Below are 243280 nucleotides of genomic sequence, written 5' to 3' on the forward strand. Positions count from 1 at the left end.
TTTTTATATAATAATGTAATTTTTTAAAGTTTTTAAACAATAAATTAGCTAATTTTCAATTCGTAGAGACGTCATTTTACGCATAGTACTACGATACAATGGCTCACAACTTCTTTTGTTTTCTCTAGTAGACGTATGATATTTTTTTAACATACGACCATTAATAACTGAATAAAAGATTTTATTCTTACAAGAATGTTAACGTTTGCATGTACTACGAACATCTTATTTCTTTTTATTTGTCCATTTAGTAGGTATTTGACTAATGCTATAATGTTTTATCTAAAAAATTGATTAAATTAACGAATTAAACTAAATATTGTTATTTTTTTAATGTAAAGCATTTAAGCGTACCAATGAGTTAATTTTCATGTACAGTGAAAACACTTTTTGCCTCTGCCTATCTATCGATAACAGGTCTGTTTCCTACGGAACTTTAACACACGCCTAGTGTAAATTCAGCTAATAACAAAACTATTTTCGTCAGCTAAAATGTCAACCGCCATCGCACTAGCGAATATGAACATATTTACTTTTAATATTTTCTTCGCGCTCTGATTAAGTTCATTAATTTTCAGATTAATTTTTAAGAAACGCCGGTGATTGAATAACCTCTTTTCTTAATATAAATAACTAAAAAAAAAGATTCGATCATTTATCGATCAGAATGAATTTCTCATCAGGCTCTAGGTTGTAGGCACCCTTTATAAATGTTTTGTATCTCGTTACCGATCTTCGTGGCGACAGAAATAAAGAAACGAAATTAACATTTGCTATAAAAAAAACACAAAATAAAATTTTTAACAAAAATTAAATAAAAGCCCTACCAAAGTTTAAACATCTCATTCGGAGTACACTAGTCGAGAGTTTATTACTTAATAACACTTAAAATCTATACACTTTAAATGATAACTACATATGCGTGTAAACTAGGATACAAGATGCAAGACGCGGCCGACCGCAACCGAACAAAACCGTAGCACGCAACCTATTGAATGTACTCGAATCGGAACGAGCAATACTCGTCTACAAACAGTACTTAACGGAACAACGCAAGTCCGAATTTAAACGACAAGTTACGACACCCACAAGTTTTCCAATAATTGCAAGAAAACTGAAAATGAAAGGTATATTTATTTAGTACATCACCAATTTTTTCCTTCATACACCGATTAAATTATTAGTACAATAGGATAGTCCAGAATGTAATAATTTATTGATAAAATTGTATTCATAAATTTAAAAAAATATATATAACCATAAAAATACAGGCACGCTCTTCTAATTAAAGAAAAAATTTCAACCGAGATCAAAATGATAAAAGATTTATAATATACATACAACAAGAAAGTGGCAGTTGACAAGTAATTTTGTACTGTAACATTATTTCCTAACTAAAGTTTTATTTTAATATAGTTCATTTCATAATAAATTAAACTGTAATATTTTGTTTGCATTACTTATTATTACATTATAATGTAATAACACAATACTAAATTATTCCAGAGGTGCGATGCATTCACTAGTCCAATTTGTCTTACAAACCTTTTCACAAGTTTGCATAATCTGAAGCTAGTACATAAATTATAATTTACTATTTTACGAGAAAATAAATTTACATCATCCAATTGAATGGAATTAAAATGTCACACCACTTACTATATTAAATCAATGCTATGACTTAAAAAATAATAATAATATTGGGTTATTATTATTATTAGATAATCATTCACAAAATTAATGGTTATGAGTGATTTGATATAAGACATGAGTGTCTTTTGAATCAGGTGAATTAAGTGATTTTCTGCCACATTCTTTACTGAGCTCAACCTGACTGTACATATGCATGCCAAACCCATCAAAATGGACATGAATTCAGTACTATAAGTAATGGGCTCTACAACAGAGACTAGCTGTGTAATGAACATTATTAAACGTAGAGAAAGCATTAATCAGACAGTGCCTCATATATGGCAGAAGCTTTACATGCATCACTGCCATCAGCAAGATGTGGATAATGTAAAGCTACAAATCAACAAATCCTTTCTGTTACAAAACAGTGCCTGTAATCAGTAAAGGAAAACTTCAACTTAAGAAAACGTTAATAATATACAATTTTTTTACAGTATCGCTATCAAAAATCACTCTCATTCGATTTTTGATAGCTTTTAATAAATCAACCATTTTTGTAATGAGTTAATTTATTTTTACACAATATCATTATAAATGTTTTTTTTTTAATATTTACAATTCTGTTTTTTTGCTAGCAAAAACCCTTGTTCTTAATTAAAAATTAACAGTAAAAAACTTAGTTCAAAGTTAATTTTTTTTAATTCCTGTAATTCCTTCACAGGTTCATGTTAGATCCTTCAGTATTCAGCGCAGTATTTAATATGATCTCAGTTTCCATATTGTGGTCATGATTTCCTTTTTTTTTATGAAGTGCCGGGTACAAAGTTTTAAATATCTCCAATATGTCTTACACAGTTTTGTCAATGTCAACAAATATTTCTGCTTATTCATTACAACACAGATTAATGTACAACACTATTCATAAAAGTCAATATCATTTTATCAGCAATTGTATTACCTATAAGAAACCCTGCTTCATTAAACCAACCGACTAAGTTTTTGTAAAACTATAAGAATGGTAAATTTATTAAAGGTCAACCATTACAGAATAGGCTGTTTGCTAAACTACATGATGAAATTGGCAAAAAGAAAAAATTTCTTCTTTTCCATACAGAAGTCAGAGAGTTATCGCAGAGGACAATGTTAACCCAATTATTGGAATTACAAGATGAATTAATAGTATTTTTCCAAGATAAAAAAACACCATTCTCTATGTTTTTACAGAATAATGAGTATATGCTCTTGCTTACTTAGCCGACATATTTTCACATTTAAATGACTTCAATGTAAATTTACAAGGATGTAATAAAAACATTTTATTAAAGACAGACAAATTCATGCTTTCATTAAGAAGCTTCTTATCTGTATTATTCAAAGCAAAAATTTTTATACATTTCCACTAACTTCCAATCATATTGAGAAAAATGTGGGTACAAAAGACTCATATTATTCATCACAGTTTGGATAACAAGAAGATGCATTTGTGCGAGATAAAAATTCAGTTGGCGAAGTATTTCCCAGAAGATATTCCCAAAGAGATGGATACTGAATCCATTTAGTGAAAACATTGTTGCAACTGCTAAGTTACCAGTTGAGACTCACGACCAGCTCATCGAAATATCTGGAGAAAATACATTACAACTACAATTCAAATCTGAAGATATGTTTTAGCTTGCTCGTCGAAGTGATTGTGAAAATTACAAGAGGTTATCTCTAAAGTAAGGACCATTTCATTGTAAAATAATTTATTCTGAAAACTTTATAAATATTTCTTATACCTACTAAACTACTTACCTTATACTACTTCTCTATATAATCGCCACATCTACTAAGACATTTATCATAGCGATACACACCAGCTTCACTATACCCTTGTTGTATTCTTCTGCTGATACTCCATTTAGCCACTGATTAACAGCATTTTTAATTTCATCGTTACCTGTGAATTGCTTACCACTCAAAAATTCTTTCAATTTCCCAAACAAATGGTAATCAGAAGGAGCTAAGTCCAGACTATATGGTGGGTGATCGTAAATTTCCCACCCAAATGTTCTCAGTAAATCACGTGTCAGACTCGCAACATGTGGACATGCATTATTGTGCAGCAGAACGATGCTGTTGATCAGCTGCCCACATTGTCAATTTTGAATGGTATGTTATAACTTACGTAGAGTTTCGCAGTAGGCTTCTGTATTTATAGTCGTTCCACATGGCATGAAATCAATCAGCAGTATGCCAAACTGATCCCAAAAAACCATGGCCATCAGTTTGCGTCCAAATGGCAATGGCTTGATCTTTGTCGATCTGGTTGGTGACTGATGATGATGATGCCATTTACTTGACTGCTGTTTTCTCTCTAGCATGTAATATGAAATCCATGTTCCATTGCCGGTAACAATTGAATTAAGGAACTCATCACCTTTTTCTGCGTAGCACATCAAAAATCAAAAAGCAAATCCCTTTGGATTTTTTGTGACCTGCAATTCTGTTATTTCTAAACCTTTCCCACTATTTTCGGACATTTCTTTCATTCATTATGGTATCACCGTACACAGCAACCAAATGCTTATGAATTTCAGCAGGCTTAATGTTTTGATTGTTTAAAAAACATATAACTCCACATATTTCAGAGTTGGCAGCAACATCAATTTTCCTATTCATTTTATAACGTCATAATTCACACATAATCAAAGATACTACAACATCACAACTTACAGACAACAATGCAGTATGTACATTACTACTGTGGCCAAGAGCGACACAGGTTTGTCATCTTAACCTTCGACACAGACTGCTGAGAAATTTCCCAGCGGTGTTTACTTTAGAGATATCCTGTAATTTAGTCACAAAAGATTGAAAATATTAATCCCTTTCACTACATCTTACCTCTGTGAAAAGGATTTTTCATCTATGGTCGCACTAAAAACTAAATACATGAATTGTTTTTTATCACTTGAAAACAATTTGCATTTGAGTTTTAACATATATCCACGTATGGAGAAACTTTTAAATGAGAAAGAAACACAACCTTCTCATTAATTTATTTTCTTTACAAGTTAACTTATAAATGTAAGTAAAATGTTTATAATAAATAACCTTTTTTCTCATAAAAGATGTCATTATTGTTTACATGTAAAGTTGTAGGCTAATTTCACAACCCCCAGTTTGAGAAATGCTGGTCCAACTACTATAATGGGATTATTTTCACAATGCACTTTTTGTTATTCTTTTAGTACAAGGATTTTGTTTTTCTAATCAGTATGTATAGATTGTAATAGTTCTGAAATAAACCTAATAAGTTGGAGTATTCAAATTCATTAATATTTTGTTGGAATAAGCATTAGTTACGGTATTAAGTGCTTATAGTAAAACTGGAAATCAATCAATGATTTCATGATTCTGTTACTTGTAAAAAATCTGGTACTATATATTGTAACAAGTCTGGTATAGCGGACCTGAGTAACGGATTCCTACCAATTAAGAAGAAAGTAGTAAAAAATATAATAATGGTAGAATCCAGAAAGAAGCTAAAATAAATCCTTTTAGTAAAGATAACAGGTCCATTTAACAATCGTCTTTTGTAATACTGCCGACTGACACACCTAAAAAAATGTTTTGTGTGAAAAGAGTAACCGGACCAGGGTAGAAATGCATGGGAAAGAAAGGGCTCGGTCAATTTTTCTCACGCTTACTGGGATCTGGTTCTGCAAATAAAGAAGATACTCGGAGAAGATCTATAAATACTCTGGAGAAGATCAGCGAGATCAGTTCTGCGAATCAGTCTAAGTAAGATGTTATGATGTCACTCTGCAAGATGTGCACAGTCTAACAAAGAAGTTATGATGCGAATCTGCGAGACATCAGTCAGCAAGAGTATTCTGCGAGGAAGTCATCAAAGGGGGATTTCTAGTGTGAATTAAATTTGACACGATTAAGGTGACATCACAAGTAATTCCAGTATGGACAGTGCATGAAAACAAGAAATGGTTTAGTGAGTTACTGTAAGACTACAAGCAAAAGAGATAATGTACTAATAAATTTCATTCATAAATTGCTATGAATTTTTACTTGCGAACAGCAAAGGTATTTGCAGTGAAATAACTTTATACTTGTCTTATCTCTTGTTCTATTGTTGTTAATACAAGACTAGTGGTCATGCTACTGTCTTTTGTCAACGGGACTGAATTCTGATTTTCACTATTTATCTACCTGTGAATGAATCCTGAATATTACTTAAAATTCTGTTTTTTATGTAATCACTGTTTATTATTATTATTGTTATTGTTGTTTCCTATTGTCATCGGTATTATTCAGATTACACTGATAAACAATTTTTGTTTCCTATCATGCGATACATGATTTTAATCTGTTTTGTGATCCTGAAAACGAATATGCTCTCAGAATCTTTCTATCACGCACCATTTTTGAAAAATTTTTAAATTTTAACTAAAGGATTTTTTTTCATTTTTCAATGTATAGTAAGCATTTTAAGCTCCTATATTGTATTTTGTTAGCTCATTTTTTATTGTTTAATTTTTTAACATAATTTGTAAGATATAAATAAACAATAATAGATGATTAAATCATATCATAGTCACATATAATGACATCACATCTAACATTGAAGAGTGTGCGCCTTCATGGACAAGATTAATCACGTCAGTGCAGGTCAAAACATTTAGCTGAAAACACAGCTGTGTTGTTTGTATTAAGTATTGGATTTAGGAATGAATTAATTTTGTTCAGTGTTATTGCTGTCTTAAGTTAGTTAACAGTGCAGTATCGTAATACCTCAAAATTGTGTAAATGATGTGGATGAGTTATGCTATGTATGTGATGAGTTTACAGTAAAATCAAATAGAAAAAACATTACACCTTTAATTTAAAAAGTATATAATCTGTACTTTCAGTGTAAAATTGGTGATCAGGATAAGATGTGGGCTCCTCATGTAATATGCACTAATTGTTCTGTATATTTAAGAGGATGGCTGAAAGGTACATGGAAGACTTTACCATTTGGTGTACCTAAGGTTTGGCGTGAACCACAGGATCATGTAACTGATTGTTACTTTTGTTTAACAAGTGTGTCAGGAATTTCTAAAAAATCTTACATACAGTAAAATATCCTTCATTACAATCCGCAATCAGGTCTGTACCTCACAGTGAAATTATTACAGTTCCTGAGCCACCTGTGAATGTATGTTTCGAAAGCAGCAATGAAGAATTAGACAATACTGAAGAAGACAATGATTTTGATTTTGAATTATCTTCCAATAGGCCACAACATATATCACAAGGTGAATTAAATGACTTGGTTAGGGATTTACATTTATCAAAAAAATCAAGCTTAACTGTTAGGATCAAGATGGCAAGGTTGGAATTTACTTCAAAAAATATAAAAATTTCAGGCTTTTATTGATGAAAATAATTTAGTTTATTGCAAAAATATTGATAATCTTATGTTGTACTTAGAACAAGTTCATAAACTTTAGGACGACGCCTTTTCATAGATTTGTCCAAGTATAGTGGTTCTACTATACAACAGTAAAAAATATCCTTTCAAACAAATTGCTTATGGTATTAATTTGAAAGAGACATACGATGTGATGAAAGATGCTCTTGAAAAAATAAATTATAAAAAACATAGCTGGAACCTATGTGGTGATTTGAAAGTTATAGCTATTTTGTTAGTCATGCAGTTAGGCTATACTAAGTACATGTGTTTGCTTTGCGAATGGGACAGGCGAGCTAGGGATAAACATTACGTTACCAAAGAGTGGAAGAATCAAGACAACGTAACTGCAAATAGAAAAATGTTATTCATGAGGCCTTAGTTATACCCAAAAAAATTTTTACTTTTCTTCGTATCAAGTTAGGACTAATAAAAAATTTTGTAAAGGCAATGAAGAAGGATAGTGCCAGATTTTTGTACATCAGACAGAAATTTCCAAATGTAAATGAAGGAAAAATTAAAGAAGGATTATTTGTTGGTCCTCAAATAAGAGAGTTAGTCAGAGATGATGTATTTAACTCAATGTTAAATATGTAGAAAGTGCAGCTTAGGCCTCATTTAAAGGTGTTTGCAAAACCTTTCTCGGCAAACAAAAGTCCGACAATTACCACGATATTGTTAATCAACTTCTTACTTCATACACAGCTATGGGATATGTCTTTTAAAATACATTTCCTCCACTCACATCTGGTTTTCTCCCAGATAACCTCAGGGATGTAAGTGATGAACACAGTGAACGTTTCAACCAAGACATTTCAGTGATGGAAGGCCACTATAAAGGGAAATGGAAAACTAATATGCTAGCCCATTACTGTTGGACATTATTCAGGATGTTCCTGAGGCTATTTATAAAAGAAAAGCATCAGCGAAATCATTCTAACACAGGTATGGCCATACCTTCAATTTTTTTTGAAGCGTAATTTATTTAAAACTAAGGGCGATAGAAAAATTTATATACAGATCTGTAATGTACGCAAAAAAGCAATTCAATAAATGGTATCATACTTAGAGAAACATTAAAAAAATTTTCTTTTGTCTATCAGTGTTATTGTGGTTGTGATTACTATTTTTATTATTGGTATTATTATTGCCATTTACTATTATCATTATTACTGTTATTACTATTAATTTGTCTTGTTTTACTTATATTCTTTAATTAATAAATTGGAATTACATAAACATCTTCAACTGTCACTCTCTCAATATTCTGATCGAGCAATATCTGATGAGTTTGTAAATCTATACAACAAACAATTCTATTCTTACTTGTTGGCATTCAAGCAAGTTATTGTAGTGGGTGAATGAACTAATTAGAAAGATCAGCAACATTTTTACTGTGCATGTAGGGGGCAAAATAAGTTAAAATAAATATCAAACTGAAGAAACTATATTAAATATTTATAGAATTACATAGTGGTTTCCTTCATACCACGTGACCTAAAATTAACTGAATTTCTCAGCTGACGCAAAAGAAATAATATGAATAAATTTTTTCCATACGTTAGAAGAGAAGTTTATGAGAAAGTTAACTGGTAGAAGGATAGGTTTCATTTAAGTATTATTTTAAATATAAATTCTCACAGCAATTACATTTCATATTATAACACACTAGCTTAAATTTTCGGTGAATTGCATCAAGCAAAAAAATTACAGATTATGTTCAGGCTAGAAACAAAAGGTAAGATGAATTTACAATAGATGAAGTATTTTAAACAGTAAGTTTAAAATAACAATCAATAATTAATAATAAGTACTTCAAGTATGAAAATTTAATATTTGTTAGTATTAATTTACAAGATATGTAACTATTAAGAGAATTAAAGGCAATGAAACCAATTTGTATGAAGAATCTTATGGTAGAATAATTTAATAGCAGCTTTAGAGAGTAAAAGGTAAGTATAAAAAGAATCTTTACAATCTTTTTTCAAGAGAAAATAAGCTGTAACACTTTGCAATGTTCAAAATTAAAAGTTTTTAAGTCTATAGTTATTGAATAGCATACTTTATAACTTCTGAAAATCTAATGGTAAATTAAATATTAGTTGTAAAAGATAAATTCATTTCTACCAAGTAATTATCTGTGTAGAGCCTACACTGTGGCAAAATAAAACAAGACAATGTTTTATGTTAAAAACCATGTTTTATTTGCAGTACTGGCTTATTATCAGAATTATATAATACAGACTTGAGACAGTAAAATTAATCATTTAACTGTTAAGTATTATGCTATATTACATAGATATTAATAAAATATAACATTAAAAAATTTAAGGAATAAAATATACAAAGGTTTACTCACTTATACATTTAAAATATAGCAATATTAAACAAAATAACTAATTTTTTTTTTTACAATAAAATTAGAACAAATTAATCGTTTTTGGATGAGCAGTTTCAAAAACTGCAAAATATATCATTTCTAAAATACAACTTAAGTTCTAAGTTAATGCAAGTAAAAAATTAAATAATGCTTAAGGAAATAATGCTATATGTTAGCAAATAAGTTACAGAATAAATAAATATAATGTAAATAAATAGCTCTGTAACTACACAGAATAACAATAAAAAAATAATAAAAGGATTTTGATTTCATCAATATTCAATCTAAATATTTAATAAATAATTTCAAATATTTACAATACATTTTTTTACTTGTAAAATAACTTAAAAATGTATGTTTAATACACTGGTCCAAAATCACAATATGTTTAATGCTCTCTTGATTTCTTAAAATATATTAACCTACATAAAAGAACTTGTTAACAAAAATATTAAGTTTTTTTTTAGTCTTAATAATATTTACAAACAATTTTCTTTTAAACCATCTTACATGACAGAGCATATCCAACTATACTCTAACATTATTCTAAAAATTCAAATAATCAAACTAAATGATGGAAAAACAATAATTTTGATCCAAATAATAATTCATGGTTATCACGTGGGAGTAAATCAAATTAATTTCTTTCAGTTTTTAAAGGAAACCGTACAATTAAATAAAATAATCAGTTCTCCACTTATAAACTGACATACAAATAAGGTGCTATTTAAAGGTTCCTAAAACTTTATTGAAGAAGGAGAAATGGTAGAAATAGCAGCAGAGAACAACAAATGCTACTACTGAAAATATTCTTTAGCTAGTCCATGAAGTCTCCCACAGGCTTGGTGATATATTTTTAACTAACAAGTGTTTTTGAGAAACATGTTTACACCTTCCTGCAATTATTTACATCTGGAAAATAACAAATATACAAATTCACAAAATGTTAAAGTTTTCCTTTGAGTGTTAACATATAATCCTAATTAATACAAACTGCCTAAAAGGGGGTAACAACTCAGTAAAATGTATACAACTACTCAAAAGACAAAGGAGGAAATTCTTGAGGAAAGCAAATCCATGACAGTTTTTATGTAGTGAGATTATCCTACAGCTTTGTCAGTATAAGTTGTATTGGATCAATCCAATACGTGATCACCATCAAATTTATACTCGAGCACCTCTGTTATAATTAAGTTAAGACTCAATTGAAAGAAATAGCACAAAAATGTCCTGAACATCCTTCCAACCGTTTAGATTGGCATTAAAGATTGGGTTCATAGTTATCTCTAAAAATCAGTAATCTTCCAAATGAAATACTCTATTTAAATGTTTCCTATGGAAAGTCAATGCTTGTCACACTTCTTGGTACTAATAGTCGATTGAAAACAGTTCATTTTTCAGGGATTGATAATGTAAACTCCTACATTAAATTTCTAAAACAGCCACAGGAAAACAGGAGGCAGAAATGGTTGGATAAGCATCACATCTAAATGTAAGGTTTATCCAAAGACAAGCAGATTAATAACATTTCCTTTGTTGAGCTGCAGTTTTCAGCCTCCAAAAAAAAAAGTGGTTGTTCCTCATAATTATTTACCAGTTTGACCCTGTAACTTCTTTAAGTTCCTGAAATGAAAAATAAAGCTTAAGGGACAAATATTTCATTACTGTGGATCACAAAGGAGATCTGGCAAGAATCAGAGAAGGCACATGATAAAACAATTTCAGGACATTTAGAAATGGGAAAGGCACTGGTATTAGTGTTTAGAAAAAAAAAGTAATGGTAATAAGATTAATTTGAAATAAATCCAATTTTTTTTTTATAGATAATTTCAGGAACTTCACAACAGAATCTAGAACTTTCATAAAAATAAATGGGATCTACATAAGAAAAAGACTAATGAGTAGGAATGTGATATTTATTGAACTATAAATTTAAATGGATATTTTTTTAAAAATGTATCAATATATACATTGAGATAAAGATTTTGAGTAAGCTGTTTAATTAATGCCATGGGATATTATATTAAATCATGGAAGCTTAAAGAATTAGTAAACTGATGCAACAGAAACAAGTAATTCCTTTTCTTTCAAGGCCAGAGTGATCAAAGTATTTTTTCCTCTGTGATTAAATTAAAACACAATGTCAATATATAACACATACAAATTGTATAATAAAGTAATTTCTTAAATGTTAAATTTTTATTTTGAAATTATGAAGCAATAGTTCATGAACACCTTTTAATTATTTTACTATTCATTAAACATTTACTGCAGTAAAACAAATCAACATATTATAAAAAAATTCTGAAAACAATCATCACTATCACTAGTTATTACACAAAATCAACAAAGAATTAGTAACATTGTAGTTTATAATCCAATTCTGGGACACTCTATAACATATTAATCCTATTTTTATTGGAAAGCAGGCCACATATGGTAGTCTTAAAAATAGCTGCGTTCATGGAAAACCAAAGTACCATATGGTTTTGTATATGTGTCAGTTTATAAAAACAAAAAAATTCCTATTATCTACTGTTAAATATGTACAATAAATAATTTTGTTCTAAAAAATGTATAAATAATTATCACTTATTGAAAGAATTATTTGCTCAGATAAACCTAAATCCAATACTTCATGATTTAATGTGGTTTGACTGATTAACATTTCTTCTTAAAAAGAAATTGTATGTTATAATAAAATCCTGAATTTGAATTTACCTTGATAATAAACATGATAAATTAATTCTCTATCACTCCTAAAAAATGTTATTATAACTTTCTGTGATATGGCTAGCCTTATAAGGCTTTTAATAATTGTTTACAGATATAATTAATATTTACTTAAACATAGAAACGTATTTACTTAAACTGTAGAATACAATTTTGTATTCTATAAAAAAATAATTTGCATAATTTGCATTTTTAATTTGTAATGAATTCTAAATAATATGACCAGATTCCACTCATGGTAGTTGAGCTAACATGTCCTTATTACTCTACCATATAAAAGTGAACAAAAACATTCAGATGAAGCTGAAAGTAACAAACATAATATCAGTTTGATATTTTTTATTCAATATCACAAAATCTTTAAAAAATATTATTTTTTGTTTAATTTTTCTAACAGATAATTATTGGAGGAAAATGGAGGAAACTTTGATACAATATCAATTTTTATATGGCTGTAATGCTTTTCCATTAAAAAATTTTCTAACAACAAAAAGACTTGTAAACACAGATATCAATTTGTTAAAAAAAATTCAATCAATTCAGTACAGTTTAAACAATAAACCAAAACTTTATTAATAAATAGCATTTCAAAAAATACTTTAATGAAAAAAAAATTCAATATCAGTTATTAGCATATAATCAAAACAACTATGCAAAGAGAAAATCAGTAAAACAGTCACAAAAGGTTATACCTGCACTAGTTCTCAAATTTTTTCTTATATATACTTAAAACATAAAATTAACAAAAGAATCCTTCGGGAAAGCCATAACTGGAATATAAAAACACATCATTATAAAAACATGCCGATGACACCAGAACTCGCTGTGTAAAAATGGACACTTTTACAGTCATGCATTTCACGTCTTCTGAATTAAAAAATATTATTTTGAGACAGTCACAAAATAATTCAAGAATGGAAAGCAAAAAAATAGGACCAGATGAACAAGAAAGAATGTTATATTTTGAACAAACCACAGGAATAGGCGTAGAAATTACTAAAAAATACCAGATATTAGCAGAAAATGAGGGGATAATAAGAAAAATAATTAAATAATTTTAAAGGAAAGCCTCAAGATGGCATACCACAGCTTAATATTTTAGTACTCACTAATAATGCCAGAAATTTATGAAGAAATTAGCACTTGGAAAGATATAGTTAGCAGAGGAGACAGACTTACAGACCAATTAAGGCCATTAAGGCCACTTACAGGCCATTAAGGCATCCTGGAATATTCACTTTGATACTGGAAAGGCAGGTAGATAGGAAATATTATGCAAGCAGGCAGCATTTGGAATGTGTAAAACAAATTGTTATGAATATAGGATGTATTTTGAAATGAAATGACTGGCACTAGATAGGGAATCTTGGAGAGCTGATCAAACCAGTCAAATGACTGAAGACAAAAAAAATAATACCAGAGCTGTCAAAGGCCAAAAAAGGCCACTAACAGACATACAGAATAGCGAAGAAGATGGGCTGAAAGTGACATGAACGATGAGAAGAAAAAATCATTATAAGTTTATAAGTAAATAATTTCTCTATGCAGTACATACATTATATAAAGAAATACCAGAATTTTGGACCCAACTTCTCTCAGGTGAATGTCATACTGCTTACAAGATCTACTGTAGTTGCATTTTGTATATGACTAAAAATGACATTTTCTGCAATTAATTCGATCTGCAAGTCTAAAGAAATACGTTAATAAATAGTGGACAATAACAATACCACTAAATACCATGACAGGGTAACAACTGTAAAATCCATATAGAAATAAAGTGAACTAACTACATTTTCTTAAGAACATTCTTCAATTTTTCATCTACAAACTTTTCACAGGTGTAATGCCAACTTAACTTGTATATGAAGGATGATTATGAAATAATACCAGATCAAACAATTTATCAAAATGTATTTTAATACAAAATATAAATAAAGACGTAAAAGAATCCATTTAAATGAAAAGCATATAAAACAGTTAAAAAATGAACAAATGTAATGTTTAATTGAAATCAATCCTTAAATGATATAAAGTTTAAGTGCTTTACCAATCACCTAACCTTATAAGCTTTAATTTGTAACATGCTTTAATTTAAACAGTGCCTGTATGTAAAATTTACCTTTTTAAAGTTTAGATATAATTATATAAGCAACTTAATACATTACTGGAAAACATTTATCAAAATTTAACACCATACTAAAATATAATATTTATTAACAAATTAAACTTTGATATACTATTCACAATTATCATAACCCTGTTTTAGTTCCCATGTGGCACCACTACCACTTATATGTTAAAAGAAATAAAGATAACATATCATTTTCTTTATGCAGATCCTATAAAACCTATGTAAGTGATACCATAACCTATTCACTTTTTTATAATATAATCAAACTTGTAGCAACACACTTTATACAAACAGAATAGTATGGCCAAGGGTAAAGAAACATAGTCCTAATTTCTATATGTTTAACCCTTAGTGATTATTTGGCACACTCATGACTTATTTTCTCCTCCACTATAATATCTGGGGTCACCTGCCACCATGCTGATAGTTCTATAAATTAATTGTAGTAAGAGCCTTGATGTTTATCTGAGTTTTGATGTAATTTATTAGTAATGGTTAGAACTATGACCTTTTGAATCTCAATAATTTGTAAAAGTATAATACCAAGAATGTGTGTATTTTTTAGATTAAGTTAGGGTAGTGACTCTCACTTTTAAATAGCCACGGCTTCTACTGTGATAAATTAATTAGTAAAATATCCAATACTGTAAAATACTGGCGCCTGTAATCCAGATTTTCATCCAAGAGCACTAAAAAAAAATGTAAACAAAATATTATAAATAAGATAACTAGCTACAAACTGTTCCATATGATAACATTACACTGGAATTTAAATGTAAAATTACATATATAAGAATATTAGTTTTAATATTAATGTTAAAAGATTAGTATATGAGTATGAAATAGAGGACAATGAAAAATGTTTAGTGCTAAAGGTTAAAATCAAAGTGGACAGTCACTCAATCAGGCAAGAACACCTTGATATGGCTAGTTTGGTTTAGTAACCTACAGTGTGTTGTGCTGTTCAAAATCTACACATATTAATGTCATTACTATATTTAACTTGTGTTGGTTGTTTTCCTTACTGAACAACAATACATATTACTTCCCTAATTTATTCATCATTCTTGTTGGTTCAATTCTAAAAGTACTGTAAAACATAATACACAAGACACATTATGAATATATAAATGTATAATAATCAATGGAGCTACTTTCTTTCAGTTGATTCATGGAATAATTGTACAGTAACATATGTACGATATTTTATGAAGCATATCAAATCAGGAAAATGATGATGGCATAAAGCTTGAAAACATCCCTTACTTATATCGATTATGTGTATGTGTGTATATACATATATAAAACATTAAATGAAATTTAAACCACCAAAACACAGTAAATTGATATGTTACTAAGAAGGTTTTTAAAACATTTCTAAAAACCTTCAAAAGTTTCTAAAGATTAAATTATTCCAGTACTGGACAGAAAAATTACATGTATACTTATAATATCATTAAAAATTTCACAATAGAAAACATTATAATTAAAGAAAAAATGACAAAAAATTAAAGAATGTTTTAATGTACTAAATATAAAAAAGAAGAGTTGGAATAACCTGCATCAACAAAAAGTACCAGAAAGACAGGCAGTGGTGGATCATACCTAAAAAAAATTATATATAAAGAGTTACAACTCATTACTGATATACCAAACTAGGACCTCTTTGGACACATCATGAGAATTTAAAACCCGTAACTTCTGAAACAGCTGGTACATTGCAATCTCGACTCAAAAATCATCAAGACTGGATCAGAGAAATACGAAAGCATCTGAAGGTAATTGGCCTTCACCAGAAAACACCACAGAGAAAATTAACATGTTCACACGACAACCAATAAATCTATTGGTTCACTCTAAAGGACGCACAATTTATTTTTTAATATATTGCTTCTTTGCGTTCGTTTTATAACAAAGGGCTTTGCTTTCATCTTATTCAATGAATTTTTAGCTTACAGATTTCTGAATGTGCACAACCAATGGGTCATGATGGCCTGGAGAGAATTTCCCCCTTTAGCTGGGTGACCCACTGGTTGGCACGTGAATAAAATATGTTTCTTTTGCAATAACAGCGTACAGTTACATTTCTTACAGGTAACTGTACTGTAAACTCAGAAACACAACAAATTGGGTTAAGGAAATCAGAAGTGATCTGGTGGAAATAGGCATCCTAGATTAGATTTTCCTGTCAGAGATATGTTTTCAAGAAAAAGACAATTGAAAGAAATTTAAACAAAATAGGTATGCAGGATGGGTTTAAAGTGGACTGACTAACAGAAGAAGGCTAGTAGTGAGTGAATGAAGAAATCTGGGAAGCAAGAAAGATGAAACACATCAAGCCAAGGTTCATTGTGGTCCAAAGAAGACCTTATACTTCAAAAAAAATATACAGAATTTAATACCAACTGAAGATGCGGGATACTACAAAAACCAGTTAATGTAAATTAATATAATTTACATTAATGTAAATGAAGTTTAACTAATCTAATTACTGTGTTTTGAAGGTTTATATTTCATATAATATTAAATTTGATTATTAGTGATCAAAGCGTTAATGCACTATTTTTGAATTTTCAACAAAAAAAATTTATATATTATATTTGTGTTTTTTCTATCTAAAATTCCTGTCTAAAAGCTAAGCTGATGACATTGTTTCTTATTCTTGAGGAAATCAGATAAAGTTAAAATCTTTCAATAGACTTTGGTGTTTGTGAATATTAAAAATTATTCAAAATGCTGCTTACAAAAGACATTGATTTGAATCTATTAAATGATTTCATAAGAACAGAAATCTGAACTTTTAAAGAAAATTTGTTGGACAGTTCATGAATAACAAAGAAAAAATGGGTGGAAAAATGCAATTATTTCAAGAAATGAGAGCTCTGGAATGTAATTTTTCTAAAGTCAGTGATTGACACTAAATATTAGAAGGTGTAAAGGGAAGATGACAAATAGAAAATAAACTTTCTACTATTAATAAAATTCTTTCTACTAACATTAATAATAGAAAAAAATTAATTGTTTAATGATTGAAACGTGTAGCAGTAAGTTTTCCAGAAAGCAACCACACTGTCTTGTACCAATATGGCTGGAAAAAATAACCTTTAGACAAATTACCACAAACCTTTCAGTACTCAGTTTAAATAATATTGCTACACAGAAAGAGTTAAGAAAGAAACTGTAATTCATATCAATAAATTTTGAATAGAAACAATGAAATAACGTTTTAAATGAACTAAAGCAAATCAACTTTAAACAAAATTTGGAATGAAAAAATCCTAGTAGCAGTGTTAAGAAAAATAAGAAGTTAACAAGAGGATAGAATAAATACAAAAATATAGTAATACTGGCTAAAACCTTATAAAAACAGTGCAATGAAAAAATTGTTAAGTACATAAAATTTTGAAATGTCTCATTGCACCTTTTTTATGAAGGTTTTAGCCAGTATAACTATATTTTTGTTTTGATTCTATACATAATGCTAACATATCATGGTTAAAACTGTAAACTTTTCTGTACATTGTAATAGCTTACTGTTGATCAACTTTAAATCCAAAAAAAAAATGCATTAAAGCCAAACAAGATGAATCAACTATCATGATCATAAATATTTTATAAAAATGAAGCACACAATTTAAAAAACTTTTAAATACAAAAGATGTTTACTGATATTAGTAGATATTAATATTTTAATAATTTATTTCTATTTATTTAAAGTTGTTTATTAGTTTAAAAAAAAATTTGAAAAATTAACTATTTTTTTTTTTTTTTTAAATAAGCATTTGTTAATAAAAACAATTCCTAGCTCCCTTACTATCTTAATGATGTAATAATTCATCAATTAACTTATAAATACATATTTAGTTTTAATTTTACTTAAGAGATAACCAAACAATATAAAACAGAAATTTTGCAGACATTCTGTAAATATCATCCTTTGTTAGTCACCTGCTTTATAAACACCAAAGCATACCTTTTTAATCTGTATACCTATAGGGACAAAAAGAAACAAGCGTCCAGGAAAACGTTTAACAATATGAAAGTGTGTATTTATTGTTAATTTCATATATTTAATTGACAATTACAGTTATAATAAGGTTATTAATAAACACCTTTAACAAAAAATAATGCAGCAACATCTTAATAACATGATAACTCATGCAGAGAAGCTGTCTTTTTCCCCACAATAAAAATGAATTTTATAAAATTTTCATGGATTTAAAATGTAAATTAAATAATATTTTAATGTAACAATCTCTTGTTAATTAACAGCAAATTTAATAAACATGAATATTAATAATAATTTATAATGCATAAAACAATAAGAATCTAATCAACAAATATTTTGATAAACCAAAAAGAGTGAAACTAATAATATATGGAGTTCACTACTGTTATTATGATAGGCTTAAAATATCTGCCAAGAGTATAAATAAATTAAAGCTAACAGCACATTACTTAGAGAAAAAAATAATGCATGCCTATATTACTACAAAGCTAAATAAATATCATTACAGACCTACGTGAACACTTATTATGTTAAAGTAAACCATTTAAAGCACTGCAATAGTTAACAAAAATTACTTACTGAAAAATTTAGATATATTTTGCACCATTGTAGTAAAACATTACCAGCAACAAAGTAGAAACATAAAAACAATACTACTGAGTGTAATTAAAATTCCTAAAATGTAAACTAAAATGATTTATTAAACTGGCAGAACATGCTTATAATGTATTACAAACAAATAAAACAGCAACAAAATAATATACTAGTAAATATGAATGTATTTTAACTATGAAGGACTACTCTCTAAGTGGCGGTTTGTTTTTATATAATATTATTGATAAGGTTAAACCTTCATTACGAACCTTTATTAAGATTACAATATAATAAATAATAATATAGGCAATTTGACTAGTGATGTAATTAAATTCTTAAGCTTAAATAAATACATTAACTCTTTTTTTTTTTTTTTTTTTTTTACAAAACAGAACTGATAAATTTCACTCATAATATATCTTAAATTTTGTTCAACACAAAGAATCAAAACATATAGCACATTAAAAATAAATAAAAAATAATATCCCAAGCTATCCTCTAATGACAAAGTAAAATTATTCTCAATCAAATAAGGTTGTTAAACAGATAAATATACATATACACACAAGGTACAAAAGAATCAAATATTTCAAAATTAATCCTGCTCATCCTGTAATAAAAACTATATATATATAAAATACGTGCATTTTTTATGATTGGAGCTCTGATAGCAGCAGTATTTTTTTTTGTAATATTCTTTTTATAAAAAGAGTAAAAGTAATATTCTTTTTATATCTTTTTTTTTGTAAAATTGCTTTTCTATAAAAAAAATATCTATATATACAACACATATAAAAAATGGTATTAGAATAAGGAAGCAAGACAACCTAATATTTTGTCTCCATTAAAGATACAGGTAATTGCAGAGAGGTTTGTGCAATGGCTCACAGCAAACTTAGCGGTGAAACTGTTCACACTAAAATGTAAAAAAGATAAATTATCCGACTGTGGAAAAAAACACTTTGATGAAGCATTAACCAATTTAAAACATTTTAAAACATTTTAAAATGGAAGAAAAAGCAGAATACAACACCTATACAGATGTCAGCAAAGAAAAATATGTGTAATTTAACTCAAAAATGAATTACAATAGCTTAACAAACTATTGATTACTTCAAGTTCTAATTAATTAACAAGCAATATCAATAATTCTAAATATTTTATCAAAATTCATCCTAGCAGCAGAATAAGTAAATAAATGTTTAAATAATTTTTTTTCTGGTTTTATTTCTACCACTAATTTTTGCAATTATCAGGGGTTAGGCAGAAAGCAGCCATCTCAATTTGTTTCCTTCTTTAACTTGTGACAGCATCAGTATAAAAAACATGCATTTAAAGCTAGATAATACAATGCAGTTGTAGTCTTATATTATTCCATAAGATATGTAAATGTGTGTGTGTGTGTTGCAGTGCATGCACACACATACACACACACACAGTTTTTATTTTTTTATTTTCTAAAATATCATATTCTATACTCTGCAAAATTGCTATAGTTAAGGGTTTACATGTATTTAAGAAACAAGAAAAAATAGACAAATGTTTAATTAAAAACGATCCCTAATGCTACTCTCTTGAAGAAAAAAATGTTTATAACTAAATAGTATAAAGTAAAATATGATAAATTCTTAAAAGGATCATCCAGCCAACAATAAAGATACCAGTTGTTACAGACAGACACTCGATGTCAAATAACTACAGGTCCTAATTGTAGAATATGATGACAACAGAGCAATTCCAAATACTTATGCTTACAATTTAGTCCTTTTAAAGTCAGCACATTTAACATATAATTGAATTGAAGGTGCCAGACACCGTTAGATGTGTGAATTAATGTCACAGGCTTTTAAATAAATTACTAATGCTGAAACAGATCTAAACCAGTATTAATTTAAGTGAAGAAGCAAGATTTCATCAATGGTCTCAGTCACATATTGGAACATAGAAAACATCCATGAGTAAGTTGAGACTGTTATCTAATAAAAATATTAAGATATTGAGCCTGTTCATGGAAACTGTTACTATAATCAGTATATTTTTCTATGGACAGTAAATAGTTTCATATAAATTAAAACATTTTTAAACTTAATACATAGTTGACTAATAATGGCAAATACTATTGGTGTAAATAGCAATATGCAAGAATGTATTACATGTCATAAGTCATTGGCCTTTTATAAAAAACAAACTTAAGGATTTATAATCACCCCACACATTCAATTTGTCTAAGTATCATTATTTCTGGGAGTACCGTATTGGCCCGAATATAAGAATATATTTTTTTCTGTAAAACATACCTATAAAAACTGTATTCGTCTTATATGTGCAGCCTATAAGGATATATAAGTATATATAAGTAACAGGGCTTTATACCGTTTTTGCATTTATGAGACTTTCTTTTTCCTGTTTAGCCTCCGGTAACTACCTTTTAGATAATACTTCAGAGGATGAATGAGGATGATATGTACGAGTGTAAATAAAGTGTAGTCTTGTACATTCTCAGTTCGACCATTCCTGAGATGTGTGGTTAATTGAAACCCAACCACCAAAGAACACCGGTATCCACGATCTAGTATTCAAATCCGTATAAAAATAACTGACTTTACTAGGACTTGAACGCTGGAACTCTCGACTTCCAAATCAGCTGATTTGAGAAGACACGTTCACCACTAGACCAACCCGGTGGGTTTGCATTTATGAGACTGGCTTGTTGAAAGAAATGTGTGCCTGTCGCAGCAGAGCCCAATGTCAAAACTGAACCAACATTTTTCTAACTTTGTCATTGTTAGGTTCATTCAGACAAGCATGAATTAATCCCATGCATTATTTCTTCTTTTTTTAATGCACATATCAGAGTATGTGAATTCTGCAACAGTAGATTTATCAGATTTGTGACTATTTAATTTATTATAATGTCGTAGTCACGTAATGTACACAATACATTCATAACTTGGAGCGCATGTGCACTCATACTCTGTTCATTATTGTACTGGTAGAGGCAGTAGTTTAAGGTTACCTATCATGGTGAAAAGTGTTGAAAGGAGAGCATCTTCGCTATTGCAGATAAATAAATGAGAGAGGAGAAGTTATGATGCGAACTTCAAATTGTGTGTTTTATGTGAGGCAAAATGTGCAAGCTTCAAAAACATTTGGTGTTTCTGAATGCAATATTCAACATTAGCAAAAAGAAGAAGAAGAAGAAGAAGAAGAAGAAAAAGAAACGCTTCAAAATGCCAGTGCAACATGAAAAGCATTTCACGAAAAGTAGTGAAGATGATCTGGTAGAGGAGGAGGAGGAGGAAGTTGATGACTGGGAATGATACCTAATTACATTCTATGTTAAAATAGAAGTGTTGATTCTTAATTTTACTTTAAGGTATGTTTATTATTCATTTATAGATGAAATTTCAATGTGTTTTGATTAAATATATGTGTTAAATGTGACCGTTTTACCTTTTCTAGTAAACATTCCTCAAAAACTCAGAGTTGTCTTATATGCGAGGCTTTCTTATATTCAAGCCTATACAGTATATAAAAAGAATAGTTTACGACAAAACCCACCAAGAATTTTTGGACTGAGTGAAAGATATCACAACACCTACTCTGAGATTAGAACGCTGCAAACTGCATCATATGTATCTTAATTTGATCGAGTTGAAAGACAAAGAAATGATCAAAAAGCCATTTCAATACCTTTTTTAAAACTAAATATGTTAACTTCTATTTACATTTCTGAAAAGTATATATATTAAGAATAAAAATATTAAAGATTTTAAAATGCTGCATTTCTTGTTCTTTCTTTTATATGAAAGGTTATAAAATTAATTAGAGATTGGCCACTTTTAACATGAACCGCAATGCGTTTCATCAGACAAATGAGTTCAAAACATGAACTCTACACAAAAAATTTAACAAAATTTAAAAATAATTTAAACAATAATCAGGTTAGCTTATTAATAAAATACATTAGGTGCAATTTTCTGAGAAATTACTACTTAAGTAAACAGTAATCTTGATGAACTGAACTGCAAAAAAAAAATCAGGTTCAGACAGGTTTTAACAAATTAAAATTTATTACCTTATTATTAAAAGTAATGGAAATCAACTAAATGTGGTGTGAAGTCTAGATTTATGAGTTAATAAATAAACCAAATATACAAATGAGATGAATTTTAAAAGGAATAATTTAGTCCCAAGTTCAAACGTAAAAAAAAGCCGAAATCTATCAAATTATTTAATTATAACCTTTTCAAACTGTATGCCAAACAAGTGCATCACCCTACTTACTGGTTGTACTCAAACATACGAATGGTGTCTATGTGTTGCCTTTAAATTACTGTTGTCTGTGATTTTGGTGATTGTTTTGACAGACAAGTTCACAATTTTTTTTTTAACAATGATAATAAAATGCTTACAACTTTTTTTATTTCATGTAGCACTGTGTCAAAATTAGAGACAGAGCAGTACATGTGCCCATGTTTGTAATGCTAACACTAAGTATACATGTAATCACTGAATTACTGCCCCAACAGTAATGTACCATTTTGTGAAGCACCATGCTGTAAATAATTTTTATTAATCAATAAAAAGAAATTGTACCACTATAGCTTTAATAAAAAAAATAAAAAATTATACATATATTATAAGTTCATACTTCTCACATCAAATTTTATAACTTTGGACCACAGTCGATTCCTATATTCAACTAGATAGGGTTCAGAAAAAAATTAAACAAAATATCAATGCAATAACTAAAATAATGATTAATTTTTGTTTTATTAATGAAATTATTTTATGATTTAAACTACAAGCTGACATCATAATAAATAAAGCAAGCGGCATTGCATCTGAAGTTGTACCCTAATTACATTTCTGTAGAGAAAAGCATCCCAGTGAAACTGATAAAAACTGATAAAAACAAAATCCATCCGAATAAATGGCTGATATGAAACTCCTAAGATAGAATCAAAGATTACGTAGTGATAATTATTAAACTGACCAAGGTGTAGTATCAGATTCTTTGGAATCAAAAGACTTAAGTAGAAAACAACTTTTCATTACATCAGTTTATTTTTAATGAACTAAATCATAAAAATTTTAACACAGCTGTTAGCTCTGAAAAATAATAAAAGTTAAATAAATTATTAATATTTACGATATACATTGCTTAAGTAATCTTTTGATAATTGATTTAATTTAAATACATTTTGTACAATTCAATTATAAAATTTCACCAATTTACCTTCTCAAACTAAACAAAAATGCAGTTTCTTTATTTCAAGGACTAAAAAAAAAATGAGTGTACATTATATATTTACTGGCAAACTATTCCCAAGTAAACATAGTACAACTTAGATAGAAAAATTGTAATGAAAGTTAATAAAGACATCAACATTAACATCGTAATGAAATTTTATAATACATATTTTTCAACTTGCACAACATAGAAAGAACTCTTCAACGGCTACTCATTGACTTAAAACACCCAATATTTTAGTCAACATGCAGAGATATAGTCAACATAACTTTTTCTTTATCATGGAAAAAAAGAGATAAAATTTACAGTTTTTTATAAGAAAAAAACATTTAATATTTAACTATTCTCAATAAAATAACTGTCTTACTTCCTCTTTAAAAAATAATATTTTTAAGAAAAAATATACATATTGGCACATATTCTTAAGATATACAAGACCGCAATGAAACATTCTTTTATAAATAATCACTTACAAGAAATATTTTTTATAGCAATTAATGGAAACACCATTGAAGGTAGTAAGTATCAACTACTCAATTAGGGCACTTAAGTTAATGAAAGATGAATTTTTGCCTTTTGAAGCAACTGTGATCTTATGATAGTCTAACAAAAAATCCATTATTTCTAATACCACCACAACAAAACTACTACTCCTACAGCAGTGACAAGTTAAATGATATGCATCATTTTATAGCTGCTACCCAAAACTTAAAAAAAAAACTGTCTTACTAAAAACTATCATAAAATTTATGACAGCATTGCAGCCTGGGCAATTACTGTACTCCACGCATTCTGAAGTTGTATATTTTTAGATAAATTAATAATGATGAAAAATGATATTTACATGGTGAAGTGAAACTTAAAACCTAATTATAAAGTCTAAAAAATAGTAGTAGCAGCATTAGTAGTAGTAGTTGTAGTAGTAGTAGTAGTAGTAGTAGTAGTAGTAGTAGTAGTAGTAAAAATAATATATTTAATAACTGAACAAAGACAATTCTTGTCATAACTAAAAAGTTTATAGAAACATCATTTCAAATCTAAGAAATAAATTCAATAAAATTATGAGAACATATAAATATATATTCAGGCACAACCATTCTCATGATCCACTGAAATAAACACGTTAAAATAAAATTAAAAAATATGTTTGGTACCACATTTATATTAAAAAAATTTAATATAATAAATAACCTGCATTCTCATAAATCATTCATAAATATAATCACACTTTTCTTTTTCAAGACTATATCTAAAAATATCAATCAATCTTTCTTATTTCATTAAAATAGTTAAGAAAATACTATTTACAAATACTATATTTTAACATCTAACAATATCCTCTTAACACTAACAAATAGATGTACGTTAAAAAACATTCACGGTAATAACTTACTGATGTATATTTTTTTCATTTATGCAACAATAAACAAATAAATCCATAAAAGAGAATTATAAGACTAATAAAGATAACAATTTTTTTTAATCATTTAATACAATAATAATAATAATAATAATAATAATAATATTTACAACTTTTTTTGACATCACATATGTTGTTTATACATTCAATAAACCTATACAAATTAAATATCTAAAATTCTTAAAAGTTAAAGTATAATAGATAACATCTAAGCTCATTGTAATTTTTAATGCAGATTACGTTAATTAACTCTACTTACAGAAAGATAAGTATATTTACATGCATCAGATCAGTAATGTATTAAGTAAGAAATTAAACAGAAATTTCAAAATAACATGTATCCCAGCCGATTTGATCTGAAGTAATAAGTTTTGCATAAAAAAAGTACTGCAATTAATCTAAATTAATATTTTTTTTAACATAAATTTTAACTATATCTGAAACAAGTACTGTTTCATGACATAACTGCACTATATCATAACTTTATTATGTACAGCTAAGTATTAAAAAAAAATGTTTAAGATAATTTTTAAGCCAATATTCAAAATCAGTCCACTTGAAAACAATGAGTTTGAATCAGTATGAAAAATAAAAAGGAAGCAGTGTTAGCATCCAATACAGGTTACAGCTTATCAACATGTAAATTAGTTTTAAATTATGAAAAAACATGAACACGCACCTACTTCAGGCTTATACAACTCAAACAATGAAGTCTGTATACAATATTTCACCATCTCACAGAAGAATTGTAAATATGAGTAAAGTGAACAACTTAAATACATATTTCATCTCGGTTAAGTTTTTGAAGTTTTAAATGTGCTTCTTAAAGCAAATATGACTTCATAAAAAAGATATGTCGGATGGGATTCATAAAGGAAAATCTCAGTTAACAATGAAATTTCTTTTTACTTTTTCACTAGCATACAAGGTCATTTTAAAGAATCACTTACAACAACTGATAATGTTTAAAAACTTTAATATGTATATTACAACTTATTTATTCTTTATACATTTTTTCTACTGCATGGCTGGACTGAATGGAACAAAAATCAATCTTTTATTTCAATCAATGTCAACAGTTAATTATTTACCAAAATTCACCCGAAACCAGAAAAATGTATCAATCCTATATAATCAAATTTAATTATTCATTGGTTCACTACTTTTAATAAAAATTTAAAAAATATTTGTTAAAAGTTTTTTTTTTAATATTAACTTGTTTATTATTACAAAAAATATTACAAATCATTTTTTATCCATGCTTTTATCATCATAAAATCATTAAATTTTATCATCATATAGTATTATAAGTTGAAATAAAACTATATCACTGTATGACTACAATAATATACATTATGTTTAGACTAGTTAAAATTTACAGAAGCACAATAATAATTTTAACAATATTATCTTAAAACTAACATAAATATTGATGACATTAATACGCTCATTTATATTAAATATTTTTACAGCCCGTCATCCCATCAAGCTTTTCAGCTACTTCTTGAGAAGTATAAATATTAACTTAAAAAAAAGAAAAAAATTATTACAGTGAAATACAGTGTACTGGAAAACACTAAAGATATAAGTTATCACTCAAGGTCTTCTGGGTTGGATCATAATTTACTAAATTTATTCATTTGATAAGTATTCTTTTGGCGATGAAATAAATTGCTGAAAAACCACTTTAACAGAATCATAAATTATTATGGCTATTTGAATCAAATAAAATATGCAGTAAATCAAAACATACTCCATTAAGGAAAAACCCTTCAAATAATCAGATCTCAAATAAGCGCAAGGTTACACAAATGTTTATGACAAACCCATATTACTTCATAAGTATAAAGGAAATCCTATCACAATAGTACGAAAAACTGTATATATAATGAGTATTAATAAAAAATGTTCGCTTCAAAAAATTAAAATGGAAAAATATCTTTTAATTGCCAAAATGCAGTCTTTAAGTACAAATGCAACTAAAAAATCAATCAATTCTACAGCTACATTTAAATGAATAATCCTATACAGCATTAAAAAAAAACACATAACCTAATACAGATAAATTACTTAAAGTAAACTCTTATAAGATATTAAAATACGAAATAATTAATGTTATCATACACATTTTGCTTGTTAAATATTAACAATATTTATTTATGATATAGGATCCTTAAAATGAGAAAATTTAGAAATGTTTTTAGCCAATTATAAGAATAGTCCAAAACATAACTGTTATAAAGGAGAGAGGGCAGAAGTTAGAGCACACTGTGAATGAAACAAAAGCAATTAACAAGAAAATAATCATAACAATTACGTATAACTGATTTAGTAATTGCTCTTGTGCAATAATTTTTCTACTATAAAATTTAATTAAGAAATTCACAGTCCTTAATAATTTTTCGAATTAAAATACATAAAATTATTATGTATCAGGGTCATTACTCCCAATGACGATTTTTTCCCACTACAAATGCAATAACTAATCTAACACAAGCTAACCAAACTAACAAATTTTATAAATCTATTAACAAAAAGGTAATGGAAGAGATAATTTAAGGTTTTCATCTTTCACAATATTTTCAAATTCAAAATCTATCATATAAAAGCTCCAAAAACATTATCCGCCACACCATTACAAAAAGGTCTAAGAATAATTATAAATAAGGAAAATTTTATTCAGTATTTGTACAAATAAAATAATTTGCAAAAATAAAATGACAACCACATTAAACTGCAGAAATCAAAGCCAGCCAAACAGAAGTCACACACCACCAGAGAATTGTACTAAATATTACAATCCTGACTTAGAGAAATTTATCATAAAACCTTTTATAATTTTCATAGTTTTAAGGATCCAGGATCAGAATATATTACCTAACTCAAAAATAAATAGAATAGCTGTCTTTTTGTAGTTGAAAGGAAAAATTTGTTTAATTTAATTTAACAAATTTAATCTATTTAGAATTGGTTATAATAAATTCTTTCATTACCTCATCCTTACTGATTACTGATTATTTGACATTATTATTATTATTGGGCAAACGACAGTATCTACCTTAGTAAGCAAAGAACTTTTTTTTTATTTTTTTTTTTTTATGAAACTGATTCTTATTGTAAGCTACTACTAGAAAAGATGTATGAAAAAAATTCCATCATTTAAATTTTTTTATGATCAATATACAGAGGAACACAGTTTTACACATCAACAAAGAACAATTTCAAAATTTATATTTTTATAAAATTTTACCATAATATAAACTCTTCTAGTAGTTAATTTCCACCTCTAAAAAGACCAACAAAATAAAATACCATCGGAACAAACAAATATCAAAAAAAAAGTTCTGGTAGTTTACAGTGATAAAAATGATCATTCAAATCTTAATCCTTCCTCATGATACTATGCAAGCAAATTAGCAGATAAGCACGGATAAAGAATTCATTTTAAGTTAAAATCATAGCATCAGATAGTATTAAGAAGCCTTTAACTTGATGGGCAGTCCTCAAATTACTTCGGCAAGTCTATAATGTGTTTAGTTCATGAAAAAGGTACATACACAAATAATACTCTCATATATACATATCTTAACTTCAATTTTAGGTTAGAAGATTAACAACAAGTAATGTGCATAAAACTGAAATTAACACATGACGTTCAAAAGCAAGGATAAAATTTTGTTTAAACATTTTTTTAATCAACTTATTTGGACACTAGAAGTGCTGTCTACATAATAAAAAAATTAAAAAAATATACACACAACTTAAAAATTTCAGAAAATTTTGAGTTTAAAATTTTTTTATCAACAAGTGCTGATAAATATTCTACTGCATTCACAGAAGCTAAAATCCATTAATACAAAATAAAACAAAAGAAATGACAATCGTAAAAAATAAATAAATAAATAGATGGATAGAACAGCATTATTAAAAAAAAAACTTACTAATATAGAATTTTTTTCTGAATAGATCTATTTTATAGATTTAATAGAATAAATAATTAAATATTATATTAATTATAACACAATACATTACACAACCACCAACTCTTTACCAACAAGCTCTGTATCTGTCACATAAAATTTTTTTTAAGATTAAAATAAATAAATTTAACATTGACTAAAATAACATCTTTTCATTACAATTATTTTCATCATGATCATCAATTTTACCATATATAATACATTACTTTAATTACAAAAACAATTTAACAATTAACAACTTCATATTAGTAAACATTCTTATCTGATGACAATGAAAGGCACATGTATATTGATTATGAAATCATACAAATGAGGAAAAAATAATAAATTCTGAACTTTATTACACATCTGTATTATTTACATACATAATAATAAATTATTAATATATACATATGTATATAATTTTACATCTTAGTAATGATACATGTGCCTTCTTGAAAAAAAAACTGTCTTTCTTATATTACAAAACATAACACAAATAAATAATAATACATTATCTATATAACTCATCAACGATTTAAAAAAAAAATATATATATATATTTTTTAATATTTAAAGATAAACCCATTTTTTATCTTTGCCATTTTTATTTGTATACAATTAAACAAATATTTTCATATTTTTACTACTCTATAGGTTTACCTGTAAACCAACTGTAAATCTATGTATTCAGTAACTCACCAGCAGATACCAAAATCACAAAATAAAGTAATTTTTAAAATCTCGTACTGAAATTAAAAAAAGAACCCATTAATCAATATAACAGAAAGGAGATTAAGGATATATAAGTGCAAAGTGAAATTATGTAATTATGTTAAAAGAGCATAACTACACAATTAAGAGTACATTAGGTAAAAACTGATTATAAATTATGTATCCATGTACGTAAAAAATAAAACAAACAAGATCGTTAAAAATTATTGAAAAATATTTACACAAAAATAGCAAAATTTTTTTAAAGTAATAAAGAATAAAAATTAAATTATGGAATCCTGAAATGAATTAAATTCATTATTGAAAATATAAACATCCAAATTTTTTTCTCTTTTTAATGAATAAAAATTTTTAATATTCTAGAACACATTTATATAAAATATTGTCCTTTTTTTTAAAGAAAATAAAAGTAATTAATCTACCCCAATATCACAATGTAAAAAGATAAAAAGACACTAAAACATGGGTGAAATGAATCATCATAAAACAACATTCTACAATGAAAAAAAAGAAAGAATTTCTGTTTTCTGTTGTGAATATTATACTCTTATCTGTGTCGATGTCTTGTTTTATTGCTTACCAGACATTTTCTATCACTTCAGTCAATACTGGACAATGATAAAACTCTTTACCAGAAGAATCTTCTAACATTGTCTAAATATTTAGTTCCATTCAGCTCAGCGCAGTAGCCATTCTCATGGGCTGAGCAATGCAGGACGTTTACGATGTCTACGTCCAGGTTCAAGCAGATATGATAAGTCTAGAGGTTGTTTTGTAGGTAAACGTGCTAATAATCGCAACAATATACCATTTAATCTCTGCTTCTGCTGCGATCTCTGTAACATGAGGAAACATAAACATCAATATGTAAAAACTTTTACCACTAAAAATAACTAGTATTGTTAAAGCAATTTGGCTAACAAGAATTTTAACCTCTATGCAGAACTAAAAAAGTTACTTTTAATGTCTGAGATTATTTTCAAGACAAAACATGCAAATGATACACTAGTGAATACTAAGGTTAGTGGAAGTTAGTACAAAAATCAAAGTGGAATACAACATTTAACACAGAGCCTACAGAGATATTAATAATAACTAACTTGGTGATTATATATATAATTATGCATCTAATTAAACTGAAACTTTAGTATTTAGGAAACGTACTGGACAAATAATGCTGGAGACCATTTTACACAAATTCTAAATTACATCAGAGATAGGGAATAAATTATTTTACAGTAGCAAACTATAAAATTATTTTTTTTTTAAAACTTCTATAATCTAACTCAGACAAACACAAAATATTCATTTTACCAATTAATTCAAAACAATTTAATACCTTAACTTTATGAAAACAGTATTATATAATGGAACAATTCCTAATATTCAATATTCAAAACTGTTTGGGATCATCATTTTCATAAAGCTGTTATAGCAAACAGAAGAAAGTTATTAATTTTACATTATGAACAAAAAAAGTAAACTTTAAAATCCATAGCTAATCTTTAAAAAAACTCTAATTAATGATGATTTCTTCATTAAATATTTATGAAACAATAATTCACTGTAGAAAGAAAAATTTTAAAACTGATTACACATTTATAATCTTAAAAAAACAAAAATAAAAACACTCTTAACATATCACAAAAGCAATTAAATAACTTTAGCACTCTAGTCTGTTACATTTTAGTCTGTGATCATCAGAATTTAGTGTAGATTCCATTAAAATATAAAGAGAAATAAATTTAAAAAAAACTAGATACAATATAAAATAGTATTACAAGATATATACCCTAAGCAGATATTTCCCGTTGAGTTAATGTATAAGAATTACAATTTGTTTTGAAATTTAAGGCAAGCAAGAAAAAATCGTATAACATCATTTGAGTTAACATACATAAATACTACTGCATAATAAACAAACCTTTAACACTATATGAGTGAAAAAGTAATTAATTCATACAAAACAAGATTTCTTTTTTGAAATTCTACTTTAAAGTTAAAAAAAATTAAAAAGTTTGAGTTTTATTTAGTGAACTAAATTCAAATGAATGTTGAGAAAAAATAAAAAATTGTGCAGTAGTAAATATAAAATTGTGATTGGATTGCCTGTAATCTGAAAATACCTTGTTTTATGTTGAAGAAAATTTTACATAAGGTTTAACATTAAATTATTAATAAATTACTAAATCATCAACAATTAACTGTAATTACATGCGATTTAATTAAAATTCAGTTCCACAACAATTAAAATCTGGAAATAATTACTGATTTAACTTTACTTTATTAAGTTATTGCAAGCATTGAAATTTAAAAACCAAAAGCATTATATAGCTTTTACTGTAAGACATATCCATAAGCTTTGTTTATAATAACATTCTTCCTTTATTATATTTTAAAATTAGAATAGATTCATTCATCTGCTCAAATCATTACATAGTATTCAAAGATATTTAAATTCAAAAACTAATGTACTCGTTTAAGAATGGCAAACTGGGAACATGATATCATAATAAGTTAATTAATTCTAAAGTCAAAAAAGAAATCTTCATAACTGTTGGTTGTATAGAGTAAAAGTTTTGTTTATTAAATGAATCAAATTCATTAAAAATGTTGTCAAAAATTAATAAGGAAATGTAATGTGTATTTCTTCAAAGATGAAGATGCGAAACCAGAAAAATTAAAATAACAGATAAAGCAACCTTTAAATAAATATCCCAAATCCATAATGTTAAGTTTAATAATCTCATCTTTTCTAATGACTAGATATTATTCCAGAAGGTAAAAAAATTAATTAAGACTGACTTGGTTATGTTAAATGAAGATCATAAAAAAAACCTTTTCACACACTAACTTACTATCACCTTTCTTTCTTTCTTTCACCTGTTTAGCCTACGGAATTACCATTCACGTATTACTTGAGGATGAATGAGGATGACATGCATGAGTGTAAATGAAGTGTAGTCTAGTACAGTTCAGGTCAACCATTCGAGATTTGTGGTTAAGTGAAACCCAACCACCAAAGAACAACAGTATCCGCAATCTAATATTCAAATCTGTATAAAAGTAACTGCCTTTATTAGGATTTGAACCTTAGAATGCTCGACTTCAAAATCAGCTGATTTGCAATGACAAGTTCACCACTAGACCAACCCGGTGGGTACTAGATTACACATCTGGACCACAACTTGCGACTTCCAACATCTTGCATAATTTACTCTTAAGTATTTTTGTTATATTTAAAATTTTTTAGACTAGTAATAACCAATCACTAGTAATAAATCATTTTTTAGACTAAGTAATAAACAAAAAGTAATTGAGTAGACTACAAAAAAAAACATGATTATAATGCTACTGCAAATCACACAATATAAAAGATAAACATAATAAAATATCATCACCAAACCAAGCAAATGATGAAAGCATTGAGACATACTAACATAAATTATAGGCCACAGAATTTAATGATACCATACAAGAAACATGAAAATGAATAACTGAAATGAATTACTAAGATGGATTGTGAGAAACTACAAAGAACGTGCAATACATGAGGCAACAATCTTTGCTGTTCACAGTGTTACTAATTTCTCCAGTACAGAGGAGAGCGCTCCAAAGAAAGAAATGTGTAAACTAATAGTTGGATGAAGTAGTTCAATAAAAAGCCTATGATGTGAAACTACAAATGAGATGCTCAGTTACTGATTAAGTGGGGAAATTTGACTATCTTAATTGTTAAGTAAAAATTATCTTCTGCAGTCTTGAAAATCATTTTGAATTTCATAAACTAATTTCCATATAAAATGTATCTAACTGTGGCTATTCATTACTAGCATATACCAGGTGATCATTTAAAATGTTACCACATTTATTATTCAACAGCTATCAGCCCCGTCGTATTTCTGTTTGCAGGCATGTATACCATTTTTGGGAGAAACATTTTAATATTATTTTCAAAGGGGTGGAACCCACCCTCTTTGCTACTCCTACCCCAACTCAAACATCTTAAATGGCAATGATAATATATAATTACATTAATTGAAAATCCGAAAAAAATAATGAATATTTGGTGAAAATAAAATTGAAATCCCACCCACCCCTTTGCTCAGTAGGTGTGAAAAACCATTTTGGGTAGTACTTTTTAAATTTGTCCAACAAAAATAATTATAAAACTACGTGATATTCCTCCTTAAACCATTTGAAATAATCATAATCTATGCATTAAAACTGAAAATTATTTTTTATTTTACCAACACAAAATTTCATCCTTAAATGTTTTTTATAAATTTTCAAGGGTTGAAAACACTTTTTGTTAAATGAGACGATGCAGCTTGTGACACCTCATTGAGGGGGCCTTTGAATGACAAGTAATTTGGTACTAATAAAATAAAAATTGGTTCACTGGTATTGAAATTATGATGTATTTTTTTAGATTATGTTGGGATGCAGTGTTACTAATCCAAAGCATTAGGTCTAAAACTGTCCATTCTTCTTAGAAATATGGGTTTTAGACTTTTCCAGCATTGAAAAAACATACCAGTAAACATAGCATTATAATATCAGTTAAAACATATGAAAAACCAATAAGGAGCCTACTTCTTTGCTGGTAAAATGTTGAAAAATTTATTACCAGAACTTAATGATTAAATAAAAACTAATTCATAAATGAATAATTGTTAAGCAAAAAATAAAGCTTAAATTATTCATTAGTTAATTTTGTTATGAAGGTTTTTAACAATATGAGTCCTTAAGAAATAATAAATGAAACACTTTTACGCTTTTCTCTATCTCAATAAAATAAAAGTATCAATTTTTAAATCATTTGTTCAAAATGATTCCCATTTTCCTGTAAACAATAATAAAATCTTTGTTGAAATTCATACACATCTTACTTTTATTACAGTTTCCTTGGTTACATCCTTACTTGCTCTTACAACTTTATTTTTCAACTCTTGTTAGTACAAATTTTTTATTGATTTTAAATGACCGCACAAAAAATACATCCAGTGGTGTAAAATCAGCAGATCTTGTCTGTCACTCAACTGTTCCTCTTTTACCTATCCAATGCCCAAGTTTTTCAATGTAAGAGTGTGAAACATTTTTATTTAGATGCCGTTTATTAAACACTTGGGAAGTTCTTCAAACACATTTACTTTATTCTCCATATGTAAAAATTTGTTCAATCCTTTCTTTCAGATTGTAAGTCATTTTAGCGAGACAAATGTACTAATGACAAAAAATGAAAGGCAAAAATTTACCATAGAAACTAAGATCTCAATAATCGGTAGAAAATTATAACCTGTTATAACAAGATAATCAATCTTTCTACGTGTTGCCAGCAAAGAACCTTATTATTGGTTTTTTGTATGTATAACTTAAGTTATGTATGTATGTATGTATGTATGTATAAGTTAAAAAGTTGTGTTTACTGGTACATTTTTTCAATTCTGGAGAAACGTAAAACCCATCTTTTTAAGAACAGACGATTTCAGGCCTAATGCTTTGGGTCAGCAACACTGTATCCCAACAAACCTAAAAAAATATATTTTTAATCATAACTTCACTACTGGTGAACCAATTTTTATTTTATTTGCACCAAATTACTTGTCATTCAAAGGGCCTCCCAGTGAGGCATCACAAGCTACATCATTTCATTTTAAAAAAATAAGTTTTCAACCCTTGAAAATTTAGAAAAACATTTAAGGACAAAATTTTGTTGGTAATTTAAAAAATAATTTTCATAGTTTCAATACACAGATGATTATTTCATATGGTTTAAGAAGTAATATCATGTAGTTTTATAATTATTTTTGTTGGACAAATTTAAAAAAAGTACTACCCAAATGGTTTTTCGCACCTACCGAGCAAAGAGGTAGGTGGAATTTCAATTCTCTTTTCACCAAAATTCATTAATTTTTTTTTGGGTTGTCAATTAATGTAATTAAATATTAACATTGCCAATTAAGATGTTTGAGTTGGGGTAGGAGTAGCGGAGAGGATAGGTTCCACCCCTTTGAAAATAATTTTGTAAAAGTTCCCCAAGAAAGGTATACAAGCCTGCAAACAGAAATACAATGGGACTGATAGCTGTTGAATAATAAATGTGGTAACTTTTCAAATGATCACCCGGTAATATGTGTACATATTATCATAAATCTTATATTGCCTTTATGAAGCACAAAAAATAAATATTAAATTACTATTATGTGCTACTGAAATAATTATGTAGTATGCTTAATGTAAGAAGCATGTGTCCTTTTGTAGAACAAAAACAATTAATGATCATACTCACACTGATGGAAAGGAGAATAAACAGTAAATGAGACACAACTTTCTTTTTCAATAAACTCTCAGGTTTGAAGACTGTGATGAGAAAGATGTAAAAGAATAGTAAAGAACGGTCACTTACATGGTTAGAGATCTCCCATTTATAAAATACAAAAAGAGAATTTTTTTAATTCAAATAACTCTGACAAAAGATAATGAGTCAAAATAACATTAATACTGCGCCTACTAATGTTGAACCACTCAATGCACTGCAGACTCTGCTAGCTTGATACAATCAATTTACTGACCCATCTAATAAAAGAAATCAATTTTAATAAAAGAAAGTCATCTTGCAACAGCAAAATGTTGTTAAAAAAACCACTAGCTATTATTTCAAATAATTTTTGATTTCTCAAAAAAAGAATTATTTTTCTGGAGTCTACTGACTGTCTTTTTTAAAACATTCTTCACAGCCAGTAAAATATTTCTGAACTTTTTTTTATAAATTATTATTTGTACACATTTCAAGTTATAAAGCATGTTTGTAACTGTGTTCTACTTATAAAAAAATGGATAAGACCATTATTTATTGATACAATAATTAGTTATAATGTTCTATTATTCTTATTTTAACCTACTATGTTTAAAAATGTGCAGTCAAACAAATTAAAAATTCAACTGACTTAGATCCCAATTAATTCAAACTACTGATATTTTGCTGTAACTTTAAAAACAATAACAATAAACTGATCATAGAAAATCCTACTTACCAACTGAAATTAAACAAAAAAAAAATACAAATATCAAAAGTACTAATAATAAATTCTAGGTAAGACAATAAACTGCACTGCTAGAAACAGAAGAATTCTCTACTTCTGAAATCTCAGAAAATAGTAAAACCTGAAAATTTAGCGATATGAAATAAGGGTAGAATGCCACAACTGAAGCTACATTTAATAATCCAGTTCCTAAAATTAAACACTATATGTAATTTAAATTTATTCCAGGTTTGTCAATGCCAGTTAGAAGTGATAAAAAAATTTCCTGTTATCAAACACTTTTTTTTTCACAATTGGTATCAATTTCTTAACTAATTTCAATTTTAAAACTTGTTCATCTTCTGTTCTTTCTCTTTTTTAAGGGTTTTAAGTTTTTGTCTCCTCATTTTCAACTCTCCTTTAGTCAAAATCAAAATTTATTGTATCATTACATATATTCAAAACAAATTATGTTTTAACTCACAAAAGATTGAGTTAAAAGTGTACTATTCAAAAAATATTTTTCATATTCTGATTGAATATCACTAATATTCAACTTTGTAATTGTTTCATAATATTCATACAATTACTATACATCATTATAGTACTGCTATTAGTTAACTTGAATTTTTCAACAATAAATTATTATGAAAACAAGTAATAGAAAGAGAGGATTTAGGTTTTTTTTTTTTTTGTCTTCAGTCATTTGACTGGTTTGATGCAGCTCTCCAAGATTACCTATCTAGTGCTAGTCGTTTCATTTCAGTACACCCTCTACATCCTACATCCCTAACAATTTGTTTTACATATTCCAAATGTGGCCTGCCTACACAATTTTTTCCTTCTACCTGTCCTTCCAATATTAAATCGACTATTCCAGTATGCCTTAGTATGTGGCCTATAAGTCTGTCTCTTCTTTTAACTATATTTTTCCAAATGCTTCTATCTTCATCTATTTGCCGCAATACCTCTTCATTTGTCACTTTATCCACCCATCTGATTTTTAATATTCTCCTATAGCACCACATTTCAAAAGCTTCTAATCTTTTCTTCTCAGATACTCCGATTGTCCAAGTTTCACTTCTATATAAAGCGACACTCCAAACATATACTTTCAAAAATCTTTTCCTGACATCTAAATTAATTTTTGATGTAAACAAATTATATTTCTTACTGAAGGCTCGTTTCGCTTGTGCTATTCGGCATTTTATATCGCTCCTGCTTCATCCATCTTTAGTAATTCTACTTCCCAAATAACAAAATTCTTCTACCTCCATAATCTTTTCTCCTCCTATTTTCACATTCAGTGGTCCATCTTTGTTATTTCTACTACATTTCATTGCTTTTGTTTTGTTCTTGTTTATTTTCATGCGATAGTTCTTACGTAGGACTTCATCTGTGCAGTTCATTGTTTATTATTCTAAATCCTTTTTACTCTCGGCTAGAATTACTATATCATCAGCAAATCGTAGCATCTTTATCTTTTCACCTTGTACTGTTACTCCGAATCTAAATTGTTCTTTAACATCATTAACTGCTAGTTCCATATAAAGACTAAAAAGTAACGGAGATAGGGAACATCCTTGTCGGACTCCCTTTCTTATTACGGCTTCTTTCTTATGTTCTTCAATTATTACTGTTGCTGTTTGGTTCCTGTACATGTTAGCAATTGTTCTTCTATCTCTGTATTTGAACCCTAATTTTTTTTAAATGCTGAACATTTTATTCCAGTCTACGTTATCGAATGCCTTTTCTAGGTCTATAAACGCCAAGTATGTTGGTTTGTTTTTCTTTAATCTTCCTTCTACTATTAATCTCAGGCCTAAAATTGCTTCTCTTGTCCCTATACTTTTCCTGAAACCAAATTGGTCTTCTCCTAACACTTCTTCCACTCTCCTCTCAATTCTTCTTTATAGAATTCTAGTTAAGATTTTTGATGTTTTTTTTTTAACAGATAAAATCATAATTTCCCGTAGTCTGGAAAATGGATAAGTGACTAAATGTCACTATAAAATTTTCCTATAAATAAATAATGTAAATAATTATGTACTCCCAACAAAATAATCAATTAATGAGCTACTAAATGTAAGCACAATGCACTAACAAAAGAATTAAGTTTGCACTTCGTAACAGATATGTCCTGTATTCAGAATGTAGGAAAATAACCTTGTTATTTTTTAACTGTAAATCCAATTCCTCAGATACTGCTAAAATTCTACATCCAATATGTTTTAACCTTATTAAAACAAAGGCAAAAAAATATAGAAAGAGAGAATGTTTCCCTATTTTATCATTTAAAAAGTAAATATAAAAACGTTCTTTTAAATAAGTAAAATACAAAAAATGTAGGAAAAATAGGTATGTATAACCCCATGTTCAGAGATTATTAAGCAAGACTTATTTAAAACTAGCAGACCTGGCAATGCTTCACATAGCTAGATTTGTAGATATATTATTATCTGTAGATATATTAAATGAAATTGAAAGTTTGATAGAACATTAACAAAATGAATATTATGGAACTTCACGAAATTTAACCTTTCCATTTTCCCATATTCTTTTTCTTCACTCCCCCTTTCCCTATTTCCCCTCTTTTCCTCCTCTATTTTTGTTTCCCATATTTCTCTTTCCCCATTTCTTTTTTCTCCTTTCCATATCTTTTTCCTGTTTTCCCCCTTTTTTCTTTTTTCCATTTTCCCCGTCTTCCCTTTCATCTTTTTTAATTTTTACCTTTTCCCTTTCTGATTTTTCCCTTTCTCCCTCTTTCCCTGCACACAAATCGATCCAGTAGTTTTTTTAGTCTATAGCGGACACACATGATCAGAAACACTGAAATGGAATCATAAAAAATTGAGTACAGTGTGTGTTGTTTTTATGTCAAACAGATAGTGTTGTTTTTCAAAAAAGCATGTTTTTACCTGTCACAGGTGTGACATCTTAGGTATATAAATAGTAACCCACCGGGTTGGTCTAGTGGTGAACGCTTCTTCCCAAATCAGCTGATTTGGAAGCCGAGAGTTCCAGCGTTCAAGTCCTTGTAAAGCCAGTTGTTTTTACACGGATTTGAATACTAGATCATGGATACCGGTTTTCTTTGGTGGTTGGGTTTCAATTAACCACACATCTCAAGAATGGTCAAACTGAGAATGTACAAGACTACACTTCATTTACACTCATACATATCATCCTCATTCATCCTCTGAAGTATTATCTAAACGGTAGTTACCGGAGGCTAAACAGAAAAAAGTGAGGTATATAAATAGTAAGTATATAAAAATACGCGCATATTCAAATGCAACGTTGTGTCAAAATTTCAAAGCAATCGGTAAATAACTTTCGGAGATTTAAGATTTTGAACAAACGCTTTTATATAGATTTTTATTTATATAGATAATTGAAAAATAAAACTATTTTTTTCCTTACTTTCCTCTTTATTACATAATTTCTTTCACTTTTTTAAATTAAAATAAAAAATAATTTAATGTTGTTTATATCTTAAGAAAAAGTAAATTATAGACTAAAATAACTATAAAAATGCATTTTGAAAGACAAAATAATTCAATGAAGTTCACTGTTTCTAACATTGGCAAAATTTCCATATTAATGGCTGATAAGTCTCGTTTAACTATTATTTTATATATATGAACTTTAGAACTTTACAATGAAAATTTATTAATAAACAAATGTTAACCTTCAAAGTTGTAAGGTAACTATTAAAATGAATTTAAAAATAATAATGAATAAATTTAATTTTCTTCACAAATAATCTAAACACAATCTTAAATCGTAAATTCACTTGTTTAGTTTGTTAACTCGGTTAGCCACTATGAAACAATTGCCTATAATGTTATGATAATATTTGTCAATTAAAAGATACTGCAGATAAAATTATGAATTATTAGAAAATGCCACAGCATGAATGAAATCATTGATTAAGAGAAGTTGTAATATTAATTCTCCCATCAAATTTTAGGAAGTCACTCAAAAAAGCCACAAAAAACAATGCAAAAAAGAAAAAAACACTAATTACACAACCAAAAATCAATTGCAATGATCTATTAATGCAAACATCCTATCAATATGTGACTGAAGATTAACTTATTATTTTTATGGCTTTCATGCTAATCAACTATTATTTAAATAGCACAAGTGTGTACCATTTAATGTAATCCAACTCTATACACCATTCTTTTAAGTAAGAAAGACAAATGGCTAGGTGGGTCGAAACATTAGCACTACTGATAAAAAACATTGTTGGAATGTTCCAGCACAATTCCAACAATGCTTTAACTGAAGCATGATAAAAGTCAAATAATTCACATAAAATAAACTAATCAGAAGACAGGTAGAATGTAAAAAATAGTTAGTAATCACAAATAATTACCAATATTGTTTTATGCCTGCAAACATCATGATTCTTTAACAAGGTTAATACAGATGGACAAAAATATTTTACTGCATTATAACACATAGTTCTCTAAACAGCATTAGAATTGTGTTGTGCATTCCAACTGAAGTTCTGTACATTGTAAAGATACAAAATCATTACAATTTTATTCCTGCAGTCATATTTATTTATAATCAATTAGATGGGCGAGTGGATTATACAAAAATGGAACGAACTTTGATTAAACTTAATCAGTATCCACAAATAGTTGCACTCCATTTCATTAAAAGTGACAAAACACAATAAAATAGTGTTATATCCTACGTTCAGCAAGAACAAAACATGATGTTAATTAGTACCAGGTAACAAATGGTGGCCAGGAGACAGTAATGAAGAACCATACTTAACATTTACTTTGTGTGGTTAGATAAGAATCTGCTGACCATCCAAACAAAATGTTTAAACTCTATCCATCCCAACACATAGTAAAATTACTATTAAAAATATTCAAATTATCCCAAAAAATTCCTACCCTTAAATTTTTTCTTATTTTTTTTTTGACCCTTTGGCTCTCACATTTATACACCATAGAAAAACCTTCAAACACCCAAGCTTATTTTTACACTTAAAAAGGTAAAATTTACAATCAGAATGACAAAGTAACTTTTATACTTTAAAAAAGTAATAAAAATAACAGCTCGCTTTTTAAATATCACAAAATATGATTCCATTACATTTTTTACTATAATGTAGTCTCATCTCTAATTAACTTAATTGCAGATGGTTCTGCTGATAGTGATAGACATCTTAAAGTTGTTAATAAACATGTTTATTATATTAATATATTTAATGTTTTGTTTTTGTCAGTTAATATTTTGTATTTTGTCAAATAATGTTTTTACATATTCTAAATGTCACATTTATGACAACTTCATTTTATAACAACTTTTATGAAACTCCTGATTCTGTGAAATGATTTGCAAAGGATAATTGATAAGTAGTGTGCTTGCATGTTTTCACCATACCTATGGGTAAAAGTAAATCCAGTAAACCAATGCAGTATTTACTAGTCAGTGAAATTTATTTTGTATACTAAAAATTATAATTACCAGACCATCAAGGTTGAAGTGTTTGTTAGCATGTCTGTCTTTATTATTGCACTGTGATATCTTGTATAATTTTTGTGCTTCTGAAAACAACACTTTTTATTTTTTTTAAACTGACAACTTTATATGAATTTTTAATGATGTTATTGTTGCACTATGTATATTTGTCACTGGGAGCACTTTTAATTTTTTTGTTCTGTATTTTATGTAACATGTTGCCTGTTAGTGAGGGTCCAATAGTACCCATATGTCCAACAGTATGTGGTACAATAAAGTGTAATAGGCAATGTAGAATGTAAACTTTTGAAAAAGTTAATGTAAAAAGATGAAAAGTGTTGTAATAAATATGTCACTTGTTTTCTATGTATATATACATCTTCAAGGTCTGTTTACGTGGGTTTGATGAGATCAAAAAATTAAGTGTTAGTTACATTTAAATTTTGCCTTGAAATGTAAGCTGGGGCACAATTTGGTTGAAATATAAATAAAGCAGTAAAGAACTGATGACATATAATCTGAATTACTACACTGTCTAGGAGAAATAGGACTGAATAAGTTTTATTCATCTATAAAATATTTACGAAACTAGAAAAGTGCTGAGAGATCATTTTAATGGCTCTTGCATCATAAATACTCATTAAGATAGACAAATAGAAAATGAAAGAGTACTGTGTTAAATTATGATTTCAGAGAGAGAAACATCAGCAAGAGAAGTTGTTCTGATCCTCATACTATTTTCAGGGAAGTCAAGCTTGAGAAGAATAATGCCTCCCCCAATGAAATTTGCAGATTTGGAGAAACCATTGGACTAAGTAAAATGAAACAAAATGTTAAAACACAAAATACTTGTTAAAAACTTGATTGACACTTGTATGTAGAATTAGCAAAATATGAATATATAAAAAGTTAACACAGAACAGAAAGGTATAGAGAATAATAGTCAACCATAATAATAACCAGTCAACTGACTGATGCCTTAGAAAAAGATTCTCTTTTAAATGACTGAAATATGAAACAAAAAAGCAAATCACTGCATTTGACACAGGTGTTAACACATACATTCATTAAGCCTAGCAGGACTCCTGCTACCAAATGCCTAATAATATAAGTCACATATATCACAGAAGTATAATTTACTTCTGTGGAAAAAAATCACAGACTTTGGGCAAAATATACAAAAAAATGTCGTTAAAAAATGTTACAAAAAAAGCAGGAAATTGTTAAAATTGGTATGCTAAAAATGAATTTTAATGTACTCATTGTGAGTATAATTTTTTTTAATGAATTAATAAGGCTGAGTAAACTGTTGATAAAAAATTTTTTTGTTATTAGATTTAACGTAACTTTAATTATATACTTTTCATTATATTACACATAAAATTAAATATGTCTTACTACATATCTGGATCATGACTCAAAAAATAAATGAATAAAAGAAAATCAAAATGTTAAAAATTTTAATATTGTTTGGTCAAAATTTAGCAACTAAGTTTTAGAAGATGAGAAGAGGAAGAATAATTTGATTTATGGATGATAAAAAAAAAAAATAATATGGAATTCAATAAAAATCAATTTCTTTAAAAAATTTAATTACAGTTGAAATGGCACAGTTTATAGTTAATAAAGTTAAAATTTAACACACTGAAAACAATGACCGCAAGATGAGACTAGTTTACAGGCAGAAAGTGATAAAATTAATAAAAATTTAGCCATGATAGTGTTTATTCAATCTTTATAATTTTAAAATTATGATAATTTATAATTTACTTTACTTTACTTTATAATTTTAATTTTTCTGATGAGCCTCAGCCAGTTATAAAGATGAGAAGCTTATCAAGTACTTTGGCAGATGAGTTAGTTTTTTAAATCATGCGCTTGATAACAGAATGACTAAAAAATATAATGAAGTTGTAAAAAGTGTAGTATCAATAAATTTTTTAACCCATCACAAAAATATGCATTACAAACCAATTATAAAACAATTATTAGAACATCCTGCAATATATTACATACAATTACCAATTCATATTAACAAAACATAACAGATATTTTACATATCATATTAAGTAGAAAGCATATTTTTACAGCTTGTGATAAAAGACGTTGTTAAAATATGAAACATTAAAAAAACCAGCACAGCTGAGAAGTGAGAAAAGCAAAGTGTGAGACACATGCCTTTAAAGCAATCGCAGTATCTCTTACTCTCGCTAGAGGCATTTCATCATCTTCAGGTGAAGATGGGAAAGGATGAGTAGGTGCCACTCCACCATTAGCAGCACTAATAGCCGATGTAGACACAGGTTCATCATTATCATGAGCAGTTGAAGTTCTCCCCCCTCTTCCTCTGGAAACAGCACTGCTTGTTGGTTTTGTATTTGCTGGGCCATGTGGCTAAAAAAGAAAGTAATAAAATTATACCTTATTTTATTTAAAATTGTGAGATTATAAATCAAATACAAGTTGTAAATAACTTTACAGAAATTACCAAAGATACTATACTCTTCAACAAAAATAAAATAATGCATTTCAAATCATCATGACTTTCACATAACAATCAGGCAAAACTATGAAGTTATACAAATACAAAAAAAATTATTATTTTTAATAAAATTTATGACTGCAAACAGCATCCAAAAGAAAAATAACCAAACACCTACAAAACATACACATTATAAAAAAATCATCGTAACTGATCAAATCGAAATCTTACACATTAATTAATTTATTAATGTCACATACAAGATTAAAAAACAGTTGAACAGCTAAAGGGTGTTAACTTAAAAGAGGCCCCATCAGTTAGTTTAGTCTATATTATTTTATTAGCAAACAAATAATAATTTACAGAAGATATTGAAAATGACGTACACCCACTTCTAGGCACTTAACAACATATTTGATCATGTTCCTGGTACTCTTGTTAGCTGTACCCTGTCTATTTCCTAGAGGGCATTTCATCTTTTGGATGAAGTTTGTCTTCAATTCCTGCAGGGTGTGTGGACTGCTCCTATAAACAATTTCTTTTAAGTAACTTCACAGAAAGAAGTCTAGACTAATCAGATCAAGGGATCTTGGTGACCACAAACCTTTAGAAATATTTCTTCCACCAAAAAGATCTTGTAGTATATCCATAGTAAAGCAAACTGTATGATGGCGAGAGGTGCTGTCCTGTTGCAACCAGTAGTCATGCTCATCCTCTTGCAGTAAGGCCATCAAATGTTGGATAATTTCTTGACAGACGGCAAACTCTACAGTTTTTTCAAAAAAAACAACAGTCCCATTATTTATCACCTTGAAAACCCACATCATAAGCCTATTTTTTGTGGATATAGGGGAGATTCAAAGAAAAAGAAAATGCGTGGTTTTTCAGTATCCCAGGCACAGGAGTTGTGACTATTAGACATACCAAGATGAAACCATGCAACTATGAAAAACACTTGATCAGAATGCAAATGTTGCCTCTAATAAAGTTCTTGAACCATCGACAGCAGTGAACCCTTTTATCATAATCAGCATTAGTTACCTCATGGAAGAAAACCTGCATTTGAAATGGATAACATTTCAGCATTCTCCTCACTGTAGCTTCCATTTCAAATTTTTTCCAGACTTTCACCATCACACAACACGAAATCTTGTCTCTAAATAAATTTCCATCACACATACACATTCTCCAACAATTAACCACATAACAAACAACACATGATTATAAAACCTTGTTCAAAAGCCAATCCTTAACACAGACTGGCAATAGTCAAATCTGCAGACAATAAACAGTCCTCCGCAATCCAGCTCCAGTCGTACCACATTTTCATTATTTTAACCAACTCACACCAATATATGCATTTATTACTACTGAGCGATGGGGCCTCTTTTAAGTTGAAAACTTACATGTTTTTATGTATCCCATAGGCCCTTTTTTATTTCAGAAGAAAAAGTGAGCTACTATTCTAAAACAAAATAAAACTGGCTGAATAAAAAATTACTAAATATTATCACAGTGGTATATTACTTTGAAAATAATATAGCAAAATTCTTACAATTTAACACTAACTCCCAACTAATAGGTTAAATTAAATGTTGTAATAATTTCAGACACTGGGATACTCATTTCGGTGTTTTCAATCTTTGAAAAAAAATTACAAAAGCTTGAATTTGTTAGTCTAAAAAGTAAGATATTATATTTTGTCCGCAAGTTTATGGCCTACTAGCTGTAGAGACAAATGAGAAAGTTGTTGTTATAAATTTACAAACTTAAGGCACTATATTAAGGATATCTCATGAATAAATTGGAAGTATTTCAAGATAAATTTTACAAGAAAAAAAAATTCATATAAATGTGGGTGTGGTTCAGAAAACATTTTAATTTTGAGTTATAGCTGATGAAAATTTTCTGCTCAAAGGATAAAATAGTCATAAGGAAATTCTTGAAACTTAAATTAGGGGGAAATTTTATGATTTCATAAAATTTTAGAGTGGAAAAATTGAACAAAACAGATCCCTAAAATGTATTTCTAGTAATGTTTTAGAAAATTATAGTAAAGCATAAAAAATTGGGGACATAAGATAACTTCATTAAACTGTCAGGGAATTTTGAGAAAATTTACATAAAGTCTACTGAACTTTAACAATTTAAGAAATTGGTTTTTTATTAAAAAAGCCAATATGGTATAAAAACCACATAAATATGGTAGAAAAATACTTATAATTTTAAACCAAAACAAAAATAATTTCACTACTGGAAAATGTCTAGAAATAAAATCATTTATCAAAAATAAATAAAAAGAAAAATTAAATAAGATGATAGTTTATTATCATAGTATAAATTAAATTATATTAAAGATATTAGGAAATAAAAATTCATTAATTAGAAATAGTTTTGGAAAAAATAACTTAGAAATTTTTTAAGTTGCCAGTTTAAGTCAACAACAATTGAAATTCATGTATTGCATTAAATAGTTTTGTATGCTTTCAGAATTAAAGAATATCATAGTGCATGAGTATCAGTTTCTAAAAATGTTTTTTTTATTTCATGAAGAATATGCAGATATAATTTTTTTTATAGGTATTGTCATGGAAATACACAAGGTGCACTTTATAAATTTCAAGAAAGATTGGAAAATTTAGAAACAATTTTTTGTTTCACAATAATTTTCTAAAAATAATTACTAGCTCTGGAACTTGTTTTATTCAATAAGTCAGGTTAAAAATTGTATTAATGAAGCCATTAAACTTACACCTAAGTTTCAGTAATTTAAATATGGCTTTCATTTTCCCTTTAAGCAGAGAATCAGTGTGAAATTTTTACAAGTTATAATTCTGGAATCACAAAGTGCTTCTATAACCAAATTCAACAACATGAAGTTTCCAGAGTCATACTTATAAGAATTATAAATATGGTTTATAATTTTTTTATTTTTTATTTACTTTCAAATGCTGGAATCCTTTTTTCATGATTGAATATCTTATAAAATAAAAAAAAAGAGACAATATCTGTATTACATTAAATTTTTATTAGCATTGATGACATTTTTTCTATTTACTTGCAATCATGCCCAGATTTATTTCTTATAACAGGGTTTTTTACACTGTTATTTTTTGTTCAAACAGCTATCACTTTTTGTTTTATGATGAGCCTGAACAAACAGCAGCATTAATTGTTTGAGAGGAACCAGAATTTTATTTAAATAACCTGATACAAGCCAAAATTGCTAAAATTTGATTATAATTCCTTTTTTTTAATGTACAACCAAGATAATAATGCCTGAGCCAATAGAAATAAAACTTCAGAATTTCAAAATATCTAGATTCAAAATAACTAATTTTGCCATGTCATAAGTTACTTATCCCATGAATCTTACTTTCACACCATTATCTTTTTACTTTCTCAGTATACGGACTATGATAAAGGATGCATACAAAAACAAATTCTAAAAAAAAAAAATAATGATTTTTAATAAACATTCCTAAACTTAAAAATCATTTAATAAATTGAATAACAAAAGTATCAAATTATTATGGAAAAGTGATACAGATGCATTTTGTTAATAATTAACAAATATCTTGAAACACACTTATCAAATTACAAAACTTACTTGTAATTATAAAAACACTTCTTTAGATCTACAAATTTAATCTGATTTAATTTAATTAAGGCAAACAGTAAGAGTTCAGATAAATCACTGAAACATTATACATAGAATGTGCCCCAAATATTACATACTTACAGTATATGTACGAGATATTTTCAGTCTGGTATCAAATTTCTCAAAGGCGTAGCTCTTAACACAAACAGGAGGTACTTTAGGTCGTGCTAGTCTAGCAAACAGACGCGCACATTTATCAACACGATATTCACAGATGTATATATGCTGTGGATCAGCTCCAACAGGCCGACCTTTGCAGAAAGTATTTAAGTCAAGTACATAACAGTGGCCCATAATCAGTTCTATCGGAACAACTTCATAAAGTGGTACTCGCATTACTTCATTATGAAAGAATTTACGTGTAGGTTCATGGTATGTCTCATGCGGTCGTAAATAATGATGGCCAAATGCAAATCGCTCACCCCTTGAGTAAAAAAAAAAAAAAATTATATAGGAACACCTAATTCAAAAATTTTTGTAACTAGATAATAAATCTGCTAATAATAATAAATAACTATTACACTAAACCAAGTAGTAAATATATATTAAATTATAAATAAAACATGCATCCATTATTATTCCAGTTAATGCTTGGTTTGGGTATTCACAAAGACAACGCTACTGCATTCTCTTCAACTTTGGATGTATCTTCTAATAATGCTTCCTATCATGCAGCCAGTAATTATAAATTTTCTATACAATTTCAACATTTTCCTTTCAATTTAGTCTTATTCATGATATAGGGTACTCAATATCCACTCTTTATTCAAATGATCCAATAATTCAAAGAATCCAACAGCACATCTTCATTTTTCAGATTATCTTCTCAAAATTGTGGGTTTTTTCATTTTATCTCGGTTCAAAATTTCATTTTTTATTTTTCTGTAAATTCTTAAATCTTCTTATATTATTTAATCTTTACATAATCTTCTTAGGTGAACATCTACATTAATTTCCGATAAGTGTATTCAGAGATTTAGTACACATGAGAAAATTAGTGTAATCTTTCATGTACTCCCTTCCAGTTTCAAAAAAGGATTACCAACCTTTTAGGTCAACAACTGTATAAAAAAAAATTAATAAAGCACTCTTTCAATCTAAAGAATTGTATACTATTAGAATTTATCTCTACTGTAACACAAAACAAATTTCAGTAAACCTAAACTGCAAACGTAATTGAAAAACAAATCTAAAAGATTAGTCTAATAAAAAAGCAATATTACAAAAGATACCATTAACTAAAAATCAATATTGTCTTTTAATAAAAGTAAAATTATTCTTCTATTAATGGATTAAATTAAAATAACAAAAATCTGTAAGATGTTATTTACAGATAAATGACATCTACAATTAACTTTCATACTAAGCCCTCTACAGCTTAACACATAACTTCAAAGATGTTGATTGTTTGTGATTCCTGTGAAAAGTCTGAAAGGTTGTTGTTACTTAGCTGCTTTATCATTACTGAACTGAAGCTACCCACTGCAGGGTTAAAATTTAAATTCTATTAAATAAACCATCTAGTACAGAATACTGAGATAAGACTTATCTTACCTTAATTTTTCATGAAAATACTTTTGTGGGATCCACATCCTCATGATGGAATGTATATATGCTGAAATGTATATATGGATATTCCATGATGGATATTCTGTTATTGCATAATAAGAATACAAAAAAAAACTAAAATAGTGAAAATTGCTTATTAATTTTAACATCTGTTGCAGTTTTTATAAGACCATCTCACTCAAAAATTGTCTGATGGTTTATCAAACTAAAATTTTGTTTATATTTATACATGTAATTTTTGTTAATATATTTAATTTTATATCATGTTTATTAATTTCTAATATTTCTAAATTTGTGTTCATATCAGAAATATAATATTTCTGATAATATTATAAAGCTCTGCTACATTAGATAAACCTAATTTTTCTTATTTTTGTAATTTCTATACATTCAAGAAATCTAGTTTTAAAAGTCTATTTGGTTTTTCTATATAAATACCATCACAATCATTACATTTAATTTCAAAAATTCCACCCAGTTTATTTTATTATTATTACTTTTGTTTTTTAAATGTTTTATTATGCGTTTATTAAATTTGTACACTGGTTTAAATATTTCTTTAATGTAAATTTTAGTAATGTTTCAATGATACTATTAATAATATAAATACTTTATGTAAATTTTTTCACTCTTTTGTGTGTTATTATGAATTGTTTGTAACTACTTAGTTCGTTATTGTGTTTTAATAGTAGTTATTTATAAATATTAATTAAAAGTAATACCATATCCATTTTCAACCACTATTATGTTTTATGGTGTTTATTTCATTATTTAACTTTTCTTTTTTATTATGTGAGTTTGATTGCTCTAATAATCATATTTGTATAAGTTATTTTTATAATCATATATTTTATAAATTTCTATATAATTAGATGTAGGTTTTCTATAAACTGATGTTTCAATTTGACATAACACACATTAAGGATTACTAAACATTACAGGATTTACAATTCTTGAACATTTATAGAAATTACAAAAATAATATATTAGGTTTATGTAATATGACAAACCATCTAAGAAACAGTATACATTCTATTTCTGATATTAATACACATTTAGAAATATTAGAAATAAACAAAGATGAGATAAAATTAAAAATATTAAATATATAAATTAAAACAAAATATCAATTTGATAAATCATCAGACAGTATTTGAGGAAGGCTGTCTTATAAAAACTGCAACAGACAGCAGCACTCATGTAATTTAATATGCAATTCTTGTAACTTCATTATTTTAGTATTTTTATTTTTAAATTTTTACTATGCAATAAAGGAATTATTTCAATCATAAAAGCTGCAGTAGATGGCAGCACTTTTTCAAATAATGTTAATGAATAATTCAATCTAATTTAATTCAAATTCACAGAGTTCTGTAACATTGTCTGGTCAAGTTACATGGTGCATTTCATCCTAGTTACTTATTTACTTCAATTTTTACCAAATTTGATGTTATATTTTGTTTACGCCATTGCATAAAGTTGCGTTTATTCCAATGAATTCAAGGTTATGGTTGAGTCTTGCAATTATTACAGACTTGGTAAATTTATTTTGCATTTTTTGTAAGGCTTATCATAAGTGTATTTTTAAAATAGGTTGTTTGGGTTTGTTTTCGATATCAATTCCTCTCGGCGCCAACTTGACTGACTGTTACGTCATCTTTAATAGTGTCAGCGTGTTCATATCTCGCATTATTTATTGTTGTTTTAGTCATAATATCTATTAGTCTTAAGTGTTTTTTTTATTCTCACCAATTTAAATATTGTCATAGTTCCTAGAAGTCTATTTCTCTTTGTCTGCCCTGATGTCATTTTTTCAACTTGTGCGTATTCAGAAATTATTTTATCAGTCTTACGTAATCCTTTAATGGCCTGCTTGCTTGTAGATTATTTTTGTTTTGTCTTCATTCCCGAATTCCACACGTTTTCTCTAATCGTTCTCATACTAACACTTAAACACTATCTCTTGTTGCCAACACACACTCTCTTAGGTCTATTGCCTTAGTTTGTTTCCCCCTCTTCTCATCACGCCACTATTTCTTCAGTCCAGAAAAGTTTTTCATTGTGTGTGGACCTGGGACTCGGTCACTTCTCTCTCTCTCGTACAGTCTTCAGTTCAGATCCGACTTTCACTATGTGTGGATCGTTCTCTTCTCTTCTCTCTCTCTCTTGTATAGCTTGGCTATTCTCGTCACCATTCGTTGCACTCTTAACTGTGGCAATACCCCGTCTCCATATCGTCTTGTACTCTGTTGAAAGTGGTTCTGTTACTACAAACCAGCCAAGTTTATCGATGCAGTATTCTCTCCAAACTCATTACTACAAATCTGAGACGCCATGTCTTGTTCAACTTCTAAACAACGTTTCACCTCTGTATTCTTGATATGCCATTGTAGACAACGCCAAACATAAACTGTATGTATTTATGTGTACTTCATTTTCATGAGTTTATTTTTTACAAATATTCATGTGTGATTAAGGCAAGTTCAAATTATTCATTATTTATTATATTAAACAGTTACGTTATTAGTAAAATTAGTGAAATACACTACTAATTGTACTTTATGTATTTGAAATTCAAGATTGACTTATACAACCATTGCTTCATTCAAGTATAGTCATGCAAGGTGGCTTACATAAAGGTTATGTCATTATTTTTCATGTGTAACATATTCTATGTGCTATCAATGCCAACTATCGTTATTATCAAATCTACTTGTAATTAAATACTACTTCAGAATTATAAAAATATGTATATTACAAACATTAATGTGTTGGTTAATAACATTTTATATACATTTTAGCAACTTTCAAGAATGTTTTTTTACTGTATTCCATTGACCCTTGTAACTGCACAAACTTCTGATTTCATTTGGAAAATAACAATTTTACAAAGACAGTTTATTTATATTTTATGTTACATCATTTTTCATGCGTTAAGATTATTGCTGTTGTTAATAATTTTAATCAATTTTAAATATTGTTTTGCTCAATCAAGTATTGTTATTTTTCACAAATTAGAAAAAGGAAGTCGTTAACATGAGAATGGCTAAGAAACTTATGTATTTTCAAGAAAGCTCACTTACTAAATAAACTCTATTTATATATTACTTATTACAATTTGCTTATATTATAATTAACTCTTTCATTTAATTTAATGTAATTTGTTAATCGCAGATATTAATTCTTATTTATTCATGAACTGAATTCATATTACTCCTTCTAAATTAATCAAAAGAAAATAACTCCTGATGTGAAGTTATGATTTTGGACTTCTTTGTAATTTCATATTTTCAAGAAAACTTACTTACTAAAATGAACCTCTATTTATATGATTACTCATTTCAATTTGATTATATTGTAATTAACTCTTTTTGTACTGGAATATTATCATGGCCTTTTTTTCTACAATAAACTAGAATTACATGTTTTAATTATTTAATGCTAAGTATGATGATGTTCATAATTCAGAAAAGGCCAGTGCCAATGATAAAAATTACTGTAATTTATTTTTCTAAGTTCATCACATTTGTTCATTGCTAATTTTCATTGTTACAGAATATGTCAATCCATATAGTGTCCATAACTGGAAAACTGTTGTAATACAACAGTTTTCCAGTTACACTATGTTCTTTGATGTTATGTTTATAAGTATATAATTGTAAAAGAAGGTGTTTAAGTTCCTTTGTTTTCAGGTTTTGTTCAATTGTAGATTTTCAAAATAATTATTTGAAAAATGTATATTTATGTATTTGTCATGTATTATTATTACTGATATGCTGATTCAGCTGATTTTCCTTGTATAAATTCTGTATAGAATTAAGTTATGTTTATTTCGTAATTTCATTTAATTTTTTTTAAGGTTATGATTTTATAGAAAAGATTAAGTTGTTTTTTTCTAATTAAAGTCCAATTTCTTTTGGCAAATACGAGCTGTGTGTCCTTCTATTTTTGTTAATTTTACCCAACATATTTTATATATGTAGTTTTTAATCTTTTAATTTCTATAATTTATATTTTAAAATTTAATTTATTTTTAATCTTTAAAATAAAATATTTTTATATTTACCTTGATAAATTTGAATGTATCTGGGTGTAGTACGTAATTTGATATAAACATTTAAAATAAATTACAACTGAAGATGTGGGTTTCCACAAAAAAGATAAAGATTTAAGATTTTTTTTAAAGATATGAAAAATTAAAGTAAGTGTCATCTTATTTGATGTATATTTCTGTATTTGGGGGGATCAATTTGGTTTATATTTGTATATTAGTACAGAGGATTATGGCCTTAAAAAGATTGACTTTTCAAGGTATTATATTATATTATATAAAGTATTATTATTATTCTTTTTTTTTCTATATATGCGAGTAAATATGATAATAGAGCAATCAAATATACACATAATAACAAAGAAAAGTTAAGTAATGAAATAAACATGTTAAAACATGTAACAACTGAAAATTAATATACAACTTTAATCAATAATATTTATAAAAAACAACCATCAAAACACAATAAAATAACTACCTTACAAGTAATACCTAATAAGACACAAAATAGTGAAAAAATCTATAAAATATTTATGCATTAATAATATTATTGAAAACATTACTAAAATTACAATACAGAAATATTTAAACCAGCTTACAAACCTAATAACCACAGCTGCCACATATATGCCTAATTTAATATCGGCGGACAAACACGGTAGGAACTCCGATGTGAGCTGAAGCACAGTATATGTATGTGCTGCTACAAGCATCACTACCACCACTCTCAGGCGCCAATAAAAGAGCATGTATGAGAGTGAATATTCAATTCATCATTGACCACCACCTGCAGAAGATGAAGAAGACAGAAGTTCCCTGGCCGTCTCAACATGGGATCTCCCAGCGGATGCCAACATCCCGCCGAAGCAGCAGGCCTGGCCAGCCCACCAAGGGAGCTGCTGGACACAGACGCTACCTTCCTGCTCCAGCATGCCAGGCTTCAATCACTCCGGCCGGTAGACGCAGCAGCAAGAGCCAGCCACAACCCAGCGTGGGATCGCTTGGGGAGAATCACTTCGACCATGCAGCGAAGGGCAACTGACATCAACCAGACACTGCAGATTCTGGAGGCACCACTGCCATGCTGTAGTGGGGATCCAAATGCCGCTGAGGGGAAACCCAGTCTGACTTCAATGGACAAGCAGCAACTCCCCAACTTTGCGGAGACGAGCTTCTGGACCCAACAGCTCTTCTCAGAGCTAACACAAAAAACGGCCCTCTTCAGGGCCACCACAAGGTTATGAGTTACAAGCCATCGAAACCATTTGATGACAATAGCCCTTCTCAGGGCTATCATAAGGTTATTAATTACAACAAGCTGTCGAAGCCAATCGATGACAAAAACATTCCTTTTCAGGGCTACTAGTTATTAAGTACCACGTGCTGCCAAAGCCATTCGGCGACAAGTGGTGCCCAACGTGAGGCCAAGATCGTCTGGACAAGAAGACTGGACATAACCACACCGATGCCGATGACATGTTAGCTGACATACCAACATACAAGGCATGTAACAACATTGATTGCCTGGTTGCGGGCATCTGTGCAGCATTTCCGCTGGTGATAACGGCAACCTTCAGTGGTCTACCACACGAGGACCCAGAACTGTTCCTCTCTCATCTACAAGAATAGAGTGCCTGTTGCACAACAGGCCGAGTACGCCGAAGGGCAGCTGAAAGGAGTCTCTGTCCTGGGCCAGGCAATACAAAGACCTACAACTCGATCAGTTCGAGTTAATCAACTGATTTTGACATCAATATAACTGCTCAGACTACTACCAAGCTCTGGTCTCAACTTTACAAACACAAGAAGGTAATGAATCGGCGGAACTTTTCCTGTTGCAGAAGAGAAATCTCATTCCCTGACTAGTTCCCGATAGTGAAGTTGCCTTCCTACCAATATTGCTGGAGCATCTCATTCCCCCCCTCAGGGGAGAAGATCCCGCCTCATAGCGTGTCTGGTCGCTACACCACCCCCTCCCGTTCCTAGCCAGTAGTGGCTTTAACAGAGGACATCTTCTCGCCCTCAAACTGCACATACCACAGCGTTCAGTTCAGGCCCTGCTGAGATGCCACCGATGCAGATCCCCCAAGGGACATCTGCATCAGTAAATTCACCCTGAGATAGTTTTAGATTTATGCCTTCAGAAGAAGACAACGGACATCTGCAGCTACCATGTCGCCCTCAGAAACTAAGCTAGAAACCTAACCACGGATTGAAGACCCCGCGCCTAGTTCTAACCATTGAATGAGCCAATTTCATTGAATGTCTCAGATTCGAGGCAATAACTAACCACAACAACAACTTTCCCACAGAAAGTGTTAATCGCAATGAAATTTAGACCTAGTTCCCTTAAAGAACCCTGCTAACATTAAACTGATCATGAGTGCAATGTTTAACGGACTCCGGTTCGGTCTACCGGGGAGAGGAGTATAAACACCTACTCCCATCCAGCTCCATCGTGGAGTCCCGCGTGACATTCACCTTCTTCCATTAACCGCCGTCGAAATGCACGCCACCTAAGTGGCACGCAGCTACGCTCCGCCGACACTGTCGTATGCTCATACAAACGCTCCTGTCGAAGCGCATCTCACGCATACGCCCTGATCTAAGAAGGCCTCCCCCTTCTTTGCAACATACTGCTGGCTACGTTCCGTAGCCGAAATATCCAGGGGTTTGATGCCTGCGATCACAGTTACTGCCTCTCGCGAGACAGTCCTGTAACCACCGACAACCACTAACAAAAGAAGATGCTGGGCTCATAATAGAATGTCCCTATAACCTTGGTACCGCATACGATGAGCCCAGACGGGCGCAGTGTACAACATAATGGCCTCACAGACTCCTTTGTAAAGAATACGTATGGTATGGAAATTCAACCCTCAATCGGGATGGACAACCCTACGGACACCGAAGAAAGTATCAATAGCCCTCTTCGCCATATATTGCAAGTGCTCCTTGAAGCCTCTCATCAAGGATAACACCCAGATACTTCTGAAGAGTGACATACCTAATTGGAAAGCTGTCAATCACAACTCGTGGGTGGCGAGTTGCGGCTAGCCGGCCCTTCAAAAACATCATAGTGGTTTTCTTCACGCTGAAAACCATCTTATGCTGAAAACTCCACATCCCGAGAATCTTATTGCCTGTGCCGGTATGCACTCGATCTGAGCACGCGAACCGGCCTCGACCAACAGCAGCCCATCATCGGCATAAGCGATGACGCGACAACCGCCAGGCAAACGCAGCCGCATGAGAGACTCAAACTCGAAGATCCAGACGAGAGGACCTAGAACACTGGCCTGTGGACATCCTTTAGACAGGGTCTTTCCTATTTGTGAACTGCCGTCGCAAAGGACGACAGTTCTGTTGCTGAAGTAGCTCTCGAGAGATCGCATAAAGTAATATGTATATAGTATTTTACCAAATCAACATAATTTGTAATCATTATGTTATGATAAGTAGGTTCATAAAATGTAACGTTCTACAATATAATACTTATGGCATTTTTAATACTTTTTCTCATCCAATTTACTTAGGCATTACTTATTTTAGATGATTAAATTTCTATGAAACTTAAAAAAATTACTAAAAATAAAAGAGAATAAAATTTCTAGTACATTAACAATCTGAAATAATAAAGTTTGCCAAAAATTTTAAGCATAAAAAACTGCAGCACAAAATAAATAATCATAACTACTTATTACTTATATTAAAATAAATAAAAAACTAACAATGTACAAGCAACTAATAAAACTATTAATCTAAAATGTTTAGAATCAATAAAATATCCAAGATCTTCTTTTTAATAATTTATTTTTTTTAAGCTACATGACAACATGCAATGAAACATTTAAAATTAACAATTCACTTTTAAGTTATGGGAATTGTTCTTCCAGAGGAGCTTTTTTATGTAATTTAAAAGCAAGTCATTTGTATAGTGATTTTTAATCATTTTAAAATTTCTTCACTTCAGGTAAACAAAGTAATTTTCAGAAACATAGTTTTCAATCTTTTAGAAAAAAGAAGTTTCTATATTAAGGGAATTTCTATTAGTTATACAAAAGTAACCTTTAATAATGAAAAAAGTAAATAACTTACAGAAATTTTTGATATTTACAACACTGAATATAGTATATCTTAAAGTTTCACGCACATAAGTTCAATATGACTCTTTTGCAACATTGCAGATGTCCCATCTGTAATCAATTTCCTGTCAAATCCTACAAAGCATGTCTTTATCTTGATGGTAACTGTTTGAGTTAACCGGTGTTGCAGCTTGTCAACATTTCCTGGAAGCGGAGGAACAAACACTCTACCTTTAATATAATTCCATAGAGAGAAGTTAAATGGGATTAAGTTAACCCCATGGAAAACATATACTCATAGAGTTAAATCAAGCGATTGATGGCCAGGAAATTTTTCCATTATATCCAATCCAAGTTTGCACTTTGCTACTTAGATACATAACAACTGCACGATGATAATATGGTGGCGTGCCATCTTGCTGGAAAATGAATTCTGTGCCCATATCCTGATGTAATTGTGGCATTAGGCAATTTCAAGGATGTCCAGGTATGATATGCCAGTTACAGTTGACTTGAAAAAAAAGAAAGGACCATAAATTTTATGACAACGTACAAAGAAAACAATTAACCTTAGGTGAGTCCCACACATGTTCAATTAGGTGACGTGGAATCCACTCACCTCAAAACTGAAAATTATGTCGATTCACTTTACCACTGATATGGAAGGTTGCTTTGTCACTGAACTCAATTTTATTAAGATAATTTATCTTCAGTTTCAATTCTGTTTAACATATTTACACAAACTCAGTTCGTTTTTCTTCACTCAAAGCTTGTATTAGTAGGAATTTGTAGGCTTTAAATGAAAGTCGATTCGGCAATAGCTTAATACTGTAACTCTAGGAATATTCAATTCTAAGCTAGTGCGTCCCATTGATTTACCTGGACTGCAAATGAATGTCTGCCTCACTTGTTTGATTGCAATTTCAGAAACTGAAGGTCTCTAGCTTGACCTGATAACCTATGATATAAAAACTGTTTCAATGCAACGATTGTACCAAGCAATAACAGAGTGTCTTTGAGGTGGTTACTTGCAATATTTAGTCATGACTTGTCTCCAAACAGTAGTAACCGATTTGGATTCATGAAACCATAAACAACACTGAGCACGATCTGCACCTATATGATTCCATGATAACTGATGGAATTATTCATTTGAGCGGGTCACCTAGTGAGAATGTCAGGAACTAACAGTGTTAGGTGGGAATGAAACTTGAAAATATACTGTTCAGTTATGTATCAAACAATACTATATATTTTATTTACTTTTTTTATTATAAAAGGTTACTTTTGTATAACTAATTTAGAAATATCCTGTATTATAACATAACTAGAAAATAATTTAATATTACATTTAGGTATTTAATATTTTAATACTAAATTAATTTTTGAATTATATTTTAATATTAATATTTTATTATAACAAATAATATTATATTTTAAAATAAATTGATCTAAGATTATATTTTTATTTTTATTAAATTTAATAAGTTTTAGGTAAATACTGATCTCGTACATTAAATTTATGAAGGCTTTTCAGAAACTGAATTTCTCCCAAGGCAGTAATTTCTAATAATTCAATATTATTATTTATATTCTAATATCCCAGAAAATCATTGGAACTCCTTTAATTTCATCAATGAACCAATAAGATTTTGATGTTCTAAATGTAGCTAGTGTAAAATTTAAAATACTCACTTTTCATCCTTCCACAATCTTTCAATTTTGAAAATATCACAGTCATTATAATTTATAACCTTTATAGTTTTATAATTGTGTTTTGATGGAGGAGTTGTGTCTGTTCCACTCTCTTCATTTGGAATATCACGCAATACATACACTGTATCTCCTGCAAACAAATAGTAGTTAAAATGACTCAATCATAAACCCACATAAATATATTGTAATTCATGGTACATACAATTAAAGGAGAGTATGATTAATGCCCATATCCACATATATGCACAAGTATGTAAGTGCACGTACAGACAGACACACATACACGCAGAGGAGGCATATACACAGATTTAAATAAACTAATGGCCAGCTTAAAAAACAAAAAATTTTAAGACTCAGGTACATAACCGTTCATGAAAATCTTAGATACAAAACAAAATTGTACTAGTTAGGAATATAAGACTATTATCTATAGAATGTAAGAAAAAACTGAGGGACAATGACCTTGACATAATATAAATAGAAAAATTATAAAAGCAAGAAGACAATTTCTCGTAATGTGAGATGAATTCTTCTTGTCATAAAACTACTGAAAGTTAATTCCAATCGATAACATGGCATCAGTCAGGAACTCTTTCAAAACAGATGTAACGAGCACAAGGAAAATGTTTCAATGGGGATTTTCCAAAAGTATCTAATTAAAAAATCTTCAAAAATTTGGCTGGAAAGTATTTTAGCACAGACCACCAACCCAGTACTTTCATTTGTTTCATAACCAAATAATCTTTAAGCAGCAATCATTTTGGAAGTGATAATATTAAGTCAAAAAAAGCAGTCGCCAAAGACTGACACAAAAACTACCAACATATTTACTACATTAAAAAAAGTTTTTGTTTCTGCATATTTTCATAGCCCCCAGTTTGAAACTGAAAATAAACAAAATTCCTATTTTCTGTAATGGGGTTTATTACAAAAATGGTACTCAGCCTATGATTGTGTAAGCTACTCTTCGTTTTTAATTTGAAAACCATTCATACTCAATGAGAAAATATTTTTAGAATACTAAATCAATGAATACATAAAACATTTGGTATAAGATATAGGAAAAAATTTAAGTATCAGTGTAAGGCTTTTTTTTATGAAATTATTGTTTCATATTACTATTCACACACAAACTATAAACAAATAAAACTGATTTTACAACTTTCATAAAGAAAATTAACTTTTTCTTCCATTTTGATAAAATGAGATCTTAAAAACTTATACTACATAAACACAACTATAGCCAATGAAAAGGTCTCTGATGAATAGTTAAACCAATTTTCAAAATAGAGAAAAATTTTAAAAAAAATTAGAGAATAAACTAGTAAATTTAAAATAAAATTTATCATTTAATGCAAATCATGATAACATTTTATTACAGCTTTGCAATTCTGAACAACAATAAAAATCTAATAAAACTCACTGGCTAATAATTTAATGATAAAAGTATACAAAGTAAAAACACAGAAAATACAGTTTAGAAGCAGAGAAGGCAAAAAATAAATGATACTCTCTGTAACAAAAAGAAAAAATAGAGAGAGCACATAAACCATTTTCAAAATTTGATTTTGGAATTCTAATATGCATAACTAACCTACAAATCAGAAAAAAAATATGCAACGTTTCAGTATTTAAGCCTTACAGAGGATGACAGTTTTAAAAATAAAAATCTTTCAAGATAAACTTTCAATAACTGTTCCATTTATGGAAGAATTGAGATACAGAATGTCCAATCCCAAAATCCTCTACCTATGCATCATCACTTACCTTAAATGTCATTTACGGTAACGCTTTAGATATTATAGTATTACCTAAAATACATTAACATGAATATTATTTAGGGGTTTTTTAATAACAAATCTGAAAGATAAAACTGAATAAAAACTGCATTTCATTAACCTAACTCAGTATTTTTAAATTATCAAACAATAACATAGAAGAGAAATTAATATTACAAGTTACTAAGCTAAAACATGTGTTGTAAAAAACTAACAAATATTCTAACAGTATAATGATAATTAAATAAAAAGAAGTAAATTATCATGCTATATAATTTTATTAAAAAAAGGAAATATCTTGACTGTATCAATAATTATATTAATTTATATTGTATAATTTTCCACTATGTTTTTTATTACACACAAACACACACACACACACTTTTCACAAGCTACACATGAAATTTTTTCCCATATACCTTGTCGCAATTGAAGATCCCCTCTCAATAAAGTCATATAGTGTGTCTGACCTTCAGTAGCATACTCAGGATTTGACTCAAGAGGGATTTCAAGATCAACAGGGCGAGGATTACAACGTTCACATAAGTAATGCTCAGCATTTGTATCAGCTTTAACACAATCACAATGCTGCCACACCAAGCAACGTTCACATTGTATCATTAAACCCTCATCTTTATACAGTCCACAAACACATCGAATAACATCTTCCTCTTCCCCTCCTATAAACAAAGATTTAAGATGAACATGTAATCAAGGGTAGAATATAAAAAAAAAGAAAAGTTACAAAAAAAACTGTCTTAAAAGGTATGAGAGACATAGGTCTGATTGATAAATTTTAATTTGATATGAATAGTATGAAATTTGCAAATTTTTTCTCAACAATAAAGATTATAATAAAGTGTTTCCAAATTCAGAAATGTATAAGTAAATGTTCATACAAAAAAGGAAAAAATTCTTAATCCTTTAATAATAGAATTCAATTTTTTTTAACTCTATTAATAAAAACCATCTAGTACAGAGTATTGAGATAAGACATATCTTACCTCAATCTTATCGTGAAAATAATTTCACAGGATCTCACAACGTCATTTGGAATGGCAGTACTCTGCTGTTCAAAATGACAGTATATTACTGTTGATGTGCTCTGGCCAGTTTGTAAAGTGCAAAATTCCTTAACAAAGTTGCTCACATGAATGATTATCATAATTTAAATTTTAGAAATACATTTTTTGAGTTTCTAGATGAATAATTTTTTTATCTTATAAATGACAGTTATTTTCTTCTATTTTATATTTTTGTAATAAAACTGTTACTAGTGCCAAAATTTTATTTTAATATGATTATCAGACAATTATTCAATATGTTTAATTCAAATTTTATTGGAAAATTTAACTAATTAAAAACATGGCTTTTATGCAAGCCATGTTCATGTTCATGCTTCATCAGCATGAAGGATGAACTGAAATTCACACATCCTATCATCTGCTGTTACAACAGTCAAGACAATACTGACAAGTGGCCTAAGCCAGTATTTAAGAGTACAAATTCAGTTACAATCCTTTTCAGAAGCATCCATTTTCATGAGTCAGTGAAAAATATGCCAGGCAAAAATAAGATCATGACAAACTAAACCTCTACTGTACAAGATTAGCCAGTGGCATAAGCTGAGAAAAAAGATACCTTTGAAATTCAAACAAAAAATCAAATTTTGAATTAAAAAATTAACATTAAAATAAATAAACATTTTTGAAAAACACATTAGTAAAGATACACAGTCGGCCCCAATCATAGTGCAGTTTTAAATTATTGCAACCTTGAGATGAAAAATGTTTAATGTATAAAAAACTGTCAAATTAAAGGAAATGTATTAAGGTATTAACTTTTAGTCGACAATGTGAAATGTGTGAGCTCCATGTATTTCTACACATATTAATGTGACAATCTAATTTCTTGTTTATCTACAAAGAATGTTTGACAACACTAATTACCTTCATGATTCCCCATTATAAATGGTAAATATAATTAATGGGAACGGTACACACACTCACTTTGCTTAACAAAATGCTAGATGTTTAAATGAAAAGATCAGGAGTTTGTGAAGGCCATTGTTCCACTCACTTTAAGTGATTATTTGGGCATAACAATTGCAATAAAAAAAGTATATAGTATAACCCATTAGATGAAGGCACTTTAATAACACCTTGTCAGCAAATTTATAAGTATAATCATGAAAAGACTGACTTTCTCAAATTTAACAATTTCATCACTGAAAGGTGATGACACTTCCATCAATGAAAGACGGCCAAACTGAATGGTTCTTACCCAGCAGACTTCCTGTCATCTTTCAACTGCAAGTCCCAACCGCAGTGTTTTGATGTAATGGGTCTTTGGTGAAAACAAAATGATCTTCGCTTTGCATCTGAATTACAAATTCAAATCTTGCTAAATCACTCTCTCAGTTCATTGCTCCAGTTCTGGAAGTTGAAATGGCTATGTTACATGTGCAGTTTTCCCTATGTGAATATGCTCTGTTCTGAACCTTCATCAGGTAATATAAATCATAAAATGCTTTTTTTCCATTTACTTGTAATAAATAGCTAGAAATTTAAAATAAACTCTTTCCCGTAACAAAATACCTGTACAGTAGAAAGACAACAGGCATATTATGTTGTAAAACACATAATTTTAAACTTTGATGAAAGAAACTGGTAATGTTATAATTTTAAATAGTTAACATTTTCAAAACTGAAGCTTTACAAAACACATAAAAGAAAGATAATCTCTGCTGAGTGCTAAACATTTCTACCTCCATTCCAGAATTTAAAAAAATATATGATCAATAATTTAAGTGGTTCCTGATGTATCATTTAATTAAAAATAACCAAACCAGCCATGAGTTAGTAATTAAATATTCAACAGTGAGTTCCACCAACTGTTTTTATAATGCAGCAGGAGTGAAGTTCAAATCCAGGTACACCTACTTTTATTTATATTTGAGACCTGTTAATGAATTCAGTATTAACAGTTTTGGGTTCTTTAGTCATGTGACTGGTTGGACTTAGTTCAGTCAACCTCTGCCAATTTGTAATCAGGATAGTAGCTTGCAGTCAGAGAAAGAAAAATCACTAAGATTGCCATCATATATATCCATGATTTTCATGATCCATAACAGGGATACAAAATATAAAACAAGCTACTGAAAAGCTTTTCACAGAATTACATTTTTTTAAATTTATTACATATTTATTTATAAAAGATTCTATACAAAATTACCTGGATCTTCCTGTTCAGGTACAAATGATGCTGGAGGACTTTCCCCAAGAATTTCTTCTAACTGGCTTACAAAATCTAATTTGGCCACATTATAAATCTTTCGTAATCTTGTTGCTGCAATTCCCAGATCTGTTGTTCTTCCATAAAATTTAACATTATTAGAAAAAAGCCGATTCATGTCATCATCAAATGACTCCACTGTTTTATAAATACCAGTAACAATATTTTGCTCTATAGTATTTAAATCTATAGGATCACTAACACGTTGATAATAATGTGGAAGTTTCCTCTTTGATGGTGTAGATATGAATGATGCAGCTAATAGTTCACCATTTTCTTCTATATAAAAAACAAAAGTTATTAATCTATGTACCAATAAAAATTATAATAAATAACATACCAATCCAACTATTTCTTGGAACCTTCAATTAATAAGAGCATTTTCTATTAGGCATAGACAAGGCATACCTTTTAGTTGGAATTTTGTGTCATGTATGTGTGTACATATATATATGACTGGAAAAATTTAAGTTCAGTTAAAAGGCTTTGGCTTATGTATTTAATGTAAAAATAGATTGAAAGTCCTAAGGTAAAAATTACTTAGAACAAAGAGCAGTCAAATCTGAAAATGAAGTAATCAAATATTGACGCATACAAAAAACCACAGCTGATTTAAATTTGTGTAATCTCTCACTGTAGATAAACAGCTGCAATATGCAAAAAACCGACAAAAAAGAAACAAGTTTCAGAAAAGAAACAAGGTTAACAGCTGAAAAAGATTGCAGAGATAGAATCCAAAACTATTTTAAAGAGAAAAAAAATCAGCAACATAATTACAACTTAGGAGTTAAAATAATAAATTATTATTATAAGATTTTGGCTACACTTTATTTATATTTTTTTTATAATAGAAAATATCTTGATTTATTTTTGTAATATCTGATGCAATTTACAAGCAAATTTTTGAATTCTGATTGTTTACAACCTTATAATACAGCAGAATAATAAATGCAAGCTACAATTAATATAACATTTGCTGTATTTACAAGATCTGAAAATTAAAACTTTTTTAAATGATAAGTGACATCAAGAACTGTCTTCGATTGTTATTCTTAAACAAATATTGCTTTAAGTAATTCAACGGATTTATACAATAATTGAAATTTTTAAACAAGCTTATTCTAAAACAAGGATAGAGATAGAAAAAATTAAAATAAAATAGAAACAATAGAATACAAAAATAATCTATAAAAACAATTTACTTAAATAATCTATAATTAATGTATAAAAAAATCTTTTTAGTTTAAAAATATTTACATTTTTTGTAAGTTGTTCTACAGAAAAATTAGGCATATATCTTGTCTAAATGTTGTTTAAGGGAAATTTGTATGGTGGTTGAATATGCAAATCCCAGCTCTTCTTGAATGTGTGTATCCCCTCCTTCTTGAGATATAGACTTTTATCTTATCCATCTCAATACAAGAAGGGGTGAACAGGGAACAGAGCCAGTAAGTGGAGAGTTGGAACCTGACTCATAAAGAATATATTATATAGGTGTTAAACTAAAATGAGGCCTCATCACTTATATAATAATGAGACAAACACTTATATAATAATTTACAGAAGGTGTTGAATATCCACTACTATGCACTTGTCAATACATTTCACTATGCTCCTCACACTATTCTTGTTAGCTGTATACTATTTCCTATGGCATTGGTAAAGCTCGTCTTCAATTCCTACTGGGTATGTGGATTGCTCCTATTAACAATTTCTTTTAAGTAACCCCACAGAAAGAAGTCAGAAAAGATCCTATACCACCTCCATAGTAGAATGAGCTGTATGGAAAGTAGCACAGTCCTGTTCATCCTCTTGCAGTAAGGCTATGAACTGTTGGATAATTTCTTGGTAGACGGCAACATGCACAGTTTTTCAAAAAACAAGGGTCCTATTATTTGTTGCCTTGAAACTGCATACCATATGCCTATTTTTTGTGGGTGTGTGGGTTTTCAGTATCCCAGGTCAGGTAGTTCTGACTATTAACATAACCAACCATCAAAGTAAAACCACGCTCATCTATGAAAAACACTTGATCTAAAATGCCAATATTGCCTCTAATGAAGTTCTTGAAATAGTGTGGACCCTTTTAGCAAAATCAGTACTTTAGCTCAAGGAAAACCTGCATTCAATAAGAACAACATTTCAGTATTTTCCACACTGCAGAGTGGGTTGAACTTAGTGAAATGTTCTTTTCCTGGCTTAGTCTCCTTAGATCTTGTAACTGCCACTTTAATGTCCTTATGACTTGCATCGTTAAAACTGACCTGTGTCGGGAATGTTTTTAACTAACTTCTGAATAACACTTTTCACTGGTGCTTTTTTTTTTAATTTCTCCCTGAACTTTCTCCAACACACAACATGAGATTTCATCTCTTAAATAACTTTCCATCACGAATACATTCTTTTTTAACAAGGTTGTGCAATCGTGTGTTATTATTTGTTAAACTGTGGTTAATTGTTGAAGAACAACACAAGATTACAACCTTGTTCAAAAATCCATGCTTGATACAGACTGATAATAATCAAATGTGCAGGCAATACGCAGTCTTTCACAGCTCCGGTCATACAAACATCTTCTATATTATTTCACTCAACTCACACCAACATATATGTTTTAAGAAAAGAATGCATTTAGTATAAACTACTGAGTGATGAGGCCTCTTTTAAGCTGAACATCTGTATTACGAGTTAACTTTTTTTTTTACTTACACTGTCCAATGTAAGGTTGCATTAGTTTTTAATTTTCTTTTTTTTTTAATAAACACAAGCAAGGAGAGTAAAATGTTTTGTAACGTTTCAGATCTATTTTTAATGTTTTATAATTTTTTTCTAATTCCATTATATTTACTACTAATGTTTGATAAGAAAATACATAGATACGTAGATTTAATTTAATAAATCTAGTCCTTATAAATTTTATTTCAACATTTCATTTTCATGGTTCAATTTTTTAACTTTATGGTATGGCTCATTCCTTGATAAAACTAAATTTAATTACTTTGATCTAGTTAACGATAAATTTTATATAACTCAAAAATTAGCTGAGAATATTATATTTATTTATTTCCCAATATGAAACAAAAACACTTTCAAACTTACACAGACATGTATAGCTTGTCCTGTGTTTCTCGCTACAAATTTTCTGAATGGGTTCACCGTCAATCTTACCAAGCAAATTAATAAATAAACATTTTTACTACTACCCAATAAAAATGCTCAAAAAGAATAATACAAAGCTAAAATTTCCATGCTACATGAACAACTTTATAAACTACTAAAAGTTAAACTTAGTATTTCCAGAAAGCATGTCAGATAAGATAGAGATAAGCATGATTTATGTACATGTAATAAGTTGTTGGATGATAAGTACCCAATAAAACAGCTTAAATAAAATAATAATTTATTCAATCAAGAATTTATTACTTTATAGAATAAGTAATTTATTTATTTAAATATAAATTAAGAAGTTATTTATATTTAGAATAAATATATATTTATTCTACTATAAAAATATATAACCTTTTGCATGTGCAACAGCATTGAAGAGATGCCTAAAAATATAAGCTAATCGTGCTGTTTTAGTCATTTCTGGATTTTCTTGTGCCTGTGCTAATCTTCTTGTTCTTATATTACGTGGTGTAGATAAAGCATTCAACTGCGACAGAAAGACACCAGGTTGAGGATCTGGAGCAGCAGGTGGAGCAGCAGCTTCAGTTCCAGAATTCACAGTTGTACCCCTCACTACCTGTTTTAATTTTTCACGGAGCTGTTTCACCTATAAATATATGATACTAGTATAAATTTGTTTTAATTCAAAAAGAAGACTTTACTAAGTGATCGCTAAATAAGACCTATTTCTTAAATGTAACGTACTTCCAAAATAACTGTAAAAATCGGTAGATGATAATAAGAAAGTTATATAAACATTAAATACAGAATAATATTCAGATTTGGTAAAATTTTACAAAATATATCAATCTGAAAATATCACTAACATTCTGAAAGTTATTCAATATAATATATATTCAATACTGATAATCCTTTAGTTATGATTTTTTGTTTCACATGATGGGTGGAAACAAAGAACAAAGTTGATTTATAGTAAATTTAGTTATAAGTGTCAAGTTTTACACCAATCAAATATAAAGCCGACAAACTTCTTATTTTTGGTTTTTGCAAATGTAAATACAAATTTTGTTTGTGAAAAAAATAACTTATCTATTTAATCCTTCTCAGCTTTCTTGGACATTAAACACACTTTGATCAGGTAGTTAGGAATTTTTAAATAAGGATTCATTATCATTAGAAACTCTGCTTCGATATATCTACTCCCTTTATCAATTTTTAATACAGAATGAAGAATTTACACAGTATATGATGTTTATCCTAAAAGTATACTGATTTTCCTGCAGACGAATAGGTAATGTAAAACATCCTTGATATATAACAGTAAGTAGACCTTGGCATAGTTGTATCAACTGGATCAGTTGAGTCAGTCGCACGCTACTGTTTGTGTATCGTTGTGTTTTATAACCTCATTATGTTTGCAATGGAGAAAAATAATAAAATTTTGTGTGAAACTCAACGAGTCTGCCACAGACATTTGATTCTTTAACCAAAGCTTATGGATATGCCACTATATCACGAACTATAGTTTTTTAAGTGGCACAAAGCTTTCAAAGAGGGCTGAGAAAATGTTGAAGATGACCCTCGTTCTGAAAGACATCACTATTAAAAAAAAAGATGGTGGTGCGATCTACTGCAGCTTTCAAAATACTGTCATCCTCATATTCTGTCTGAAGGTTGATCATATTAAATTTATATAGTATTTTTCTAAAATGTCTAATCCCTTACCATTTGTATTCATATTATATTTTTCAATTTCCAGTATTTATAAATTTATCCTAATATCAGGTATTGTATGTTTATTCTTAATCAGATGATCAGATACATTACAAAAACCCAGTTTACCTTCTTTGTATAATTTATACAATGTTCCAAGAATCTAGTCTTAATAAACTAGTGGTCTTTCCTATATAAATATGGTCACAATTATTACATTGAAAGCTGCAGTAGATGGCACCACCTTCTATTTTGATAGTGAATTTAATATATTTCAATCAGTATAGTAAAGTAGGTTCAGTTAAGTGGACAACATGCATAATTGCTTTACTTAAAATTATTTTTATTTGAATTTTTAATTCTAATTTGATTTTATGCGTTGATGTCATATTTTTACACATGTAAAATTTTTTACAATATTATTTAATTCAATTTTTAATGTTAATTTTAATTAATTTTTCATATTTTAAATTTTGTTTTTAATTTTTAATTTAACTGAATAAAAGCTTAAAATAAAAGGATTAAAAGTTTTAGATTTTAAATAAAATAAATGAATGCATATGTTATAATATTTTATAAAGTTTTAATGTAATTTGAGATGAATATATAATGCAGCTGATGATGTGAGTAAATCGCAAAAGCACTCCTGCATATATAGTGGAATAAGTTAAGTCATTCTACTTTATTTATTCTGTACTTTGGTTGATCTAATAAAATAAATATATTTGTATATAGTACAGAAGAGTATGATTCTTAAAAGAATTATATATATATATAGTGTAAAATCTGGTAAATTTTTTTATGTTCTATATACATTAAAGTATATGAAAATGATATTTATATGATTTTTTTTAGCAGATTTCCAAAAAATTTGGAAATCATTACTGTGCCGTCATGTTTAAATAAATGTGAATGTATGCATGTATAAGATTTTTTCATCTGCTGTACTAGACGCAAATCTTAAGAGATTTCTACAGAACTTGGTGGGTGGCGTAAACCTATTGGGAATAATGCCCTAATGATTTTCAAGTGAATCAGTTCACAGGAACTGTAGCTAGAGGCAAAAACCTGGGTTTAGGAGTATGTTTTAAAAGTTAACTAAAAACTGAAATCCACCCTTTTTTTATATTGAGTATAAATTACTATTGTAGAGAAGAGATCCATTCTTATTACATGCATCATTACTGAAGTGAATTTTTACAGTCATATCTCCAAGAAGAATATCCATTCACACAAACTTATATTTTATACATTAAACAATAGTGAAGAAATATGATTTACTTAAATCACAATAGTTGTCTCAACAATGTGACACATAAAATGTTTTGTTATATTTAATCAATTGTCTACACCTTCAGAAAGTGGAAACAATCAAATCAATACTAAAACACAGAATTCTATTAAATTCATCTTAAAATTAAAAATAGAAAGATTGTCCATAAAAAATAACACCAAATTAAATATCAATCAATTACCTTCTCAAAATTACGCAGCAGGAAGACGTGATGCATTCTAATAAAAACTTGCTGTTGAGGCGTCATTGGTTTTAAAGGCAATAAATGACTAAGTCGCATGGCAACTGATGCCAAACCATTATTATTACTGTTCACTACAGACTCTTTAGCTGGTTCTTTACTTGATTTCAGATTTTCTTTTCCTTCTTTCCCAGATTTGGCAAGCTTCTTACCCACTGTACCTTTTCTGGCATTTTTTCTGCATTTAGCATTGCTAGACTGCAAATTTTGGTCATCAACACCAGCATTATCTTTAACATTAATTTGCACTCTTTGATATTTTCCACCAATCACACCACGACAATGCAATGAACCACATTTGCAAGGCTGAAATTTAAAAATGATAAATATTAAAAACTCCACAGGTAAAAAAAATAATAAAGTACTTTACAAATATCAGCTTATTTTAAATTGCTTAAAAGTATAACCACATTAATATATAATATTAATCAATTAATTACATTCATAAATACAATGCAAGTTAAATTAAAAATGATTTTAAATGATTCTGAATTTTACACTTCACATTTACAATCTATAGATTATCAATCTGACAATTTGTAGATCAATGGCAACATAAGTTTCATTTTTAATTAAGTCAGATAAACAATTAACAGATAATTTTGGCCCAATATGATTGAGTGTATCATCAATGGGAGTAAATTTTTAATTTTCCAAAAATTATGTCTTAGCCATGAACCTCACTTAGTCAAAATTAAAAAAATACAGAAACAATTAAAAAACTGAGATTTAAAAAGAATACACTCAAAACAACCATGCGTGAAAGCATAAAATGCCATTATTTGTAATAGTTTATTATTTACAGTGCATACCAAAACAAGAATTTAAACAAAGCACAAATAAATTTTTAAGAATACAGATAAATACTTCTCTTCGAGTAATTTTACACAAATAAAATACATTATTTTACAGAAATAAAAAAAACTCACTTCAATTAAAAGTATAAAATTCAATAAATATATTCAATATCCGAGTAAATGAGTTAACACCAGCAGCAATTATATAAAAAATTTAATATGCAATACATAATGCTAACAAACATACCTGTCCTTCAGCTGGATTAAATAATGAAAAATTATAATCGTAGGTTAATTCCTCATGAGGTTCAATATTTCTTAAAGCAAACAATGCCATACGAAACAATCCATTCACACTCCACTTCTGCATCTCACAATTTGGCTCACAAGAATGATTCACAAATCGACCTGGAATATGAATAATGGAGTAATATTGTACCATACTCTCAACAAAGTTACAGAAACATTTTTATTTTTTAACTGATTGATGCAGCAACTGATAATGGAAATGACTTCAATTTAGAACTACTAAAAACTATCTCTATCTTTACTGTGAGTTACACAATGAAGTTACACAATCTATCAGAAAAACTTTCTACACCAAAGAAGGCCAATCTTCTTGATCAGTGTTATGCCAAGACTGCCATGACCAATTACATGTTGATATTTTTTTTTCTATGAATCTTGTTACACTAAAAGTTTACACCAGCACTAAAATCTCAAAACACTTAAGAGAATGTAAGACCTACAGATGGTCTACAGCTCAATCAGTGAGTTTTGATCATTATAAATGATGGTTCTTTATTAACATTGCATACAACAGATACATTTTTAAAAAAAAAGACTTTTATTAATATATTCTTCCTTACTTATTATTGATGTCTTTATTTCTGTGAATAATATTTATATCAATACTCATTTTTATATTTAAGATTCAATTTTCAGGTTATAAATAATAAACCACTAAAATTCTTTTTTCATCTCTCTTCTCTGAGTGGCTTCCAGTATAACATCTCAGTAATCTTTTTTGACATAATCTGTCTTTGATGGCTGAACTTGGTGTTATTTCGGTGTTTTCAACAAATTCACTGATTATTTGGCCTATTAAAAAACTGAAAATATCCACATTCAAGACACATCAAAATCCTACACATAATATTGCAAAATGTAATTTTTTCTAAACATTCACAATCTTATTGTTTTTTAAGTAGGTCCTTAGGTTTCCTGTTCATTCTTGGGAGCAGCAAATTACAAACTTTTAATATATTTTACTAAAATGTTTAACCTTACAGTTAAAGACTTTAGAATAAGACACAAATTTTAATACAGCTCTAGGTAACAAAAAAGAAATATAATATATATATATATATATTCTTCACAAATGCTTTCATTACTGCCACAATGTAGTCAGGGGAGTAAACTACATGAGCATGTTACCTTCTAGTGATGATATTACCATACTAATTATATTGTAATAGTGTTACAATTATCAACTAAATTGATATTTACCAATCAACAGTAAAATGGAGTAATGTTTTTTAACTTTTTAAAACTTAAATCATGCTGTAAAAAGATTCTTCTGATGTTAGCATAAGTTAAACCATTTAGCAGTAAACTTTATGTCAGCACAACTTACATTGAGAAAAGTGAACGTAACTAAAATTAAAACTAAACAACTAAATAAATGAAAAATGAAAACATTATAATCCAGGATAAAGTCCAACTTATTAATTACTATTTTTTTAACAAAAGAGAAAACATAACTTACCATCACCACCCATGCGATGACCATCAATAACCAATCCACCATCAAGGTTGAGACAATAATGGTGAGTATCATTTTGATAGCGAGAAGCCATCCTGTTCTTAAATTCACGTTCACTAACAACTTCACCAACATACTCCAATATAAACTCTCCACTTTTGATTGGATATTTTGTCTTTACTCCCCATCCCTAAAAATGTTTGGTAAGATTATTTATATTTAATACATTTAAAAATACAAATCACCAACTCTGCTAAACAATTCCACCTAAATCTGACTTCAATAAAGGAAGAGGTTCTCAATTTGTCCCTCATATAAATTTTTTATTAATATTTGTGTAAGACTTTCATTTAATTAAATGAATATCATTTTTTTAAATTAATTCATTAGCGCACCAGACATTTTTTAAGCTTGTACATATAAGTATGAAACTGGATTTTGTAGCGCATGAAAAATGCTATCACCTGCAGAGAATCAAACCCAGAACCCCCAGATAAAAGGCAAAGATACTACTACTACTCTGCCATGGAGATCAAAAATTAATTTATTTTATTAAAGAAATTCCTCTGGTTGTTCCGTTATTTTTTTTAAATTTTAATTCAATAGAGGATATTTTTAACAAAAAAATTTGGTACTTCTTTTCATTCTTGTAAGCAGCATTTTTTCAAACAGACAGAATTTTTATAACCCCATCCAATTAAAAATAAAACTAAAAGTGTAAAATAATTTTTTTTTAAATCTAAAAAATTGAAAAGAAAACAATTATTAATTTCCCTTCAAATTTTGAGATCTTGAATTCTACACCACAATAAGGATTAGTTAATTGTTCACAATTTTAAAGTAGCTCAGGATAAGCATAAAAGAACAAGAACACAAGTAAAAACAAAGAAATAAATGTCAACAAATAACTTATAACATACTGTCAGTAATGGTATGTAATAGAGGGGCTTTACATTAACTTCTTCTGAGTTAAGTATATTTAAGTTTTCCATAATCAGTTCTCTTTATGAATCAAACAAAAACAAAAAACTCTCATGATCTTTTATTATAAAACAGCTTGGTGTTAATATAATAAAAAGTAATTAATTCATAAACATCTATCTTTTTAACACCAGTTTTTTCTATATATATATATATATATGTAACCTATCAGAAAATATATAAATAATCAATGTTCAACTTATGTATATACTTGTAAAATGTTTTATAGCTGTAGCCCAAAGAATAAACATGCATGAAATATACTAAAAAAAAAAAAAAAAAAATGAAATTCAGAAATGATAGCTTATTACACATCACTATATAAGTACAGTTGACAATAACGTAATTACTTATACTACTGTCTAAACTTTCATTAGTAACAGACTAATAATCTGGATAAGAAAGAAGTTCAGTCAGCCTAGCAGCTACTTAAACTTATGTTGTCTATCAAATTACTGTTAAAATGAGAAAAAATTGTTTTGCTCATTACTCACTTAATACATTGTTATTTGTATTTTGTTCACAAAATTGCTTTAAGTAATGAAAACTAATTAATATTCAATTATATTATTTTTTCTTTAAAACTTACCTTATCTTTGGTCATAAATTTAGCAAGTCCAGGAGCCCATTCATGTCGTTGGATACGCTGATTTGAACATTTTTCTTTACATGGACAAAGCTGAGATGAACATTCAGTATAAATCAACCGATTGATACAATCTTCTCCACAACTAGCTTGATTATTACTATTGCTATTAACATTATTCACTTCAGGCAATGTACAATTGCAAGCTTGGGCTTCATACATATAAGGTGGTTTTACATCATAGTAGACATCTGTAAATGCATGCTTTTAATAATTTTTCATAAGAATGCAGTATCTAAAGGTATATTACAACTTATATATAAACATTAGCTTAAAAAATGTTGAGTAACTTAGCACAATCAACAACACAGCAGTGGCTAACATACAAAAGTTACACCAAAAATGACTTCAGGTTACCATTGCTCCAATAGTAATCAAAATCAAGACTGAAAATGATTTAAGAATCAAATATGACTGTCAATAGATGAGTTTTGTTCAATTAAACTATTACAGCTTGTCCAAGCCAAATTGCCACAGATCTGATCTAGGCGATGGTTGCCTAGCTAGCACAGGGCTATAATAGCTTACTCGTGGAATATAGTATACAAACACTAAAATAAATTTTACGGTATAATTTTTTTTTTTCTTACAGGTAACCTTTTAATTTAACTAATTTTTTGATACCAATTTACGTATACTAATGCTTATTCTAATCAATAAACATATTCACATCATAAACTTTTAAATTATTTTTAGTCTTACATTTATATAAAAAATGTTAAATATGTAAGAGTGGGATGCAAACATGAGCACCCCACTCTTTAGGCCATTCCTCACACATATGAAAAAATTGGCATAAATATCAAATTTTTAATTTTAAATTATGAATTTTACATAATCTTACATATCACCATCAAAGCTTGTTGTCAAATCCATTCTGAGATAACATCCTAAAATTATTTTCTACCTTTTACTGCATTTAATATAATTGGCATAAATATCAAATTTTTAATTTTAAGTTATGAATTTTACATAATCTTACATATCACCATCAAAGCTTGTTGTCAAATCCATTCTGAGATAACATCCTAAAATTATTTTCTACCTTTTACTGCATTTAATATAATGTAAGGATGGTTTTTTTAACTTTTTTTATTTCCTACTTTTTAGTCTTATCATTTTATACTTTACAACTGCGCTATCGCACAGGTTTGAGCATATTTGGCGAAAGATCGCATTGGTACGTTTTACAGTGGGAAAGTGCAATCAAATCGTAGGGTAAATAAATTACTTTCTGGAAAACCAAGATCTAGTCGATGAAGAGTGTACATGATGCGTTAATCAGTTAGCGCTCAACTTGCTGATACATACGTCGTTTGAATCGTGAAAATCGCACAAGCAGTTGCCAAGATATTATGGTGGTACCCTATCACACCTCACCAATTTCCAAATGGGTACCAACAGGAGCACATGAGGTATCGTCAAGAGGGTAAAAAAAATTTTTCAGAGCACTAGGTTAATTTTTATACTGCTAATTATTCAGCTGCTACTGGAAATTCTTCTGTACAGTAGCAACCAAAGTTTAAGGAAAATTTAATACTTTTTAACCAGATCCAAATTTTTGGGTGAAAATTGCAAATATCTTGACAACGATCGATCATAGTGCTTTGACAATTTTTTTCAGGTTAAATTGTTTAACCCTACATTTTGAAAGCACTCCCCCAGATTGGAATACACAATAGTTGTACCGTATACATACTGTCTTTAATTGAGTAGTATTATAAACCGTGCTCATTAGGCAGCAAGATATACAGTTATGCTGTTCATCAGATCTGTGTCAATTCAGCTTGGACAAGATATACCAGTTTATTTATTAAACACTGTTACTGATAAGTAATGTCATAAGACTGTATATATTAACAAATATGCAATTATGTATATATGATTTAGCACTTTTTTATTTTATTTATTTTTTGTTTTTTTAAGGCGAAAAACACTTTCATGTTATCATTACCCAGACTAGATGTATTTGTTTCAAAAAACTAAGTATTAAAAACTGATTAACAAAAACATCTTTAAAACAATTGAAATTCATAAAACCTGTGTGTATGCTAAAAATAATAAAATTACCATCTGCTTTATAACAAATGGCATAAATAGGTGAAACACAATAATTCAAATATTTAAATAAAAACGGACGACCCTAAGGAATCATGAAACAAAATATAACTTTGTTTCATTATCTCCTAGAATAGTTTGCATTTTAGTACCTAATTTAAATTTGTGACACAATGCCACATAACAGATATAATCCACAAAGATGTGGTGCACTGTTAGTCGGTAGTCACAGCAAGTACAAAGGGATGCATCCTGTTTGCATCATCAGATATCCATGAGTGAGCCTGGTGTGCCCTATTTGCAAATAGTAGATAACAACCTCTTCTCTCAACAGTTACTTCTGCATCAGGAGTTTCATGGTGAGACAGTGTTCTTAATTGGGCGAAGGATTTATTGTTCATGGTGACATTCCATTCACTTTGCCACTCATCATGAACTACCCTCTTCAGGAAACAGACAAGATCGTTAGAAACAACGCAACTGGTAAAAGGAGGCTTAAAACAAACCTCTTTTGCCACACTGTCTGTGCACCCATTGCCTGAAATTCCTGTATGGCTGGGGATCCATCAGAAGCTCACTGTTGTGTTAGGTTTAGTTATTTGCAAAATAACAAACTGAATCTCACTAATAACACAGTGTCTGGAGTATATGTCACTAATTACCTATAAGGCACTCATGGAATCTTTTTAGATATGATACAAAGTGTGGCTATTAAATAACAAGACTAATGCTGTAAAATATTTTATTTTAAATTTATACATATTTAGTTATTATCCCCTTCAATGTACACCCTCCCTGTCCCTACAACACACAATGAGAATTTTCCATTGTTCGAAACAGTTCTGGAAGTCTTCTTCTGTGAGCGCTTTCATGACATGTACCGCTTTTTCTTTCACAGCTTCAGCGGTCTGAATTCTTGTTCCTTTTAATACAGATTTGACTTTGGGAAACAGATAAAAGTCACATGGTGTCAGGTGAGGCAAATAAGGCAGATGGTAACACTGGGATGTTATACTTGGCTAGAAAAATCTTGACAGACAATGCAGTGTGAGCCGGTACATTATCCTGATAAAGAACCGATAACTTGTTCTTTTATAATTCGGGTCGTTTTTTTCTTATTTTTTCATGGAGTTGAGCAAGGACCTCAAGGTAGTAAAGCTGATTAATAGCTTGACCTTCAGGAACCCAGTGAAGGTACACAATCCCATGAATGTCAAAAAACAATCATCATCGCTTTGAATTTTGATAGTCTTCAATGTATTCTCAGCCATCTTGGAAAGGTTTAAACCACTCAAAAACTCGTGCACATGATAAAGATTCATTGCCATATATTTTTTTTAATAAAAGATTAGTTTCAGTAGTGGTTTTTCCAAGTTTCATATGAAATTTCACAATTCTTTGCTCTAAAAAAACACTTATTTTTTCAGCAAAACAAAAGAACAGATGTTACCCAAACAACAACTGTTTTTTACAGAATTATAAAAGAACATACACAAATGAGACCAGGGGATACAGAAATATACAGTAAATCTTTTAACAGTATACAGCAATGGGTCTACTGAGGTGAAAATAGTTGCAATATTTATCAAGAAATATTAACTTGTATTAGTGTTGCACTTAAAATTACAAATAAAAGAAAAATCAATTAATAATGGAAATTACAATAATTTATAATATCCAAACTTTTAAATTACATCCTTCATCAAAAATTAAGGATAAAACCGTAACCTATAAATAATTAGTATAAATCTATAATCTGACAAAAGTACAGTAGTAATTTAATTACTCCACACAATCAATGTATAAATACAACACACATCCAAACTAAACTTTGAAACAAGTAAATGGAAGTTTTTTCAAAAAGATGATTAGTTCACTACTCAGAAATTAATTTTAATACATCTAAATACCCTAGTTAAATACATAAAAGAAATAACAAAAAATAAATGAGAATTAATGAAAACATCAAATACAGTTTAATTTTTTTAACTTGAAGAAATCAGTATTCCTTTTTGGTGCTTGGTTTTCCTCAAACTTGTTTTTCAAACTGAAAAACAAACATGTGATTCATTTTTTTTTCTCCCTCAATTCCTAACTGCCTAAATGTGTTCGATTGCTTCCTAGTATATAACGTTTATGTGTCATAACTTTTTCTACTCTCATCTTTCTTTTTTATATACAATTTTCACGTATAATATTTAAAATTTTATTCTCTTTTATAGAAAGATTTCTGTTCGTAAAAATTTGTCAATAGAAATGCCATCTTTTTTTTAGTTTTATCTTTCTGTAAACTAAAAAACTACATAGAAGTGATCACCTTTCATTCAAACCTATAAGAGTTCCTGTTTCATTTTTTACACATAAAAAAATAGTTTTAAATGACATGATAAAGTGTATTGTGTTAATAAATAAAAGGTTTTAATAATTTAAAAATTTTTAAAACGATTGGTGGAAATGATATAACATACATGCAAATGTATTATATTTGAAATAAAGGACATGAACATGAAACAACAAACACAGCATTTGGAGAAGACAGATTGACAGTGGCCTTACTAAAAAAAAAATTCATAGATTATATTAAGACGCCTTTTCTTAAGAAATACTCCTTATAAATGGTTATCACCAATTCCTTATCAACACTTAAGATTAACTTAAAACAGCAGCAATAATTCCAAATACTTAAATCCAATGAGAAAGTAATTACAGACTATCAATATTTTATACACAGTTAGTTTATTGTTTCCTCTATCAATACACACAAATGTAATAAGATTTGCCGATGACACCTCTTACCAGTATTTCAGATCTCATACAGGAAGACTGTTGTTAAAGAGCTCATTCCATTATGAAAACATATCAGAACTGCTAAGTAGATCACTCATCAAAATTAAACCTGATCAATAAGACCAACATTGCATTCTAAAGGCTTAAAGAAAATCTTAAAATTATCTGACCGGCTGACTTTTAACTATATTTCACTGTGTGTTGAGTTTGGAAATGACTTATGCAAAACTTTTAACAATGACTTAAAAAATCTAAAGATACCAAAAATTAAGTCTTACAATTAATGCTTCAACCACAATAAACTTCCAACCACCCAGACATTTAACAACCACTATATTTAACTTACTGAAGGCCTACATTTTAAAAACATTGACATACTTGCTAAAATAAACAGTAAATTAAGTCCAGCTCTTCTCACAATCATTACTAAATTTAGCACTTTGAACAAGAATGTCTCAAAATGAATCTGAACACTTGCACAATATAAACCTTTGAATACTTGGAACCATAACTCTACATTGTATCTGATAGAGAGATACAGAATGTAGGACAGACAGCATTGTTGAACAGAGAATAAATTGTACTTAACAAACATCATCTATAAGGAATTTCAAAACAAATCAAATAAATTAAACTATTCACAGTTAAACGAATAAATCAATAATACAGACGTATTACAATCATTAATTACTCAAATAACAATTAAAAGCTTATTACAAAACATTGTATACAGACCTTAATAAAATATAGCAATTCTGATTGGTAACTTGACAAATGAACAACCCAGATATTTCCTTCCTGCTTCCTGCTTCATGATTTTTATTTTTTGTTGCAGTAGGAATAATATTCCAGAAATGAAGAAAGAAAAGAACTGTAATTAGCTTAATTGCATAGTTATTGTTTGACATTTGAACTGCAGCTTTAAAGTAGTTTACTTACTATCTTTTGAATTTGAATTTAGTGCACTATTAACAGATGATAAAGGAAAAAATCATGAACACTGTTACTGTTTACTGGTTGCTTAGGTGGCATTAAATACATATTTTTTTATTACTTAGAAAATAATCCAATTATACCACTAACAGAAAATTCTAATTTTAATTCAATGGCAAAACCTTGAATAAAATAAAGATTATAACCATATTACAAGTGATAAATAAAGAAATCCTATGCTCCACTGCAGCTCATCATAATTATTATCTCAAAGAATATTATTAAAGTAAATTCTATATCAATTTAAACTGACAAATATACTGACTGAACTTAGATTTGTGAAAACTTGTATAGCATAACTCAAACAATATGAATAGTCAATATACTCACTTGTTCTGATTTTTTTATAATTCCAACTTGGCACTATATCTCGACCAGGCAATTGACTATTAACGTGTAACCACCACAGATCATGCGGCAACTGAAAGTTAACCCTTCTTTGTCGTACCCATTTGCTGCAATAGTGGGGAGGTGGCATCAAGCCATATTTATGTTCCTCAGGACGATAGACTATTCTAGATTTGGCAACATCAATACTTGGCTTCCTGGGTCTGGAAAATTTAATTTAAAAACTTATCAAGAGTATCATAAAAAGTGAAAATTTTCAGATAAATAAAAATCATATGGTGTTCTCTTTTTCGTTCTTTACATCAGAATTAAATACAAATTTATTACCAGCTAATAAAAACCACAAACAGGTATCAAAAGAATAACTCTTCTATAGCAATAACAGAAAATATATTCTTCATATTTTTACATACTCTTTGAAAACTATATAATTTTAAATGATTTTAATTTTTTTTTATTGCAAAAATTATTTTTAATTTTTCAATCAATGAAGGATCTTAAATATAAAGTTTAAGTATCTCATTTTATTCTCTTCTAATAAAATACTACACAATTCCAAAGTAGTCAAATTTACATTTCACTAAATGAATAGAGAAACAAACAAATCAAATAAAAAAAAGAACAAGGTAAAATTAACTTAAATAACTTAATGATTAGAGGTAACTAATTATAAAACACTTACTCATCTTCTTTATAATAATCTGAAAACAACCCCGCAACAAGGTATTTTTTTCTCCATCGTGGTGGCTGTTTCTTCCGAGATTTTGTAGAATCGGCATCACTAAAATAAAATAAAGCAATGAAAAGTAACAAAAATTTTTGTTAATGTATTTAACTTAAATAATAGCTTACACAAAATTAAAGTTTGTAATGCTCATTTTTTTCTCAAAACTTGAACAAAGAACTTCCACAGTCAAGAGATTAACAGCTTAAATCTAACAGGTCTCTGCCAATTACTCTTTTGTAGATAATTTTCTATGTTCTTTGTCCGAGGTTCTCCAACTGGGGCATGAGAAAGTTTGAAAAAGCAATATTGTGTTAGTAAAACAGCTTGGAAACTCCTTTAAAATAAAATCTGTTGATTTTAAACGTATTGAATTAAAGACACAAATCTATAATGTGTTTTCACAATTGATCAAAAAGAAGCATTTTTGTAAAACCTAAATATTTTTAATAAGCATCTCCATTTATTCACTTTAAAAAAACCTACTTGAATATAATATAGTTTTAGCAAAATATAGAATTATTAAGCAAGCTTAACACAATAATTTGTATTTTTAAGATTGCAATACTGATTCACCATACAATCTAGTGTCCAGCATCAAACTACGTTTATAGAGTTGAGGTTTTGTTTGCTACCTCATGCAAAATGAATTAAATATTCTCTTCGGTAGTAAGTTTTGGTTTGCTATGTGTTTACTTTATTTTAATAAAACATTTAAGAATAAAGAGATTTTGGGTAAGTGGTCAAAATAATGTGTGTACATCAAACAGCCAAAATATAATTCCAAGGGATGACATCAGTAGTGTGAACACCAACTAGCCAGCTGCAAACACTTCAAATTCAGGGCAGAACACAAAACAAAGAAGGTATGACAATTATTTATCTCTAGGATTTACTAAAATTATTGTCAATGGTGAACATTGCCATCACTGTGTAGTTTGCTTGACTGAATTAGCATCTGACAGCGTGCAGCCTAACAAGCATTTAGAAACAACTTGCAGAACTAATAAACACACCTAACGAATACTTTGCTTGCAAGCTGAATAGCTTTAAATCTACTCAACAAACATTTACAAAAACGATAATTGTGCCTTCCGAAGTTCTTTTGGCATCTTTCGGTTTCTCATAAGATTGCCAAATGTAAAAAAACCACAAGCAATAGGCAAAACTCTTATCTTATCACCAGCTGTTGATACTGTTTCCACAATGTTCGGAGATAGCTTCACACAACAACTAAAATCCATTCTCTTTCTAATGACACTGTGTCACAGCTAAATCAGATATTTCTGAAGATCTGGATGAGCAATTAATGGAAAATTAACAAAAAACTATTTTTGGCCTTCAAGTTGGTGAAGCAATTCATAAACTCAGATATTCTCATTTATTGGCTTATGTCAGATTAATTGATGACAAAGCCATTCAAGAAGGCTTTTTTGTGAACCATTTACCACCAACACTACTGCAGAATATATTTTTAAGATTATTGACAACTTTTTTTAAAGAAAATATATGCAATGGGAGAAATACACTACAGGGATATGGCAGAGCAATACACTGGACTTCAAGGTTTAGTCAAAGCTGTTGCCCCAAACGTCAAACGCCCATTGCATTATTCACAGAGAGGCACTAACCTCAAAAGACCCAAGTCCAAGCTTAAATGAGGTTCTTCAAGTTGATAAAACAGTAAATTTAATCAAAGCACTCCAATCAAGGTTGTTTACAATTTTGTGTGAAGGTATGGATTCAGAACACACAGCATTACTGTTTTACTCTGAAGCTTGATGGCTATCAAGGGGAAATGTTTTCCCCACTGAACTTAAAAATGATGTTTATGTTTTTACAAAATTATAACCAACCTTCAGCAGAATTATTCTGTGATACAGAGTTCCTCTTGAAACTAAGCCTACGTTGCAGATATTTTTGCAAAATGAACATTTTGAGTAAGTCTTTGCAAAAGGGGAATGCCAATATTGTTACCTGGAAGGAAAAAGTACAAGTTCTCCTTAAGAAGCTGTTGCTGTGGGAGTTGCTGTGAAAAAACCTGATTTGAACGGTTTTCCTACATTGCTGAACATACTGCAAGAAGTTGAGTGTGAGCAGCTTCCTCAAGAGGTTACAACTTGTTTGGTAAAACATCTTTCAACTCTACAAAAAAAGGTTCTGAGCATTTTTATGAAGACCTTCAACCATTTTATAGAATAAAACACCCATTTCAAGAGCTGAGGGCAACTAGTTTGTTGAATTTGTGTTGTGTTTCATTTTAATGTTGCTCTTTTAAGTTCTTAAACTGTAAAACTAAAAGAAATGTAATAGCTCTGTTTTTATTTATTTTTTATTAGTCTAAACATGATTATTGTATATTTCTTTTATGAAAGTAGGAGAAAAAAAACATACAGGCACAGTACAACAAAAAATATATAAACATATCTATATACATTATAAAAGGGGCGTGATCTTATGGTACACCATGAGGGGAAAGCTTGGCTGAAAAGTTTGAGAACTTCTGGTCTATGTAAATACAGAATTGGCAAGACCAAGGACATTACTTTATTCCCATACCCTTAGCAATGCCATAGATTGATGAAGATATATTTAAAAAAATTTTTTTTACCCAAAAAGCAAAGCCCTAATGCCAAATTTATAATATAATTACTTTCATCAGAAATTCAAAGAAATCCTCTCTAATAACTAATACATGTTACATCAACAAGAGTAATTTTTAATGCCAAATTTCCATTAACCAAACTAGAACCTGCTACAATTCTTCAATGCCTTTAGGTGGTACTTTATAATATATAATTATGTAATTATAATATATACTGTAATATATTACAAGCAAACTTTTTTTAAATTACCACAAAGCACTTTTCCATATTATATCAATATTTTGTATACTCCTAGTTACCAACTAGCCAAACTTTAAGTTTTGCACATGTTAAAGTTCCTTTACCTCTCCTTTGGAATGACTCAATATCATTGTTTATAAAGAAGAATAAGAATGCTGATTGTTAAAATTTGTGGTTACTTGTAAGAATTAGTTAAAACTGTAAGACCTATTTATTGGAAGCCTATTTATTAGATTTGCTTCCTAAGTTCAGTGAATTAAACTCACCTGAGTTTAATGCCTAATTGTTGGCAAATTTTAATACAAGAATTAGGAAACGCAACTAAATAAATTATCTTTTTAATGGTTGATTTATTAGAGGAAATCTTACAATAAATTGTTTATATGAGAGTAATGCAAAATGTAAAGCAACTGGTATACTCAGCAAAGAAGACTGGATATTGATCATGTTGAACAGCTGAACTGAAGAAGAATACCCAAGGGAATATATTAGCAGACCAAATAGAAAAAGCACAGTAGAGGCAGTTTGAGTCACTAAGCCAAGAACAGAGCTGATAGCTGACATGAAAGTGTTGCCCACTATGAGGATTTCAAAAAATTCGCCCTGTGGTTTGAAGATATTAATACCACATAGTTTGGGAGCATGAAAGAATAAAACAGCTCATGAATGGTTTTTTTAGATCTTTTTAATTAAGACTGGAGCATAACTGAAATTGTTTAAAGTAAAATTAGCTGTGATGGTTGATTTTTATTTCAACAGTGAAGATCTGATAGATGAGTAAAAATTTGGTTGAATTATTTTCAAGAGTTACTGTATAAACTCGGACTATGTAAATCAAATAATACTTTCAGAAGGAAAATATAAGCACCTATAGCAGAAGTGGTGGTTAAATAAAGTATCCTAGGAAGAAAACATGTCCATAAGCTGGTCAGAAAATATGTCAGTTTTATGGAAAAAAGTTAACAGCATATGTGAAATCAAACAAAGATTTTAAAGAATATTTCAAGAAAAAAGGAAAGAGTAGGTTGTCAAATTTTTTTGGATCTATTAAGTAATGAAAAATTCTGGAGAATTTTGAAGAGAAGCCACAAGGTAAAATCAAACAAGGGTATAGATGAGATGATTTCATTAAGTACTTTGGAAGATCTTTATAATCACCACATTCGAGCTGGGAAAGATAAAGAGTGGTTTTGTCAATATATAATCAGATTTAAAACTGAATATTTCTTCAGAAGAATTGTATGCTGGAATTAAAATGTGTAAAATAAAATGGTGCAAGATCTTACGGGAATTTCATATGAACTGTATAAACTTATGACAGCAGAATGGGAAGGTTATCATTTTATTTTACTCAACAAAGTTTATGCAATGTAAATGGTTCTACATGCTTGGGCTAATGTTTTTATAAAACCTCTGGAGATAAAATTGACCCTTCAATTTATGAAGGAAGCACTAATAAACTCCATAGCTAAATTACTTAAGAAACCAACAACCAAATTAACAAAGTAGGCAGAAAAATGTAAATTGATTCCAGATAAATAAGCAAAATTTAAATCAAGAAACAATATTTTCATCTTAAGATCAACATCCTTAACTCTCACATGATAGAATGCCTATTTGTTGGCCATATTTATTGGCTTCAGTCAAGAATTTGATTTAATTAATAAAGGTACATGATAACATGCACTATACACTTTGCATAAATGGAAAAGTAATAAAAATTTTAAAGGTATAAGTATTTCAAGTAATAAAAATTTCAGTATAGAAGTGTTAAGATTGTATTAAGAGGAATTGATGCTGAACAATCAAATGAAATTGAAGCTGTTGAAGAGGTTCTACAGAAAATTTGTGTCCATTAGTGAAACTAATGGATGGAAAAGACTAACTGTTATTTGCAGATCTTAAGATTCTTGCTGATTTCTGATCTGATGTACAAAAGAAAATGAATGTTCTAAGTAATTCTGTAACAAGTAGAGCATCAGCTCTACATAGTCAACATACACAAAACAAAGGATGTCCCATTTACTAGTCTGCTAATCATAAAATATTTGGTCCAGTCTATCATGGAATATTGTTCAGTTCATCTGGCAAAATAACACAGCAATTCAATTCAAAAGCTTCTGTAACAAGCACAGTACTATTAGAAATGTGCTAGTGAGAGAATACCAGATGTCTGGAAAGCAAAACTGTCATTACATAGAATCATAGTTTGAAAGCATGCTAAATTTGGGAAACACAATGTAAAAAATATTGAATACTTTTGCAATACCCCCAATTTTGATAAGAATAAAGCTAGGAGTAAGAGTTTCAAAAGTAAAGATATTAAAAAAATGTTTAAGGATGGCTGATTAAATTAAAGATGATGGACAGCACATCTGAAGAATCTTGCTTCCAATTGCTAAAGGAATTAGATCTAGTTGGGAAGGATGAGAAAGACTTAATTGGTTTACTCAACTCAAAGACATGGTTAATACCATAGCCTCATCAGAACATATTTTGCCACTAGGCTTGAGAAGTGAAGCGACTACTTTTGAGAGGTAGAAAAGTTCTGATCAAAGTCTATTCATGAAGACCTGGACTCTGATATTGACTTCAATTACAAAAAACTACCACTTTTGGAGTGAGCCAGGAATTGCAGAGAAGGTATTTTATACTTCTATGTAATTTTTTTTTCAAAACTGAAATTAGAAATTTCACACACATGGGTTAAAGAAGCTTGAATTAGCCAAAATCTAGACTATTGCAGTCCAGACAAATAGGTTTATAAGATACTTAGAGAAATTAACTTTAAACTAATTTTCACTTATTCAAAAGAGAGTACAATAAAATAAAAATATTACAGATACAAAACCTTTATTATGTCGCATTAAGTGTTTGTTAATGTTCACTGTTCTGGTAAAGCATGAGCAATGTAGTTCATTCTTTTACCTTCATATAACCATACCTTATTTCTGCAATTCCAGTTCTAAAGCTACCAAATTCTAAATTTCTTAATCTCTTCAGAGTATATTAATGAAAATTATCACATAATAAAATGTTAATTATTAAAATATTAATACCAGTTGTGATTAACTGGAATGTGTAAAACGATCAAGTTGGACCAGTCATATCCATGTAATGTATTTACATAAAGTCTATGACTATCTTAATTTTTTTTTGGCTTAATTGAACAATGGTTTTAATCTAATCCACATAATGTATGTATATTAAAATTTTGTACTTCATTATTTACTCAGTTACTATTTTTTATTGGTAAATTCACGCATAAGTACTTTTTTTTATTTCATCTACTTGATTTCAAAATTTCAGTCAAGAAAGAAACTCATTTATAAATGTTAAACCCAAAATTTAGTTTCTAATATAAATAATTAGATTCTAGGATTCATTACTTAATGGAAGGAGATTAAAATTTATGTATGTTATTAAAAATAAGACTAATATATTAAAATAAGATAAATAAAAACCAGACCAAATAAAATAAAAAATTAGAAACCTTTAAATTTATAAATGGATAATTATTTTTCTTACTGAAAAGCTTATATAATTTTTTTTATAATGTAGTTATTTACAATATTAAGTTATTAGCAATAAAGCAATAATCCAATTCACCTTTAAAACCTGATATTTACTGAATAGCAATTTGCTAAACATATACATATCTGGGGCATCACTATATATAATATATATGACAAACATATCAAAAATTATCAATTCTAATTCTACTTTTTCATTACATTTTACAAGAATAATAATGGAAAATCCATTAATATGTCATAAAATTAATAATTTTCTATACCTAATTTACTTCATAAATCTAACCTGCTCCCCTAAAACAGCTTATTCAGTTATAAAATTACACAGAACCATGCGGAATACATCATTATTCAATTTTGAAAGAACTAATCATTTAAAAATTACCTATCATCTTCTTCATCTTCTTTCATCTTGCGAAGTCTCTTGTTTGGCAAAGGTGGAAGAGTGCATACTGCATCTGAGCTGCTATCTCTATGTAACATTCCATTCCGTTTCCTTTTCCTACGCTTACTAGCTTCAGCTCGTGCTCTTAACTGTAACAATCTACGATTAGAGCTACGTATAATTTTTTCTTTTACACCTTTTACATCTGATAATTTCCGTACTGGTTCTTCTTTTTCAATCTTTGGTTTTTCATCCTTCACTTCTGTTTCATCTTGCAGTTTTTCAATCGGCGTCAGTGCAGGAGTTACATCACGTAAAGGAGAACATACAACAGTAGGAACAATTTTTGTCTGATCTTCCAGAATAGGTGGTGGTGAAGAACTTATTTCTATCTGTCTTGCATCAATTAATAGGGGTTTCTTCTTTTTCTTCTTTTTGACAGGAAATCCTGTACGATTTATTGCTTTCCTACGTCGTATTTTATGTTTAACTGTACTCATTGCTTTTTTCAAAAGATCTGAAGGTGATAGTTTCATTACATGAACACGAATATCCTTTATTACCTTTCTTTTTTTCCCTTTACGTTCTTCTTCATTTTTATCTTCATTTATTCGTTTTGGTCTCATACTTCTAACATCAGTTTGAACTGGCTGTTTGACAGATGAAGTTAAAACAGAAGAAACTGCCACATCAAGAGCAATAGTAGAGACAGCAGAATCAGCTACAAAAGGACCAGGAGCAGAAGCAGGAGTGGTGGTAGTGGTAGTAGTAGTAATAGTAGTAGTAGTAGTAGCAGTAGTACACATACTGCTGCTGTTATTGATACTAATGCTGTTATTGCTACTGCTACAACTACTACTATTGCTGCTACTACCACCACTACAATCACCACTTTTAACAGTGGTACTAGCTGTTATAACAACTGATGTAGAAATTGCAACAGTGGTAGCAGCAGTAGTAATGGTGGGGCTATAAGAGGTGGTGGTGACTGCTGTAGTAACAGCAGTAATAGCAGCAGCAACAGCAACAGCTGCTGCAGCAGCAGAAGTTGCTTCTAATGAATTCTTATCAAGCTGTTTTAACTTCTCAGTTAATTTATTAAAAACTGCAGCAACAGACTTCACTGGTGAGCCAGCTGGTATGTCAACTATGTTCATATGTGTATCTGGCTTAGAAGATGGCTCAAAAACACCTGCAGGTAGCTTCTGCATTGATTTAGTACGAGGTGATTTAGGGCAACATATTTCTGGTAATGTTAATGCAGGTATATTTGCTGAAGATTTAGATGCTGCTCTAGTATTCTGTGTGCTACTGATTTGAGTACTACTGGTGCTACTATATGTACTACTACTACTGACCACATTAATGAGATTTGGCAAATCAATAGTAGATGATGATTGTGATGTCTGTTGTTTCAGTTTTGTAGCTGATGATGGTGCCACTGATAAATCAGAATCCATGCTTCGAGTTACAGCTCTTTTTTGCACACCTACTAAATTATTTATTACAGAAGAATTATTTACAGTTTCCCCAGCAGAAGGTGAAAGCAGAATACGAGATGAACTTCTTTTTTGTGAATGATCTGAAGTCTGTACTGGTGTAACTGTTGTTTCAGATACATTACGAGGATGCAGTCTTTTAGAGGCTGGTGTATTTTGTACAGTCACCTTATTAGAATTTAGTTGACCAAGTGCACTTCCATCTGAGCCAACCGTAATACTATTTCTTGAAGATCTTTTTGTCTGACTACTCACTGTTCCTCCGACAACAGAAGTTATAACAGATGTTGCAACAGGACTTATAGGAACAATGCTTCTAGAGCTGGTGCGCTTTCCGGCACCACTAACTGGTCCTTGGGCTGGTGAAGCAGGACTTTGAAGAGGTGGATTTGTTATACTAGAACTCCTCGAACTGACACGTTTGTTAAGCTGAGAAACAGAATTATTACTAATCTCTAATTTACTTCCAAGGATATTCCTTGCATGAGAACCAGGACTTTTATCTTTCCTTTCCATCTCTAATCGATGCCTCTTTTTTGGAGTAAAAATTACTGACCTTGATTCATCAGCAGAGTACCTTGTAATGCATGCTTCAATTGCTTCATCGATTGAATTGCGATGTATTTCCACTTTTGATTTCATCTCAGACTTGTTAGAGTTGATTGATTTTCCTCCGGTGTTGACATTAATATTACCTTTTGGCACATTGCATCCTTTCCCACCAGTGGCATTAGTAACTTGCAATTTCTCACTATTTTTTTCACTCAATGTAAGGGTAGATTTCATACTGTTCTTCGCTGAATCCGAAGATGCAGAATCGGACTTTGGGCTTGCTTGAGAATCATTTTGAAAGGAGGCAGATGTATTTGATATATGATAATGCCGTTTCTTTAATGGCAATCGCTGTTCATTATTTGTTGCTTCAGGTTTATCTTTATCACGACTCTGTAAAAGATGAAACAATTTATAAACAAAAACTTCTGTAAACAACTTCCTATTAAACAGTTACAAAAAATAATCATTACTTATGTAAGTGGAAGGCATTATTTTATTTACACTAAGAGAAAACTACAGAAAATAAGTTTTTAATAGTACAATTAATCTTTTGTTTGGTTCAAATGCATTAGAAAACTTTATATTTGTTCATGTTAACAGTTGTTTACAAATCAACACGATTTTTTTTTTTTTTAAATCATTTGGAATAGATGGTGTTGTTACAATTATAAAATATGCAAACCAACAATGTTTAGGATGTTCAATTTGCCTATTAATTTTGAATTTGAAGTAAAATTTCTGCCTGTCTCATTACTTTTTTTATACAATCATTGAACAAGAGGATTATTAAAAACCTTTAATCTTATATTGCTAGAGGTATGTAGTAGAGACACAGAACACTAGACTGCCAGATTTAAACTCTCCTTCCAGTAGTGTATCAATCAGGCAGAATTTACTGAGATAATAGCAAAAAGTGATTGTCACTGTGTAATGTTTTGTTTTACTTCAACTGGTATGTTTTACAGCTGCTTTAATAAAAAGGTAGGTAAATTTTACATCATAAATAAATTCAACAGCATAAAGTGGAAACTGCATCTAACACTGTTTAAATTTCAATGATCTAAAGAAACCAGTTTACTTTAAATATGGCTTATGCAATTGACATTTTCCATAGTTCACATCTTTCAATTTCCAGGATAATAATACTTAAGAGATTCCATGATCTTTTTAATAGAATTTCAAATATTTACAGTAAATTTTAGATAATTTTATTTTTAATAAACTATATGCTATAAAACTGTGTATTTAATGTTGAAGCTATTTATAAAATAGCACTTCTTATTTTGTAAAATTATAATCTATCATATATATATATACACTATTAATTTATATTTAATACATCAACCCTTAATACAGAACAACTGAAATAGGATGACTTACCTTACTTCATTACACAACAGAAACACTTTCGCGAATTTGATTCACATTATCACCTCCATACATATATTATATATATATACATAAAATCATTAAAAACTTGCAAACCATGACACCATACACCCATTCACTTATAATTTTATGTTATAAATATTTTTTTTCTAATTAAAGGTTTTTTTATGTTTAAATTGAATTTAACTTACACTTAAAACCACACAAAAATGTTTAAAATAATTTTTAAAAACTTTTATTTAAATTAAAAATGTAAAATTATAATCCCAACAAGATATAGAAACATAAAATATAAAAATTGTTTAAAATTACAATAAAATTTAAAATTATTTGTTGAGTAAAATAAAATCAGTCACATGAGTTTGCTTTGCTTAAGTTTTTGTTTTTATTTTTTATTTTTTTGTTTTAATTTTTATCTTTGTTTTAATTGCATTTTTACATTTTAATTTCGACTCTCAATTGTAATTAATTGATCTTTGTAATTTTAAACAATTTTATGAAATATGAAATATCTGAAATAAGATAAGTCATCCTATTTCAATTGTTCTGTACTTAGGGTTGATCTATTAAATGATCAATAATTAATTACAAATTAAATTATTTTGTATTGGTACAGAGGAGTATGGTTATTAACAGAATTGCTTTTAAAAAATATACTAAAATTATATAAAGAAGAGGGGTTTTTTTTTGTTTAGGGTAAAAAACTACTCAATCAATCGCAGCCAAATAATTACCATGTTTCTTGGAATAACTGAGAAGGTTTTTGGATATATTTCATCTCAAAAACAATAATGTGTGTGTGTCTGTTTGTGAAGTGGAGGATTTACCAGTTGAAGCACAGTCTTTAATGAATTGAATTAATGAACTGTGAACAGGGTTTAAAGTAAATGATTCAAATCAATTGAATGAATGGTATTACATAATAGAATTAAATTTACATTAAATAAAGTTATCTATATATAGATATATAGTATAGACTGTTACATAAATAGGAAGAGGGTTTTTATTTATTTGGGATAAACAAAAAAACTACCCAATCAATCACAACCAAATTTTTATGTTTCTTGGCATAACTGAGTGGTGGTTTTTAGATATTTCATCTCAAAAAATAAAAATGTATATATATAGATATTAGTGGAGATTTACAGGTTGAAGCATAATCTTTAATGATTTGCATTAATGAACTGTGAACAAGGTTTGGAATGAACGAGTCAAATCATAGAATTTAATTCATTATATGATTCATCATAGAATAAGACTAAATAAAGTAATTTATATCTATCTCTACTATTATATAAAGAGGAAGAGGGTTTTTGTTTGTTCAGGATAAACAAAAAACTACTCAATCAATCAAAACCAAACATTTACCCTTGTTTCTTGACAGAACTAAGAAGATTTTTGGGTATTTACCCTTGTTTCTTGGCACAACAAAGAAATGTTTGGGTATATCTCATCTCAAAAAAAATCTCTCTCTCTCTCTGTGCGTGCGTGCACGTGTGTGTGTTCACGAGCACATATGTGTTGTAGTTATAGTACTAGCAGAGATTTGCCAGAAGCAAAAACTTTAATGAACTGAATTAATTTTGAACTGCGAGCGTCTACCCCTATGTGAGCTGGGTTTGAGTGATTATAAATATCTAAAAACCAATTTCTAGATTTTTTTTGAAATTTCAAGTTTCAAGGGTTACAATGGATTTTCAAATTTTTTTTAATTTCTCAGTAACAAATGAAGAGATCAACCTGATTTTTGGCAAGTATAATCTTCATATCAATAAACAAATTTCTAAATTTTTGACATTCGACCTTGAAAGGGGATGAAGACAGGTAAAAAGAATTTTGAACAACGATTGTAAATTTTCCCAATCCCAACTACAATACATGAGTTATTCAGTAGATTTGGGCTTGTATATTCTTCAGATAAATATTTAAAACCATTTTTGGGTTTTTTAATTCTGATTATTTTAAGGGGTGTGAAGGTTTACAGCGCTGTGGCTCAACCAACACAGCCACTGCCACCATTACTGTATCTGTTACTGGCTGCACCTGCCTTCGATTACTTCACTAAGAAACATAAAATAAAAAGATTGACCACTAAAGGAAACACAAGTAACCATATAGGGCAGGCGAAGCTACGTTGGGGAGCTAGTGTACATAATATATATATATATATATATATATATATATAAATATCTACCAACCAACCTAGTTTGAATAACAACTAGTCACAAGTTTCTTCTCTCCAATTCATCAAAAAGTTTCTTTACTTCAACCTTTGTTAAACCAATTACTTCTCAACCACCACAATGCCTCTACTCTTTACGCCAATGCCATTTTTGTTACGGTGCACACACCTATTTTTGTGATTGTTACGGTTTACAGAAAAATCATAACTAAAAAACTATTGGTCCTGGAAGGATGAAACTAAAAGCAATTTATTCATATTTTCTCAAGATAAAAGATTGGTCCAGTGATTTGTTTATCTATCTCTCTTCTTTCTATGAGAAAATTACCAATAAATTTGAAGATGACAAACAGTGAAATTTCACTTTTGGTAATTTTTTTCAAGAGGGAGGGATGGCACACACAGTTTGAATTATTTTTTTTTATATGTAGGTATACGTTAGTAGTTTTACCATAAATAATATTAATGGTGAAAAACTTATCCCTAAATTTTTATGAATTTTTGAAAACTCATTTTTTTTTAAATTCAAATTTTGGCTTCAAATAACTCTGCTGGAGCTGGTAATATAAAAATCTCAAACTTGCACAACTTACAGTGTTTTTGTTGCTGTTTATGGCAAATAAAAAAGTTTCTTGTGTATTGTACTAATAAAAGAGTTATAATCTCTCAAAAATCATGAAAACCTGTAAAAAGCGATATCATTTTGACTCGCTAAATAAGTGCTCCAATGGGGTTTCTATTCTTTCTTGCACTTTACACTTTTTTATATTTAGCCCCTATGTTGCTGAAGTTGACGTTTTCAATATTTTTAAAATTGTTTTCTAAAGTTATTAATGGTAGGTTGTAAGTTATTAATGAAAGGTCATAATTTAAAGATAACTTAACCAATACCAGTAACCTAATACAATTTTAATTCAAAAATGCTTGTAAAACTTACCCAAACTGAGATTTCAATGAGTAGCCTACATCTTTTTTCATGAATTCATATTATATTTTTATATTGGTTTATTTTTGTTAACACTATCAAAGAAAAAATAAATTGAAGCAAAATTTTACTTATTCTTCAATGAAATAGCCTGTTTTTTTTTTTTAGCAATGAAAGTTTATTATTTAGTGTGGTTAACCAACAGCTGTGATATCTCTTCTGATAATTCTCTTGAAAATTGTGTGAGAACGACCCCGTCACTGTAGTTAGTTCAAGTGGTGTAAACTTTCTCAGGACTTTGCAGATTGGTAACCACTCTTCATCTTGTGGAGACTTTTGAAATGATGTACGTGGTCCAACTGGGTGGAAAAAATGAAGCTGCACATCGTCATTTTCGGGGCTAATATCTATCACTTCTCCTATCCATCACTGATCATCATACACACAAGCAATAATCTTTCCTTAAGTGAAAGTGGTATAATACTTGACAGAGGATGTTCTCTTCATAGTCCTTGGAAGTTGAAGCAAAGTAACAACTTACAATACCTTCTGACACAGAAACATACTTGTGGTAGCTTCTAGTACCTTAATTTTTAGTTAATTTTGATGTAGGTGATACACCCAAAATAATACAAGCAGCATCCTCAATATTGTGATGTGGGGCAATGTACTGCTCTTGGTCTTTACATTTATATAGTTTTTTGTTCTGCTGAGAAAAAATACTTTTGAAACAGTTAACACAAAGAGACTTTCCAGGAACTAAATTTAAATTTAGAAAAATGTGTACTCTTAAGAGCTTGCTCTAATGTTATTTGTCTTAAGCTTTTCTTAACTGATTTTTTATGAGTTCTTAAAGGGTCACAACAGAACTGTCCAGACTGAATTTTGGCAAAAAGCTTTTTTTATGATTTACAAACTTTAGTGACATTGAATTAACACGTAAAAAAATAAGTTGTTGATCTTCATCACTAAATTCACAAATTTCCATGAGTTCTTTTGGAACTGTACCATACACTGTTTTGTGACACTCTTCATTCACATAAATTCCTACAACATTGTTCTACCACTGTTTTATGTGAACTACTTAAAAATGACGTAAAAATTTAACCAATTTTAAAATTTACAAATATAATATTATTAAGTAAAAATTATTTATTTAATAAACATTTCCAAAGACAGGATGAAATTTGAGACACTCGGTAAAGATGTGAACAGGTCACTGACTAATGTCAGACTGATCAGTCTGTAACTGCAAAGCTAAATGACGCAACAAGCATAAATGAGCATATTGCAACATAAACATATTGTAACATAAACCCTGTAGTTGAATGATTCAAACAAGACTATTTCAACTATAGTAATAAGTATAAAAAAATAATAAAGTACCAAGACAAGAAACCGCCTTGGAGCACTTATTTAGCGAGTCAAAATTGTATCGCTTTTAACAGATTTTTGAGAGGTTATAACTTTTTTATTAGTACAATGCACAAATAAGTTGTGCAAATTTGAGATTTTTATCACCAGCCCCACCAGAGTTATTTGAAGCCAAAATTAGAATTTTTTTTAAAAATTAGTTTTCAAAGATTCATAAAAATATAAGGGTAAGTATATCACCACCGTTATATTATTTATAGCAAAACTACTAACATATACCTACATATAAAAAAAATAATTCAAACTGTGTTTGCCACCCCTGCCTCTTGAAAAAATTACCATAAGTGAAATTTCATCGTTTTTCATGTTCTACTTTATTGGTAATCTTTTCATAGAAAGAATAAAAATAGGTAAATAAACCACTGGACCAGTCTTTCACATTGAGAAAGTATGAATAAACTGTTTTTTGTTTCATCCTTCCAGAACTAATATTTTTTTAGTTAATATTTTTTCCATAAACCCTTTAAAATCACAAAACAAACTGTTTAAACTGCTTAAACAAAAAACTAAAAAAAAAAAAAAAATAGTGTTAAGGTCCTGAGAAATGTCAGAAACAAGTGGGTAAATTTCAATTTTTTTTAATTAGTCAAGCAGCCACCCTTGGGTCACTTCAAATGGATTGACTCACATGCAAAAAAAAAACAACAATATCAATTACAAATTCAATTAAGAAATGAACAATTTTGTAATATAATTTTTATCAAGCATCAAAATTCTAAAAGACTTTTTGACCCCATATTTCACACCTCTAAAACAATAACTTAACACCATACAATATAGACCACACTTCTAATAATTACCATACATCTAAACTAAGAAATTTGTTTAATTAGTAATTTATTACCTTAGGAGCTTCAACAGCACTCTTTTTAGGACGTCGTTTCACATTATTTGGTGGCTGGGTGGGAGCTGGCAATGAAGTCTGAGAAGGCAAATGAGTTTTTTCCTTAGTTATTTCTGGTTCTGGACCAGATTCTTTATCACTGGCTTTGGATTTTTCACTTCCCTTACGTTTTTTAACAATTCGTTTTAATCTAAATATTGATGGCAAAGTAGGTGGACTTTCATGAACAGATATTTTATTTTGAGGAAATTCTTCAGACACTGTTATTCTACATGATTTTTTAAATTCTTCTACTAATTTTTCCAGATCTGTAAGAAAATTAGGATCAACAACAAATACTTTAGTTTTCAGCCGCTTCTTTCTCTTTTTGTGTTTGTGTTGCCTTACTCTTGCTAGACCACGAGGAAGAACAGTTCTAGATCTAATCATTTGTCTTCGACTACTACTTTTTTTATCAAAACCGACATATTTCTTACGATGATGAGAAGATTTGTTTGCTTCTCTATGAGAACGATGTTTTAATTCACCATTTCTGTTTAAAAACTCATTCAAAGTTTTGCTACCTTTTGTGAAGGGAATATCTAATCTTTTACTCACTCTATCACATACGTCATGTAAAAATGCACCTGCATTTTTCTGATATGTATCTGAGGATTTACTTGAATTACTACCTACATTACTACAGTCTCCAACTCTCTTTCCTTTAATTGCTGAACATCCACTTGCATTTAAAGACCTATCACCTATTGGTAGATTCGGTTCCAATGTTGGTGGCAACTTTTTTGGGCGGCCAGGACCGCGTTTACCAGGTACCATCATACCATGTAACCGAGGTAAATCCTCATTTTCTACCATATTAACAACTGTATTTTTTACTTTATAAAACGGTGGCACTTTAAGCATATCAGCAGGTAATCTAGGTAATCTTATGTCATCTTTTCGTGGAGGTCTTCCTTTTTTCCGTCCAGAACCTTTTGGCCTCCCAGGTCCTCTTTTACCACCATTTCCAACGCGAAGTTCTTCAGTAGTAGTATATAGTTTAGTCAGCTTTGGCTAGAAAAAAAAATGCAATATAACAACTACAAAAATATAAAATTATTTAAAGTAATTGTAAATATTTTCTATTCCTCTAATTGAAAACTGTTCCTCAAAATATATCCATTTTTGTATTATACATGTTTTGACCATAAAAGTGTCAGATTTAATTATATAAATAGGTAAGGAAATAAAATTAAAATAACACTCGAATCGCTTATAATCATAGCAGAAATACAAAAATTTGTGGAAATTTTGTATAATTATTTTAATGAAATAGTTCATATTATTACTTATTTTAAATAATTCTGTTTTAGGTTTTCGTATTTGAAAATTATTTTTGTCGCATCTTATTTTAGAAACACATTTTCCTGCCAATAAAACGCTAAAAATATTATTTTTTTGCCGGAGTATATTAAATCATGGAGAATCATTCTAAACCACTGAAACAGAAACAATTCAGTCATGTTTTCTGTTCCAGGACAGCTCAAAATCAACAATCAGTTTTTAATTTAGAAACATTTAGAAGGATTTATGGCCAATAATCTTTTTCCTCCTTACGTTTGTCTTCAAGGATGTGAAAGTAAACTAAGAATTAAAAAAAAACTACAATAATTGTAGTTCCACATTTAAAAGCAATAGGTGTAAATGTTTAAGAAAATTCAGTATAAGTAATTCAGTTACTTCAAAAAATAAAATGCTTCCTTTATCAGAAAACCCACTTTACTTCTACCCATGACCACCATACAGAACACGTATGTGTGTAAGTGTAATAATATTAAAGTGACCTGACAAGAAGGTCAGACACTTCAAGGTGAAGAGATAAAGTCACTCCCAAAAATTATTTACTATTCCCAAGAATAGTAAATATCAGATTCAAGGCTTACTAAAAAAAAAAAACTGAAATGAGATATATATGTTTACTGTTGCGTTCTTCATAGATTTAAGTACTGTTGTATACATTAGATGCAAATGATATTCAGTCTTAAAAGCGATACCTTCATTCTGTTCCCCATAAGGATTGCCTGTTTAGTGAATATCATTACTTTCAGAAGACAATTCTTAGAGTCAATTGACTTAAGATGTTCATATTCATCACCGACATAACTGAGTGTAAAGCAACAAAATTAACTTACCTCTTTCATGTTTAAAACAATGTTATTAACTACCAAAACTCAGCGGAACATATAAAAAAAAAAACAGTAAAATTTTGAAAAACATACATAAATATAATACAATTCCTAATTTTTTTAATAAAAATGTCCTTTAAAAAATTGTTACAAATGAAAATGATTATCATAACATTCGCTACAGAGCAAATTGGTTTTTAAATTTTAGGACATATTTTATCTAACAGACATCTGAGCCACTGTTTGGCAGCTTTTTATGCACCTTCTCAAGCAGGAAGCAGATCCAAATATAAACTGAATACCTGTCACTTGACTTAAGGAACAGCTGCAACTGCTGTAAGGTTCTAGAGTATTGCCGAAGCACCATCTGATACAATCCTTAGTTTCTATTCTAAAGGTTTTTCAGGAAAGGAAATATGAATATGACTAAATGGTATTTAAACAACAGAGGGATGGCCATGTGAAATCAGTGTATCTTTTGCAGGATTACAGACAAGTGCCATGTATTTTAATGGTAATATTACACATGAATTTTAGTGTGCAACGTAACAAATGAAAGATAAAGAAATGACAAATCCTCAACCTAGAATTTAACTTTAAAAGCAAGAGTAATTAAATTCACTTCAAAGAAGTGTCTTCCTTAAAAAGAAGCTTTCTGACTATTTTAAAAACCAACCTTAAGTGATTACTTTTAACTACTTTCATTTTTAGTATTTAAATTTTTTTTATTGAAAAAACTCATTACATGGAATACAAATGCTACTATTTAAAAAAAAAATATATTTAATGAAATAGCACAAAATAAGTTAATTTTACGTTAGCTGTCTTTTCTAAAATAGAACTCTACAGAAATTTTTGTAAATAAGTATCAGTCAATCAGTTATTCAATCTTTTTCTTTATTCTGTGTTTCTGGATCAATACATTTTTACAAGGCTTTTTTAATAAATTTTCATGAAAACTTATTGAAAATTACACCCGTTTCAAAGATGAAATAATTTTAAAAAAAATTTAATGTAAAATCAAACTTACATTTGTAGAAATTGGTTCCTTATTCCTAATGTGATGGTGTGAGCCAGATCCTGATGATGGTATCTTCTTGCGTGGAGGATATAAACCAGGGTCATTTTTTGCATATGTCTTTGTTATTGTTGGTGGAGGAGGTGAGGGTGGGTGTGATTTGGTAGAAGGAGGAGCAGGTGAATGTGCTGGTGCATTTGAAGCAGGTGAACATGACTGATGTGATGGTGAGCCTGCTACAGATTGAATCCCACTATCTGGAGATACATTAGAAACTGAACAATATGCTTCAAGTTCTGGTGGCAGAGCTAACTTATTATTTTGATGAACAACTGGTGGTGCCACACTCAGTTTTGGAGGTCTCCCTAAATAAAAATAAACCTTACATTAGCAAATATACAATCTTAATATGCACTTAAACATTAAGCTAAATATTGAATATTTTTATCATAGATCTGTTAATACTGGGTTTTAATTATATCTATTAAACTTCTATAAATATTAAACAGTTAACTTTATGATCAGCATCATGTATGGCAAGTGTGAAGTTAATTTCATTTTTTGTGAAGTCAACATATTTTTCCCCTGAAGACAAAATAAATCATTTCACAATTTTTGTTTTTATATAGCATCAACTGCTGTTACCCACTAATAAATGCCCATAGTGTACAAAAAACTGCACTCAATGTTTAGTTTAAGTCATTACAGGGATTTATTCATAAAATGTGCTTTGTTGGTTAGTTTTAATTTATTTCACATCCTTCAACTTTCAGGAGGCTACCTTTTAAGATGTTCCATGTGTAAACATTATCAAGAGATGCAGTTTATCCATCTTACACTTGACCAACTTCATAATAATTAATATATTTATAACCTGTTTTTAATTAAAATTTAAAAGAATTAAGAATGGTCCACTATTATTTCTATGAACATGATAAAGCAAATCTAGTTAACATACAGTTAATATCTATTGTGATCACTTCTTAACACAAAATCTATAAATATGAACTATATAATTTGAATCACTAAATGAATGAATTAAATTAATTAGTTAATTAAATGATTAAATTAACTTTCGTTTATATTAAACAATGATTTAGCTATCAAGCACACTGGAAGAATGAAATACATGACAGGTAAATTTTAAATCGTGCAAGGGTTGATAAGAAACCTTTAAAGCTAATTTTACCACATATATTTTTACCATTTTCCTAATACATTTTTATATATAAAAAAAGTTTATTAATTTTATTAAATCAATAAAAAATAAATTCAGAAACAAGATGAACTACATAAACAAATGGTGCATGACAGACAAACAAAATTATACATATTAATCTACTTATTAGTAACGCTATTCGTTTAGATATTTACAGATACTCTAAACATCTAGTTGAATGATGGTATAAAATAGAGATATCTACTAGGAAAAATCTTTAATTTTTTATGTTGTAGTACCACAGCTACAGCTTATGTATTGTAAAATAACTATGTTCAAATGTAAATTTATTTCTGGATAATCCAATTTATTTCACGTTCTTTATTCAAGTTCTATAATTCTAATTTTTGTAAAACAAAAATAGTTCCTTCCGTTTAGCAAGCACAAGTTCAAGTTACTTTACAATCATACCACAACTTCAATCCAAAAGTTTCTAACTCTCATATTTTTACTCTTCTATGATTTGAGACATCAAGCTCAAAAACAGTTGCTCTTTATAAATGTTAATTTTCTCACACTGAAAAGTGAGGCTCCCTCATACCTATTGGAAATTTCATGAGCCTTCCTCACTATCAAACCTAGGTCGTTCTATAAACAATTTATGGCTTTTCCAAGCTGAATTGGCACAGATCTGGTCTAGGCAATGACTGTCTAGCTAACGCAAGGTTATATATGCTACTCATGTAAGACAGTACATATACAGTAAATTTTTTATTTTATTTTATAGTAACTTTAAGACTAATTTTTTTATACTAATTTACAGAATAATTTTTTTTTTACTATTTTTTATACTAATGTTTATGCCAATCAATAAATAAATTCACATCATAAATTTTTTAATTATTTTTAGTCTTAAATTTATATAAAAAAATAAATAAATTCAAAAGCAAATAAAACAATACATTAATATTTAGCTAACTTATTTTTAAATACTTAAAGTAAAAAAAATATTGAATATATTTATTACCTAAAATGTAGGTATTTCTTCTTTTTCGGTGTTTTTATGATTGTTTTTACTAGCTCGACAATCCTTTTTTCAGTAGAACTTTTACACTTTATATTACAATGTATTTTATTATGAATTTTGTAACTAGCACTAGCATAATACAAAAAATTAAAGTAAAAATTACAAAGCCGAATATATAGCACTTCCCACTGCATGTTCTCGTCTTTTGACAATTCAGATGAACTCTCACTTCCCAAATTGATGTTGACACGTTCAATTTGTTGTTCTAGAGGTCCTTGCAGCTTGCGATACTCATCTTCATTTTTTTTAACATGTTCGCAACATTTTATCCAGTCCTCGATTGAGAGTTCTGCAAACTTTTTTATGGCAAATTTTCATTGTTGCAGTTATTGTAAATTGTAAATTTCAGCTGCAATCTGGTTCTTCACCTGTGCCTGCATCATCTCAATGGGATTCAAGTCGGGATGATATGGGGATAGGTGTAAAATAGGGAATCCACCTTCCTTCAATATCTTATATGTTTTCATGATTTTTATTTTTTGTAATTATCTCATACAACTGCACTTTCATCAAATTTTCATGGAATGGTAAGCTGTTAGTCCGCAGCCAGTCAATCATGGATTTTTTTTTTATACTGAATTCGGTGCTCAGCTTTCTTCAGCACTGTGATAAGAAGCATTATCTAGAATAACAACACTCTTTACTGGGAAGTTAGGCATTCATTTTTCCCTTATCCACATTAAAAACATGTGGCAGTTCATTTGAGAATGATAATCAATTGAGGAAGATTTGGCTTTCCATACTGTCAAGCAGTTGGGAACAAATCCCATTTCACCACTGATGGTGGATAACTATTATCCTTTCTCCTTTTGAAATTGGCACACCAAAACAATCAGACGCATTTGAAGTTGTCAACATTTCTGTTGGTAATGAGAACTAAAAATATAGGTCCCATCAATGTAGATGACTGGTCTTTCTTCAACTTGGCATTCTTCAATTTTATTCAAATACACAAACCGTTTGTACTGAATATCATGTTTTTCAATAAGAACTGCGCTGTTATTTCTGATTTTCTTCCATTTGAAGTCCATGCTTAACAAAAGTGTCCATAAGCTATTCTTCTGCCCATTAAATACCTTATCACTTTTTATTTTTGAGGTAAGTTTTCTTAGAGAAGGCAAGCAGCCCTCGGTTAAGTAAAATTTTAACACTTTACATCATATAGCATTCCAATCAAAACTGTCTGTGTTTGTCACTTCCTTACTTCCCCACTTTTTGTGTTTTATTCCTTTGCGAGAAGTGAATTTTTTTTCTGAAGCTATTTCACCAGTAATTTGATAAACTGTTCTTTTTGAGACTCCTGTGGCACACGTAACATGTTCTATAACTTTTTTGGGGTCACTAACAAACATCCCAACTGCAGTTTCTCCTATCATGTAATTAAAAACATTGTGTATAATTTGTTTCTCTTGGCAGTAAATGTCTTTTCCACGTAAATTAGACATAATATGCAAAATAATAAAATCAATTCCAGTAACAAAATAATAAAACCAGTAACAAAAATAGTGAGAATTTATTTAAAGAGATTAAAATTTTAAAAAGAAACCTGAGACTTAACATAACTGCCTGCCAAAAATCATATGATTCATGTTACTGTTTGTAATAATTTAATTTATAATATAAAAAAACATATTATATATACATATATATATATCATATGCAACTGCAAATATAGTATAAATTAGAATGGGATCATATACAAAAATGTTAGTCTAAATGAATCAGGAACGGTTTGTATAGAGATTTAATGTTTCATTTGAATGTTTAGAATGACACATCGTTCGGTTATCATTTACACAAACATGAATAAAGAAATTTTTTTATGTATGACTCACTACCTAGGCTAGTGTACAATTCTTCACCACTCCCAGAACAAAGGGCGAAGAGCGTAGCGTAAACAATAGACATCAATCTTGTGCTTGTTTGGCTTGGATATTATACACAATTATAAAACTATAAATAAATATACTTTGGCCTAAACACTAATCAGTAACAGCCAATTAGTCTGCATAATAATTCATAACCTATCTATTTCAGTATCAAATAAAGAAATAAATTAATTTAATAATATATAAACTCAGGATTAAATAAGTAACTAATAAATATAAGATGTGAATTTGTTTATTGAGTGGAATAAATAACAGTCGTACCATATACATACTGCCTTTAATTGAATAGTATTATAAACCTGTGCTCGTTAGGCAGTAAGATATACAGCTATGTTGTTCATCAGAATTGTGCCAATCTGGCTTGGACAAGCTACACAAATAAACAATAACAGTGATAAAAATGTTGGTAAAATCATTACTATTCACAGTAAAAATTGTTGTATTAATATCTTTTTCTTAGTCAGATCAAAAATAAATTGTTTACATGCTTCACAGGTTACACTTTTAAGATATCAATATAACAGAAGCTGGTTCTTTGTTAATCTTTGATTTTCTGATTATTAAAAAAGATTTTTAATCAAAACTGACCAATGATTTTTTTGACTGCTATATTTAAGCATAGCAGGACTGAATGTTAGTTATACTGTCTTCTTGCTACCTACTCCTCAGTCTCTTCAGTATCAAGACTTAGTTAGTTTTCCTTGACTCAACCATTATAATGTCATGATATTAACAATTTACAAATGATACAAACCATCACGTGATATTTTCATAACTAAAATACCTAGTTAGTTAAGGAACTGCAATAATAAACTCACCAAAAGCAAGTTAGGTAAAAATAAAAAGTTAATCCTTTCACCATAATCACTTAACTGCTTTTTTTTTTTGCCTTTTACTACAATCACCTGCTTTTATTTTCAATAGTTGAAAGTTGAAACCTGATAACATTATATGGAAGCTAATTAATGAAACTGTAAAGTGATGTAATTCAGCAGTTAATTTTGATTTCATAATCAACATTAATTTTAAATCAACAGAAAGAATTACCTCAATTTTCAAACAGTACACTTTCATTTAACACTACCACCAAAAAGATAGGATAATTAGAATTGGTCTTTAAAATAAGATCATCTTCCTGTCTGTTATGTTTTCAACATAATTCAATGAGTATGAAGAAAGTATGATGAAATGTGACACACTAAGTCCCACCTACTTCTATAAGAAAATTTCATTCCACAAAAACCTGCAAGATAGCAATAAGCCCTACAGAAGATAGATAAAAAATAAAGACAACATTAAATCCTTCAGAACAATTCTATAACATTCATGTAACTCATTACTGAATTTATTTTTTTAAATTCTTCTATGTCATACCAAATAAAATAATATATATGTAAAGTTAAAAATAGTTTATTCACAGTTAAAATCAGTTTAATATAAGGAATTTATCTATGCACTTACCTCTCTTCCGGCGAGGTACATCACATCCGCTACTTCTTGAAACTTCAGCAGATACCTTGGAACGAGACACGCTACTTCCATTTCTTACAGACAACTGCTCTGTCTTTTGATTGAACTGCTGCAACAAATTAGATGAATAGCCAACCTACAAAGAAAATGAAATGTATTTATAAGTGTTTATAGAGAATAATGATGCACGTACTTTCTCGATCTTTCATTACACATTATCTGCTTGCAGTTACACAAACTTTAACAGAATTTAACCTACCATTATAAGTAACAATTTTGCTCCCTTTTTCCATTGATATGACAACCGTCAACTCATATCATTAAGGTTTTCAGAAAATGCTTTGGAAACAACTATTCAAAAAACTTTTAACATCTAAAGGAATAGCATCTTGGAAATTAAAGTGTCTTAAGGATTACATGCAAACATCCTGATCCCGTAGGGGAATATACCTTCCATGTGGCAGTTTTGGTTACCATGCCTGCCCCTCCATACCTAGCTCTTATGGGCTTTGCCGATGGTCATTTTCAAAACCTTGACAAAAACTGAGGGATGCCTTGTGCTTACCTCAGTCACAATGTCACCAATGCAAATGCCACATGTGACATTCCCATAGGTGTACTACTACTATTAAGAACTCTCAAGAAAAGAAAACAAAACACATTTAAACTAAATCTCAAACAAGATTGAATCTCGACTGAAATCTCCTACCTTCCTGAAAAGTAAAGAATTGAGTTCAACACGCAGTAACAAAGAATACAAGAACAAACATTAAAAAAACCATAAATACAAAACAACAAAAATGTAATACAACAACAAAAACAGAAACAGAAGTGGGAAAGCCCAAGCGGCACCCTAGACCCCCCTCAGCAATTCTTTCTTTTGCCAAGTAATTTACAAAGTTCTCTACTATGACCCATTCAGCCTGGTTTCACCAATTAACGATGAGATCTAACGTCAACCTGATAATATCACACCGACAAATAGTTTCCATGTGCATCAACTTGTACTTTGAGCATTCATACAAAACATAATGAACATCATCCATTGCATTATTGCAGACACATTCCTGAGTCCACCAGGCTGAACCTCTGCAGCCTGTCCCTAAAAGCACCATGCCCAGAAAGATACTGCTGCATCATGTACTTGTTCAGGCTTACCCAAGAGGCACCTGAAAACTACCAAAATCTGTAAAGACCATGCGTATAACACGGCTTGCCACAATGCATTGCCGTGTTGTTCATTTCCCAATTTTTTACTGTTACTTCCCTGATGCAAGCAAATTATCAGTTTCAAACCCACGATCACCAAGATCACCTCCTGTTAAATCATGTGGTAGCCATCCACTACTGTTAATAATATTAGCCCTCATACAATAATAATAATAATATATATAATAATAATAATGAGCCCTCAACAATATCCAGATAGCTTTTGAATTTTAGCTTATCCGCCCAGACTGGCACTGTATGTAGCATAATTGCTTCGCAGACACCCTTATAAGGATACTCATGGTCTTAAAGTTAAGACCCCAATCAGGATTGACAACACATCAAATATCAAAGAAGGCACTACAGGCCTTCTCTGTGAAATTTTAAAGGCGCTTCTTAAATTACATTTTCACATCTAGAAATACTCTGAGGTACTTTTGACTTGACATACTTTAAGCACTGCCCTGCCATAAAAACACAGACTTGCCGACTCACAGCCAAACAGCCTATAAGGGATATCATCATGGTTTTCTCCGGGCTAAACATCATCTTCTGTTGATGACCCCACAACCCGAATACCCTGCAAGCTTGAGTGGCTTGACGTTCTACCTCCCTCCACGAGTATCCTTCGACCAGCAGGAGCCCATCAGCATAAGCCACAATGCAACAGCTGCTGGGCAACCTCAGTGACAGAAGAGAATCAACTCTACTACCCACAACAAAGAACTAAACATGCTGTCCTGAGAACAACTCTTGCACAGCGTCTTGTCTACCTCATAGTTGCCCTTGCGGAGCAGCACATCCCGATCACTGAAGTAACTTTGCATGACCTGCAATTCACTCACTGTGCATTCTCTTCTTTGCAGGAGTATTCCATTTTAATTCAATAAATCATCAGTGCATCACTACTTTTGATTTTGATATTTGGTACATGATAACCACCCACCTTGTAGTAGACAAAAAATACTTTTATATTTTTGAAAAACATTTTTCTTAAGTAATAGACTATCTTCTAACTCGCCAACACATAAAACAGCCACTTTCATCACTTTTTCCATGAGCTGTAACATTCTTATTTAAAATCATACAGAGGTGATTAAGCGCTTTTTGGAAAGAGTAAAGATGGAACTTCATCTTAGTGTAACAAAATACATTTTGTTACATAACCAAATCTTGTAATATTTACTGAATTTACATTTACAAATTGTTTTTTTTTCTTTTTTTTTTTTTTCAAATTTTGGGCCCAAAATAAATAATGAAGGGCTTAGGGTAACAGGTCTGTTTTTACCTTTACCTAACTCTTAGGTACTATAGTACTTACCTATGGACTGCTATTAAGTGTCTTTCATTAAAAATAATGCCCACCAAAAGATTTTGAACCCAAAACACATATGTGGAACGGGTGGCAAAAATCAGAAATTTTTACAGCAGTAAGTACTCCCTAGAGAGTGGTTTTAAAGAAGTCAAACCACCCAGCAAGCTAACATAAGATAACCTGTTAGGCTACCTATACGGTTAATATAAGAAAACAACTAATAATATAACAAAAATTCTGAACAATAACAAAACTAATAAAATCTAACCACAGTAATCACTAATTATTAAACTATAAAGTAGCTATGGAATAACGTAATTTGAAAAACAAATTATCAGAGCTTATTTGAACACAACCTTCCTCAATTGTGTTCTGTGTTGAACTCCATTACATGGAAGCAGCTAAGTCAACGTTTAACAGAATACCATACATCACAAAGTTAAACAATGTTAGGTGCTGTTGGTGTATTTATTAATTACTAATGGACATAATAGTAAAGTCACAATTTATAAATAAAACAGTAAATTAATTCTTCATGCCAGTCAACTAATGAATTGTTGAACAGCACTAGTGTTTATTGCATAAATTATTAACATATATAAATACTATATAAATTACTTTACTATAAAATTACTAACGCATATGTTATAAATATACGAGGTATGTGAGAAAAGTAATGAAACTTTTTACTTACCAAAGTTTTTATTTTTTTTCAAACAACAATATTACCCCCTTCAAAGTAGTTCCCTTGGGCAGCTATAAACCGACAGAGTCGTTGTTCACACTCCTGGTAGCAGTGCTGGAAGCACGTCAAAATGACGTCCTTTTAAGACATTTCAATTTCGGGAAAAGGAAAAAGACATAAGGACTCAAATCAGGTGAATAGGGGGGTTGAGGAACCGTAGGAATGCGTTTTGAGGTCAAAAATTCCCTGATTGAAATGGCCGTATGACACGGGGCATTGTCATGATGAAGCATCCACTTGTCTGCAATGTCTGGTCTTTTGTTTTGCAATGTCTGGCAATGTCAAATCACACTTTTCCTGAGTCTTTCAAGGACATATTTGTAAAACACTTGATTAACAGTTTGTCCTGGAGGGAAAAATTCTTTATGTACGATATCCCTAGTGTCAAAAAAGCAAATCAGCATGGTTATGATCTTTGATTTGCTCAATCGACATTTTTTCGGTCAAGGACAAAGTGTGTCACACATCAATTTGCCGTTTTGTTTCAGGATTGTACTGAAATATACAGGATTAATCACCTGCGATCATGCAATTGAAGAATTCTTGGTCATTGACAATCCTCTTAAGAAGATCAACGCAGACATTTTTTCTTCGATTGTCCTTCTGTTCCATTGTGAGGTTTTTCGGCAGCAATTTCGCACAAACCTTTGGCATGTCCAAATTGTCTGTCAAAATTTGATGTACAATGAAAGTGTTTAAATTTAACTGTTCACTCATCATCCTTATCGTTAAACGATGTTCTGATCTCACAAGAACCCTCACACACTCAACGTTTTCATCAGATTTTGAAGTTGAAGGTCTCCCTGAGCAAGGTTTATCTTCAACGTATTCTCGGCCTTCCAAAAATGATTTGTACCAGCGGAAAACTTGTACTCTTGATAAGCAATGTTTCCCATAGGCCTGTTTCAACTTTTCAAAGGTCACACTCGCGGATTCCCCAAGTTTAACACAAAACTTGATTGCACAACATTGCTCTCTAAATTCTGATGCTCCATTTTCATAACACAACACATAAACAACTTCACTAATGGCACTGTCAAAAATAATGTGTTGGCTAAATAATGAGTTGAAACTCGTACTGAGCATATGGAAGGGATGAACAAACCAGTATAGCACAAACCAATAGACATAGTGTTGCCAGATCGCTCGCAGTGTTACCAATCTCATTACTTTTCTCACACACCTCGTACATTTCCTGATTCTTTTAAGTGTCAAATATTTTTCAAATAACTTTAGCCATCCTTTGAGCTGTTATTACTAATGTAGAAATTACGTATTTAAAAAACAATCTGCACGTATTAAATGCAAAAGACTAGAATAGAATTTTCCTCCAATAAAAAAATGTAACACTACAAAAAGGAAAAAGGAAGAAATATTTTGAAAATATTTATTACCTCATCATGCTCAGTATCATTTTCAGAATTCCCTGAGTGATTATTCTGCTCATCTTCTTGACCAGGATCAGAATCAAGATTAATACGATTGATAACATCACTAACATCAGGCAATATGTCCATATCTGATGATGATTCAGCTCCTGGACCACCAGTAGCTCTTGCACATGTTCGTGATGACCCAGTGCCCCCAGCCCCCCTACAACCCTCACCTGAACTGACATCTTCAAATCCATCAAATGGGCCACCTCCAACACCAACAACATCAGGTAATATTGCTGCCAAATCCTCTTGATTAATCACCTACAAATAGAGACAGAACAGTTGATAAGCACAATAGAAACCCATACCATTGCAAAATTTAGCAACATAAACATATACAGGTACATGCATACAGTAAAAAAAAAAAATCACTAAGCATATTCGGACTAATAACAATAAAAAAAAAAAATTGATGTCATCTGAAAAAATATAAGATGTTCAACTTAAAAGAGGCCTCATCACTTAGTTTAGTCATAGTTTATTGGCAAATACTTGCATAATAATTTACAGAAGGTATTGAAAATGGTGTTTGTCCACTTCTACGCACTTGTCAACAGGTTTGACCATGTTCCAGATTACTCTTTTTTGCTATACCCTGTCTACTTCCTGGATGGCATGGGTAAAATTAGTCTTCAATTCCTGCAGGGTGTGTGGAGTATATTGCTTCTATAAACAATTTATTTTAAAGTAAGAGAAATTCTTCAGAAAGAAGTATGGACTAATCAGATCAGGGGATCTTGGTGACCACAATCCTTTAGAAATGATTCTTCCACTGAAAAATTCCTGTAGCAAATCCATAGTAGAGCTAGTTGATGGCAGTGGCACTGTCCTGTTGCAACCAACAGTCACGCTCATCCTCTTGCAGTAAGGATGTGAACTGTTGGATAACTTCTAGGTAGATGGCAGCATCCAAACCCCCCGGATTGGTCTAGTGGTTAACGCGTCTTCCCAAATCAGCTGATTTGGAAGTCGAGAGTTACAGCGTTCAAGTCCTAGTAAAGCCAGTTATTTTTACACGGATTTGAATACTAGATTGTGGATACCGGTGTTCTTTGGTGGTTGGGTTTCAATTAACCACACGTCTCAGGAATGGTTGAACTGAGAATGTACAAGACTACACTTCATTTACACTCATACATATCATCCTCATTCATCCTCTGAAGAATTATCTAAATGGTAGTTACCGGAGGCTAAACAGGAAAAAAAAAAGAGAGAGAGAGAGAGAGAGTGAGAGATGGCAACATTCAGTTTTCTTAAAAAACAAACTAATGTCCTATTATCCGTCACCTTGAAATCAAATATATGCAACTATTTTTTGTGGGTGTAGGGGAATCAAAGAAAATGTGCTGTTTTTTAGTACCCCAAATCCAGTAGTTCTGACAATTATTAACATACCCACAAAGCTGAAACCATGCTTCATGTGTGAAAAATACTTGATCTAATATGCTAATGTTGTCTCTAATTAAGTTCTTGAACCACTGACAATAGTAAACCCTTTTAGCATAATCAGAATTAGTTAGCTCATGAAAAACCTGCATTTGATATGGATAACATTTCAGCACTCTCCGCACTGCAGTGCAGACTGAACCTAGTGAAGTGTTCTTTTCCCAGATTAATCTCCGCAAGTCGAGCGGGAGAACTCACGGTGTGTCTGTACGCGGTAGACATGTTTCTGTTCAGCTCCGCATTTTCAGTTTATTTGATCAGTTTTTACGGTGAATTTCTCGGTTTTGTGATGTGGATATTGAAGTGCCTTGGGTTTGGAATACGATTCGTCTCTTTTTAAGATTTTGGACACGGATTTACCTAGTTTATTCGGGTTTTAGTTTATTTGGAAACTAAGACATTTGTGTTTTTTCACCTGTTATTTTTATAATAGGTGAAGGTGTGCTTGTGGTTTAATAACAGTTTAGAGCTAAAGGACGTTCAAAATAAGTGAGTGGATCTACTTTCTAAGTATATTTACACTGTATTGGAGGTTAGAATTATACATTCTATATAAGAATTTTTCTAGTCAACAGACAGGATCTCACAAGAGACAATTAACTGGTAAACAAGGACAGGATTTTTTCACGAATTCTTCGGAAGACGGAAATTTTTTCAAAGTCCTCCGAGGAGGTTTGTACGGGCATTTCCTTTTCTTCTGTAACTGCTACAGTTTTCATCCGATTTTCAAACTTCCTTCATATAAATTTGAGTCCAAACTTTCCCAAACCCCTGCCCACAAAAAAAATTTTGGACCACTTTTTTGGGGAGATACATTTTCCTTACCCCCAAAATTTTTTTGGGGCACCCGCCAGTGTGTGTGTTCTTTGGACTCAGAATAGCCCACTGAGACCAATCCCACAGCATGCGACGTCGAGGATTGGTCCCGATGGAAGGAATGTCTGCTTAAAGTAGTAGTTCGCAGAAAATGGCGCCAATGAAGAAAGCAGAAGTCAAGTGTAAAAAAAGACCACAGCAGGGGTCTTCAGAAGAAGAGGAGGAGCTGCCCGACACTTTGGGCAGCTTAATTTACCAGCTGGGGATCACTATGGTCTGTCTTAAGCAGCATATGGGGCCAAGCTTAAGTAAATACATCACAGTACATGAGCAGGAGCTCAAGAAAATTTATGAGGGCCTGAATGCTTTGACGGAGTTGTCACCATCAGTAGATAAGAGAACGATGGCTACACAGACGAATCTGCCAGTTGGGAATGATTACATTGAACAGATTCTCTCAAAGGAGATGGATGATGATGAATTATTGGAACTCCTACACAGAAGGTGGCCAAACTCGCTGAGAAGTAAACTCAATTTGATATCAGAGCTCCCTGCTGATATGGAAGTTATATGTTGCCTCAAGGATATAAAGAGAATGGGAGACCATGAAAAACCCCCAAAGTAAATGCAGGAGACATCTTGAGAGACGAGATATCTATCATTAGGGATAGTTTTATTGAAAAAAAGAAGAGTAAATTTAAGATATATTATGACTCTGGTGCACCAGAGAAGACAACTCTAGCTTTACTGTTAAAGGCGATTAGGAAGGTGATATCCCAAGCACCTGATGCTGCATATATTTTGCCTGCAGGCAGCACAGGCAACTATATGAAGAAGATTCTTTCTTATGTATTGAGGAACAAGAAAACACAAGTAAATATATTGACTATACAGAGTGATACTGGAGTATGGCACGTGGGAGCAAACCATATACCTATTAAGAGGGCCACACCACCGGCCGTGCAAACCCGCACGGTCATCGTCAAAGCTGAAAGGAAGTCTTATGCAGAGGTCCTTAAATCAATGAAAGGTGTGCTTACGAGTGAGGAAGCAAATAATGTTATATCACTTCGTAAGGGTCGCAACGAGGAGCTTCATGTGAGGATCCAGGGGGCTAAAAACGTAGAAGAATTTACGTCGGTTCTCAGAGACAAGGCTGCCGACTTGCATGTGGATTTGAGAAGTAGAGCTAGCAGAAGAACAGTTGTTCATCTTCGTGATGTCGAGTTTGACACCTGAGAGGAGGAGGTGGAGGCAGCGATAGCAAACAGGATTGGCCCAAACGAGGAATTTAAAATTTCTTCGTTCAGAAGGGGCTATGGTGAAACAAGAAATGTAACCGTTATCACCTCCTATAGGGCTACTTGCAAGATTGTAGAGCAAAGGTTCAGGATTGGTTGGATAAGTTGCAGGGCCTACATTCGCGAGGACGATGACAGGTGTTATCGGTGTTGGGGTTCTGGCCATAGAAGGCAAGACTGCAAGGGCCCCGACAGTATGGAGCTTTGTATCAATTGCGGCGGTAGAGAGCACAAAATTGTTGATTGCCAAGAGCCAAAACAATGTTTGGATTGTGGTAGCAAGGAGCATCGCACTGGGGCGTGGCAATGTAGCACAAGGAAACATGATTAGAACTATACTTGTCAATACTAATAGAAGCTCTCTGTCACACGACCTGATCAGCAGAGTAGTCTTGGAGAGGAATGTTGATTTCCTGGTGGTAACTGAACCAAACAAATACGAGGTTGCTAAGGCCGAATGGACCGCTGATATGGTAGGGGATGTGGCATTCAAAGACGTAAGCCACAGGATAGCGTGGAGGCTCAGGTTCAGGAGTAGAGGCGTGATTGCCGTGGAGACAGCGACGGCCTTGTTCGTGGGTGTATATGTGTCGTCCAAAATTGATATTATGGAATACACGAGATTCATGGATCACCTACAAGGAGCAGTGATAAATTCACCTAAAAGAATAGTGATGTTGGGCAACTTCAATAGCAAGTCGGTTGTGGCCGGTAGTCGACATACTAATAGGAGAGGCCAGATTTTGGGGGATCTTATGGAGGCTATCGGCTGTCATTGCATAAACGACTGTACACCCACGTACATGGCAAGAGGCCATGAGTCTGTACTCGATCTGGCAATAGTGGATTATAGGTGGAGGAGGGAACAGTATTGTTGGAGGGTGCTGACGGAGGATGTTTCAAGTGACCATCGCGCTTCGTTGTTGGACCTGAGTGATGTGGATTTTCGGAGTCAGGATTATGCCCCCTGCACGGTTTAACAAGGAACAAATAAACTTGATAGTTAGAAAGACAGCAGACAGATTGCAGAATATTCAGCATCAAACACTGGAGGCCTTAGCAAATATCATAAAGCAGGAAATTGGAAGAGTTGCTGGAAACACAACAAGGAACCGCGTCGTATACTGGTGGAATACTGAGATAGAGAGCTTAAGGCAAACATTGCAAACGCTTCGGAGAAAGAAGCAACGGCTTCTGAAGAGCAGTAACGAGGGCTACCACGACATGGCAAAACAATACATTGAAGCGAGAAAGTCCCTCAATAAGGCTATTAAAAAGAGCAAAAGGGATTGCTGGTTTAAGCTATGCGAGGAACTAGATAGCGACCCTTGAGGACAAGCCTATCGCATTGTAACAAAAAAGTTTGGTAGACGTCTACCGGTCCTCGCAAAGGCCAAAACTGAGAGTGAGATAGAGAAGTTATTCCTACGAACATCGCCAGAAGAGAAAACATTAACGATGTGTGAAAGCCGAAGATTGACTTTGGATGAGCTGAAGTCAGTGACGAGGAGTATAGCCGACAAAAATTATTCCGGGACCAGATAAGATCCCAGCGGCGGTCATTAAGGGACTAATCCACAAAGCCCCTTGGGAGATGGTGGAGGTAGCCAGTTATGGATTGATAAAGTTTTCCCCAGTTGTTGGAAGGAGGCCAGGGTGTGTTCTTACCTAAAGCTGCACCAAATGAAGGAAATATAGCATATAGAACGCTGAGCCGCCTTAATACAATGGGGAAATTTGATGAAAAAATGCTGGCTGCCAGGATAATTCAAGACCTGGAGCAAAGAGTAGGGATTAGTCCCAATATGGCTTTTGAAGGGGATGCTCGACTGTACAGGCCATAAGTAGAATTACTGAATGGGCCACCAGAGTGAGAACAGGTACCTGGCGTACCAGGAGTATCCCTCTTTTGTTATCACTGGATATTAAGAATGCTTTTGGCTCCATTAGATGGAGCCATATCATTCAGGCAGTTGCAGAAAAGGGACTGAGTCCATATCTTTGTAGACAGGTCGAGGCATACTTGAATGACAGGAAATGTAGAGTCGAAACTAAGGAGGAGGCCATAGAGTTCCTAATGAATAGTGGTGTCCCGCAGGGGTCGGTCCTGGGCCCTTTGTTATGGATTATAGTCTTTGACGGGCTATTAAACAGTGAATTCCCGGTAGGCGTAGAAGTTATTGCATATGCCGATGATCTCGCAGTCTTGGTAGAGAGAAGAACAGTTATGGAGGTATGGAACAGGGCAAACGCTACTGCAGACAGAATACATCAATGGTTATGCTCTAGGGGTCTGCAATTGGCAATAGAAAAATGTTGATGCATTACCTTCACCGGCAGAAGAATTTTGGATCGAATGGAAATAAGAATTAATAACAGGGTCGTTGAAGAAGTTAACTCCCTGAAATATCTAGGAGTTATTTTACAAAAGAATTGCAAATACTCTGAGCACATTGATGGAGTATGCCAAAAGGTTGATATGATTAAAAGTTTGAACGTACTGATGACATCACAGAGGGCCCCTAGGGTTTCTAAAAGAAGACTTATAGCATCAACAGTAGTGTCCTCGCACTATATGCTGTACCGGCCTGGTGGAGTGCCTTCTCCATTAAGAGAAATAGAGAGAAGCTGGCGAGGACACATAGAAGGGTGCTTCTAGGTGTTGCAGTGGCCTACAGAACAGTATCTTACGATGCCTTATGCGTCCTAGCAGGAGTACCTCCAATAGAATTGATAGCCAAGCAACGCGCTGATAAGGCGAATGGAAGGACGGAACAGGAGATCAGAGGTGCAGTCATTGAAGCCTGGCAGGAGAGGTGGGCAGAAGATGGAGTTGCCCGTTGGACCAAGACTCTTATACCAATGGTTAAACCCTAGCTCATGAGAAACCATGGCTAGGAGGAATATTATTTGACCCAGTTCCTCACAGGGCACGGATGTTTTAACAACTATTTGCACAAGGTTGGGAGAAGAGAAGATCCTGGGTGCATGTACTGTGGGGAACTGGATGACGCTAAGCACACCATCTTTAACTGTAACAGATGGGTCGAGCTAAGGTTTAATGCGGCGCTTACAGAATTGGAACCAACCAATATAGTAGAATTTATATTAGCTAGCGAAGAGAATTGGGGAAGAGTTGCTGACTTTGTAAAAAGGGTTATCTCCAAAAAGAATGAAGATGAGCGACGGGTGGCCTATTAGTTGCAGTTAGGTCTGGGTGGATAGCCCCAGCGGGGAGGGTCGGCATGCCGAGGTGTGTCGGCCCCGATGAGCCGCTGGGGACTCCATGGGTATGAGATAGGGTTAAGGAAAATAAGTTATTTAGGAAAAGACCCAGCACCACACCACGACACACGAGGTATGGTGTGGTGTCTAAACTTGGGCAAAAATTAATGATTACTCTCTCAAAAGAGCTACACTGGTAGGCCGACCTGCCATGCCGGTATATAGCTTTTAGGTGGGGGAGGCCTATTAGAGTTAAAAGACACTCCCCTGGGCGGTGCAATACCACCAAGTCAGTTCGGCCCAGGGGAGTTGAGAGAAGAGAGAAAAAAAAAGAATAATCTCCACAAAGATTTATGAGATCTTGTAACTGCCACTTTAATCTCCTGAATGACCTGCATCTTTAAAAGTGACTTGTGTCGGGCATGTTTCTAGCCTAACACTGAACCTGTATCATAAATTTTTTTAAATAACTTCTGAATAACACTTACTAGTGCTCCCTTTTCAAATTTCTCCCTGAACTTTCACAGAACCATAACATAAAATTTCATCTCTAAATAATGATCCATCACAAATACACATTCAACAGTTAACCGCACTTTAACAAACAACATATGATTATGCAACCTAGTTCTGTGAAAAGGCCAATTCTCAATACAGACTGGCAATACTCAGATGTGCTGACAATAAATAGCCCTCCCCACTCAAATTCCATTTGTACCAACTTCAGCAATATTGTTTTACCCATCTCACAACAATAAATGCATTTTAACAAAAATATGCATTTAGTATAAACTACTGAGTGAATGGGCCTCTTTTAAGTTGAACCACCTGTACATTACATCTAAAGAACTGATTTACATAATACTGCTTATGTGCATCTTTCTTGATTCAGGGCAGATCTAATATTGCGACCCACTGGGTTGGTCTAGTGGTGAACACGTCTTCCCAAATCAGCTGATTTGGAAGTTCAGAGTTCCAGCGTTAAAGTCAGTTATTTTTACATGGATCTGAATACTAGATTGTGTATATAAGTGTTCTTTGGTGGTTGGGTTTCAATTAACCACATATCTCAGGAATGGTTGAACTGAGACTTCATTTACACTCATACATATCATCTTCATTCATCCTCTGAAGTATTACCTAAAAGGTAATTACCGGAGGCTAAACAGGAAAAAGAAAGCCTAAAAGGTCTAATATTGCAAGCAACATTTCTGGATCAATAGACCAGCAAGTGTTAAATAAAACTCAACAACAGTTAAAATACATCTGGTATCAATGGGCCTTAACCTGTTCTTAACATACATAGAAAGAAGAGTACTTAAATTTACCTTTGCCCTATTGCAATAAACAAACTGCATGATTAATATCAAAATAAAATAACAGAAATAATTTACAGTGAATAATAATAATTCACTGGATTTATTTACAGAAGCAAACTAATTATAGCATTTATTTTTTCAAATACTTCAAGGTTAAATCAATGCACTGAGATGTTTAAGCAAAACAAATCTGATACATCATATGCAAAACAAAACCAAACCTGGAATTAATTTAAGTACTTTCTAAACAAAACAAAATCTGCAAAAAATATAGTAAAAACATATTTCCATATTTTAATATATTTTGTTAAGCTACACCATAAAAGTGTCAGATTTAATTCTATAAATAAGCCAGAAAGTAAAATTTTATTTTATTTTTAGTATTTTATTGACAGGAAAATGTGTTTGTAAAGTAAGATATGACAAACATAATCTTTAAATATGAAAACCTAAAACAAAATTATTTGAAATAAATAAAATATAAACCCTCATCATTAAAATAATTACAAAAAACTTCCACAAATTTTCATATTTCTGCTAGGATGATCATAACTGATTTGAGCCTTTCTTAGCTTTTCATTATCTGCCCTTCCTAGCATTTGTAGTTAACACGTTTTGGAGTACCCATCCTCAAAACTACTTTTAACACTCTAGGTGTAAGTCACAGACATCCTAGAATAATTTACACTCTAGTGCAGTGATTCTCAACCTTTTTAACTCCACAATCCCCAAAAAGTAAAAAGTACATACAATGAATATTTTGCAAACATTATGAAACCTAATTAAAACAATTTAGCTGTGTTGAAAGCAACTGGTATGGACATGTATGAAGTATACAAACATTAGCAAATTACAAGTTCCAAGTTGATATGAATGTGCTAGTAATTTGGTCTGCTTACATAATATTCACTGTGAGAGCATCATGTTCGTACATGATGTGACATGTTTGAACAAGTTGTGCAATATAAAACAGTGTAAGGGATTGCAGAACTTCACTTTAGTTCAAATCCTAAACATGTGTCTGCAGACTTTAAGTTTATAAAAACGTATTTTCATTGAAAATAATAACTGAGATTTCAGTTTTTTAGTGTGTGGTCAAAGAGTGTAACTGTTTTTTTTCTTATCAATTAAATTCATATGCAAAATTGATAAATTTGTGAAAAAATAAAGTGAATTTGTAAAAAATAAATCTATATCTAGTGAATCGACTGATAAAGACTTGATTGTACAATGACAGTTATTTAAATTATGGTTTTACCTCGTTGGATGGCTAGTTGGTTTGCTTTCAAATCCTCCCTGATGAAAGCATGATGCCATCAAAACTTTTGATATTTGGAAACTAAACAAACGATCATGTAAGCAAACCCTTGGAATTCTTTGAAAGTAAATTACATACTTTTTGAAATCAACAAGCTTCTATTTGTAAATCAAGCGATATTGATATGCAGTAATCATAAAAGTATATCTTATCTCATATCATTAATAGTAGCTAGGATGTCCAAACCCCATACAACTGCAGAAAACCTCATATTGGCTGCTGCAATTGATATGGTAATATTAAATTATAATATGATAATATTACATTATGGTAACATTGTAATTCAATACATTTTGAATGTCATGCTTTAAGATGAAACTCAAAAATTAATTCTATTTATTGATTAACTTCACTTCTGCATTATTAAAAAATATGTAGTATCCCTATATCATCAAGAAAATTTAAGCATCCACCACTATTTGATAAAATTATGTGTTTTAATAGGGGTGGAAGAAGCAAAAAATTTAAAAATAAATCTGCTTTATAACGACATTGTATCGAGGCAAATCGATGATATGACTACCGATATTTGCAACCAGATAATTCAGTAGGCGAGTTGTATTCAATTGTATTCAGATTGATGAATCAACAGATGTGGCAAATATTTTTTAGTTCTTATGTTTTGTGAGACATGAATGCAAAAGAGGGAGATCAACCAAAGAAAATATGTTGTTTTGCAAATCACTATCTGGTCGTGCAACAGGACGATTTCTTTTTGATGTTTTTTATAAAGTTACCAAACACTATAACACAGATTGGACAAAATGTGTTGCAGTATGTAATATGGGTGCAAAGGCGATAAAAGAAAAGAATAGGGATATCTGAAAAAAATTAAAAGATCCTCTTATACCAAGGGTGGAATGGATGGACTACTTCCTTCACAGACTCTCCTCTTGTCACAAAGAAATATGCTGAGAAATCTGCAACAAATTCTTTGTAAAGCTGTAAAAATCATTAATTCTATTAAAATTCAACCATTACAGAGTGGGTCTGTTTGCTAACCTGTGCGATGAAATGGCAAAAAAAAATCTCTTCTTTTCCATACAGAAGTCAGATGGTTTCACAAGGAGTTTTAACCAGGTTATTGTAATTGCGAGATGAATTAATATTTTTCTTGGATAAACAAATGCCATTCTCAATGTTTCTACAGAATAATGAGTATATGTCACTGTTAGCTTACTTAGCTGATGTCTTTTCAAATTTAAACAACTTGAATGCAAATTTAGAAGAACACGATAAAAACATTTTATTAATCATAAAGTTCAAGCTTTCATAACAAGCTTGATAAATATCTGGATGATTCCCCTTCAAAGCAAAAATCTTGATATTTCCACTCATGTCTGATTATACTGAGAAAAATCTGGATGAAGAAGACACTATTATTCACCACAGCACCACTTTTGGATAGCATGAAAATGTATTTGTGCGAGCTAAAAATTCAGTTGGTGGGAGTATTTCCCAGAAGATAAAAAAAAATGATTTCTTGAAGATTTGGGTAATGAATCCATTTAATGAAAATGTTAATGCAGCTGCTAAATTAGCAGTTGAAATTCACAACCAGCTCATTGAAATGTCTACCAATAAAATGTTACAGCTACAATTCACAACTGAAGATTTAGACGTTTTGGCTTGCTCACTGTAAGTGAATAAGGAAATTTAGTTACAAAAAAACACTGAAAATAATAATCCCTTTCACCATCTGAAAAGGGTTTTTCATCTATGGTTGCACTAAAAACTAAATATGTGAATTGTCTTTTATCACTTGAAAATAATTTTTTTTAGTGTGTTTCTAACATAGATCCATGTTTGGAGATACTTTTAAATGAAAAACAAATGCAACCGTTTCACTAATTTAGTTTTTTTTCATGGCTACTTATATATGTTAGTTAAATGTTTATAATAAATGATTTTTTTCTCATAAAATAATTTCATTATTGTTTACATGAAAAGTTTGTGACCCTCTTTCATATCACCAAGACTCCCAGCATTGTTCAGAAAGGGCTGCTCTAGGGAGTTTTAAAAATAGTTATGAGGATGGAGGTATTCCAAGACATATCAACTAAAAATGTTGAGAGACAGCTAGGAAAGTCAGAAAATTGCTCAGATCAATTTATACAAAACCTAATAATAATAATAATGAACACAATTGGATCTTGGTGCAATAGTTAACTGGAACCCTTACAACTGATGGTTCTAGAACTCTTGGATCCTCTCTTGGGCAGTGTAATTATGAAAACTGAAAGATGTAAAAACCATTTCCCAACAGCTGACCCAAAAATTTATAAACTGGTTCCTAGATCATAAAGCTATACAACGCTGATTGCCGTTCATTCAATGGTGTTGATATTTACTGGTGGCTAACGGTCACAATAATAAACGTCATTTAATATAAAAAACAAGTTTTAAAAAATTGCAAGAAAATTTAAGAGCATCAACCTACTGAATGAGCAAATAGATTTTAAGGGTATTAAATTAGTTAAGATGTAAAATCTATTCATTTGCAGAAGCTGACAAGAAATGTTCAATCAAATCTTTTAAAAAGTTTTAATCATTCTAAACACACATTTCTGCAAGAAATTTAACCCTGAAGAAGTCAAGTTCTGGAAAATCTTTACAATAAAGTTCAGATAAAGAAATAACAATTAACTATTACATTATAGTAATATTGTAATTCAATAAATTTTGAATGTCTGGCTTTAAGATGAGGCTCAAAAACTGACTTTATTTAATATAATTAATTAATTATATTAATTAACTTTTATATATATTAATAATATTATTTTCTTTATTATTTACATTGTTATTAACTAATTATATTAATTAACTTCACTTTTTCACTATTAAAATATGTTGGAGGTGAATCTATCCCTTCATCATCAAGAAACTTTAAGCATCCACTATTTGTTAAAATACCAAACTTGTGAGGTGCTTAAAGATCATACTGGGCTGACAATAAACCACTCACCAAGTGTTTCTAAGCCTAGCTTAATACCAAACCTGTCCACTATCAAGAAAGAAACAGCATCTTAAAAAACTGATGTTGAGTCCTGCAGAACTACTTTAACTGGATATGCTTATACCTTCATAATAGATTTTATGCTTCATACCAAGCAGTTAGCCTGTGATTGGTAAAAAATAAAATAAGTAAGGTATATCTTTAGTAATATTTATCTCCTTAAAGGAAAGGGTGTGTGGAATTGCAAGATACAGTTTAGAACAACATATACTGACTATGCTATCGAAGAATTAAAGGCATACTTTAAAAATATTCTTTACTGTTGAAATGGAGACCACTTTCAAAAAGTGGATCTAATTTAGGTAGGGAGAGGGATATAATTTTTTTACTAAACTGACACAGATCAACAGTAAATACCATATACTAAAGTTTTTAAAAATGTTCTCAAGTTTATATATATATATATATAAAGTGATATCTAATACACAGATGAGATATATGATATATTATGACTTACAGATAAAAACTGATGTCTAATATATATTTATATAATTACATTTATGATACAAAGTCTTTATTACGCATATTTTTAATATCTGGTCCTTCCACCATCTATCTATAACAAAGAGGGCATTTCCAAAAGAGTTCAAATGGTGGCTTGTTATTTTGAACATCCCAAAAGTTGCATAATTTTCATGGATTTTAAGGAAAAGCACATAACAATAAGCTATTAATGGTATGAGATAATTCATATTAAAGTCCAACAATATTAATATTACTTACAACTGAAATGTTACCTTCAATTAAACTGATAACTAAAACTATAATCAGTAATTAACTAAATTACCTTAAAAACAGGCTGAGATTACTTTTAAATACACTTATTGAAATAGAAAAGTATTTCAAATTAAACATAATTAATTTTCAAGTAAAAGTATTAGCATGAATTAAAAAAAAGTTGTTTAAAAACATTAAAAATATAAACTTGTACAATGTGCATGTACGATTTTTAAAATAAGTTTTATCAAAAGTAAAAGAGATATACTACTTTTTTTTCTTTTTTTAGATATTCATATATGGTTAGAGAACATAATAGAAAATAAAAAATAAGGTGAATAAATACTGTGGATCTATTTAGATGCTGGATTTTATATATCTTATCCCTCAGCTTCCATCATCTTTTAAATTGTTTTTTAACTATTTTGTTTTATATCCAATGCTTATAAAATTTCATAATTAATTATTTATAAATTAATTGTATCTCAGAATCCTGCTGTAAAAAACTGCTCTAAAAATCATGCATCTTTACACATTTTTAAGTAAATACTATTTCTGTGAAAAAATGTAACAAGTTTTAGAAAATTGGAATATATAATATATGCAGTTTTAAAGCATCTACTTGAATTTATTTCTGTTTCATACTCAACTGTTTTATCACTTTCACAACAATCTTCTCCTTAAGGAGTTACCTATACACACCTTGCTTCCCTTTCAAAATCAAAAAATTATTGTTCAGAACTCCCAATTCTGATATTGTACAATTCTTATACTTCAGTAACCATACAGTACTCTGGTTTAATAAGTGAAATTAAACCAACTATCTTCTTTACCATTTCCAATTTTAATAAATTTTACTAATTTCAAGTGCTTCACATTTCAATATACTTTATTAAAACAAGCTGCAGCTTCATGTGTAACTAATTCAAAGGTTTAGCAAAAATAGTTTTTTATCCTGTTAATATCTTTCAGACTGATTATAATTTTAAGCCTTCCCATTATATATACTTTTTTAATAAATTTGTCAGAAAGAACGATTAACTTGGTTCAATTACCTTCATAACTACAGAAAAATATTTTTTTTATGACTTGAAAAGGCCCACCAGTTTTTAAACTCTTCCTGTATTTTAACAAACTATTTGAAAAACAAATATAATTTGTAGCTGGTTGATCTTAAGTTGACAGTTTACAGAAAGAAGACACGTAAGGCTGCCTTTCTCATATCCCTCCATAGTTGCATTTGCAAACCTTATCCAACATAAATGTCTAAATTACCTTCTAGTTTTTGATCCTTCAGCTGTAGTTTTAATTATAATATATATTTACCGTAAACACAAAGCTTGCCAGTGTCTCAAAACAGATTTGACAGCATTAAAAAATGTTTCAAATACAACTTGTCCTTCAATTTAGGAAAAAACTTCCACTGGCAAAAACATAATACTTGCAAAGATTTTTTGATGGCTTCATTACTCGTGAAATTTTTGAACAATTTATTTTAAAATTAATAAACCTCAAATACGTATAAAATATAAATGATACATCTATCTCTTTCAATTTGTAATATAAAAAAATTCCTCTTTCTTAATTTTATTTTTCTAGATAAAATTAATCTAAGTGAAAAATTGTCTTAACAGATTCACTTGTACAAAAAGGATATTTACATTTTTCACTATATTGGAATAAATTAACATAATCACTAAATCAGTTATTAATTTTAAAAAAAAACTTTTTCAAACAGGGATTACACTATACCTACAAATGTAATTTGATCAAGCCATTGTTAAAAAAGATTTAAAATATTCCATTCAACAGTACTGTAAATTATAGTTTTGCATAAAATCTATAATTCAACCCAACTGCCATGTACACCAGATAATAAAATGCTGTCAGACACTATGACACAAACTGCATGCTAAAACAAACCTATAGATAATTTTTTTCTTCTTAAACGTCGCCTAAAGTTGATCAGAAAAGTGACTAAATAGTTTCAGATGAGTAAGTTTGACTAAATTTTATAAAATTTAGTCAAACTTTAGCTTTACATTTAAAAAAAAATAAAATTTAAATTTTATAAAATTTTAGTCAAATTTTAGCTTTACTGGAAGAGGGCGACTAATTTGTATTTACTGAATAAACTTGCTTTTCCAGATTTATAAATCTCTAGCAGAAAATTTACAAGATATATACCATTCTACTATACTTATTCTAAATCCGTTATATATTTGTCAAATTTATTATTTACAACATGCTAGGAAAAATTTCCAATAATTACTAAAATTATGTTATTTTAGTTTAAAATATTTTTATTTGCCAGTTCTATTTTTCCTTTTAGTAATCATAAATAACTTAATCTGAAAATATTTTTATTTTCAATCACAAAAAATCACACTTGCATACTAGTATTTCAATAAAAATGATATATTATTAAGAATAAATACATATTTTTATGATTTATTTCAAGAACTCTTTTTATCACCTGACAAAATATGAACTACTGTTCTTAATTATAAAACACATTTAAAATAGTTTAATACTACATACAAGATGATTCAGGAAGAGAGAAATAATTTGGGAACTGATGCAAGAGCTTGAAATAAAGAAATAAATTCATTACAAATATATGTCCGAAAATACTTTGTTATGGAGTTATGGCTACGAAAAGTTTTACCTGGATTTCAGTTCTCCCAGTGAAATGAGGTCATACTGAAATTTCTTATGTTTTTTTTACCTGAAAAGTTGTATAAAACAAGTCCAAGAAATGTATCACCTGTGTTTTAATTTATTGTAAAACAGAAAAATTTGTTGACAAAAAATAAGGTTTTTTTTTTGTTTGAATAGAATAACTTTGTTAAATAACTAAAAAATGCATAAATTTTATTATCAAAACCAGTACAGAATTAAATTCTGACAAAATCTATGTAATAAATTTTATGAGAAACAAAAAAAACTTCTATTAAAAACAACAAAACAGAATATAACAGAAAAATGTTATGAATTTGTAAAAATTAAAAAAGCTATTTTCAATACAATAAATTTAGACTTTTGAAAAACTAGAATATCTTTTAATTACTTTTAAAAATAATACTCACTGTAATTTTCATTCATGAAGTGTTGATGTCCCATCAAGTTGATAGTACATTTCAATTCATTTCGCCAATGAAAAATGTTCAAGCACTGTCAGAAATTCATTGTTTAAAAATTCCAGATAATTTCTTGCCGTGACATTACTCTAGCATGAACGGACCTATTAATTGGTTGTGATCAAGTTACACCAAATGCTCACCAAAAATTATTGCTGGAAATTTGATTTAACTGCAACATGTGGGTTTTCTTTAGAATACTGATGTGAATGAATTCCATGTTATTTATGCCATTATAGGCAAAAGTAGCTTTGTCCAAAAATAGTATAAATGAAATTAAATGGTAATTGTTGTTTACCTTTTGACAAAACTACAGTACTTTACAAAATGCTTTACAGTTTGTAACTATTCGTCCAGGAATCCTACGTCTGTATTCTTCCACCGCAGCAAGAGAAATTCCATTGCAAAAGCCACACATAAAAATCATACCAGCCTATCCTGCATGAGTGAAGAAAGATGGCATTTTTCAGAACAAAGAATTCAAACCGGAATTTCACTTTTTTAAAATCAGATTTAATTGGAAAATGTAGGTACAGTTTAGAATACAACAAACACCCACTGGGTTGGTCTAGTTTGGTGAATGTGTCTTCCTAAATCAGCTGATTTGGAAGTCGAGAGTTCCAGCAATCAAGTCCTAGTAAAGGCAGTTACTTGTATATCGATTTGAATACTAGATCATGGATACCAGTGTTCTTTGGTGGTTGGGTTTCAATTAACCACACATCTCAGGAATGGTCAAACTGAAACTGTACAAGACTACACTTCATTTATACTAATATATATCATCCTCATTTATCCTCTGAAGTAATACCAAAACGGTAATTCCCAGAGGCTAATCAGGAAAAGAAAGAAAAGAATACAACAAACACTAAAACACTACATAACTTCATGCCTAACATTTGTTATTACACATAACCACAATTTTATGACAAAAATGAGTAGGATTCAAATTCATTTTTGAAGCATAGTGGTGCCAACCTAATTTTTCAAAGGTCTAAATTTATTGTACTAATAAAAACAGTTTTTAATTTTTACAAATTCATAATAACATTTTTGTTAAATTTTGTTCTGTTTTGTTTTGAATAATAAAAATTGATTTTTTTTTTTGTTTTTCATAGACTTATTACATAGATTTTCTCAAAAAAAAATATTCTACAAGTTTTGATAAAATTTACCATTTCTTAGTCATTTAACAAAGTTATGTTACTTCAAACCTAAAAAACGGGTTTTTGTCAACAAATTTTTTTGGTTGTCGTTCATGCCTGTAAAGATGATTGATTAAGTTTTCAACAAGATTTTCATATCTTATGATGATATAAAATTGCTGTAAAAGTAACATGATTTTATCTCATTAATTATTTGAGCTTAAAATTTTATTGACGAAATAATGGGTACAGGTCTTGTAATTATCTCACATGATGTTCTTTCAGCAAACAATCTCTCTGTTATATTATTTCTTCTTAGGAAATTACTGCAAAATAATTTTATTTAATTCTTAATTACAAATTTGAAATTATCTGTAATTATGAAATTATTGCCGACCTTCAATTGTTTTTTTTATTTCTATTGCATTACAAGTATTACTTCAGTTTCTATGTGTTTCAACATATCTTCATGAGGTAAAGAATAGTTGAATTAGCAATTGAGAGTAAAGACTAAAAATGCAAAAAACTTGATTGAACTCTTATTAAGTTCTATTTTTTTTTCATGAGTAATGAGTGCTTCATAATACATAATACATAAAATGAATCAACAAATTCTGCTAATAAGTATCTGAGATGAGACTATCACGATGCATAAAGTATCTCTCTGCTAGACCAGTTTGTTCATCCCTTCCATAAGTTCAGTACAAGTTTCAACTTCATAGCCAACAAATTATTTTTGGCAGCGCCATCAGTGAAGTTATGTTTTTGTTGTGTTATGAAAATGGAGCATCAGAATTTAGAGCAACGTTGTGCAATCAAGTTTTGTGTTAAACTTGGGGAATCCGCGAGTGTGACCTTTGAAAAGTTGAAACAGGCCTATGGGGAACATTGCTTATCAAGAGCACAAGTTTTCCGCTGGTACAAATCATTTTTGGAAGGCCGAGAACACGTTGAAGATCAACCTTGCTCAGAGAGACCTTCAACTTCAAAATCTGATGAAAATGTTGAGTGTGTGAGGGTTCTTGTGAGATCAGACTGTCGTTTAACAATAAGGATGATGAGTGAACAGTTTAAACATTTTCACCGTACATCAAATTTTGACAGACGATTTGGACATGCGAAAGGTTTGTGCGATATTGGTGCTGAAAAACCTCACAACGGAACAGAAGGATAATTGAAGAAACGAGTGCGTTGATCTTCTTGAGAGGATTGACAAGGACTAAGAATTCTTCAATCATGTGATCACAGGTGGTGAATCCTGGATATTTGAGTACGATCCTGAAACAAAGCAGCAAAGCGAAGAGTGGCACACTCAGTCATCTCTTCGACTGAAAAAATGTTGAATGAGCAAATCAAAGATCATAACCATAATGATTTGCTTTTTTGACAGCAGGGGTATCAGCATTAAGAATTTGTTCCTTCAGGACAAACTGTCAACCAAGTTTTTACAAAGGTGTCCTTGAAAGGCTCAAGAAAAGTGATTTGCGTGAGACAAGACATTGCAGATAAGTGGATGCTTCATCATGACAATGCCCCGTGTCATACAGCCATTTCTATCAGGGAATTTTTGATCTCAAAACACATTCCTACGGTTCCTCAACACCCCTATTCACCTGATTTGAGTCCTTGTGACTTTTTCCTTTTCCAAAAATTGAAACATGTCTTAAAGGATGTCATTTTGGAACATGGAGAACATTCAAAAGACTGTGACAAACCAGTTGAAGCATTCCAGTGCTGCTACCAGGAGTGGGAACAACAACACTGCCGGTGTATAGCTGCCCAAGGGAACTACTTTGAAGGGGATAATATTGTTGTTTGAAAAAAATAAAAACTTTGGTAAGTAAAAAGTCAATCTCATTACTTTTCTCACACTCCTCGTATGTATGCATGCACATACAAACAAAACTCATTTTCACTCCGTAAGAATAAGAAAAACTGTGAATAGTTCTACCAATTGTCAGAACAACAATTCTAACTATTTTTATTTAGAACTTACTATTTTGTGTACTTACTACGCATACATGTAATGAAAATATTTTGGAGTTCAGTTACTGAAGTTAGTTTTTCATACGTTTGTAATTTTTTTCAAATCACTCAAACTTAACCCTAATGAAAAAAAATTGAAACACAGTTTCAATTTTTTTAATACGAAGTACTTTTTCACTTTGATATGATGTAGCCAAAAAACTGATCTTAAAGAGAGGAATTGGAACATTCAAACCCATTTCTGAATAACCATTTTTTAGAGTTGCATAACTGTTCCAGCAATAAGTAATATTTTGTACACAATCAAGCTCACTACTACATTAACATCTTAAGACTATAATCCAGTTACAAATATAAATAAAATCTGTCTACTTATTAAAGAATTAAAACTTTTCTTAATTACAAAAATTTAACTGTATTTCCCAATTTAATAAATTGTTTCATCGTTAATATAAAAAGTTATTTATTTATCAAGTCAGAAAGCTTGCTTAAAATTACACTTCACAATGTCAAGCTTGCACAAAAGAATCACTTTACAATGGTCAGTATTGTAATAAATACTAATTACTGAATAAAAAACTAATTACTAGTGCGCATCACAACAAAGTTTAATTAGTTACAAATAATTTGATAAATATATAAACTACATATTAAGAGCTCTCACCAAATACAAAATCTGTAACATTATGAGGGTGATAAAAAAAATGATACAACAATTTTCTAAATGGTCCAACATTAGTTGAGAATGGCCAGTATACTGGTAGGCCATCAACTAGCTGAAATCCAAATTTCATAAAACAACTTACAATTTGTTAATGGAACATCATCATCAGAGGAGTAGCAAATGACATTGGGGATAAACAATAGTTCTATATACACGGTCTTAACATTGCACAGGACATAAAGAGTATGAAAGTGGTGATCTTAATTTCCTTGGATATAAGAGACAAAAACCTGATCTTGACACACACCCTGACCTTGAAATCAACCTTAGTAGTCACAGTGAAAGTCACTATCATCTCTTTTCCAAGGCTGAAGAAAGTAAATAAGGGAGAAGCAAAATGAAAGTGACAACACTGGCCTTTTACAAACTACCACAGACTTCACCAGACTATCACACATGCACACTAAAATACCACACCTTCTACAAGTAGTATACTATCTGGAGGTTCTTCATCGTACTCAGTTTGCAACACAGTTTGGAAAAGAAACCAATCTGTAGAAACCAGCACTTGTATGTTTTCAATATGTCTAGTTCAGGATTTCTAGATTAAGCACAAAATTTCTCACGTTCACCTGGTTTCTTCTCACCAGTCTTGGCTACTTGTGAATTCTGATTGTTCCCCAAGCTGAAGATACCGTTAAAATGCGTTCCAATTTGACAGCCAGGACATGATAATGAACACACCAACAAATCTGACTACTCCTAAAGAGGGGTACAGAAATTATTTTCAATAATGAAAGGACCTGGGTTAATCCAGTGTGAAGTCACAAGAGGACTACTCCAAAGAAAACTAGGATTGAAAGCCATTAGATGTACTACTTTTTCTTCATGGTATAGGTCGAATAATTTTTGGATAACCATGTAAATAGTCAAAATGAAACATCATTAAGATCACATATATTCAAAAAATGTATAACTGTTTACAAGTTATATAACACAGTTGTATTGCACAAAATTATGAAATATTTTTACTAACTTCTATCAATCCAATTAACCACAAATTAAAAAATGCTGGCAACACAGTTGTAGGACTGTCCAGTCACGCAGATTTTTTCTGATGCACAGCTTACACGCACATACACACACAACTTAATTTAGAATATATATCATTTTATTTAAATATATTTTTCTATAAGAGCTGAACATCGGTGTTATACTAGTACTCCTTGTGGTGACGGGATACCATTGATGCAGTATAACCACACTGCCAATAGTATAACATTTTTTGGGGTGGGTATGGAATTTTGAAAATTTTTTTGCAAATATTATTTTTTAATTGTTAATAAATGTGCCTAAGAAAAATACGACCTTAATCAGATGAAATCTCAAGATACTGAAGATGACCTTGCTCTACAGCCTCACCCCCTTGAGCTTTTAAGTTGAAAATTTAATGGCATCAATGCCCCACATACAGAAGTAATTTGACCCAGTTTGGTCAAAATCAGTCCAGTAGTTCTGGAGATATAAGGTGTGAGACACCGAACACAAACACGTACATATGAAAACATCTGGAAAATTTCCATCTGGTTTTTTGGGTTCCTTAGTTGTCAAAACATCAAGATCCGGTGAAAACTGCATATTCTCAAATTGGACTGATTACAATACTTTCCCTTCTACAGCTATAGCTCTACTATACTGCTAGATGGGAAAGTAAAAATAAACCAAGCATAAAAACAACACAAGTGATCAAATCACCAAACAAGACTGATTATGCCATCCCCCAGTAAAGGAAATGCTTGATAACAGATATAACAATGTGCTTGGACATTAGTTTCTAAGAAGAAATGACTGTTACATATACAAAAACAGATACAAATGAGGATCCTCTAAGTAACATACATGATCAAATACAACAAAAGATCTTTTTATGGAAGATCTATCACAATGAAAAGCATCATCAATAAATGATACACAAGTCAATAAATTCAAGAAAAAATTCACCAAATATGTCATACAAATAAAAAAGACACCATACTAGTATTAGTTCTGATAGAAATAAAGATTTCTTTTATTTACTTTTTTTTATTCATAATGTATGCATTCCTATCTGCTCAACTTGCAAACAATAAGTAACATCATAGCCCAATTAGATGATATGTAGACATGTAAATGAGATGTAATCTTGTAGAGACTCAGGTCAACCCACCATTCCTGAGATGTGTCGTTAATTGAACCCAACCACCCAAGTGCATTGGTATCCACAGTCTGGTATTCAGATATGTATAAAAGTAACGCACTTATAACAGGATTTAAACTTCAGAACCTTCAACTTTAAAAATCAGCTGTACAACTGATCTGCAATTGCAATTTTATCACTAGACCCAATGGGTTGTTAAGGATTTAAAGTAACACAAAAGACCATAAGCACATACTGAGTTTACTTAGGAAAGATTACTTACCTTTGGACACCAAACACCAAGTAGCAAAATATTTGTTGCCCACTGGAAAGGAATAATTGAATAAACATCACACTGACAATTTGCTTAATTTAATTTATAATATGCCGCACATTAGTTATGATATACAAAGTGAAAAGAGGTTTTTCAAATCATTACACAAGGTGTATTCAAAAAGTAACGAGAATTTTGAAATTTCACAAGTTGAATAAGTCCCATTCTCGGGACTTTTTCGTTGTTGTATTGGTAATCATGTCTGAAAAGTATCTGTACATTTTTAGCCATATTGGATTTTTAGTCTACTGTCAGCTGTGAAAGGGATAACACGTGTTTTGGTACGATTGGTGATTTTTTATTTGTATAAATTATAGATCAAAGAATTTGTATTAAATTTTGCTATAAGGATGGAATAAGGTGTAGCAATGTTTTAATAATGTTAAATATTGCTTTTGGTAAGTCTGCTATTAGTAAAGCAAGGGTTTACAAGTGGTATAAGCGTTTACAAGAAGGTGTGAAGATGTTGAAGATGATGAGCGCCCAGACGCCCCAGCACATCAACAACTGATGAAAACGTGGAAAAGGTGAAAGGAAATGATTATGAATGATCGCCGAATCACAATCAGAGAAGTCGCTAATGATGTTGGGATATCAATTGGCTCATGCCATGAAATTTTTTCAGATGTTTTGGGTATAAAAGGTGTGACAGCAAAATTTGTTCCAAAATTGTTGAATTTTGAAGAAAAACAACGGCAAATGGAAGTTGCTCAGGAGTCACAAAATGAAGTCAACAATGATGCAGGACTACTGATACGTGTCATAATAGGTGATGAAACATGGATTTACGGATATGATGTCAAAAGTAAGGGTCAATCGTCCCAGTGGAGGCATTCTGGATCACCAAGACTGAAAAAAGCTCAACATGGTTATGTTCACAGTGTTCTTCAATTTTAACAGATGCGTCATGAGTTCTTGCCACAAGGTCAAACGATAAATAAGGAGTATTACCTACAAGTTCAACACAGTTTGCGTGAAGCAATCCGAAAAAAACGCCCTGATTTGTGGTGAAACAATTTATGGCTTTTGCACCATGATAATGTGCCTGCTCACGCTTCATTGCTCGTTTGTCAATTTTTAGCCAAAAACAACACTGTAATGATACCCCAGCCGCCATAATCCCCAGACATGGCCCCGTGTGACTTTTTTCTATTCCCAAAAATAAAGAGAACCTTAAAGGGCCGTCATTTTACAAGCATAGATAAGATTAAAAGCGAATCGCTGAAAGAGCTAAACACTATTCCAAAAATCAAGTTTCAGAAATGTTTCAGTGATTGGAAAAAGCGCTGGCATAAATGTATAATATCTAACTGGGACTGTTTTGAAGATACATTAATGTAAACAAATAAATAAAATTCTTTCCAAAAAACAAATATTCCCATTACTTTCTGAACACACCTCGTATCTACAATCAACAGTTCTGGAAACAGAAGAGGCAAAAATAAACTACACAAACATATTACCCTCCTCGGGATATGATCATGTAAAGAATTAAGAATGCAAAATAACTTTCAGGAGAAATTATCATACACAGAAAAACTTGAGAAACAAAGACTATGTGCTTTGACTAAACAAAAAGCTGCTCTTTTTGAAAGTCCACAACAGACAAACAGGATGCTTTATTAAATATAAAACCAACAAGTAAACCACACAGTAAAACTGATTCAACCTTTTCATCCCCCACATAAAAACAATATCAATATAATATATTAACACAGAAAATGTATGGAAATGTTGCACACATTTAGATAAAGAGCATCAACACAACACACTTGAAGTAACTGATAACAAAAATCTTAACACTAGAATACTAAGTACAGATATGACTCAAATTCAATTTACTTTTTCCATTTTATCACACTATGGTAACATCATTTAGACAAGTTATAATTCAAATGTAAACCTCAATTAGCTTCAGGTTCTTATTTGGTTTTTTTTTTTATTAATATTGAAAACAACAGACAATGAAAACTATTAAATCACAAGTTTAATTTGTGATTCTCTTTATCTGTGTAGTCTGGTTTGAAGATGGTTGCTAATACACAAAGTTGTGAGTTACGATAAGAGAATAAACCATTACATAAAAAATTTTTAAAAAAGAAGGGAGTCAATGTTAAACATTTGAAAGACATACTGCTCCATTCAGACTACAAATTCCTTATAATGAGAAATTAGTTCTTAATTATAATAACAATAATAAAAACAATATAAATAATAAAAAATTATAGACACTCACTCTGTGCAGTTCAGAGATCCTACTAGATAACAAAAGAAAATTGAAATTTTTCAACAAAGAATCGATGAAATCAATCCTTAAAATTAAACATCTATTTCTGCCAACTGCTGTAAATACTTTCCAGAAAATTTCAATACAGATTAAGTTAACACGTTAGCCTGTTTAGATGAGATGGACTACTCAGTTGTTAGTCTGCTTGGTCCAGTAGTGATAGAATAAGATTATTACATTACATTAATTCCAATACCACAATGGTAACACAGGAGTTAAAATATAATTTTATAAGGATTTGTGGGGACCCACAGTACCATGGACAGCTTAGTAATTACAGAGCTAATCACTTAACTCCTGAAGTTACTGAAGTAACTTACTCCCAAGTACTGAAGTATTGGCTAATTTGAGGTCATTGACATATTTACTACAGATAAACTTGACTTGATCTATAAGTTAAAATCAAACTATACCTGCAAATGTTCTGATATAGGAATTGATGTGCCAGATTCAGGAGGTTGTGCAAGCTCATGAGCAAGCTGGGTGATAGCATCACCACTACCATCTCCTGGCTTCTCATCTTCATCATCACCTTCTTCTTCAGAGGAACTATCAGATACTTCTGAACTGTGTCGGCGATCTTGCCCACCACCTCCACTTCCACCACCAAATGCTGCCTGTTTAAAAAAAAGTCATATACTAATTTAAAAGGAAGTATTTAAATGTAAACACAACTGAAAAATTTAAAAAGAAATTTTGACATATAGCTGAACATAAGCTTAAAAAAGGGCAAATTAATTCAGTGTTAAAATCAGCAAATCATGGAGGTTCTGTGTAATTAAAACTTTGTGGAATGATAACACAACAACAACCAAAAAGAATATTTATACCTGCATTGCACACAATATTTATCCCAAAATAAATTGCAATTCCAACTTGTCTAACAGTCTGCCTCAATAAATAAAGATAGTCAGGCAATTTTCATGGGATTTGGTTTAGTAGCTTCCATGAAATGCCTTTTCTGATATGTACATATAAAATAATCAGGGTATCAAAGATTAAAAAATAAATAAATAAGTAAAGAGAACAGCTATTTATTGACTTCACAACATTTTGCCTAATACTAAAAAAGAAATATGAAGAAGGCTGGAAAAGAACTAACAGAATCTAATCAAAACAAAACTACTTAAACCTGTGTTTCCTAAACCTGTGGGGTGCGCTCCACTAGGGAGACTTGATAACACTAAAACAGGTGACGCAAGCATATTGAAAAGAAAATATCTTTAAATAAATTGATTAATATACTAAAGGAAAGCAAAACAAAATAAATTTTGACGTAATAATAAAATGCACATTTATACTAATGTAACACACTTATAAATAGGATTGTATCAGAACTGCATAACATATTTAATAATTAACTTATCAATACTAAATTAAAAACAAGTTTAATAACTACTGGTGACTCCCTTGGGCCTGTCTTGAAGAGCAAAGTTTTTTGAAGCAAGGTTTAATATTAGAATAGACACCTGAGTACTTTTTCTATATTTAGCTGAGATCTATATTTTGTATTCAAAGCAGCAGTATATGAAATGCTCTTCTTTTCAGTCACAAAAACTCATCATCCACTTCTGCCCCAAATTCAATGAGTTAAATTAAATTGTCTTTTGATTTTATCATGAAGTCTATGAAGATTTCTTATTTGGCAGTTGAGAGCCCTTCGGGAGGTAGTATTTTGAAATGGATCCCTAACCCACTTGATAACTTGCTACCAAGGTGTCGTCAGCAAAAAAATACTTTTTAATAAAATTCTTTGCCAGCATGGCTTAATGATTTTTCAATGGTTACAAAACCAACTTTCAAATCTATCCATACTTGCAAACATTTCTAGGTTTTTTTAGCTTTAAATTTCTGCTCCAAATTTCAATTTTCTACAAAAACCATAAACTTTATCACTCGTATTCAACATACGTGTATTTGCTCCTTAGAAAATACATATTTGAGTTGAAAATACAAGGTATTTAATTTCTCAAATATGTCAACCAAGTAGCTCAATTCCATCAAAAATAAACAATTTCAAAACTTCTTGGCTTCCAGTCGATTTTGCTCTTCTAGAAAAATTGTGATTTCATCTCTTCATAAACACATTGCAAAAATTTCCCACATAACTATACAGCTTCACAATAAAATAGTAAAACTGAATGTACTGCACCCACATCTTTACAAAGTAAGGATTCTTAATTTTAGGGGTCTCATTTTTATATAATTTACTATGGTTACAACCGTCGTTAGCACAATATTCAGACCAGGACACATTTCTTTGGAAACCAGAGCTTCTCTGTGGATCATACAATGTGTCCAGACACACCGTGGAGATTTTTGTTTCACAAGTGATTGTACATTTTGGAATCTTTCAGATACTGAATAAGTGCATATTCTGACGCAATTTTTCCACTATATTTGCCTCATTTATAAAATCATTTAAGATAGCAAATAATTTGAGTGCTGTTCCTTTGAGTTCTATTGGTTTGCAGAATAGTAGTTCTCCTATTGCTGACATACTATCACAAAATCGAACATAGGTAATGAGATGAGCATATTTATTGCTATCTGTTGCTTCATTAAGCTGAATTGAAGTCACACAACTTCCCGAAAATCTAATGCTGTACATCTTCAGCTATATCATCAATTCAACAAGCAACAGTATCATTTGATTGAGATATGAACTGCAATTGTTTGGTAAAATTATCTCCAAACATAGTTTCTACAATTTCAATTGCAGCTGGCAAAATAACCTCTTCACCAATGGTGTGTAGCTTTTTACATCTGGCTATTTTATATGAAATTTTGTAAGAGGCACATAAAGCTTTATTATAAACATAGTTTTCTCAATGTAGCTCATCAATATGTACTACCACCACACAAAACTTTCCTTAACCCTAATCGAACTTAGGAAAAGTATAGCCAAACGTTAGGTATAGAAACATCCAATTCCCTTTACTCAATTATGTTTGTGAATAAAATAGCAACATAGCATATCATCTTCTTAATTATGTAATCTTGACATGTTTTTAATAGTTCAAAATTATTAAATAATTTATTAAAAGATTCATTATACCATTACTGGCTCCGTTATTTGAGTACTATTATTTTGTTCAATAAATAATGACATCAAAATCTAATACCCACTCGTACGATATTTTCAAAGATTATTCATATGTAACCTGGAAATGTAAATTAAAAGATGCAATCTCTTTACCTAAAAATATAGTTTATTATGGAAAAGTATTACAATAAAAAACCATAGATTTTAGATCTCCAAACATTATTCATCTATATATTATGTTAAACGCATATTAAAAACATTTACTTTATTCAACTGCACTTCTTTCAATCTTTTTACGCAAAGAAATTCATTTTAATCATCTGCCTTCATCAGTTCAACATAAGCATAAGACATATAGCATATTATTCAATGCTATTTTGAATCTGAAAAACACAGATCTGACAGCCTTTCAGCAAAATGTCTTACTGAGGCTTTCTTTACTAAACTAGAGTTCATTATATGAAACTATTTTCATGTTATTATTTCACCAATATCATATACTTGAATTATGAGTATATGGTGGCAATACAATTATATTTTATTAACTTGCAATCGGTTGTCTTTTTTACTAATTTCTAAAAATTTGATGTTGAATATTTACACTCATTGAGTTAAGAATGTGTATGATGTTATACATGACATATTAATATTTATTAAATAGCGAAAGAAAATACAAAACCTATTAACTCTTCATAAAAATGACATATTTAGGAAAAAGACATATGATAAGAAACCAAAAGCTTTCCACAGATTCAATCCATTTATTAAATAACGCAAAAGTAAATTTTCTGAAATTTATTCAATTCAAGTCTTCGAAATTAACAGATACAAAACAAAAATTAAGAATATCAACATCTATACAGAAAAAAGATATATAATTATAATCAGAAGAAAGCAGAATTGAAATCTTACAGATGTTAAATGCGACCAACAAACAAATAATAATTTCAAAACGTTATATGCCCTTTCATCATTTAGCTATTAAATTGAGCAATATTTGTTGAATTAAAAGGAGGCAATATGCAGGAAATGGTCTGTGGAAGTCTTGACCATTTAATAAAATATGACACTGATCAAATAGTACAGATAATACTGCTTTTTGAGATACCATCAACTGGTCGAATTCATATCACCTGTCGCGACTTTCGAACAGAAACGTGTTTCAGTCGACCATCTGTCTTATTCTAAACCCCTCCTAAAAACGAAAGCATCAAAGATCGACCAGATATTAAATTACGCAAACATCTACGACCTCGCACGAAGCAATAAAGATTAGCTATTAGAGTAAAAAATATATAGAGTAAAAAAAAACACCGCATTTAAAAATAAAAAAAAAGTATTGAAATTCAAATAATTCTGTATTTGTTTCACCTCATAAAAATTTAATAGTACTCTTTTATTTCGTCCTATACAATGATCAATTTTATTTATCGACTTCTCCAAACACTAATAACAATTACACAAAACAATAATTTCATACGACGGATACACTTTCGTACACGAACTTACTTACACTAGAAAACTAAATAAATATGCAATCGCTATAAAAATAAAGCAAAATGAATGGAAGCATTTTTTATTATTTACCCGATATTATTGTAATATTTTCTAATTAATTTTATTGATAAAAAAATATATACATTCAACCAACATAATTATTTATTATTTCAACTATTTTATGTAGCTATTCTTAGGTCGTTGCTCGCTTTCCTCAGGCGGGAGGCGGGTTTATTTAGGTAATAACCACTCCTCACCTACAGGATTACTATATTTTGTATCCTCGAAAATAATTCAAAATCAAACTTTCCATTATTTATAATGACACACAATTTCGGATCAGGTTACGAGTTCACAGTTTTTAACCGCCGGAGCGAACAAGGTTAGCGACGACCTTCGCAAAACGATCTTTTGATTAAATTCAAAACGGCTACCTTATTTTGTTTTGAAAGGAGAAAGATTTTAAGCAAATATTTCTCGTTCCAGTAAATATAACGTGTATTAGAAACAATAAAAAGCACATTTTAACGATTACAGAAAAATGGCACACAACCGAAAATGACTTCATTAATTCTTGAATTTTACTTCGTTTATTGTTAGTTTACGGCATAAAATTTAAGTCTAACTGTAACAATAAAATAGTGTTCTACACAAAAACAGGTTATTGGACAAAATGTCTCGAATAATTAATAAAAGTACACAGATTACTGCAGATTCCATTACTTCTTAAACGGTTAATTATGTACAATTTATTTGTCAGCTGGACCACAGTAAAGTAACAGTTCTAATGATTCAGCCGACAATCCGGATACAAAAGTAATAAATATTTAAAATACGGAAAACCATATTAAACGAGAGATGATAAACTTCTAGCGAGAAATAAACAAAAATTATATTATTAAATTTACATTTTTATTCGTACATTACAGAACTCAGCATTCAAATGTGGAAGTATGAATGAATATTGTTAAGACAAACATTTTAAAATAATAATATGGTGCTCATTACTGCACAAAAATTAATTTAACGAAGTGAGCAAAACGAGCATGATGTATGAATACATACAAGCACGGCCTTGTATCAAAAGAGGCCTTGATGGGCGGTCAACCGTTGCGTCGTAGTAAGACAAAAAGAAAAAGGTATGTCGAAAACAACTTTAAGCAACTCACGCGCGTATGTGTATGCGCAAACACATAAAATAAGGAGTTACTTCATCACACTCGTGAAGTAATGCACTGGAGCGAACGAAGATGAAAATTTAAGGCATTTTTTTACAGACTAGATACTTAGCAAGGACAAACTGATGTTATTACTCGATGCATGCAAGCCATACTTCTCTCTCTTCACTCGCAATATGTGTAATCAGTTACTTGGCGGGAATATAACATTTTCCACTACGTTACTTACCGGTGTTTTATTTTCAAATCCTATTTAAATTAATGCACCATCGGGCGGTGACATAAGGCAATGAACGAATCACATCAATTTTTACGCCTATAAATACACATACCACCTTGCATACAAGAAAAACTTTAATAGTATTCAATCATTAACACAAAAAATAAAGGGATACGAGGTCTTCGTTAATGAAATTTCATCATGTAATAACGCTGCACATTAACTAAACAGAAATTATTAATGCAAAACACAACGTAATTCATTCTTAAATCGAAGCAATTCAACGTTTCCATTAATTAGATCAAATATTTTAGTCCTTTCGGTATTTTACCTAAAACATTCCTTTATTACCTACCTCACTCACTGACCCTGGGTGCTTGAAATAATCGACTCGCCCCGTTCTTGTAAATAAAATCTCACAAAAGCTTCTTTTCATCAGATTCGAAATATACATTCTTCATTTAATACTTAAAAAAATTCCCTTATTCTTCAGCAACATGTTTCTAAAGCTTCTACCTTTCAAAACTATTCTCGCTTTTCTGATTATGAAGTAAAAACAGACAACGAATATAAAAGTAATTAGGAACAACTGACTTTTTAGCTTTACTCAGATTCTAGAAAGCTTGACGTAATAATGTGTGGACTACAAGTAGGTTGGGGAGGGTAAAAGGAGGATAAAAGGATTTTTTAAATCTCAAATTGTAGATTTTACGGTAAAGCACTTTTTTAAAGATTTCAATATAAAAGATATATTAAAGATAGCTTACATTAAAAATTTTTATCAAGAAATTAAAGTCATTTTTCTAAAGCTTACAACAAAATACCGAACGGAGAACACGAAATTTATTTTTATTCTTACTCCGTCTTATAAAGAACAACGAACGACATTCATAGTTACGACATTTCACCAAGTTTTGCATTTTTTTATCCTAATCTTCCCGGAAAGAATGCATCATAAACAAAAAAATAAATAATCTAAAATTTCTTAAAAGTATTTTTTTCCGAACTAACTCGTTAAGTGTGGTAATTTTTTTAATAATATATAACTTTTCATAAGGTGAATTCTTTTTTTAAATTTCACGATAAGATTTCAGATTTCATAATAGGAAATTAACTTTTTACTGAAAAACCATTTTTTTTTTTTAATTTCTTAATTGCAGCTTCCTTGTACGAAGTAAAAAAAGTATTGTGATTGCGAAAAATTTTGGTTTTCAGATTTCAACGGAAATATTAATTTTGACCATCCCTGAATCCATTTTGACTAGATTCGGCGTGACGTTTGTACGTACGTATCAATGTGTGTACGTATGTATCTCGCATAACTCAAAAAGATTAGCCGTAGGATGTTGAAATTTTGGATTTAGGACTGTTGTTAACATCTAGTTGTGCATCTTCCCATGTGATTGCAATCGACTGTACCAAGTGTCCAAAAAAGTTTTTGTACCAAAATCCAAAAAATGTGGATTTTGGACTTTCTCTTAACTGCCCTCATCGAGAGCTTTTCAACGATATATCGTAAGTGGTACTTATTTTGATTGGTTCCAAAGTTACAGCCAAATAAAATTTTAATTAATGAAATATTTGATCTTAGGAGAAGGCACATCCGTTCGAATCAGACTTCATCTCCCTTTTTTTTTTAACTTTTCCTCATTGTAAAAAAAATTTACGATGAATAATTCCAAAAGAGAAAAAAATATAAAAGCTATCAGAAGTTTTTAATGAAATAAAATTTTACGTACTTTTCTAAAAAAAATGTGAAAATTTAATTTAACAGGCGTACAAGGAGGTCATGTGTAATGACCACATTAGATTTTTTTTTTTAATTATAATTAATTATGCGCAAATGAAATCCCAGTAAAAGACGATTTAACCCTTGAAAAATTCATTTAGAACACGATAGGCAATAGGTTGTTTACTTAAGTCTAAGAAATAAGCATTAAGACTCATAACAATTATAAAAGTTTAGTCGTCTAAATAAAGTAACCGAAAATTCCCGTTTTTGCATTTTATTGCAAAGATATTTCTTTAATACTGATTTTAGACAAAATCATAAAGGAGTACAAAATTAAAGCTTGTGAAGTTTCCTTTAATTTCACTTTTCTTTATTATCTAAGCCGTGCAAAGCAACAGAGCGTTTTGAATTTTAATTCAAATCAGCCACTCTAAAACTTATAGTAATTTTAGACGGTTAAAAAGTACTTTCCCATGTACTTATTCTTATAAAAAGTTTTTCGTTAGAAAAATTAAAAAATTTCACATCAAAATATTTTTGTATTATTTCACAGTAGTAAACCCCTTTCTAAAATTTTAAAAATAATGCGCACATTTTACTAAAAAAAAAATCTGTTTCCACATCAGAATACCTGGCCCCAACCAAAGACGATACAATCCAGGATATACCGTATTGCTTCGAATTTAAGACGCACCTTTATTTATAGATTAAAGGGTCAAAAAGTCAGAAGCGTCTTATATTCGATGTGCTTATTCATTTGGAGGTGTAGCACCATTTGATTTGACATAAGAACATAGTTAATATGTGTAAAGCTGAAGTTTTTGAATCCGTACACCTCACCTCATTCAGTATCGAATGGAGACCAGACAAAAAACGTGAAAAAACATTTGTCATCGTCTACAGAACGTACACAAATTTCTAGAAAGATGACTCATCTCAAAGATCTCAACATAATAATAATCATAATTCTGTAATTTGTGCTTGTGCTCTACGCATGATAACAAAAGTTCTTTCAAGTTTCCTGTCTAGGGTTGCCATACGTCCCGGTTTTTCGGAACTGTTACCGATTTTGCCCTCCATACCCCGGTGTCCCGAGAAGGCTTTTCGGGACATCAAACTGTCCCGGTTTAGTAAAAATTGTAAAGGTATGAGAGTAAAGCTTTTGCGGAAGAGAAATTTCACTCTACTTTAGGGAAATTCATGCGTTGAGGAGTGGCAACATGTGGCCTGCGCACCTACCTGCAGACAGCAGACGTCAAAACAAAACAAAAGCCAAATCAAGGTCAGTCATTTCGATGCTCAGAGACAGTCAGTGTCATTAACGCTGTTTAGGCGTTATAGCCTATTTCATTGAGCGCATATTTAAGTTGTTGTGACATGTTGCGCGTTAGCGTGTGCGTGTACAATGCCAAAACGAAAATGTATTTCAGAGAAGAACATTCTAAAAAGTGGACAAGGGGAGGAATGAAGAAGAGGTTCTTTCTGCAACAGCTTCATTTCAGTAAATCACGGCGGTAGGGTAGAACTGATTTGTCAGACCACTTAAAAACAAACACAAAAATAGCATGCAGGGTGCTAGCTATTTCTTAGCCGACTGGCGTTTTTTTTGTGTAAAAAAGATTCCAAATAAGATATAATAATAGCTACTGCTGAGCTTACAACAACGTACCATGTTGTGAAACACCTTCACTCTTTCAAATCAGTTGATTGGTCAAATAAGTAAATCCGACTATATATCCCGACTCAAAGGTTGCAGCAAAACAATCTACTGCACTAGTGTGCAGCGCGCACTAAAGCTATTGCACTTATCAATAACGTGAGTTCTTCACATTCAGTTAGTACTTGTGTTTCAGAATTAGAAAAACTTCCATATTATGGGGTTTCAACTGATGCTAGCAATCATAAAACAGAAAAAATATTTCCTCTTGTTGTTCAAAACTTTAAATATAATGGTATTACCAGTAAAATAATAAAGATTTCATCACTGAAAAATAACACTTCGGATACCATAACCAGCTACTGCTTAACAAGCCTAGCTGAAGTAAACCTCCCTTTAGACAAGTGTTTAAATAGTCACTAATTTCGGAGGTGCGAACCGCAAAGGGGTAAACAACATTTTCCATAAACTCGGTAATTTGGCGTTAGACAGAGGGGATTGGGTGCCCTGTACACATATTGCCCAATACAGTTTCTTGTGCAGCTGATGTTTCTATATCCACAGTAAGGACATTGTTTGACATCCACAAACAATAGTTGTCAAACTATTTCTCTATTTATACAATAAGACCTGAAGGGCTTAACTTTTTTTGAGTTTGTTGACATAACTTTAAAACAGTTGACTTTACCACACAAGAACAAGATGGGTATCGCTTAAGCCTGCAGTTGAACGCATTTTAAGGTTTGTGGGAAGTTTTGAAGGCGTACTTCTTTAATCAGGAAAAATCCCCTACGATACAACGGGATTTTTTTTAAACACACAGTGAGGCCTATCTGTGGTTTCTCCACAACCAGCTGCCTTTGTTTCATCAAAAAGTAACAATTGAATCTTCAAATATTTCAGTTATTGAGGTTTAATCCTCGACGAAACTTTGAAGGCTCTTAAAAAACGAGAAGAATCTCTCTTTATCGGGTTTAAAACTAAGCAAATAATTGCTAAAGAGAAAGTGAAAAAGAGAAGTTTACTGGGGAATGTAAGGAATTTTTTCAGACAGCTTATGGTTACTTGGATAAGTGGAGCGAGTCCCTTCAGCACTTAACCGTTGACTGGATGATGATAAAGGCAATCAAATAGAAAACACCCTGGCTTATTTTACCTCTAAGAACATTTCCTTCCCACAAATGTGAGGTTTTTGATCAGTTTCATTGTATAAAGAGCACAGTTTTAATGGGCAAACAGCACGACAAAGAAGAAATTGAAGACAAAAGAATTGCACGACAAAGAATTAAATTGGAGAATTTAAATTCAAGTAAATAGTGGATTAGGTTCTTTAAGAGTAAGGATAAATATCAATATTCTAACTTGTTGAAAATGTGCAGTACTTATTCTCAATACCAGCTAAGAATGAAAATGTGGAGTTTTTTTATGTCATCTTAGTGGACTGATAAACGCAACCCCGCCTTTCAATGAAAACAGTTCAAAACTTACAAATTTGTCAGTATAACTTCAATAAAACCTGTGTTGAGTTTTAAAATTATGTGAAAAATCAACCAGACCATATAAAAGCAACGAAGTCGTCTGAGAAATAAGAGTGATACATTGGTAGTCTATTATAAAGTATCTATTCAACCCGCTGCTGCAGCTGTAGAGACTTGTAATTCACGAATATGAATATTAAAATGTTATTTTTCTTGTATTCTGTTATTCTGTATCTAACTTAAACAATAATATTATAGTTATTTTAACTTAGCAAGTAATAAAGGTTTTTTCAAATGTTAAATTTTCTTGATATTTGCGGAGAAGAGCCCTTGAAGCACCATTTTTCTTGGTGGACGGGTTCATACCCACTGGTAGGCCAACCCGTATACAAGTGTCCTGGTTTCACTCACCGAAAATATGGCACCCTATAACTGTCTAACCTCCATTCAATGTTGAATAAGCGTACGGTATTACTACGTAGTTGTAAATTGGTCAGTTTTTTCATAACCGTTCCGTTCTACCTGTTTGTTGTGTTTTTCTGACAATTTCATAATCATGAAAAAACGTTTCACATACAACGCAGACTTTAAACGCAAGGTTATTTTACCCACTTAAGAGATCAATCGTGCCGCCGGTAAACAGTTCTCGGCTCAACGAGCGAATGTGCGTCGGCGGCGCAGTATAAACAGAAATTATTTGCATGTAAACGAACGAAGAAATCTTTCTCGGAACCAAAACAAGGAAAATATCCGGAAATCGATGCTGTTGTTTTGGCCTATTTCAAGGAACTCCGCACAAAAAGTCTTCCGGTGACAAAAGATGGACTGATGTTAAAGACCAGGAAAATCGCCAAGAATAATGGTCTTTAATTTAAAGCTAGCCCTGGATGGTGTAAGAATATCATGTCTGTCATTGCGTCGCAGAACCTCCATTTACCAGAAGTTACCATCAGATTACGAGCATAAATTAGTGCAATATCAACGTTACGTAATCGATCTACGATTACAGAAACAATACTGTCTCAGTCAAATCAATAATCCTGATGAAGTTGCTGTGTTCTTTGATATGTCAAAAAAGTACACCGTAAGTGAGAAGGAACAAGAACAAGTAACGGTACAACTGGCTATGAGAAGGTTAGAGTAACTTATGTGAGTGCTTCTACCGACGGAAATAAATTATCGTCGTATGTAATTCTGAACAGGAAAACTGTGCCAAAAGAAAGGTTCTGTGATGTGTTATTTTTCGAACTCATCAGAACACCTGCCTGGATGACGAGCGATCTAATTCAAGATCGATTGGGATGTGTATGCGAACGTAGACCGGGTGAACTTTTGTCGGATCCTTCTCTTTTGTCGGATGGTTATTTGTCTAACAACATTAAAATGAAACTTGACAATTTGTGCTCGAATCGTATTCGTGCACAATACAGTCAGTGGTTGACCGAAAACGATCATCCCCTTACACCGAGCGGAAAAATTAAACGAGTGTCAGCAAATACGATATTAAAATGAATTTCGAAAGCTTGGAATGATTTGCAGTCAATTAACCACACATCTCAGGAATGATCGATCTGAGGCTGTACAAGACTACACTTCATTTACATTCATACATATCATCCTCATTCATCCTCTGAAGTAATACTTTGCAGTGGTTCCAAAGGGTAAACAGAAAAAGAGAGAGGTTCAGAAAGTGTAACATTTATTGATTTATACATAAATATGACGTATCATCCTCATTCATCCTCTGAAGTAATATCTGAACGGTATTTCCCAGAGGCTATACAGAAAAAAGAAAAGAAAGAAAAAGATGTTTTACTGCATATTTTAAGATGTTTTAGTCAAATTGTTTTAAGTAGCTACTATTTAACTTTTTATATCCATTTTTCAAAATAGGATGAACTTAATGAAAAATGCTGAAATATACAAAATAGTTATATGACAGTAATTTATAACAAATTATACATTTTAACATCTCTAGTGGATATTTTTATTTTTTCCAGAAATTATCTACTAAATTTAGGGTGCGTCTTAAATTCGAAGAACTACGGTATTTGTGATACACGCACGATGAACCCTTTTAAAGAGGTAAATTTATTTCAACTTGCAGACTCCTTACCGAACACACATCTTAATAAACGAGTAAACTAAACTGTCAAACAATAAAAGTCCTAATTATTTCCTATTTAACTTTTTCCTAGTTAACTTTTTCTATTTTTACTTCTTTTATATCTTAAAAATAGTGCGCTATGAATATAAAGCAATTTTGTTTAATTTTTCCCGACTACTAAATCTACGTTTGCCTAGTAAATCTCCCAAGCCGCGCTAATCTGTTTCAAGCATTATTAAGACATGTGGATAGGCCACTAAAAAAAAAATTTCTCCTAGCAATAAGTAGATCCAGTACTTACTCTTATGTTTTATTCTCTCCTAAAAGACTAACACGATCGATCGATACTAAATCATAATATCTGTTAATTTTTCTGATTCTGTTCTAAAATCCGTCCATCAATAAATACCTTTATTGTTTTTATACGTAGACTGAAAGCAATTCGAAATTGACTGCATTCTTGTCATAGGGATACACCCCCATTTGTATTGTAGCTTCCCATTCCAGGTCTTACACTCACGATTGCTGAATAACTGTACAGATGGTAAATATGTTTTTATTCTCCATATTTCAACCAACATTTTTAACATATTCTCCCCGCTTCACATTATCAACAATCTTTTAAAAATCTACAAATGTTATATAAGTAGTAGCTTTCTTATTCTTCAATCGTCTTTCAGAAATCGATGAACTACTTCTAATCCGTACACTCTGAAACATTCAGATACATTTTTAATTCGCAATCTTCGTTAGAAAACTGCGTTAATGACTGTTCTGAACGCATGAACACTGATTTGAAAGAGAGTACAGTAAGCACCATCGAACGTAATTGAAGAATACGAATAAATAATTAAGTAACTGGATATCGAAAAATTTCGACTGACTAACAGACTGTATCCATAAATTCAGGGCTGAATTAAGCAGAAGTTACATTTAAAAAAATAATCTTAAAATGTTTCTAACGTAGTGGTTAATAAGATATATTTTTTTAAAATTTAAATTATTATTATTATTATTATATTCCTATACACACACACACACACACACACACACACACACACACACACACACACACACACACACACACACACACACACACACACACTCCTGTAGCAGAGGAGAAACTGCTAACAGGCGCGTCTCCACGTGTGGATTGGAGAAGCCCTCCCTGCCCCTTAGGGGGCATAGGGTTGGGGTGAAATAAAATAGCTCCCGTGTACAAAACTCCCCAACAATGGGTTGGTCATAACATCTGACCTGCCAAGAAGAAGATTGTTCGCTGTTATAACACACTGGGAGTGTTCGTGACTGTGTCGATGTCTGTTGTCGATGCAAGTTTATGACTGATGTGAGCTTGCTCTGCCGACGTGTAAGTTATAGCAGTAGATCTGGAGCCAGCCACTTCGGGCCTTGATCAGGAAGTACGCAGTGAGTGCTAGAGATCGGAATCTTCACCGCACCGAGTGAGTCCAGTCCGTCCATGAATTCCGGGACTGGCTAAGTGTCGACTGGGCCTCAGGGAACTGGGGTAGAGTATTATCTCCGAGGGTACACCCGTTCCTAGTTATGACAACCCGCTCCTCTCCGTACGATGCGCTGGTAAAACTAAAACTAAAGTATGCAGAATTTCGAAAACAGACAAAAATTAGATGATGCTGGTTTGCACAGCAAAGTAGACCCCATGGCTTTGCTGTCAGGAAATGTTACAGGGAGTACAACAACCGTGTCAATGGAAGTGGAAGGAGAGTCGGGTGACGCTCATTCAGTGGGTGAAAAACCCATCGCACCCGCCGTTATTCCAAGAGGGAGAATCAATTCACTACCGACCGTCACTGGCCAACAGTCGCCGATGGAGCGGCTCGGTGGCAAAATCGAGAAGCTTGTTGATTTCATTGAAGACAAGAAGAACGTGCATCACGAAATCAGAAAACTGGTTAAGTCCATTGCTACGGCATATAAGTTAGCCAGCAAAGCACCGCAGATGATGGTTTCAACTACCCAAACATCTCCGCGTGCCACGCCAGAGCAAAAATGCCAAAGCAGTGACGTGACCCAGTTGACAAAGATAACCGGAGCCGAAGCTAATGGAGGATTAGTTTCGGAAGACAACGGAAAGAGTCTTACTACGTCTGGGAAGAGAAAAGAAAGAACTTCTCCAGACACCGATAATAAAGTCAAGAAAAGGAAGGACTTAAAACCCAGCCCGCTGCAGAAAACGACAGTCCAGAACACCGAAAAGAAACGAGAAAATGCTTGGCGGGCAGTCTTGTCTAAAAAGGAAAAGAGGAAGCAAGCCAAAGAGCGGTTACCAAAAGAACCGGCGCACAAATCTCGGCCGGAGCCTAAGCGGAAAAAACCGCGAAAATTCACCAGGCCGGACGCCTTGATTATCCGACCTGTTGAGAAGGCGAAATATGCTGAGATACTGCGTCGGATTAAAAATGACGTTCCACAAGAGCAGGCCCGGGACGTAGTTGACAAGGTCCAAAAGACGAATGATGGAAACATGCTCATTACGCTCTCCAGGAAGAGCACAGACAAAGGACAAGCTCTAATGAAGACAATAAAGAGCATCCTGAAAGAAGAAGCCGACGTCATCTGTAAAGGTCCAGAGGAACAGCTCGAAATCCGGGACATTGACGACCAAACAACCAAGAACGATGTCCAGAAGGCCTTACAAGAGGCAGCTGGCGATGACTACGAAATACCTGGAGAGGTCATTAAAATTCGTCCGGCCTACAGAGGCACACAGACCGCTTTGGTACGATTACCAGCAGCAACAGCGCAGAAGATACTCGGAGAGAGAGGCAAGATACGAATTGGCTGGGTGAATTGCCGTATCAGAACAGTGAAGACTCCACTACGATGCTATAAGTGCTGGCACTTTGGACACAATACTGTTCAATGTAAAAGCGAGGTCAACCGATCTGGGCTTTGCATCAAATGTGGGCAAACAGGTCATCAAGCTGCTCAATGCCCAAATAAGGTGAAATGTGTTTTATGTGCGGAAAAACCTGGTTCTCAGGATACTGCTCACCGGTCTGGCGCTGGTCGGTGCCCGGTCTTCCAGGAAGCACTCCAGAAGCTGACAAATAAACGAACATGAAGATACTGCAGCTCAACATTAATCACTGTGAAGCTGCGCATGATTTGCTCATGCAGACAGTAAGAGAATTGAAGGTTGATCTTGTGTTTCTATCGGAGCCATATAAACATCTCACCGGGCAACCATGGGAGACAGACATCACCGCTAAAGCTGTCATTTGGTCCTGTGGTAAACTCTCCTTCCAGAATGTAGACAACAATGGCAGCGCCGGCTTCGTAGCAGCATCAATAGATGGCATCCGCTTCTACAGCTGCTACGCACCACCTAGCCTCTCCATTGCTGAATTTACTGACTTCTTGGATCGCCTGACCGAAGACGCGAAGCAACATCATCCAGTGGCGATAGCCGGGGACTTCAACGCCTGGGCAGTCGACTGGGGTAGTAGGCAGACTAATACACGAGGAAGAGAACTACTAGAAGCTTTTTCTACACTTGATGTAGTCTTGCTCAACAGTGGTGACAGGCCGACCTACACCAAAGGTGACGCAAGCTCGATTGTAGACCTCACTTTTGTCAGTGCCAGCCTTGCTAAAGGTAACTCCAACTGGAAGGTACTAGACATCTACACTGCCAGTGACCATCATGCTATACTCTGGGAAACGTCTAACGACCGGAAACTCAGAGGGCCTAACAAGCCATCTAACATCGTTGGTTGGAAGGTGAAATCCCTAGACCCAGAAGTATTGATAACAGCTCTCGATAGTGATCCGATAGAGACTGGATGTGCAGAAGAACATACTAAGGCCCTGATGATGCGAGTAACACAAGCTTGTGATGCCAGTATGCCTCGCAAACGTGTTATCAATTCAAGACCTGCGGTACACTGGTGGAACGATCACATCAGCAAACTTCGTAAAGAGTGTCATAGAAAAAGAAGATTATCTCAGCGTGGCTATCAACGACCCAACTCTGCAGTGCTGATTGCAGAGTATAAAAAAGCTCGTCGTGAACTCAATAAGGCCATAAAAGAGAGCAAAGGAAGATGCTGGAAAGAGCTCATATACGAGGTGGACAAAGACGTGTGGGGCAGGCCTTATAAAGTGGTCATGACCCACCTGAAGAAAGAACAAATGCCGTCACCTACGTGTCCTCAGCTCCTTCAGTCACTGCGCTGTTTCCACAGCAACACAGTCTCGATTATCAGTTAACGCCAGGCGAACTAGACGACATTCCACCTGTCACTGAAGAAGAGTTGCTGGAGGCCTGTAATCGTGTAGGAAATGATAAAGCGCCGGGATTGGACGGAATCCCGAATATAGCCTTGAAAACCATCATAAAGGCAGCACTAGCATTATTTCTAGACGCGTACAACGCATGCCTCAAGGAGGGGACTTTTCCTCGTAAGTGGAAACAGCAACGGTTAGTACTGTTACCTAAAGGGAAGAAACCGCCAGAAGAACCGTCATCTTACAGACCACTCTGCATGCTAGATACGGCGGGTAAGATATTTGAGCGTATCATCCATCAGCGAATAGATGCAGTGGTTGACCAACTCCTGGCAGACAACCAGTATGGGTTCCGGAAAGGACGATCAACCCTGGACGCGATCAACCTGGTTGTCAATATGGCCAAGGAGGCGATCGCAGGAACTAGATGGAAGGGTGGAACGAAGAAGTACTGCCTGGTTGCTGCCTTAGACATCAGAAATGCTTTCAATTCCGCTAATTGGGACTGCATCATGCAAGCTCTCGACGAGAAAAATGTGCCAGTATATCTTCGCAGACTAGTGATTAGCTATTTTACAGATAGAGTGCTGAAGTACGATACAAAGAATGGTCCGAAAGAGTATGATATAACCGGTGGTGTGCCACAGGGCTCTGTTCTCGGTCCACTTTTGTGGAATATCATGTATGACGGGCTCCTGAGATTGAAGTTTCCAAGATGTGTCAAACTGGTAGCGTATGCGGATGATGTTGCCGCAGTGATCGTCGCCAAACACCTCGACGAGATTCAACATCTGTTTGACATTACTTTTGAGAAGATCAACCAGTGGATGGATACAGTTAACCTTCAACTGGCCAAGCAGAAGACCGAAGCAGTGCTTATTACCAGCCGAAAAGAAGTTGAAACAATTAAGCTAAAAGTCGGTGACCAAGAAATTACATCACAACCTCATATACGATATCTGGGAGTGATGCTTGATGCCCGACTCAACTTCAAGCAGCAAGTAGAACACGTCTGTACGAAAGCGTCAGTAGTGAGAGCTAGTCTCGCACGATTGATGCCGAACGTCGGAGGCCCAAAGCAGAGCAGAAGGCTACTATTGTCATCAGTAGTAACATCGGTGCTCACTTACGGAATATCTATTTGGGCTGACGCACTAGAGACGCAAGATTCGTGGAGAAAGGCGGGACCGATATATCGTATGAGTGCATTACGAGTCGCAAGCGCTTTCCGCACAGTGTCTGAGGAAGCAGTTTGTGTCATTTCCGGAACTCTGCCTCTTAGAGTTCTAGCTGAAGAACGACGCAACCTTTACCATCGGAAGACGTCAACCTTACTGAGTGCTGAAGAACTCAAGACAGAAGAGCGACAGAAAAGCATCGCACGTTGGCAGCTACAGTGGGATGTTGCCGTGAAAGGCAGGTGGACACACCGTCTCATACCACGGATTGACTTTTGGCTGAATCGTAATCACGGTGAGGTCAACTACTATCTAACGCAGATGCTATCAGGACATGGCTGCTTTCGAGAATACTTACACCGCTTCAAGCACGATAATTCTCCAGAGTGCCCGTCCTACCCAGGAGTCAATGAAGATGCAGAGCATGTTTTCTTTGTGTTCCCACGATTTTATCCACAGCGTGATCAACTCGAAAACATCTTACATCAAAGTATCCAACCTGAGACACTAATAGAAGCAATGTTGTCGTCAAAAGCCGCATGGAACGCAATAAGCACGTTTGCAACAGACGTCCTTACAGACTTGCGTTCCATCGAAAGAAAAAGAGCAAAGGACCACAACATCTAGAAGAAAGAAGTAATAACATCTTAGCTACCAGAAGGAAGAGCAGTAGCTAAATCCTCCCCCCCACGAAGTAATGCCTAACGACGGATACCGTGGGGGATCAGAGCTCAGAGGATAGCGGAGGTTTTAGTCGGTATTAGCATTAACAAGTCACCTTTAAGTTAATGTTTGAGTCCGACATACCAGGCAAAACATCTAAGCCAGAGATTCGTAAAGGAATTTCCTTCGCTATATAAAAAAACACACACACACACACACACACACACACACACACACACACACACACACACACACACACACACACACACACACACACACACACACACACACACACACACACACACACACACACACACACACACACACACACACACACACACACACACACACACACACACACACACACACACACACACACACACACACACACTATATTATTATTTTTATATTTCCTTGCGATATGTTTCGTTTGGTAAAGAAAAAAATTGTATGCATTATACATGAACTACATTAAGAAAGAAAGATAACTTCACTCAGTTTGGTAAAGTAAATATTGAATGAACGATTCCTATGAAACGATCACATTATTTACAACTGAAACAATATCGGATAAAGATTACAGTAATACTGCCAGATTCTAAATTACATGCAAGTACTGTGAAAAAATTGAAAACTTTATCAAATCGTTCTATCTGCAGAATTCTTGAGAAAGAAAAATAATTTTCAGAATTTTTAGGGACGGTTACGGTTGTAGGGACGATAAGGGACGGTTACACTTTGCAGGCATAGATATTTTAAACCGCTACATCTTTTGCTATAGGAACAGCCCTAACAGATTACGTCTATTAAGTACGAAATTTGACATCTGCAAAATACAGATAAATGAAGACGTAGTTTTAAGGACAATAATGAGAAACTCAGTTTACCCTAAACGAAACAGAGTTGAACGTAAATGACACTATACGAATAAGAAGTGATTTAATATTAAGAGCTTACAAATACAACGAAACTACTTCATGTACTATTAAATGACATGGTTCTAGTTAGATTCCCCAGCTTTAAATATCGGGAGATAATTTAGGGTTGGAACATAACTCAAGAAATAAAAATGTATTTTTACACGCTAACGCTAGTATCACTACTTTCTGAAAACAAACTACTCAAAAAAATACATATTCTATTAATCTAAGAAATCATAAATAAATGTTTTAAGTTATTAACAACACGTAAACAAGAAATCGGTGAAAGTGCGCGACTGGGTGTTACCTGAAAGATCGTGTGTTGTGTTGTAAAATAGACTGACAGGGAGCTTTGGGGCGGGGAGAGGTTGTGACCTTTCCATTTATGGTGTCTTGGCAGACATAAACAACATAGTAGCTTGTCTGCTTGTTACAGTGTACAGTTTACAATTAGTGTATACGGTACTGAACTCGAATGCCGCTGTAACTGACTGCATGCTATGCTACACTCCCTCACTGCCGCAATAAAGAACAGCGTCACTGATCTACGCTGCTCGATCACTCTTTGACCTTCTCGATTAAAATATACTGTACGAATAACTATCTGCGCGCGCAAAAAACTATAGTAATGCAGCTGTTGAACACAGTTTCACCAGTATAAAATAAAAATTAATAACGATCTCACTTTTTGATTTGCTGGAAAACTGACAATTAATTATACGACTGCAGAACCTCCAATTGCGGAAACCTTAACAACAAAATGACAATTTAATAAAACAACAGCTTTGTGTATAGATAGCGATGCAAAATGACGCGTCCTCACTTCATACCCGTGGCAAACAATGACATAAGAACCGTTACACAACATACATACACACAAGACCGTATGTATATTACTACGAATAATAAATAAAATAAATTGCTAGCAATACCGGCCTTTAGAGCAGCATGTCTCAGGTTCGATTCCCAGCAAGGATCAGGAATTTTCACCAATTATTTCATCCATTTCATCTTCCTCGTTAAGATAAATTCATAAAAGTGCGTTCGAGGGCGTAACAATTATAAAAATAAAAAATGGATGAGGTTAATGAAAGTGAAATACACAAACGAGTGAGACCTCTGTTGGTGCAATAGGACGGGTCGTATGCGGTGGTAGCCGCAAATGTAAATCAGAAGATTAGTAGTAGTGCTCAATAAAACGAAAAAAATTATCTCAGCAGTATGGAAAAGCTGCTAACAAAGTTGTCATACTTACCTGGCATTGGTTATTTGTAAATATAGTGTACAAATGATGCATGAAAAAACTATACGGTTCAAAAATCAATATTTTTACTTTGATCGGTTTCCCACCTCCAATATTGCCCCCATTTGGGGGGGGGGGAGGTGGATCTCTAGCATACTATTACTACTACTACGCTTACGAATACATAAAAAAACATTCGGCTAAAACGTAAGCAATAAATAAAGGTAGTTTACAGATTCTTGAAAACGGGGGAGGGAGAATTACGGGCTAATATTTTATTAAGATATGCATGTACTTGAGTTTGATTTAAATGGGGGTTGTTGGCAAAATTCTGATAAAATTGACCCAAAAGAAATTATGTACCCCACCCCATGGAGATACAGACCCCTAAATTTTATCAACAAATTACCTCATAATACCCCAGTCTGTGCGAAATTTCATCAAAATAGGTATATCCAGTCAAAGGTTATTCAGCTTCAAACATGCCAATGCATATGTACGCGCATTACCCCGCATTTGTTTTGTTTTTTGGAGCCCCTGTCATGAAACGTCGAAAAATGCACAAAAAAATACTCAACCTTTTTTTTGGCCGATTACCACACTTTTCTTCTTGCAGCACAGTTCTCTGGCTAGTTTAAATTTACCACACAAAATGTTTCAGCCAGTTTAAACTTTGTTACCACACTTAAGCTTACGAAAACGCAAATATTTCACTGATACCTTCAGCTCATCACCACCACCACCCCCCGCCCTAGCGTTGAGATTATAGAATGTAAAACACTCAATCCGCAATAAATAAAAAAAAAAACATGCTATAAAAACAAACTAAAACCACTTGTATTTATCAAACGTAGAGTAACTGTATTTTGTCTTTCGAGAAAAAATCCCTCCGTCCAACAGGTAGTAGACTGCCCATTGATACTTCAAAAAACTTGGCTCAGCATATTAGAATACTGGTAAATTTATATACACCGGATTTTTTTTTTACATGGTGGATCTGTTCCTTAGAAAACGGTGTAAAAAACTCATGTAGAAATAATACAGCAAAATAAAGAAAAATGGAAGATAGGTTTTTCACTACTGAATAAAAATGAGTAGACATCAAAAAATAAAATTCAATATTATTTATTGAATCAACATTTTATTTAGAACAAGATTTTCAAAATTGTAATAAAATTTATTCACTCTCAGTACCAGACAATAAGCGCACCCGCTTACGCGCGTTTGGAACAAAATCACTTTCACCACTTGAGATATCCAGGTGTGTGTATTGTTTCGAACCAAATTTACAGGTTAATTCTTTTTAAACAACAGTTCAGTTACTGATCGCTGTGAATGTTTTTTCGTGAGTTCCTTGTACGAGTCTTGGTAACGAGGCATGCAGGCGGTCAAATCTCGTTGAAACTGCACAGTTTGAAAATTATTTCTAAGTTTATTAGACAGTTGCAGGCCTTCCGGGATTGTATTTTCTGTCATTAGAGCTCCTTCTTCTTCGTCACTAATTTTCTTGAAACTAACGCAGTCCTCTAAGATAACATCGGGAACTTCTTCTTCATTAGCAGCTTCGTCAGCAATCAATTCAGCGAAATTTTCAATTGTAAGTTTTTAATTTTCTTCTCGACTAATTGCATGCGCCACAGTTATAATACCTGAACCCAGTTCGGTTGTACTTTGACTAACACGGTTAGTTTCAACACATTCTGGTCAAACTGATCTCCAACTTTCATTCACAGTTTATGGTTTTCTTTCTGAAAAAGCCCCACCAACAAATTTCACGCAACCCATAACAGATTTTTTCCCGTGCCTCCATGATTGTAAATGTTTCGTCTTTATCGAATTTATCCAGGATATAATGGAAAGTTCTTTTGATGTAATAGGACTCAAAACGTCGCTATAATGCCTTCATCTAGGGGTTGAAACAAGGTGTTGTATTACGTAGCAGGAATAAAACTTTCACATTTGGTTATTCCAGTACAGGATGTACAGGTGCATTATCTACAAGTAACAAAATTATAAACGGAAGACCTTTATCCTCCAAGTACTTCCATGCTTCAGGAACAGAAACGTTATTGAATCAGTCAGTCAATATTCCTGCTTTTTTTATTCATGGTTTTTTGTTAGTTCTCCAATACACTGGCAGATTATGAAAATCTACACATATCACAGCACGCGGAAGACATACTCAATGAGTAAAGGCCTCAATAAAAGATTTCCCCGAACGTTACTGCGCAGTGAAAAAGTAACGCGATCTTTAGCAGCTTTACAACCGCTGGCACTTTTTCTGTCTTCATCAAACACGTTCTGTTCTGCATTTTCTTCTTAAATAGACCTGTGTCTCATCAGCGTTAAATACTTAGTCTGGTGTGCATTCTCCTTATTTAAATATTTTACCTAACTTCGGAAGAATCTGTTTTTTAGCAGCTCTCATCTGCGGACGCGACTTTTGAGAAAATCCGGGTGGCTAGATTTCCCTTATTCTTAGAAAATTCAACTTTATTTTTTTTCACCACATTTTATTTTATTCTTATTTTTTTAAGTTACCACATTATTATTTGACTCCCTTTCTTTAATCTGCTTATAACATTTTAAGACCACCTTGCTTGATAATGTTGCCGTCTATGGGAATTCTTTTTTACGCGTTATTTTCTACTCATATTACTAGAGCTTTTTCCATTTTTTCTTTAATAACACCTCTTGTGTATGATGATGATGATGATTATTATGATTTAGCATTCACTTTTATCCCAGAAGACACTGTCTTAAAGCAACTTCACTTTTTTTTAACAGTTCTCACTCACTGTTCCTTCATTCAGCCCGAACTCCTACGCCACAGACTTTGAATCTTGTCCATTTTTAAGACTGTCTTAAATTTGTATCTTTGTCTAAAACAAAATCGCTTAGCTTTTTTTTTTTTTTAATTGCGTTACCCAACATTTTAGAGTTATTTCAGGATATATACCAAGAAAACATACCGTCACACAGATTACGCTTAACGTCTTTAATGTCGGACCGAATCCAAACAACTCGATGCACTGCAACTCTGCAGACTCGCTTGGCTCTCCGCCGTACTTTAACTAACCACCCGAACAACATACCTCTCCGCGCACTGTATGTATGTGTAAGAGGATGTACGAAATTTCAACGACGAATATACAGTTGCGAATTGTTGAAATATTGTTAGACCGAAAACGAAAATTTTGGTTTCCTAATGTTCTGACCGTGTTATTTCAAAATCGTGTTAAAAAGAGACCGTTTAAACACAAAAGCCGGTGTTGTATCTATTTCTCAAATTCAAACCGTGAAATGAACCCCAGCACAGACAGCGAGAAAATTCACAGATTAAGGTAAAGAAGTGAATGAAAAGTATGGCGTTTATATTGACAGTATTTTAATTCGATAGTGAAATAATGAAGTAGCTAACTAACGGAAATAAACCCTAGAAGGCTACAAACAAAGCCAGAACAAAAATGTTTTTAGAGGAACGATCAATCACCCCAAGCTAATTTTAGGGAACAATGATAAAATCAGTCATACTGAACGACAATCGATTTATGGACGAGTAGATACGACAGTAAATACAGTAGAATTAACCATAGCCTATTACACGGGAGACAAATAAATAACACTTTATAAAAACATGCTTTTCTATATCTAAACATCGTACTAAAAAGTAAATAATATTTTCAAAGTAAAGGACTACTGAAAAATTAAGTTTAGAATACGAAATAACTCATTCGAGGAAAACAAGGATTCAAACAATGGATTACCCAGTAAACATAAATAGGAGATTTTTTCAACCTCCAGCACCACCGTTAGGTATTGCTTCAGAGGATAAGATGAATGATTTATAGCGTATGTGAAAATTCTATGCCTGATCGGGATTCGAACCCAGGACCTCCGGATGAAAGGCCGAGACGCTACCATTCGCGCCACGGAGGCCGGCGCGAAATAGGAAATAATTTTGTTTTCAACAAAATAATATGAGTAAAGTTGTCTATTTTAGCAGGACTACAATAAAAAGCATGAGGCGCCCTTTCACATCCAACACCTACATAATTTTTTTAAATATGACAAAAATTTAGATGCAAAATGGAAATGATAGCTTAAATAACATCTAGAAAATCTCTTTTGATGAACTAAAGTTAAGGAGCAAATTAGAACTGCGGTTGCGCCTCATGCTTTTCATTGTGATCTTACAAGAGCAGACTACTCTACACATAATAATTTTGTTGAAAACAAAATTATCTTCTATTTATGTTTCCTGCGTAATCCATTGTTTGGATCCTTTTTTCCTGGAATTGAACTGAATTATTTCGTACGATACTCAATTTTTCAATAGTCCTTTACTTTTGAAAATATTATTTTTTAATACTATTTTTAGATACAGAAAAGCACGATTTAAAAAGGTTTTTATTTTATTTGTTTAGTCACAGTAAATTTCTATCATATACTTAAATGCCAAATCACATTGCACTAAAAACTAACACTACGACACTAAAAACTGCACTCTAAAATTGACACTGGTCTTGTGAATGTATAAATGTAAAATGTATAGGTATTGTATTTAAAATAAATACTTCATGATTGCATAAAACTGCGATTGTCACTGGCGTTTGGTTTTTTAAAAGCATATGTTTTTAAAATTTTATTTAATTTTTTTACAGTATTTACATTTAAATTTTATATATATAATTACAATGTTTTTAGCATAATTTAGTATAACTGTTATAGGATCTATTTATATTTGAATATAAATAATTGTTAAATAATATATGAAAAAATCTGATGTGGGCACCATATGACTTCCTTGTACGCCTATTAAATTACATATACACATTTTTTTTTTAAATGAAAAACATAAAATTTTATTTCATTAATATAACTTCTGATAGTTAATAATTTTTTTTTTATTATTAAACTATTATTTACCGTAAAACTTTTTTTTTTAAATCAGAGGTTAATAATTATTAATAAATCAATATATTTAAATTTAAAAAAAGGTTAAGAAAAAGGGAGATGAAGTCTTGATTCGAACCGATGTGTCTTCCTAACATCCAAATATTTCATTAATTAAATTTTTTTTGGCTATAACTTTGGAACCAACGAAAATAAGTACCGCTTATTTTTTATATAAATATCGTTGAAAACCTCTCAATGAGGGCTTTTGCGGTTAAGAAAAAGTTCTAAATCCATTTTTTTGGATTTTGGGCTTTTTTGGACACTTTTGGTTCAGTCGATTGCAATCAAAAGAGAAGGTGCACAACTACACGTTAACAACAGTCCTAAATCCAAAATGTCAACATCCTACGGCTAATCGTTTTTTGAGTTAAGCAAAATACGTAGGTACGTACAAACGTCACGCCGAAACTAGTCAAAATAGATTCAGGGATGGTCAAAATGGGTATTTCTGTTGAAATCTGAAAACCGAAATTTTTCGCGATCACAATACTTCCTTTACTTCGTACTAAATTAAAAAAAAATTAGTACTATTAATATACGAGTATTCAAATATACCGAAACGTATGCAAAACCAAAACATACCGAAAACCTGGAAGCGTGAACTGTGGAACGTAGGTGAGTTAAAGAAAAGCATTAAAAAGAAAACCGTTTTAAAATACTAACTTACTTAATTTCATCACTTAATTTTTAACGAGAAAAGAATTTTTTTACCACTAACAATATACAGGTGCACTATCGTTTAAATATCCCAACGCACAAGGAGGATTTATTCATTTATATTCAGGAAATCTTAATTATAATAGAGTATAGTGTTACTAACTCAACAGTAACAGCGCGTTTCCTTAATATAACCTCAAAACTACTATTAACTGGTATGAAACTATTACTGAATGATTACTACATATCACTACTCTTATTAAGCCGGCAACTGCTGCTAGTTTTATAGAATTTTGGGAAACAAATCTGACGCCGTAATAAAAGCTGTTCTTTGAAGAAGAAAAAAGGACAAAATAAGTATAATTACATAAACACTTACTCATTAAAACGTCAGCAAGAAAATATGTTATTCTACTGTACTCACAAATTTGCCGAGTTTTTTTATACGTCTTTTAACAACTGAACAGTATAACAATTTTGCAAAGGGTAACCGTCTAAGGTCCTAACCAGCGTTCCTTTGCAGGCTTACAGAGTATTTTCAAGATTTACTTTTTAGTTTCCATTAATTAGCACTCTTTTACATAATATTTAACAAAGTTTATATTTATTAAAATATTTTATTCTAATTAAACCTTAAAATAAAATATTTTAAGGAACAGTAATTCAATCTGTGACCTGTGCGGAATTGTCACTGGGCGCAAAGTCGCATAATCGTTTTAAACAGCTTCATCAACTTCGCGATTGAAAGAGTAAAGAAGCAATTGTATATCAATGATTTCATTAGATGTATAAAACGCGTTAAGCCATTTCCACAATACGATTGAAAATGAAAAAACATGAATGAAGTACCATTAGTAAGATAAAAATGCAAAAGAAGGTAACTTTGAAGAAGAAAGCTAACGACATCCATAAAAAAAAGGAGCTAACTACATCCACAGATGGTAGCTACATCAAAGGAAAAGCGTTTGATAGTTCTTTAATAATACGATTACTATATTCATACTAAAATTGTAGTTTCTAGTTAAACACAATTGAAAAGAACTAATTTTGTTTTTTTAATTATTATTCCTTATTCAGCAGAGACCTTTAAAATATTTACTTAACTATTTCCAGTTTTAATTTATTATTAAGGTTTTTATCTATTCCATTAAAATAAAATTACTTTTTTCGTCCGAACGCTTTGAAAGTAGATTTAACAAATAAACAGGTACTGTAGACGAATAACAGAACATGAAATTCAGAAAATATTCTAAATTTGTGATCTGCAATTCACCACATCAGATTGTTCGTTTTCTAGGTATCGTGGACCTCGTACAAAGTGTGATGCTTCAGGCATGTTATGTGATAATTACTGAAAATAAAATAATTGCAGTAATCTTCGCAATAACCTAATCGATCCAAAATTAAAATACAAATTATTTTGAGGCGATAAAAATTATGTATTTTCAAAGAGCTTAATTTTATTTTTAAAAATGAAGTGAATTTGCTTTTTTATAATAGGCGATTCAATTAATTTTCAGTTACTTTTGCATTTCTATAATCTTATTCGTAAGCCGCATCAGTATATTATTATCAATAGGAAAAACCGTTTAATGACCCAGAATTCACTTGTCAAAAAGATTAACAGGATAAAAATTAATACCGTTAAACGTTTAACATTTTTTAACTTATTTTTAAGAAATTAAGGGAGCTCTGACCTTCTGGCGCAAATTTATTTTAAATTTTAAAAAAATTTCATAAATACATAACACGTTACCGATAAAGCATTTTCAATAAAAAAAACTTAATATATTTATTAACGCCATTCGCCAATTCACAAAAGATACAATATAACAATACAATGCAACAATAACAGTAATAGGAAAAGCAAACGCACAACCAAACAAGGCTGACGTATATAGTTAATAAATCGGAAAAAAATAAACTGGCAAAGAGAACAGGACATAGTAACACAATACAAGGATTTAAATACTTTTTTTAGGTGATAGACGCTATCGTAAAGCACGGAGCGGAGAGACCAAGTTTCAAGCTTGTGAATTCGCGGAATAGTACTATGTAGCTAATAACTGGTAGAACACACACGACGGCTGAACGAACAGGTGTTATGATCGAGTCCGACAAGGAATTCTGAAATCAAACAGCTTAAGTAAAAAAACCTGACCCCAGGTTCAAAGCCAAACCTGACCCCAACACGCAAAAATCTGTCCTGTATCCTTTGGAGACGCTGGATGTGTCCAAGCTGATGAACTGACCAAACAACACTCCCAAACTCCAGAACTGATCTGACAAGAGCAGCGTAAACAATCCTCACAGCCTCCACACTTAGACCCATTTTGGACATTCTGATGAGAAGACCCAGAGCTCGAGCAGCCTTGCTAGTAATTACACCGATGTGATCTATGGGATTGAGATCGTGCGATAAAGTAATCCCCAAGTCACGGATGGATGAATCACGCCTTAGTGTAGATCCATCGAGTGTGTAGTCAAATAGAAGGGCACCGGAAGAGCGACGAAGTGTCGCTCGGAAAGATGCAATACTGTACGGAGATTTTAATAGCCACCCAGGTACCGCCAGTAAGAAATACAGTCGACGTGGGGGACAGTTTTGGCACAAGAGATGAAAACGAATAGACTACTCGACTACGCACTATCAAGATTTACTTGTATTTATCATCCTATTCATAAAGAGAACAAGCCGTTTCATAACACACTAAATTTGTGAAGAACGCAGATCGGCTTTCCATTGATACGCAAATGCGATAATAAATCAGAACACTAGAATATAAAATACATCAAAATTATTCCCGCTTATCGCATATGATTCGGACACGAATCAACGATCGCATACGATATTTGAAGACCCAAACTCAGATTTCACCTGTCTGAGTAAAAGCGACGAGTAGTTTACATTTACTGTTAAAAAAGTCTTGGGACCCGAAAAAAGGCTCGGTGGTAGATGATTTTAAAACGCTGCCCGAATAAACCAAACAAAAACTAAGGTACGGCAGAAACGATCATACCGATTACTAAAAGGAACATCAAAGAGACAACCCACAAGGGAAATTAAGAAAAACCGTTTACGTAAGATAAATGCGCACAATCACTAACACCTTATTTTCTTTCCCCTATTTACAGATTCCAATGCAAAACACAAAATTCAAGAATGTAGTTTTTTACAATAGGTTAATGAAATAAATACTGTGTATCATGCAAAGCTTACAAAAGTAAGTAATAAAAGATAATGAAAACAAAATAATTTTATATTAACCGATTAAACCAACTGCAGTTAAAAAAGTAAATAATTTAACGGTTTAATAGGGCGTGACCAAGGTAAAACCGACTTTAGAAATGAAGGAAAAAATTTGTAACATAAAATAAAGACGGAATTAATGGTGAAATAAGCGTCTGTGTACACTCAGGCATCGAGCGGATATGTTTTCCAATAATAGATGTGAGAAAAAGACGAAAAATGCCGCGCGAGCGCCCACGTGAGTGTAGACAAACGTAATGATTAAATAATGGACGGCGGCTAGCTGCTTACACGGGTTATTTAATAATTGAACGTATTAATATACCCTCTTTTAACTCGATTCCATATTAGAAGAGGGTGGAAAGAGGAGCGAGAAACAGCAGGGGTGTTCCAAAGGGTGAACACGATAACTGGCCGGTTAGTTTGCTGAACCGATCATCATATTGTGGTTTTGAATATAATAATATTATTACAACAATCAAGCGGATAGTAAGCACTTGACACCATATTTTAATCGCTCCGAATACCAGCGTAATATAATGCGTTATCGTTCACATCAAAAAAGATATGAGGAATGACACATTCTGGAACGAATACAACTTACAGGCAACTTTTGACAATAAACAAAATATTACGGGTAGATGCTCACCTAATCTCTAATTAGTATTTTTTTCTCTACAGTTCGATCAGATCACACGAACACATGAACGTTTTACGTGAATGTATAAAATGTTTACACACTAATAAAGATTGACAAAGATTGCGAATTATGTTAATACTTTCCTCACCAACATCTGCAAAAATCTCCCAACTAACCGCACATTTACGCTGCGTTCCAAAGAAAACACAGAACGTTTCGTCAAAAAGAATTCTTTCTCGTTAACCGATAAGAACGAGAAAGAATTCTTTCTTAATAAGAAAATTCTTTTTAAGAAATAAGAATTTCTTTCTTATTAAGAATTTTTTAATAAGAATTTTTTCTTTTTCGTTAAACCGAATCGACTAAAAATAAAACGTTCAAACTTACGATATAAAATTTAGAAAAAATTCGCAAAAAGCTCTAATTTTTGTTTGAAATCCATTTTAACCGAGAGAATTCACATAGTCTCTTGTCACGAGACCAAAAGCAGACCGACCAATAGCACTGTGACAGATTTTCAGAATCGGTACTTCCACATTGTTTAAAGCGACACTTTGGCAAAAAATAACCTTTCTGTACAAAAATACATTTAATAATACATCCGTGATAACGGTAAAAAACATATGAAATTAATCCGTAGAAAAAACCCTAAAACAAAGCTTCCGCTTGTCTGACTTACCTTCAAAATTTAATTTTATAGAAATTAGATGATCAAACCCGATAAAAAAGCAGAATGTTAACAAATAATCAAACGAAAACAGTTTGTGGTAAACGTTACCTTTACAAATTATTTCCTTTGTAATCTATTTCTTGGACAGGCCTACAAAATGTTGCAAAAATCTATAAATGGCATTTAAACGGAAGTTTGATCGTTAATGAAATTACAAATTTCGTTTTAGAATTTAATTGCGTTATACTCGTACATATGATTAAACGTTATTATTATTACCGCTTAAAATTCGATAAAATAATCTGAAATGATTTCGTCAATTCCATTCAAGACGTCGCATTTCGAAAGACGATAAGGTATCAAGAATACGGTTAATATTATAAATTTGTATTAAAGTAATCAAATACCTAAATTAAACAACTATTAGCCCGATCTCAGATCACAAAACGGTCTCATCCATCTTCAAAACGATAACCCTACGCAGCGTAATTAAATACTCTAGTATAAAGTTCACCAGTAACAACTATTGTTGAAAAGCAACAAATTTGGGTATACGACACAGTCAAAGATTTTAACCTGCGTCCACTGGTATCAAAGTGGGCGGCTACTTTATAAACTAATCTATGATGATTCCGACCATCATCCCAAACAGTCGGCTTACATTTTAAATTTGATCGTACTTTAACTTCAGATCACGGTCATTCGAATACTAAATTTTGTTCGGTATATGTAAAAATACCGAATACCAAATCACAACCGCACAATAATTCCCACGTGCAAGTTTCGTTGTTTTGAAACATGTATTTGGTGGCATTAAAATGCAACAAACTATATTAAATTACTGCAAGATTAAAATTAAATAAGATTTACGTTAAAAGTTTACAACCAAATTTTCCGACTTCACGTTTGATGATAGTTTTCAGCAAATATATCGGTTCACGTCGACAAGAACGTAGCACAGATACACAAAAAAGCTAACTTAAAACCGTTTACCGGCGACAAAGAGCAATAAGACGAAACATACTAATTTTTTATTCTTTTATTCGTAAAGTTTGCTGCTTTTGTTTATTTGTTTTATTTATTGGTTGTTTTAAATAAATTATAAAATCTGCGCCACGCTTTTATTTAACTAAAATATTTTCATTACTTAATTTTAAAATTTAATAATTATTACATTTATTTATTTTTTTATTTATTAGATATTTATGTAATTTATTTTTTTACTTTTCAGTATATTTTTATATTTGTTAATATATTACTTTTTTTTGTTTACAATTCTCAATTTGATTTAATTCTTATTTTTTACTTTTTACAGGGTTTTTCTAATTTGTTTCCTTTTTTATGAATGTCAATATTAATATTAGTTAAATAAAAGCTTTTTAAAAAATAATTTTTAGGTAATCAAATATATTTTTGTAATTTTTTGGGGGGTTTTTGGTTTTTTGTATTTTTTTATTTTTATTTTTTACTTTTTAGTCTTAATGAACAATAAAATTTTTACATCCAAAAAAAATATTCTTAATAATATTTATATCTGAATATTATTGTTTGTTCAAGTTTGTTTGTTTATTAAGACTAAAAAGTAAAAATATTTATTTTTACACATCGAAGTTACATACGTGTACCAAATTTTAATCATTTTCATACGATAGTTCATGAGAAATGAAAATTTTCAACTAAATGCATGAATTTAGCGTAGTGGTACCGCGGGGGTGGGGTGATTCATATCAAAATGCCTACACTGTAGCATTGTATTGTCACCGAAGTTACATACGTGAATTAAATTTCATTGATTTTCATACGATAGTTCATGAGAAATTAAAATTTTCAGCAACTTGCATGAATTTAGTGTAGAAGTAGTTCGGGGGGGGGGCATATTCAAATTCTAACACCGTAGTATTGTATTGTCATAGAAGTTACATACGTGTATCAAATTTCATTGATTTTCATACGATAGATCAAAAGATATAGCAGTTGCAAGATTTGATTATAACTAAAGCAAGTTAAATGTTTATACTAATAAGCGAGAAACGGGATTAGTTCAAAATCTGTGAAGGCATACACATTCATTGAAAAATACAAGCCCTAAATTCATACCATAAAAATACGTCAATAGAGCAATTATCATACGTTTAAGTAACTGGATTTTTTCTAAAACGCTCGTTACTGCAGTACGTTTCTTACAGTTCTTCTTATTTTAGTTATAATGGCTTACAGCAATCTTCAATTTTCACTGACCACATTTACTCTACGATAGTCACCACAGGACATTTCAATTAACACTAAAATTCAAATATTAACAATATACTTAACCCTGCCGTCAAAAATATAAAACTCAAGGTAACTAGTAAACATAGCGAAAGAGCGAGAAAAAGCTATAAGCGAGTGAGTGTGACCGTTTTATGTCGTGCTGCTCTAAATCAAGTGTGGCGATCACCCGGAAACAAAAAAAAACACACAAAGAATGAGGGCTGTTGAAGTATGATTCATCGGGGAAATTCTTCACAGTTGCAAAGGGGCTAAACATAAAACCGATGAATAACAAGCGATACAGAATGGTTTAAAGATTGAGAAACACGATTTAAATCACAAATTTACGTAAAACACGTTCCTGAGAAATACAAGAGCAAAAATTGTTCCTCGCCCAGATACAATTAAAGAATTAGCACAAAAAAATTAATATGCGTAAAAAAAATTAAATTTTTAAGTAGCAGAGCTATTGCAATCAATTAATGTTAAGTATTAAATAAAATGTACGGTCCAACAAACTCAGAATTAACTCTGTTGTGTACGCATCAAACGAACAACAAATAGCACCCGTAAGTGGCGTGTGCCACTATCACCAACATTTCTCTATAACATTTTTCTTTACTAAAGTCCGATCCAACAGCGATATTAAAAACCGCGTTTAAAATAACGGAAATTTTTCAAGTGCACATTTTCTCCTGATATACAGGTGATTCAAAGAAACGGGAAATTTAAAAAATTAAATAACGTTAATGAAATTTTTTTTAGAAAATGAATTTTATTTCTTGTAATTGTACAAATGTTGCCATTTTAGGATACATACATTTTAGTTTATTTTTTAAAGATGACATCTTGCAGGTGACCTCTTCTACGTAAACACTCACGAATTCTCTTCGTTAAATTGTTCATGGTTTGACGTAACATCTCGACTGGAATTTCCGCAATTGCTTCTCGGATCTTTGCCTTCAGTTCTTCCGTTGTAGCAGATCTACTGTGGAACACTTTGCTTTTAAGGTGACCCCACAAAAAGTAATCGCAAGCTGAGAGATCAGGCGTTCTGGGAGGCCATCTAATGTCACCATTTCGTGAAATGACACGTTGTCCAAAAATTCGGCGTACAGCTGCCATCGATATTCGTGCAGTATGTGACGTTGCTCCGTCTTGTTGAAACCAAGCTGTGTTAAGAATTGGTGGAAATCTCTTTTGTTGTTCCACAACAAAGGTTTCAAGCATGGCTACGTAACGAGCCGACGTCACTGTAATCGCAAGACCGTTGTCATCCTCAAAAAAATAACGGCCTATAACACCGTAAGATGACTTAGCACACCACACAGTCACTTTCTGCCTGTGCAACGGACGCTGGTGTAGCTGCGTAGGATTTTCTTGTGCCCAGTATCTGAAATTTTGCTTGTTAACAAATCCACCGAGGTGGAAATGCGCTTCGTCTGACATCCACAGTTCGTGAACAAACTTTTCGTTATCATTTATCTTCTGAAGCATTACATTACAGAATTATGCTCGCACAACTGCATCGTTCGGTTTCAGTTCCTGGAGGATCTGCAACTTGTATGGATGGAATTGCAAGTCCTTCATTAACATTCTTCGAACACTTGAACTATGCAATTGTAAAGATGCTGAGAGACGACGGATTGACCGATGTGGACTTCGCGTGATAGCATCTTGTAAAGCTTGAACATTCTGTGGTGTACGGAAGGTTCGCTAACGGCCTGGAGGTTTCTTTTTCATTGCCGAACCAGTTTCCTCAAAATTAGATATCCATGTTTTAATTGCATGTGCTGATGGAACACGGTCGTGCCGTCCCAGATTAAAATGACGGCGAAATTCTCTACGCGCTCATTGCAACTAAATTAAGCAATTCTGAGAAATTTCTTGATCGACTTCAATTTTTTTCATAATTTAATGCACCATAGTAGATGTACTTACAATCAGGAAAACACAAGATCTAAATGTCGAAAAGCAGGTTTGGACAACGGGTGACCCGTGCTAAGTTAAAGTCCGCGCCGAGTCAGCATTACTCAGTCAATTAACTATCGGTTTTATTAGTTATCGAGACCTGTTCAGATGCTAGTCCGTTCTTTTGTGAAGATTAGGGAAGATTAGAAAGGATTGGTAATATTTAACACAATCTCATAGGATATTTGGCCGAATTTATGTTTAAACAGCAATATATTCACTATAGAGAGAAAATACACCACATGTTCCTTGCTATCAGTCATGTGTACAACGGGTAACCCACCTAGCGAAGAGTCGGCTTACTCAGTCTGGCTCTGACAACTATTAAGGTCAATGTGTCCGTCACATAACGGATTAGCATCTGAACAGGCCTCCAGAACTCACAAAACTGATTGCTAATTGACTATAGGGCTAATAACGCGGCGCGGACTTTGACCTTGCACGTCCCGTGCAAAGTCAAAGTCCGCGTTTGGACAGAAGGTACGACCTTGCACGTCCCGTGCAAGGTCAAAGGTCAAAGGTGGGACAGAAGGTGTCCCACCTTCTGTCCAAACCTGCTTTCCATTTAAACCTTGTGTTTTCCTGATCCTAAGCACGTCTACTACAGTATATTAAAATATGAAAAAATCTGAAGTTGACCAGCAATTACTCAGAATTACCCTAAATTATATTTTTTTGGTCTTGAAATAGTTTTCATAATATTTTTTTTAAGTAATTTTTGGTCGGAACAAAAGTTTCCAGCTTGCATTCTGTAATCAATAGTGTCGAGCGATTAGAATTTGCAAACGAAATCCGAAATCAATTAAATGATTAATTTCTACGAATTAATAAACCCGACGGACATTCGTACAGAAACAGAAAAAACTACAGACACTCTTTAAAACTCCAACGGGTCCAAGCGACCCGTTTACTCTATAAAAGATTACTCATAAAAAGTAATTCAATTGTAATGATTACCTACTTGCGATCAATTTCGTTGCAACGCTGTAATCTGTCAATCACCTACACAACTGCTCGATTACATTTTAATACCTATTTCACTGAATATAAATTCAGATCATAGTTTATCATAAATTAAGCATTATTCTGAATTAAGAAACGTATTATGCTACAACGGGGACGAAAAATATTATCTCTTATTTCATTAACAGACAATTAATTCAGAATAATCATCTTCAAATCAAAATGGCTTAAATGAGTTACACGACTGTATAAACATATTACTAACCGACTAGTTTGCAAAAAAATAAACCGCGAGGACACAATATAGGATTAAACAATAAACATTATATCTGATCAATTCACACGGAAGATATTAAGATGAAACAAATAGATGAAACTGAAGAGCTTAGATCACAACACTTAACCTCTCTGTCCAACTCATTCCACCCTCCCACTCCAATAGGACTCGCTATCACTCTCTCACTCTACCATTCTTCTCCCACTCATCTAGCTACCACGCTCTCCTAGCAATAATGACGGCGCATTAGAAGTCTGTAAGTAATGAAGGTCGAAGCTAACGCAACTAATTGGACAACAATAACAACAAAAATAATACAAACATCTACAAGAAGCAAGTCCTGGAATTCAAAATTAATAAAATAAAATGTTATTACCTTCAACTTCATAGTCTGCTGATTCCTTCCCACCATACAAAAGCATAACATATACCCTCATTAATATTCTTAAACTGAAACGAACAACTTAATGCAGACAAATAAAAACACTACAATAATAAATAAAAAGAATATTTAACTACCGTACAAAAAAAATTAACACATTCTAACTCCCCAACAACAAGATTCCTAACATCCGCACCTTCAATGCTACAAATTTTTTTCGGCCAAAAATTCAAAATTAAAACACATTTCAGACAACTATGAAAACATATTTTTTACAGTATAACTGTTATATTCTATCAAAATAAAGTACACAAGGGAAACGGAAAAACAAAATCGATGGCTGATAAAATTATCACGAAAAAATTTCGGAAAATTTTCTGTAATAAAGAAAAATTTAAGTTGAATCAATGTTTTTTATACTTGTTTAAAAACGTTTACTTGCGCTGAAAACAAAAGATAATATTAACATCGTTTCATGCTAGAAGGAAGGGTGTTGTAGAAGTCATTGTTTTTTCGAAACATTTCGAAAACATCGGTTTTGAAAAAAATATAAAATATCATTTTTACCGTTCGACTATTTACCGAAACAAACTATTTTACGATTTTTATCCCCACCACGACCAAAATAATTGTCATTCAACCCCTTTACAAGTATTAAATGAACAAACATAAAAGGTTAAAAGTGTCCCTTTAATATCCCAATCCCTCTCCCTCACTCTATCACGCTATCTATCTCTCGCTCTCTCTCTCTCTCTCACTCTCACTCTCTCTCTCTCTCTCTCTCTCTCTCTCTCTCTCTCTCTCTCTCTCTCTCTCTCTCTTTCCTTTTCCCTTTCTCTCATTAGAAATTTTTATAAAACACAAATTAAGTTATCGAATTGCGAGAAAATGTGTATCTAAACAAATCTTTTAAGAATTATTTTTCATAGCAGATAACCGTCAAAGTGTCTTAGTGTTTAAATGTAGATAGTTCATCTTAACGTCAATTCCGTAGAAAACGTTTTGTAACGAGTTCACCGTGAATCCTCATTAGTTCACGTTCAACCACCTAAAATCAAAACTGGAATTTAACAACTGTAATTACTCTGCAACCTTTAACATAATCGTAGATTTTTATTATTCAACGTGTAAGTATATTTTTTCCTGGCCGTTGGACCTTTTGAGTATTTTAAGGTTCTCAGAAACAAATAGCTAGAAATATCCTTCTAAGGAGTTATTAAGAAGAAGAATTTTAGTTCTAATTCAGATTCTATTACAAATTTACAATGTTCGTTTTTTATCGCTTAAAACCTACTAGTTGTTTCACTATACCCAAATTTTATAAAGTTCAATATTTTATTTCATTACTTACTATAAAAAAAATTACTTACATCAGTCACGTAAAAAAAAAACTTAAGTACAGAAATTCATAAATTCTCTTAACTTTAATTTAAATCTAATAAATTTAAAATAAGCAACTTTAGGCTAACAATATATATATATATATATATATATATATATATATATATATATATATATACATCTAGTTGACTTTCTTAAATGATTTCCAAAAGGAGGAGATCCTCAATTCGACCCGTATGTTTTTCTGAGTTCGAGCTTCGCTCTTTACCAAACGGATCGATTTTGATGATTCTCGTTTTACTTTGTAGAGAAGGTCCTATTGTAGAGAAGGTTCTTTGTAGAGAAGGCTAATTAAGCGGGGATGATCCCGCTTAATATATTTCCCGAAAACTAGAAATGAATGCTTTTAAACGATAAATTAAATTATTCTTTTATAAATGATTTGAAGATAACTTTAATTTGTCGGTAACGATATACCTATTTCATGATAGGCTGATATTCTCAAAGCATTCTCTCGCAAAACTCAAATCTAGGAAAAAACAAAATAATAATGTTTTGTGTACTACAAAATAATACACAATCCCGCACTTCAGATAGTCTCTGCTCACGCTCGTAGCAGAGCAGACAGTTTACGGTTTGTTTCTCACCAAACTTTGAAAAGGTTTCAGAAAACCTGAAATATGATGAATATGTTATGATAAGATTGGTGGTTATTCTTGATTACATCTATGTTTTTTTTACAATTTTGTTTACTAAATTTTAATATTATATTTATGTGTATATTTCGTATGGAAAACTTCAGTATGAGGAAAGTCTCCCGTAATAATAAAAAAAAAAATATTTCTACTATCTAAAAAGAGCCGTTTTATTATATTATGTTTTTTTCATGTTATCTTTGCCAATAAAATAATAAGTCCTGACCTATTCATAATCAACGCACAGCAAAAACTACTGGAGATCAATTGATGAAAGTTTGCATGCATGTTCTTTCGGTAGAAGCTCACGCTTAGAAAGCAGGATTTTTTGAAATTCCGAGTTTTTGAAGGATTAAAATGGAATAATAATGAATTTTAGTATCTTTTTTTATTTTTTATTTATCTGTAACAAATGAAGGTATCAACTTGATTTTTGGGTGTGTAATCTTCATTTTAATATTTAAAAACCAATTTCTAGATTTGTCGAAATCTGACCGTGAAAAAAGTAAAGAAAAGTGAAAAAACTTTGAACGACTGCAAATTTTCCCCATTTCCGACTATACTAAACGAGATATTCACTCAATTTGGGCTTCCAAATGGTCTTTAGATAAATGTCCAAAAACCATTTTCGGGTTTTTTTAATTTCAATTTTTTAAAGGGTGCGATGGTGTACGAATCAGCTGCTCAACTAGCATACCCACAGCCACTGTATGCGCAATGCGACTGGCTGCATCTGCCTCGGATTACTAAAACATCAAAAAGAAATTAAAAAAAAAAAAAAATTTGAAACAAGTACGATCAGCTCCCAGTGGTGTTTGTCGAGTAACGCTTGAAATACACTTTTAGTCGCACGAAGGGCGGGTAACCGGTCGTAGTAGTTATACTACGACAAAGAACTATATACGAAACTAACTACACTATGAAACTAACACTATATACGAAACTAAATAACCACGAACTACATAATTACTATTTCTAAGATATAAGTCGATTATTTTTAAATCTCATTCTTCAGACCGATCGGTTTTAGATCTTGTACTGACAAAACCCCGATGCTCTAAAGAAATTACAATACACCAGAAATTTTTATAAATTGAAGAGGCTTTAATTTTTATTTATCGTTATTATTCTCACATGCACGAGTTTAATAAACACGGGAGGAGAGGGTCCAGGGGGCAGAGATCTGACTGACTAGTATTATGCATTTGTTAACGTTAACCGATCAAAATAAGCACCAAATAAATCCAAGAAATTTTATGACTTTATCAACTGAGTTAAACTGGTTTTTTCAGATTCCTGCTAATGATATGGTAACAATAAATTCCTAATAGTCCAAACTATTTTTTTTATTCTTTCCTACATTATTTGAGTCTTAAAAAAATATAATTTGACATTTTAAGCACTTCTGGTCATCTGCAGATTTACTAGCGGAAAAAATCATTATTTCTTTTGCACGATAGGAAAGTATAGGATAGTATATACGTAATCATGTGTACATAAATATACGTGAACAGTTGACGTAATTACTTTATGGAAGAAGTATGAAGAGAGAATAATATTACAAAAAAACGCTATATAAATTATTATTACTACTATATAGAATTAATTACTAATTTATAGCGCCTTTTTAAATTAATATGAAGTGTGTTTTTCCAGCTCGACTCGATTACATGTTTCAATCCTACAACATACGGCAAATATTAAATCCAAGACATCTTGTTGACTCTTCTATACAAACTGCTCATTCCTGCGGAGCCACTCATCATAGACCAGCCGTTCCTGATAACCTGTCTATCTGTAACCACGCAACATGTCTTGTCCCACTTCTCGACACATTTATTCCCCCAAGTTCCAACCAGATTGGGACAAACTGGACCGGTCCTCCTTCCTTCCCGCTCCTGCATCCCCTCTCATCGTTCTGTCTCCTTCACGTGCTCCTTGAAAGTTTTTCTTTTATTTATTTTAGTCATTTATTTAATCGTCGTTAAACCTCGTTCGACTGTGTTTATACTCATCTCAACGTAGTCATCAACTTTTTAAGTTTTGTAATTTTTTTTAATATATATACGTTTATAAATTGAAAATAATTTTCTTGTTTGCTACCTGTTAGGTAACTCGACACTTCAAGGCCAGCTAGTGTTAACCGATCACAGGGTGGGTGAGGAACCGATGTGGAGAGGCTTGTCGTCAACCCATCACCTTTACTTCTTCCTCTTCTAAAAATCGCTAACTTTTCATTAAAGTTAAACTGGAAACTGTAACCTCATAACTGAAATTATATAGAAATCTTGTACTAACAAGAACTTATATAATTTATTATTATATATACAACTATACTCTTTTAAAATCTTAATTTATTATACAGTTTTTGCCTCTTACCGAACACAGGCCTCATACACATACATGTAAGAGTAAAAAAGTATTTAATTGTTAAGGCCGATACACAAAGCAAACTAAATCTAAAACTTTAATAAAATACGAGGATGTAGTAACTAAAGTTTCAACCGTTACGCATTACTAAAACACTTTTATTAATGCATCTGTCTAAAGAAAACCAGAAAAATAATACCTAATGCCACGTGCTTTAACATTAGAAGTTAAAAAAATAGGTACAAAATTTAAGAATTCAACATACTGAAACACACAACTCAAAAATTTGAACTAGAATTTTTTTTCCTGCACTGTCAGATTTTAGTCACATTTAAATTCAGGCTTAAAAATTCAATTAATTTAATTAATAGCCTACAATTAATTTATGCACGTTTTACTACCTTTTCTAAAAAAAAGGAAGAATTTATTCACACCACACGTAAGAAATTCGTATAAGAACAGTAAAGTGTATCGAAAGGAGTGTCAGTAGAAATAATCTTCACAGTACCGTGTTGGTCGATAGACAAACTTCCTCCGGTAGATTAAATTCATGTTTTTGTGTGCATGTTTACAGAAGTACCTCAAACATAAACGTTAGGTCAATACACAAAGGTTTAACAAAATGAATTTAGTATTAAAACAAAAATAAACATACGCATCTAATCGTGAAGTAATCCAAAATAAATAAAAATAGGTTTACGGTCGAAACATGCAATCGGTCATAGTTCTCGCCAAGACTCAAACACGTTCTCATACATACAGAACGCTCACTCGATATAGCGAAACTCATGGCGTAAATGTTAAAAAATCAATTTGTTTTGAAAATATCACATTCCGGGGATAAAATAAAGAGAGGATATTAAAAGCATCGTAGATACTAAAACGGCCCGTTTCAAAGTGATTTTTTTATCTAATAATCCAGTATATATTAAAATTGAAACATTAGGGATTATGTAAGTAAATTTTGGGGATGAATCAACAGTACTTAATTTATAAAACGGTACATATTCATTAACAAAACCACCTATCGACTTAGGTCTAGAAAGGCTCTGGTCGAATGTCGTATTCTGAATTTCTATAAACAAATTTTAAAAAGTAACAAATAATTTAACGAGCAGATGTAGAAACTTAAATAGAAAAATACAATTGTCGAATCGCTTTTAAACTTTCACAGGTAGACCCGGTGAATCCAAACTTTTATTGGCGAGACTTGACGTAGTTGGTAATTCATGCTCAACCTTACTAAATTTCAATGATAAAATACGCCATAAAACGCAATTTAAATGTTATTTCCTTGAACACGTAAATTTTACTTCAGATATAACTATTTTTGTAAATTTTATATCATAAAATTATATTCTTATAAGTGTACACGCGCACAATTTGTTGATGTAATATTAACCAATTTAAATGAATTTTCACTAATCCGCCCAGTTTTTTGCGTACCTCGTTCGGCTATGAAAGTTTAATAAATTACAAAATTATTTTATAAATTAAGAAAATGTTACCAAACGTCACAATCTTAAATTCTTAGCTGCTTTTTTATTCCTATTAACTGATCTTCCCTCACAAACGCAAAAACCCTATTTAAGTGCTCACGAAGCCGGTTCATTTAGTTTTCGATAAGGACAGCAATTTTCTACATAATAAAATAACCTGCCTTATCGAACCAACGCAAGTAACAACCTGATTCACCGTTTTATGTCTAGTAATATTCAACGTTCTGTAAAATTATAAAAAGTTCAATCGACTGTAATTTTTTCTATTCAAACGATTGGCTTTTCTCTTTCAAGAAAAGAAATTACGAATTGTAATGTTTTTTAATAAGCAAATCTTTGATATTCTATTACCTTTAATATTTATGATCAACAGTAAAAGCAAAAACAAACACTAGATCAATTCATTAACAGCAGAATATTTACTACGGGATGATTTACTAACCTATGTCCGACAATCAATATTACTGATACAAAACAATTGCAAAACTACCGAAATTAAACATACGATGACTATTCCCACGATATAATCTTAATAAAACACAACTAACATTATTTTTTCCTAGCCACAACTTAAAACTGTTTGTTGGCTAGCAACAAAAAAATAAATAAAAGTAACAGCTTATATAAACGCGCAACCGTTCTGTTATTAAAGATCAGTAGCTCATTAAACGATTCTATAACTTCACGCCTGATCTGATAAATAGGTCAATTCGCTTTCAATATGTTGTAAATTCGAAAACTGCAATTACAATTCGGACTAATAAACGTTTCACTACACAGTACACATTACAATAACACGATTAATACAATGAAAATTCTGCTCATTATAAACAAACCAAAAAAAAAAATGAAGTAGTTTAATATCAAGCGCGCAACGCTAACTTTATATCGCTTTTTTTATCGACCAAAAAAGTCGTTCACTTGAATAACATCGGTGGAAGCTAGTAACATTGATTCGAAATTTAATTCGCACACATTACATTCAATTAATATGTTACGTATCGACAAAATATCCAGATAATTTTAAACCGCATTACCTGCTGTTGATGGTGATGGTTTTTAAGTAAATGATGGACGATTTCCCATAAATCCATGTCCGCATCTCTTTTATTAATTATGATATCGCAGAACGATACGCGTAACAAAATATTTGTTAAACAAACACTGTAGCACCTGTAAATTACCGCAGTCAACAACCGCATATACACTACAGATAAAAATCACACCTCACCGATCCCACCACTCGATTCAATTCAAATTTCCACACGAAATTTTCGAATCTGTATTGCAGACACCTTACCGGGTAGTCACGCGAAAATACGGTCAAAACACACATATAAAACACACTAAAAGATTTCAACTTCATACATTACCGTGCACTATTCATTATCGATCAAAAAATGTTCTATCAAAGACGAAAATGCGAAACGAAAAAAATTGCAATATTTATAAAAAACGATTCAAAACACCTCCAACATATATAGTAGAATAATTTCATTAAATTTAAAACAATTATTCAGCGTTTATACAACCAAATAATAGGACGATCCTATTCCTTCACTGTTTTCGGACACAAATGGAATACAAATTTTTAAATATTAAACGACTTCAGAAATATTAACACACTGATACAACGACGCGCGCGTTTAACAGCTGTCAACTAAGCGATACACATGCTTTCGAAGGCTGCCGCGTATTGAAAGAGAAGAGACGAAGATAAACAGTAGTGCGAGTGAGCGAGCGAGCACGAGGGAGACAGACAGCAAGCAAGTATAACCACGTGGGAAACGGGTTTTATATAGTGGCGTGGCGTCTGTACTCTTCCCATTGAAGTGAGCGAAGCGGCCACCCTGCCTGCCGCTATCGTGTGTTGCAACTGTGACAAAATGATAAATGCAGAACGATGCATACTTTAATTACTACGGCGCATGCGCAAACTGCAGAAATGATGATAAAAATTAACCGAAAGCCGTAAATGCAATAAAGAAATTTGAATATGATGAATGAAAATAACTTACGGTAAACAATAAAAATTAATTCGTAAATAAAGCATTATTTTAAAATTAAAAAGAGCGACATTTAAGAGCGGAAATGTAAACCAACTTTTAACACTATGTACTTGCCGCTGTAATAGCCTACTATCAATATAGACCAAACCTAATTTGTCCGGTTCGCACATATCAAGTATCGTAGATAACTGGTGGCGCACGCGTGCAGAGAAAGCAAACGTAAAAAGAGAGAGTTAGGCGTAAACTAAAAAAAATGGTTGTTAGGTAGCGTTAGTTCTAACACTCGAAAATAATCTATAGAACCCCTCCCAAAACAACCCTCTTTTTCCTTTCATTCAAACGGTACAGTACTACTATACATACACATACATAACACGCGCATGCTTAAAAAAATCACGACTTATTCATTACACTCAAACCTACACACACGTATATATAACATAAAACTTTAACTAGGATCGCATATATACAATTTCTGCATCGCTTCTAATCGTTCTAGCCTCCCGGCGTCCTACAACCGTATCAGACATCGCACCCCAACAAACTCTCAGAGCGTGCAACCCCTTTAATCGCGTCCCAACGCTGTGTATTACTCTAACAACAGATCACTCCCTTAGCACCCCATACAACATACGAAACCGCATTGGAAAATTAAATATGTTTGCTATAAATAAATTAGTTTAAGACAAATTATTAGCGATAAAAATATTACGACAGTAAACAACCAACGACTTAAAAATATTTTGATCTGAAAATAATCTTGAATCCTTCCATCCTCTTACATATACACGAATCTCCTTCGATAAAAGACCCGAATACAAATGCTAATCGACGGATTAAAATTTTCTCACATACCGGTAATTTATTATATCACCAGATAGTATTTTACCGCGTAATAGAACTGCAACGAAAATAAAAGAAAAAGTGCACTAATTTTTGTCGCCTACTACCTTCGTGAATATTTGTTTAGAAAAGGAGAAATTCAAATTCACATAAGTGATCAAATGAAATTAAATTTAAATCCGACATGAAGTTAAATCGTAGTAATCAGTCAAGAATGCGCTTGCCGAATACTTCTTTAATCACGCGTCGCTTAAATTTGCTTACACCTTTGCCTACTTAAAAAATTGAAGGAGTAAGTGAAACGATGCTGCAATCTCAAGAAAAGAATTTTTAGATTAATAAAACTTGAAGCAAAAACTAATTCAACCAGTTGAAAATACCCCCATTGTTTTGTGGCTAACTCGAATACTTTCATTATGGTTCGCACAAATACATACCGCTAAATGTTCTGCTAAACATTCATTTGAGAAAAAATATATACACATCTTCTAGCAAAAATTATTTATATAAATATAAAACTAACGAAGTTTTTTCTAAACAAAGAAATACCTAACCACAAGCGAATTTTTTATCCGTTTTGCTTATTAAAAATATTTTGCGTTGAAAGAAACTGCACTTGCTTTGTTAAAATTTAACTCTGTAAAATTTTGTTTTAAGCGATACACTCGAATCTTTTAATTCGAGGGCAGACGTTTAATATCTTCCAAGCACAATATTCTTGTTACGGCCATTATTGAATTATAAGAGAAACTACAAAATTCATTATTTTCAACGAGATTTCGAGGATTTTTAATACTATTGAAAATGGAACAAACCGATCAGTTTATTCGGGTTGGAAAACTCAAAGATTTTCTGTAGTCAAAGAAAATAGGTCCTCCACTACAGCCTAAATGCATGTTGGAAAAAAGTATGGGAAGATAAGAACGGCAAAAAGGAACCAGGAGGTGATTTAGGACAATGGAAATAATTAAAATAGCACTCAAAATTTAAAGATATTACAAGAAATTTAACTCTGATATTGCGCAACTGTGCAACTACAAAGAGACACACTCAAAATGAATTAGCAGCGACCACAAAATTTCAACTTTTAAGACCTGTGTTTACGACAGAAAATTAAACAAGAATTCATTACAAACTCAACAACTGAAATCTTTACGCCGCCTCGGGGTTCGGCGGAGTATTGCGCCTCTTTCTTTCATCCGTTAAGTCCTGGGTTCGAATCCCACCCAAACAGGCTTTAATCAAAAACTTAATCTTTTATCAGTAACTGCAATCGGACAATTATCTTGTAGTCGCTTAAAAAATAAATAATTATTTATAACTAATAATTACCCATCGTAAAAACCTGCATGCTGGTTTTGAACATCAGAATTTTTGTAAGCAAAATTTTAACAATTGCGAATATACGCAAAATAAAAAATAATATTCGGGTTCTAACTTTTTATTTGTGGAACCTTTAAGCTTGCAGGCGCTACTTTATCCAATAGTTAATAAGTGGGTTACCATATTATGATTTAAACAACCCCCTGGAATTTTCCCCCGGTATAAAATTTTAATTTTCCATCAAGCGATTCATAAGATAGAATTCTACAAAACGTTTATTTTTTTTCGTGATCACGAAAGTATAATCATTTATTCTTCCACTATCTGTCCGACTCTTTCTTGTGTCTGTGACGCGTGTAAAGCACCTACGATTCAATGAGGCACCAATTACAGTCAACTTTGCAAAGAGTAGTGATGTATATCATGGTTAAGAGAATGATGGTATCACTTGAACTGAATACCATCTGCTTTGATGAGAGCTTGCATTTAAGGATGTGACCGTACTCACGGTCCAGTGAAGGCAACAGAAAATCGTATTTTTCCTCGCTTTCCCCACTGAGGGATGCTTGTTACTACTGCTAATTGCTATATAGTTTTCAAGAGTGACTTGACCACACGTAAGATCCCCTATAACCGATACAGTTATAGCACTTTATATTAGTGCTACGTAACACCACATAATTTAAGAAGTAATTTTTACATAAGCTTTTTATACTCTTACTACTAAACTCCGCTAAAATATTAATGGCTTTTGAATATTTTATCGAAGTAAGGCTCCACAATAATCACTTTCTACGTGTAAAATAGCTGAAGATGAAATGGACTGAGAAAAACCGACGCAATTCGCTACGTAAACTAATCACTCGCTAATAAAATATTGAACGTGTACTTTCACTCAAATTTCAAATACAAATACTACCTTGTAAATACGACAATTTAGCCGAGAAAGAAAGCAAACAACATAAAACCACCACGACTTCTCATACCAGTATACACTTCCACGCTTTCTCATTATATAAAGGTGAAAAATGAAATAAAACGCAACTTTTAAATCCAAATTAAAATGCTTTTCACTTTAATGTGTCTGAAAAATACGGAAACGGCAGTATTGTACCAAATTCTAAAATATCAATTATGAGAAAAACATTTATATTTAACCACAAATTCCCAAAACAGTAAGAAAGGCCGCACTTCCATTCACTCTTATCGCGAAGGCCGTAGAATAATTGCAATATTTACCAACTTTTACACTTGTGTAACACAGTTACAATAATAATCTACTGCGTACATTTAAAAAAAATCCTTTTTAGGGAAACTGAATTAAACAAGAGAAGTTAAGATACTTAAAAGGAGGTCAGAATTAACTTAATGATATAAACATTTTTTATCAAGAAAAAAGTACCGTAAAATTGAGGAGTCTTGAAATTTGTCGTGCTTCATTTAACGATGGCAAACTAACTTCGGTTCTATTTTTCTTAAATAATCTGTATACCAAGAACTTTTAGGTTACGTAAGTTAATGCGTTTAATGGGTTCATACTAAAAATATAAGTTAAAATGTGATTTATTACTAATCTATGTCCGGTTTTTTACTCAGTAGCAAATATAAATATAATGTATCATTTTTCTTCATTAGTCGTAAAAAATTATACAAAGGTTTGTATTATAAGTGCGTTGTTTAATGCGCTTCATTCTTTCCTGATTTACGCTAAACTGCGATATTTAAATGTTTTACATAATTTTGTCTTCTCTGGTAATTTTTACATTAACTTTAATCAAGCAATATTGTAAATAAATATTTACCGGTATTCTTTTTATCGGCAGATTAAAAAAAAAATATATTTGTTGTAAGCAAAATACTGAATTTTATCTTAAATATGACCACCGTCCAAGTTCTTCTATTTATAAGATTCATTGACAAGCTTCTCTGTTTTCTTGTTCGTCTTAAAACTTGTTTAATTCATACTTTATCGACTCAATGAATTTCATTATGATATTTTGAAACGCCTATTTCAGCAGAATATTTTTTCTTCTCGGTTTCAATTTCGGCAAGTTTCGCTGACATAAGCTGCACTCCAAACTTTTTTAAGATCTTTTTTAATTCCTAGCTTTACATTTAATACCAGCAGTTTTGTTTTCTACATAAATGCTCACTCTAATCGAACCAGTCCGCTTTAGATATCTTTTCGCTCATCCTCTGTAATTTTTCAATCTAAATAATTAAATGCTGCAACTTCGTAACATCTATACCTATATCCTCCCTGGAATTTTGAAGAAAGGTATGTGGTGACAGAAAAAAATTAGGTCAGATAGAATATCGTTAATTAAATTTTTGTTTTTATTAGAAAATAAATTTCCTTTTTATTAAATGAAATAGCCTTTCCGAAGTAAATCAGGTTCCACAGAAGTAATTTTCCAACTATTAATTCTTTCTTTGCAATAAGAGACCGGAAGTAAAATATGTACTTGAACTATCTCATAGCTTTTTATGTCCATTAATTTAATCTTGATAGATAAAAAATTTATCGTGATAAACCGAAATAAAATGATGTAATAAACCAAGAAAAACGATTCAAAATTGTTTTTAATGTTTTTTTCCCCCATAATAATGTACAAAAAAGAGTAGAGTTTTTCAATAGAATGTTGCATTTTTTTACATAACGCAGGCCCAAGAGTTCAAAAATCAGACTTTAATTTGATCGTTGGAACGAATGAAAGATTCAATTTCACTTGCAAAATTTATACTCAGATTATTTGAGGCAGACTAATTTTCTTTTTTTATTAAAAAGAAAACAATAGCTATACTTCAACAGGCCCGTTTAAGAATTATAACGTGTAAACGTTCTTATATTATTTTATAAGTAGTAAGACCACATAAAATATGTTAATAATAAATAAATAATACTAAGATTAAGTAATAATTTAACAAAAAAGAAAACTGTATCTCCGTTCTTGAACAAAACGTCGAATCGAACAGAAAACGAAACGAACACTTTTTATACAAGAAGAATATATTATTAACATACCTCTTACGCAATCATCGATAACTAATTCTAATGGACAGTGATCAAACCTTACACCTTTCTATAGCCGAATTCAAACAAACCGTCTACTCCAAAATCAACAAATACAAAATATTAAACATTTACGTACAAGGTAATTAAAGTTTTTCTAAATGAAAAAGGAGCAACTTCGTTTTTGTTTTTTTTTTTTTTTTTCAATTCAAGACTGAACTCTTCAATTACAAATGTGGCTTAAAGAGGAAACAGCAAAACAAGATTTTCCGTTAAAACAAAATTCATAAAATTCACAAGCATTCTACCAAAGGAAGGTTCTTTTCTAGCATAAATCGAACTATTAAATAGTTCTTGAACTACAACTCAAACTACAACAAAACAAAAATACATATATTTATACATTATAAGCTTGTTTAAATACTTTTAAAAAATATTCGTTAGAATCGTAAGCCAATAACCCTTAAAGGTGTCAAAAAGATTCTAATAATCAAAATGAAGTGAAAACTGTGTTCGCATTTTGAAGGTTAGCCGTAGTGACCTTATGTGAGGCTACTTAAAGCTAAATACTCAAGAAACAGCACACGTACAAATTTTTTGACAAGGAAAATGATTTATTAACATAAGACAGGTAACAGTAACAATCAAACTTTCAGAAAAGTCAGAGATGCATCGTCAAAATTTAAAACCCTAAATAAGACGGGTAATAGGAAATACAAAAAAAATAGCAATAAAGTTACTCTTCAGTCGCTAACGCCCCAAAGCGGCCGTCTAAAAAGCTGGTCGACATTTAAAACACACAGCTTCTAATTTAAAACACAAATATTACCGAATAGGATCGTTAGTTGAAACTTACTACCTAAACGAGGAAAAATATCAATTACTCTAATGCTTTTCCTTCATCGTCAATGGTTTATAACAAGCGTTTTAGCGTTCTTAGTGAAGATTTATTATCAAATAAAAGAGAACTTAAAATAAAATTTTCACAATTTAGAAATAACTTTTTTAAATATCGTAATATAGGCAGTTTAAAAGGCCTTACTTTATATCATGGAGAATACACCCTATCCAATTGCCACTTAACATAAAAGTTTATACTACATCACGATTAAAAACACAGAGCTCTTTCTTGTCTTATATAATAAAAAAAACCAACATAAAATCTAAATTAAGTAAGTATAAATAAGGCTTATTTTGGAGTGTAATGAAGTCATAGGTAAGACTTAATAAAAGCAGAAATAAGAGAAATATGAAGAAGGGAGAAGAAACCGGCTTGACGAGTAAGCAAAGTTAACTACAGAGAATGCACATCTGTCCGATGGATATCGCTTCTGTATACGAGCAGAACCTACATTATATTAGACCAGATAAAAGCATCGACAAATTAAAATACACATTAAACAGACACCAAAACTACTCCGCCGATCGGTACATTCACCACTACAAGTCCAAAAGGAAACAAACTATGAAAAATTCGAACACGGATGTAAACGAATACGCGCACGCATCTAAAGATCGAATCAACTTCAATGTTTCGAAAATAAATGATTAGAATAATTAGGACTAGTAACAACCCATTTTACAACCGATCTATCAAACAAGATCCTTGGGGTTTTACTAAAAAAAAAAATCAGTGAGTTCCAGTAAGGCTACCTAAATGGCATGAACCACCTAATACCCTCATAATGTCAGACAGCTATTTTCATAGCTGTCAGAAATTGTAAACCTTCGTTCTTTTCTGTTTTGAGATTTTACAATTCTTACTTCACCATTTTTACCGAAGTAACAGTATCTAATCTCACGTTAACGAAGTTTCAAGAGTTAATACGATCAACAAACCTTTAACTCTTGAGGCTATTAACTGATGCGAAGCTTTTAACTTTTGATGTGATTTTATCTTCATACGATTAATTGAATCTTATTAACGGCATCTTATTTTGATAATTTCGTTATTTTTGGTGAAGAAAACTAATAAAGTTATATTATACAATTGCACATGTAACTTTTGAACTATCCAACATTTGTACACTTCCCTTAACAAAAAGAATTTGTCAGCTAGAGAAAAACCGCAACAAGAACATACTCTTATAATACACCTCCATATTTTAACACACGATACACATTGGATATACGGAATCAAACCAAGCGAGTTAGAAAATTTAATGTTATGTTAAAAGTTTGTGTTTCAGAAAAAAATCACCATCTATGATCGACACTAAAACGGCATGTTTGCAATTCCTGCATAAACAAAAATACAATTATGCAAGGTTACAGTTATAACCCAGTTAAATCCACGATTTTAACCAAATTTAAAAATTCTTGAATGATTAAATCACGATCAGTATTAATTTAAAATTATAAAAATTTAAGAGTTCAAAAGCAGCTACTGAGTGTAAACAAACCACGTACAAAAACTTCCAATAATGGCGTGCCAGCTTATATAACGAGAGGTTCTAGGTTCGGTTCTCAATGGAATCTTTTATCAAACACGTGTGCACGCACACACACACACACACACACACACACACACACACACACACACACACACACACACACAATTCATTACCTGAAAAAAGTGTAGTTTGTGAAAGAAAATATATAATTTGCCAAATAAAAATAAAAAGTGTGCAACAGAAACAACCTGTGATCTACTAAATAACAAATCTTATCGAACGAAATAGTGTTCCAAAAAAATCGTTTGAGACACCAGGGGTAGCCTGCGAACAGCTCTACCGGAAATTATACGTAGGGGTATTTCATTCTAATTCAAAAAATTATCAGTCCATTACTATTTTTTATTTTGATGATATTTGGTATATGATAATTACCCGCCCACCTAGTAGTGGTCAAAAAATATTTTTTTTATATTTAAAAATTTTTTTTTCTTAAGTAAGAGACTATTTTCTAACTCGCCAACAGGTAAAAACAGCCATTTTCGTCACTTTTCCATGAGCTGTAGCATTTTTATTTTATATCGTACAGAGGGTCAAAAAAAGCTTTTTCGAAAGAGTAAAGATGAAACTTATCTTAATACATCCAAAATTCATTTTGTTACATAACCAAATCTTTTAATGTTTACTGAAGTTACGTTTACAAATTGTTTTTTTTTTTTCAAATTTTAGGCCCAAAATAAATAATGAAGGGCTTAGGATAACAGACCTGTTGTTTACCTCTTAACTCTTAGATAATAGTAGTACTTATAAAAAAAAATGGACCGTTACCGAGTGTTTACCAAGATTTTCAAAATATCTCATTTTTGGGGCCCAAAAACCACATGTAGGACAGGTTATAAAAATCTGAAATGTTTAAAGCAGTAACTACTTTTTATGTACTTTAAAACCATACAAAATTTATTCTGTTACTCAAAGGAGTTGAGAGTAATAACACCAACAAAACCGCTAAAAGCACCGTTCCTTCTAACCGTAATCATCGTATCCAAAAATATTGTTATGTATTTTTGCCATATTAAAAATATTAAACTAAACTCATTAGAATGAATAAATTGATAATTAATAAATACACAATTACAAAATTTAAAAATACACAGTACGTCTGAAAAGTTCCCGAACTAAATTTCTGTAGTCTATGCAAATACTGCGATCCTCGGACAATCAAACAACTATGTAGTACGATTTCTGACGACTGTGGGCACAAAATTTCAACACGTTTCGTCACTCCAGTCTCGAGTAATATTCAGCCGCATACGTTGTGTTCACGTGACCCTGCGCGAGCTCACGACATGGAACAAAGAAGCGCGATACAATTTTGTGTTCGACTTAAAAATTCTTTCGTCAAAACTTATTCTATGATGCAGCAAGCAATCGATGAAGCCGCATCTCGTACAACATACAAGTGGTGGAAGCGATTTAAAGACGATAGAGAGTCGTTGGATGACGACTAACGAAGCAGGAGGCCGTCAACAGCTGTTCACGACGAAAACGTTGCGGAAGTGCGCGCGCAACTGGTCAAACCGTGAATTCTAAATTCTATTTGGAAGTAATAAAAACACCTGATGCGTCGCATTCGTCAAATTCGGACCGAGTACCGGGATCCGGGCAGCTGGATTCTTCCACGACAATGCCTCGGCACACATGGAAAGTTTTAACAAATTATTACACCGCAAATCAAATCATCGTCTTAAACCCAAGCCACATTCACCGGACTTGGCTCCAGCAGACTATTTTTTGTTCCTGAAACCCAAGTTGAAGATGAAAGGCTACTTTTCCGACGACATTCCAGCCATCCAAAGGGCTTGCACCGAGCAGTTGATGGCGAACCCACAAAGAGATTTTTCCAGAGCGTTTGACGGCCTCTACCGTCGCTGCAACGACTGTACAACTAGAGAAGGGTTCTGTGTAGAGGGCTGATGTGAATAAATTCGTTTAAATCTCTATTTTTATTTAATTTAGTTCGGGAACTTTTAAGACAGACTGTATAGTCAATTACAGAATGATAAATAATAATTACAAAATGATAAACAATTCAAATACATTAACGAGTTGTTCAATTCACTTTTACCTTATTTTACTCCTGCTAAATAAATCTTGCACTCTTTGATAACAAACTATAACTTAGCCATTTTTTATTGAGTAAAACTGATAAGTCCTCATTCATCTTTGATGTAATGTTGTGTCCTCTTCCAGTAGTTGATAGAAAAAGCTCTGAAGGTGTGAGAATCTTTAAAATATTTTCCAGTTGAACCCATGTTTGATTATCTCTCAATGATTTCTTGAATGAAGTAACACGACTGTGTGGGTGGAAAAAGTGTATTCAATATTCCTCTTCATTTTCATGTATTTTGACTTCAATAACTTCACCTAACCACCACTTGCCGTCGTATATGCAGCAGACATAATTTTTACATTTTGACTGGTAAACCTGTAAAGCAATCAAAAACACCAATGTCCTTGTGTACCGATACTAATGTAAATGTTTCTGATTCAGAGGTCACCCGGACTTTGAGAATGCATTTCTGACTTCTTGGAACAACTGTGAAAGGTTCTTGTGTTTAGGACTGTTGTGATTACCTGATAACGAGAACTGAGATATTCTTCAGTTTCCTGAACATCTTAATTAGAGCAGAAAATAAATGTTATATTTGTAATATTGTTTTTGCAATAATTGTACATTTCAGAAGTTGTAACAATTTGATTGTCGACTGTCCTTTTAATGCTTGCTTTAGTAACACTCCTTTTTACAGTTCCACCAATACCATCACATGAACTTTTCCATGGTATGAGGCAAAAAAATGACATTCAGCTGCAATTTCAAAATCTTGATGGTAGCACAAATTATGACATTTTTTTGTTTTTATACTGGGCTGAGGAGCGATCAGAAAAATAAAAACACTGTTTAACTTGTAGTAACAGTGTTTTTATTTTATTTATAACTTGCTTTTGGAAGCAGAGCAATGGTAGTATTGTACTTCAAGTACTCAGTAATCACACAGCAGCTTTGACTTTGTAATTTTCCTTCTTTTTTAAAATATAGAAGAAATGGATGTTTTGATTAGTGATATGACGACTTCATCCTGTATCACAAAAGGATAATTTTGAGAGAAGTCTCCTCCCATTACAGTACATTAACCTTCCAACAAGTTTTCCTTTTTACTGTTGAGGAAATTAGCTGGTTTCTTTGCAACAAAATGATGCCTTTTTAGATTATTTAAATTTTCAGTAAGTTTATCTAAGTGCTCTTGACATGGAAGAATTTGAGTAGTTAGTTCACAACGGTCAACAGAAACCCACTCTTTGAAGATAATTTCAGAATCAAAATCATCCCAGCTCTCTTGCAGTAATCTGAGCACGTCATTAGTACTTGGACAGGTTTCACACTGTGACAGCATGCATGTTTCATTTTCTATATCACACACCGCAGTTGAAAGGAGAATTTTATGATCAAATTTCATTTTTAGTGCAGATAACACGAGTTTTACATTTTTGTGGGATATGCACGCGTGCGCATGAACAGAGTGAATACCTGACCCACCAGCCTGAACACAAAATTTGGGTCTTAAACAGGAAATTTTGAAAAACCAATTTTTAAAGTATGTTTTTCTTTAAAGGATGTGTACAATTCCTTTAAGTTGCATAAGATAAGCTTTTTTTTTAATATTAATTTTCTTCCTGTCAGCTTGTCTTACAGAGACACAATCCTTCTTACCTGGCAACATTTGGCTGTGCTCATCATTCCAATAAAAATCTTGGCCAAATTTAATAAATTTTCATCAATTACGTGACTGGGTTCCTTTTTTCCGATTTATGGCAAAATTGCACTTGTTTTAACTAATTGTTTGGATTGACAGGCTAAATACTAAACTCATTTTGAATTTGCTGAATTGCTCCAGATGCTTGCTTGGTAATAAACTTAAAACATTAATTTTTTCCTGGGTTGATGTAAATGTTTTCATTTTATCTTTATTTTAATGATTAATTCTTCATATTTCCTGCCTAATATCAGAAAAATTTTGTGGAAATAAACTGGTTTCTTCTGTAGAAATATTTAAATCAAAGGAATTGTTTAATTTACTAGTAACTCACTTGGATATTTTTGTTAACTTTTTTTTAAAATTGGTTCCTTTGCACTGCTCGATAAGTTTTGAACTTTAACAGGAGAAATCCCAAGTGCTGAACAAGCTTTATTCACTGACTTGACAATAACACATTGAGGTTCAAATATACCTTGACATTCCAGTTCGCTTTCTGGATCATCTTGTGGTTTTGTATTTTTTTTAAGCATTTTGTACACAGTGCTCTGCCTGGAATTAATTTTAAATTTAGATTTTTTGTTGAAAGTGTCAAAGATATTTCTCAAAGAGATTTCTTAACCAGTTTAATGTGACAGCTTTTGTTTTATGAAAAGTACAGATATTTTTTGTTTCAGTACATCCACTTCTTAAAGATATCAATGTTATTTGCTGTTCAGTAAACTCTAAAATAAAGTATTGTGCAATACTGAAATCTATTGTAAGTCAATTTGTGACATACTGTTTCAGCGTGAATGCCAATTGAACACTCCCACATGTAGTTTTTGGGCCCTAAAAATGAGACAATTTTTCAAAATCTTATGATTTGGCGGCTACTTTCATTAATGAGACACTCAGTAACAGTCAATTTTTATTTTATAAGTAATACTACAGTAGCCAACATTAAAAAGTTAAAAAATAGGCCTGCTACCCTAAGCACTTCATTATTTATTTTGGGCCTAATATTTGAAAAAACAATTTGTAAATGTAACTTCAGTAAGTTACATTTACTATGCAAGTTCCATCTTTACTCTTTTCAAACAGCCCTTTTTGACCTCTGTATGATGTAAAATAAGAATCCTACAGCTCATAGAAAAAGCGGGAAAATGGCTGCTTTTACCTATTGGCAAGTTAGAAAATGGATTATTACACAAAAAAAAATATTCTTTTTTAAATATAAGAACATATTTTGGCCACTACATGGTGGGTAGTTATCATATACCAAATATCTTCAAAATCAAAAATAGTGGTGGAATAACATTTTTGAAAATTTGTTGAATTAAAATCCAATACTCGAAGACCATCGTTCAGCTGACGCTGTTTATTTGTCTCCTATAAAAATATAGATTATATAAAAACCACAGGACCGATTTAGTCTAAGTAAAAGTTTCCCTGAATTTCTTAATGATTTTATATGTAAATGCTACAAACTATTAAGGAAACTGGAAATTAGAATCAACAAAAGAACAGTTTCAAATTGTTGAGAAAATATTTCACATTTTCTCAAAAATAACAGAATAACAACAAATAGTTTTATCAAAGAATCCAAGTGCAAACCTTTATCTTAAATCAGTTTATACATATGGAGAATCATATAAACTAGTAACAGTGAAAATGTTAAAAATTATGACTTAATAGTCTCCCAAATCTAAACAACTGAAGATAACCAAATGCTATTGAGGACATTTTTGTGAGAATTTCTTTCCCTCAAATTGTGCTTAAAAACATTTTTTTTGCCTGCTACCAATTTTTTAAATAAAAAAAGATTAAAAATTAATAAATCAATCTGTTTCTTTCACATTAACAGTCTTAATTACGTAAGAAATGAAAAAAGAAGAGAAGTGAAATGTTGCAGTGAATTTTAAATAGTTTAATATACAAATACACCAAACGCTAAAAGAACACTTGAACACCAATAACTGATTTGATCACCAATAAAACAGATTTAAATAGCTCCAGCTAACCAGAACGAGTCATACGACTTCTGGTACATATGAACTACATTACACCTATTCTCATGTTTAATATTTTTATTATAGATTATATAGCACTTGTGAAGATAATAAAATAAAACACATAAGTGCAGCAAACAAAAACTCAAAACCAGATCAGCAAACCAAAACCGGTTTAGTAACTGGAGAAAATTTTCCTAAAATTTAATTTTTCCCAAAACCTTTAGTACAAGAACTGAACTCACAATTGGGATGGCAATAACTGATAAGATAAAACAGTTTTTAAGTGATATAAGCATTTCTAAAGAAGACAAAAGTCTTCTGGTACAAAATTTCAAAACTACTCAAAATTTCAGAACTACTCAAAAAATACAAAGAATGAAAAATAATGGACCAACAAGTAATAATGTTTTTACGCACCTTCAATAATTGACATTACTTTCAATAATTTGTAACCTACAGTAATCCAGCAGTTTTAAGTCTTCACAACAAAAACAAAACAAGCTTCTACTGTACACTTAATTAACTAAAATAATCCATAAGTATTTTCATAGTCAAATCTTCCATCACAAAAAAGAAGCACTTATCATGCAAACAGAAAAATTCCTGATTTCCACTTTTAGTATACTAGCATGATAAAAAAGAACATGCATGCTTTAAAAGTTACATCGCAAACCACTTACTGTGAAAAAAATTGAATTTCATATTATACGAGGTCTGTAAAGTAATGAGACTTTACGAGGTTGAACTTTTTTGAGGTTCAGAAAAACCTTTTATTTACAATCCAATTATACATGGACTCTACACCATCAAAATAGTTCCCTGGAAAGCCACACAACGCTTCAAATGGTTCTCCAACTCTTCATAACAGTGTTGGAACTCAGAAACTCTGAATATCCTTCAGATGGTCAGTTAATTTTTTATTTTGTTTTCTACTATTCCAAAATGGTGTCTTTGAGGTGTTTTTTTAAAGTCGGGAACAGGAAAATGTCCCAGGGACTAAAGTCAGGTGAATAAGGTAGTTGAGGAATTACAGGAATGTTTTTCTTTGCCAAAAACCCATTAATTGGGAGTGCAGTGTGACAAGGTACATTGCCATGATGTAGCATCCAGTTGTCTTTAATGGCTGCTCTCACGTGAGCAACTCTTTTCCGCAGTCTTTCAAGAATTTCTTGGTAAACATATTAATTTACAGTCGGTCATGTAGGCAAAAACTCCTTAAAAGAAACAAATTAGCAAGGTTTTGATTTTTGATCTGCTCATTTTTGCTTTTTTGGGACGTGGTGAGTTTTGACATATGTCACTCCTTGCTCTGGCATTTTGTTTGTGGGTCGTACTCAAATATCCAAAATTTATCACCAATAATAGCATTTTTAGAAAATAAGGATCAGTTTCAATTTGCCCTAGAATATCGGACACACTTCCACCCTGTAGTTTTTCTGTTCAACAGTGAGGTTTTTTGGGACCAATTATTCACAAAGTTTTTTCACGTTCAATTCGTTTGTCAAAATTTGATGGACTGCGGTACGGTTCAAATTCAATTGTTCTGAAGTCAGTCTGACAGTTAATTACCGGTCGTACCGTATAAAGTCTCTGATTCGCTCAAAACTGTCGTCATTTTTTGATGTTAAAGGTATTCCAGACGATGGATCATCTGCAACTGATTCCTGGCCATCTGAAAATGCTTTAAACCACCTAAAAACTTGGGCTCATGACAGAGTGTCATCTCCATACACCCTTCTCAATTTTGAAAAAGTTTCAGTAGCATGCACACAGAGTAACAAAACTTCATTGCACAATGTTGTTCATAATTAGTATCACTCATTTTTGTAACGCACAACAAAAACTTGTTTCACAAAAAGTGTGTTTACGTCTCACGTGGCAACAATAAACTAAAAATATTAATATCTAATAAAAATCAGCTGTTCAAATAACTAAATGTTTACTAGTAACTTTAGTGTTGCCACTTTGGCTGCCAAAAAAACTAGTCTCATTACTTTATTTACAGACCTCAAATTAAAGCTTACTCTTGTGCATTATTGTTATTGAAATAACAATTCATTTATGTAAAATGAGCTAGTATGAATTATATGGAAAACTAAACAAAAAAAGGTAACCCATCTTTTGCAATTTTTCCTAGCTGAAAAATATCTATGTTTCACAACTTCATTAAGAGATTATATTACATTTTTTCAGACAGTCAATTTCACTGCAGTACCTTTAAGACAACTGCTTGCTATTTTAGCAATAAAATTTCTTATGCACTGGAGCCATGTCATTTAAGAATTACTATTATGATGCATGGTTTCACACTACTCAACCAATAAGAAGATGGTTAAAGGGTAGTGAAAGGAAGGATAGCAGCTAAAATTGTTAGTAATCCCACCTATTAATTAGAAAAGAAAGATCACTTCAAACTGCTAAAATAAACATCACGTAGTTGTGTACTGCACAATTTTAAGCTTTCATGAAGGAACTGGGCTCAGTTTTTGTACTGTTAGCTAATTTTTACCAGTCCTTTTCTGACATGTATCAGCAAGTCAAGCGCTAACTGTTTAACGCATCAAGTACACTAATGATCGACCGGATCTTGGTTATACAGAAATTAAATTGTTTAGCCATATGTTTTGGTTGCACTCTCCCACCATAAAACGTAACGATCCAATCTTTCGCTAAATACACTCAAACCTGTGCACTACTGCAGCTGTAAAGTATAAACTTATGAAGGCTAAAAAGTAAAAAATAAAAAATATGTAAAAAAATGTTTAAAACACCATCACTCTTAAATTAAACATACTAAAATCTAAAAAATAATTTTTTAGATTGAGTGATAAACTTTATCCCAGAATGGATCTGACAAGCTTTGATGGTGATATGAAAAATTTTGCGAAAGTCATAGCTTAAAATTAAAAATTTTATATTTTTGCCAATTTTTTCTTATGCGTGATGAATGACCTAAAGAGTGGGGTGCAAACACGCATAAGAAAAGACTGGCAAAAAAAAATCAAACTTTTAATTTGAAGCTATGACTTTCACATAATCTTACATATCACCATCAAAGCTTGTTGTCAAATCCATCCTGGGTTACAGACTTAAAATTATTTTTTAGCTTTTAGTGTGTTTAATTTAATAGTGGTGTTTTAAAAATTTTTTCACATATTTTTTATTTATTTATGTGACTGTTTTTCTTCATAAAATAATGAAAAATAAACAAAGAGTAGGCACCGGAATGTACCAATCACTAGCGGAAAATCCCGATTCGTTAGTATCAATTTCTAGAGTTAAATTTCTAATTTAACTTTCTTTCTATCAATTTTCATCATTAAAAAAAAAATAATTTTATACAAGAGGTAATCAATTTTGTACACCTAATAATTCCATTCCGAAACGCCGCCTGCCTGGAGGACCTAGCAGCGGAGGCATGCCATAGGCACGCCCTGTAGCTAGTATGCGATTAAAACACAAAAACAATATAAAATACGAAGTTAATAATTGCATATAATTTGATATTTACATCTAATTAATAACTTTGAAATTATCCCACCCATACAAAGACATTAATAATAAGTAGAAAAGAGAAAATTTTAACCAATATTCTGCCAAGAAAATTAAACTGAAATAATATAGAATGTGATCTGAACTCAACAACCAAGATAATATAGTGTATTTGTTTCCGGGACTCTATCCGCAAACACAGTTGCACTGCAAGCATTCTTTTAAGGACAGTTCAAGGGCAAACTTGCAATTCTTTTGCGTGAAGTGATCACAGAACAACCAACTGCTGGCGTGGAGAGAGTAAGAAAGAGAACTGTGAGAGTAATGAAAAAGGAAAGAAGTACAACAGGTTCTGCTGCCAACCTGTATGTATGTGTATGTTTTGACCATCTGCTGTTTATAATCAAGTTACCACCACTTTCCTTTTCACTACTGAATTGTTAAACACATATGTCTGGCCTGCACTAAGCAAATTAATATAAGAGAAACAGTTAATTATCTTAAAACACAAAGATAACACAAAAACAAAAAGTGCAACTAGCAAATTTAAACAAGCCATTTAACAAATAAGTAAGACAAAATCAAATTAATTCAAGCCTCATTAAAGACAACTCTCTTAATATCATGAAAACCCTTAATTGCATGTAATTAATAATATTACAAGATAATTAGTATCATGTAGAAGTAACTTAAAACAATGAGTAAATGTTCATACACTTCCTTTCAAATCAAACTTAGTTCATTGTCTTTAAACACTAAATCTGATAATTAAAATACTGCTTGTTTATTTATATATATATATATATATATATATAAATAAACACATACACACACACACATATATATATATATATATATATGTGTGTATGTGTGTGTGTGTGTGTGTGTATGTGTGCATATGCATGTGTACTTTTGTGTGTGCCCATGTGCACACACACACAAGTAATAAAAGAAAGTGTACTCTAAATTAGGAACAAAATATCATTTTTGTCAAAATTAACTCAAGCAATAATCACCCTTCCTTACCGTACTATACAGAATGGCCTTTTTTTCTTTTAGAAGGTATTAGGGATGCCCAGAAGGACTAATAGACCTAGGATAAATGGATGGGCAACAGGCTACAATTTCAAATACCATACAGCGTTTTATTATTCCCAATAATCAAAATACAGCAAAACAATCCTTATATTTACTTCTTTTTTATTAAAAAGGGCTAGAAGCACATGGAATTTAAGGAAAGAAGTCCTGAACCTTTTTAACAACATGGAATTTGAATTGTTACTTGCTCTTAAGGAAGAATCTATTTTTTTGGAAAATAACAGTACAAATAGCACACTATTAAAATTACTGTAAACCAAGAGTTAACAATATTGGACTACACAGCTGGAGAGCAAAGGTTATGGAACATTTTTGAGACAATTTTGTTTTTTATTTGTCCCTGAAAACATATCATGGGTTAAAAAAGAAGAGTTTAAATGAACATATCAGTATCTCATTTTCTGTAAAAAAAAAACCAGGGGGTTTAAGGAGTCTAGGGGACAAGAGACTATAAACCTTACAACATTGCACTTTCTAAATCCCAAATGCAAAGAACCTTTTTTTAAAAGAACTATAGTTAAAATAAAACAATATTTATCTTTTTGTTAATTAAAAGATAAAGAATAAGCAAGTAAGAGGGCCCTGAGGAGGAGGAACTCTTAAACTCTACAATTTCTTTTTAATCTTAGATGAAAAAAGTTTTTTTTATTGAAAGATGTTGCTACATTACGTAATATAAATTTCTGTTAATCAAAGAAACTAGTAGAACCTATGGAGGCCTGACACATTTGACATCATTAAGTCTTACATCACTAAAAAAAGAAACGATCTTGAAAAAAAAACTGATCATAAAACTTTTTATTTTTGTTAAACTGATAACTGCAATTTAGATACCTGGAGGTACAATGGGAACGAACTCTGTAACACCAATAAATGTCTTTCTATCCCTTCCACAGTAAAGCACTTTACTGCAGTCTGCATTATTTTTTTTTTTTTTTTTTTTTTTTTTTTTTTTTTTAATTGAATTGGGGATTACATCACAGCTTCTTTTTAGCAAGGATAGTTTTAATATTTGACATCACCTCATATATTTTAGATCTGATATTTTTCAAGTATTTTAAGCAAACATTTTATTTACTTTTAATTATAAGAATCATATTTTGAAATCCATGTTTTCAAATAATAATGCAATAACATTACCACTATTATGTTTTTTTAAATTAACAAAAGTATAAATTTTAAATATATTACTAATTATTTTGTATATTATTATGAGGCATGGTACAAAAGTAAAGGCTGATGAGTTATAAAAAGCGACTAATAACAGTGACTGAATCATGCAATCACAGTACGTTAAAGTGATCATATAACCACCACATTGCCATCAGTTTATTGTTGTTTACCTTTACGAGAAAGTGTGTAAAAATGAGTGCAGAAATAACAAATCCAGCCATTGTGAAGTTTGATCAGCAATTAGATTTCTAAACACAAGAGGACATAATGCTGCTGAAATTCATCATCAATTATGTGAAACATATGAGCTTACCACAATGGAGTCATGAGTTTACGGAAAGCCATTCAAATGTTCACGATGAAAATAGAAGCAGCAGGTCTACTGTCTGGACTGACAATCTCGTTGAATGTAAGAATGCAAAAGTGAGAGAAAATTATAATTTTACAGCCAATCTTTCTCTAGAATTTCAAAAACATTGTTGAGAATCGTGATTGACACTTTAGGCTATAGTAAACTGTGTGCATAACGGGTGCCAAAAATGTTGACAAGTGTTTACAAAAATCACAGAATGACATCAATCAGCACATCCTTTTCTCGACCGCTTTAACCATAAGGGAGACAAATTTTTTTCCCATGTCATCACTGGATTCTGAGATGATACATCAATCCATGCTGTGGCATCATTCCAGTACACCTACACCAAAAAAATTCAAACACAAGCCCAGTCCAAAAGGAAAATTATGGCATCTGTATTCTGGGGCCAAAAGGGTGTGCTTTTAATCGATTTCATGTAACCTGGAACATCAATCGCATCACAAGTCTATTGTCAAACACTTTCTAAACCGCATCATGCCATTCAAAACAGACCACAGGGAATGCTGAGATCAGAAATTGTTCTTATTCACAATAATGCACGTCCACACATGGCTGCATGCATAACAGAAACAATTCAAAATTCAGATGAGAAATTTTTTATCATCCCTTTACAGTCCTGATCTTGCACTCAGTGATTATCATCTCTTCCTACACCTCAAAAAAAAAGTTTGCATCTCAATGATTAAAGGTAAGTGAAGAGTTGAACATCTAAGTACAAAAGTGACTATGATCCCAGGCAGCAAAATTTTATGCAATGAGTTTGAAGAAGCTTGTTTCACAATACCAAAAGTGTTTGGAAGGAAATGGTTATTATGTAGAAAAATAAAGAAGATATGTATGTGAAACCATTAATAAATTTTTCAATTTTTTCAAATGTTCTTATTCAGTTACTGATCAGCCATTACTTTTGTATCGCCCTCATAATTATTATTTTTATTTTGTTTATTTCAGAAAATACAGATAAATTTAGTAGGAAATGAAGAATATCCATCTTAAATGGGATTTGGACAAAGTATGTAATTAGTAAATGATACACCAATTAAAAAATAATTATAATGTTTAATTAATATAGGATGAATGTGTATATAGTAGGAATTAGTGAGGTTCGGTGGGAAGAGGAAGGCGACTTTTGGTCAGGTGATTTTAGAGTAATTAACTCGGCGTCAAATAATGGGCAGGCAGGAGTCGGTTTCGTGATGAAAAAGAAGATAGGGAGGAGAGTAGAATATTTCAAGACGCATAGCGGTAGAATCATTGTAATAAGGATAAAATCAAAACCTAAACCGACGATTGTTAACGTCTATATGCCTACAAGCGCCCATGATGATGATGAGGTAGAGTGTGCACACGAAGAGATTGATGAACCAATTAAACACGTAAAAGGAGATGAAAATTTAATAATAGTTGGAGATTGGAATGCAAGCATTGGAAAAGGCAAGGAAGGAAATATAGTGGGTGAATACGGGCTGGGCAAAAGGAATGAAAGAGGGGACCGACTTATAGAGTTTTGCACGAAGTATAATTTAGTAATTGCCAACACCCAATTTAAAAATCATAATAGAAGAATAAACACTTGGAAAAAGCCAGGCGATACTGCAAGGTATCAGATAGATTATATCGTGGTTAAGCAAAGATTTAGAAATCAACTCGTTGACTGCAAACTTACCCTGGAGCAGACATTGATAGCGACCATAATTTGGTGATAATGAAATGTAGATTGGGGTTTAAAAACCTGAAGAAAAGGTGTCAGATGAATCTGTGGAATTTAGAGAAGCTTGAGGAAGAGGAGGTAAAGAAGATTTTTGAGGAGGACATCGCAAGAGGTCTGAGTAAAAAAGATAAGGTAGAAAATGTAGAAGAAGAATGGGAGAATGTTAAAAAGGAAATTCTTAAATCAGCAGAAGCGAACTTAGGCGGAATAATGAGAACTGGTAGAAAACCTTGGGTTTCAGACGATATATTGCAGCTGATGGATGAACATAGAAAATATAAGAATGCTAGTGATGAAGAAAGTAAAAGGAACTATCAGCAATTAAGAAATGCTATAAACAGGAAGTGCAAACTGGCAAAAGAAGAGTGGATTAAAGAAAAGTGTTCAGAAGTGGAAAGAGAAATGAACATTGGTAAAATAGACGGAGCATACAAGAAAGTTAAGGAAAATTTTGGGGTACATAAATTAAAATCTAATAATGTGTTGAACAAAGATGGTACACCAATATATAATACGAAAGGTAAAGTCGATAGATGGGTAGAATATATTGAAGAGTTATACGGAGGAAATGAATTACAAAATGGTGTTATAGAGGAAGAAGAGGAAGTTGAGGAGGATGAAATGGGAGAAACAATACTGAGATCTGAATTTAAGAGAACACTAAAAGATTTAAATGGCAGAAAGGCTCCTGGAATAGACGGAATACCTGTAGAATTGCTGCGCAGTGCAGGTGAGGAAGCGATTGATAGACTATACAAACTGGTGTGTAATATTTATGAAAAAGGGGAATTTCCATCAGACTTCAAAAAAAGTGTAATAGTAATGATACCAAAGAAAGCAGGGGCAGATAAATGTGAAGAATACAGAACAATTAGTTTAACTAGTCATGCATCAAAAATTTTAACTAGAATTCTATACAGAAGAATTGAGAGAAGAGTGGAGGAAGTGTTAGAAGACCAATTTGGTTTCAGGAAAAGTATAGGGACAAGGGAAGAAATTTTAGACCTCAGATTAATAGTAGAAAGAAGATTAAAGAAAAATAAACCAACATACTTGGCGTTTATAGACCTAGAAAAGGCATTCGATAACGTAGACTGGAATAAAATGTTCAGCATTTTAAAAAAATTAGGGTTCAAATACAGAGATAGAAGAACAATTGCTAACATGTACAGGAACCAAACCACAACAGTAACAATTGAAGAACATAAGAAAGAAGCCGTAATAAGAAAGGGAGTCCGACAAGGATGTTCCCTATCTCCGTTTTACCTTTTAATCTTTACATGGAACTAGCAGTTAATGATGTTAGAGAACAATTTAGATTCGGAGTAACAGTACAAGGTGAAAAGATAAAGATTTGCTGATGATATAGTAATTCTAGCTGAGAGTAAAAAGGATTTAGAAGAAACAATGAACGGCATAGATGAAGTCCTACGCAAGACCTATCGCATGAAAATAAACAAGAACAAAACAAAAGTAATGAAATGTAGTAGAAATAACAAAGATGGACCACTGAATGTGAAAATAGGAGGAGAAAAGATTATGGAGGTAGAAGAATTTTGTTATTTGGGAAGTAGAATTACTAAAGATGTACGAAGCAGGAGTGATATAAAATGCCGAATAGCACAATCTAAACGAGCCTGCAGTAAGAAATATAATTTGTTTACATCAAAAATTAATTTAAATGTCAGGAAAAGATTTTTGAAAGTGTATGTTTGGAGTGTCGCTTTATATGGAAGTGAAACTTGGACAATCGGAGTATCTGAGAAGAAAATATTAGAAGCTTTTGAAATGTGGTGCTATAGGAGAATGTTAAACATCAGATGGGTGGATAAAGTGACAAATGAAGAGGTATTGCGGCAAATAGATAAAGAAAGAAGCATTTGGAAAAATATACTTAAAAGAAGAGACAGACTTATAGGCCACATACTAAGGCATCCTGGAATAGTCGCTTTAATATTGGAAGGACAGGTAGAAGGGAAAAATTGTATAGGCAGGCCACATTTGGAATATGTAAAACAAATTGTTAGGGATGTAGGATGTAGAGGGTATACTGAAATGAAATGACTAGCACTAAATAGGGAATCTTGGAGAGCTGCATCAAACCAGTCAAATGACTGAAGACAAAAAAAAAATGTCTAATTAATCAATTAATATAATGCTACTGTTATTAAATATATGTAATGTTATTACAATAAACTGCGAGATATTTATACAATTAATATTTTTTTTTTTTTTTTGTAAATACAATCATTAAATATGCCAAATACCATAAAAATGTAAAAGATAAAATAACTTTGTTTACAGAATCACTAAATTAAAGAATATAATGAGAAACAAAATATAACAACACTATTAATTTGCCAGCATCATTAGTCAAAAGAAAAGTAAGTGGAGACATCAATTAAAATTAAAATCAGAAAAATGAATCCCCTTCAATTAAAAAGAAAAAGAATTAAATAGGATTTTTTTTACATTTTTATTCAATACAAATATTTTTTTTAGGAACTTATTTTTATTTTTTTTAATTTTAATCTTAGTGTTTACTAAAAACTATTAAAATTAAAACTTGCTGCTTGTGTATTTTTTAAAAATAATATGCAATAAATTAACTTATTGACATTTTTCAATATAATTTAGTATGATTTCTTATTCCTTATTTTGATATACAGTATCATGTATTCAATAGTACCTGCATACAGAAAAAATGCAGAAAGAAGTTGCATAAATATATGTTACATAATTTAATTACAACACAATTTACATAATTCAAGAAATTAACTTTATACATTTAGTGGACACAATTTATTTAATTCAAATAAACAACTTTTTAATAAAGTTGTTGAGGTTTAAAACTAGTAAGAATTATTACTATATTTATTAACTCATGATATAGAGTTAGTAATGTAAACTAATTTGGTACATAATGCTGATATTCCTGGAAAATGAATGATGTGAAGAAACGGCAAATGCCAATGACGAGCCACATACAATAAACTGGTTCCAACAAATAATCGAAGTTAATAACATTAACAAGAAGAAATGCACAAGCATTTATTGCTGGATAATAAATAAAGCACTTTCACTGACTAAATCATTCGAATGTAATATTTAAAAACAATTTTCCGTGGTTCTAACCTTATTATAAATAACCTGTTCATTGAAGTTCAAGGAATGTGAAAATACATTCACTCTACAGTTTTTTTTACTTCCTTGTATGAAGTAAATGAAGTATTGCAATCATGAAAAATTTGTTTTCAGATTTCAATAGAAATACCCATTTTGACCATCCCTGAATCCATTTTGACTAGTTTCGGCGTGATGTCTGTACGTATGTATCTTTCATAACTCAAAAACAATTAGCCATAGGATGTTGAAATTTTGAATTTAATTCGGTTGTAACATCTAGTTCTGTACCTCCCCCCTTTTGATTGCAATCGACTGTACCAAAAGTATCCAAAAAAAACCCAAAATACAAAAAATTTGAATTTTTGAATTTTTCTTAACTGCATTAATAAGCTCTCATTGACAGTTTTTTCAACTATATATCATTACTAGTACTTGTTTTCATTGGTTCCAGAGTTATAACCAAATAAAGTTTTAATTAATGAAATATCTGCATCTTACAAGCGGAAGGTACATGGATTCAAATCCAACTAAATCTACTTTTTTAACATTTTTTTTATTAAAATATATTGATTTATTAATAATTAATAACCTCTGATTGAAAAAAATGTTTACAATAAATAACTCAATAATAAAAAAATCAGAAGTTATTAATGAAGTAAAATTTTATGTACTTTTGATTTTAAAAAAATGTGTATATGTAATTTCATAGGCATACATGGAAGTCATTTAGTGTCCACATCAATTTTTTTTCCAAGTACTAAAATAAAATTTCCTCAAATTATAAGTAGCCTTAGCGATTGACAAAAAAATGATCAACTGTTCTATCAATATAAATTAATAATATTTGAATAATATTAGTAAGCTTTCAATTTTAATTAAACTCGGTGCTAAAAAAAATCCCTTACAAAACAAAATCTCATTTCCAATAATTTCTAATCTATATAGATTATTGTAGTATTATTTTCAAAATATTACAATGATATTGCTCACATTTATAAAAGGTGATCTAAAAGTCGTAAAATGTGGATAACTGAGAAGTGATGCATATGTATTTAGACCACTCATTCATTATTATAGTCGGGTAAAATCGTAAAGAAAAATTTAATGCTAGAAGATAGGAAGTCCATGTTTTCTATCAATTTTTCCTGGTCATCCTTACTTCGCCCTAGTAAATCAGTATAGAGTGCTCCTCTGTAAATTGGTTTTCACCAATACAGGAAAATGATGACCAGGCAGATATGAGTGAATTCCAAGTAGTAAATGTTAAGTCACTCATTGTTTCAAGTTTAGACAATCAACCAAGAATAAACTATTCTTATTTATCATAGCAGAAAAAATATTTCCCACCAACAGATAGTTCTTCTTTAAAGATTTTTTTCATACAAATTAAATCTTCATGCATTACGTGCATAAAATATAATCCATGTGAATTATATTTAATACATAGTTCTCCAATGAATCAAGAAAAATGGACCCTGCCTAACTAATCAAGAATGAAAATTACCAAAAAGCAACAGAAAAAATAACAATCAGATAAACTCAAAGATCTAGTCAACAACCTTAAAGAAATCGCAGAAGAATTAGCCCCAATAAAATTCCGTAAAAACCATCAATGGCAGAACAGTGAATGTGATGAAACAGTGGAAAAAGACATCAAGCATGGCTATTTCACCAAACCCAAAAATCAGAAATATCCTTCCAAACTCTAGTAAAACAAAGAAAAGAAACCAACTGAACCCAAAGAAGAATAAAAGGACAACACCATAAAGACACACTGAAGTCAATAGAAGAAGAATTCAATAAAAGAGTCAAGAGACTACTACAAAACCTTCAAAAATCAGCTCTAAAAATAAGAACCCCCAACCCTACTAATAAAGAATAAAACCAGTAAACTGGCCCATAACAATAGACGTGGAAATCCTGGTTAAATATTTCAACAGACTCCTAAATTTCAACACCAACACCACCAGAAAACATCAACTCTCCCACAATAAAAGAAGTCTACCACGCACTGTATGAGATGGAAAATTACAAAGCAGCTGGAGAAGATTTAGACTTTTATAGAGATCTGGAAGCATGCAGGAAGATCAGCAAAAATTATCCATCAACAGCTTGTCAACATCTGGATCAAAGAACTACCAGAACACTGGACAACAGCCCTCAACCATCTGCTACACAAAAAAAGGGGGCAAAATAAACCCTAACAATTACAGGGGAATCTCACTCCTAGACACAACATATAAAATTCTTTCAAGAATCATTCTCTACAGCATCGGTTCACAACTCAAAAAAGAACTAGGAGAATACCAGAGAGGTTTCAGACCCTGGAGGAGCTGTCCAGACTAGATCATGAGTCTCAATGTAATAATGGATTACAACAGGAAAAGAAACACAGACATGGTGATAACATTTGTTGATGACTGCATCCACAGGGAATCCCTATTAAAAACTCTGATACCTCGGAGACTACATACAAAATTAATAAACATGATAAAACTGACTCTCACAAACACTAAGGGAAGGTAAAATTCAGAGGCAAGCTCTTGGAACCATTTGGGATCAAAAGAGGACTGCACCAAGGCGATGGGCTCTCACCACTATTATTCAACTGTGCTCTAGAAATGGTAATGAGGGAATGACTCAAAAAATTCCCCCAGAAGTAAAATTAGACTGAAAAATCAAAACAAACTGTCTTGGTTTCACCAACGATTTGGCATCACTAGCAAATGACATTGACAAAGCTAAATCTCAGATATTAGAACTTCAAAATATTACAAACAAAATTGACCTCAAAATATCAATCAAAAAGACAGAAATTATGCCCCAAAAACCAACATGATTAAAAGAAGTAAATATAAACAGTAATAAAATCAAAATCGTAACCCAATTTAAATACCTCTGAGAAATAATAAACAACCTAATAAAAAACAAACTACCTGAAGCTCAAAAATTAACCTGGTATTCTTACAATAAAAATACCTATCAATAAACACAAAAATAAGACAATACAGTTACAAAACCAGAAGCCACATATGTAGCAGAAACACTCTTCCACCTCAATGAACAATCAAAGACAGACTCCAAAAAATCAAAAGAAGAATTGGAAGATCCTGCATCAATAAGAAGTAACAAAAAGGCGTGCAGTGGTGGATTGTTCCCAACAAACTCATGTTCAAAAAGTTAGAATCCATCACTGATACCATGTATAAGAGGAAAGTAGAATTCTTTGGATATGAGAATGCAAGATTCAAGACTTCTGAAGCAGCTAATACAGTACAATCTCGAGTCAAGAAATACCAAGACAGGATGCAGATGGATCAGAGAAATAAGAGAAGATATGAAGTAAATTGGACTTACACTAGAAGACACCACAGATAAGATAAAATTAAACAAAAACACTCGCTTCACACAAGAAAAACTTATAACATAAACATTTTCAACTCTAGAAAGTGCACAAAGATTGGAACATATGAAAAAGTACTGGGAGGACAACAAGGCCCAAACAGTCCCAAAGAGACTTGGATAATGAACTGACTAAAGTGATCCTATGCGGTCATAAAAGATAATAATATATTAATATCAATAGAGAATGCTAGAAATATATGAACTGAACTAAATTACTATTTGACAATGCTTTCAAGCTTTGACACTGATGGAGTATTTATTACTATTTACACAGTAACTCCAATGTTACTAATATTACTAGTAAATGAAGTAAACTAATTAGTGATGATGAAAACTAAATAGTAACTATTTAATTTAGAGTGATTTACAGTTTTCATTTACTGAATAGTAATTATCATAAAAATTTTAAGTACCATGTTAATACTCACTAATTTAATGTAAATACTTAATGGGTTAATAATCAGAATTAAAATAAATTAAACAAAACATTCTTATAATAAATGATCATATTAGTTTGGTTCATTTCAGTTTTATTTAGGGTTGAACTGTTGCTGAAAATGGGTTTTATGAAAAGCCATGATGCTACACCACATATTCTGACCGAGCTCTTGGTCAATGTAATGATTAATCATTTTGGAAAAAAATTCTGCAATAATTAATAAATAGAAGAAAACATTTTTATCAGAGTGGGCAAACTGATTAGTACATTAATAGAAGGATACTGATAACAGAACAGTAGTACAAATAAGGCAGACAGAAATTCACCAGGTAAAAAACTCAATAAAATTAGATTGGGATAAATATTTTTTTTACACTTAAAACTATTGACAATTCTTTCTTTCCCCTCTAAGGTAGATGGGGCAATTATATTCAACTAAATATGAGCAGGTACAGCCAGTTTATGGGCAAATTTCTATTTCAAACTACTAGAAAGTTACTACAATACAAGGAGTAAATTCTCTTTAATAAAGCATTTCTAGAGAAAAATTAAAGAAGTTTAAAACATCTTAAAAGTACTTAGGATATCTTCAGTCTGACAAAGAAATTTCTTTGTTTCTATTCAATCTGTAGAAGTTAATTTTTTTAAATCAATTTAAAGAGTAAAAAAAAGGCAAATATGAATAAGCATATACCTAAATGAGTGTACATCTGACACTTTGATGATTTATTCTATATTTTTTATATTATAGTTTATAAATATAATTTTTTTTCTTAATTTGAATACTCTATATTATATTTGTTAAAAAAACATTTCAATGTTGATTATTATGCTACATTATTAAAATGGAAAGCATGGCAAAGACAGCAATTTAAAAATTATATGATATTTCATGTTTTCACTCACCACTAAGTGTATTTCATTTGTTTTCTTCATTATCACTACATTACAACAGAAACATCACATTATAACATTATGTTCCACTAGTATCAAGTATCATGAAGCTTTTGGAAATTTTCTTCCTGTTTCTTCCAGCCTCCAGGAATCACTGTCAGGTATTACTTCAGAGGATGATATGTACTAGTGTTAAGTGAAATGTAATATTGTACAGTCTCAGTTGACCATTTCTGAGATGTGTGGTTAATTGAAACCCAGCCAACAAAGAACACCGGTATTCACGATCTAGTATTCAAATCCGTATAAAAGTACTTTCAAAGTAGTGCCTTTATGCTTTTGGAAACCTGTAGTTTACACAAAATCAAAAGTTTTGCATATTGCAATTCAAAGAAAACCAAAATCTTTAACAACTTGGTGGCTCTGAAATACCAGATCACATTAACATTATTCCAAAAGAATATTTCCATTTCATCTCTTGAACTCCAAGCCTACCTATTATTTTCTCTCAAAAATTAATCAAAAGAAAAAAAAACACTGCAAAATTCAGAGTGTAATCAATTTTAGATTATATAGGACAGTACTTTGAATCTATTAATATTTTTATTGATACATGCATAAAAGCAGCAATTGCTGAAGTCTAACTGAAGAAATTTTAATAAACAATCCTTCACATGCTCCCACATATGTTATGTGTAAACTATTAAAATCTGACTAGTGATCACTAACATAGATAACTGCTTTTCTATTCAATCTGTCTTTAGTAAATGCTAAAAACAAGAATATAATATTTTTTATAAATCTTAATAGCAACTGCCTAACTTGCCTTAATAACAAATCCCTACAACACAGCTTCCTTTTAACACAAATGATACCACATACTATTATAATGTATACTATTAATTACAAATGCAAATCTTACCTTAGTAGGGCTCCTACTCTCTTGTCCCTGCATTCGACGAAAGCTACGAAGCCTGCTCAAAGCTGGTCCACTTTGTACAGCACTCTTTATCCCAATCTGTTTTGAATTCGAACCACTCTTATTTTGTTTCACTATTCCATTTGCACTACAATTTTTGACTGGCGATGTTTTTGTACTTCTTGTTTCAGCACTAACTGATTTTAAATTTGATACCTTAGCAAGATGCCTTGATGAAGTTCTTATATTATCCCTCAAATTTTTTAACTCTACTGCTTTTAAATGGGGTTTAACTTTGTCATCATTACTGTTAGAATCAGTTTTTAATCTTGTTCTGGGATTACTATTATTATTGTTATTATTATTGCTGCTACCATTATTATTATTATTATTATTATTATTATTGTTGTTATTATTACTACTACTATTACTACTATTTTTATTATTATTATTATTATTATTATTATTATTATTATTATTATTATTATTATTATTACAGTTTTCTTTAACAGGAGATTTTTCATCAGCTTTTATTTTTGTTTCTAACTCAGGAGTTGGACTTTTAGTTTCCCTCTGAGCTTCATCCCTATCTTTCGTCCCAGAAGATATTTCCTTCTTATCTAAAACTCTTTCACTTTTATCTTCAACTTTGTGATTAGGTTTATCTTTTTCTACATCCTTTGATAAACTCTCCTTACTGTTTTTAGACATTTTATTAGTCTTTTCAAGAGGTTCTTTTTCATCAGATGAAGTATCATCACGTTCATTGTCAGTGGAACTGCTTGACTTATCTCTAACAGAAGATTTTGATTTTGGCAACTTCAACGCCGATATTTTCAGTTTCAAACCACCCTGAAAATAAATAGAAACTTTTAAAAAGATAATCAGAGAAATACCAAAAATAAGTAAGATTTAAACAAATCCATGATCACTAAAGCAAATGAAAAGAAAAGGATAGACAACTAACTTTCTTACAGTTCAAGTGCAGTGAACTTCAGAACAAAACAAAAATTGAAAAAATAACAATATAGAACATACATAACGAAAAAATAAAAAATAATGATGTAAACACACAAGAGACCATGTATACTGTATATAATGTATCTCTATTTTTCACCAGATGAACAAATTTTTTCTTATAAATTGGTGGCTAATTTGAAACACAATAAAAATCTTTAACTCTTATATGCTAAGTAATATTTGTCTACTATTTTATTACCCCTTTCCATTTTTGCTAATAAAGTTTGTTACCTGTGTCTGTTTTTTTCTTTTTTTTCTTTACACTTTTCATGTTACAATGCCAATAACATATCAAACTGACATCTAAAATTTAAAGAATGTTCTAGAAAAATCTCAATTTTAATTAACTGTCAATCAAAACTAAAAATTTCATTCAGTGATATTAAGTTAAAGGTGTAACTGAAACTTCACTGTAGTTACCCTTTTCCACAAACAACGTTGACAGCTATGTTACTAGCTCTTCTAATTTTTTTCTCAGTTCTTTCTTTTTTTTAGTTAATATAAATTTTTGAATATCTGTTCCAATTTGAAACCTGTCTTCCAACAATGTAATCAGAAAAAATCTCTGTCTTCTAATTACAAAATCATATACTGAAGCCTACAAATAGCACCTGTCCAACCATGCAGACAAAGATTTATTTATGTTTATTAAGCATGTTCTTCATTAAGCATCCTTTCTCCATAGTTGCACAGTTATCTTCTAGACTAATGACATAATATTAGAGTTAAGGTTTCTGTTTTGTTGAACTACATTCATTGTAGTACAGTACAGCATAAAAAAGTTTCCAAGAAAATTTGTTGAATTCTTCTGATCGCAAGTAATGAAGGATTACAGTAGTGGTAACTTACTGGCAGTAATCAATTCAAAATAACAATATATATATATATATATATATATATATATATATATATATATTTATATATATGTGTGTGTGTATGTGTGTGTATATGTGTATGTATATAATATATATATATATATATAAACACACTCTCAATATGAACAATCAGAACACAACAACAAAATCAGATTTAGAAAGATAATTGCAAAAAAAAGTCAATGAACTGTAAATCTTTTAACTACACCTTCCAAATGTTTGGTCTATATGATGTGATAGTCATTACAAAAAGAAATACAGGGTTTACAAAAAAGTATACCATGTTTTAAAGCTGTGTAATATCTAACTGTGACTTACAGTGAAAAATCACAAATAATATGAAAGAGTAACTCTTACAGTTTTTCCTACATGTGTTCAATATAAGCAACTTCTATCATGCAGCACATACCCACTCAATAGGAGAGTTCTCCCATACTTTAACCAGCATATCACGAGTATATGGAAGTAACAGTATATAAAGTATAATTGAAGCAACAGTTGCTTCAATTCCATGTCTATCAGGTAGATCGGTAGGTAACAGAGAACAGAACATGCATAAGATCATTTAAAACATCCTAATGGAAAAAAAATCACATTGGATCAGTTCAGGTGACCTTGTAGACCATTGCAAACAGCTCTGTGATTAGGTACATGCCGACCAATTTAGTGCTTTGGGGGAAATGTCATTCAACCGCTCCCAAACAGTTATGACAGTAAGGTGTGCACCATCTAGTTGCCAAATAAAATTCATTATACAGTGGCATTGTTTGCCACTGTAGCATTGTTTACACTGTGGCATTGTTTGATTTATCAATCCAAACATAGTATTCTTAACATAAAATTTAAAATTTTACCTTTAAAAGAAAAAATGTTTAGTAGTCAAACTTACTCAAATTTAATAGTTTATGTGTTCACCTTTATTTTTGATTATCACATTAATCCTCTTTGGCATTGATTCAACTAAGGTAGAACAATGATTTTTGATTTCTTCATCTCAAAATCAAACTTGTATCACTGAACTAATAAGGTCAGTTTTTGCGCTACAATTCATTTTCCCAAGTCTTCTTTTTAGTATGGCCTATAAATTTGCATAGGGATTCTGGTAAAGGGGGTGTTCCCTAGCCACAAGAGCACTCAAAGTTTTTTGGATTTTGAAGATTCTTTGCTTACTTTGATATGTGACATTGTGCACGGTCTTGTTGGAAAATGTGTTCTGACTATTTTTGTTTGGAATATGTTAATGTATTGGTCCAATTTCATTATCCCATCCATAGGCATAAGTGCTCCTGGCACTTCATGTGTAAAACATCCTCAAAAAATCTTTTTGGCTGAGAGTTTGAAAGCTTGTTGCAGGTGTGCTGGTGTAGTAGTCTTTTCATCTGCTGACTTACGAATAAAGGCTACTTTCTGCCCTTGGACACAGAAGTGAGTCTTGTCTAAAAAAAATAACTTTTTTCCACATCTCAATAGTCCATTCTTTATGTTCCTTTGCCCATTGAATTCTTTTTGTCTTCATAACCTATGTCAGTAAATGCTTCTTTTTAGGTTTCTGAACAATCCTTCCCACTGCCAACAATCTTCTACGAACTGTCATATCAGAAACATTAGTCCCATTGGCTCTTAAGTTCCTATTAAGGTCAACAGCTGATAACTGTGGATTAATTTTGCTTTTTCTTATTAGTCAATCCTGTGTAGACGTGGTTTTCTTTTTTCGTCCAAATTTTCCTTCTCTCTTTGGAGAGACGGAACCCGTTTCCCAAAACCTTTCAACAATTACATTTACAGAACCTAATCCCACAATACACTCACTGGCAATCTGTCTTTGAGTCATTAATAATATCTATAACTGTTAATATCCATGTCATTGTTAATATCCATTTCTGTTATAATAACTTATAACAAAAACTAATTGATAATGAATTATAAAAGCACAAAAATCACTAATTCTGAACTAACAACATAACCTAAAACACCAAACAGTAAGCAGTCTGCCACAAAATGAAAATTCCCTACAACAGAACAAAAATTCCCTTTGTTCAGATTAATTTGTTCACTACGGTATCGTTTCAGGCAAATGTTCATAGAATAATAGGAAAGCACAAACCTGATCAAAATTAGTCTCCCTTATTGAAAAATGTTGTGGAGTAGGTGATGAGTCTGACTGCTGACTAGAACGAGAAGATGAACTGGTACTACGACGAACATTTCTTCTACCACCATGTTCTTCACCACTACTAGGTGAATCTGAATCACTATCACTCCAACTACAGCTGCCACTACGAGAGCCATCCTGGAAAAAAATTAATTAAGAAGTAATGTTCTCAAAAAAAAAAAAAAGTTGAAGCAGAATGATCTATACTTTCTACCCAGATCACACTTATAATCAGAAACCTCAAAGTAAAATCTATTACTTTGAGTAAAAGTAATAAATTAATTGTCAGATTATTTAAAAAGCTATACCATACTTAATGAACAGATAATCACAGAAAATCTTGTATATTAAAATTAAGGTCTAATACGCCAAAGGATGAATACTTAGTATGCTGATAGAGAAATTGATGTGTAAATTAGGTGTGCTGAAGTAACCAAGTATAAAAATTATTCTTCCAAAAAATATACTTCAAACAGAAAAAATATATAATAAGAAATAGAGAGAGTAGAGGTAATAGACAATCAATCAAGAAAAGACTAGCACTTAGACATCCAATAGCTTACCACCTTGCGCAGAAATAAATAATCCCTAATTATTGAAAACAAGAAATAACATTAAATTATTCGTAGACTACATTACTCTAACATATAATATAAAATAAATTAGCATAATTACATATAATATATGTAATATAATATAATCACAGTATGCAGTAAATAATTAATTAATATAATTATATATGTAGTTCTATATTTCAAAATAATACCTCCATTTTTAATGAAAAGAATGGAAAAAAAATTAATATATGCTCTAACTTACACACAGAAACTTCATTAGTAAATTAAAGATTGCAAGAATTAGACCACTAATCTGTAAGTCAGATTTGTAAATATTAAAAAAAATAATAAAGCTGTTATAAACATTAAAACAGAAAAAAAAGATTGGTTCCAAAAGGATTTGAATGAAATATTTTGTTTTGTCTAACAGTATTGTAAACAGAACATGCTTTACTGAATTTAACAAACTGAACTCTGAAATGAAAATAATCTAAGTGAAAATTAAAGTACAAAAAGTAATTTCTTATATAAAATAATCTTATATTCAAAACATCATAAACATTATTCGCTGAGATTTTTGAACATCCTCATGTAGCCACTGAAACTTATTTCCAATGTTGTTTTTCAATAAATGTGCACTGTGTAAAACAGGCAATGTTCTTATAGACCTCACTTTTCATTACATTTTTAAAAAAAGAAAGGAAGAGTTACTTATCATCTGTACAAAATTACAACAAATCTTAAAATAAAAGATTAAGAAAGACCATCTCTAATTAAGAATGAAACAAGAATATACCCTGACCCAATTACTTTTCAACATATGCAAGAAAGAAGCAATACAGGAATTGAAGAAAATTTTAAGATTAAAGAAGAAGAAACAAAAATGTAAGAATATTCTTTTAGTTAAAACAAAGAATGGATCAGAAGAAATTTTGAATAGCATGGCTTTATTATTAAGAAGTTCATATAATAAAAACAAATTCCTATTCATATAGTTTGAAAATAAATAAGTGTAAAAACAAAAGTAATAGAATATAACAGAAAAAAGATAACAAAATATAACAAAAGAAAACAAAGGGTAACATAGCAGAAGTTGCAGAATTTCGTTAACTAGTAAAATTACAAAGAATGGGGAAAAAGGAGATAAGACATCAAAACCAGACTGGTACAAGCAAGAAGAGCTCAATGGAAAAAAGAAATCTGAACAAATTCATCAATAACAATTATCAACTATCATATATGCACCAAATATTTAAAAACATAATTGTGCAGAATGGTAGTAAATCTTGGCCAAAGAGGAAAAGAATAGTTAAAAACTTCCATAGGTCCTTTGGAATATGGTTTTACTAGAAAATGTTGAAAATTAGATGAGTTAATAAAGTACAAAATAAAATGAAGAGGTTTTTAGATAAATAGGAAAGGAGTTTGTGCCAGAATCCTATAAAACACCAAATTAAGTTTTGCTGGACATACATTAAGTCAATAAGGTTTAGTTAATTCAGCAGCAGAAGAATGTGTACCCAATGGTAAAACTATACAGGAAAACAACTGGAATATAATTACAGATGATGTAATTATTAATTATGTTAAAGTTCAATGATAAACAAAGAACATAAAGTAATAAATAATAAAGTCAAATCAGTTGATGACAAACAAGTCACAAAAAAACTTCTTAACTAAAAGAAGACTTGTTTTATAAAAACAATAAATTTATAATACACAATTAAGAGTAATATTAACAGCCTATTTGAATCACATCAACGGTAAAGAAAAAATCAATCAATTACCTCACTTTCAGTATTTGATTCATTTCCTGTTTCTGAATCGGAATCACCGTCTGAGTCAGATCCTGACCCCGAATCATCATCATCCTCACTTTGTTCATTCTGGCTATTACTGTCAACACATGCTCCTCCACCAGGTGTACATGGAGCAGGTAATGGGGTAGGTGGTTCCTATAACAAAGATTTTTAGTATTTTCTAAAAAAAAATATATATAGTACTACTCTGTAGTCTACTAAAACTACAGGGTAGCATCCAATAAGTTGACATATTTATAAAGTCTATTATAGATAATTGATTTTACCTGGTGTTTCATATTGTGCATACGTAAGCCCAATTTCTTGGAAATACCAGTAGATGTCACCTAGTCTTTGTACTTGGTTGCAATTCCACAACACAACAGTTATTGTTGAATTATGACTGATCATGTATGTTTGTCTAATTCTCAGCACACTAAAGTTGTGCTTCTTTATGCTGAATCAGAAAGTTTTAGTGACTGAATGACAATTTCAAGCTCATTTTAACACTCTGACTCCAGCAAGAAACACCATTTTCTGTTTATACTGTAAATTTGAGGAAGAAGGTACCATTTACAGAAGAGAAACTACCTAAAGCAGCTCCTGTTCGTTCTCCAGAAAATGCTGATGCACTTCAAGCTGTCATGCAATGTAGTGCGGGAAAGTTTACATGGCAAGCTTCAGGAGAAATGGGAATATCTTGTCATACAGTCAAAGAATGTTACACAGTGATCTCAAGGTGTTACCATACAAACTGACTATCCTGCATAAGTTAACACAACCTTACAAACAAAAGAGATTGAAGTTTGCATAGTGATCAGAAGGGAAAGATGATGTTTTGTTCAACACTTGGTTTTCTGACGAGGCCTATTTTCATATTGATTGGACTGTTAAGAAACAAAAGTCCACTTTTGGACAACAGCAGCACCACAAATTGTGCATGAAAAACAACATGGGCCTAAAGTAACTGTTTGGGCAACTTTATCCACTCACAGATTGATAGGGCCAATGTTTTTTGACAATACAGTTAATTCTCAACACTATTTGGATAAGTTAGGAAATGATTATCTACCCAAACTGCTTGCAACTGTGTCGCCCATAGGTACTCAATGGTTTATGCAACATTGTGCAATCCCTCATACCAATAATGTTGGGCTGGATTTTTTAAATTCTACCCAACATTAGTGTTACTGATTTTTTAAATTGTTTTTGGTAGTTGCGTAATTTCAAATCCTATCCAGACCATCGCAATAGAGTTTCTTTTTTGACCAACTTTGAGCCCAGATTTAAAGCCTAGTGATTTTTTTATGGGGATATTTAAAAGAGAAACTTTTCCCATTAAGACCTGAAAAATTTATGGTAATGCATGCACGGATAGTTCAGTTGTGTAAAGTGATTCAAGAGGACTTGTGTAACAGAGTCATCAGAAACATACACACCTACCTTGAAGAGGTTGTTAGGTATAACGGTGGCCATATTAAACTTGTCATGCAGTAAAAGAACTTTCCATGAACACTTTACTTGGTATGTAAAGTTGTAATCGTATTAAAATTAAATATGTAATCCGAAATTCAAATGTGCCAACTTATTGTACACCACCCTGTACTATACCAGTAATCCTTACACTTGCATGCATTCTTGTAGAATCAATATTGGCATATATGTATACACGCATGCTTAAACCACATTTCATATAATGATTAGAAATATTAGATGACAATAATACTATAATTTTGGGGGGGAAAATAAGTTTCTTGTAAGTGGAGGAGTAAAAAATTATACACAAGATTCTTGGAAAATGAAAGCCTCAAGATTACTTGAGGGCTGATGTAATTATTTCATTACATCACTGCGTTAACTATATTTCTTAGTTTAAGTTCCAAAGTGTAGCTGTTATTTAAATAAGATATTTCTATAAGCTCTTGTTTTAAGTTTTACTTTTAAAGGAAGATATTGAATTGTCAAATAAGAACTTCATTGAAATTAGGGATCAAAATGGTTTTAAGGCTGAACATTCTTAATACTTGTATTAGATGTTATAACATATTCAGTACAAGTAACATAAATGTCAGATGGATAGTATAGAGCCCCGCCTAAATTTTAATGGAACTTTATAGCATGATACCCTTCCATATGATAGTGAATTAGTTACTTATATAATGAAAAAACAGAGAGTATAACAAGTTGCTAGAATAAAGTGTTGAGTTAGAATGTTAGTTGTTAGAGTATAACAAGATCTATAAAAATATCTCAACTTGGTAATATTAGCATCATAAAGGCACATAAGATAAAACAATACTTCAACGGTCATCCTCATATTGGCTAACAGATATACAAATCTACATATTTGCTTTTAATACTTCAATATTAATATTGAAGTATTAAAAGCAAATATGTAGATTCATTTTTATTCTAGCAACATCATCCTATCATTAGTAAAAATTATCCTTTGCACAAACATTCTGTCATTTCTTTATTAAGAACACTTCCCACAGAATTTCTTCTATTGTCACTTTCTTTATTGTACATACATCACTGATGTTAACCTCAACATTTCCTTTTCATCTTGGTTTATCTAATTATTTTATTCCATAAATTACAACAATTTTACATCCTGTTGTATAAATTTTTCAAATGGTTAATTTAAACTCCACCCACTTCAAAAAATGTCCTTATATCCCAAGGGTCTAATTATACATTCTTTCAGTCTTGAGCAAACAAAAACAAGCTGGTACACTTTGAAAGGCTGATTTTTTTTAGCAGTCTATTGTTGCTATTTCTCACACCACTTACCTTAGAGGAGAAATTTTACAATCAGCACATTTAACAGAAAAAGACTTGCTATAATATAACTTAATACTGGATAGTGGATACTGGTGTACTTTGGCGGTGGGGGTTCAATTAACCACACACCTCAAGAATGGTTGGCCTGAGTTAGTACAAGACTTCATCTCATTTGCATTTGATAGATATCATCCTCTTCTCACTGGGCTGAGGGGGGGTTGCTTATTGTTCACTAGTTGAACAGATTGCCATAAACACATTAGGAAAAAAATAATAATACAACTTTGAGAATTATTTTATGGTGATATTTCACCTATTTATTACCCACACATAATGCAAGGGACAGCCAATATTTTCAGCTTCTCTTAACACATTCACCGCCAAACATGCCGATCGACGTTTCATTTTTTTCAGGTCACCAACGCCAAACACGTCATTAGACATTTTAGGATACTGCTTCATATAAACGTTTTTGCTTACTACTGTTGGCAGTCAACATACGTGAAGCTTTGGCTATCGATACATAAAGGTTTAACTTATCGATTTATGCGGGTTTTTTAGATAATTGTTCGATAGTTTAATTTTTTCTTGCTATTATAATCGAACTTTTATCTGTTATTTACAAGCTATGAAAATGGCGTCCTCTGCGAAGTATAATCATAGTAAAGGTTTAGATTCACAACAAATTGAGCAAGTTTTAGATGAGATATTTGCAGACGAAGATTCTGGTGATGAAGATATAATGATGAATGAACAAAGTGATAATGAATCAGATAATGATGATGATATAGTAACGGAAAATAACGTGAGTAATTTTGCTCCTTCAGTTCAACAAGATAATTCAGGTAGGCCTTGCAACTAATCAAAATATTCCTAAAATTGACTCTGATGAATGGAGCGATACTGATATACCCGGAAACGAACCAGTATATAGTAGACAGCCAGGCATAACAAACATTCCAGCAAATCCTAAAGACTGTTTTCAGTATTTTACTATGTTTTTCACACCAGCCTTTTTGTCATTTTTTGTAACTGAAACCAATCTGTATGCAGAACAATTTTTGTCATCTGTGCCTAGACCTTTCACCCAACACTGCAGGTTTGATGCCTGGAAACCTGTGACAAATGAAGAGATGAGGAAATTTTTAGGCCTTTGGATGCTTACAGGCATTATAAAGAAACCTACTCTCGAAATGTACTGGAGTTCCTCAGATATTTTTGCCACTTCAATAATACAATGTCCCGTAACAGATTTAGCCTAATTCAAAAATTTTTTCATTTCAATAATAATGAAAATAGGGATGTCAATGATAGGCTGTATAAAGTAAGGCCCATACTGGATTTTTTCTGCACCTGTTTCAAGTCAGCTTACGTACCAAGTCAGAGGATTGCTTTAGATGAAGGTATGCTCGCGTGGAGAGGTAGACTCGGTTTTAGAATTTCCAATCCAGGCAAAATAATAAAATACGGGATCATGTTGAGAATGGTATGTGACAGTATAACTGGATACATTTGTAATTTAGAAGTGTATTGTGGACGACTTGTAGATACTGTTATGAACTTGCTGGCACCATTCCCAGGCTTAGGTCATATTGTCTACATAGACAATTTTTATAACAGCGTCAAACTCAAATGCTGGAAAGGAGGGGTTTTGGTATTGTGGGGACCATGAGGAAAAATCGTCGCAATCCTAAAAAAAATGCTCTCTGTTGCTGGCACTCTAGAAAGGTGAAATGACCTTCAAGCGTAAAGATAAAATCCTTCTGCAGTCTTGGTGAGAGAAACGTGTAGTAAATATGGTGTCCAACATTCATTCAGCACAGATGGTAGAAGTTCAAAGCAAAAGAGATCCCAGGAAAAATATTTTCAAACCAGAATGTGTGGCTGATTATAAGTTCATGCATGGAGTAGATACTGCTGATCAGCACCTTTTGTACTACCCCTTAAAAAACTGATAAATGGACGAAGAAAGTATTCATGTATTTCCTCTTGGCTGCTCTTTGCAATTCACATGCATTGTATAAGCTTCAGAACCCCAATTCAAAACTTCTGAATTACATGCAACAAATTATAAAGGAAATTCTTGAAACCCAAACACCTACAGAAGATAATGCTACAGATCCAAGTTCTCTGGATCTAGTCATCATCCCAGCTTGCCAGTAAGAGCCCCCAAGATTGATCCTGTACACAGACTAGATGGACAGATGAAAAAACATAAACTTATCCATATCCCAGCTACAAAGAAGAAGGAAAGACCCTCTAGAGACTGCAAGGTCTGCAAATCAAAGAAAATTCGCAGCTCAACTAACTTTCTCTGCATTTCTTGCAATATCCTTCTGCACCCAGGAGATTGTTTTACCAGATATCACACCCTGAAGCATTATTAAAGGTAACTAGAAAATTTTATTCAATTCTGTTAAGTACTTTTAGAGATATTTAGAATTTAAGATATTGTTGTAAAAATACATTAAACTGGCAAAAATGGCTGGCACAGGGAAATGAGATGCCCAACAATGTGCATGGCAGTGAATGTGTTAACAGAGAGAACAGTTTTGCTGCTCTGAAACCACCTTCAACTTACAAGAAATAGCTTCTGAGTAACAGTGAATATTAGATCGATTTGAAAAATTTCTTTCAATTCAATTTTTAGGAATTTTATGAGTAATGTAAAACTTTAGTAGAATATAACTCGTAAATATATATATATATATTAGTTCCATCCTACAATATAATATTCAAAAAAATCATATTAATTCAAGATATTACAATAAGTTGTTCAGTTATTCCTTAATCAGTTGTTTTCAGAAAATGGGTACAAATGCATTTGCAAAAAAATATTTACTTGAAATAATGGTATCATATATCTTGTCAATGCTGAAAATGAAGTAGGCAGTTTTTAAAACAACTAAGAAAGCTTTTTTCTTTTTTTTATCAGTTTATGGGTAATGGCCAATTATGTTATTTCTACCTCAATAAAAAAAACACATGCACACACCACTCCTGTATACTACAATATAAAAACTGTAAACTGATAGGATTACTTTGATAGCATCCATGTCAACAGTAGATGGCAACTCATCTGGTTCAGAATCCTCAGCAGGATGATGAATAACTGCACTCCAAGCTGAACTGGATAATATATCACTGCCGTACTACAACACAGAAAAAACACTAAATAATGTACATCTCAAATATAAATTACTTAAGATTGATAAATTTGAACTATTTTAAACACATAACAGTAGGAGTAAATGTGTAACTTACATATAATTCACTTCAAGACATAGCAATAGCAATAATTAAAGAAAATATTATAATATCTTTGCTGGGAAATAGCATGATTCTTGAAACTATTGCAAACTAACTATTGCAAAGAAAATTCATAGCAGCATCCAAGAGATTAGATGATTATATTGGAATTCCAACAAAGCAATGAAACTATTGATCTAATTCTTGTAATTTATTTTTTAGATGAATTGCAGAAAAATTAAATGAGTCATTTCAACTATCTGGCCATAAAATTATGAAGAAACAGTATTTTACAGGGTCTAATTTAAAAATAAATGCATAATACTTATTATAGCCAATAATTACTACTATGTGCAAATAGAAGTATACAAGGTTTAATACATAAAAGTGTATAAAATTTAATACATGCAAAAATTAACACACTGATCATATTCTTTGCTTACAAGGTTAAAATATGATAGGCACTCTTCTCCACTGAAAAATGCTGATAAAAATCTAAGTATTGAATATTATAGTAAAAAAAATATGGGAAAAATAGATTTTTTAAATTTTTACTTTATTTGTGTAAACTGATTCAAAAATGTTCATTTTGTGCGTTCTACACATAAGAATTTTTTTTTATACTGTCCATGTCACTTAAATGTCTACTTTCCTTAAAGATAAGACTCTGATCTAATCAAGAGAAACAATTTACAGTTAAGATATTTTGTTTTACAACTTTTTTAAGAAAAAAAAATCAAGCATTCATTTATTAAATGCATTTTTTATGAAAAAATGTATATACTGCACAAAACCCACTATGTACTCTCTTTTTCTGTTTAGCCTCCAGAACCAACATAAGGTATTCAGAGGATAAGTGAAGATGATATGTAGTCTTGTACAGTCGCAGGTCGACCATTCCTGAGATGTGTGGTTAACTGAAACCCTGCGACCAAAGAACATCAGTATCCACAATGAACTGGAAGAACTTTTTAAGCAAACTGATTAATTAAACTTACAATTTTTTAACATCTTTAAGTTAATAATTAATTTCATGCATTTTTTAATACATATAACTTTCAATATTTAGGAATTACCACACTGAAAATATCTATAATGCTTGAAAAATTAACTATGAATTGGATTTTTTAAATTCATTTATCATTTAACGGTATTATTGATGTTTATTTTTAAAGAAGTTCTATAATATATAAAGGTGATTTTTTTTGTCAACTCAAAATTTGACTTGTCTGTTTTACCCAGATTTGGCTAATCACACAACACACCATACTTACAATAAAATTTGGTGAACCTTTACAGCTATAAAATACTTTAAATCTGTTGAAATAGAAATATCTTACTAGAGTTTTTGTAATCATTTCATATACGAATTACAAAAAAAATTAAAGGAAATTTAATTACATTTATTTTTTACAAAATTCACTACTGAATTAAGTGCAATAGTAATATTAATTTTCTAATTTTAATTAATTGTTATATATACATTTTTTTTTTCAAGAAAATAATAGTTAAATAGATTGTAAAATAAAAGAAAGGTAATATTTGGAAAAACTGTATCACAAGAACATAAAATGGACTTGACTTACTAGGTTCCTACTTCAAATAACAATATAATGCGTATAATGAAACTAAAAGCTTGTTTCCACGAGGAAGACAGTCGCTGTGCTGGGCAATATCACTCTTTTCTCGTAACATTAGGCTCATTCAGAAACAGAGTATTCTACAAAAAAGTATAACTACTTCCATAAAAAGCAAAAATTCTTTCCACAATTAAAGTTTATTATTTTGTTTAATTTCAGACATTAATGTCTTTAAAAATACTTAGCATACTTATAAATATTTCTTACTGTATACAGTATAAAAACAAACAGTTTATACTTGTATTACTAGATTATTATTACACTACCTCCATCAAGTGAATTATAAAATGAATGACCACTTTATATGAATAAAGGTTACAAATATTTCCTTTGAGTTACATAATTATATGCACTTGTTATAATGGATGTTACTATTGTTGATGATATTTGTAGTAATAAACACTATCATTAAATAGGCCTATACCCTACAAATTATAATATAATTGTAATTAACAGCTTAGTCATTTTATACTTTATCATAGAATAGTTACGTAATTTTTTTTCCTTTGCTGACTAACATTAAATATTAATGTTTACTTTTCATTTTCAATACACTGATTTAATTCAATTCTTGGCGTGTCCCAGTATGAATAGTAGTTACCTTCCGTATTCTGTGGCGCATTAATATTTTGGGTGTAATATGTTTTTTTGTGTTTTTTGTTAGTGAATTTGTTTTTCCAATGGCAGAATTTAATCCACAGATAAGAATAAGATATAGTAGTCCACAGTCTCCGTAGTCAAGCTTGTGAAATAGTTAATAATGTATACAATTTTACGAAGAAAGTAGCTATAAAGTTAGGAAAATTAAAGACAACAAACATTTAATATGCATTCAAAAATGTGAAGAACCACTGCAGCTTGAGATTTCAAGATCACGACTTCAAAAACTCACAAAAGAAAACCAGAACTTCTTAAATCTAAATCCCAGTAGTGCTCAATCAACACACCAAAAAAATATAAATAAAATTCAAATCCAATTAGTGGATTGGAAAGTTTTGATCAAGGCATTATAAGAAGGACAGTTAATGAGTATCACACGAAACAAAATGAACTGCCTACATTAAATAAAGAACTTAAAACTGTAATCAATTTAAAAGTTCTACTTTTAGTACTTAAATGAATTCATCAGGTTATAAGAAGGCATCCCCAGAAACAGTTACAACTCTCAATATTGTGATTGGCGTCATTAAAAGTTAGATTAAATTTATTCATAATGTTTAATCATTTTTTTCAAGACCAGCTCTTTTAAACAACACTTCATTCACTGATAAAAAATAATCAGAGATTTGTACATATGTTTAAAAACATCAATCCCACTTTTTTAATTATGAATAATTCTTTATATAAATTATCAACATCATTAACACATAACCTGCACACCCATACTTTGAAATCATCAAAGATTTTAATTAATTCCTGTACATTTCTCATACCACCAACAATTGTATACCTAGAACAAAAAACATCAGTGCAGCAATATTTATCAACACTTATACTGTTAGCTAAGTGAATTTCTTGGGTTTTGTTCCAAAAAAATTTTGCTAATTTGCAGGAAGTCAGGTTCAAACTAACCAGCTGACTTCGGTATTTTTTTCTTTATTGCATGTAATTTTCATGCTTTGTCCCCATTTTATAGTATTTGTGTTTCCAGCGGTGCATTACTGGAAGCCCATATCTTGTAAGCTTTCGGCTCTTCTTGTAAGCTTTCTATCTGTCACTGACAGCTAGTTATAAATTTTAAATTCAAATGATGTAGTACCAATCAATCACTCTACTGTCAAAATTTAATCTTTAGAATTACTCAGTATAACATTACAAAATAAATGAATAGGAGAGAAAAAATATACCTATCGGTCAAAAGGGAAGTTGAGGGAACACCTGTGTAAATGCTAATAAAGGATCATACATAACTGGTACACAGCTTGTTAAGATAACCCATTTCATTTAAACTTCTGTTTATTCATTTTGCTACGTAATTTTTAAAAATATAGTCAGAAAATTTGATAATTTGAAAAGAGAGTTAAATTTATAAGTAAAATAAAAACGCTTATCATACATAGTTCTAGATTCAGAACTGGGTTAATACATCACATCAGCAGGTTGCTTTATCAGTAGTATTTTCTCAGTTCCATCACTGGTTCTGAGGAAAAAAATAACACAGATTAACATGGAGACATGGAAGCTACTATTAGATGGAAAAACCGTAAAAACAGATAACACAGACAAAAAAAGCATACCATATCTACCAATCTGCGTTATTCTAGTATTAATTTTCCTGACTGTACCTTCAATTTTGGTTTTATTTACTATCCATTTTTTAGGCTTCCTTTAACTCCATGTCATCCTAATATGATATTTTTCACTGTACTTACAGTTGTTCCAACTTTTTATATAACCTTAACATAAGTTTTTTTTATAAAAATTAAAATAAGTAGGGAATAAAATTTTTAGAGCATATCACACATGACTTGGCAACAATTACAAAAATGAATTGTAATTCTTATGTAACATGCACTTTCAAAATATATTCTCATATTTTTTTTATAATGGAGGTTATGAATAATTTCTTTTGCTTTTTTTGACCTGTGTTATCTCTTGAAGATATTTTATTTTCAGCTAAAATCCATAATCTATTAAAAGAATCATACCAAAAAAAATAATTCAAACTTACTTTTGTCACATCAGCCCTTGATAAACTCTGGTTTGAAACATCACCACCTTCAATAAAAGGTACATGCTCAGAATATGCTGGTGAGCCCTTGAGCTGTGGCATGGTGTATAACTCCATGCAGCTTCATGTGTCAACTCTCATATTCCTATAATAAAAAGTCTGTTAAAAAAAATCTATTTTTTAAAAACATCTGCTCGTACACAATCCTACACAACTAGTGAGGGAGGTAGCGACTCTTTCAGAAAAACAGTAGAAGTTAGCAACAGGCAGATAATTACTTAGAAGTAGATTATGAATTCCCTGAATGATACAACTGTAATTAGCACTAGCCGAGATTGATAGTCAATATGGCCCTCAACAAAATATGAGGGCCATATGAGGTTATGTTTACTAGAATATGATGCTGCAAGTTTGAACTGGAAAACTACAGCTACACCCCAATACCCATAGGAAAAGACACCCACCTGGCGACAATTAGTGTCGCCATACCACCCTCCCTGTTCCCAGCCCTGATGGGCTTTAACAGAGAACGTCTTTTGACCGTCTAACTGATTACATCTCCCCGTCATCAGCCAGGCCTCAGTTGGGATGCCACCAATGTAAATGCCTTGATAGACATTTACATCAGTGAATTTTAGCTCAGCCTTTGCCTTCACTGCAGACTTCTTTCAGACATCTTCTATCTTCTGTCCTACATCATTGTCCTTTGAATTAACTAAGTTTGCAGAAGCACGAACCCCACAACCTAGTCCAATACTTTAATCTAACTATAAGTGACTATAAATGTCTCATACTTCGGTAATTCAATGAGTTTATTCAGCACTAAAGCAGACCACAAACAATGTGTTGATCGCAAAAATGGTAATTTAGACTAAGTTCCCTTAATTTGATCACAAATGATCAACGTGAAAAACTCTAAACACTTTAATTGCAACTAAATAGACTGCAATCTAGACTACCAGAGAGTCGAGGACAGACCTCTTGCACTCACTCAGCTCCATCACAGAGTCCCACATGACATTTACTCTTCATCGCATTCAAATCAGCCCACCCTCAGCAAGGCAGTGCCCGCACCTCTCAGCAGCATGGACTACCACACCCCTCAGTAGTGCAGACACCACCCCACCAATGATGCTGCTAACATTGCTTTAACATGTTCAAATAACTAACTAAGGCTTGATGTCATCAATTCGCCTACCTTCAGCCAATCAAATGTCCAGGCGGAACCCTAGCCACCCACGGTAATACTCTAATCAGACCCCCTCAGCTGATCTTTTCACAGCGAGAAAACAGAGAAACCCAGCCACTATTAACCATTCCCTGCAGGTTTTCCAATTAAACTGCAGATCCAGAAAGGAGTTTACTCTCTCAAGTTCTCTAACTATTCTGACATGTTCAGCCTCGTACCAGGGACAAACAAAGAGGAATGGTCTACAGTGTCATCAACCCTACAATGTCAGAGACTAAAGTCAACCAAACCTAGCCAATCTCTCCTTAAAAGCGCCATGTCCTGACAGAAATTGTAATATACTGACTGGAGGAAACCCACCTAATTGCTCGCAAGCCTGTAACATCTGGGAAAATACCATGCATATATTGACCAATAGAAGATTCATTCCACCTAACTTGCCATGATTCAAAACCTTGGTCTTCAATTTCATGTGTATGCCCTGGGATAAGAAGACCATCCTTCTTGGAAATCTAATGCTTGCTGTGTTCTGTACCAAGGATAACTATTGGTTTCGTACCGACGATAACAGACTGCCTCTTGTGAGACAGTTCTGTAACCTCTGATAACAGTTAACAGAAGACGCTGAGCTCATAGTAGAATGTGCCTATAACTCTTAAATTGCATACGATGAGATCAGATGAATGCAGCAAACAACATTTTGGCGTCACAGACACCTTTGTAAAGAATTCACATGATACGAAAATTCAACCCCCAATTGGGATGGATGACTCTAAAACACCAAAGAAAGCATCAACTGCCTTCTTTGCGACAAACTGGAAGTACTCTTTGAATCGAAGACTCTCATCAAGGAATACACACAGATACTTCTGAATGGGTTATATACCTAATGGGAAGACTGCCCATTTATACTCGTGCATGACAAGTCTCAACTAACCAACCTTTCAGAAACATAATAGTGGTCTTCTCTGGACTAAAGACCATCTTATGCTCAAGACTTCACAACCTGAGAACCTTGAATGCCTGAGTTGTTCTGAGAAGGAAATGTATCCTTTCAGACCTCTTCTCTTTTTACACAACAGAAAACCTTTAAAAAAAAAGGATACCACAAAAATAAAATAAAATCTTTCATCGGAAGGTAGAGTTTGTAAAAACTTATGCACACAAAGACTATGATATAAATGTCATACAAAGACTACACAAAAGTAAATTGATTTTTACATGAAAGTAAGTCACTTCTGTGACTTATGATACCTATCTAATATTATATCTGCAAAAAATAATTTATTAATTATTATACTTCTAATGATAAAATTTTAAAAAAGTGGGAAACACCTAGAAAAGAAAAAATGAATTCCCACCATCATGTAATATTCTAGCATAAATCCCAAAGAATCCCCATTTTAATTCCCCAAAAGGGTATTCCATTTTAATTCAACAAATTTTCAAAAACTTTATTGCACCACTATTTTTGATTTGGATGATATTTTGTATATAACTACCAACCTTGTAGTGGCCAAAAAATATTTCTTTTATATTTAAAAAAAATTTTCTTGAGTAACAGACTATTTTCTAACTTGCCAAGAAATAAAAACAACCATTTTCCATGAGCTGTAGCATTCTTATTTTACATCACAAAGGTCAAAATGGGCTTTTTGGAAAGAGTAAAGATGGAACTTACCTTAGTGTACTCAAAATCCATTTTGTCACATAACCAAATCTTGTAATGTTTACTGAAGTTACATTTACAAATTGGTTTTTTCAAATTTTGGGCCCAAAATAAATAATGAAGCACTTGGGTAACAGGCCTGTTTTACCTTTTAACTCTTAGGTACTACGAGTACCTAAAAAAATTGGACTATTACTGAGTGTCTTTCATTAAAAAAAAATGACTACCAAATTGTAAGATTTTGAAAATGTGTCATTTTTGGGGTCAAAACCACATGTGGGACATACGGCAAAATCTGAGTTTTTTACAGCTGTAACTACTTTTTATGTACGTTAAAACCATATAAAATTTATTTTGTTACTCAAAAGCGGTTGATGAGTAATGAAGCCATCAAAACCACTAAAAACACTGTTCCTTCCAACCATAAACAATGTATCTAAAAAATTCACAGCATGTATTTTTTCAGATAATAATGTAGGTCAACTATACAAAATATTTTGATATGTTTATAATGAAATAGCTTACATTCTAGAGAGGTTGTTACCTAAAATTTGAATCATACACACAAACTTATGTTTAAACACAAGTGAATTTTGACATGCATGGGCATGAATGTTTGCGTAACCCTGAATGTAACCATTAGAGAAGGCTCAATTACTGTTTTGATTTGAATGTGATACGTTGTATTGTTAGTAATGTTAATATTGTGGTTACGTAATATACACTTGTTTATAAAGTAAATTAATTAACAGTGAACTTCTGTTTTATTTTTAATTTAATAATTAGAGAAATTTTTATTTTAGCTGTAGAGAGACTGGGATAAGACAAGGTCAGGTGCAATTGGTAGTTTTACAATTCATATTAACTGTATCGTTATTGTAAGAACCCGTGCATTTTATAAAAATGGATTATGGAGTGTCCAATTGGCATTCACACTGAGACGGTATGTCACAAATTGACTTACAATAGATCTTCAGTATTGCACAATATTTTAGAGTTTACTGAACAGCAAATAACATTGATATCTTTAAGAAGTGGATGTACTGAAACAAAAAATATCAGTACTTTTCATAAAACCAAAACTGTCACACTAAACCGGTTAAGAAATCTCTTCAAGAAATATCTTTCAAACTTTCAACAAGCAATCTTAATTTAATATTAATTCCAGGCAGAGTACTATGTACAAAATGCTTAAAACAAATACAAAAACCACAAGATGACACAGAAAGCGACCGGAATGTCAAGATATATTTGAGCCTCAATGTATATTATTGTTGAGTCTCCCTTTAAGGTTCAAAAGTTATCAAGCAGCGCAAAGGAACCAATTTTAAAAAATAAAGTTACAAAAATAGCAAAGTCAATTACCAGTAAATTAAACGATTCCTTTGATTTAAACATTTCTACAGAAGAAATCAGTTTGGTACCACAAAACTATACTGATTTAGGTACGGAGTACGAAGAATTAATCATTAAAATAAAAGCTAAAATGAAAACAAGTTACATCAACCCAGGAACAAATTATTTTACGTTTATTATCAAGCAGTTGAAGCATTCAACAAATTCAAAATGAGTTTAGTGTTAGTCAGTATTGATTCCATCAATCCAAATATTTAGTAAACAAAAGTGGAATTTTGCCACAAATCAGCAAAAAGAAACAGTCACGTAATTGATGAAAATGTTATTAATAAATGTGGCCAAGATTTTTACCAGAATGATGAGCACAGCCGAATGATGCCAGGCAAGAAGGATTGTGTCTCCGAAAGACAAGCTGACAGGAAGAGAATTAATATTCAAAAAAGGCTTATCTTATATAACTTAAAAGAATTGTACACAGCCTTCAAAGAAAAACATAATTTAAAAATTGGTTTATTAAAAATTTTCGGTATAGTTCTGGTACTCACTCTGTTCATGTGTGTGTCACCCACAAGAATGTAAAACTCATGTTATTTGTTCTAAAAATGAAATTTGATTGTAAAATTCTCCTTTCAGCCACAGTGTGGTAGAAAATGAAACATCCTTCTGTCACATTGTGAAAAATGTCCAGGTACTAATGAAGTGCTAAGATTACTGCAAGAGAGCTGGGATGATTTTGAAATTATCTTCAAACACTGGGTTTCTGTTGACCGTTGTAAACTAACTACTCAAATTCTTCCATTTAAAGAGTACTTAGATAAACTTACTGAAAATCTAAATAAACTAGAAAGGCATCATTTTGTTGCAAAGAAACAAGTTAATTTCCTCAACATTAAAAAGGAAAACTTGTTGGAGGGTGAATGTATTGTAATGGGAGACTTCTCTCCAATTTTTACTTTTATGATGCAAGATGAAATCTAGTCACATCACTGGTCATAAACTTATGCCACAGTACATCCCTTTCTCATATATTTTAAAAAAGAAGGAAAATTACAAAGCCAAAGCTACTGTGTGAATATTGAGTACTTGAGACACAGGACTATATTGTTCTTCCTTTCCAAAAGCAAGTTATAAATAAAGTAAAAACACTGTTACCACAAGTTAAACAATTTTTTTATTTTTCTGATGGCTTCTCAGCCCAATATAAAAACAAAAAAATTTCATAAATTTGTGCTACCATCAAGAAGACTTAGAAATGGCAGCTGAATGGCATTTGTTTGCCTCGTTCCATGGAAAAAGACCATGTGATGGTATTGATGGAACTGTAAAAAGGACTGTGACTAAAGCAAGCCTTCAAAGGACAGTGAACAATTAAATTGTTACAATTCTGAAATGTACAATTATTGCAGACAATATTACAAATATAACATTTATTTTCTGCTCTAATTAAGATGGGACTGAAGAATATCTCAGTTCTCATTATCAGGTAATCACAACAGTCCTAAACATAAGAACCTTTCACAATTATATTCCAACAATTCAGAAATGCATTCTCAAAGTCTGGGTGACCTCTGAATCAGAAACATTTACATTTATATCGGTACACAAGGACAATAGTGTTTCTGATTGCTTTATAGGTTTACCAGTCAAAATGTAAAAATTATGTCTGCTGCATATACGATGGCAAGTGGTGGTTAGGTGAAGTTATTGAAGTCAAAATACATGAAAATGAAGAGGAATATTGAATACACTTTTTCCACCCACAGTCATGTTACTTCATTCAAGAAATCATTGAGAGATAATCAAACATGGGTTCAACTGGAAAATATTTTAAAGATTCTCACACCTTCAGAGCTTTTTTTATCAACTACTGGAAGAGGACACAACATTACACCAAAGATGAATAAGGACGTATCAGTTTTACACAACAAAAAAATGGCAGGAGCACTAGGTTATGTTAGTTAAGTGTTATCAAAAAGTGTAAGATTCATTCATAACTTCCATTAAAATAAGGTAAAAGTTAATTGAATAACTTGTTAATGTATTTGAACTGTTTATCAACTTTTGAATCACATCAATTATTGAACTGTTTTGCAATTTTTATTTATCATTCTGTAACTAACTATTAATCACTATGTAATTGTATATTTATTAACAATTTATTCATTCTATTGAGTTTAGTTGTAATTTTTATAATCTGAAAAAATACATGACAATATTTTTGGATACGTCGTTTTCGGTTAGAAGGAACAGTACTTGTAGTGGTTTTGTTGGCTTCATTACTCATTAACCCCTTTGAGTAACAAAATAAATTTGATATGGTATTAAAGAACAGAAAAAGTACTTACTGCTGTAAATATTTCAGATTTTTGCTACCTGTCCAATCTGTGGTTTTTGGGCCCCTAAAATGAGACATTTTCAAAAGCTTACGATTTGGTAGTCTTTTTTTTTAAATGAAAGACACTTGGTAATAGTCCAATTTTTTTATAAGTACTACTAGTACCTAAGAGTTAAAAAACAAGCCTGTTACCAAATACCTTCATTATTTATTTCAGGCTCAAAATTTGAAAAAACAACAATTTATAAACGTAACATCAGTAAACATTACAAGATTTTGTTATGTAACAAAATGAATTTTGAGCACACTTAGATAAAGTTCCATCTTTACTCTTTCCAAAAAGCCCTTTTTGACCCTCTGTATGATGTAAAATAAGAATACAGCTGATGAGAAAAGTGACAAAAATTGCTGTTTTTACCTGTTGGCAAGTTGGAAAATGATCTATTACTGAAGAAAGATTTTTTTGAAAAATGTAAAAAAATATTTTTTAGCCACTACAATGCAGGTAGTTATCATATACCAAATATCATCAAAATCAAAAATAGTGATGCACTGACAATTTGTTGAATTAAAATAGAATACCCACATCCTAAAATATAAATAAAACTAATAATAAAATATATCTCACCTATTTTACGCAAAAAAAATGTTACTTCAGCTGACATTTTAGAGATAACTTTTATTATGATTAGATTGAAACAAACACCTCCATATTCATCTGAAAAAAAAATTTTAATTCATGTTATTTCAATAAAAAACAATACAAAAAAACAAATAACTATAACCATTTACAAGATGAAACCTGAAATAAATAACTGCTGTGCAATGGTTTGTGCAATAAACCATTATGTGCCTTTAAATGTACATAATAGCAACATCAAATTTAAATGATCATTAATAATATACAGGTATATTTACAGATACTCCATTAAAAAATTGTTCCATAAATTTTATACTAGCAAAATATACAAAAAGCTATGCTCAACTTAACATTACTGAGAAATAAAATAGAACTACAGTTAATCAGGATAATAAAATGATAACATCATCTTTTTTCATCTTCACCGATTGCTTTAATGATATTCTTAATTTTGAATATCTAGATTAATCTTTTAAATCCAACATATTTACACTCTACATCTTCACTTTTCTTCCTTACATATTTCAATCTTGGTCTTCTACACTTTTCACCTACAATGTATCCTACAATACCTTGTTTGTATAAATATGGCCATCAACTTTATAGCCTACATCCCTTCACAAGATATAGCTAAATCTGTCTTCTATTCATCCAAAATCTTCTTTAAAAGAATAGAATATATCTTATAAAAACTAATTTATAAGATTTAATTAAGGTATGGTTTCTTTTTGTTTATTTAGGGCAGGGTATAAAATATGTTTCAACAAAAAAGAACCCTATAAGTACTTTTTATTCCAAACTGTTAACAATGAAACTGCTCTAAAAGTAAACTTCATAATATATGCTAAAAGTAAATTACTTTAGTAAATTCACTTAAACTGGTGATATTTTTTTAATAAAGAAATTTTTCTTCAGCTGACTATTACTTTTTAAAAAATAGCTAATAAAATCATTACAAATTCAAAAAATGGTAATTTACTTGGTAGAAAAACATATATTCTATTACATAACACAAAAGCCAACAAGGTTAAAAAGTTTTAATGAGATAATGACTAAGTAATGTGCTTACTAATAATGTGTAAACTAAATGTAAGAGTAATAAATATATTTAATATTATAAGAATTATAAATCACCAAAACACAGTTATTTGAGAAGTTAAACTTACCATATTAATTACCAATAACTAGTTTTCGTAGTATCCTGCATCTTCAGTTAGTATAAAATTCTATATTACATTAAAACATACTCTTTTAATTTTTTGGCATTTTATTTGAAATTGTGTTTAATATTCTGAAATTTCGAATAACATAATGAGCGTTTATGTAAAATTTGCAGTTCAGTACTGCAGTCAGTTACATATACACTCATATTATTTTTTCAAATAAAATGACAAAAAAATAAAGAATATGTTTTCATGTAATAGATAAAAGTTTAATGCCAATTAAAGATGCAGCATACCATAAAAACTAATTAATTTTCAGAAAATTAATATGGTGAGTTTACCAAATTCCTGTGTTTTGGTGTTTTATATTAAATATAATATTAAGTTTTATTAACACAGTAGCCAATATGTTGATGAATTATTTGAATATTCAAATAATTATCTATAATTAGGCAGAGCACATAGGCAACCATCTGGTGGTCCAATATAAATATAAAAGTGTAAACAAAATGGTAGATGTTTAATCAGTCTCATAAAAAAATATACCCTTTCTATAACATCCATCCTACTTAAAGGAACTAAAAATAAAATCAGTACGTGTATTAATTTTTCTGAACAAATTCAAATTCTTCATAACATTATGAGCTAAAAGTTTGAATGCAAAAATTGTTAAGTAAAAGATTATTAAAGAGTCAACAGGAAAGCAAGGGGCTGGCTTACCCTACATAAACAGTGGTAAAAATAAAAAATAAATTACAAAAAAAATTAAAATTCAGTTAATGAAACTATAATTGACTTAAAAGTTAACTGGTACAAAATATTTAAGCATCACAATCATGGAAAAATGGGAGGAAACAAATACCTTTGGGTAGGTATTACAGGTTAACATATTTAATGAACTAGGTTATATTTACAATACACACTTAATTTGGTCAACCAAATCAGTGACAACAAACGTTTCAAAAATGTAATGCAATTATTATAATGAACACTCTGATCCTTAAACAATAATGTTCTCATCTAAAAAATATTACACAAAATAATTCGAAAAATGGTACAGACAAGGTCTGTGTTTAATCATAAAAATCTACACAAGTTACAATGGGTTCTTCAATAAAATAACAAAAAAATTAAAAAATGCCAAACATAATGTAATTATTTTCCTTCATACTGCTTTACGTTCTAGTGATATATAATAACATATTGCTTAGCACATTTAAATACTTACAGCTCTTGCAAATTATATTAATAACATTTTTATTAAACTAAAAAAAAAAATCACGAAAAAATTATGTCATTACATATTTTGTAAGAAGGAAAATGCATATAGTACACCTTTCAGAGAATAAAACGGTCATCCCAAGTTATAACGATTATTCTACGCGACCAGGTGTGCAAAGCCTATCCAGTCGGACATCTAACAAGATCAAATAAGAATTTCTCGCACAAATAGATATTACACATCATCAAAGTAATCTTAACTGAACAGCACTATTAAAAATAACTTCACTGATAACACACCACAATAAATAAATAATGTCATGGACGTAAAGAGGTGAATTGAAAAGAAATGACCTGACATCCAAGGAAGCGAGAACAACTTTATTAATTAAAAATCACGTTGTAAACAATTGGTTAATTGATTATCCAAACGATTAAATTTAAACCTAACCAAATGCTACATTACTGAATAATTTAACAATAAGTCTGACAACAGTTACAGAAGTTATTTAACAAAAGATTTTTGTTTACCTGTATCTTCAGCATTCTATAAACACTTCACAAGCTAAACAAAATGGCGGTTTATTAATGCCCAAAAAAGGTACAATTAAAAACTCTGCAAACGAATACAACTCTTCAAAATGAACTACAATAACTTCTTATGAAATATAAATAAAATTTACTATTTATCAATTCATTACACACTTACACACCGTTATAGCGCCAAAACTGTTTTTCTTTTAAACTATCACGTCAACTCTTTTCTCAACGAACACTAGCGTCTGTTAAAACGGAGAAATTTAGAACTAAATGGCCAGGTGTTCAAAGCCCCAAAGCCAAGCAACCCTAATTCATCATTAAATGGTTTACGATGCCGATGGTATTTTTCTTACAAAATACTGGCTAATTACAAATAATGGACAAACCGGTACCAAATGTTTCATTGAACAACAGAAATGTGTTAATTATCATTAACAGGTTTCTATAATTTTAAAGGCAATTAGGAGACATAGTTTGGCGGTTTTTTATTTTGCCGCCCTGAAGACGATATTTACCTGAAAGAAAATAAGATTTTAACCATCAGTTTGATGTAGTCCTATAAAATAAGCAAAGTTCTGTTAAAATTATTTATCATTTCAAATGTAATAACTGATTCAAATGTATCTAAATACTATTGTTCTGATGTTACAGTAAACCACCCTGATATGCGGGGCGCCAGTCCCTTTGTGGGTTAAGATCACTGAAAATCTCGTCCACCCAATTTAACAACAGGTACTTACTCAACAGCAGCCAGTGAATAAGCACCACCTATAGCAGGGTATAATGTGATTTTTTCTCAGCGTATGAGCTTATCCAAGTGCTACAAAAGAGGCTCAGCCACTGGATGAGGTATCAGACAAACTCAGCCTCTTACACTTCACATGCTCTAATCATATTTTAAGTATCTTGTTAGGACTATTACAAAACCTAGCAACATCAAAACTTATGTCTCTGTGAAAGTGTAAATTTTTAAGTCAAAATTCATGTTCAGTGATCATAATTCCTCGAACAGTTTCTAAAACTACACGACAGTATTACTACTACTTGCAAGAACAATAATGTATCAATATTTAAAGGTATTCATTACACACTCACAAGAAATATGATAGAATTCCATAATTTAGGGAAAATTTCAGATGAAATATCAAATAATTGTTGAAATGTGGATTTCAAAAAACAAATTTACAACAGGAGGAATTAATCTCGGCACATATGAAAACAGATAGCTGTGGTGAAGTGTACTACAGGGTTTAATGTTTATATCTTCCCAATAACACTAGAGGAGTTACATTTTCATCAGTGGTCTCTAATTTTTTATGATTGATCTTTTTTTAGTGAAATAACACATTACTATAGTGTACTAAAAATAAACTTGTATAGTTAAACACAGAATTATTTATGAAGATATATTCTTTGTTAGTGTAAATTAACCAAACCATTAAAACAAAATTAATGTTAGATTTTAATAGCTGTGAATATTATGGAATATTAATTTTGCTATAAGTGTACAATTAAACATAAGTATAAAATTAACAAGTAAAGCAAACTATAAATCCAGATTAACAAGTTACTTAATATTATAATAATTTTGCACAGTAATATTTTTCATCACTGTCTTATGATAAGGAAATTCAGTACTGTATGGTATACAGTAGTGGCAATAGTGGAATACTTAAACAAATATATTTCTATTTTCAAAACATAACATATTATAACTTTCCTTTTAACAGAAAGAAAATAAAATTTTTCTATAATGGACAAATATCATAATCTCATTGAATTGATTACAGAGTTTGTAATACATATTATCGTAATACTGTAATATATATACATACGTTCATATTTTAGTGAAATTAATCTTTTTAAGATTCATATTATTCCTCTGTGCTGTTAAATTATATGGAAATTCTATTAAATAAACCAACTAGTGCAGAATATAAGATAGAGATAAGACATATCTTACCTTAATTTTTCTTGAAGTACTTTTCTGGGATCCCGTATCTTCAGTTATAGTTAAAATAATTTTGTTATTGCATAATAAGAATCTAAAGATAAAAATACTAAAATAATAACTAGGTGGTTTATTTAATATATATTCAATATATATAATGATATGAGGTCCAATTCTTCCAGCATCCTCTTCTGGTACTAGCAACTTTCTCTTTTAAGGGGAATTTTCTGGTATTAGAAAAGGGTACATGCATCCATATGGTGACCCTGGATAGGTTTGAATGGTCAAACGTTCAAACTGAACTGACGCATAAAGACCTCTGGATTAACAATCCAGTTGTATTCTGTTGGATTAATCCAAGACAGAACCATAATTTTCAACAATGGAAGAGCATTTTATAAATTAATTTAGGTGGACAGTTACTTTAGGTATGCTTTGAATAAACAAAACACAAGAAAGCATTCAGATTATGAGAAGCTTTCACTAAAGTGCAAGGATAGTCAGAGCATTCTGGTAAACCTTTAATCAATAGAATTAAGCATAAAGGAATAAACTTCCTAGCATCAGTAAATATCAATCCCCTTTTAAACACAGGAAAACACACACTAGATGTATTCAATAATAATTCCAGCCCTACAATAAACAAGATTTACAGATAAAAGCATTTCTGAATCGCGAAATTACAGAACATACAAAGGAAAAGGAGGAAAAAGAGTCATGAAAAATGTTCTACATCTTGGAACCAGATTTGCAGTTCGTAAAGACATATTAGATTTAATAATAAATTTCAGTTATGTCAATGCCAGATTATCAGCTCTAACATTTAAAAGCACTAATAAAACATAAACAGTAGTTAATGCCCATGTACCGTTTAATCAGGGTAATAGGACGAAAAAAGAAAAAGTTGAAGAATTTTGGGTTCGGATTAGATGAACAACTTTTTAAGATACCTAAAAAAACATAATATAACTTTTATGGGAGATTTTATTGCACAAGTTGGAAAAGAGAGGAAATTCAGGAATGTAGTTGGAAATTATCCAGCACATTTAAGAACAAATAGAAATGATGAGATTCTAATAGAAATTTGTAAGAATCGTGAATTAGTTTTAAAATCAACATCATTTAAAAGTTTACCAATAAAGAAAACAACTTGGATATCACCAATTCCAAGAATAGGAGAGAAACAAATAATCATGTTGCGATAAAACGGAAGTTCCTAAAAGAAATCATGAATGTTAAAGTAGTAAGGAGTGCAAATGTTGATTCTGACCATTACTTATCAAAAATCAAGATCAAGAGTATTCCTAATAAAAAAACAAGTAAAGAAAACCTACCTGATCAAAAAATATGATGTAATAAAATAAAAAGAATCACTAAATGAGTTCAATAAATTAACAACAGAAAATCAAGCAAAAGGATGGGATAAAATCAAAAATACATTACTAAAAGCAGTAGAAGAAACTACCCCATTAATTAAGAAACGAAAACATCAATGGTGGAATGACAAATGTTATTGTCTAATCCAATAATGTAAAACTGCAAGGCAGAAATGGAACCAAAATAAAAATATCCAAAATCATGAAGAATTTTATTAATGTCAGGAAAATGATTAATAAGGAATTTAGGAAAATTAAAAAAGATCACATACAGAATCTCAAATAATTAGAGGAAATTTTTACTAAAAATAACACCAGTAGTTTTTACCAAACATTTAAACAGTATCTCAGTAAATCCTCAACACCAAGTTTACAGTTTAAAGACAAAAACAATAAAAAAGATCACATAGTAATACAGAAAGCTATAAAATACTATTATCAGAATACTTTGGAAAACTTGACAATTGTTATCCACCAAAATCTAAATTCACTTTTGGAAAGACACAGGAACAACTCCATTGCACAAAGGCCCCCCTAACTTAGAACAAATACAGAAGGCAATAAAAAGCTTAAAGAATAACAAAGCGTGTGAGGAAGATTCAATAGTAAAAGAATTCTGGAAATATGCAGGTGAAAAAATGTAAATTTCACTGGTACAATTATTTAAAGAAATATGGGAAACTGAAAAACAATAGAGGTATCTCGTTACTAAACATAACATACAAAATTCTTTCAACAATATTTTTGGATAGGATAGAAATCTACATGGACAAAGAACTAGGTGAATATCAAGGAGGGTTCAGAAAATCAAGATTGTCTTCTGAAAAGTGTAATTGCATATCAGAAATTAAGAAATAAAAATTCCATAATGAATTCCATCGGCTTAAAAAGTCCTATGATTCCATTGATAGAGAAACACTAACAAGCATTCTAAAAGAATTTGGACTAGATGACAAAATTAAAAATATTATCATAGACATCCTGACATTAGAATGTTTATGACATTCTAATTTTATAATGTATCATAGACATCCTAAAATAAAAAATTAAA

General features: G+C 31.2%; 1 protein-coding gene across 1 annotated transcript; it reads right to left on the reverse strand.

Moving 5' to 3' along the window:
- Positions 1-9190: 9190 nt before the first annotated feature.
- ash1 (histone-lysine N-methyltransferase ash1) lies at positions 9191-239101 on the reverse strand. The gene is made up of 27 exons (XM_075354323.1): positions 238894-239101; positions 235967-236056; positions 228790-228934; positions 224271-224381; positions 218434-218601; positions 216042-216227; positions 212046-212894; positions 137321-137524; positions 111976-112278; positions 107304-107448; positions 101720-102072; positions 98525-99577; positions 89697-92140; positions 82891-82989; positions 82191-82411; positions 75966-76213; positions 74399-74585; positions 72878-73038; positions 71774-72139; positions 68976-69231; positions 65397-65735; positions 62582-62842; positions 60364-60514; positions 49045-49387; positions 45026-45214; positions 30886-31141; positions 9191-10376 (listed from the first exon to the last, which is right to left on the reverse strand). Exons 3-26 carry the CDS (start codon positions 228904-228906, stop codon positions 31001-31003), a joined length of 8895 nt encoding a protein of 2964 aa, XP_075210438.1. The 5' UTR covers positions 228907-228934; positions 235967-236056; positions 238894-239101; the 3' UTR covers positions 9191-10376; positions 30886-31000.
- Positions 239102-243280: the final 4179 nt, after the last annotated feature.

Source organism: Lycorma delicatula, chromosome 1, assembly GCF_047948215.1.
Source record: "Lycorma delicatula isolate Av1 chromosome 1, ASM4794821v1, whole genome shotgun sequence".
NCBI lineage: Eukaryota > Metazoa > Arthropoda > Insecta > Hemiptera > Fulgoridae > Lycorma > Lycorma delicatula.

Coding starts and splice junctions, on each gene's coding strand:
- ash1 (XM_075354323.1), bottom strand. CDS start 228,906: ATGGAGTTATACACCATGCCACAGCTCAAGGGCTCACCAGCATATTCT. Junction 82,990..89,696: donor GAAGATGAAGAAGATGATAG/GTAATTTTTAAA, acceptor ATTTTATTTTAG/TGATGCCGATTCTACAAAAT. Junction 65,736..68,975: donor TGCTGTTGCACATGCAAAAG/GTTATATATTTT, acceptor TTTTTTATATAG/AAGAAAATGGTGAACTATTA.